A 226,939-nucleotide genomic window follows, 5' to 3' on the forward strand; every position below is an offset into this window, starting at 1 on the left:
TTGGTTCTTGACTTTCCTCAGGGAGGTGAGGGAGCCCAGAACTTAACACAGCAAATACCTGGCCCAAGGCTTTCCCTGGTAGAAGGACTGAGCAGGGTAGCAATGTAAGGATATGTAGGTTGTTCATTGTATGAGAGCATTGGCCGTGGGAGAGAATGCGGCTGGAAATTCAGCCTGTACAGGGTTTGCCAAGCTGGGCAAGTTGCCAAGAGGAAAGGGTACTCTTAAAAATTTTGCATAAAAGAGTCTTATTGGCTAACGGAGGTCCTGGTTGCAGGAAAGAAAATATTTTCATTTGAGACGAGGTTGAGTCATCACTAGTAGAAAATAACAACAACAAAAATCCAGCAAAAACACCAATTTCAGCAAATTACTCTGTTATGTGTATGGTTTTTAACTAGATTTTCATAGGTAGGGCTTAAAACAGTTGATATACAAATGCTAACCAACACCAATGGGATTTCATTGGACTGTCCAAAAATGTTTTAAATATCCATTCCTGATATATTCATTCACCATATTATTATGAAGAGCCTTTTGTGTTCAAGGATGATGGTAGAAATTGAGGATAAAACAGTGAACCAGATTAGTTTGGCTTCTGTCTTCACTGGTTTTAATCCCTTGGGACGAAGAGAGACCAGGTGAGCTGTGAGTGGACAAGTGTGCTGAAGGTCTTGGAGGAGGGACCTGTTTGTGGATGAGACCTGGGAGGATGAGAAGGGAAGAGACCTCATGCGTAGATGGTGGAATCTGCTTTAGAGTAGAGGGGAGGCTTCTCTTCCATTGCAGCAAGAGGCAGGAAGGATGAGTGGGTGTGTATATTCATTATTGCCATGTAACAAGTTACCCCACAATGCGGCTGCTTCACACAATGCGTTTGTTGTGCATTTATTCTGTGGGTCAGGAGTCCAGGCATATCTTTGCTGGGACTTCTGACTCAGATTGTGATCAGGAAATGTGCCTGGCTGTAGTTATTTCCACACTCAGCTCGGGAAGGATCTGTTTCCAAGCTCACTCACAAGGTTGTTGGCACGATGCTGTGTTTTGTCTTTTTGTTTTGCTTTGTTTTTTTTTTATTTTTTTGTGAGCTGTTGGATTGAGGACCTCAGTTCTTCACTGGCAGTTGTCCAATAGGCCACCCTCAGTTTCTTGCCACACGGGACTCTCCATAGGGCAACTCACAACATGGCAGAGCGAGCTGGAGAGGAAGCAAGAGAGGGCAAGGAAGATGGAGGTCATGGCCTTTGTGTAACATCATCTCAGAAGTGATAGCTTGTCACTTTTGCTAGACTCTTAATTAGAAGGGAGTCACTTAGTCCAGCCCACACTCAAAGGGAGGGGATTACACAGGAGTGTGAATACCAGGAAGTGGGAATCATCAGGGACCAACCTAAAAGGCTGCCTACCAGTGCAGTTAGTTAGGTTGAAATGTGGTGGCAGGAAAGCTGAAGTTCTCTTCTGATGGCTTCCATGTCTTCTCTAAGGTAGGAGGACAATTCTTTTGTTAAGGGCTCTGGAGAAGGTTTGAGCTAGTATTATATATCACAGAAGAGAGAATTAACCATGTATGGATATTTACAAGAATCGCTAAGCAGTTTGTTTGTTTACGTAGGCTCCACACCCAACGTGGGGCTCTAACTCAAGACCCCAAAGATCGAAAGTCACATGCTCTACTGAAGGAGCCAGGCAGGAGTCCTGAATCACTAAGCAGTTTAAAGCAACCGGATGAAGAACTTGAACAGAAGTGGCACAATTCGTATGTGTTGTGTGGATTCTCCCAGCGGCTCAGGGGGAGGTGTGAATTCAGGCTGCTGGATTCATAGAGTTTGGTTTTTTTGTTTAGGCAGGTACAACTGAAGGGTAGTGGGGGAAGGTGGGTGGATTGAGAGCTTACTCTAAGATGTAGACTGGATGGGGGAGGAAAAGGAGGTCTCCAGGTAACAGATACAGGGAAAGGAGGAATCATGGGCCTGGAAGTATCAAAGAGGTAACTGAAGGAGAGAATTAGGAATATAAGAAACTGTGGCCCAAAGTTGTGATGATGGAATTAAAGTGTTTTAAGGATGGTGCCACTGATGTGGTTGAAAAGGCCCATCGCAAGGGTAGCTGAAGGAACAAGAAGATAAAGGTCACTAAAGATGAGAAGATCAAATAACTGAGGGCCTAAGATGTTGGATGGGTCACTCACATAGATGTTGAAGTGGCCCAGAACAATGAGAGGCATGGATTGGAAGTCAAACTGGGTGCTAACACTTCTGGGAAGGTGACAAGAGGTCTAAAGGTTGCAAACGGGACCTCTTCCGGCAATATGGCAGACAAAATAACCTGAAAAATGCTCCCACTACAGAATACGCACAGATCAGAAGGTCAAAAATAAATACATCCCTTTAAATGTATTGGTGAAATTAAAACAAAAAACGTGAGACGTCCTTTGGGGCCAGAACCAGATGGGGTCGGACCCCAGAGTGATAAATAGGCAGCGAAGCCACTGACAACCAATTTATCAATATTCTACAGCCTTGGGTGAAGTTCTCTAGTCTCCAGGTGGACAGAGGATCAGGTCACCTGGTTCCTTCTATTGACTATGGCATAAACTCTGTAAATATGTCTAATTGACCCAGAACATAGGGGTGGGAGGTATGAAAAAGACTGTAACAAGCCATTCTCCCCTCATCTGCCTGGGCACTGGGTGCCCTTCAACGAAAGCAGTGTTCTCTGCAGTCAGACATGGACACAGCAAGGCCACCTCCTGGGCCTTGGGTTTCCTGCTGGGTGTGTCACGTAGATTCTGGATGAAGGGCTGCACTCTTGCTGAAAGGGAAAGCTAGAAAAAAAACCCAAACTGATATGAAAGAGACATCAGGAAACTTACCTTTTTCCTCCTAGGCTATGTGTGGAAAAAAACCTCCCATAGAAACTTATAACCATAGTCTCATCCTCATGCAGTTTACTTGTTTGGGTCTATAAATGCCAAGCCAAACAAAGTGGTTCTGGACCAGAGAACCCCAGGCACCTGGTACCTACAATCCAGAGTCGATCCTTTCTGGAAGTGGAACCTCGGCACACATGCTCACAAACGCTCAACTGAACACGGGCTCACAAATAAAAATTACAAAATACACCAGGAAACAAGCAACAAGGAGAGGGAATCAGAAGGAAAATAAGGTAAAGAAAATTAGATGCCAAATTATCCGTACAGACAACAGATACCGGCAAGAGAGGAGGCAGGTAATTTGATTCTGTGGCAGGTACCGGGAAAACAATTTGGCTGTTTACTCAAAAGCCTTAAAACCTTTGATTTTCTTTCATTTAGCAATTTGATTCCTGCAAGTTTTTATTAAAGAGTGATCAGATGTGGGCATATAATGATATTCATCATAGTAATATTAATAATAGTAAAAAAAAAAAAACCACTTGGAAACAATCTTCATGTCCAAGAATAGGGCAGTGGATAAGTAAATGCTAGAAATTGTGCAATATTGTTTATATTTATGAACATTTTTAATGACATGGGAGTGTGCTTACAATATAATATTAAGGGATAAGAGCAAGATCAAAAATTGCTTGTTAAATACGGCAGTGTTCAGCTCTCCAAATCATTTAGTTACACAACAATATTTCATTCTGTTCAAATAGGTATTTGATGTATTCAGCAGTGGCAGAAAGGGAAGTTGACGGTCCTGCCAAGATTTTGTTGGAGGATTCAGCTGTACTGAAAGAGAAAAGTCTAGAAAGAATTTAAGTATAAAGAAGTATAAATAATAGTTTGCACAGACAGACTTTAATTTCAAACTCTGCACTTGAAAATGCAGTCCACATTCACACACTTGAATTAGAAACACCATACTGAATCTTTCTATTTTGGATAGAAGAACTTCTCAGAGAATTTAGGAGTTAGTAAATTTCTGTTCCTGTCTTTGAATGTAATTATGTATCAACTATTTGTGCCACAGGAGCCAGGATATGGGCCACTTAGGTACCAATGGTTTCACCAAAACTTCACATTTCTCAGTAGCAATGAAGAACGTGCTTCCATAATCTTTCCATCCCTATGAATTGAGAAGATTGAATATTTTTTTATGAAACAGTGATTTAGTTAATGAAAGCACATCACACGGGGATGGATCACAGAGGTGCGTGCTTGCAGCTGTCCTAAGGTTGTCCTCTGCACAGAACCTTCTATGAAAAAACACTTTCAGGATCGGTAGACCATTGGTTTACACTCTCAAGATTTATCCTAAAGTTGCTAAGTGACACAACGATCTGTTTCACTGTGCTCAACGACAAAGGCAGAGAACATGGCAAGTGCTTATGAAAAGAGGTCTACAGAATATGAATCTCATCAAATCGAGCACTAACAGAGCCCTAAGACACTTCTGTCTTAATTGGAAGGCAGCGTATCATAATGGTGAGAGCCAAGGGCTAGCATGTTCCCAGTCTGCCTCCATTCTTTCATTCAACAAGCGTTTATTGGATCTGAAATTTACTACACTTCAAACACTGCTAAGTGCTATGGATACAGAGTTTTAAAAGGCACAGTTCCTGACCTCAGTGTCATGGATTATATGGATTAAATGGAAATCGTACTCTACGGGAAACACATGATATTTAATTAGCATTTATGGGGTGGTTTATGGGCAGGGCCAGGCTACAGCACTAGACTGGCACACCAAGGGGAAACAGTGCGAGGTCTTAATGATCTCTGAGGACTGACAGTGGGGCTCAGCTGGGTGGGAACTGCCCTTGCACCGACATGAGAGGGAATGTGGGGGAGGATGCTGGAAACCCAGCTCAATAGTCACCGTCAGGAAGCAGGTCTGTCCACTGGAGCGGGATTCCAGCTACTAGGAAGGGGTTGGAAGCTGCCTTTCAGCATCGCAGTAGGTTTGATTTAACCAAGGCAAAATCTTCATTCAGAGTGGAAACTGAGATACCAAACAGGGCAAGGACAACAGTTTGGAACTAGGGAACCATGTTCACTGTTAAGCTAGGGCTTAAGGAGTGGGAAGTCAGATTCAGAACCAGACTCACCAGAGCTCCTAGCAAGCAGGAAACCACAGGGGTGCCCTGTAGCTCAGGGAGCAATATAGGAAGCTGATGGTATCATCTTGGAAACACTGGATTCTGAAAAGACTAAGCAGACTAGAAAGCAAGCTTCTCGAAGGCAGGTATCTTCCTGGCTATTGCTGGGCTTGGCACCTATCAAGGTGCTCAAAAAATGTTCATGTGTGATTGAACTACATGAGTGACTCTGTTCCTCAAGCTCCTCTAAATGATGTAGATGATGAGCTTCTTTTCCAATTAGATTTGGCTAGTGAATTAATGTTGTACTGAAGGCTTAATAAGGGTGGGTGAACCCAGCAGCAGCGGATTTTAAGCTGGGGCTGCTAGCGATTCATGGAAGGGACAGATTCCTTTTTCTTTAAAACAAAACATAAGCCTTGGAAACACATTATCAGGTGCTTGGATGAGACCTGGGTCTTCTCTATCATATAAAATGGAAGAGAAGTTTCTATTTGGGGAATTTTAAGGGTAAATAGTACCAACTGGCCACACAACTCAAAGGATGTCTAGTTGCGGGTAAAACCTGATATGGGCCCATCACGCCGAGTTAGCTGAAATGTCTTTCCCTAAAGTTCTGAGAGTATGCCCATATTCAGTGATGTTAACACTATGTGTTACAATATTAAAGCTTGTCTAAACCAGTGATTGGGATTTTTGTTGATTTTACACCATTTTTTTCCCCTGATGGTAATTAGCTAGCAGGTTAAAGCTAATTACTGCTCTTGGTTTGTGAAACCCAGATCATCTGCATGAAGACAGATAATCATCTATTTGCCACGAAGGAAAGACATGATAATTATTTTAAATTTTAAATCAGATTGCTTAGCTGCAAGTGTAAAGAGAGGGGGGAATTGTAACTAAGACTCAGTCCTGGTTTGTAGCATTTGAGTTTTTAATTTATTTTTCTAAGAAGCCACACTTTAATTTTTGACAATGATATATGAGAAGACATTATAGAAACATTCATAGGCTATCTATGCCAAATCACATAGGTAAGTCCATAAAGTATTCCTGTCCATGAAATCAAAGGCCCATCTCAGATGAATTAATGTTATCCAGAATTTTATATTAAAAAAATATAGCCTGACATTATTCTTGACTCATTTCTCAGGAACCTGAAATGGTTTATGGCAGTGATCTATAATGGAATAGTTGTACCAAAATCCTGTTAGCAACTCATGGAAGATGAAATGGAAAGATTAAGTCTGGAGTCTGTTGACAAAAAAAAAAAAAAAAAAAAAAAAAAAAGCTGGGATACATTTTCAGGGACACATGTAACAAAATAATGAGACATTTGAAAGCAAGAAAGTTGTCTGTTTTGAAACTGAGAAACACTATTCTTTCCTCCATCTGTGGGAACTCTACCTGAAGGGTTATTTAGAGTAAAAAAATTAGTCCAATACTCAGCACAAATTCTAAATATTACTGGCAGTGAAAGATCTTGTAAAACCTCTTATACTTAAGATCATTGATCTTATATAAGTAGATAGAATTACAGAATCCCAATTTAGAAGGGTTCTGGCATTGACAAATGTGGACAAATTTCCCTAGCTATAAATTGGTACTTAGTAACTCACTACATTGTCAATAGAAATATGTGTATCTATAAGTACTAAAAGTTATGGTACAGGAGAAATAGGTCTCATTAGCCTAGTCCCTCTGAAGTCTTCAAATTTTTGAAAAAACATTTTTAGAGAATGCAACCATCTTTCCCCTAAACTTTATGGAAGTCCCACATGTAAAACTGACAGATATACAGCTACTTTGACTCAAGAAGCTAAGCTTTCTCGATGGGAGTCAGGTAATCTCTGAGACACCACCAAAGAATATCCCAGGGTCTTGCTGAGCAGAATTTGAAAACCACTCATTGATGCTAGATGTTCCAAATGAGAGTAAGGCTTTCCTGGAGTCAACCCAGAGAAAGCAGAAAGAAGGAAATGCATAAAGATAAATACCAGAATTAATGAACAGAAAATAAACATATGAGCATCAACAAAGTCAAAAGTTGGTTCTCTGAAAAGACTAATGAAAATGACGTACCTGGAAACACCCATGAAAGAGAGAAGAAAAGCACAAATAACCAATATTAGAAATGGGAGAGGAACACACCTAAAGAGATTGCAGAGATTAAAAGACAGCAAGACGATATTATAGGCAAGTTGCTATCTACAACTTTGAGAACAGTTTAAGTGTACATGTTCCTAAAAACTTTAATTTACCAAAACTGGCTCAAGAAGAAATAGAAAATTGAAAAATCCTATAATTATTAACTAATTAGAATCAACAATCAAAATGTTTCACCAGACCCTGAAGTTTTTAGAAGTGAGTTCGACCCAGCCGTCAAGAAACAAGTCATCTTAATTGTATTAGTCTGCTAGTGCTACCATAACAGAACACCACATATTGGATAGCTTGACCAAAAGAAATTTATTTTCTCACAGTTGTGGAGAAGTCCAAGATCAAGGTGCTGGCAGGTTTGGTTTCTTCCAAGGCTTCTCCTCAGCTTACAGAAGGCCGTTGTCTTGCTATGCCCTCGTGAAGTCTTTCCTCTATGCAAGAACATCTCTTTGTGTGTCCAAATTTCCTCTTCTTATAAGGACAGTAGTCAAATTGGATTAGGGCTTACCCTAAGGGCCTCATTTTAACTTACTCATCTCTAAAAGTCCTAGCTCCAAATACAGTCATATTCTGAGGAGCTAAGAGTTAGAGCTTCAACATATGAATTCGGTGGATACAATTCAGCCCACAAAACTAATCTTACACAAACTACTTTATATTACAGAAAATGATGCAACACATGTCATTCGTTCTAAGGCCAGAGGAGAAAATGACAAGCCAATCTCACTCATAAGAGCCGATGGAAAATTTCTAAGCAAAATACTTATAACCTAACCCAACAATGTATGTAAAACTATAATGATCAGGGACGCCTGGGTGGCTCAGTCGGTAAAGCGTCTGACTTTCCCCGCACCGGGCTCTGTGCTGACAGCTCAGAGCCTGGAGCCTGTCAGATTCTGTGTCTCCCCTCTCTCTGCCCCTCCCATACTCATGCTCTGTCTGTCTCTGTCTCTCAATAATAAATAAATGTTAAACAAAAATTAAAAAAAAATAATGATCATAGGGTTGAGTTTAGTACAGAATATTATAATAAGTGAAACTATGCTCAGCGATTACAATTCATGGTAATGAGTTTAAAATTGATTAGTTTACTGGTACTTAGTGATGAAAGAAAATGTACTTATTTGAAGGTAATTTTTTTTTTTTAATTTTATTCATTTTTTGACAGAGAGAGTGAGCGAGTGAGCAGGGGAGGGGCAGAGAGAAGGGGAGACAGAATCCTAAACAGGCTCTAGGCTCTGAGCTATCAGCACAGAGCCTTAAATGGGGCTTGAACTCACGAACCGTGAGATTACAACCTGAGCCAAAGTCAGATGCTTAACCGACTGAGCCACCCAGGCGCCCATGAAGGTAAATTTGATTTAAATAACACTTGGAATTTTGGGTGGTCATACATTCTTTAAAATCTACAGGTCTTCTCTAAAGCTGATTTTTACTGTGATACCTTCTCTGTTACGTTCATTAGAACTTTTCATGTGCTGCAGAGCCCTTGCAAGAACACCACCATGGAGCTGATGGACCCACATTCAAAAAAACATGGTAGTTTTCATGCAAGTCCTAATGAGCTTCCGGTTGAATTGTTCAGAGAAGAATGCCAGCCTCTGATTTCAAATGTACTTTGGAGAGAATGTCTATCAGTGTGTGGCTGTTTACATCTGTTATTTTAAGACACTAATCAAGAGGAACATAGCATTTCACCTCCCCTATGTTATTTGTGTGCCTTAATATAAAATCAGTGTTGGAAAGCTAATTACGGTATTCTGGATTTTGCAGTCAATAGGCATTTGTGATCGTAAGTGGGTGCTATTGAAGAAGAGAAATAAAGAAAATGCCATCAAACAAAGACTATTCAGGAAACCTTATAGGTTTAAATATCACTCCAGGAGTTCAAAGACTTTCTATTTATTTGCTTATTTGTGTATATCTTTAGTAACATGAACAAGCTGTCTTATATGTTGTATTTGAAGATCTAAGAAAGAAAAGGCCCCGTGTCTCATTAGCTGAGGTCACTGTGTTAAAAAAAATAAGGAAAAAAAGAAAAATGCAGGTCATGAGAACGGTCTGTTATGATGTCTTCATGTGGATGGACTAATTGGCCCTGTTGTGTGGCCTTGTCTTGTCCCCCAGTTCCAGATGGCCATGTTGCCGACGTATGTGTTTGTCACGAGGTGCATCGGCTGAAACCATGGATGAAGTAGAACAAATCCATACCTGCCACCAGAGAAACTCAACATTTCTATCATGCTGACAGTGGACCAGTATAATTGCATTTGTATATGAAAGATAGCATTTCTTGCAATAATTTTATCAAAGTTTTGGAGACAATATTTTGAAGTACTACTAGATTCTTTTCCTGTCATTCTTTATGCCTTGTGACATTTCCTCTTGACCAGGGAGCTGGACCTTCTGCACTCACTTCTTTAGGACAGGATGACTGGGCAGCATGCAGAGAACAGCGAAGCCAGCTCTTGCTTGGGAGTTTTAGAAGCTGAGGCCTGGTATAGGGCAGAAGGCTGGAAAGGTTGCTTGAAGATAATCAAGGAGGCAGACTCAGACCCATTTAGGACACTGTTGGAGTGACCTTGCATCAAGCAGGTTGACAAAGAAAAAGTAACAGCTGTGTGGCAGTCTAGGCAGGTTACCTGAGAGTGGCAGCAAGTTCCTGCCCCCGGTGTGCCACATGAGCAGAGAATGAGCCTGTGAGTCCAGGAGAGCAGTGAGGTTGTCTTTCCCGGCCCAGAGTTATGTGAGAGCAGCAGAATGTTCCCAAGCACCCACGAATGGCATGAACGTGGCACAGAGAGGCCAGAGACCTGAGGAGGCCGGACAGTTCAGGAAGGAGGCAGGACATAGCAGTGGCCTCCATGGGTCTCTGGCCAGTGAAGGCCAGACGGGCGTAAGGACTTCTCAGAGAACGCTAGTACACACAGGAGATGACCCCAGTGCTGCCCTTAGACTCGGGCACAAGGTTACCTTTGCTCTGGGCTTGGCCTCTTCCGGTTACCCTTCTCTTACAGGGTAGGGAACGTGCTGTCTGGAGCCCAGATCTCCTTTTCTGGGCCATGCCGTGGGTAACTGGGGTCCTGGAATTCCTGGTCCAAAGAGCCCTCGGGCCACTTCCAGGGCCTGCCTGAGCTGCCTCCCTAGACCCAACTTTGTGAGGGTGAGAGTGAACTATACTGCTGGTGTTTGTACGCCTAGGCCAGAAGGGTGGCCGTTGCAGGGTGTGTTGACAGAAAGTGCATACATGAGTATGAGAGGAGCACGTAGCTCTTACAGTGCAGGGCAGGCCTGGGGGCAGGCAGAGAAGGGTGGGCCTCAGGCCAGAAGCCGACTCTCAGAGCAGCCACATTCCAGGTCATTACGAAGGTGTATTTGCTAATGTTGAGGATACAACATCTTTTAATTAACAGTTTCTTAGCCTGATTTACAACCTAAATGTTTAGGCATATGGAATGTGGGCTTCCGTCTGGATCCTTGTATATGTCTCATCTCCCTGCCACACTGTGGCTTCCCAGAGCATCAGCCTATGGCTCCGCTTCACGCCTGACCTAGGATGGCTCCCAGTGAGTGTTGACTGAGTGGATTTGGAAAACAAATGTGTGTTTTTGATGGGTGTTCCCCCGAAAACCCATTAAAGGTTAACTACTTGTGCTTAGAACCCATGGAAATATTCTGGTGGAATTTGGAAACAGTACGAGGAGGTTGGCATAGATTGAACACCACTAATTCTCTTCCACATGAAGATGGGGTGTCACTGCTGCTTCTGAAGAAGTTGCGTAGGAGAAGCCCTTGACTTGATTGTGGTCCAGGAAGCAAGCCTGGGCTTCGGCCTCAGCTTTGGCCTCGGCTAGACCCAGTCGGCCGGCACGTGGGCTTCCTTTAGAGTTGGCCATCAGTTGGTGTGGAGCCAACAGCCCGCACTTCTGGGCAAGCAGGACTTGGCTCCTACCCTGTGCTCAGAGACTCTGCTAACACCACTACTGAGTTCCTGGCCCTGCTTTGCTCTAACTAACCAGGCTATCGGGGAGGTGACCCGGCTCTGTGGTGATGTCTGACCCCCTTCTTCCAATCAGCTTGTTTCAGCAGAGCTCCCTTGCAGGCACGTCAGCTGAGGGATGAAGTTCTGAAGTGAAGCCTCTTACATAATGGTTTTATGAATAACACATAGCTTTTTCTATTACAGGTCTTTTTCTATTACATTCTCAGATCAGGTTTTAGAAGCAAGCCAATTTTAGATTCTTGTAGTAAGAACAAATCTAGGGACCTTCATCAGGTGTGACGCATTTGATGCAAAATATAGATGGACAAGGAATGATGTTGGTCAGTGATAAGTGCAGTGAGATGATGGCCACTAAAATTTATATGAGCTCAGGGAAGCATGTCAAACGACACACTAAATGATAATTGGGTGAAGGAAGGAGGTAGCTCTCCTAACTTTATTCGGCATGAGACTAAATTGCAGGGTTTTATCACACGTTACTAGATGGGTATTTGTACCACATTTACTAGGTGGGGGTTTTGTGCCACGTTTACCTGGCTCTGGGGGAGTTTTTTGATCGATTGAGGCAGAGTGGACAGAGCCCGGGACATCTCCAGGGTCATGAACATTCTGTGGTGCTGACTGGGTTTGGAGCTTAATTATTTAAATGTTTCCAGACTCAAATGACTGATGAGCTAACATATTTTTAATTCAGGCTTTCACAGAGCAAGCTGTAAGATGTGCCCAAAGCCAACGGTGTGGAATGCCTTGAGAAGTGGATGCAAACTGAACATTCCATGCCGTGTATCTTACTTCATTGTTGACATTTAGATTACATACTTAAAATTTGATCCCAATTTCAAGGAAGCCTGACTTTAGTTCTTGTCCTGAGTGAAGGCTTTCATGAAGAGATCTAGAGTTTGTTTTCTTGTTGTTTTTAAAGGGAGAAAGGATGCTGTTAGAATAAAGAAGAATGTTGCCAGAATGTTCTACTTAATTTAGCCCTCTAAAGATAAACACACTGGTGAATCATTGCGTGCCGATGTTACTATTTTAACATTAATTCTGTAACCTTTTCCTACTCACTTCCTGTCTACTGAGTAGGTGGGTTACAGGTAGACTCACTTAGAGAATCTCACTTAGAGAAGAGTTTGTTCCCATCAAACTCCTTTTAGGTTTTCCCATGGCTCAAACTATTTCTGATATAAGCACTAGCTACTGGGGAGGGGGGAGGAGGGGGTCTTAAAATAGTACTTTAGAGAATAAGAGCATATTGGAGAATTACTCAGTTTGCAGAGATTCTATGAAGTTAGGACAATTTATGGATAAGCACACCTACTAATAATTTATCTCTAGTGAATTGCAGATATTGTATAGCACTATGCAAATGGTAACTGAATCTTGATAGTCCTGCAAAATTGGCCATGGAAAATACTGTCCCTGCCCCCAGCAAGTCAGATCTGCATATCACTGTATACTTTGTCTCCTCTGTCTGGATACCATGTCTTTTCAGCATTACGTTCCATTTTCCGAGTTGAGGGTGACTGACTGTGCTGGTCATCCTTTCTCAGAAGATCTGCCTCTTGGTGGTTATTCTCGTGGCAGAGGCTAGTGCTCACCCAAGCTTCTCCAGCAGACGCACTGTCTTATTTATGCTCGCATCAAACAAAGCATCAGTAATAAGTGTCAGCAAACATTTCTGAATAGATAACACAGCAGGTTTTCAGCAGATGAATGGTTTTTGCTACAGGAATACCAAATGCCTCTGTAAGGATCACAGCATTCAACTACGAGGCTGTTTCTAGAGCTTTGCAGCCTTTGAGGCAAGTCCTGTGAACTCACTCAGCTGGCCCACACTCCTTCGGGGCCGCCCTTCTTCCTTTGTTTTTGTTACCAGCATCCATATCCAGGCCACATCATACTACTCTATACTGGATCTTTCTTTCTACTTCTGACATATCTTTCCCCCTCCCACGTTCTCACTCTCCATACTGTCAAAGAGCCCGTTCATTTTTACCTTGGGAAAACGCATTGTAGTCGTGGGGAAAACCCAGTGAATTCCAGGAAGATAGTTATTCACCCAAGACTCTGAGAAACCGAAGAAATGCCGCATTTGAGCTGATAGCCGTTCCCTTCTTTAAGGAGCGCTGTGAAGGTCGAGGGTACCTCCCTCACAGAACACATCGTTTCAGCTGTGCACTTGCTGAAAGATTTTGAAATTCTTTTTTTTTTAAAGATGTTATTATATATATATATATATATTTTTTTTTTAATGTTTATTTTTGAGAGAGAGACAGAGTGTGAGTGGGGGGAAGGGTACAGAGAGAGGGAGACACAGAATCTGAAGCAGACTCCAGGCTCTGAGCTGTCAGCACGGAGCCCGATGGCCCGATGTGTGGCTTGAACTCACGAATCATGAAATCATGACCTGAGCTGAAGTTGGACGCTTAACTGACTGAGCCACTCAGGCGTCCCAAGGTTTTATTTTTTTAAGTAATCTCTACACCCAACGTGGGGCTTGAACTCGCAACCTGGAGATCAAGAGTCTCATGCTCCACTGACTGAGCCAGCCAGGTGCCCAGAGATTTTTAAATTCTTAATCCAGCATTGCCCTAAGCACTTTTGGTGTTAGCCTCGGGGGCATCCTGGACCTAGTTTGTTTGAATGCCAGACAGAGTCAGGTTCTTGCACCCCCCAAGTCCATGGTATTGCCATTCTTTTTTATAATTCCTCTGCTCTTTTCTCCGGCTAAATACCCTTTTACTCCCTGCTCAAATTGCACTACAGGTGCCTTTTCTGGTATCCACCCCCCACACACACACACCTGCCACATCTTCTACCTCTCACCCCACATTCAAGACCTCAGGTGCACCTAGGGGAGCAGCAGGGGGCTGTCTTCCAGCACATTCCCAGGAAAAGAGAACTTTTAAAATGATTTGCTTGATGACATGTAGTTTGATAAGACAATGGTGACGTAGGAGGCTGAATAATGCGTTTCCCTCCCCCCCCCCAAGAGGTCTGCATCCTAGTTTCCAGAACCTGCCAATATGTTACTTTACATGACAAGGGGACTTTACAGATGTGAGTAAGTCAAGGATCTTGAGTTGAGGAAATTATCCTGGAGTATTTAATTGAACTCCGTATAATCAAAGAGTCCTTATAAGATGAAGGCAAGGAGGTCAAAGAGAAAAAGGCAATGTGACAGCAAAAGTAGAGAGTGGAGTGATATGGCCATAAGCCGAGGCTGGCAGCTTCTAGAAGCTTGAAGGGACAAGGAATGGATTCTTCTTTGGAGCCTCCAGAAGGAATTGAGCTCTGCTGATACTTTGATTGTAACCCTGTAAGACTCATTTCAGGTGTATGACTTCCAGAACTATAAGAATAAGTCTAGGTTGTTAGAAGCCACTAAATTTTTTGTAATTTATTACAGTGGCAACAGAAAACTAATCAAGATGAAAAGACAATGCAAAAAGCAAATTGAAAGCAGAGGAGCCAATTCTTTTAGAGCAACCATACCAGCTCCCCATCTTGGCTGCTTTCCCTGCTGTTAAATTAGAACCTGGGCAAACCCTGGTCGCTATCCAGGGCCTTTCCTTGTCTTGACCCTCATATCAGAGACGAATATTTTGTTTTGTTTTGTTTTTTAATTTTTTTTAATGTTTTATTTATTTTTGAGACAGAGAGAGACAGAGCATGAGCAGGGGAGGGGCAGAGAGAGAGGGAGATGCAGAATCCAAAGCAGGCTCCAGTCTCTGAGCTGTCTGTCAGCACAGAGCCTGATGCGGGGCTCAAACTCACAAACCGTGAGATCATGACCTGAGTTGAAGTCGGATGCTCAACTGACTGAGCCACCCAGGTGCCCCTAGAGACGAATGTTTATTTCCTTTTTCTCCATGGCTCTCAGGAACTTTTCTGCAACCATCTTGGAGGCCTTATGTTCTTGAAAGACTGTAGCTAGATGTTTGCTGTGATGCTAATAAGTACTTCTAGAACCTATGGATGCTCATTGTTGTCTGTGCCAAGTTTAGTGGTGTGAATAGTAAGCACATGGGAGCAGACCCTAGTAATTAAACTTGGGGTCTCATCCCTCATTTCCTCAGAGCAGCGGTCTTAGTGGGAAAATTCTGAGACCTTAGTCTCCAGTTAAACCAGCCAGGCATTTATTGATTACCTTCTGTGTACTCAGCACTTAGCTCTAGGTGCCCTGGGTTGTGCGAGAGAAATTCAGGTGGTCTACTTCCTCCCGCAATGAGTGCCTGCGTGAAGAGCCAAAAGCCGCATGGTGAAAAAGTCATTTCCCCAGTTAATCAGAAGCCTAAGTAAGTGTTAGTAATTACCATTTTTCACTAATAGATGGCAAAATGTCCTTTTGTAAGAGGAAACTTAATTTTCACTGGACGATTTAAGGAGATCAGGCAGAAATGATGAATGGGTGAAAAAAGTGACCAGTACTTTTTATCCTATTTTAACTAATTTTTTTTAATGTTCATTTCTTTTTGAGAGAGAGCATGAGCAGGGGAGGGATAGAGAGAGTGGGACAGAGGATCTTAAGCGGGCTCCGCACTGACAGCAGCAAGCCCGACACTGGGCTCAAATTCACCAACTGTGAGATCATGACCTGAGCCGGAGTCAGACACTCAACCGACTTGGCCACCCAGGCGCCCCACCAGTACCCTTTAGGCATGACGAAATTCTCCTGTTGGTGAAGTGTGACGTGGCCGAAGTGAAGGTCTGGGCCTTGCCCAGACCAACAATGTTTGTTTATTTATTCATGCATCACTTATCATGCATTCATTCTAGAAACAGTTGCCGAGCACTTAATGTTCTCAGAGCTTTGAAGACAGACCAGATCCCTACCTTCGTGGACTGTATATTGTAGCAGAGGTAATCAATACATGTTTGATAAGGAATTATCCAAATTAAGAAACATCATGTTACTAGAGAAGTGTTTAGCTACTTAAGTCGCTCAGAGCCCAGGATACCTTGTTTGATGAATCCCAGAGAAGTACCCCATCAAGGAAATTTTCTTGGTTGCAGAGTGATACTTTCCTTGTGGGAAAAGCTCTTTAAGATCCAGCCTAAACCTTTTCCTGTTTCTGTGCTATATAGATAATTAAAACATCCCACCGTTTCTTTATAGAATTGTGAGTCTGGAAGGGATGTGAGAGGTCATCAGTCCATTCTGCTGACTTGGGCACATATGCTTTCAGGAGGCGGGCAGGTCGTATAGGTGTGTGCAGCTCAATGGAAGACAGTAGGGAGTAATGGGTACTTTGGCAAATTGAGAGCATCGCCCTTGCCTGAAGCTTTCAAGGTCTGGCCTAACCAAATGTTCATGGTGGGGCCAGATTTGATTATACTGACAAGTGGCAGCCCTTGATTCCTCATCTGAGAAAACAGTAGTCTGACCCTTTCTGAAAGCCTATTAGAGACAGGCTGCCCTCAGTCAGGCCAGCACGCACTTGTCAGCCATCTGTCATTTGGGGGGACCTTGCTATGTGGTTGGGATGAGCATCTATCATGCTTTTCACTAAGTGATGGCTTGCGGAGAGAATTTGTTCAGGCTGTATATTCCTGGGGCAGATTCCGTGAACCTGCTTTTCCCTCTGTTTGCTGGTTTGCAGCAGACTCATCCACAAACAGCTGTAACTGCCCTTTAAGCAACAAGCCACCTTTTGGCTGATGGATGGAGACAGGAGCTCTCTTTTGCCAGTTACTCAGCACCGAATCAGACAGACGCCTTCCTCGGCATTCTGGTGACCCTGTTGTATTGCTGCAGGCTCAATAATTTTTTTGGGCATTGGCCATAATAAAGTGTATGCAAAGTTCCTGAAAACTATTTTTAAAAATCCTTGAAGTGATAAATAAATTGATCTGGATAATGGTAAGCATATATCATCCTGCTTTGATTTATAGATTTATAATTTAGTCTCCCTTCAGAAATAATTTTTAAATGTAGTTATCTCCTGGAATTTAGAAAGACCTCTGTGTCTCTTTACAGGCGGAAATTCTACCGTGTTTATTTTCATAGCAACACCATTGAGATTTGAAAAGAGATTTCTTTTTTTCGAAGGCAGAGTGGCTTTAAACATTTTATTAGTCAAATCGAGACAAATCTGAAGCTTGAAAATAAATTATTCTTTGCCGTTAAAATTGGGAGTTTAACAATAACTTTTAAAAAAAAAAGTTGGGTTTCCCCAACTTCCTGATAAATACTATAGAATGTTGAGATTGCAGATAGAGGTGTTGTAACCAAAGAGACCTGAGTTTAAATCCAGATGTGTACTTTGTGCAACCTGAGGCAAGTGTCTCTTAACCTCTCCAAGTCTTAGCTTTTTCATCTACAAAATGGGAATAATAGTAATAGTACCAAACTCATGCTTATTATTAGGCTTAAATGAGATAATGCACAGGAAAAGAATTAGGCATAATGCCTGGCAAATAGTCAGTGCTCAATAATGTGAGCTGCTATTATGGTAATTAGTCTGAAACTCAGATACAGGTGTCAGTTCTGGGCTACAGATCTTCAAGAGAGGGAAGAAAGCCCATCAGTGGTGCCCCTCAGCCAGAATCATCTGGGGATTCTTGGGACCTTTCTTGGGACCTTAGAAATGGACAAAGTGCTTGATGACTTGGTTTTCACCGTAACCCCCAGAGCGTCCCTGAATGTTTTTGCAGGGCTGCCCAATGCCAAGCTTCTTTCTCACAGGTCTGCTTTCAATTTTGTGTCGGGCTACAACCCTGGTGCTAAGGCACACTAGACTTACACCCAGGAAATCCCATTTGGATATCGGGATTTACTACTCAGGGCACCCTAGGCTCATTGGTTTTATTAGAAAAATTAAATATATCTTACATATTGGGGAAGCTTCTCTCTGTGACTTTGTCATGTTTCATTTGAGTTCATTCACTGAGATGGGCTGGTGGCTCTTTTTAGCTTTCTAGCCACCATTGTATTCATTTTGAGATTCACTGTCGAGTAAGATCTGCTAGTGTGTACTCCTTGGTCCCAGATGATCCTTTATTCCCTCTCATCCATTTGTATTGTTACCATAAGAGAAATGCATTCCTGGACTTACATTTTTGTGACTAAAGAGGGATTTCTGTGTTTAGGGGCACCTTCTGGAGCTCGCAGGGGTATGCAGACCTCATCTGTGGTAATAGCAACAGTCCCTAAAAAGAGAGACAGAGAGAGACAGACAGAGATAAAGAGTAGAATCAGAATCAGGGAACACATGGAATTTTGATGGAATGAGTTTGTGCTACAGATGGCTGGCAAGCAGGGCCCTGCAGTCATCTAAATCAGAAAAACTTAGCATGTTCTCTCAATACATGTGTATTTATTAATTTAGAAATTATTATATACACGGACCACTGTAAGAATATATCATGTATAGTATGTGGCATAGAGATAAAACACTTTTAAGGTCAAGATCAAGATAAATAAACAATATTTCAAAAACAACAGACTTTATTGTTTTAACAAGATTAAAGTCCTATGGGCGAAAGTTACTAATTTCTTTAATGAGGTGACGACGGGATACGCATTATTAATTTTCCAATCTTGCTTTAATGTTTTAATTAATTAATTAATTAAATTAATTTAATGCTTTAATGTTTTAAGACACAGCGATCCCGTGGTTTGGTTCTCTATGACTTTGTCTTGATACCTGGCTTTAATGACGATCAGAGTTGAAGAGAGACCTTTTTGAAGAAGTGCACCTTCGAGCTTACAAAATTATAATTCATTGACAACAACTTTTCTTGCAAAACTCTGGGTTGCAATTCAGCTAGTAAATGGCTTTCTCACCCACTGTCACTGGTTCTTTTCAAAAACTAATCAATATGTGGTACAGTTTTGGATTTTAGCAAATGAGTTGAAAATTCACACACACACAAAAAAAGGAAGAAAAAAGGAAAAGAAAATTCCCTGAAATCCTTCCTTTGAAGCTTTTAAAACCAGATAAAGAATTCCATTGCCTAATTTGTGTCAATTCCATGCTATGGAACTATTTACTATATGTTTCAAGTCTGACATTTGGAAAAGTGAAGGTGCCATGGAACTCTGTATATTAAGTATTATTATAGTTTAATAACTTATCTTTTTTAAAGTTTATCTGAGAGAGAGAGAGAAAGGGAGTGTGCAAGCGGGGTAGAGGCAGAGAGAGAGGGAAAGAGAGAGCCAAGCAGGCTCCCCACTGTCAGCGAAACATGAGATCATGACCTGAGCTGAAATCGAGAGTTGGACACCCAACTGATTGAGCCACCCAGGCTCCCGCTCTTTTTAAGTTCATTTATGAGTAAATTATCTTTTATTTATTTATTTTTACGTTTATTTATTTTTGAGACAGAGAGAGACAGAACATGAATGGGGGAGGGGCAGAGAGAGAGGGAGACACAGAATCGGAAGCAGGCTCCAGGCTCCGAGCCATCAGCCCAGAGCCCGACGCAGGGCTCTAACTCATGGACCGTGAGATCGTGACCTGAGCTGAAGTTGGACGGTTAACCGACTGAGCCACCCAGGCGCCCCGGTAAATTATCTTTTATATATAAAAGTAAATATTAGTAGAAGTTCTAATATTTTCTTTCCTTACATCAGTGGATCACTTTACACCCTCCTTGGTGTACATTCAATCCATTTTAAAGACGATTAGTGTATGTGACCAAACTACTCCTATCCTTTGAGTGGTTATTCTTAAAAAAATAAAAATAAAAAAGGTATATATATCTCCCAATTTAAAATCTACAACTATTCATTATGTCTGAATCTAAATCTAAAGCTATTCAATGTGTCTCTTCTCCTTTCACACTTTGAATTCTCATTGAACATCCCCCTTGTATTTTGTTACAGTTATCCAGTTTGACCTCTTTCTGTAAATGTTTTTATTAATTTTGAAATTACTATTTCACCATCAATAGTTACTTAAATATGCTAATACATTTTGTCAACTTCTTACTCGTTGTGTTTCATCTTCTGCCTTCTCCTTGGGTTCCCTTTTCATCTTGCTAAAGTGCTTTCTTTAGTGGCTTTTAGTGTCTGTGCCTGTATCTGTGTAAGCATCAGGGTGCTGCTGGAGGATGGGACTATAGCCTAACATGACATTCAAGGTCTATAATTATTTTCTTTCAGCATCTTTTATAAAAAAAAATCATGGGGCACCCGAGTGGCGCAGTCGGTTAAGTGTCTGACCCTTGATTTCAGCTCAGGAAATTACACTAAGCACAAGGACCCTGGTTGGGATTCTCTCTTTCCCTCTCTCTCTTCCCCTCCCCTGCTTGTGCTCTCTCTCTCTCTCTCAAAAAATAAATAAACATAAAAAAAATCTTTATGAGACTCTTCCATAACGTTGATACCATCAAGACTGAAATTATGTTTTATTGATTATTTCACTTGCTCTTTAAATATTCACAATCTTAAACAATCTGGAACTCAGCTTGCGCAATCATTTTAGGAGGAAGGTTTTGTTTTGTTTTTTGCTTCTTTGGTTTGGTTTTGACTCTCCTCTCTCCCCCTCTCTCATAGATTTATGGTTTGAAGTTGCCCCACCTTACCCTCTCATCCTCCGATCTAGAGTCGGGTGTTCAAGTGATATCTTGGGGTTCCTTCATGATTTCGAGGGAGATATTGCTAATCTAGTATTAAAGAAGCCAGTAAGAAGCTGATTTTGTTCTTGGTTGTGAGGATGTATCCTCCTCATGCCCATCTAGGCTTTATAAAGATGTGGCTTCTGGAAATGAGTCAACAGCCATTGTTTTTTCAACTTTCTTTCTTTCTTTTTTTTTTTTTTTTTTTTTTGAGACAGAGAGAGAGAGAGACAGAGTATGAATGGAGGAGGGTCAGAGAGAGAGGGAGACACAGAATCTGAAACAGGCTCCAGGCTCTGAGCGGTCAGCACAGAGCCCAAAGCGGGGCTCGAACTCACTGGCCGCGAGATCATGACCTGAGCCGAAGTCGGACGCTCAACCAACTGAGCCACTCAGGCGCCCCAACAACTTTCTTTCTTGAGCAAGGAGGCCTCATTGAAGCAGAGCTTTGCTCTGCCCCCTCCCTTCTCATGCAGAGCTGTTTGAAACCCCTCACTACATAGAAGCCACGCACTGGCCTCCAGCCTCTCTTTTGTACCTTGAACACAGCAACCTCAGCAGACGCCTCATTACTGCTTTGGGCTTTGGGCTCCTTTCTGATTCATGGAAGTGGTTACCTAGCTTTTTTAAGCCTAGCTGTGACTTACCCTATTTGATATGTCATCTACCATTGCTGTGTGTTGGAGCAGAAAGGTAGTGTCGAAGCAGGGACTCAGCAAACCACCTTGACCAAAAGTCCAAACGTGTCAGAAGACCGTGTCTGAGAGTTAATAGTTTCATTATGGTCTAGACTCCAAGCAAAGTTCCGGGTATGCTGAAAAGTGTCATGGCTTCACATTAAGGTGTTACTTAAGTCTGTTTGACTAGAAGGCTTTTTCTATGGACTGTGTACAAGGGAAGAGAAGCAAATGTTAACAATTAATTCAGGAGACACTCCCTTCCACCTTCCACCAGAAGAGAAATCTCAAAGGAGAATGGTTAGGAATAATGGAGAACATAAGCATGTCAAGTAAGTATTGTCCTAAAATCCAGATAATAGAACATTAGATAAATGTCTAGTTTTTTTGCCCTGATCTTCCTGGAAATATGATCTGTCGCAGAACTCCCTCCTGTGAACTTTCTTTTTTTAATAGTTCAGGGATTTGGTTTAGTACTTAGGAGAGTTATAAACCCAAACACTTTGTTCATTGCCACTATCAATATACAATGGCTGTTCTTATGAAAACAGCATCTGAAATCTTTTCAGAACAGATTTCCAATAGAACCTATTCCCAAAGTAACTGGGAGCAAGCCTTAACTACTTCCTAATTGGTAGTCAATAGTCTAGCCAATAGGTGGTCAATAGCACTTCTTTATTTCTTTAGGTAAATCAGAAAGTAAGAAGATCAGATAGTCTGATCTGCTGGGCCAAGCAATGTAGTAATTTAATTACAGGGACAATTCATTCTCTTAATTTTTCCATTCTAAGGAACAAAGTCTAACTTTGTGGAGAAGTATCTCAGTTGGTCCCCTGAAAGCCGAACCATGGTATTTTTAGCCTATGATTCTGGGGTGGCTACACCTCTTGGAAAAACATGTCTGCTTCTTGTGCCCCATAGTATCCATGTGAACTGCTCTTGGTCTACCTGGGCTTGGATTACAGTCAGATTACCGCCAGAAAAGGTAGAGCACGACTGCTACCAGCTCCCTTCTGTGTCCCCAACGTGACAGCGTCTCATGGGAAAGTTAAGAAATAATATGAAATAAGCTTCCTTTTCTAGGAAGCCATGGTATTTTCTTCTCTGAAATCGAAAGAGAGTCACTAATAGGGTTTTTTGAAGAAAGATGTGATAATGGCCAGATTATCACCAGGTGCTTGGTGATGCATTTGGAAGTACTGGATGCCCACTGGTAACCTTGCAGTTGCTACCTTAGCTGGTCTGGCCTGGAGTCACGAACTCTTGAGACCAACCTCGGGTGAACAATCCTTTAAAAAACAAAACAAAAAACAAAAACAAAACCCTGGTGACCGGTGATAGCCTTCTTTCTGTAGGTGGGATCGTGCTGGGGGGTGTTTTGGATGCCGGTGCTCCAAATTACCAGTGGCCTCAAGCATATTCGTGTGCTTTGAAGAGAGCTAAGGAATATACATATTAGAAGGTTCATAAAAACAGGAACTAAAATTTATGTTTAAAACATGCTGTAATGGGACACCCAGGTGGCTCAGTCGGTTAAGCCTCCAACTCTTGGTTTTGGCGTAGGTCATGATTTCACAGTTTGTGAGACTGAGCCCCGCATCCTTCTCTGCTCTGACAGTGCAGAGCCTGCTTGGGATTCTCTCTCTGCCTCTCTCTCTCTCTTAGAATAAACAAATAAACGTTAAAACAGATTTTAAAACATGCTGTAGAACTTGAGACTTATCGATGCTACTACTGTGCTGCACAGCACCTCAGGGACACTTAGAAAGGGCGTGGTAAACATTTTACATCCAGACATTCCCCAACTAGAGCATATTAACTCTAGGTCTGAATTAAATCAAGGGAGGGAGTGCATTCTCCCTGGAGCTTGAGGAAAGTGTTCCACTCACTGAGCTTTTCCATTGTTACTTTGCCATCTTTTTTAAAATTTATTTTATTTTATCTATCTTTTTAATTTAAATTTTAGTTAGTTAACATACAGTGTACATTGCCATCTTCTGATGCCAGGTGGGAACGGAAGAGGGGCAGTGGTGGGCTGGTGGCGAATGCAGGGGGGCACAGAGCAGATTCGTCCGTGGCAATTTATGCTGTTTGTGAACAGCCTCACTCCTAATAGACACGATGTTAGTTTCGTTACATCTAGCCATCTTTCCTTGTCGCCCATCCCTTGTAGAGCTATAACGTTAAAATTCTTGTTGTAAAACATGTTATTCACTCAAAGCGAGACAAGTAAATGTTTCAAATAGCCTCCTATCACTTCAAGTCATGTGGTGCCACGTATGCATTTTGGGGCCCAACTTTAAGAAAAGAAAGAACCTTAAGATTTTCAGAACTTTCTGGATTTTAGGATTGTGTGTAGGAGATCATGGATATTATAGAAATCACATCATGAGTTAAGCAGCATTTAATGGTCTGTCCTTGGAACCTAATCAGTGTTTTATGAGAACAAGTGTTTTTCAAATGACCGACAAAACAAACGTTTGGCACACAATCCATTTACAATTTGGTGACTGTATTAATGAAAATAATCAAGAGCCACGTTTTGAACTGTGTACAGAGCTAATATAAATATATTCATATTAGTCAATGTGCACTGTCAGGTCGTGACACTTCTTATCTCCTCCTTCCCAAAATCCCAGACTTCATGAAATAGTTTCTCTCCCTTTTGTCATTCATACTTCCCTGTTAACTCCTAGTTAGCTTGCCCTAGATTTCTCCTGATGGCACTCACTCTGGGTGCTTGACAGTCTTAATCAGGGCAAGCGGATGAGGTATGGAAGCCACAGTGATTTCAGTCTTAAGGGATCCAAGCATTTAAAAAATATGTGAAGAATGCTTTTTAAAAATTAATAATCCTCACAATTGTGTGACGGAATTTAAAATAATGGGGATAAAATCTCAGTGTAAAATCCCTGAGAACTTCAACTTTTCTTTGAAGAAAATATTTTTGTACTAGTGCTGATCTCACAAATGGAGTATTTTGTTTAAACAGCAGAGGAACTCCGGGGCGCTTGGAGGGCTCAGTCAGTTAAGCGTCCAACTTCGGCTCAGGTCAGGATCTCACGGTTTGTGAGTTGGAGCCCCACCCACGTCGGGCTCTGTGCTGACAGCTCAGAGCCTGGGAACCTGCTTCATATTCTGTGTCTCCCTCTCTCTCTCTCAGCCCTTCCCCCGCTCACGGTCTGTCTCTATCTCTCAACAATGAACAAATGTTAAAAAAAATTTAAACAATGAAGGGATCTCAAATCTATAGGAAAGCCAAAAGTGACATTAAAAACAGAAATACTTAAAAGCTGTAAAAATGGAAGACAGGATTATAAATAATTTGCACGTGCTTTGTCATCAGGAATTCCAATGGCATACAGAAATGCCAAATAAATGAATTGCGTTTCCAGTTGAACAACCCTGAGGGTGTGACAACACCATGAACTGTTTTTTGAAATCCTGCCGACTAGAAAACCTGTAGGCCCTTGCTGTAGTATGGATTCCTTGTATCATAGGTCAAATGAGGCCACTATAAATTTTTTTAGTCTATCTTAGAAAATGCAGAAAACAGAGTTGTGCTGTCCCTAAAATCGAATGTCACAATAGCCACAGAGCATGGCACACAATTTCTTCAGCTCTCTGCCCCTCCTTATGCCTTGGTATCGTAGGTAGTTTCAGGTGAGTGCGTCTTTGCACAAATTAGAGACAAGACATGCACATTCTGCGTTAGTAAATGCATTTTTCTTGATCCCAGCTTTCTGTTACTTAGGTGGCTATGGACTGTAACATACAATAGAGTCCCCTGACATCTTTTTGACAATTATTTCTAGTGTTCTTGGTGATGGTTAGTGAATTTCTCTGTGAGGAGAGGTGGGCAGAAATTCTGACCAGAAATAGGGACACTTGTCATGATGAAAACATACTCAAAATGGAATGACAATACTTGGCCTCTTAGCATTTATTTAGTGCAGAAATATTAAAGGTAGCCTTTATTTTAAGGTGGTTTTTCTGCTCTTCCTTGCTCACCCCAATGACAGGGACAACAACCACCACAAACTTTAAAATTCTACATTGAAAAGTTGCCCAGTCATTCAGTGATGTCAGTGATAAAGGCTGGACCGCATTTAGATCAGCCCCGAAGAAAGGAGAATTTATTATAGTTGTAAAGATCCCTTTTTACCTTTTAATTATCTGTGCCTCTTCCGGCTCGTGTTTGCTCTGGCATCTTTTGGAAAAGCACTGTGCTCTGCATCGCATGTACACTTCTTTTCTGAAATGTGCAGTACTCTCCACATTGCAGTGATTTCCACCCCCCGCCTTTGCTTGGAACAGAGGTGAAAACCCCAGTGGATTCAAGTATCCACTTGATAGGCTCAGTCTCTCTTAATCAGCCTGTAATGGAGCTAATGGCTGTTTGTCATCCTTGGAGATATAAATTTCCTGGCGGTGTCTCCTGCAGACAGTGCATGAAGTATGCTCTGTGTGCCAGCAAGGACTGATAATCAGCAGAAGGGCAGGGTGCTTCGTTAGCCAGGAGAAGAGCTGGGGCTCCCCGGCTGCCGGGCTACAGAACTCGCCTCGCCACTCCTGAGACATGGACAATGCCGGTAGGTAAAGCGTGAATCCTTCATAGCCTCTGGGCTCCTTTGCGATCTGCAGCCTTTGCTGCAAAAGGTCTGCTTATTTTTTGGTCTTGTGCTGCACTTAAATGTTGAAGACCTGGAGATGTGTAATGTGTTAACCCTGCTGCATTGTCCACTAGGCAAGCAGTGTTTGCTTTGAAGTTCAGATTGAGCACGCAGATCCTAATTCCCCATTCACCTATTCCAAGACTGCGCTGCTATTTTATTTAGCATTTTTACGTTTAGCATATTTAGCATATCTCAGGCTGCAGAAATTGTGCTGTTTGATCCTTTTGTGCTCTGAACAGAGGGTGAAAAATGCATCTAGCTAATGAAAAAACTATTAGGAAGGGGTGACAAAAGGTGGATGGAGTTAATGAGCTAATCAAACATTTTGTTCAGCGTTACAATATGCCCAGTGTCCCAGCAGACACGTTCTTGTGTCTTATGCTTTATCTTCCCATTAGGATGAAAATGTAGAAAATGTCTCAATATCCTCTGAGATTTTAATTTTGGAGTATAGACATTAGTGGCCGATCATGTGCGTACCTTTTAAAACTGTATTTGTTTTCAATATCTTTACTTGACGGCTAGACAGATATAACTGTTGGAATATTCTAATGCCAGCTAAATGATTAACATAAAACGATTCCTTGTGTAGAACTTTTTTCTTCTTTGCCATAGTGAACTTTTAGAAGGTAGACACCCCTCGTTTCAATGTTATTGACACGAAATGCAGAATTTTCCCAAATGTGTTATGGATTCTCTGTCTCTTGAAACTCACTCTTTCAGTTTCTCAGCTGGTGTCAGTTTTCTAGTGATGCCTTACAGTGCCTCGAGACACGGTCGGCTCTGCTGACAGGATGCACCCTTTAAAACACATCCTACACAGGAAGACCACCCATTTGTAGGAAAGCGTATTTGTTTATGAAATGTGGTTATTTCAGTCCTCGGTGCAGGTAGCATAGGCAAGCAGAAATTTTGAAGGCAGGGTGGTTTGAGTTCTTTTATGAAATAGTTTACCAGGAATAAAAGTCTGTGACTAAAATAACTTTGTATTTGATGTGGAAGACGTTGAAGTAAATTGGAACAGTGCAATCTTAGGGATGAAAATTTCAGGGTTGTGAACGAAACAGAACAAGTGTGAGGGGGAGTATGCGTGTGTTGGGAGTGTGTGAGTGTGAGTGTGTATGTGTAGAGTAGCAATAGTAGTAGTAGGAAGGAGGCTGGATTGCTGTATATGCATACAATATATATGTCTATGCATTATACCCCCCATTGTGGTCATTAAAGAATATGCCGTAAGGCTTGTCAGAAGTGCGTGTAGACATGATATTCCATGACAAGTCACAATTTCAAGATCCACCCAAAACTTCTCTAATTATAGAGGTAGAGTGAGAAAAAAAAAAAAAAACAAAAAACAAACCTAGAATCTCTAATGTAGCCTCATTTAAAACTTCTGCTACCCACAATTAATTATACTGACGTCCTGGCAGAATTATCACTTCAATTCAAGTAAATGGCTTTCTTAACTGACTCATATATTTATTTAAAGGCCATTTAAGAAAAGAAGAGAAGCTACTGTAGGAGCCTTTTTATAGGTTTCAAAGATGCTGAGGGTTATGATTTACTTTTTGGTGAACTATAGCTTAGGGGGATAAATGTTTTCTCAGTTTGTACTTATATTCATTTATGCTTTTAAATGCCATTAATAAAATACCTCTGTCCCTGACACACTGAAGAATATTTGTGTACTTTGTCAAGTGGCTTTTAAAGGAGAAGTTTCCATATCATTTCGAATTTTAGGTGAAATCTCCAATCTAGGCATGTATACCTTTGAGTGGAAGAACAGGCTCTTAAATTACATTGTTCGAATATTTCAGAAATAACGTCTTCTTATAATGGCCAATTGGCTGTCAGTGATCACTTTTCATGGTAATTTTTTGATGACGTAAACAGCCTCTCTTATAGCAGGGAAATGTAAACATCCATCAGACACATACACTTCAATAAATTGTATTGACTCTAAGGAAGGCATTTAAGATAGTACTGATAAGTAGCCAAAAAAAAAAAAAAACAACACCCACAAAAACAAACAAAACCCTTGGAAATGTGTTTAGCATTATACCAAGACACCCAGTTAGCTTGGAGCACTGGAATGTCTCCAATTTAATTTAAATAAGATAATGACTGCCTAAGTTTTTCCAGTCAGCAGTGGGTTCAGGCCCTCAATATCTATCAGAGGCTAGCAGTTTAGAGCTGGGCATCGTCCTAACCATTCAACCATCAGTTTCAAGGAGCCAGGCCTTCCTCCAGCACGGCTTTCTGCGTCAGGGTTCAGATACTTGTTAGGCAAAAACACAGCTAGGAGGACACACACACAAAAGCCAAGTGTCTCTGAGTTATCCAGATCACACAGAACATTGCACTGGAGATGTTTGTGTGGTTTTTGTTGTTCACACACGAGGAAGAGTTACTGCCCGGGACTTTGGCTCCTTCAGTACGTCTGTGCACCTTTCCCCAAGCATGCCATTGTGAGTCTGTCCACCCTTTCCTTCGCAGCAAAGAAAGAGCTGTCTTTGGCATTCCTACTATCTCTGAGAAGGAGACATCCCTTCCCCATAATTGCTGGCTTATGTATTCCTTTAAAAGCTTTGCCTGGAATAACAATAAAATATTTATCAAACAGCATATGTGGAATATGTCAGGGCAGTTTTAGCAATGTCTAACCTTTTCTTCTCCTGTTTTTTATGTAACTATTTCTTCTTATAAATTTGCTAACAACTCAAATGATAGTCCTTGATAAAAACAAGTCTGTGACGACAGCTGTGACCCAAGTTATCCTGTCTCTGCCTTTGTATCCCCTCACTGCTCCCCGCCCTACCCTTCCTCAAGTGGTCTCACGAATGAGTTGAATGAATCGTGGAAAGAGATGTTACAAAGTTGATTCGTAGTGTGTGATTATGTCTGAAAAACACTGTTTGTGAAATGTCATTCCATATCCCACAGGGGCAGAGTATTATAAAAAGTTCTGCAGCATTTGTTGGACGAATGTTTCATTGCTTGTGATCAAGATACTTCCATCTGTGGGTCCTGAGGGGCACCCTAGTTGGGAAAGGGAGCTGGAAGCTATGAGAGCCACCGTGCCCTCACCTTACATTCTATCTAGCCCAGGGGCTTAAAGACTCTTGACCCTTGGTGTACAATAACTGAATATGAGAAATTCACAGTCTGCTAGCTCCTTGTGAAAAAGACTGGAGGGTCATGTGGCAACCACATTGAGGAAAGGTTTATACTGGAATGATCAAGAGCATCTGATAATCTGAGATGGCACTGCCACCTACCATCCCAGGAACCGCAAACCAGGTATATAAACCCTATGCCTTTATGTTCTCATTGGTAAGTGCCAACAATAACCGTATCCATCTCATAGGATGTTATGAAGAGAAAAATTAGATACTACATGTAAAATTTGGTACAATGGCCAGCATATGGTAGTTCCCAATGCATGTTGGCTGTTTAAAGAACCACCAAAAAATTGAAGCGACATTGCTTTGTGAATAAATATATGCTCTAGCAGTATGGGGCTAGCAGTGTGACGACGGAGTGGGAAGGCAGGCAGTTAGAATCAGACACCAGTCAGGTGGCTGTCCCAAGAACATAGCTGGAAATTGATGTGGGTGGTGAAACCAGGACTAGGATTGAAGAGTGCATTGGATATGCAGCAAAAGAACATGATGAGTGGATAAGGAGGCAGGGAGAAGTAGACCAATCAAAGCAGAACTTTGAGGTTTCTACTTTGAGAATCTAAGATAATAGTAATAATCCTATACTATGAAATACCAGAGGAGTTTTAAGAGAAAAACAATGAATTCTGTTTTGACTTGCTGAGTTTGAAATACCTCTATGTTACCCATTTGCCTTAGTAGTTGTTCACTGATGACTTTTTCATCCACTAAAAGGTACACACACACACACACACACACACACACACACACGCATGTATACAGGCACACGTGCACACACGAAATTCCTTATTAACCATGGATTTGAGATAATGCAAGGTTTTTTGTTTTTTGCCCCAATTTAAAATAATTTCTATTTTAATCTGTTTATTTTTGTTCATCTCAGGAAACCCAACAGCAACTAATGCTTCCTTGCCTCCTTCCCCCCAGCCTGTGGGGGATCCATAGGTGATGGAGAGAAAGGAGACTTTCAAATGCTACTTGACAATCTTTCAACACAGATGGAGATAAGACCAGGCCCAGAGAAACATGCCCCTAAGCACTGAAATCATTTTGGTAAAGGCCAGGCTGTTATATAAGAAAACGTAAGCACAAACACATTTTATTTCAAACTGATTCAAAAAATTTTCATAGGAAAATCTACTTCAGGCTGCCATAGCCAAGTTCCTGAACAACTGAAGACAGTCACTGAGGAGAATGATTACCTAATGGAGCAACATTTCTGTGTGAATTCATTTGTTTTGGAAATGAATGCTTTCTAGGACATTTGACTATGTTTGAAAACTATATTTGGTGCAATTTAAATTTGTTCCCTCTAATCCCCTACTTTCATGATATCTTGGTCTTAGTAGCTATAATTTTGTCAACTGCAATGTTTTAGAAATATAATAATGTTATATATACATACAAATGCATACATTTGCATGCATATATTGCATTTTATATGTGTACTTGGGTATGCATTTTTTTGGTTGGGATTAAAAGCTTCAATGTAGGGAAATGTTGCTAGCTCTTCTAACAAACTTAATAAAAATTTAGAATAGCTTTTCTTTTTAATTAAAAAAAGGAATTGATTCTTATTTTCTGAAATGCCTCTTACATCCTAAAAATAATTATTGAATATTTTATTCACTATAAAGCAGATAATTACAATATTTTTCTTTGAGTTTATTGTGAAGTCCATTGTGCTGTTGTAGCATTTTATAGTTCATCAAATAGGTGAACTATAAGTGAGTCTAAGAGCACCTTAGATTCATATGAAGATATTTTTCTCAGGGATAGCTTAAGATTTAATAAAGAATCTGCTTTTTTGGAATGTCTATTTTCAAAGTGCCATTATTATTATAGAAATCAGTGTCCTTTAAAACAAAAACGTCAAAGGAAATACAGGTTCGTGTACATAAAATGTACATTAAAGTCCCAAGAAGTGGCACTAAATTTTCTTAGATTTTTTTGTTTGAATATAGTTGACACTTAATAATACATTAGTTTCAGGTGTACAACATAGTGATTCCACAAGTTTATTCATCACTCTGCGTTCACCACAGTGCAGTTACCATCTGTCCCCATACATTGCTACTACAGTATAATTGACTATATTCCCTATGTTGTACCTTTTATTCCCGTGATTTATTCAGTTCATAACTAGAAGCCTATGTCTCCTACTCCCCTCCACCCATTTGCCCCTCCCCTACCCCCTACCTTCTAGCAACCATTGGTTTATTCTCTGTATTTATAGGTCTGATTCCGAGTTTTTACTCTAATTTTGGATTAACTTTGACCTCCTGGGAATAAACCAACAGTCTTGGCTTAAGAGCGTGGAGAAGGAAGACAAAGTCATTGTTTCTAAAACAAAGTTTTGGATTTTTGTCCCCTCACCACCCCATCATTAGAATTAGTTGTGAGTGGGTTTGTTTTTTTTTAATGTTTATTCATTTTTGAGAGAAAGAGACACAGAGTGCAACTGGGGGAGAGGCAGAGAAAGAGGGAGACACAGAATCCGTAGCAGGCTCCAGGCTCTGAGCTGTCAGCATAGAGCCCGAGGTGGGGCTCGAACTCAGGAACTGTGAGATCATGACCTGAGCCGAAGCCAGATGCTCAACTGACTGAGCCACCCAAGCACCCTAGGTCTGAGTGTCTTCTTTTTTTCTTTGCAACCACTCATCATTCCAAAGGCAAAATGCATTTTTCAATATCCATAAGATAAAATAGGAATTCTTGTCAAATGGCTTGCTTGGGTCAAGAAGAGCATTGGAAAAACTATGGAGAAACAACAAGAAAGCATTTTTGTGGCAGAGAAGAGAAATCAGTAACCCAACATTTTCTAAATTATATGCCATTGCACATTAATGTCATAGGATATTAATTAAGTCTCAGTCCCTTTTCACACACACACACACACATACACACACACACACACAGAGAGAGAGAGAGAGAGAGAGAGAGAGAGAGAGAGAGAGAGAATTAAGTATCCAGGCAATTTGGGGAATTGCTGAGTTTAACACTGTTAAACAGATTTCTTAACATGCTCATAGAATTAGCACATAATTCCTTGCCTGTGCTAATATTTGTTGTGAATTCCCAAGATGGAATATAAATTGTAGCATTTCCCAGTCATACTAACCACAGGCCCCAAGGGGATGCCTAGTAACAGGTGTATAACTCAAATTTGGGAACCACTTAAAATCTCTTTATTTTTGGGGCGCCTGGGTGGCGCAGTCGGTTGAGCGTCCGACTTCAGCCAGGTCACGATCTCGCGGTCCGTGAGTTCGAGCCCCACGTCAGGCTCTGGGCTGATGGCTCGGAGCCTGGAGCCTGTTTCCGATTCTGTGTCTCTCTCTCTCTCTGCCCCTCGCCCGTTCATGCTCTGTCTCTCTCTGTCCCAAAAATTAAAAAAAAAAAAAAAAAAAATCTCTTCATTTTCATTTTTGCTTTTCATTTTTGCCTTATTCTTCCACTCCTGAATTCTTCTTTGTTTTCTCATATATAAGCCATTTTGGGGAACTAGCACACTATTCACTTGTAAAAATATCAAAGCTTGATTATTTTGAAATTAAATGTCTGTGTCATCTCTGTCCAGGATTTCTCCTTCCTTGTTTCTAGGCTTTGGGGCATTTCATTGCAAATTAGCATCACCATCAGATGCAGAAAAGAAGGAAAGGAAGCTACACTTAGCCTCGTAATCCAATTACATCTATGAAATTAGGAATAATGTGCAAATTTTATTCATCCAAACTAACATTTTATATATTAAAAATGGATGTTAGGAGATTTTTATATGGAAAAAGTTAACTTCGAAGTTCTGTTTTATATATCAGGCATCAAGAACATATATAACAAAGGCAAATCATATTTAACTAAATATTAAATGTCTTGAGGGACACCTGGGTGGCTCATTTGGTTAGGCATCCGACTCTTGATTCTGACTCAAATCGTGATCTCATGGTCACCAGGTCAAGCCCCACATTGGACTCCACACTGGGCATGTAGCCTGCTCAAGATTAAGATTCTCTTCCTTTCCTGCTCCTCCCCTTCTTGTGAGCATGCTCTCTCTGTCTCTCTCAATAAATCAATAAATAAATATCTTGAAAGGAAGAATACTTACCTTTTTTGAATGCCTATTATGTAAATACTTAAGTATTTACATGTGTTACATCATTAATACTTATAATCATTCTTTTTTAAATTTTTTACTTAAAGATTTTCTTTAACATTTTTTTATTATTTAGTTTTGAGAGACAGATAGAGACAGAGCATGAGTGGGGGAGGGGCAGAGAGAGAGGGAGACACAGAATCTGAAGCAGGCTCCAGGCTCCGCGAAACCCATGAACTGTGAGATCATGACCTGATTCGAAGCCGGACGTTTAACCGACAGAGTCACCTAGGCGCCCCCATAAATCCAGCTATTTCTTTATCACCAACTCTGTACCAGGCACTGTGCTCATTAGCATGGATACCAGGGAACGAGACAGAGCTTGTTATAGAAGTTTGTTCTGGCAGAGAAAGCAAAAGTTAATAATGAATAGATGAGATACTTGGGTTGTGATTAGTGCTGTTAAGTTCATAAACTGGTACATGCATAGAGAATGAAGTTGGGGTGGAGGGGCTGCTCTCCACTGGCTGGTCAAGGACAGCCTCCCTGAGAAGATGACACGTAACCCAAGACCTAAGGAGTGAAAAGGAATCTGTCCCTTGAGAGCCAGGGAAGAAGTGTCCAAGCAGAGTGACCGGCAGATACAGAAGCGCCGAGGCAAGAAAGGAATCGGGACATTTGAGGAACAAAGGCAAGGCCATCTTGCTAGGGGTGGTAATGAGAAAGAGCACCAGGCCAATCATGGAGTGTCTGAGATTTGACATAGTTCCACAAGTTCTCGGGAGCCTTTGAAGGGTTTTAAGCAGAGGCATGGCATGGTAGGACTGAGGATTTCAAGGCATAAAAATGAAAAGAATGGAGAGAAGAGAGGCAAGATGGAGGCTCCCAAGAATGAAATCCTCTTAGAAGGCGCTTGGTTGGGGTGGTGGCAGTGGGGATGGGAAGAGGGAACTTAATGAAATCTCAGCCCCGTTTCAAGGCCCAGTGCACACGCCATCCCCGCCATCCTCGTGATGTCTTCCAGACTGGTCTTAGAGCCCTGTCTTTTCTCAGGGCACTAGCAGAACTCACCACACAGTTTTGTACTTAATGGTAGTCTATGTGAGATTACTCTCCACTTGAGGGTTGTTTTTTTCCCCCCCAACCAAATTGTAGGCATCTTGAGGCCATTTGGCACATCAGACCCATCTGTTGTGTCCTCCAAAGAGTTAGAGTGCTTGTTCTCAAATTTGGCCACCTGTTAGAATCACCTGGAGAGCTTTTAAAATATACCGATCTCTGGGCCTGCCCCTGGACGAATTAGATCAGAGTCCCCAGAGTGGGGTCAGGACACTGGTGTTTGCTGGCAAGTTCCCCAGAATATTCGAATGGAAAATGGGGGTGAGAACCACTATTACAGATCCACAACAATACCTACCTAGTAGGAGTAAGAAGCCAGCTCTTCTCCCCTCCTTTTCCCTCCTCTTTCCCCCTCCCTCTCCCCCTCCCCCCCTTCCCTTCCGCCTCTCCCTGACCCCTCCCCTCTCCCTCTCCCTGAGTAGGTCAGTCTAGCTGAGGATTTGTGCTGGGGACTTCTCTGCTCTGAGAGTGAATGAAACCTCCAAGGATGCAGCTGAAAGAAAAAAGCAGAGGCAAAAGCATGCTTCTGGATGACATATCAGGATACTAATAAGGCAGACGGAATCCAGGCTTGCTGTGATACAACCTTTTGGAGAATGATCTGGCCGTTCTGGAGAGACTTAATCACCTACTTCCTAATCAGGAAGGTTGTTGTCTCCTCCAGTGTCTCCCAAGTAAATTAAATATTGAGTGAAGATTCACTACAGTGGCAGAAACTATTTCTAGCGAGCGTTTACGTGTGAGTTTTCACTAATAAGAGATGTTAAACATCCCTTGTCAAGTTTTATATAACAAAAGAGGTACATTATTAGACCCCAAATAGCACTGCTGTGATTTAATCATCACTAACTGCGTATCTGTGCCGACTGGCTGGGTCAGAGCCACTATTAGACACCGATGCTATATTTGCGATATCATGTGACTCACCACGGGCGTCCTGCTTTTTAGTGATAGAGAAATAGGTCCTGTTCCACCTTATACTTCTCCCCTCCAAACACGCGCGCACACACACACACACACACACACACACACACCCCTCAGAATGAGTTTAAGATCATTTTGAGCTGATCTTAAATATTAAAGCAAAGGGAGGGTTTGATAAGCTGGTTTTCTGAATATTTTGGTTAATAGATGGTGCTTTTTACCCTAGGCTTAATGCGTACCTTTTAATGGAAACAATAACACTCAATAAAGCCATCTTTTGCAATATTTCACTTAACTGTGTCATGTGGCTGTGTGAGGATCACTTGGAAAAGTGACAGGGTTTTTAACTCTAAATGTTTTCACAAACAAAACATCAAGTACTGGGTGGAGCCTCCCCCCTCCCTCAGAATGACAAAGGGGACTTCCAAGGGTCCAGCCCCCTTCTTGGTTTGCCAGTACCATCTCCCCTGCACACACCCTCCTCATGTCCCCACCCTAACTGCCCTTCTCATCCCCCTACTCACACATCCGGTGCACTGGCCCTTCTGAACTTCTCCAGACACTCTAGAAACACCCACCATTCAAACGCTCTGATCCTTCTCTGTGGAAGGCTCTGGCTTCTCTTCTTCCCCTGTCACCACCTTGAAAAGCCTCCTCTTTGAGTAAGACCCCGCCCAAGTGTCCCCTCATCTGTGGAATCTTCTGTCATTCTGCATAGAATTAGTGTTCTCTTCCCTCGACTCCCACAGAACACTCTCCTACACAATGACAGCACGTATCAGGTAAACCGTAGTGTTATTTTATCTGTCTGCCTGTTTGACTAAGGCCACATGCTCCTCAAGACAGGGCCACATCTTCTTTGTGAACTCATGACCTCACGCAGCACCTGACAGAGGATACATTTTCAGTAAGAGGGCAAACGAATAAACTGGCTGAAATAAAGCCCGAGGTGTATCTTTTATTGTGTTCTAATTATGTAGAAAGTATGAATTAGGCCCTCTGCTGTCAGTGTGGAGCCCACTTCAGATCCTCTGGCCACCCCCCGCCCCCGTATCTCCCCTGCTCGTGCTCTATCTCAAAAGTAAATAAGAACATTAAAAAAAAAAAGTATGAATTGGGGTGCCTAGTGGCTCAGTCGGTGAAGCGTCTGACTTTAGTTCAGATCGTGGTCTAACGGTTCATGGGTTCGAGCCCTGTGTTGGGCTCTGTGCTGACAACTCAGAGCCTGGAGCCTGCTTTGGATTCCGGTGTCCCTCTCTCTCTGTCTCCAACCCCCTGCCCCAACTAGTGCTCTGTCTCTCTCTGTCTTTCAAAAATAAATAACTGTTACAAAAATTTTTTTAAGTATGAATTAATTTTTATTGGCAGTTGAATGATGTGGCCATATGTCACTTAAGAGAGCAGTAGAACCCATCAAAATCACTTTAGAATTAAAATCTACCATTTACTATCTATCTATCTATCTATCATCTGTCTTTCTCCCTATACATTTATGTATGTATGTATCTATCAATCACCATCCCAGCCCCACATTACACCTCCTAATTCAGAATCTCCCATGGGGAAAGAGGGATAGCAGAACTAAAAAAAAAAAAAAAAAGTTTCCCAGATGATTCCCTGCACACCCCTGTTAAGACCCAGTCGGTCTGAGGGAGATACAATGAAGTTGCTCAGACAAAGCAGGTTTCCTTTGCTTTGTGTGTTACTATGTGTTACTAAGAGAACTGATTGTTTTTTTTTTTAATTTTTTTTTCAACATTTATTTATTTTTGGGACAGAGAGAGACAGAGCATGAACGGGCGAGGGGCAGAGAGAGAGGGAGACACAGAATTGGAAACGGGCTCCAGGCTCTGAGCCATCAGCCCAGAGCCCGACGCGGGGCTCGAACTCACGGACCGTGAGATCGTGACCTGGCTGAAGTCGGACGCTTAACCGACTGCGCCACCCAGGCGCCCCGAGAACTGATTGTTGTGAAAGTACATTATTGTTAGAACCACAAAGATCTTGTGTCATATACAAAAATGTTCTGTCTATCCTACTGGAGGCCCTCCTTGACCTGTAAACGAAGCGTCTCTTGGTGGGACTGTTGTGTGGTGTGGTGGCGAGTTCTGTATTCCCTTCAACCACTTCCTGTGGAGAGGCAGCCACGTGGGTTCCAGAGCATTGACCAGGACCGGCTTAAAACTTCATCCACCCAACTTGCCTTTAATTTATCGGCTGCTGGAGGCCTCTGTTTGCATTTCATGTACTTGGGTGTTACTTGCTCCGTCAGGGAAATTTGGCAGCCATCCCTTTTTTACATAAGGGGATCAAAGGAAAGATGGCCATTCTTGACCTCAGAGAATAGTCAGCATGGGGTAAGAGTGAAAATATCTTGGGTTTCTTGTGTGAGACGTTAGTCTTCCTGCCTTTCTGTGGCACTTAGAGAGCAGACATCAGTAGGTGGAACCAACTCATTTGCTCAAACCATAAGCATTTTACAGCATTCATTAACCTAAGGGTCACTTCTTTAAGTTAAGGAAGTTCAAAGACATTTGTTTAAATAGCTGTATGACTATGACTCTTGTTGAAAAAAGCCAGAGAGTTGGAAATTAAAGCCAACTTTGTCCTTAAAATCCAGACTTTGTGGAAAACCAGCAGCCCCGTAGCATACCTTTCGCACAAAGTACCACCGTTAACTTTTACATTTCCTGGCTTGTGTCAGTTTTTGTCACAACCCTAAGGTTCTATAAACAAAGGTGTCTCTTATACTAACAGACATGGGCTTTGTCCCCAGCAATCCCGGAGAAGGTTTTCATGAAGCCTCAAAACTATAAAAACTTCTAATGTACTTTTGGGTGCCTGGGTTATTTTAAAACAAAATCAAGGTCCACAAAACTATGTTTTAAATATAGGACTAGAGATAAGTGATTTATTTTTTTAGAATTCCATACATACTTCAATAATATCCCTTTCACCTTCAAAAATGCTTACAAATATAGTTCATTTCTCACAGTTTGCCAGTGAATTATGTAAACATTTGAAATGATCAGTTCTGCTATTACAGATAGGAAACTAAGGCAAAAAAAAAAAAAGTGGACTTATTTATTTATTTTCAGAGAGTAGCTCCATGCACAGCTTAACTGCACATGGAGAACGTTGCATTGACATATAAAAGCAATAAAAGTTGGCCATTTGCCAACTCTTGAAGCGTGGGCCATGCCAAATCTGATTCCCATTGACTTTTACACAGAAGGAAAGCCAAACACAATTTACCCTTTGGGTTGCATGCAAGATTGTTTTTCAGGGGAATGCGTTATATTTGTTCTGGCCACAAAGGCTATCTCTGGGGAGGACCGCCAAATGGCTTTGGTCACAGTGTCCACGAAACACAACTGTCCCAATCCATTATCTTGAAGCTGTCTGTACTAGGATATGCAATCAGCTGATCAGGGACTGGAAATCAACTGGAAATTCCAGTTGAGGCTCATTAATTGGGGGACCAAGTGTACGAAGGACATATGTTTATATGGCAGGGGGGAGCAGATGGAGGGACAGTACAATCCCCAGGGAAGGGACAAGAGTAGGAGGATTAGGGACGCCCTGGCATTTTGCGCAGAGACTGAGTGTGAAGGTCCAGTCCCAACGTAGGGACTGGAGTATCGGACAGGGCATTTGGGCAAATTAGACAGACAGACCAAGGTAGATGCTAGCTTATGAATCAGGTTGACAGAAGATGTTGGGAGGACTGTGCAAATTTTATTCTGGTTTATTCGATCTGGAGTGAGTTGGCAACAAAGAAAACTCAGGAGACCAGGGAGGGACACCACGAGCCCTCTCAGGCCCCTTCGGCACAGAAGGGCAGGTTGTCACACAGCCCAGCGCCTTACCCTGGACCGGCCCCGGCGGCCAGCAGCTGTCAGGACACTCACCCTGCCACTCCCAACGTGTCACTTTATATTTTGCCTGAGAATCATTCTGAAATTGCAACTCTTGCTTCTATTTAGTCACAGTTCCCTGCCTTCTGAAATCGAATATACTCTACCGTTTGGAAAACTGCAGGGAAACTAGATGCAGAGGCAGAAAAAGGAAGATACGTTCCCGGGCTGAGTCCCTTCCACTTGTTGGCATGGGGCCCTGGGCTTACTCACGGGCCCCACTCGCCTCATCCAAGTCTGGGTTGATTAACACTCGGCTCCAACAGAAGTAGAGCATCACAACAAACTGGTCTCACTCTTACGTGAATTTGAAGTTGTTACAAACATTAACTAATTTAATCCTGACAGCTACCCCTCCGGTGGTCATGAGGCCCACCCCCCTCAGCCTGCCCCGACTCCCCCCCACCCCTGCCCCCGCCCCCGCCTCGAATTCTTGTCTGTGCCTTCCAACCTCAGCTGTCCCTTTAGGCTGTGGTCACTGCACTGGCTTCTGGCAGCTCCCATTTCCCTCCCCTTCCACGTGTTGCTTCTTTTCCTTCAGTTCCATTGCGATGTATCTGACGCGCAGCCCTGTGTGTACCTAAGGTCTGCCGCGTAACGACTTGACTTACGTATATTGTGAAATGATCCCCCCAAGTAGGTTTAGTTAACGCCCTGTCACACCATATGGATATGAAAAAGCTTACGTGCGCTGTTTCTGCCCTTCTCTGGTCTGGGAAACCAGAGAATCAAGATTGTCATTCTTGTGTCCACGATCATAGTGACCCCAGTGAGGGCCTGAGTCATTTTCCTGCGATTCATGTGTACAAGCCGGAGGTCAGGAGTTTTTTACATTTACTTGGGACTAAGTGGCAGCTCATTCTATCTGCTAGTTCTGGACTGAATCGTCAATAGTCCTGCCCGTGCCCTGAGGATAAAAGGAAAGGTCAAGATCTTGTGTGCAGGGCCCCCCTTCTGCCTCAGCCTGGCCCCGTCGTCCCAGATGCTTCATCTCATACCCAGCGCTGTGTGCTCCTATGTGTGTTCTACTTGCTACATGCTTTTCTCGCCCTCTAGTCCTCCCCCACTCTTCACGTGCAGAATTCCTGTTTGTCTCTCAGGACGTGGCTCAGCCATCACCGTGTGGACATCCCTCTGCACCCCAGTGCAGGGTTAGTCACTCCCTGACCTCCCCCCATCCGCCAGGGACCTGCCCAAGGGCAACGTAACCTTAAGGCCTCACACACTATGTGGCACACAGTAGGTACCACATCCATCCTGGCGAGGACGCCTGGGGGGTTCAGTGGGTTAGGCGCCCGACTCTTGGTTTCTGCTCAGGTCATGATCTCAGGGTTTGTGGGTTCGGGTTCTGCGCTGACAGTGCAGAGCCTGCTTGGGATTCTCTCCCTCTGTCCCTCTCTCACTCTCTCTGCCCCTCCCTTGCTGTTCTCTCTCTCTCTCTCTCTCTAAATAAATAAATAAACTTAAAAAAACAAAATCTCCATCCTGGCTGACTCGCTTCCGGGACCATTGTGGCCAAGCTGTAAAATGTTCATGCTGCATTTGTACATTCTCCTCATACACCTTTTGAAAAGCTTAAGGAGAAAAAGAGGGTTTGAAGGAAATGCAGTTGGATACAAAATGCAGTTGGATACAAAAATGCAAAACACAGCTGCCTGCTTGATGATGTTGATAAAGTCCTGAAACCTCCATAAATAGTTCTTGGGAATCTCACTTTTTTTTTTCTGTTTGATCGTCATTAAATCAAATTTCGAATTTTGTTGTATTTTATTTTTTTAAGTTTATTCATTTATTTTGAGAGAGACAGAGACAGTGCAAGTGGGGGAGGGGCAGAGAGAGAGAGAGAGAGAGAGAGAGAGAGAGAGAGAGGAAGAGAGAGAATCCCAAGCAAGTTCTGCTCTGCCAGCTGCGGAGCCCAACATGGGGCTCGAACCCACAAACTGGGAGATCATGGCCGGAGCTGAAACCAGGGGTCGGGCCCTTACCCGACTGAGCCACCCAGGTGCCCCAAATTTAGAATTTTTAAATGTATATTTTTGTAGGGATTCCTTGCAGGGGAAGATAGAACATGTAATAATTATAGTAACAAGTGTGTTGACCTTTATATCTCATGAAGAAGGAAGTACCATATATCTAGAAGTATTTTTTTTTTTTCTCAAGGAGGATTTGATTATACCAAAGAAATGAGGCACTTGAAATTTGGTCATAAGTGGAGAGTACATAGGAGCCAGGCTTCAATCCAGAAAAGGGATCAATCTAACAATTAAACAAAAAAATTTTTAACGTTTATTTTTGAGAGAGAGAGAGAGACAGAGACAGAGTGTGATCAAGGGAGGGGCAGAGAGAGGGAGACACAGAATCCAAAGCAGGTTCCAGGCTCCAAGCTGTCAGCACAGAGCCCAACACGAGGCTCGAACCCACAAGCTGTGAGATCATGACCTGAGCCAAAGTCAGATGCTTAACCGACTGAACCACACAGGTGCCCCAAATTATTCCTTGGTCTTAAAATGTGGAGGGGGGAAAACACTTAGTAATAATACCCAAATGAGAAGGAAATAATTCTGAACTATTGTTGAAAATAAGTTAATGTGATTATGGCATGTAAAGCTTGTTTGTATTTATCAAATCGGTTTGTGTGGCAAGAACAACGTCTGAGGGGAGTTCTATCCCAATCTGTTAGCAGATCTTAATCCCTGGAAAATGGAAGAGGGAATTTTGTATTTTATTTCATACTTTTCTATTTGTTTTTGTTTGTTTGTTTTTGTGGGTTTTTTTTTTGTTTTTGTTTTCACAATAAGTATGTACTGCTTTTAGAAATGTCCAAAAGCCAATAATTATGTTTCAATCCATTAGCTGCAAAGCAGCACATACTCTGCATTAGCACATAGGACACACTGTATCCTGGGTGCACTTCATTTTTTTTTTTAATGCTTTATTTTATTTTTGAGAGAGAGAGAGAGAGAGAGAGAGTATGAGTGGGAGAGGGAGAGGGAGAGATAGAATCTGAAGCAGGCTCCAGGCTCCCAGCTGTCGGCACAGCAGTCCCGTGCAGGGCTCGAACCCACGAACCGGGAGATCATGACCTGAGCGGAAGTCAGAAGCTTACCTGACTGAGCCACCCAGGGGCCCCCTGGGTGCACTTCAGATGCTAATGACATGGGTCCCAACCCCACAGTAACTTGGGATGAATCGTTTGCAGGCCCTGCTTCCCCGCCCATTCCCCACCCTGCCCCAACACACACTATTACTGAACTTGTGCTAGGTTGTTAATTCTTATGACCAGGACTCATAGTGATTAACTTACATACAGTATTACCACAATGAGAACACTTTAACTGGATTGTCTTCTATCTTCTCTGTTGAAAGTAGACTTGAAGTTTGTGGGTAAAATCAGCAATTTGGGAATGTATCTCCAGTCGTTTTTAATGTTGGAGGAAGCAGCTTCTTTTCATGGTATGTGGTTTGTTTAGATGGGTAAATACCGTGTGTCTGTTGGGTGGGGACCCTGGCCCTGAGGGGCTCCAGGTCAGAAGGTAGGGCCATGGGGTTATACTGAACCAGGTGAGGAGCTTCCTAAGAGAAGTGGAGCAGAGGATGTGTTCAGGTGCAGCCCAGGAGGCGAAGCTGTTTGTCCTTGAGTCTAAGACTGGAAGAAGAGTGGTGGGAATGAGCTGGGAACCACAGTCAAGAGCTGAAACAACTATAATGAACCAGGAGTCAAGAAACAGGGCGGAGCAAATCTAGGACTAATACCTCAATCTTGTGTTATGAATATATGCTGAGTGCATTATTTGTCCCATGTTAAAAAATATGGTCACATTGGGGCACATGGGTGGCTCAGTCGGTTAAGCATCTGACTGGCTCAGGTCATGGTCTCATGGTCATGGGTTCAACCCCCATGTCAGGCTCTCTGCTGTCAGTACAATGCCTGCTTCAGATCTTCTGTCTCCCTCTCTCTCTGCCCCTCCCCTGCTTATTCTCTCTTTCTCTCTTGCTCTCTCTCTCAAAAATAAACACTTAAAAATATTTTTAAAAATATGGTCACATATATACAATAAGATGGGATATTTTCTGTGCCAGAATTGTGTTTACTTTGAGAGATATCACAGTTTAGTTGGTGACTGCCACCTAGACCATTTGTTCAAATAATATTTGATACCTTGTCAGATCAGTCTGTGCTACGTGTTGGTTTCTACTTCACCTCAGGCGAGGAGATATTGTTTCGTCTTCCTGTGTGTCATACCAATGTGCCTCCAGTAGATTTAGTTCCACCAGTGAAGGTGCAAGTTTTGCAACTGTTAAAAGTCAGTGGGTGAAGCTATTCATTTTCAATTATTTCGAAATACCTCTTTCTTCTTTCCTTTAATGAGCACAATTTTTTAATATAACTTAGATGAAAGACATAGTGAATAAATACGAATGGAGTACCTACAGTGTTAAGCTCTCATCTAGCTGCAGAGAACACAGAGAACAGAGAACGTAGCAAGTCGGGCTACCATGGGGTTTCCATTCTATTGGGACCAACAGAAAATAAACAGATAAACAACTACCTGACATAAGGCCAGGTAGCGAGAAGGCACAAGAAGAAAGGTAAAGCAGAGTGACTGAGAGGGTTGATGGCATACTATTCTCGGTAATGCGAATTTCATCCCACTGATTGGCCATCTGAGATCCGTAAGCATAGCTTTTTAAAATCTTCTTTTATTGGGACTCCTGGGTGACTCAGTCAGTTAAGCGTCTCACTTCAGCTCAGGTCATGATCTCACAGTTCCTGGGTTCAAGCCCCACATCAGGATCTGTGCTGACAGCTCAGAGCCTGGAGCCTGCTTTGGATTCTGTCTGTCTGTCTGTCTGTCTCTCTCTCTCTCTCTGCCCCTCCCCTGCTTGCTCTCTCTCTCTCTCTCAAAAATAAATAAACATTAAAAAAAAACAATTAAAATCTTCTTTTATTAGTTTGGTGTAGTTTCAGGTGAACACTATTTTTCCTGACTTCAGTCTGCCGAAATCCTTTAAGTTTCATGCTGTTTCAAGTTTCAAGAAGTGGTCCCAGGTCAAAGAAAAATGCTAAGAATTTCATCTTGTTTTGTGTGGCAACAGAAGGAAGGCACATAATGACATGACTGTCCCCACCCCCAACAAACCTGCAGTGGCCCAGATTTGTTTGAAATTTAGCACAAAACTACATTGTTATCAGAGGATGTTCCCATGAGATAAGGAAAGGCTGCCAGAATTGTGGTGGCAGCTTGATTACAAAAATATTAAAACATTTCTTCCTTAATGACAAAGACCCGTTGTTCACCCTTATAGAGAGCAAGTTAGCACCTTCATTCTAAAAAGCTTTGGTCTTAACAGCATCTGTCTGACTGCTATGTACCCCAGATATCCCAGGGAGAATGTATAAGGCGTGTCAGTGAACGAAGGACAGGATGGGTTTTAGCAAAGACGTTAGAATTTAAACAGCCAAAGAGATTTTCCTTCAAGAATCGCATTCATTTCGGCATGTTGGTATTACTCAAAACAAATTTGGGATCCTAATTTTAGAATTGTCTTTGGAGCCAGTTCACAAGCCAGAACAAAACTTTATTCATCCAGTTTTTCATTAGTTCATTCATTCTGTCGTTGGACAAACATTTGTGAAGCCTTCTCTCTGCCAACATGGTGCTTCTTGTTAAGTGTATGTCAATAAATTAGAGCCATGGCTTTCCTTCGAGCCTACCCTGGTACGAGGAGACAGAGAAGTTATAGAACTGGACGTGCCTAGGTAGCTAGGAACCATTTAAGGTGGGAGGCCCAGGAGGTAAGCTGTGCTTGGCAAGGTAGGGGAAGCTCCAAGAGGAGGTGACATTTAGTCTGGAGTGTTTGAAGACCAGGTTCACTCCTGGTTTGCTAGGTGGAGGGAAATGTGAGTTTCTTCTGACAGCAGTCTTTTACTTTGTGGTTACACTCCGTTTGATAACCCATCTCATTCAGCTGACTTGGCCTAGAATGATCTTGACTAATTCCCAAAAATAAATTTACTTGCAGGACATGAATATTTTCCACCATTCAGTTTCATAAATATTTATCGAGCACCTAACCACGGGCGGTATGCTATGCCACTATGTAGATGCCGTGGAGAATTCAAGACAGTCTTTCTTCAACTTTTAAAAAAGACGTCCTTTTTTGTTGAGGTGAAATTCACAGAAAACAAGCCATTTTAAAGTGTACAATTCAGTGGGATTTAATACATTTGCAATGTTGTACAATGACCACCTCTGTCCAGTTCCAAAATGTTTTCATAACCCAAAAGAAAACTCTGCACACCCATTATGCAGTCTTTCCCTATCTCCACCCCCTTACCCCCTCCCCCCCCCACAAATACCAATCTGCTTTCTGTCTCTATGGATTTACCCATTCTGAATATTTCACATAAATGGAATCATGCAATATATGACCTTTTGTTTCTGACTTCTTTTACTTAGTATAATGTTTTTGAGATTCATCCACGTTGTAGCATGTGTTAGTACTTCATGTCTTTTTATGGCTGAATAATATTCCATTGTATGGACATACCACATTTTGTTCATCCATTCATCCGCTGGTATCTGGGTTGTTTCCACCAGTTAGCTGTTGTGAATAGTGCTACTATGAGCACATGTACATGTATTTGTTTGAGTACCTGTTTTCCCTTCTGCGGGGCATATACCTAGAAGTAGAATTGCTGGGTCATATGTTATTACTCCAACTTTTTGAAAAACTGCCAAGCTGTTTTCCACAGTGACTGCACCATTTTACATTCCCACCAGCAATATATGAGGATTCCGATTTGTGCACATCCTCACCAACACTTGTTACTTTCTGTTTTTTGAATAGTAGCCATCCCAGTGGCTATGAAGTATTATCTTATTGGGGTTCTTATTTGTATTTCCCTTATGACTAATGATGGTGAGCTTTCCTCTTGTGCTTCTTGGCCATTTATATATCTTCCTTCCCCCATCTTTGATGGCAATTCCAAACAAAAGAACTTATAAAAATGTTTTGAGCAGTGAGTGAAATACCTCACAAAGGACTGATTTTAGGCAGACAGTATTCATTTGGTTCTGTAAATTATGGCCCAATTGGTCAAAAACCAATCTTATTATTTCATGTTTATTATAGCTATTATATGCAACTGTTAAATTGGTTTGAATACGAACATGTGGGTATCTTCTCAGTCATAAGCATTAGTTTATCTTCTGCAATAGCTCAGGTCTTATAAGAAGTTACTGAATTTGAGTCAGATTTATAGTCTACCCATTTCTCATAGCATTTTGAGATGTCGTTATATAGATTTTGCCTTTGGGAAAAAGTTTCATAAATTCCATACCAGCCAAAAATTTGGCTACATAAAGTGTATATTTGACTAGTATATAATTTACTATATATATTTATTAGATGTATCTATTCATCTATCTAGAGAGAGTCTTAAGGGTAGGTGGAATACTGAACTTAGATGTCAATGATTCAGTACACCCTATTTATTTATATTACCGCCTCACCAACAATAAAACTCTCTAGAAACTGAAAGGCATCTTTCTAATATTTCCAATGGAAGTTGCCACTCCTTTTTCCTTATAACTCCATATAAACACAGAGAGTAAACACGCAGGACAAGGAAGGCTAAGGCTAATGTTCTTCATCTGGAGAGAGAAACCCCAATACCTCCCACAGTACTTTCATGTATTTAAAAATTTTGTATTGAGCACCCATAATGTTGCAGGAACTGTATAAACCCTGAGAAGGTATACAGTAGAACCTACATTCTTTGGGGGTTGGGTAATGAGCAAATAAGTAAGGTAGTTGTAAGTGTTGCGAAACAAAATGAAACATGGTATAAGGGGCGTGAGAGGGCTGCTGTTGAAGAAAGGCTGTTCAAAGAGACAGGGTGGTCAAGGAAAGCCTCTCTGAGGAAGTACGGATACATGAAGAAACAAAAAAAAACGTGTGAGGGAGAGGGTCTTACCCATTTGAGGGACAGCGTGGCTGAAGTGCCATGATTTCAAAGGGGAGTGGCAGGAAATAGTTTCAAAAAATAGTCAAGGCAAGGGAATTAAAAGCAAAGATGAACTATTGGGGCCTCATCAAGATAAAAAGCTTCTGCACGGCAAAGGAAACAATAAACAAAGCTAAAAGGCAACCGACGGAATGGGAAAAGATATTTGCAAATGACATAACGGATAAAGGGCTAGTATCTAAAATATATAAAGAACTCACCAAACTCCACACCCGAAAAACAAATAATCCAGTGAAGAAATGGACAGAAGACATGAATAGACACTTTTCCAAATAAGGCATCCAGATGTCCAACAGACATGAAAAGATGCTCAACGTCACTCTTCATCAGAGAAATACAAATCAAAACCACGCTGAGATATCACCTCACACCGGTCAGAGTGGCTAAAATGAACAAATCAGGCACGTGAGTGGCTCAGTTGGTTAAGCATCTGACTTCGGCTCAGGTCATGATCTCGTGGTTCGTGGGTTCGAGCCCTGCCTCAGGTTCTCTGCTGACAGCTTAGAGCCTGGAGTCTGCTTCAGATTCTGTGCCTCATTCTCTCTCTTCCCCTCCTCCACTTGTGCTGTGTCTCTGTCTCTCAAAAATAAATAAATGTAAAAATAAATTTAAAAAAAACATTTAAAATAGGCCAGTGCTAAAGATTTACTCAGAATTGCAAGGATCCAGTTTATCTGTCCCGTCCTGGGAACCAGTTCTGGCTTCTGGGTGGGTAGAGTGTCTCTATTCATTTCCTAATGTTTCTGTAACAAATTGCTACACACATAGTGGCTTAAGGCAACATAAATTTCTTATCTTATGGTTCTGAAGGTCAGAAGTCAAATGTGTCTGCAGGGCTGTATTCCTTCCACAATTCTAGGAGGGGGATCCATTCCTTGTCTTTAAAACTGGCATGTAGGGGCACCTGGGTGGCTCAGCTGGTTAAGCATCTGACTCTTGATTTCAGCTCAGGTCACGATCTTACGGTTGGTTGGTTCGAGCCTAGCGCCAGGCTCTGCGGTGATGGTGTGGAGCCTGCTTGGGATTCTCTCTCTCCCTTTCTCTCTGCTCCTCCCCCCATCTCAAAAATAAATAAATAAACATGAAAAAAATCCTTTTAAAAATGGTATGTAGAGGTCACTCACGTTCCTGGGCACATGGCTCCTTTCTCCATCTCCAAAGCCAGAAGCATAGCATGCTCTCATCCCAACATCTGCTCTGTCCCTGTATCTTCTTCCAACTCTAACCCTCTCGCCTCGCTCTTACAAGGGCACTGGTGACTGGATGGGGCCCACCCAGATAGTCTAGGATGATCTCACCTCAGGATCCTTAATTCAGTCATATCTGTAAAGGGTCGTCTGCCAGATAAGGTATTTACAGGTTCCAGAGATTAGGATGCATACATCTGGGAGTGGAGGGGGAAGCATATTCAGCCCACTGAGTGGCCTTTCTTGCTGGAGGCATCTGGTTTCTTTTTTTTTTTTTTCAAGTTTATTTATTTTGAGTCAGAGAGAGAGAGAGAGAGAGAGAGGATGCAGGGGGTGGCACAGAGAGAGAGGGAAAGAGAATCCCAAGTAGGCTCCGTGCAATTAGTACAGAGCCTGATACCAGATTCAATCCCACAAACCGTGAGATCATGACCTGAGCCGAAATCAAGAGTTAGATGCTTAACTGACTGAGCCACCCAGGTGCTCCTGATTTCTTCAGCCATGCTGGTGTCATCCCCCACCAGGCTGTATTTTGGTTAGTCAGCTTTTTTCTCTTCATTTCCTGGCCAATGGGAAAGAAGGCAAAAGTTTTGCATAATAGTTTTCTTGGACCACAAATCCTTGAGAGCAAAGATGGCTTCATTCATCTCTTTATCCCCAGTGCTTAAAATAGAGGTCAGGGCACATGCTCAATCAATATAAAAGGTGGTGGTGATGGTTGCATCATAAAATGAGGGAGGGTATAATTATATAGTTTTCTTTCTTTCTTTCTTTTTTGAGAGAGAGAGAATGTGTGAGAGAGAGAGAATCCCAAGAAGGCTCCTCCATGCTCAATGTGGAGCCTGACACAGGGCTTATCCCATGACCCTGGGATCACGGCCTGAGCTGAAATCAAGAGTTGGAACTCAACTACTGAGCCATCCGGGCGCCTCATGTATAGTTGTCTTAAAGATGCCCATAGAATAATAAGATTCTCTAATTCCAAGTATGAATATTGATCTATTACATGACAATTGCATTGATTATACATCCTTTCCCTAGACATCTGTTTGGGAAAAAGAAAAAGTTAGAAGGTGGCCATCCAGTTCTGCTGAGAGGGACAGAATTTTACCATCTCAGAAAGAGCAGAATATATTTCTGGTACCCAGTCTAAATATTCCTTCCAGTGGTATTTTTAAAAACAAGTGAAATTTCAGCATTTGAATTTATATCAAGCCCCACTTTTGGCAAGGAATCAGCTAAATATTAAATTAGGTAATTTGGGCTTTATTCCAAAGTACCCAGTACCTCTCTGTGATGGAGAAATACAGTTTGGCATCCTAATGGTACCTCCACAGAATGTCCTTGAGTACTGGCATGGAAAGTGATCCAAATCACTGAGACCTGTGGGTATGAGGAAACTCAAGAGTTTACTAGTCATTTTATGGGGCAGGAGTGGGCTCCCTTGTGTAGGTGGCCTTTGGCTTGAAGTGTTGTGTCACTGCACGTAAGGACTGTGGTGTTGTTTACTTGCTGAGCGTGCTGCCAGGGGGAAGAAAAAATTCCAAGGAGACGCTTATTGAAAGGGAGCCCAACACAGAGCAGTGTGCTCTTCCAGAACAAGAATTCTCAGCCCGGAGATAATGAAATTCAAATTAAAGGAGCGCTCAGGCTGCTGCTCAGATTCATCTAGAGTGTTCTCTGTAATGTGTTCTTCATTGCCGGGAACAACCGGTAAAGTGTGCCATCTGTAATACGTGGCATCACAGGCCTTGTGAGTGAGCAGACAGCATGATCTGAGCTGACCTCTGAAAAGCAGTCGACAGAATTTCTCCTGGCACATTTCCACCTTCCTGTGGTTTGCATTTTCTGTTAAGTTAACCTCTGTGGCAAGAGGAAGGTGCGAGACTTGGGTGAATGACCAAAATAACTTCACTAATGGGATCTTGAGTCTTTCTTTCTTATATTAAGATGAGTTTTTATAAATATTCTTTATTCAAGATTAAACAATTGAAGTCTTTATTTTACTATCATTTAAAATGTTTTCTTGTTTTGTATGGACATAAACACTCAGGAAATGCTATATTTTTGGGAAGCCATACTCAAGCATATTAAGTCTGTCTACTTTTAGAGGAAAGGTAATAAATAATACATTAATATACCAAATCTTTGATTTAGTGCCATATTTAAATTAAAGATCTCTGTAAATAGTGTATATGCAGTTCTAATTTTACCCAAATTTTTTTTCCCGATCTGAAACATTTATTCCCTATTATGGCTCAAAAATAAGTTAAAAATTTTGTGATAACCATTATAGACTCAGTAAATAACTGTCATTAACCCATAATGGGGTTGTTACGTAGGTTAAACGAGTTAATATTTGTGAAGCCCCATTCCCAACAAATCATTTTTAAAATAAGTGAAGATCGTAAGAATGAATGCCACTTATACAACACTCTTGGTAAGGCAAAGTAAATTCCTTTGTTGAAGCAAAACCTCATGGAGTATCTCCGTACCATACTTGATTCACGTGGGGTGGCATGGCAGTGAAGAGATCTTTTCAACTCTACGTCTCTCTCACAAGGTACTCCTAGGTCTTCTTCATAACTAATGCCCCATGCAAATCATGTTTTTAATGGTTGCTTTAAGCAACATGAGCTAACAAGCTGTAGCAATGCGTTGTACCACAGATCTTTCCTTCTCTCCCTAAGGAATTAAAGTACTTCACACATGAACACCCATGTTAGACTTTAATAAAGGGGGCAGGGGAGGGCTTATATAGTATCTAATTCTCTACGCATGGCATCACTTCAAGGAGATTTAAGCTTCTACAAGGAAAGTGGGTCCCAGACTCCTTCCTGGCTCCATCCATGTCACCTGCATTGGTGCTATGCCAATGGTACACCTATTTAGGATGTATTAAATTGAAATGAAGACTTTCTCTCTGTAATAGGGAAAAGACAAGGCCATGAATCTACTGGGGTCTTGACTTGTAATGTCCAGCTTCATTTCCAGAGCTCACAAACGGGGTCTCATCAACAAAGGCAAGTTTGCAGCCTGGTCCTTCGAACTCTGTACATTTTAGAAATGTTGAGTTTCTCATAAAGGGCACACACTCTACAAAGCATTTTTAAGAAACAGAGTGAGTGCAAAAGGACAAAAATAATAGAAGCCCTGAGAGTCTTTATTCTGCAGTGCCATTTTTTTTTAAAGATTTTATTTTTAAGTAATCTCTACACCCAATGTGGGGCTCAAACTCATAACCCTGAGATCAAGAGTTGTGTGTTCTACCGACTGAGCCAGCCAGGAGCCCCTGCAGTGCCATTTTCTTTTTATCAAATCTCTTCCATTTCTAGGATTATGAATCATCCCTGTTATGGTACAATGGCACTTATTCTGGAAAGATAAAACTAATATGTGAAAATAAGTAGCGATGGAACTAAACCAGAAACACATTGGCACAGATGGACCTTTGAAGCCTGAGAAAGGGACTGAGATAACTCACTTCCTGGGCCTACCCCAACCCCCAAAACTACCTTAGCCTGATCCTGCCTTAACCTGATGCTAAGCCAATGCTCAATGTCTCAGTGTGCATTTTTCCAGAACTGGAGAAGCAAAAGTACACTAACCACCAAAAGGACAAACTTACAGTGTTTCCTTTTCCCATCTTAAGCACTCGCTAAAAAACTCACCTAGAAAAGGCTGCTTCTTTGAAGTCTGCATAATATTATTCTTTAGATAGTTTCTTTTTTTATTTATTTTTAAAAAAAAATTTTTTTTTCCAACGTTTATTTATTTTTGGGACAGAGAGAGACAGAGCATGAACAGGGGAGGGGCAGAGAGAAAGGGAGACACAGAATCGGAAACAGGCTCCAGGCTCTGAGCCATCAGCCCAGAGCCTGACGCGGGGCTCGAACTCACGGACCGTGAGATCGTGACCTGGCTGAAGTCGGACGCTTAACCGACTGCGCCACCCAGGCGCCCCTAGATAGTTTCTATTTGGGGGACAAGAAGTATGTTTTTCATACCCTGTTCTGAGTATCTATAGTTTACCTCAATATTTATATTTAAAAAAACTATTTAGGCCTCTATCCAATTTACTAAAAGTTTAGCCAGAATTTATAAGTATTGGCAATTAAAGAGCTTTGAGCGTTTGGCTTTTTAAAATTAATGATCTATTTTTAGAATGGTTTTACGTTCACACCAAAATTGAGCAGATAGAACAGAATACTACAACTGTCCCTGCTATAGACACACCCGGTCAGAGTGCTACAGTGGTTGTAATTGCTGAACCTACATTAACACATCATTATCACTGAAAATCTATAGTTTACATTTGGATTCACTCTTGCTGTTGTATACTCAGTGGGTTTTGACACATGTGTAATGACATGTATCCACCATTGCAGTGTCATAGAGAATAGTTTCTCTGCCCTAAAAATCCTCTGTGCTCCTACTATTCATCCCTCCCTCTCCTTTAATCCTACCAACCTCCATTGTTTTGCCTTATCCAGAACGTCATATTTTCAGATTGGCTTCTTTATTTTTTTTTTAATTTTTTTTTAACGTTTATTTATTTTTGAGACAGAGAGAGACAGAGCATGAACGGGGGAGGGTCAGAGAGAGGGAGACACAGAATCTGAAACAGGCTCCAGGCTCTGAGCTGTCAGCACAGAGCCTGACGTGGGGCTCGAACTCACGGACCGTGAGATCATGACCTGAGCCGAAGTTGGCCACTCAACCGAATGAGCCACCCAGGCGCCCCCAGATTGGCTTCTTTAAATTAGTAGTGTGCGTTTAAGTGTCCTCTGTGTCTTTTCATGGCTTGATAGCCCATTTCTTTTTTTTTTTTTTTAATGTTTATTTGTTTATTTTTAAGAAAGAGAGAGAGAGATGGTGAATGGCAGGGTAGGGGCAGAGAGAGAGAGAGGGAGACTGAGAATCCCAAGCAGGCTCTATGCTGTCAGCGCAGAGGCCAGTGAAGGTCTTGAACTCACGAACTGTGAGATCATGACCTGAGGTGAAACCAAGAGCTGGACACTTAACCAACCACCCTGGCGCCCCAGTAGCCCATTTCTTTGAACACTGAATAACATTCCATTGTCTGGATGTACTACACTTCATTTATCCATTCACCTACTGAAAGACATCTTGATTGGTTCCAAGTTTTGGCAATTATGAATTAAGCTGTCATAAACATCTATGTGCAGGCTTTTGTGTGGACATAAGTGTTCAGTTATTTGGGTAAATAGCATGGAGCACGACTGCTGGCTTGTATGGTAAGAGCGTGTTTAGTTTTGTAAGGAACTGTCAAACCACCTTCCAAAGTGGCTGTGCTATTTTACATTCCCACCAGCAACAAATGAGAGTTCCTTTTGTTCCCCACCCTCGAAAGCATTGAAGGTTGTCAGTGTTTTGGATTGTGCCAGTTTAATAGGTGTGTAGGGTATCTTGTTTTAATTTGCAGTTTCCTAGTCACACATAATGCTGAACATCATCTCATATGCTTACTTGTCATCTGTTTATCTTCTTTGGAGAGTTATCTGTTCAGATCTCTTAACTATATTTTTCATCAGATTGTTCTTTTTTGTATTATTGAGTTTTAAGAGGTCTTTGTATATTTTGGATAGCAGTTCTTTATTAGATATGTCCCTTGCAAATATTTTCTCCCAGGCTGTGGCTTGTCTTCTCATTCTCTTGGCATTGTCTTTCACAGAGCACAAGTTTAATAGGTTTGTTTTGTTTTGTTTTGTTAAGTAATCTCTATGTCCAACATGGGGCTTGAATTCATGACCCCAGGATCAAGAGTTGCAGTCTCCACTGACTGAGCCAACCAGGTGACCCTCATAGAGCAAAAGTTTTTAATTTTAATGAAATCTAGCTTACCAATGATTTCTTTCATGGGTTATACCTTTGTTCTGTGTCTAAAAAAGTATTGCCGTCCCCAAGCTCACCTTGATTTTTTCCTATGTTTCTTCTAGTAGTTTTACAGTTACGTGTTTTACATTTAAGCCCATAATCCATTCTGAGTTAATTTTTGCAAAGGGTATAAGATCTGTGCCTAGATTATTTTGTGTGTGCATATGGATGAACTTTAAGATGAAATACAGGTTTGAGATTGAAATAGGAACAGTCTTGGCTTAGAAGGAAATATTTTATCTATCATGGCAGTGTCATGAAATGACTACGACAATTATATTTCATTTTACTTTTAGAAAACATTAGTGAGTGCAAAGGTGTCTACAGATCCACTGTTTACTGTACTAGAACAGGCCTTCCCCAGAAGAGTAAAATAAGCTTATGTAGAAAATGGCCTAAAAACTTTTACGTTCCAAGTCTCATGCTCCCCTTATTCTATGTGATAATTTTAGGAACAAGATTTCTTTTTTCCTTGCAGATAACCCAGCAATAACAATATAATTATTGAATTAGAACTCCTTGAAAGGAAAGGCTTCATATATGTTTTAAGTTCTCTTCCAGAAAGTTGTCACCTAAGAATCTACTATTCTATTCAGAGATTAAACAAATATATTCTCCTGCTGTCTGATCTTGCTAGAATGACAACGCGTAGTCCTGTCCATTTGATGAGAGAGCAACGTTGCTAATATTGAAACTTGCATTTTTTCATTTTGATATGTAATAGTCTATATATTTGAAGATGGTACTTATATACTCAGAAGCTATTGAAGAAGAACTGGTTGGATTTTTAAATTGAGGTCTTGGGGCCAGCTGTGATCAGTTTGCGTTCACTGTATGAGAAGTGTTCACAACAAAGGAGTCTGATGATAGCGAGGCTGAGCCAGTTCAGTGATTTATCTCGTCTATTCCATTGGAGAATGAGCCTTGGATTCATGCCAAAGATGATAAAGGCCAACAGAATCTATGTTATAAGGTGTCAAGCTGATGACTGTGCAGCTGGGCATGGGCCGATTGCTGCAGGCAAATCCTGGGTGATTTGCATGCCACAAATATTTGCTCATTGGATCTGGCCGGCAGCAGATATAAAACATGGGCTTGTCCCCATGGGATCTTATAGTCACAAATTAACAGGTCATAAATTTAATGCACCAATATTTTAAATATTTTTCTCAGTTTTTAAAGAGAAAACAAACTAATTTAGATAGTAAGTAATTTTAATGCACAGAACATTTATTGCTATAAGGAAAATGAGCCTTTTTAAGGTTCACTGTTATCATTAAAATGGTGGACAGAGTCATGATATATTCAAACACACGGCATTTATCCTCTCTACTTTCTTTTTATTTGCAAATACCAAGTGTTACTCACTTACATATAGTATATCTTTTCTTTTTTTTAGCCCAAATTGGATCATACCTATTGTTACATAACACTAATTTTTTTTTTAATTTTTTTAATGTTTATTTATTTTTGAGACAGAGAGAGACAGAGCATGAACGGGGGAGGGGCAGAGAGAGAGGGAGACACAGAATTGGAAGCAGACTCCAGGCTCTAAGACATCAGCCCAGAGCCCGACACGGGGCTCGAACTCACGGAGTGCGAGATCGTGACCTGAGCTGAAGTCAGACACTTAACCGACTGAGCCACCCAGGCGCCCCACATAACACTAATTTTTAACTTAGCAACATCTTTTGGCTATCTATCCGTATTGATATGTATGGATTTAAAAATTTTTTTTATTATTGACGTCTAGTTGACATTCAATATTATACTAGTTTCAGGTACACAACATAGTGATTTAACAATTCTGTACATTATGTAGTGCTCACCATGATAAGTGTAGTTACCATCTGTCACCGTATAAAGTCATGACAATATTATTGACTATATATCCTATGTTGTACTTTTTGTCTCCATGACTTGCTTATTTTAGAACTGTAGGTGTATGGATATTTTAAATACTGTCCCATTCCTGGGACATTCCCAAATGAATTTAACCAGTTCATTTGGGGGGTGGGGAGGAGGGCGTTTAGGTTATCTGTGTGTGGGTTTTATTACAAAAATACTACACAAAGCACACATATTCAGAAATCTTTGTTAACTTAAATATGTCTATAGGACAAATTCTTCAAAGTGGAATTGTGAGATCAAAAGGTATATTCTTTTTAAATTTTTACAGATACTGCCGAGTTGTCCTTCTAAAGAATTCTGTCAATTTCTACTTCCACAATTTATGAGAGTGCCCTTTTCCCCTCACCCTCAGCAACAACTAATATTATCAAATTTTTAATCTCTTGGCAACCCAAAAGGTGAAAAATCATTTCTAATTATTGTTTTAATTTGTTTTCGTTTAGTCCTGGTTACCTGTACTTCTTTTCTGTGACCAATCTCTTCATTATTCATGGCTTTCGCCCATTTTACTCTAGTGTTTTCTTTTTGATTTATAATGGCTCTTTATATTAAGGATGTTATGCCTTTTCATAAATGGTGCAAATGCAGAACTTCTTTGTTTTTATAATCACTTTCATAACACTTTTTAAATCTTCTGAGTTTGGTTTCTCATTTAGAAAAGCTGTCCCATTCCTAATTTATTTTTTTAAAAATTGAACCAGGGGCGCCTGGGTGGCTCGGTCAGTTAAGCGTCCGACTTCGGCGCAGGTCATGATCTCGTGGTTCCTGAGTTCAAGCCCTGCATCGGGCTCTGTGCTGACAGCTCAGAGCCTGGAGCCTGTTTCCAGTTCTTTGTCTCCCTCTCTCTCTCTCTGCCCCTCCCCCGTTCATGCTCTGTCTCTCTCTATCTCAAAAATAAATAAACATTTTAAAAAAAAACTAAAAAAAAATTGAACCATGCTTTTCTCTATTGTTTTTGTGATTTCTCATGTGTGATATATATGAAATTTTATATATTTATTGCTAAATATGAAATGTTATATGTATTTTGTTATATATATGGAATGCATTTTTAGGTAAAGAATGATGTTAGGATCCCCATTTATTTTCTTTGCCAATATATTTCTACACACCATTCATTAATTTTATGATTCATTTGAACTATATCACCTCTACTATGTATTACTTTGCCGTGTATGTTGCAACCTATTTCTGAATGGTTTTTGTCAGTGTTTCTTAAAGTGCAATCAGCATATCACTTAAGGTCATCTGTGGTCCATCAGGCAGTCTGTAAGTGGTTGGTTTTCAAGAAAAGTGTGATTATACCATCTGACTCACCAGTTTAAACTATAAGGTTAAATATAACTTTCACAGAAATCTCATTTATTTCTTAATAATTGTCATGTCTTTAAACATTGCTCACATGTTAGCTCATCTTGGCTAACATGTGTTGAACATGGTATATTGGCATACCTCAGAGATATTGTAGGTTTGGTTCCAGACCACCACAATCAAGTGAATATCACAATATAGTGAGTCAATTGAATTTTTTTGGTTCCCCTAGGCATATAAAAGTTATGTTTACATTATACTGTAGTCTACAAACTAGACTACAAAGTGTACAGTAACTTTCTATTTACAGAAAAAACAATGTACATACCTTAATTAAAAATACGTTGTTGCTTTAAAAATGCAAACCATCATCTGAGCTCTAAGAAAATTGTAATCTTTTTGGCTGGTGGAGGGTCTTGCCTCCATGTTGAGGGCTGCTGACTGGTCTGGGTGCTGGTTGCTGAAGGTTGGGGTGGCTGTGCTTCTTAAAATAAGACAACAGTGACGTTTGCCACATTGATTGACTTTTCCCTTCACGAATGACTTCTCTCTAGTATGTGGTGTTATTTGACAGAATTTTACGTACAGAACTTCTTTCAAAATTGGAATCAATCCTCTCAAATTTTGCCACTGTTTTATCAACTAAGTGTATGTAGTGTTCTAAATCCTTTGTTGTCATTTCAAAAATCTTTACAGTATCTTCACTACCAGCAGATTCCGTCTGAAGAAAGCACTTTCTTTGCACATCCGTAAGAAACAACTCCTCATCCATCCCAAATTTGATCGTGAGATTGTAACAATTAAGTCACATCTTCAGGCTCCACTTCTAAATTCTAGTTCTCTTGCTATTTCTACCACATCTGCAGTTACTTCCTCCACTGAAGTCTTGAATCCCTCAGAGTCATCCATGAGGGTTGGAATCAACTTCTTCCACACCCCTGTTAATGTTGCTATTTTGACCTCTTCCCACAAGTCACAAACATTCTTAAGGGCATCTATTGTGGTGAATCCTTTCCAGAAGGTTTTCAATTTGCTTTGCCCAGATCCATCAGTGGAATCACTATCTATGGCAGCTATAGCCTTACAAAATATATTTTTAAAATAATAATTTGAAGGTCAAAATTACTTATTGGTCCATAGGCTGCAGAATGGATTGTGTTAGCAGTTATGAAAACAAAACTAATCTCATTGTACACCTCCAATAGAGCTCTTGGGTGAGCAGGTACATTTTCCATGAGCAGTTATATTTTCAAAGGAATCTTTTTTTCTGAGTAGTAGGTCTCAACAGTAGACTTGAAATATTCAGTAAGCCATGTTGTAAACAGATGTGCTGTCATTCAGGCTTTGCTGTTTCATTTATTGAGCACAGGCTAGGTAGATGTCGCATAATTCTTAAGGGCCAATGGATTTTCAGAATGGTAAATGAGCATTGGCTTCAACTCAAAGTCACCAGCTGTGTGAGTCCCTAACAGGAAAGTTAGCTTGTGCTTGGAAGCTTTGAAGCCAGACATTGACTTCACTTCTCTAGCCATGAAAGTCCTAGATGGCATCTTCTTCCAACATAAGGCTCTTTTGTTTACATTGAAAGTCTATTGTTTAGTGTAACCACCTTCATTAATGATCTTAGCTAGATCTTGCTGCAGCTTCTATACCAACAACTGGTGTTTTACCTTGCACTTTTATATTATGAAGATGACTTCTTTCTTCCTCATGAACCAACCTCTACTAGCTTCAAACTTGTCCTCTGTAGCCTCCTCACTTCTTCCAACCTTCATAGAATTGAAAAGTGAGAGCCTTGCTCTGGATGAAGCTTTGGCTTATGGGAATGTTGCAGCGGGTTTGATCTTCTACCCAGACCACTAAAACTTTCTCTCAATCAAGAAGGCTGTTTTGCTTTCTTACTATTTGTATGTTCACTGAAATAGCACTTTTCATCTCCTTCAAGAACATTTCCTGTGCATTCACAACTTGGCTAACTGTTTAGCACTAGACGCCTGGTTGTTGGCCTGTCTCAGCTTTCCACATGCCTTCCTCACTAAGCTTAATCACTTCTAGCTTTTGGTTTAAAGTGAGAGCCACACAAGTCTTCCTTTCACTTAAACACTTGGAGACCATGAACTGGCCTAATTTCAATATGTTGTTATCTCGGTAGGGAGACCCGAGAAGGGGAAGAGAGATGGGGCGATGGCGAGTTCGTGGAGCAGCCAAAGCACACACATTTAATGATTAGGTCTGCCATCTTCTACAGGCACAGGTCCTGGCACCCTAAAACAATAACAATAGGAAAATCAGAGACCACTGATCCCTGATCACCATAACAAATATAATAATAATGAAGAAGTTTGAAACGTTGCAGGAATTACCGAAATGTGACCCAGAGCCATGAAATGAGCAAACGCTATTGGAAAAATAGTGTCAATAGACTTGCTCAGAGCAGGGTTCCCACAAACCTTGAATTTGTAAAAAACACAATTATCTGTAAAGTGCAATAAAGCAAAACACAATAAAACGAGGTATGCCTATATATTGTCACAGACAATGAATTTGCAGGTCGTCTGTGAATTATTGTTTTCATTATGATATTTGCCTCTTTTATCTTGATATAAGAAGGCTATGATATGTACTCAATTCACAAAAATAGATGAATGGGTCCAGAGTAACTCATTAAAGTATAAATTCAAGTCTTTGGTGCTGTCTCTATCTTAGTGACTTCCTTATTGGGGGGAACTAGATTCTAGCTGAATGTGGATTAGATACCCCCATCCTCTGGCTGTCAGCATTTGGATATGTGGCCTAGTTGTTACCATCAGCTGCACCTCCTCCAGGTTTTTAACCCTGAGGGTTGCCATAAAGGCAAAGGTTTGTTAGAGATTTTTCATGGTGGTTGGGACAGTTGACCATCCAGTGGTGGATAAGGAGGGTCCAAAGGCTGCAGAGTTCAGCAGCATGACAGATCAGTGCAGTGTCCTGTGGTGGCATTGCAGGGAGCAGTGTCCTAAGTAGGTGGCTCTTCTAAGGGATCCTTGCTGTGCCTTGTTCCTTCGTTCTTGCCCTAACCTCGATCCATAAGCCACCCAATATCCTTCCAATTAATTACTTTCCTGTTTAAGTTAGCCATTTTTGTTGTTTACAACCATTGAAGGAAACATAACAATAATGTTTAGATTTTCTTGGGTTGGTCACCTATCTATTTCTACTCCTCAGTATGTTCTTAGTGATAAATTTTTGCACAACAGTAGTGTATTCATTCTCTATGCTGCATAACAAATGACCACAAACTGAACAACTTCAAACAACACACACTGGGGCATCTGGCTGGCTTAGTTAGTAGAGCATGTGACTCTTGATCTTGGTGTAAGTTCAAGCCCTATGTTGGGTGTAGAGATTATTTAAAAATAAAATATTTATAAAATAAAAAATGAAATAATATAACCCATTAATTATCTCAAAGTTTTTGTGCATCCAGAGTTCAGGCACAACTTAGTCGGGTCCTCTGCAAGGCTGCTATCAAGGTCTCATCAGCCAAGGCTGGTGTGCATCTGGAAGCTCAAATGGGGAAGGATCTGTTGCAATCTCACCTGGTTGTTGACAGAACTCAGATCTTTGCAGCTATGGGACCTGTGGCACCTTACTTCTTTGAAGCCAGTAAGGAGAACAAGACTCTAAAGAAAAATCTGCTGTCAAGGCAGAAGTCCTATAGAACATACCATAATCATGGTAGAAACACCCCATCTTTGCCATAAAGATAACATAGTCATGGGAGTGGTACCCAGCATCTTTGCCATGTTCTGTTCATTAGAAGAAAGTCACTGGTTCCACTCATATTCAAGGGGAGGGGGTTACACAAAGGTTTGAATACCAGGAGGCAGCCATCATGGGGTACTCCTTCGTACCCATCCACCACAAGTGGTGCAAGGCCAGCAAAGCTTGTATGTCAATTTCAAACAAAGACAATGGTATTTCTATTAAAATAATCAAATGTTTCCAGAACAAGGTCAAAATAATACTTTTAGTATACAGTTGATGAATTATTTTAGTAAAGATGACAAAAAAAAAAAACCCAAAAATACAAAACCCACAAGTACAGAGGCTCTCCTTGTAGCAAAAGAAGACATGGTTATAATACGTTTGAGAGCTTCATAGCCAGTCACAAATTCAATAATCACTGGTATGCTTTGCAAAGGAGCAGGGAAAAAATTCTAGAAATAATGACTTGCATAAGGTTAGTGCTGTAAAAATGGCTATTATAGAAATAATGCCTATTTACATGGTAAAATATGGAAAGCAGAAAAAAACGTATTTTAAACGTTCCTTTATCAAAATTGTCAAATGACAATGCTTTGGTAGAGAAGTTGAAATCTCAAAATTCCTGGCTCTATGATTGTTCTTAATATCTGCTACCACTTGTCAGAGGGATGGAAGACTTGCTGTTATTCCCAGTGACTTATACTTGTGGCCTTGGGTTTGCAAACCAAGTAGAAACAAATTAAGGAACAGAAATGTATCAGTTGCTACATTGCTGATCAATTGCTTAAATAGATCGAACTAGTTATACTGATCAAGGTGAAAATTGGTGAAAAGATCATTGCTATCACTAATGACCATGATGATAAGTATGGTGATTTGTTAATTTGAAGAGCTTCCCAGATAGAGAGAATAGCAAGTGGAAAATCTCTAAATGAAGAATGTGTTCTTTGAGGAACAGCAAAGAGGGATTTGGGGCTGGAGCAGAGATCTGGAGATGTGAATAAAAGATGGAGGGTTGGGGGTTCACGTAAGGCTTTGCAGGTCACTGGGCAGTCTTTGACTTTTACTCTGGGTAAGATGGAAAGTCATTGCAAAGTTTTGATGAGGTGCTTCCATAAGAGTTCTGACAATAATAAGTGACAGAAATTCCAAAAGGACTCCCAGATTATAGTATACATTTATAATAGATTCTTACATAAAACTGATAGAATATGCACCAGACCATCTGAGATACACACACACACACACACACACACACACACACACACACACACACGATACTTTGGCCCCTATCTCAAATGCTACAAATAAAACTCTGATTAAGATAGTTTTATACCAATTTTGAGTTTTCCATTATATTAAGTAGCCCTCTCAAATATACATTAGCTTAAGAAAAAATATACAAAATACATACATAAAAAAAGCCCAGAAAAGTTAGAAGATGAAAGTTTACTTAGGCAGACAGAATTGCCACACTTTTCCTCCAAACACATTAAAAATACTCAATCCACAGACCATGTTTTTGCTTAGGGGAGTACAGGTATCACCGTGCATTACTCTTTCTTGGAGTTTGGATAAATCCCTATGTTCTACTCTGTCCGTTTCCTAGCTTGATTTCATAATTGTCCTTAATAATCAGTAGTTTACATAATTTATTCTGTAATTTAGACAGTTTATAGTTTCCCCAACAACTATGAATGATACTATATCTTACATTATAATTTTCTCCTTGCCTACGTGTAAGAAGTAAAATTATTCTGTGTAACATCCAAAGCCTCAGCCAAGGCCTGATGCAGTCTTGAATCTACATAATTATGAATGGCTTTTAAAATTGTGTCCACTGTTTAAGTGAATAACTTTTGAATCATTGTGTCTTTCTGCTTTTATGAGCCATCAGTTATGTGGCTCTTCAAACAACTGGTGTTGCAAAGTACTCTGAAGTACCATCTGTCTTTCAAAAACAAATTAATGGATGAGATGTGCCTATAGTAATGTAACATTGTAAAACAAACATAATGGAACTTTACGTAGTCAAAAGAGCTTTAATATTTAGCTTCATCACATTGGGAGTTTGTATTTATACCAACAGAGTTACCATTGCTCAAAACATCTAAAAAACTACTAAGTAAAAATATATTCAGTGCCCCTTTATAAGTGATACAAGGAAAAGAGAATTATCTTGAATTCACAGTTTGTTTTATGCCCATGTAGATCAACAATTTTTACTTTTGATACCTAAATGATATTTGGGTCCTTTAAAAAGAATGGATGGTTCTGGGGGAAAAATCTTTGAGTTTTGGGGTGATAAAACCTGAATCATAGTGAGAGAGATGACTAAATCTCCAGCTGATGATGGGTGCAGAGTACTCCAACATAAGTAAGGGTAGAGATGAGTTGAGTAACATGATTGATAAGTTTCATCTAATTGATGAAATATACATGCATAGGTATATATGTATATGTATATGTGTGTGTGTGTGTGTTCCTTTTAAGCACACATGGAACATATACAAATGTTGACTATTAACTAAGTCACAAAAGATATGTTCAGAACTTTAGAAGATTGATTTGAGCAGTAAACATTCTCTGACAACTACCATGTAGTTAGCTTAGAACTCAACATGGCTTCCATAATGATAGTATGTTCTGGTTCCTAGACAGGACGATAACTTGTTATTAATGTCCTCATTTTGCTCCATTGATTCTCATTTTATATTTGTCTATATGGATCTGCTATTACATATGCCATGAGTTCCAATACATCTAACACAGATTTATTGGGTCAGAACACTTCCTAAAAACATGGCTCTTGGGCTGAAACCCAAAGAATGGACAGATGAGTGAGATTAACCAGGAGACTCAGAGTCTAACAGAATGGAGTAAGATTCTCCGGCAAAAGCCCTGAAGAGAGACACAAGGAGAGCAATTTGCTGAAGTGCAGAAATGGAAGAGAGACGAGCCAGGAGATGACACTGGAAGGTGAAACTGACCTAGTAGAACTGCTCAAAGCCTATAAAAGCTTAGTGGAATTTTAAAATACAAGATATTCTTGGGCAATTTTGTAGTGATCCCCAGAAGGATATATCCATGTCCTAACCCCCAGAACCTGTAAATGTTACCTTGTTTGGAAAAAGGATCATTGCTGTTGTAATTAAGTTAAGGATCTTGAGATGAGATCTTACTGGATTACCCAGATGGGTCCTAAGTCTGATAATAAGACCTTAGAAAAGACAGAAGAAGATCCAGGCACACAGAAGGGAAGTCACGTGAAAACGGAGGCAGAGATTGGAGTTATGTGACCACAAGCCAGGAAGCGCCTGGAGCTTCCAGAGGGCTGGTAGAGCCAAGGAAGCATTTCCCCCAGGGCCTTCAGAAGGAGCATTGCTTTGCCAATACATTGATTTTGGACTTGTAGCCTCCAGAAAGAATAAATTTCTGTTGTTTAAGTCACTAAGTTTGTGACCATTTGTTATAACTGTCACAGGAAACTAGTACATGTTGCTTAGATGAAATTGCATTTTACTTTTCTTCCTGCAGCACTAAAGAAGGCCTAGATCCTTATGTGTATGACTGGGTAATAGCGTTTTCCCTACTCGTGCGTGGCCAAAGCTACACACAGGCAAGGTGAATATAGCTACATACAGTCAAGGGCAACACTCTGTCACGAGATCCTTGATTCAGAATGTCTTTTTATCTCACATATTATAACCTCAAAACCCGAGGTGAGGTCAGATACACTGGCATTGTGGTGATTCTATTCTAGAGTAAATCCTTTTTCAAAAGAAGTCCTATTATTTTTAAAGACCTAGTTTCTGTAACACATTTTGATTAGAGAGAAGTTCTTTATGGTCTGAATTGCAAATAGGCTTGCTTTTGGAAGGACTTTGAGTTGGCCAGACTAACAGTTATGTCAACATGAGTGAATAAAATTCACAAATAAAACAAACATTTCATTTGAGTCAAGGATTCGAGCCTTCTTGTCTTCACAACACTTATTAGAATGGTAATCTGAGGTTCTGGTTTGGGCATGGTGTGTTAGATTGACTGGGTTATGGACTGACTTATGTTCCTCCACAGTTCCCAAGTTGAAATCCTTACTCCCTATACTTCAGGATGTGGCCTTATTTGGAATAGGGTTGTTGCAGATGCAGTTAGGTAAGATGAGGTCATTGGGGTGAGCCCCAATCCACTATGACTGATGTCCTTATAATGAGGACAAATTTGGACACAGAAAGGCAACCAGGGAGAACAGCATGTAAAGATGAAGGCTAAGGTGAAGTGATGCTTCTGTACCTGAAGGAATGTCAAAGATTGTCAGCAAACCCGCAGAAGCTAGGGGAGAGACAGGAAACAGGTCCTCTGTCCCAGGACCTCTTGTGCTTAGATCTCCAGCCTGCAGGACTCGGAGACAAATTTATGTTGTTTAGACCACCCTGTTTGTGGCATTTTGTTACAGCAGCCCTAGAAAACTAACACAGTTTTGTCTGTTCCCTATTAATTTGCTTGAGAATTGAGGTGCTTGGGTGACTCAGTCAGTTAAGCATCTGACTTTTTTTTTTAATGTTTATTTATTTTTGAGAAAGAGAGAGAAAGAGGTGCGCACAGTGGGGGAGGGGCAGAGAGAGAGAGAGAGACACAGAATCTGAAGCAGGCTCCAGGCTCCAGGCTCCGAGCCGTTAGCACGGAGCCCAATGTGGGGCTCGAACCCACAAACCATGGTGCCACCCAGGTGCCCCAGCATCTGACTCTTGATTTCAGCCCAGGTCATGATCTCATGGTCATTGGATCAAGCCCTGCACTGTCAGCACAGAGTCCTTTTGGGATTCTCTCACCCTCTCTCTCTCTGCCCCTTCCCCGCTCATTTTTGCACACACTCTCTCTCTCTCTCTCAAAGTAATCTTAAAAAAAAAAATTGATTTTGCTTGAGGATTACTCAGGGGCACCAAGATGACTCATGACATAGAAAGGAAAATACTCAATTATTATATTTCAGGTGATTTCGTTCTAAATTATTTTAGAATTAATATTAACAATATTATATATTGAATATATAATAATGAATTGAATACATCATTATTTTACAGACACACTGGTGAGCAATTAATACAAATTTCTGCTCAAACAGGTCTTTTTTGGGGGGGCCAATATTTCACAAATAATTTACCCTCTGATCCTTGATTGATATATTGGAATAGATACACTCTCAAACCAAATTTAACATCACTTCTATTTGGAAAATATTCTAGTGGCCCAATTCAAAAGTAGTTTAAAAAATCAACAGGTTGAGGGGGCAGTAGATTAAAAAATCAACAGAGTGGCTCAGTCAGTTAAACATCTGACTTCAGCTCAGGTCATGATCTCACGGTCTGGTCCGTGAGTTCTATCCCCTCATCAAGGCTCTATGCTGACAGCTCAGAGCCTGGAGCCTGCTTCAGATTCTGTGTCCCCCTCTGTCTCTGCACCCCCTCTGTTTGCTCTCTGTCTCTCAAAAATGAATAAACATTAAAAAAAATAAAAAATCAACAGGTTGTGTCACATTGTGAACAGGTTCCTTATGAAAACTGGTTGATTGATATTCCAAAGATAATTAACATTTGGAACTCAGTTTGGAATTTAGTGACGTTTGGTAACATCCCTTTTGGGAGGCAGGTTATTGGTTATAACAACGTTCCGTCAATTGATCATAATAAAGTGTTATATCCATCTATATCTATCTGACTCATGGATGATGTACCTTCCATGAAGTTTGAAATTGAGTTTCACAAAGCAGCGATATCACTAGAGATTAAACAGACGTTAAAGTAGAGAGTTTGCTGTGCATGGGGCTCATAAATGATCAGATCTAGATAATGATATTTAATTTCCACCTTTGCTTCACATTTAAAATCAGACCACTAGGTATCTTTAATCCAGCTCTTTAGAATGTTAAATGTTTTACTTGAAATGCACATTTAGTTTACAAGTAGCAATTTAGTGTTCTGTTTCCATGATGCATCACTATTAAATAAAGCACTGGAAAGGAGTCATCTATTACACTTGTTTCTCCCTTGTGCAAGCCCCTATATGCACCTCATGTCATGTTGCTTGCTGGATATCAAAAGAGATTAGAGGCAGCATGATTTCAGATCAAAGAATAAACATCTGCCTACCCCAGGGATTTCAAATTACAATTATTTTTTTCTCAATAAAGAAGAGGGGCTCAGCAGAATTCTAAATAAAATGCAATTTTAAGGAACTAATGTTCCTTAAATTAAATAGCTGATACTTCAAGCTATTAAACGTTCGTACTGTTTCCAAGTTATTTGCTGAAGAATATTGAAAATACACTGACATTTTGCATAGTGCTATGCTTGTCAATCTGTTTTATTATAACATGTTTCAACCCAAGTGACTCTGAATGACATTTGTGTGGACCCTTGAATATTTCAGTCTTGGTTTTTCATAATAAAGGGTATGGGTTGTTTATTTTAAGTTAAACTTAATGTTGGCAAGTGCTGTTTCCAATTTTATGTTACGGGTCCACCATCTCCAAGCTGAAAGGAAGGTGTGGATATAGTGAAAGCATTTGGCAAGGTTGCATTACTGAAGGGTGAATTTCTCATTGGAAGGGAAAAACTTCTGGTGAATATATTAAGAATGATTGTGCTGGGGGCGCCTGGATGACTGTCAGTTAAGCTTCCGACTGTTTTGGCTTAGGTCATGATCTCACGATTTTGTGAGTTCCAGCCCCACATTGGGCTCTGCAATGACAGCACTGAGCCTGCTGCTTGGGATTCTCTCTCTCCCTCTGTCTCTGCCTCTCCCCTACTCATGCTGTCTCTGTCTCCCTCAAAATAAATAAATAAATAAACTTGAAATAAAAAAAAAAAAAGAATGGTTGTGCTGGTATAGCAGGATTCTTGCACAGAGAGTCGTGACCCCCAGGCTTTTCTTTCCAGGAAGCAACTTTATTCCTGCCAGCACCTCTCAGTTGGGTTCATACCCAAAGAACTGAGCCCTGAACGTCCCGTGGCATAGTTTTTTCATACGTTTGTTTTCTATTTCTTTGTCTCCCATATATGGTAATACATACAAGCATGTAGTCTGATTAAGTAGTCTCATGAGGGATGTTGTCATGAAGGCACATAGCCAGGTTACCTTGAAGTTTTATTTTGTTTTGCTTTTGGTTTTTTTCTGTTCTCTCTTTTTTTTTCTCTCCTTAGGGAAGGCATTAGTAATTCTCTATCTTTTCCATTCTTGAGAATATAGATATATGTTATATGATACAGTTTTTGTTTTATGGTTATGTCCTTTAAATCGAAGGAAGAGGACAGATAAGTTGTGTTTGGCATTATTATTGAGCAATTTGGAGGAAGCTATACATATCCTATCTCATGTAGTATATGGGGGAAAAAGATGAATTAAAGAGTTACCTGCAAAATATAAAAAGTAAAGAAAAATATCAAAAAAGTGTAATTTTATATCATCAGAGTGTGGAAGTCATTTCTTAATACAACACTTATATCCAAAACCATAAAATAAATAATTGAAATGTGTGAATACCTAAAAATGTAAAACGATTCTCTGTAAGAAAATGTAAGTTTTTTTTTTTTTAATTTGGGGGAAATTATGTAGAGGTAAACATGTCAGAAACAGAGGCATAGATACATTTTTAAACCTTTTATATTAAAATGTGTGGTCTTCAGTCCTGTAACAGATGTTTAAATGAACATAATGTCTGAAGTCGTAGGCCGGGTGCCAGAGAGATACAGATTAGACTCAAATCTAGAGTCCTTTGAAAAGCCTCAGATCTAGAGTTCTACTTCCATTTTGTTAGAGTGTCTGGGTCAGTAAGTGCTTGTTTGTTGTTGTTGTTTTTAAATGTTTATTTGTTTTGAGAAAGGGAAAGAGCACGAACAGGGGAGGGGCAGAGAGAGAGAGAGAGAGAGAGAGAGAGAGAGAGAATCCCAACCAGGCTTTACATTGTCAGCATGGAGCCTAAGGGCTCCATTAAAACCACAAACCATGAGATCATGACCTAAGCCCAAATCAAGAGTTGGATGCTTAACCGATTGAGCCATCCAGGTGCTCCAGTAAATGGTTGTTTTCAAAGTATAAAACTATATTCTACCTTAAAGCCTCTAAATAGAACAAGCATTACTTGACATTAATTTCGTAACATAGTTCCTTAAAGTTTATTGACTTTTTAAAATAACTAAATTAACTAGCTCCCACATAACCATAGTATAACGAATGACAGACCTCTAAGATCTAATTAACTTTATTTTATAGACACCTGCAAATACACATGCAAGCATTTTGACATAATACGAGCGTGTCTTAGGTAATGACCTAGTCTTTCCAATATAACTGAAAAGGTGTCCCACTTTGCATGATTTATCATTGAACTAACTATAGCTCCCTTTCCTGTGTTCATGGAGCAAATAGAAAAATAATTAGAATTCCACTTTTCTTGAAATGTCAGGAAGGGAAGAGGCACTCTGACCTCAGCTTCAAACTTAACCAAGAATATGGGAGGGTTTGAAGCTGTTCAACATGCTTCTTAAGGAATTTCCCCTAAGCACTAATATCTGAATAGCCCCCCCCCAAAAAAAAATATGCAAGAAAAGCTTTATTCTCTCTTGACATGAAGTTATGCTCAGCATGCTAACTGTAACGCCACAGCTTAGTTTCAGAGCAGCAAAGAACAATATTTGCCTATTCTTTGTAATGTTTGTGCTAAAATAACAGTCTTGTGATCATTTTTCTTACACTCTATAGTCAATGTTTCTTAAGTGCCTACGATGGGGTGAAGCTTGCTTCTAAAGGATTTTTAAATGTATTTCAGCAGGAATGTAAAGATTGAATTTCTACCATGCTTGTCAGCAGGAATATTTTTTTAAGGGGTAAAAAGCACAAACATAGAATTATTCTAGATCTCCACTAAACTGCGGAACGTTCTGTGGGGACTAGTTGCTGATAACTGCTATGGTAATTGGAAATATTAGAACTTATGAACCAGTACTAAGTGATATCTGTTGTAATATGCACATTACATCCTTCTCTAGCAACTAGGTGACACCATCTCCATTTTGCAGATGAGAAACTGAGAGTCAGAGAGGTTAAAAACCTTGCTAAGGTCACACAGCTAACGAGTAACAGCAAAGTTCAAACCCAGAACAACTCGACTCCAAATCCTACTAGCAATCAAGGACCTTTTATCCTCTCAAATTCCTACAATACATGGAAGCAATCTAACCTGTATTCATTCATTTACACCTCCCTTGGTGCTACAGGCCCTAGTCTAGACTCTTTCAGTACAGTGATGAAGACAGACTAGGACCCTGACTTTGTGGGCATGCATTCAAATAAAACAGATACATGCTTATTATCAGTTAAATCATAATGGGGAATAATAAAGGGAAACAAAGACACAGAGAGTCATGGGAGGTATGACTTTAGGGGCAGGGAAGGCCTCCGTGAAAATTTATTAGTGGAAGGGGGACCTTGGATGAAACGAGAAAGGAGGAAGCCCTGCAGATATTTGAGAAGAACATTCGACACAGAAGAAAGAGCGAGTGCAAAGGCCCTGGGCTGGGAGTGTGCTTGTGTTTGAGGAACAAAAGGAGGCCAGTGTGGCTGGAAAGGGGAGGGTGAAGGAGAGCATGAGGGAAAGTGAGTACAGACATCCAGGGACAGTTTAGGCAGGCTTTAATCCATGGGAAGGATTTACATTATTGTTATTTTTTCTTTTTTTTTTTTTTAATTTTTTAATGTTTGTTTTATTTTTGAGAGACAGAATGTGAGCAGGGGAGGGGCAGAGAGAGAGAAAGAGAGAGAGAGAGAGAGAGAGAGAGAAAGATACAATCTGAAGAGGCTCCAGGCTCTGAGCTGTCAGCACAGAGCCCGAAGTGGGGCTCAAACTCACAAGCCGTGAGATCATGACCTGAGCCGAAGTTGGACACTTAACTGACTGAGCTACCCAGGTGCCCCTATTATTATTTTTTTCATGTGTGATAGGACACCAATGAAAAGTTGGCCTTAGAGGAAAAAGCAGGGTTTACTGGCCCTGGCTGTATGGAGAATGGGCAGTGGAGGGGCCATAACTGAAATAGGGAGGATGTGGCCAGGCCCACAGAGAGAAGTGGTGGCTTAGGTGGACAGACAGCAGTGGGGGAGACTGGTGAGGGATCGCCTATGGGGGTCTATTCAACGATTCAGGGGATTTACATCTTGCAGGCGATACGCATAAACCCCAGAAGGGTGGAACAATAAAGACAACATCCCACTAGGAATGCATTGTGAGCTGCAAATTCTTCCCTGTTTCTCCTGCCTATTGTTTGGGGCACGTGGACCTGACCTGTTGATGACCACAGCAGGTACTTTGACATGGTGGGGGGGGGGGGGGGGCAGGTTGTTACAGCCTCATTTGAATTTCCCTTAGGGCTGGCTTAGTCACCAGTGTGCCTTATTCATTAGTACGAGTTTATCATAACTCTTAGGTTATCATAACTCATAGGTTTCTCAAAAGAATTCGATCCAATGGACAAAAGCATAGTAAAGGGATCTGTCTGTAAATGGAGACAAGTGGGAGGAGGGCTGCGGGGAGGTACAGAGAAGGTGGCCGGTTTGGAGGAAATGCTGTGATCAGTGGAGTGAGTGAGGAGAGGCGGGAGGGGGAGGTGCAGAGTGGTCAGGAAATCCCAAGGCGCTCACTAAGGCTGTAGTGGGGGGAGGGGGGGCGGGTAGTAGGGAAGGCAGGGCGAGGGGAGTCTTGAAGCATCGGAAGACTAATACTCTAAACGTGGCAGGTTAGCATAGTGCAAGGTGCCCTCTAGCTCCTCCTCTTCCTGAGACAGGCCGACTGGGGATGCTCTCCATTCCTAGAACTGCTTCTCTGCTCCCTACCTGCGTGTGAGCGTGTGCGCATGCGCGCGTGCATGCTGGCCTGTGTAGGCGCGTGTGGGCTGGAGACAGCCAGCTAGACCGGGCCTCCCTTCCTAGCTTCCAAACTGCCTGTGCTCCACCAACCACCGTTCAAACTCAGCAGCTTTTCCTTCCCTTGTTCCTTCCTATTTGTGTGTATGTCTGTAAACAGTGACATTCAAGCCCAACAGGTAAGGATGGAGCGGGGGAAGGAGGGTGCAAAATGGGCTTCAATCAAGGAAAGTTTAAGAGGTGTCAGAATGAAATTTTTGCCTGGGCTTTAAAATGTTGGTAAACTTTGTTGATGCACGTTCATAGTTAAAAAGGGGCATGTGTGGGGTGCCTGGGTGGCTCAGTTGGTTAAGCGTCTGACTCTTGATCTGGGCTCAGGTCATGATCTCATGGTTTGTGAGTTTGAGCCTCTCATCCGGCTCTGCACTGACAGCACGGAGCCTGCTTGGGATTCTCTCTCACTCTCTCTCTGTCCCTCCTCAGCTCGTTCTCTCTCTCTCAAAATAAATAAATAAATAAATAAGCTTTTTAAAAGTAAGGGGTGTGGGGGGGGGGAGGGTTTACTCGAGAACCTCAGGATATTTGACCAAAAAAGATTAAAAGCCACTACCTGATGTGTTCATGTCTTGAAATGTATTTTTTTAAAGAACAAACTACCTTGTTGTGGGTTGTTTTTGTTTGGGTTTTTTGTGTGTGTGTGATTAAACATAGCATCCACAATAAAAAAAATTTTTTTTTAAACTTCTTCCAAGGAAAAGAAACTCTACCTAGCTGCATCAGATAGCAGCCTTGAGCTAACCAAGGATACCGGATCACCTGTTTCTTTTCCTGTATCTGCTGAAGGACATTTGAGCCAGCATTTCTCAGACGAAAATCTCTTCCCACTGACTCAGGCCATGTTTCTCCCCGTGGGATATACGAATTACCTGTGACTGACTACATGGGTGTGCGTTGCTTTTGTTTTCCCATCAGATAGATTCCCTCTAAGCTGGGTCAGTTTTCAGTTCTTATTACAAAGCTTAGAGTTTTGGGAATCCAACTGTGCTGCTAATTCCTGCTGGGGAAGGCGAGTAGCCCCCACAACTCCTGAATAACCTGTGAGGTAAACAGAGCTGAGGTCGGTTTTACCACAAACAGTGACTATTCACACCCAGGGGCTGAATTAAAGCTGAATGCTCACCTGACCTTAAGCCTTGACTGCCTACATACTGCCATACGTGGACTATTTGGTCTGGTAGACACTGTGTGTGTGTGTGTCTGTGTGTGTGTGTGTGTGTGTGTGTGTGTGTGTGTTCTACAATAGTCTCACAGCACTGTGAAATTCCATTACCTTCCAGCAGCCAGTGTATGTAGGATGATTCAGGAACCTTGGGCAGGCATAGCACCCAGCCTGTCTCAGGAACATCCATGTTATTTCCGGCCAGATTTAGGCCGGAAGCTCCTGGCAAACAATAGAACAGCACCAGGTGTTCTCAGCAGCAATCTTCTTCTTCTCCCTTAAAAGTTGAGATTGGCAAATTTCCCAAAGGGAGAGAGACGCCCTTGGTTGCACATGGTGTTACGGTTGCTCACTACAGAAGCATTTGTCCTGGATGCCTCTGCACCCAGCTGTCTCAGAGGTGTCCTGTATAATTAAATGTTGGCCCTTTGGAGACCAGGCCAGTCACAGGACACATCAGGAAGGTGACTCTTGCTTAGAGACCGGCTGCGCTGAGGTTTCACGCTGGATTTTGGTAAAGCTGTTACAAAGGGACGTGGTCATTCCACCTTCATAGGATGAAGTCTTCTCTGACTCCTGTCTGTGGACGCCACCTTCGTGCCTGGAAGTGGGACAATGGGATGTTTCTGCACTGCTACTGCTAAACTCCTTTACCTTAATAGACTATGAAGGTAAAAGGTAAAATGATGAAGATAACATCTCTATGCTATTTGTTATGGTGCTTTGAGGACATTGTTTACCAATGACCTGGAAGAATTAAGGCAGCTTTCCATATGCCAAGTGTATTTGGGGGCAGTAGTTTATATATGGAATAAATAGAAGAATATTGAGAGCCTGGAAATGAACCCTCACGTTTACGGAAAATTGATTTTCAACAAAGATAAATTGATTGCCCCAACAATTCAATGGGGGAAAGAATCATATTTTCAACACATGGTGCTAGGGCAGATGGATATCTACATGCCAGAGAATGAGATGGGAGCCCAAACTTGCACCATATACAAAATAATTAACTCAAAATTGACCAAAGATCTAAATGTAAGAGAGAAAACTGTAAAATTCTTCCAAGAAAACCTAGGTGTATATCTTCAAGGTCTTGGATTAGGTTATGGTTTTTTAAACATAATACCCAAAGCATAAGAAACAAAAGAAAAAATAGATAACTTGGACATTATTAAGGGAAAACATTTTGTGCTTCAAAGGACACTATGAAGAAAATGAAAAAACAATCCAGAGAGGGAGAAAATTTTTGTTAATCATTTATCTGATAATGGATTTGTATATAGAATATATAAAGAACTATTACATTACAATAATAAAAAGAGTTGGGACAAAGAGTTAGGAGAGACTTCAATCCAGTCATACAGTAAGTATTAGCTCACTCTGTGACTTTGAACAACAAGTTTAAATCTTCCAGGTTTCAGTTTTCACATGTAAAATGGATTAGGCAATCTCTCTAAGACTCTTTCCAAGTCAAATTCTCATAAATACATCTTCTTACTGGGGGGTAGGACTGATCATTTCAGTTAAGAAACAGACGTCACCTGGTGCCTCTATTTCCCTCTTTTGATAATCATATTTAGGAAAGACATCTTGAGTTTCAAATGAAAAAAATCATGGTCTTGCAACAAATACCACTAACAAATATTACAAACTGGATATTAAAGACTGCATACTAATAAAAATGCATGAAAAATTAAAAACAAATAAAAAAAGACAGCCCAACTAAAAATGAACAAAGGATCTGAATAGACGTAACTCCATAGAAGATATACAAATTGCCAGTAAACACGTGAAAAGATGTTCAACATCATTAGACATCAGAAAAATGCAAATCAAAACCATAGTAAGAGACCATGTATCGAATGGCTATAATCAAAGACACATAAGAGCTAGTGTTGGCAAGAATGTGGAGAAATCAGAACCCTCATACACTGTTGGTGGAAATGTAAAATGGTGCCGCCACTTTGGAAGACAATCTGGCAGGTCCTCAAACAATTAATTAGAGAATTATGATATAACTAGCAATTCCACTCCTAGGTTTATACACAAGAGAAATAAAAACATACATTCACCAAAATCTTGTCCATGAATTTCAAAGCAGCATGATTCGTAATAGCCCCAAAGTGCAAACAACTCAAGTGTCCATCAAGCTGACAAATGGGTTAATAAAATGCAGTGTGTGTGTATATATATATATATATATATATATATATATATATGTAATATATATTATATGTGTTATTTGGCAACAAAACAAAATGAAGTGGCGATACATGCTAAAACATGGTTGGCCCGTGAAAACGTTGTACTTAGTGAAAGAAGGCCACATATTATATGATTCCATTTATACGAAATGTCCAGAATAGGAAATTCTTAGAGCCAGAAAGGACATAAGTAGTTGGCTAGGGCTGGAGGGATTTGGGGAAATGGGAAGGGATACTAATGGGTACAGAGTTTCTTGCTGAAAGAATTCTAAGAAAAAATTCTAAAACTGATTGTAGTGATGGTCACACAATTTTGTGACTATCCTGAAAACTATTCAATTGTACACTTCAAATGGGTGAATTGTAAGCTATGGGAATTAGATCTCATTTGAAGTGTTACAATAAAACAACTATAAAAAAATAGATGAGTAGAGAGGCTGGAATATGTCATTAACTATAGGCTTTCTCTGTATTTTTCTTCTCCCTTGGCCTTTATCTGCTTTCCTGGGTGTTGCTTTGAAAACATCCGAAGCAAAGATTTACAACTCATTGTTTGGAAGCCATTGAATTTGTGAGAAAAAGCTAGAGAGAAAGAGGTGATTGCAATGTAGTGTTTACATTTATGATTTACCTGCTGTTCATGTTTCAGCCTTAGTTCTAATCTGTGCACCTGTTACCACATACTAGCTGTTATCTCTCCTTGGAGATGGAAAGTCTCTGGAATTTTTAATAAAGTGTCCTCAGTTTCTTGGTCACACTAGTCTACTGAGAATCAAATGTAGTTTACTTTTCACCAAGCTTGTTCCCAGCGAGTTGCCACATAAAAGGTAGGAGAAAGCAAGGAGGCAACAGAGGCACTGTTTTCCCCTACTTTCTGGCAAAAATTACGTCTCTATCAAGATCAAGGAAGAGTCCTTTATTCCACCAACTGCACTTGTCATCCTAAGCCCATTACTGAGGCAACTGTTTTAAAACAAGAAACATAGTGGAGGAAAGAGGAAATCACAAGATAAAATCCATTTGTTTTCTTCTCCAAGCCAAGCTGTGGAAGAGAGCATGGGCACAAAGACTTTGGCAGGGTTGCCTGGTGGGATGTGCCCTGGGAAGTCAGTCTACTTCAGGTTAGACCAAGGCAACTGACCTTGGCAACTCAGTTATCTCCTGTGAGCTTAAGCTTCCTTGTCTACAGACTGACAGATCTCAAGTCTCTGGGAAAGACCAGCCCTAAAGGTACATGATTTTATGATTACATAAGCTGATCTAGACTTTTCTGAGAGATCAATGCTAAATGAACATTCAGGTAGATGAATCCGTAGTTGAATGAATATTGCACCCAATGTCTTCATTCACGAATAAATGACATCGTGGAAGAAGCAATTTCATGGCTTTCAACAGACCTGTGTAATGCTGATTAGTGTATCATTTTAAATTAATGATTCAAACAGAAAGATCCTGTCTGTTAATTTTGCAATCCACAAAAACATGAACACAACAGACATGTTAATTTCTAAACTTCAATTCAAAAACTTAACTGCCAGGGGCACTTGGGTGTCTCAGTCTGTTAAGCGTCCGACTTCAGCTCAGGCCATGATCTCACAGTTCACAGGTTAGAGCCCCGCATCGGTCTCTGTGTTGACAGTTCAGAGCCTGGAGCCTGGATTTTGTGTCCCCTTCTCTCCCTGCACCTCCCCTGCTCACACTCTGTCCTCTGTCACTCAAAAACAAACAAAAAATTAACTGCCAGATTCCAAATAAAAAGAAGCTTGATTGAGCATAGTGAAACTTTAAATATTTCGAATATTGGATGACCATAGTTGAACTTGAACCAAATTTGATGTGGTTACCTTTCTTTTTTACATTTGGGGGAGGGGGTGGGATATAATTTGCATACAGTGAAATGCACAGATTTTAAGAGAATAATTCAGTGAGTTTTGACAGATGCAGACATCATGCAACCTATATCAAGATATAGATTATTCCCATCCCCACAAAAAGATCCTTCATGCCTCCTTCCTGTCAGTCCTCTCTCAGAGGCAAACACGGTTCTGATTTCTTTCACCGTCCATTAGTTTTTTCAGTCTTAAAACTCTATCAATGCAATCATACAATATATACTCTTGTGTCTGGTTTCTTTCAGTATAATGGTTTTGAGGGTCATCCATTTTGTTGGGTTTATCAGTAGTTTCTCACAGGTTGGATTCCCTAGAAAGAGACAAAGCTTAGCATGCAGGGCATTTATTAAGGAGGCCTCTTGGGATCTACAGCTTTGGAAGGGAGGGGAAAGCAGCAGGATTGAGCAGTGGGAGAAGTGAAGCTGTGAAGCAGCCCCGACAGAAAGGTCCATTAACCCACAAGTCACTGTACACAGGTTAACAAGCTGGAAGGGACAGTTCTCAGTTACTCTGCTTTTGCAGGAAGGAAACATTTGACTGAGGTCATGCAAGAAACGTTGCTTAACACTGAGAGTATGGTGGAGAGATACTAAGGTAACCCCCCGATATTCACACCATTGTGCAAGCCCCCTTCCTTGAGAATGCATGGGATCTGGGGCTTTCTTCTAATCAATAGATGATGGCAAGGAGGTGTGCGATTATGTGTGTGTGATTATGTTACGTAAGATTACGATGTCTGCCTTGTTAGGAGACGCTCTCTTCCGGGCTTCGAAGAAGCAAATTCATGTTGTGTGCTGCCATGTGGAGAGGGCCAAAAAGTAAGGAACAGAGGGCAACCTCCAGCCCACAGCCAGCCGCACACAGAGGCCCTCAGTCTGGCATTCTACAAGGAATGGGATGCTGCCTCAGCCTCACCGGGCTTGGACGCATAGCCTTCCCCAGTTAAGCCTTAGAGGAACCACAGCTCTAGCTGACACCTTGATTGCAGCCTTGTGAGGTCCTGAGTTCTAAGCAGAGGACCCATTGAGTTGTGCCCTAACTCCTGACACACAAAAACTAAGAGATACTCTGTGTTGTGTTAAGTTGCTAAATTTGTGGTAATATTGTTATGCAGCAATAGATAACTAATACGGGTGGGAACACAGATTACTCGAAAGGAAGATCTATTCAGTAAAAATGGAGAACTACAGGAAGCAGAATATATGTGAAATTTAATTTGAATTGATGGAGAGGTGTAAGAGGAACAGGAAGAGTCCTTAGCCGCTGAGGAAAAAATCCAGATGGTTAAGCTAACTAACACTTTCCCCGTTGGTGAGTGGAGAGAGGGCCAGAGCCAGAAAAATACACTATAGCAATAACTGAGGAGAAATGTAGTTTATATATCAAAATATATGGCCTTTATGAACCTATAGCATATTTCATTCAAAAAGATTATAGTGGAGGGGTGGCTGGCTGCCTCAGTCGGTAGAGCATGAGACTTTTGACCTCAGGGTCATAAATTCACGCCCCACGCTGGGCATAGAGATTACTTTAAAAATATATTATACTGGCAAAGCTGAATTGTCCACTTCCACCCAGCATATCTGAACTGTAGAAGCAATTCTTAGGAAGTCACTGAAATCGGTGACAGACCAAAGTGTAAGTCTAGGCTCCCAAAGACTGTGACCTGTGATCCATTCTTGACCTACAAATAAATACCTGTGGACCTATCATCTGCAACTATAAGATATCTGGCTGGAGGTGCCTATTGTATTGTATGATATAGAGTAATATAGTAATATAGAATAATGTAGGTTGTATACATTGTATCATTTTTTAATGACTATCCCAAATAAAAAATATGGATGGAAAGCCCAAGAGGAGTGAAATTGCTCATATTATCTATCCACCTACCTACCTACCTACCTCTCTATATCTCCTACTATTGGAAAGTAAGCTGTATGAAGAAAAAGATTTTTTTGGTTTACTATCTTTTCCCCATGCATATCAGTGGCAATCAATACATATTTGTTGAATGAATGAAGCAGCTCCATAGTTTCCTACCATTTCCTTCCTTCCTTCCCTTTCCTATATAAAATACATCCTATATAAAATTCCTGAGCACTTACCCATGTGCTGACTCTGTGCTGCTGTTACAATGGTAAATACGACATGGCCTCCAAATGACATTCAATCCAGTGTTGGAGACTGATGAGGAGAGAACCTTGACAGATTCCATGGGAAAGTTGCTGTAGAAATATATAGATTAAGGTCCCAGAGGATTCAACATATAAGCCAACATGTCTCTTAGAGCATAACATATAGGAGAACTGGAGGTGAGGTTTTGAGAATTAAGTCAACCCATGGAGACAGAAAATGAAATCGAAGGGAAGATGAGTCCTCTGATAGTAATAAAAGAGGGAGACACACAGAGATTTGAGAACCAAAGCTTTAGGTAAACCTAGATAGAATGTGGGTTGAAAATAAGCTATGAATTTTTAGTAAGTACAGTGTTATCAAGCTATGAAAGAACCATTCTTCAGATGGTAATATCAGTTTTCAGAGTAAGGTACCAGGTATTCTATACTGCCATAAGTAATGGGAATACTACTAAATATTCATAGTGCTTTTGCATGTCTAGATGAAATAGAATAATATTTAACGTGGAAACAAAGCAAGAATTATCACCCTAAAATCACAGACTCAAATGGGAAATGTATGTTAATATTGACCGTTTTATTAATAAACGTAGCTGAATATTGTATTCAGCATTGGTTCAAAGAAATACATCACCATATGACTCCTTGATTCACAAAACCATACTGCATATACACCTATGAAGTAGAAACCAAATAATCAGAAGAACAGTGAAATCTTGGGGGCTTCGTGGGGGCTTTGGAATACTTTACAGCAAAACAAAATTCACAGCATTTTCTCCTGCTACATATTTGTCTTTTAAAGTATAACAATAGGGGCGCCTGAGGGGCTTAGTCCCGTTAAGTGCCCAGCTTGGGCTCAGGTCATGATCTCCCAGTTCTTGAGTTCAAGCCCCAAGTCCGACTCACTGCCATCAGTGCAGAGACCTCAGATCCTCTGTCCTCCCTCTCTGTCCCCCCCTGGCTTGTGTGTGTGTGCGCTCTCTCTCTCTCTCTCAAAAATAAATAAACATTAAAAAAAAAAGTATAACAATAAAACTTTCAGGTTAAATTTGCTTCTTTTTGTATACTGAGTTCTCCTTTCCTCTGTAGAAATTTTCTTTGTGCATTCTCATAACACTTCAGTGAAAGAACCTCATTGCTTGGGAGAGGGGTGTGTACATTTAAAATGGAATATTCCAAGCCCATTTTGAATGGCTACTTATTAATTGTGTGATTGCATGATTTCTCCCTGAATAAATCTTGTTTTGATGAAAGATGAAGTCTGAATACATGCAGGTGCCTCACCCACCTTCTCAGCTTCCATCTGCATCACCTGTCTGGAGAATGTGTCAACTTCCCTTAACTGAGAAGTAATTTGCAGTTACTGAAATCCATTTTATATCATAAAGCCTCTTCAACGTACAACTTTCCCTAGAGGGTTACGTTACTTGGAGGCATTTCTTAGATTTAGATTTAAGTTTCAATAAAATTAAATATATTTTAAAGAACCAACCTTATAGTTTTGTTTTGTTTTTTCCTGTTTTTAAGTACCAGAAGCATAAAAGTAAAGAACAGTTGAAGTTAAGCCTGTTACATATGGGAAACTATTTATTTTGTTTGTGATTCCCTTACGATGCCAGTTGGAGTTTTAAAGATACCATTGTACTACAAATAAAAAATATTACAAAGAGATATTTACTCTAAAGGAAACAAAAATAAGCAGTAGATAGGAGTTCTTCATCTGTTTTTAGTTATAGGATGCTGAGCTATTTAATAATGAAAGTGGTTTAAATAATACTAAAAATGCATCGGTATTTTCCCCTGAATGCAAAATAGTAAATTTTAAATTCACCTTTTTAGTAGTGATGTTTCAGCTCTTGTAACTTCCAGGTAGTTCTGTTTTTCATCTTGAATTGTCTTGACTTACATTCCAATGACTTTTTTCATTCAAAAGTATAGAGCCTTCTCTCCTTGAGTCAGCACTTGCTTTTCACATGGATGAATGAAGGTACTGAATATACCAAAGCAGTGAATCACCTCTCTTGATTTTTAGTTCTTTCATTTGGGCCCTCAGCTTTTTTTTTTTTTTAACCTTTTAAAAATTCCCTTTCTTCTCTGTTCTTTTTCTTCTTTTCTCTTTTCGTTTTCAGCCACATCAGTTTAATACTTACCTAATTTATTTGTGTGAGTATATTATTGTTCCCTAAAACAACCAAGTTTCCTTCCTCCCTTCCCTCCTTCCTTCCTTCCTTCCTTCCTTCCTTCCCTCCTTCCTTCCTGCCTTCCTTCCTCCCTTCCCTCCTTCCTTCCTTCCTTCCTTCCTTCCTTCCTTCCTTCCTTCCTTCCTTCCTTCTAAATAAATGCAGTTAGGGCTTTTAATATACCCCTAATTACCACATTAACATCATCCCACATGTTCTGTGATACTTTCACTGTTCTTTAGTCCTAAACATTTTATAAGTTACAAATGGATTTCCTTGTGTTTCTTAGGAGTGCATTTTTTTTTAATTTCCAAAAATATGTGGAAGATGTTTTTGTTTCTGTTTTTAACTTTTTCCTATTGATTTCTAAGAAATCAATACATTTAATTACACGATGGTCAGAGATTGTGGATTAATACGAAGTCTTTAAAATTTATTGAGATTTTGCATATGATCCAGTGTTAACTCACTGTATAGTTGCTATTTCTTGAGTACAAGTCTCCACATACATCTCTCATCAAGCTTGTCAACTGGATTGTTCAAATCTATAACGTTAAAAATATTTCGTCTGCTTGATCCATGCTAATCCAATCTTTCTTACTCTTCTCTATTTCATAGCACTTTTCATCTTCTAAATTGTTATAAAATTTACTGAGTTGTTGTGTTCATTGTTTATCTTCTGTCCTTTTATTGAGATGTAAGCTAGGTGGCTCAGTAGGGTAAGTGTTTAACTCCTGATTTTGGCCCAGGTCATGACTTCACAGGCATGAGATCTGTCTCCACTCTGGTGTGATTTTCTCTCCCTCTCCCTCTGTCCCCTACCCTGCTTGTGTGGGCACATTCTCTCTCAATAAAATAAAGTAAAATAAAATAAAGATAAAATATAAGCTTTATGAATGCAGCTATTTTTACTTTTTGTTTAATTCTGTACATCAGGAATGCCTGGGTGGCTCAGTTGTGAGATCAAGCCTTGCATCGGGCTCCATGTTGAGAGTGGATCCTGCCTAAGGTTCTCTCTCTCTCTCTCTCTCTCTCTCTCTCTCTCTCTCTCTCTCTCTGTCTCTCTCCCTCCCCACCCCTTCCCCCACTCACACAAGCTCTCTCTCTCTTTAAAATAAAAATAAATAAATTAAAACCAGATTATAATTCTGTACATCAAATACCTAGAGCAGGGCCTAGTACAAAGAAGCAGCATAATAAATATTTGTTAGGTGAATAATGAACCATGAATTTTTATTGATACAGAACTATCATATATATAATATAATATAGATCTTAGATCTTCCATATTTTCACAGCATAGGAATACAATGAGATAAAGTTATAACCCAAATACCAAGTAACTGGTAAATGGATAAACAAACTTTGGTATAGCCATACCATGGAACGCTACTGAACAAAAAAGGAACAAAATACTGATCCATACCACACAGATGAATAGCAAAAACATTAAGTGAAAGAAGCCAGATATAAAAACCTGCATATGGTGTTACCCATTTATGTGAAGTTTTAGAAAAGTCAAAACTCTAGAGATGGGGAGCAGGCGAGTAGCTGCCCGATGCCAGGGCGCGGGATGGGGATTAACTGCAGGACTTAACAGAACTCCTGAGGGTTCTCAAAGTTTTCTAAAACTTTATTGTGGTGGTGCTTACACAATATTTTTACCAAAACTCCTTGAACTGTTTACATAAAGTGATGAGATTTTAGAGTTTGTAAATTATTCCTCAGACAGCTGTAAGTAATAAATAAACAAATGCACTTAATACTAACCACATATTATCAGAATTTAATCTTTCTTAGATTTAGGAAGCATGTCACAATTTGGGGGCAACTTCAGAATGAATTGCTGACTGTGTGTTAGAAAGATGCGGCTTTGGCAATTAATAAGGTTCAGAGCCTCCTCTGTAGCAGCCCATTGTTCATCCTTAACTCCTGGTAGAACACATCTCTATCATAGTTCTCACTGTTATAATCATTTACCTGTAAGCCACAGTACTCACCCTCCACCATCTACATATACATGGAGACACTGTGGGTTCTGCACCTCGCTCACATCCCATGCACTGGGAGGTGCTCAGCCGAGGTAGTTGAATGACTAGGCGATTATTTAGAGAACGGAATATAAAAGCAAATTTGCAGTCATTGACAGACTTGTTATTATTTTGCTCTGGAGTCCGCATACTATTATCAAACTCATTCCTATAGTTCTAGATGGATTTTTTAATCCACACTTCAAGTTCCCATAATTACAGAGTAGTGCAAATGCTTATTCTTTTATTCATTGCCTATGTATTGAATGCCCTCTATGTACCAGATATTTTGTTAGGTCTTAGGGATGGATGTGACAGTTAACAAAACAAAGATTTGGACCTTACTTTGGGCAATTATTTTCTGTAAATTGGATAGTAGTTATTAAAGATGTCTTTAAGAATTCGTCTCTGTAGATTTCGATCAGTAAAGAATATTAATTTTATAGCAGTTGTCAGAGTTTTAGATACTGTGGATGAGTCATTTGTTTTCCTGGTGAAACAAAGTGTAGCAAATTCACACTATTTCTCCTGGGGTGGAGAAAATTTTTGGAAAAGGAAGTTCCAGGAGCACCCCATAAGGTCTTTATTTTCCGGAACAAAACTTCCAACTGTCCGACTCAATCACTAAGTAAGCACACGTGAGACACAGCACGCCCTCTGCAGAGACTCGCTCTGGGCAAGGCAGGGGCAAGGTATTTTGGTAATCCTAGCTTGAGCAAGCAGTAGAAGGAGAGCTCAGGAAATAAAACATATAAAAATATGAGAACAATAGGAAAGAAAAGCCTGTTTTACAGGTTTATTTCCTGTTCTAATACTTGTGGAATGTGTTTTTCTGTCCTACTGATGCTTAATATAACTAGAACGCCCAAAGTTGTCATTCTTTTAACCAAAATTCTCCTTTGTCTGTTTATATTATCATGTTAACACTAAAATCTCTCAGAATTGTCCACGTAAAAGACATAGGAAGCATTTGGCTGCAATGCTATAGAATAGAATTTTTTTTTAATATTTTTTTAACGTTTATGTATTTTTGAGACAGGGAGAGACAGCATGAAAGGGAGAGGGTCAGAGAGAGAGGGAGACACAGAATCTGAAACAGGCTCCAGGCTCTGAGCGGTCAGCACAGAGCCCGACGCGGGACTCAAACTCACGGACCGCGAGATCATGACCTGAGCCCAAGTCGGCCGCTTAACCGACTGAGCCACCCAGGCGCCCCTAGAATAGCATTTAAAAAAGTAAACACTAGTTACATGTACAGAATGTCAACTGAAAGTATAAGATCCAATAAAACTTTTATTTGCATTTTAGTAGTTCTGTTTTTCTAGGTGAGCTTCCTTTCACAAAATGTAGCCAAGTTTTGGAGTAATACAGAGTTTTTAAAAGCTGGCAGACATTCTACTAAAAAAGTACCTTAATACTTAAAAATGTCTGCATGTTTTTAGTTTCTGAGTTATGTATTCTTTTACCTGATTATTAGAATGCCTTGTGTTAAAATAGCCTTCTAACTTTAAAAATTGCCTTCTAGTGTGCTGGCTTTGGCAGGACATACACTTAAAAAAAAAAAATGCCCCCTAGCACCTCCATCAGAGGAACGGAGAAAAAAGTTTTCTGCCTTTTTTTTTTTTTTTTTTAATTTTTTTTTTCAACGTTTATTTATTTTTGGGACAGAGAGAGACAGAGCATGAACGGGGGAGGGGCAGAGAGAGAGGGAGACACAGAATCGGAAATAGGCTCCAGGCTCTGAGCCATCAGCCCAGAGCCCGACGCGGGGCTCGAACTCACGGACCGCGAGATCGTGACCTGGCTGAAGTCGGACGCTTAACCGACTGCGCCACCCAGGCGCCCCTTTCTGCCTTTTAATAAACCTGACAATGAATGGTAGGTAGAGAGAAAATAATTGGCTAAAATAATAGTTTTAGATGACCTGTGAATTTCTATTGTTTCTTCTAGAAAACAAAGCAATACATTGAAAAAATATCCTATTTGGGAAGCTACTAAGTTTTAATTACTAAGTTTCCTTTCCTTTTCACTAGGAAACAGTTTTTCTTTGACTATAATTCCCCTTACTCAGGGAAATGTCAGTAGTTCATCGGATTTTCATGGGCAAGTCCAGAAATAAGGGTGACAATTAAGAGAACCTTCATCTACTTCTGACATGGCCACCATCAGCCATATTGCTTCCTGGGCCACCACTGCTCTGACCAACCATCTCATCTCCTGGGAGTCTGCCTAACCCTTCTTTCCCCCCACAACTGCTGGTTCTCAAAATGGGTCCTGCAGCATCTGGGCAAAGCAGACACCCAGGATGTGTATTCATGGCATTTGTGCTCTTGAGGGAAAAAGAGTGAGATCTCTCTCCCACTCCAAGCTTAGATTAGGCCACCTAGAAAGGCTGGCAGTCACCTAAATGATAGCATTTGGTAGTGGTGATTGTTCTAATCACCATCTTCTCTAGCCACCAAATTGTACCTCTACATCTACAATTTGGACTTTGACCTGGTAGGGTAGGGACTTTTTCACAAGTAGATGGCTAAAGTTGGGGTGCCTGGGTGGCTCAGTTGGTTAAGTGTCTGACTCTTGGTTTCAGCACAGGGCATGATCTTGAAGTTCATGAGTTTGAGCCCCACATCGGGTTCTGTGCTGACAGGGTGGAGCCTGCTTAGGATTCTCTCTTCCCATCTCTCTCTGCCTCTTCCCTGCCCACTCTCTCTGTCTCTCTCTCAAAAATAAAAATAAACTTAAAATTAAAAAAAAAATAGGTGCCTAAGTTTAGGTTTATTTATGCTTTTAACTTCTGTATAGTAGATATAGTAATTTTCATCCACCAGGGGTGCAGGTGTAACTCTGGTTACCCCAGATAGGAGAACTTTGTAACTCCAAATCAGACAGACCAGTGAAATCTGGGTGAAAATGTAAAATGCTTGAAAACCTTAATATGTACCTATAACCCCTTTGTCAAAAGGCCAACCAGATTCAGGAAGGGGAAATTCTATCTAACTAATCCATTCAATTTAACTTCTTTCTGGAAGTAAATGAATAAATCACAGTTCTTTCAGGGATTGAAAGATATTTAGATTGCAGGGTGGAAAAATCAGTAGATGCCATCATTCTATACTTTTAGGGAGGCTTAACATAGACTGTCCCTCAATTTCAGTCATGGTGTGATCTGATGACAGCATATTATAAAAGATGAAAGTAGTGGTTTGCTGAAGGCAGCTCATATAGACCAGTTGTGAAATTTCCAGGAATTTTGCAAACTAGTTGACATACATTTTGCAAGCCAGTCAACTGCTTGTTGAATTGGCCATTGTAGGAGTATTTACATTAAGGAAATAAGCAAATACTACATACAAGCCACAAATCAATCTTGTCCCCATCCCCAGACAAACCCGAGTGTTGAGTATTTACCAGGATATCCCTGGATAAGAGTTTGGTTTAGAAATATAGACCAAGGAGCAGGATCAATGGGATAAATGCTGGAGAATTATAAAAATAGATGGTTTCCTCAGAATTAGATGTTGGCACTGATTTTGTTTAGCATTTTTATAAACTCTGTGGAAAGAGGTGATATACAGAGAAACGTCCATATTTTTCTGATGACATTAAATGTTCCTACAGTTAAACCATAAACTGTAGGATTAACACCCAGAGCTCTTAGTCAGACTGTTAATTGGCTGACTTATAGATCACATCTCAAGTAAGGCAAAAAAAAAAAAAAAAAAAAAAAAGGCAATTTTGGGGGAAATTATCTTAAAATACTCTTGTTAGATGATAACTTATAACCTTTACATGATGTCCTAAAAATTGAATTTTGGGATTTCTGTAGACTTTCTATGTTCATTAGTATAATTTGTTAGCTGTGACAAAAAGGCAACAAAATAGAGTAACTGTCCCACCCTTATAAAGAAACCTGGATACACACTGCAATTTTGGTTGACATGCTTCAAGGATAATGTAATGGAACTGGAAAAGTTTCAGAGAGAAGAGTGTAATCTGATCAGGGGATTATAGGAATCTCAGATGAGGCTAAGATTATATTAACTAGCAAATCCTGAAAGGTTTTAAATAAGGTAAATATAGACGGATTTAGCAAATCCTGAAAGAAGAGAATTATAGAGTACCCCTCTGATGTTTGAAATAAGAATTTGTAGAAGAAATAAAAAGAAACACATTATTGTTTCTCAAGGAAAAGGAGTAATGATAGCAAAAACAGCTTCAAAATTTAACCTTTGTCAATTCAAAAAAAAATCACTACATTTACATATTTTAATGTGCAAAATTTACTGTATATTTCTTCTAACCAATGACCTCCCTTATCAATTAGGCTCTATTAGTGGAAGGAAGAGTGTGAAGTTCCCTCTTTTCAATTTCAGTTGAGAAAACACTTAACCGTGGATTTTTGTTGTTGTTTTAAGGCAAAGGAATGGAAGAGCCATTATAATTGTTTGCTCTCAATGATGAGCCCCTCAGGTGGGATGTGTTCCCAAAATACAACAGTTTTGCACATTATAAAGAAATTTAGTTGATTGATTCCGTTGTACTAATTAGAACTCACATCTAAGTTAATCCTCAATTTCTTTAAAAAACTTCAGGTTTCTTAAGAATGCATTAGGCAAAGAGAAGTAGATAATTGATCACACTATTCTGGGGGGGTGGGGAGTCTCCACAGTAGACAGCTGTTCGGGTGTGAAAAAAAATAGGGCAATTTACATAATTGCGATTAAACAGACAAGCAAATGTCTTTCAAAAAATTAAGCAAGGCTGTGTGTGATCTTAATAAAACAAACTTCAGAAAAAAAGATTTTCGGGGGCGCCTGGGTGGCTTAGTCAGTTGAGCATCTGATTTCGGCTCAGGTCATGATCTTATGGTTCTTGAGTTCAGCCCCACATCAGGCTTTGGGCCCATAGCACGGAGCCTGCTTCAGATTCTCTCTCTCCCTCTCTCTATGTCCCTACCCCGCTAGTGCTCTCTCTCAAAAATAAATAAATATTAAAAGAAGATTTTCATGTTTAAGGTATTAAATAACTTAAATTTATTAGTTTATATTATATATGTTATATCGTTTTTTAATAGTTTAGAGTTGAATATCTAGGATAATCTAAAAAGTGAAAGCTGTGGCAAGTGACCTAAATGTATCGCAGTTATTTTCTTTTTCATGAAATACATGCATTCAGAGAAATGCACAAATTGTGCATGTGTACAGCTCAGTGAAATTTTATAAAGTGAACACATTTATGTGACCAGCACACACCCAGTCTAATGGTTATGTGTGCATGTGTGTGCATTACATATATACATATATATGCAGTGAACTACATATACATATAATCTATAGATTACACATTGATTGTTAATACCAGGAGTATTTACCTGTATTCATATTTTTAAGAAGTTGGGGGTTCAGATTTAATTATGGGAGGATTTAATTCGACTTCTAGGGAGTATTAGCTTTTAAAATAAATTACCCATTGTTTTTGTTTTCACCTTTTGTATATTTTATAACCCTTGTATATTTATACCCCTTGTATATTTTAAACCCCTTATCACAAGGTTTCAGAGAGTTCACAGTGATTCTTTTTTTAAAAAAATTTTTTTTAATGTTTATTTATTTTTGGGAGAGACAGAGACAGAGTGTGAGTGGGGGAGGGGCAGACACAGAATCTGAAACAGGCTCCAGGCTCTGAGCTGTCAGCACAGAGCCCGACGCGGGGCTCAAACTCACAGACTGTGAGATCATGACCTGAGCCCAAGTCGGCCGCCCAGCCGACTGAGCCACCCAAGTGCCCCCACAGTGATTCTTTTTAAACGTAGGAGAGGTGAGCATCCTGGCGCTTGGATGGTAGACAGCGAAGTGTATCCTTAGCTGATTTCACACTTAGATCCATCTTCCAGATTTATTGTTCTCCATAACTGAGGACACGAACTTTTTTGTATTGTGTTTGTTAAAAGGAAGATAATTTTTTAAAGGAGAAAAGCCCTACACAGAGCAGACATCAAACAGTGCTGCAAGACTGCTAACAGAATGTGAGGACCAAACCAACTTTAAAGAAACAAATTTTGTTAAATTAAGTACCGTGACTAAGTACTTTAATTCCTTTTCTTCCAGCCCTAAAGGATCATTTGACATTGAACCTTTTAAGTTAAACGGGAGTCGCCTGAACTCTCTACTACCCGGGGGGGAGGGGGGGGTGCCGGTCTCACAGCCCCCGCGGGCGCCGCGGGACCCGCCGGGGGCCTCTCACCTCCCCACTACTTCGTCCCCCTGCGCCCATTCCCCTCCTCCCCTCCCCCTCGCCCTCTCCCCTCCCTCCTCCCCCGTGACCCCTGACCCCAGCTAATCTGCATAGAGGAATGACAGGCATCCGCTGGGCAGGATCCGCCTCGCCGGCTGCGGCCGGCCGGGCTGGGAGACCCGCGCCGGGGAGAAGGTGAGGGGATCTGGCGGGCAGCTCCGCACAGCCCGGAAAATGAGCGCTTGGAAACCTGCCTGCGAGCGGACCCATGATCGAAGGACCAAAGGAGCCGCGTGATCGCCGGACCTGGCCCCGCGACCCCAGACATGGGCCAGACCTCGGTCTCCACGCTGTCCCCGCAGCCCAGCAGCGGTGAGTCCCGGGCGCACGGAGCGCCCTGGCCGCGCGGGCGCTGGGCTTGCTCAGGGCAGCTGGGACGGCCGAGGGCTCGGCGGCACGTCGGGCTGTGCCCGAACCCGCCAAGTCCGTCGGAGAAACCCGAGAGGTAGCGCTCCCCCAAACTCTTTGTCGTGGAGAAGTGGAATGCGTTTTGGGATCCAGCCGATTTTACCTTAAAGGCACAGGCTCCATTTTCCACACGAGATGCCTCGCCTGGGTGTTTATCTGAATTTCTTCGGAGCCTGAAAGTTACGAGAAACGCCATTTGCGTATTGCGGTGTTTTTAGAACGGGAAACTTAGAGAGCTAGATAAACGTGCCAACAGGTTTTTCTGTATTTACGCTTGGCTTGCGAACAGACTAGAACCGAATTCTTTCAAGCTTGTCAACTGATTTATGGTTTGTTTTCGGAGTAGACGTGCTGATTGCCTCCTCTAATCCTGGCAGAACTCTGAATACTTAGAAACTAACTTTAAAAAGGCTTAATCGTTTCAAAAGATAATCTGTTTTATGTTAGACCCCAAAGCTACAAAACTGGGGGAAACATACCTCACCAACTCAGTTACCGAGGGCTGAAAGTTCAGTTTATGGAAGGAATCGTGTGTAACGTTTCTAAGTTACAATCCTCTGTTTTAAGTTGGGTTGGTTTTGTTTTTTTTTTTTTTTTTTCCATTTTCTTAAAAAAAAAAGGGAAGGAAGGTACGTTTGGCATTTCTCCAGCAGGGTAGGGATAAACAACTTTTTGGTGGCGTTATTTGTAATTGGATAATGAAATAAATTTAAAAGTATTATTTTGATATTTTTTCCATCAACATTAAAAAAAAAACCAACCTCAAAGGGGCCATTTACGTTATCCCTTGAGATATCTGATACACTTTTAAAATTGTGTAAACATTAACAGGATCTTGCTGAAAGGAAGTGACAGGGCACAGATGAAGGTTTTTTTAATCAGCTCCAGGATGTCTCCAGCTAGATAGCATTCTATCGTTCCAACTTACCCCCACATGGGTTTGTTTATACTGCGCTGCTTCACACCCTGAAAAATCATAAGCTTTACTAGGGCTTATGTTAATGTCGCCAAAGGAGGAACCCTCTACAAAGGAGAGAAATCAAAATCCTAGAATAGATCACACCTTTCCTTCTTGTTAATGACAAGGGTTATACAATGCACCAGAACATCAGAGACTTCGTATTGACGCCTTTGGGAATGGGATGGGTGGGATGGGGAAGGGGGGGGTGTTGATTAGGATCTTAATTTTAGTAAACTATCTTGTGCAAATGACGCTTAGTTTCCTTTGTCTTACTTTAAAAAACAGTGTGGCTTCTTTCATTGTAAGAAAGAGTTTATATTTTATATTTCTGCACTGGTAAAGCATAGAATTGAATCAGTACTCATATACAACAGCTATAAAGTACGCCCAGGACTTAGTTCTTTTGCTGCAAAATATTGTTGGGATTAATATTAGAAAAGTGAATTTTGCCTTTACAAAGGGCAAGGAATATTGCATAACTGATCACTAAGAAGCAGAATAGAATCTTAAAATATGACTGTTCTAGCTCTTACCCAGTATAGCGAAAAATGCCCAGATTGCTATAATTCCCTATAAAATGACTAATCATGTTGAGAAATTGTTCAACCGATTTATATAGAAAGTGAGTTAAAATAAAAAGTTATGCTTGACCATAGAAGATGTTTGATTTGGGCTTTTGTAAAATAATCATTACAGGCCACAAGTTAGCTTGCTTTTCACTCTTGATTTTAGGCTCTTTTGAACCTTTCAGCTTAGGGCTGCATCTGTTTCTCGAAGTTTTAGGAAGACCATTAATCATTATTTCTGAAAACATGCAGTTAGAGCCATTATTTCTATTTTTTAAAAACAGCTGTATTGACATAATTACCATACCATACCAAACTCACCCACTGAAAATGTACACTTCATTATTTTTTAGTATATTCAGTGTTGTGCAACCATCAGTCTCTTTTCCCATCCCTCTCAACCCCCAGCCCTGATTAACAAATCTTCTTTGCTTATTCTGAACATTTCATATAAATGGAATCATAACATCACATGGCCTTTTGTGACTGACTTCTTTCACTCAGCATAGTGTTATCAAGGGCCATCCGTGTTGTAGCATGTATCAGTCCTTCATTTCTTTTCATTGCCGGGTAACATCCCACTATAGGAATATACCACATTTTCTCTCTCTTTCCATCAGTTGATGGACATTTAGGTTATTTCTAGGTTTTGGTTCTATGAAGAGTGCTGCTATGAACTTCATGTACAAGTTGTTGGTGAACATATGTTTTCATTTCTTTTTGGTATATTTCTAGGAGTAGAATTGCTGGGCCACATAGTAATCCTATGTTTATGTTATGTTTTAAGGAACTGCCAGTTTTTCAAAGCAGCTGTACCATTTTACATTCCCTCCAGCAGTATATGAAGTTTCCAGTTTCTCTACATCCTTGCCAATTCTTGTTATTTATCTTTTTTATTTTAGCCGTCCTGGTAAATGTGAAGTTGTATCTCATAGTGGTGTTGATTTGCATTTTCCTAATTACTAATGACATTGAGCATCTTTTTCACGTACCTGTTGGCCATCCATATGTCTTCTTTGGAAAAATGTCTATTCAGATTCTTTGCCCAATTTTAATTAGGTAATTTGACTTCCTATTTTTTTTTTAATGTTTATTTATATTTGAGAGACAGAGAGACAGACAGACAGACAGAGACAGAGCATGAGTCAGGGAGGGGCAGAGAGAGACAGAGACAGAATCCCAACCAGGCTCCAGGCTCTGAGCTGTCAGCACAGAGCCTGATGCAGGGCTCAAACTCACAAGCCCTGAGACCATGATCTGAGCCAAAGTCGGACGCTCAACTGACTGAGCCACCCAGGTGCCCCTTGACTTCCTGTTATTGGGATAAAAGAATTCTTTATATACTGGAGATAAGTCATTACCAGATATGTGATTTACAAATACTTTCTCCCATTCTGTGGGTTGTCTTTTCACTTTCTTGATATGGTTTGCAATTCAGAATTTTGAAATTTTGATTATTTCCAGTTCACCTTTTTTTCTTTTCTTTGTATTTTTGGAGTCTTATCTAAGAAGCCATTGCCTAACCAATGTCAAGAAGATTTACACCTAACTTTTCTTCTAAGAGTTTTATAATTTTAGCTCTTACATTTAGGTCCGTGATACATTTTTTTTAACTTTTATTTATTTATTTATTTATTTATTTTGAGAGAGAAAGAGTGAGAATGTACACGCTTGAACAGGGGAGGGGCAGAGAAAGGGGGGACAGAGGATCCAAAGCCGACTCTGTTGCAACAGCAGAGAACCCAGTGCGGAGCTTGAACTTACAAACTGTGAGATCATGACCCGAGCTGAAGTCTGGCACTTAGCCACCCAGGTGCCCCTAGATCTGTGATCTGTTCTAAGTTAATTTTTATGTGTGGTGTATTGTAGGGTTCTAATTTTCATTCTTTTGCATGTGGATATCTAGTTGTCAAGCACCATTTGTTGAAAAGATGACTCTTTCCCTATTGAATTGTCTTGGCACCTTGTCACAAATCAGCTACAGTAAATGTAAGGTTTATTTCTGAACTTCTATCCTGTTGATCTACATGTCTATTAATATGCCGTGCTGTCTAGATTACTATAGCTTTGCAGCAAGTTTTGAAAGAGAAAAGTGTCTTCTAACTTTGTTCTTCTTTTGCAAGATTTTTTTGCTATTCTAATCTCCTTGCATTTTTATATAAATCTCACATTCAGCTTGTCAGTTTCTGCAAAAAAGCCAGCTGGGAGTTTGATGGGGATTGTGTTGAATAATATTGTTCTCTTAACAATGTGAAGTCGTTCAGTCTGTAAACACGAACATCTTTCCATTTATTTAGATCTTATTTAGACCTTATTTAGATCTTATTTAGAAGTTTAGATCTTATTTAGAAATCTTCCTTAATTTCCTTCCACGGTGTTTTGTAGTTTTCAGCATAGAAGTCTTGCTCCTTCTTTGTTAAATTTATCCCTGCATATTTATTATTTTTGATGCCACTATAAATGAAATTATATTCTTATTTCATTTTGAGAATGTTGTCTACTAGCATATAATACACAAAAATTAATTTTTATACATTCATCTTATACCCTACAAACTTGTGGAACTCATTTTTTGGTCCCGATAGTTTTTCAGTACATTCCTTATTATTTCTATATATAAGATTTTATGTGCAAATAGAGATAATTTTACTTCTTGTTTTCCAATCTGAAGATCTTTTGTCTTCTTTTCCTTGTCTAATTGCCCTCACTCATTATACACTATCATGTTAAATGCAAGTGCCAAGAGTGGACATTCTTTTTTTTTTTTTTAATAGAACATTTAATTACATTGGTTTTCTATCACCACACTAGTCATTTAATAATGATTATATTGGCCATTTCCATTGGTTGGCAGGAGGCTCTTCCTCTAAAGGCTACCTTGATTTCCACCGTATCATTTTTCTTGCCAGACTTAGTTCATTTTCAGCCTGAAGAATCACTCCTATAGTTGGCCACCCTGAAGTTGGTCTTTGAATTTCTTAACACCTGATTCTGCTTTAACCATATTCAGCTTCTCATTTGTAATCTATTCTGTATACTTTCTATATGCTGTATTTTTAGGAATTTGCTGAAGAACATTGAGAAACTTTACAATATTCTTAGCCTCTCATGTGACTCTGACATATAGCCAGTCCCACAAGGCTGATGGTCTTTTATAGCAAACCCACCATGACAGAGCCCAAGGGTGAACATTCTTGTCTTCTTCCTGATCTAAGGGGGAAAACAATCAGTTTTTACCATTTAGTGTCATGTTAGTTGTGCGCTTTTCATAGATGCCCTTTATCAAAAGGTTCCCTTCTATTCCTAGTTTGGAAGCATCTTTATCATGCAAGAGTCAAAGACTTTGTGTGTGTGTGTGTGTGTGTGTGTGTGTGTGTGACTCTCTTAAGATGATTGTGTGTTTTTTGTCCTTCATTCTATTAATATAGCATTAATTGATTTTCAGATGTTAAACCAAGTTTGCATTCCTGGAATAAAGCTTACTTGGGTATGGTGTATAATCCTTTTATGTGTTGCAGGATTTGGTTTGCCAGTATCTCATTGAGGACTAGATCCGTTATTTCTAAGCACAGGCTAAACAGATATGTCACCAAATAGGGTGGTTTTAGTACCCTCTGGCCTCATGCCCTAGAAGCATTGAGACTTCAGTATTCCCCTCACCAAGTATAAGGCATGCTACATTGGACACAATAAATGTTTGTTGAATGTATGACTGAATCAACGATATTGTCAATGAACAGCCCAATTGCTTTAAGCCTATGATCATATGAATGAGAGTTATGTTTGTTTTTTACATCAAGAATTTTGTTGTTACTCTGGCTCTGTTGTCTGAAGGGTGGTATCTGAATCTAGTAGCTGTTTCTTCAGCACCCCCCCCTCCCCCCCACCCGAGGCTCCGCCTCAGCCCTTGAGTTAAAAGGGCAGAGAAAGCCACTCTTTGATTTTGGGGAGACAAAGGAATGAGTGAATAAAGTTTGCACATCGCATCTAGGCCATGATGGAATCTATATGTATTTGTGTTTCTAGGTTTTCATATTTTGGTCAGGGATTTATATTTTTTCTGCCCAGAATACTTATCCATTTCTGTGTAAACCTGGATCTCTGTAAGAAGAAATCATGAAAGCAAAAAGGGTAGAGTTTAATTTCCTTAATGAAAATAACATGCCACATGGTCAAACTTTACAAGGTGATTCAGGTTAAAAGTGAGTTTGACTCCCCCCTCCCCCCCCCCCCCCCAGACCTCAGTCTCTTACCAATTATAACCTGGAATGAACAACTCTTTTCCCCCCATTGCAGACAGTTTTCATTCAAGTATGTATCTTTATCAAAACACAAGCAAGACATACTACATTTATTGCTCTAGAGTTTGAGCTTTTCATGTAATATAACTTCAAAATATTTCCATATCAATCTCTTTAATCTATTATTATTATTATTATTATTATTATTATTATTTTGAGAGAAAGCACACGCGCATGGGTGCGGGGAGGGGCAGAGGGAGAGAGAGAGACAGAGAGACAGAGAACAAGGCTCACCCAAAGTGGGGCTTAAGATCACCCAGTGTGGGACTCGAACTCACAAACTGTGAGATTATGACCTGAGCCGAACTCAAATGCTTAAGGATTGATCCATTCAGGCACCGAATCTCTTTAATCTTATAAACAAGCAATTTTATAATCTGTAGGTATATCATGCTTTTTAAAAGAACTTAATGTTTTTATACTTTAGGTTTGTATTTTTAGATTGTTTTGGGGTTCTTTTATGTATGTGCTATGATGAAAAATGCTGAAATGCATCTTTATCTGAACATCTTGAACTACGTGCACCAATAAAATCCTAGAATTGTAGAGTCAAAAGATTTGTATATTTCATTTTGGTAGACGTTGCCAAATTACTCTCAAAGAGGCTGCTTAGTATGTGAGAATTCCATTTTTGAACTCTTCACCAACACCACAGGAGTATCAGGGTTTCTCTTAGACCTTTTAGTGCTTTGTGAGAAACTGAAGTCCCTCCCTCTGGTTGAGGCCGCCCTGCAGGCACATGATTTAACAAGTGGAACATTAGCAGGAATTGAGTCCCAACATACTTCCTTGCCTAGATGTCCTTGTGCAGTGAACACTACACAACTGTACCTGACCACAATGTTATGCATAATTAATTTGCAAAAACCCATGTCAGTCTATAGACAAAAAGGGATATCTCACTTTGATTATGAGTGAAGTGGGGTGTTTGTATTTCCTTTTCTCTCAATTGTTTATAGCCTTATTTTATGTTTTCTTGCAGCTTTTTGTGGAGATTTTTTTTTAAGGAGATAAGCCTTGTGCTTATATTTTTCTATGTTATTCTTACCTCTTAAATTTATTTTTTTCGGGGCGCCTGAGTGGCGCAGTCGGTTAAGCGTCCGACTTCAGCCAGGTCACGATCTCGCGGTCCGTGAGTTCGAGCCCCGCGTCAGGCTCTGGGCTGATGGCTCAGAGCCTGGAGCCTGTTTCCGATTCTGTGTCTCCCTCTCTCTCTGCCTCTCCCCCATTCATGCTCTGTCTCTCTCTCTGTCCCAAAAATAAATAAACGTTGAAAAAAAAAATTTTTTTTTAATTTATTTTTTCATATAAAAACTCCTGTTTTTACATAGTCAAATTTATCAATCCTTTTCTTTTTTACAAACTAGAGTCACGCTTTCCTTTTCTATTTTTCTTGTATTTGAATATTGGATCTCTGTAACTTATTCTGATTTAAAGTGAATGCTTTAATGATATTTTAAAACGTATGCATAGCTAAGAGCCCCATCATCAGAAAATTGGAAAAGGAAATCATAAACCTGACAAAATATTTGCATTAAATATATTGAAAACAGTAATTAATATCTTTGTGGACTAAGGCCCTTAAAAATCAGTAAGAAAAAGAAATCAATAAGAAATTGAATTCACTGTAGGAACTATTAAAAATTAACTTTTTGGGCGCCTGGGTGGCGCAGTCGGTTGGGCGTCCGACTTCAGCCAGGTCACGATCTCGCGGTCCGGAGTTCGAGCCCCGCGTCGGGCTCTGGGCTGATGGCTCAGAGCCTGGAGCCTGTTTCCGATTCTGTGTCTCCCTCTCTCTCTGCCCCTCCCCCGTTCGTGCTCTGTCTCTCTCTGTCCCAAAAATAAAATAAAAAACGTTGAAAAAAAAATTAACTTTTTAATCTCCTCACAACATCAATTTTATTAATATCCCCATTTTCCAGATGAGGAAAACTAAAGCACAAGAGTTACCTTGCCCACATTACTTAACCAAAGAAGAGACATAATTTACCAATTGGTATATGAAATAGTTTTAGCAATTCAATGAAAAAAAAAAAGAAAAGATGCTATCGATCACGTATGCACTGAGCAAGGATTAGAATGATTCTCAGATGATTGTCTTGTGATAGTTTAAATTGGTACAACCTATCAGAAGAGCAGCTTGATGATTAAAAACCTTAAAATGTGCATACACCCAGACCCAGCAGTTCCACTTTTAGGAGCGTATTGTAAAGGAAATAATTACTTGCTCACTGGGGTAATGTTTATGAAAGCCAAAAATTGGAAATAGCAGTTGAACACCAAGAAATGTTTTCAGTTATGTGGGAAACAATCATGTGATGGAATAAGCTACTTAAAAATGGTGTAAAACATAATTTTGAAAAGTGATTTATATAATAAATAACATAATATAAAAAGGCAGGTTTAAAATAATGATTCTATTTTTAAAATATGTACATGAAGAAAAATCTACACAGAGAGAGAGGAAATTCATTTACGAGGAATAGTGTGGTAGCTTCTGCTTTCATCTGCTTTGGACATGATCGTGGCCAGGGATTTCATATCCAGGGTCTGCCTGGACCACCGCTGGAATTAAAGCCATGAGTTGCCCTGTAACCGTATTGGCTTTCCTCTAGCTGGCATGAAATCAGACTCAGTTTTAAAATCATTGACTGTTTTGCAGCCACTTTATTTTTTCTTGTGAATTCCATGATGAAAACAAAAATATAGGTCCTTATAGCCATCTTCACTTGGGGGTTAATTTTCTTCTTAGTCTGTTTGATCATAATGCAAATGTCCCTCACTTGGAGAGAAAATGAGCAAAAATTTGAATTTCATTTACTTCTCTTTGGTCCACAGCTCATCAGGTCTGGTCAATGAGTAATATTCCAAATATTTTTAGCTTAAATATATTTTATCTTCCAAAGTCTGAGAGGATAACAATCAGTGAGGGAGTCAGACTTCACCTTTTGCCTACTTAATGCAGGAGGGCAGGAGATAAGGACTCTGGGTTGTTGATCCTCTAAATAAGCCTCTTTAACTTGAATAAAGGAGAAGTTCCAACACCCTTTCTGGTCTTGAGGGACTTCAGTGTAATGGGCTAACTGCCCATTCTTGGGAGTCTGTATTCTTGGGAGTAAATATTCATATTTAGTGGGGACTCAACTTACGTAAAAGTGTTCTTGAGGTAGAAATAGTCTTAAGCAAATAAACACTTCTGGTCCACTCTCTATCCCACCGCTATCTGAGCAGGGGAACCCAAACCAAAAACAACAGCTTTTGTTCCCCAGAAGGGAATGGGCAAATAACATTGCTTTTAAAAGTTTGCTCTGTTATCGTTTATATTTGCTTATGCCTCCATTTATTTTTGTTTCAAGGGGCTGGATGTTTTTATTCATATAAACCTTCTGGCAAGTATAACATTTCAGCCATTAACACTAAGGGAATTTTGGTTGACGAAGGAAGGACTTAAGTGGTGTTTTGCTTAGGAATAACCTGGAAAGCTGTGCCGGTATGTGCTTGGTGGATATATTCCTGCAAATTGGCTCATTTTGCAAGGTGTTACTGGCACACCTGGGTGACTCAGTCGTGGACTGACTCTTGATTTCAGCTGAGGTCATGATCTCGCTCTTTGTGAGTTCCAGCCCCCCGCCCCCCCCCCCCCCCCCCCCCCCCCCCCCCCCCCCCCCCCCCCGCATAGGGGCTCAGCGCTGAAAGCACAGAGCCCGCTTGGTATTCTCTCTCTCTCTCTCTCTCTCTCTCTCTCTCTCTCTCTCCCTCCCTCCCTCCCTCCCTCCCTCCCTCCCTCCTCCCCGCCTCCCTCTCCCTCTCTCAAAATGAATAAACATTTCTAAAAATTAAAAAAAAATGAAGTGATTACATGGAAGATTCTGTGCTGGGCCATGGGGCAAGATTCAAAGGGAAATCATACATAGCCCCTGCCCACAAGGGTCTGTGCTTAGTGGAGATGGGCAGAAAGGAAAGTGGGAGGAAAGGGACCCCTGGAGAATTGTGGGGACAAATGAGGGAGTCCAGAAAGTACAGAATGGGGACAAGAATTCTGGCTCTGAAAGGCAAGAAGGACACAGGAGGTGGGAAGCACTGAAGGTTTTTTATCAAATGAGAAATGATTACAGCTTTGCCCCAGGGGATGAATCTGCCTGCCGAGCACACAGTATGGATTTCCTGGGGGAGACCTCCCCACGGCCAAGAGGTCCGCTAGGATAATCCAGCAAGGTGGAGTGAACTCCCCACCTGGGGGGTGGCTGGAGAAATGGGAGCGGGGCGATGACCACATCTGTATCTGCAACTCTGCTCTCACCTTGCACTCTAGGCTCAGATATGCTAGAGCCTATGGGGCAGGTCTGCTTGGGTCCTTAATGGGCATCCTACAGGTAAGGGGGCTAAACAGAAGGCTTGGGTTTACCCGCCGAATCCCTTCTCCCCTGAACTTTCTACATGTCACCAAATGATACCTCCAGCCACCTGATGCATTCTAGCTGGAAGTTGAGGAGGCCTCCTTGAGTTTTCCCTTCCCCTCCTCACCGAACCATCCACGTGTCCTGTACGTTTTCCTTTCCAAATGTCTCTCTAGTCCACCCACTTCTATCTCTACTGCCACCATCCAGGCCCTGACCACAGTCATTGCACAACCGTAGTGAGCTGGAACTGGTCTCCGGCTTCTGTTCTCAGCCTTCTGCAATTCATGTTCCACACAGCAGCCAAAGTAATGTTTTAAAACATAAATCACATCACTTCCTTACTCACTGCCTTCCTGCGTCTTCCCATTGCCCTTAGAATGAAATCCAGATTTCTTACTCTGGCCCACGAGGCCGCAGGATCCTCTCTGATCCTTGGCCCCTGCCCCTCCCCCCACACCCCCTCGTGCCACAGTCTTACTCCCTTTTCCAGTCACCAGACAAGCCTTGCTTGTTCTTACCTGTGACCTTGGGAGTTGCTGCTCCCTCTTTGTCTGGGATGAAAGGGACACTCTCTGGCTAGCTCTTTCCAAAGCTTACTCCTTCAGTTGCCATCTTCAGGGAGACCTTCCTTGTCCAGCCCTCTTCAGAGAAGCCTGCCTAGCTCCTCAAGCCACAGTTCTTTCTCCTTCCTTGCTTTTATCTCTCAGATAATCCTGCTTTTTTCTTTAAATATATTTTTTTAAGTGTATTTGTTTATTTTGAGTATGCCCTGCGTGCAAGCCAGAGTGGTGGGTGGGGGGTGAGGGGGTGGAGAAGGGCAGAGAGAGAGTATCCCAAGCAGGCTCCAAGCTATTCAGCAGGGAGCCCAATGCGGGGCTAGATCTCAGGAACCATGAGATCATGACCTGAGCCGAAATCAAGAGTCAGATTCTTAGCCAACTGAGCCACCCAGGTGCCCCTATCCTGCTTCTTTACATGTTTCTTTTTCAATACCTCCTTCACTAGAACCTAGGCTCCAGAAGCTAAGGGACCTTATCTTGTTCCCTAATCTGCCTTATTCTGAGGTATATGCTTGACACAACTATTGAATAAATGAACAGCCCTTTTTGGCCAGTTCGGATATTAGTAGAGTGATAGGCATTGAGTGAAAAGTTAAGTAGTGTCCAAGAAACGTGCAGTTGTTTAGATTGATTCTTCAGTATTTACCTCCAGTCTCTAAATAGCACGCTTACTTGTTAATTATCGATTGTTCAGTTTGACACATTGTCACTGAACTCACAGTTTGGAAATTGAAGATACAGCTTCGTTTTTCACCCTTTCTCTGACCCCTGCCAACCCACCCCCCTCCATCACACATTTCTCTACTGTTTTCATCTCCCCAGCGTTCTTCCACTGTACTTTTGATTAGAACAGTATTCTGTGTAACTGTGTAAAAAGTTGATGATAGCTAAGCCTGTGGTAAACCATGATTACTTTTTCTTTCCTGCATGGTTTTTGCTTTCCTTACTGGTATTTTTGTTTGCTTGCTAAGGGTCCTGCATACTCATCCCCAAATCTTCCCCCAGTTATGTAAATCTTTTCTCGGCTTGTTCAAACACTTTTGTTATTCTGTCAAGTTCATCTTGAAGAACTGTAACCAAATTGGACTGTGGCTTCCTCTAAGCTTGCTGCCTATTTCCCTGGATCTCTCTTCACATCAGGCTGGGGAGTCTTTCCATTTACGTCTGGTGTTGGACGTTTAGATTCCTAGATCAACGTCTATTTTTTTCTGGGTCTATTTCCTTATTTAGACAGAGCACACAGGTAGCTTCTTGAGAAAAGCTCATGGGGCATGGTTTTTTTGAGACCTACTATATAAGAAGGCATCTTTATTTTGTCTTTCTACTTGCTCAGTAGCTTGGCTGGGTCGTAAGGCAGCGAGGCAAACTTACTGTAATATGTAAAAATATCCACTGCCACTTATAATTAATCACCATTAACATTTTCTCTTTATGTAGATTAATTTTTTTCTCTTCAGCAAATAGGTTTGAATTAATTGCAAAAGACTTTCTTGAACGGTTGTCACACGAGAACTCAACTTTGGCGTGCTCTTGTTATTATAGTCTAAAAAAATATTTTATGAAAGTTTAACATTTTATAGCTGAATGGACTAATTTAAAAATATGTTTACTGAGGTAATAATGATATTTCACAGACTTGCCTGATTGTGAGAATCACTTAGTATGCTTGGGAAAAATACTCTCTTCTGGGCAACATATTCTAGAATAGCAAAATCCATCTTGGAGTGGGGTCTCAGAATCTGCATTTTTAGCAAGTATTCCAGAAGGCTCTTAATGTGAGAAACATCCTCTGGAGGTTAGCAGTGTCTTAAAAAGTGGCTTCAGATGAAGGCTTTCTCTTCATTAACAATGTGTGACTTCTCTTGACGTGAAGTAGAGGTTACAAAATGTCCAGTTCAAACACACTGATGTTCTGTACCCAATGCCTTGATGAATTTGGTCATTAATATGTCCTATTCTGAGCAAGTAAGTATTCCCATTGTCAAGGACAATTTTGGCAAAATCGCGTTGCCAGAAGTTTTTTTGCTCTTACATACATTTTGCTAATATTACAAACTGCAAAATAATTCATTTCCCGCAAGATTGGGTTTGAGGTAAATACAGATACATTCAAAGGGAAAGAAGCTATCTGTAGAATGACAGTTGCTGTTTAAGGAAAGGACCCAGAATTTTGAGTCAGTTGCCTTTTTAGGAAGACACCTGTAAACTTCATTGGAGGTGGCTGTGTGCTAATTAAGGAGGAACCAAAGCGACAGAGCAGGGGCTGGATTAGAACAGGTGTTTAATAATGCGTGGGACGGACTGTAAGAAAGATTTTAGTCAAATATATTTTCTAAAAAGGAGGCCGAGACCTTTTCTCTTTTAGAAATGTGGGCAGCAAATCCTGAAAACTTCAAAAGGAAGCAATCATTTATTTAGAAATTCTTTTCATATGTTCCTTTTGGAAACGTTTGACTCTTTATTTTTGCTGTTTTTATTTCAGGGGTCTTTTTCCTTTCAACGATGTGCCTATTTTGCAGTACATTGCCCAGTGTGAAGTAAATTCCAGTCTTAATTGGGGTCTCTTACAGGCTTTTTCTGAAGGGTTTCTGAGCCTCCCCCGGGAAAGGCCACTGTTTGCCCAAGGTGTTCTGAGGAGGGCCTGCTGAGCATTGCCCTGGACCTTCCTTCCAGAATAAAAATGTTTCTGACCACACAGCTGGGTAGCCCACAGGACTGAGAAGGGCAACGTGACAGGATGATTCAGGATCGCAATTGCCGATTTCATCTATTTAAAGGGATTCTGTGTTTTTCAAAATTTCTTCTACATCTGTGAAGTTAACTTGTGCTGACCTGCCAGGCTGGAGGAGACAGCTGAGGATGGAAACTTGGAATAAGCCAGAACGAGTTAACTGAGCTCATGTTGAATGTTCTGTGTGCCTAACAGAGCAGTGTTTCATTTTCCTCAAGTCTACTAAAATGGAATTATATACATATGTGCACAACTAGTGTTCTGTCGCTTGGAAAGTACTTGGCTGCCAGTTTTTTAGAGAAAACATGAAAAGAATAAAATCAAACTGGAGATTTTTAAGAAGGATCTAGAACTGCACACTTAAAAAAAACCCGAGTCCCCTTTAGTCATCAGACCATGGAATGTCACAACACATGGACACTTCATTTTCAAATGATGGTGTTTTAATTAATAAGGCCATTATAAAATGATCCTAGCAGAAGCCTTTAAAGAACTTTTCTTTTCCCCTCTGTTAGGCGGGGTGGGGTAGAGATGGGGTTGAAAGCTGTGTGACATTTTCACTCTACCTTCAGTGTACGAATAGACTCCGTAACAGATAAGAGGAAAAGTCTGTATTAGTTTGCTGTGGCTACCATAACAAATTACTACAGACTGGGTTGGCTTCAACAACAGAATTTCATTTTCTCACAGTTCTGGAGTCTAAGAACTCACTTAGCACTTAGAAGTCCAAGGTCAAGGTTTGGATTCTTCTAAGGTCTCTCTCCTTGCCACTTTCTCCCAGTATCCCCATATGGTCTGTGAACCCACACATCTATCCAGTCTTACTGTCTTACAAGGACACCGGTAATTGGATTAGGGTCCACACATATGACCTCATTTTTAAAGACCTTCTATCCAAATACAGTCACATTCTGAGGTACTTGGAACGAAGACTTCAATATTTGAATTTTGGGGGACAAAATTCAGCCATTGCAATTATCCTTCAAACAAGTTTACAAACTGAGATCCATTCACAGTGGCCCATAAACACATTGGATCCATTGTCTTTTTTTCTGGTTTCTTCAATTGCACTTCATAACAGACTATAGCTTCTTTCCTGCTCGTCAACGATGCTACATATAAAGAGAATATAAAGAGAATAAAAATTAGAAAATAGTCTATGTGAACACTGTGTTTCTGCCATACTTGTATAAGAAATAATTACCTTGTGAGTGGAGCACCAAATTGATTGAGTAATGCTAAGAAAAAAAAATGCTTATGAAGATGCTAATCCAGTGTGGTCAGCAACTATATAAGTACCACCTGACTAGTTTTTTATAATCTTCTTTGAGATCCCTGAATGTGAGGCACACTATTTAGAGAAATGCTTTATTCCCAAATGTCACTACATATATATATTCCTCTTTTCTGTGTTTGATTTTTTTTTCTTACTCTGTATGCTTTTATTATCTTAGATGTGTTTGATATCCCGCAGAGTGACATGTTTCTTCACAAAAAGCTGCTAAAATAAGAAATAAAATGAATAGGGATGCTAAAGAAAGATAGTGTTAAAACACCTGTCAAAGTAAAGCCAGAGCAAGAATGTTCTTGCCAGAAAATGCAGCAGCCCCATTGAATCAGGTTGGTAATTCAAGGATGATTCACATGTGACTAAACACATTTATATTATGTCCCATACACTTTGCAAAGCACCTCGCCAGCTTTCAATAATGGCTTCCTATCTCTTGCTAAATTTCACAGGAAAGTTTTCACTGGGATGGACAGACTGGGTGGACTTATTCGTCTTGTCACAAGACATGAAGATAGTGCTTCAAAAACACACCCACTTCCTTGAGGTCCCAAATTCCTTAATTTACTTGGAACAGGTCCCTCGAGCCCTGTAAACACACCAGTAAGATGGGTGCGTCAGAATCCTACAAACCTAGATTCTCCCTTAAAAGGGTTTGAAACTCTCCAGTCACCTAAGAGATTACTGTGTTTAATTTTTTGGCCGCTTTTGGAGCAGGAGTTTCCTAAAAGTAAGTTAGACCTTGAGATGGCTGAGATACGAGGCATTCCTAAGAAGCTGCATGCCAGATCCAATAATCTTTTGGGCCCTGATCTGAATCTAAATGGTGACGGAGTAGGAGTTGGGATGTGCAGGAATTTTCAGTTAAACTCCACACCCATTGGCTGTGATCCTGTCACTTTGGTTTTTTAACATAGTTAGCAGATCAGAATAGGCCAAACGCTCATTCTAACAACGTTTGCAAGTCACAGAGTAATGGTGTTCTTCCAAGTGAGAACACTTCAATGGGATTCAAGCTTGGCATTTCAGATTCAAAGCTCAGTATCCTAAGGTCTAAAGATGAAGGCTTACTATACACAATGGAAATAACTAATAAGGATTTAAGGGATAATGACTTATGGTGTTGGTAGTGCCATTCCTACTTTGTTTTCACTGCTGGGTATCTCGTCCCAGGGGCAAAAAGAAAGAGCATAAGGTTCCTGTTAGATCGCAAAAAGGGGATGGTGCAGAATAAACAGAGGTCCCCTTGATTGTGATTTCTTAGCCAGACCAGTAGATGATGATTCTCAGTAAATATGAGTCCTTCAGGACTTAGGAACTATGTTGAATTTAAAGGTGGCCTTAACACTAAAGAATCTGAGGTTAACAGAGTCATGAAACGGAACTTTTTTTTTTCTCCTCAGATTTTGACATTAGGCATATTTGGAAACAGGAGTAAAACGCAACTTCCTGTGTTTGGCCACTATAGCAACACTTCTTAAACAGCACAGACTTAAAAAAAAAAAAAAGCTAAAGGCAACAACAACGTGTAGCTCAACTAAGTGTAGACAGTTCACTAAGTGAATTTTCAACGTGGTTCAGTAAGGATTCACCAAGTAAACAACAGGTCTTTTGAATAAAATAGGTTCTTTTGTTTTTAGTTTTTTACTTTACTTTTTTATTTTTTGCAGGTACAAGCGTAAAAATAAACTGTGCAACTTCCCAGCTGGTGGGAAATAGAGCCAAATCCAGTTCTAGTGATTCTCTCCCAGTCTTGTAGGTGATGTCAACCTTCTTGCTTTGTGACTCCCCCCAGGGCACTTCTGCTGTGGGCTGATGGCAGTTTCCCTTGGGTGCATGCTGGTTCTCTGCAGCTCTCAGCAATTGTCCTGAGACCAGTGGAGAACACAGGTGGCTCTGTGCAGGAGTCCATTTTGTACAGGGTGTTTTTGTTTTTCTGGTGCCCTCTGGAAGACCTGGAAAATAGCTTTCAAAGACATTTCACTCTCCCAATTGCTCCAAATTGTAAATAACCCACTTCTATGATTTATTCTCCTCAAAACCTTTTAAGAGTCTCCTTTCCACTTGATTGTGTAGGAGGAGGAAAAAAAGTAGTGGAAGACATTCACCTTTCTTGAATATTGGTGACTCAGTATGACCCTTTGCGGGTATTTTTTCTGTTAACCCTAGCAACAACCCAAATGGTAAATTGTATTATCCCCTTCTATGGTTGAGGAAGAGCCTATGAACAAGGTTGAATGACCTTGCCCAAGATTACCAGCTAGGAAATGGAAGAACACATTATTAAATTCAAGTCTTTCTGAGCCCAAGGCCCATGTTTTCTCTCAATGGTACTTACAGGTCTATGTTTATACTTAAAATGATTTTCTTTGTCTCTTCCTTCCTTTCTTTCTTTCTTTCTTTCTTTCTTTCTTTCTTTCTTTCTTTCTCTTCCTTCCTTCCTTCCTTCCTTCCTTCCTTCCTTCCTTCCTTCCTTCCTCTCTTTTAGCATATACTAGATGTCACCAGGGTGCCAAATAAGCTAAAGAGTAAGACAAAAGAAAACATTTTTGTGCTTCTCTCGGAGCTTTAATACAGAGCACGGTAAGAGCCACTCATTTCCCCATTTGTGTTTGCTCCTCTTAAGATACTGGTATAACAGGAGACATTTGATTCTCCTTGAAAGGTGAGGTTGAAAGGTGAGATAGGAGAGGTGGCATTTTCTGTTTAGAATGGAACAAAACCTTGCTGCTGCTGCTTGCCAGTCTTAAAAAATGATTCCTAGTCATTGAGCACATTACATTGTGTGGTCAGGTCTCTGCCACCACAACGCTGGGCTGCTGTGTGAAGGGCCTTGTAGCGCTATCAGTTTCTGTTGTAGTTAGTGAGGCAAACATCTGAAGTATCAATACAGGGCTAAACCTTCATAATGTTATATTTTGACAGAATTTGATCTCAGGTTAAAAATACGGCTTTAGAGTTTTCTGTGTGGTTTCATGTTTTCTGAGAGGTTCCAATTCTCACATGGAATGCCCAAAAAGAATGGAAAAACAAATGCAGTTTGGACTTAGGGTCAGTATAGTGGGACAAGGTGCCTTGCCAGTTTCTTTACCATGAAACTAAATTGGCTTTCTGACTCTTCCAGTTAGGAGAAAGAAAGTGAAGACTGAGGAAACATCTGAATTGCCTAACGTGTTTAGAGAGAAGGAAGAAGGAAATGTCAGTGTGGGGTATGTGGAGGGGTAGCTCATGAAAACATTAATTTTCGCCACTTGCTGCTATCTAAAAATACAAAATTCTTCAAAGATTATTTCACGTATAAATCATTCCAACTGTTTTTTTTTTCAGTTGTTTGTCTTTGATGGATTGTCATTTTAAAATTACACAGTAAGCAGCAAGTAAGGCTTTGTTCACCTGAAAAATTTGTCAACAATGTCTGTACCATTCTTATGAGTGTTAATCATCCTTCCTGCTGGCTTTGATATTTTCTCAATTTCAAACTTTAGTGTTTGTTATGTTATCTTTCAAAATATTTGGAGCTCTGCAGGAAGGCCCTGTTGGAAACAATTTCCTCTGTGTGAAAAATCTAAAGACCTGCTAAAATAAATCATAGCCTAGTTAGGCCAGGCCTTGTACATTATTAACAAACATTTGTCTATGACTTAGTTATTCATTTCGTAAATATTTAGTAAGTACCTTCTGTGGCCTTGGGTACAGGGTGGGGGTCCCACCAGGAATAAAACTCTTTTGGTGTCTGTCCTCATGGGACTCATGATCTAGTAGGGAGCACTATTCCTTTTTCTTCATATACTTGCTCCCTGAAGAGACCATCTTTTATTTTTCCCCCTACTCCCTTAAGAACAACAACAATTAAAAGTTATTTTTATGGCTTCTGGAAAAGTTGATGAATTGCAACTAGCTACTTCTGAAGTTCGGTCATGGGCTTTTTTTTTTCCCATCATTCTAGTACACATCGAACATTCCTTCAGGCCAGCATTGCAAATCTTAATAAAAATTATATCAGAGAAGAATTTTGGAATAAGCAGGTTGGCTTGATGGGGCCCTCACTGGATTCAGAGGCTTTCCTTGCAGTGTTGTACCCACGTCCCGCCAGAACAACTCGTTCTCGAGAATGCTTGCTTGCCACACATGGCGTTTTAAAGAAAGAAACCAAAATAGAACATCTTGTAAGTGGGAGATCCTTAGTGACTGTATGGGAGAAAAATTAAAATCAGCCCTAAAGGCATCATTACTATAAAATTATTTTTTAAAAAAACAGCTAATGGAATTCTCTCCCCTCCCCCCTGCCCCCAATCCCTTCCTGTCTTTCTCTGTTTCTAGAGAATTAGGTGTACAAACTAAGGAATGTTAATCCGTTGCTTTTCAGTGACTTTTCAGTGGTTTCCTGCCTAATTTGGACAGGGTATTTCTACCTTTTAAGCAACGTTATGAAACTAGACTAAATCTCCATAACCCTCAAATGGCCTTGCCTTGAATTTTAACACAGAATGTAGAGAGTATTTCATGCATGCCTGTCCCAAGAACTAATGCTCACCTGCCACAGTCTGGGCCCCTCTAGCCACTTACATCCCCTGTGCTCTCACTGTGTGCCATGTTTCTGTTTTGGAATAATGGTTACTTGAATAATGTCAGCCCATCTCATAGACTGTAGGCCTCCTGAGGGCAGAGTTGCAATCCATTTTGCTCACCATTATAGTCTCAGTGCACTACCTTGTCTGTAATAGTTGCTAAATACATTAATTGTGAATGGATGACTATATTCCACAATGCACAGAGTTTTGACACCCTCATCTTTTTGTAGACCTCTCCTTCCTCCCTTTTTTTTTTTTTTTTTTTTTTTTTTTTTTTGTCTGAAACCCACCTCTCCTTGGCAACACTTCCGTGGTAACTCTGTGATGGAGGTTCTGCTCTCCCTCACCCCTCACCATTGACATTTGATCCACTCCCGACTGCCATTCCTGCCTGCCTGGCTTCCAGTAGCGCGTGTATTCTCACTTGAAGTGCGTGCTATCCTGTGGAGTTCCTCTTCACGTCTCTGGTACTGTCACATCCTGACTCCTAGCTCACTTCCTCACATTCATCAAATGAGGGTCAGGCTCTCCTTCTCCACCTGGAGTCTCCTTATCCTGGATGAAGGAGAAGCCCATCCCCACGTGGCTAGTCAGCGCGCTCTTAGATTTCCACACTCTTTCCCTTTAGGCTCTTTCCCCTCGGTCCATAAACATGCCAGAGTATCCCCCACACTTGGTGATTTTAAAACAAGTAAACTAAACTTTTTCTCAGTATAAGAGAAGTCCAAGGTTCTTCATTACCTACAGCCTACTGCCTTCTAAATGTAATCATTCTCTAAGAGTTTACCTCTGGCCCTCAACTGCTGCTTTTGTTTGGAAGACTCCCCCAGATAACTTCAACATCGAATTCCCGCTCGTGTGCCAATAATGTATTTCTGACTGTCTGCTGGCCATCTTCCCTTGAATGTCCTGCCAACACCTGAAGTTCATGGTGCCTGAACACAAGCCATAGGTCTTTCTCCAAGTCGCCTCTTGACATTCCACCACACCTCAGAGAGGTTCAAGCTGTAGAATTCTTCGTGACTTCTCCAGATAGTTCCCCTGTCTCCTCACTTCTTTTTCCTCAATGTCCCTTGGATCCATTTATCATTTCTAATTCATTTTCACTGCTCTCCAAGTTCAGATGCCTGGTTGTTGCAGTCACCTCTTAACTGAACTACAAGGATATAAATCTGGGAGCCCTGGGGATTCTTTATGACGTAAATTCTCCTCCCAGCAAGGCTGCCTGACACCGTATAAGCCTGGTGGGTAGATAGTCCAGAATTCTGCATGTGGCCACCGTTCTTTTCACAGATACCAGCCTTGGTGACTTGGTGTGACTGTTAGGAGACTGTTGGACTATAGACAGAGTTATCACATTATATGTAGATTTTCAAGGCTCTTATTTCTTCACCAGCTTTTTAACCTAAAGATATTGGCCCAAATTTAATGGGTTATTTTATTAATACTTCTGTTACATTCATTCACAATGGGAAATTTTTCATAATTTTGCTCAGGCAGGATTTAGCTGCTTACTTAATAATTAAGAAATTTCATTTGATTTGATTTTATACCTTATACATAAGGTCTGCCAATTTCTCCCCTTAAATTTCATCCATTTTTAAGTTTTTTTTTTAACGTTTATTTATTTTTGAGACAGAGAGAGACAGAGCATGAATGGGGGAGGGGCAGAGAGAGAGGGAGACACAGAATCCGAAACAGGCTCCAGGCTCTGAGCGTTCAGCACAGAGCCCGACGCGGGGCCCAAACTCACGGACCGTGAGATCATGACCTGAGCTGAAGTCGGACGCCTAACCGACTGAGCCACCCAGGCACCCCAAGTTTCGTCCTTTTTAAAAAAAAAATTTTTTTTTTACATTTATTTGTTTTTGAGAAACAGAGTGAGACAAAGCGTGAGTGGGGGAGGGGCAGAGAGAGAAGGAGACACAGAATCTGAAGCAGGCTCCAGGCTCTGAGCAAGCGGTTAGCACAGAGCCTGATGCGGGGCTTCAACCCACAAACTGTGAGATCAGGACCTGAGCCGAAGTCGGACGCTCAACCGACTGAGCCACCCAGGCGCCCTCCCTTAAGTTTCATCCTTATGCCTATGCTCAGCAAACCGAGTGGTCATTATCTTTAACATAGAGGAAGTGAAATTCTCTTGGTTGGTGGTTTGCCCAGTGGAGCTGTGTCAACCTTTTCTTCATTTTAACAAACACAGTATAATCTCCGCACGCCATGACCTGCTCCCCACTCAGACTCGGGAGTTATAGGAGATGATTAGGGTAGGGGAAGGAAGGTAGAATGTTGATTGCTTCCTTTTTTCTTATTTTTCACTTCTGCAGCAGCATTCTTGCTGTTCCCAAGTAGAGCCATCAAATCTGTTCATAGTACTCTTTGCTTATTGTGATACCAGTGGTATTTGAAACTTGAAATGCATTTATTTTACAATAAAAGTGATTTTCTGTTTGCAAAGTGATCCTTGTTCTACTGAATCACGTTTCTTCAGGGCCCCAATACAAGTGATATTATTTAATCTGTTAAATATCCTGTAGCAAGCCTAGGGGATGTTGTGCATGTCAGAGCATGAGGATGTCATACAGCTGCACAAACATACTCATTCTGCAGGCCTATCGGCCACAAGTTTAAGCTCTGAAATTCTTTGTCAGTGCTTGCAGACAGATGGAAGTCTTTAGTAGCTTTTCCCCGTGGGGGTTTAAAAATAATGGCTGCCTCCATTAGAAAAACAAGTTAAAAAACTGATGATATCAAATTCCTAAAACTAATACTATGATAAATAAGGATTACGGGCAATCAGAAGACCATAGTTAGTATCAGTGAAGAGCACACTGTCTGCAACCAGCATGAACTTACCCGGGAAGACATTGGGATTGTTTAAGAGACAAAACAGTACCTGCCGTCATCCTTTGGAATAGTCCAGGGAAGCAGCCAGAGGTAGAACTGGGTTATTGTTCGTTAGGGTTTATGTCTTGCCTTCTCTTAAACTAGCTCTCCATTCCCACCTATGTCCCTCTGTTCCATTTTGTACAAAGGATACTCTTGGAGGCAAACTATTTCCTTTAAAGCCCAAATACCAGCTTTGTGACCTTAGACACTTTACTTGGTTCTCTCTGGGCTTTACCTTCCTTATTTATAAAGGGGGAATGCTAATAGCACCCTCTTCACAGGGTTGCGTTGACAGTTAATGAGGCAATATTCATAAAGCACTTAGAACTGGTCTTAATGTGGCCTGAAAGATCGATACGTTCAGCACAAATCAGTATGAGAATCATAGCATTTTTCAAGTTGGAAAGGAGCCTAGAGATCATGTAACTTAGTCTCCTAATTTCAGCAATGAAATACTGGGGTGCCTGCCGAAGGTCACAGGGCTTGGGACCCAACCCTCTTCTTCACTTACAGTTAGTTAACCATTGCAGTTGGATCGTTGAAACCCAGAACGTTAACTGAAATTTATTGTCTTTTCTAATTCTGCACTGTCTTTGCTTTTTGTTCTGCAAAAAGAGTCTTAATGCTCTTTTAGAGCTACCAGGAGGTGCTTCCAGCTCCCCAGTCAAATTCCAAGGAGGACAGGATCATGGAGTGGGGACAAAGGCCTGGGTCAGGAATCACATGACCTGGATTATGTCTTTGCCATTAGTTAATGATTTGGAAAGCCACATAGTCTTCCTAGGTCTCAGTTTTTTCACACATAGGTTTTTAATATACATAGGATAATGTAGAACTCCTGTGTTAAACACAGCTGTAGTTCCCAGGACGAACACTGTTGTACTCAAGTGTTTCTGTGGATTGCATAGCTCAGAACTGCTGCATACCCTAATATGCAGAGTAAAAATAAACACAAAGCTGTCATTATTTCCAGAAAATACACTGCTTCTCCACCTTTAATCTTGCATAGGGGATCTTCCAATTTAGCGGTTTCAGGTCCATCTCAAAAAGATAGATTAGCTTTCCCGCAGATCTGGTAAAGGAAAGGAGGTGCTATTTGCGTTTTCCACATAATGAAATTAGTAATGATATCCTTTATACATAGAAGAGCTTTGCATAAAGCTCGTCGTTGTCAAGGGCTCTGTCGTCTTGGGTCTTGCTAAGATAGCACATTTCCATTTTGTGGCTAGGTAGCTTTGCTTTGGATAGCTCATGTATTTAGATGAATGTCACAGACATAAAGTTCAGTGAAAAAGGACAGACACGAAAGAGTAATGCTGCATAATTCCACTAAGTTGAAGTTCAAGAATAGATAACACCAATCGGTGGTAATAGGGGTTAAAACAGGGGTTATTTGGGGGAAGGGAGAGGATGGGTATTGACTGGCAAGAAGCACAAGAAAGGTTTTCGGGTCTGGAAATGATTCTAGACTTTGATCTGGATGGTGACTGCTTATACAAATTCTTTTCCTGCCTGTATGTGTACCTAAAAATTATTTTGAAAGAGCTCCATAGTATTAATTTGAATGACTAATCTTACTCCAGGTCCCTTGACATAACATTATAGCTTCTGGAAATTGGCAAATACAGGGTCAAGTTATGAGAGCAGTCTTCCTCCAGGGGGATTAATATTCCTTCTTTTTCCTCTATTGATAGCAGCATTTTTCACATTCTATTCTTTTTCTTTAAATATGATTTCTTGTTTACATTCTATTCTTTTTGCTCTAAATGGGTTTTAAAAGATGATGGCTAAATAATTTAAAAACTATTTTTAGCCATGATTACTACCTTAATGTTGATTATTTTTTTAAGCTGTCAGCCAATGAAAAGCAATTTTTTCCCCACACCAATCAAGATCTTTTCTAACTCTAAAATTGCATTATTTTATGATTTTAAGTAATGGTATATACATTGATATATAGAAAGTTCACTAATTCTCTAGTTCCTTTGTAAAAATGTTCACATTTAACCATTTCACATGTTCAGACATGACCTTATAAGTTTGCTTTCGTTTTTTTCCCATAAAGACATATCATGGGTCTATTCTGAGCAGAGCAGAATGGCAATGAGAACGTTTTTCTTGGCTTTACTTTAAAAGGTCAGCCATCCTTGATTTGGTCAACTTTCAGGCCGTTCCCTCCTTGATTTCCACCAAAATGTCTGCTGATCTTTTTTGGTCCCCGGTCAAATCTCTTACTCCCTGTGAAACAGTCCCCCGTCACCTCAGTCAGCGTTTACTGCTCCCCTCTGGGCTCCCACATTTGGGCTCTGCTTCCTTGTTACACTGCCTCCCCACCTGCTGGCATCGCTGAGCACTGATCACACCTGCTTCCCCAACCATCCTGCAGGCTCCATAAGGGTGAAAATCTTGTCTCACTGTCTGTGATCTCCCAGGACCTTACATGGTGGGTTCTATAGCCCCGGGTTAAAGCAGGCCTTGCCATGCCGTGGTGAAGCGGGCTGTCTCTGCCTAAAATCCAAGCTCCGCCACCCACACAAGTGTGTCACGTGAGGAAGACACTTACTCATTATCATACACACACACACTGCCAAATACTGAGCTAGATATTTAGTCTCTGGGAATCTCACCTTTCTCATCTCCAAAATGGGACTAATAATAATCTCTGTCTCAGAGCTCTTGTGAGAATTAGCATGAGCAGGTGCAGGTGAAGTACTCAGCACAGTGCCTGGCACACAGTAAATGCTCAGTGAATATTACTGATTATCAGTTAGTGCTTACTAATTCTTGCTTGCAAGAGGGGATGAAACTCATGGCGGGTCAGTGGCTGGTTCTTGCGGGGCACCTGTTCATCAGCCCTTTCACACCGGCATGAGCCATGGGATTTCTGTTCCTGAGTTGTGCCGTTCGCTCTTGTCCCATCCCCAGGAGTGCAGGGGAAAAAATGGATAAGAAATACATCCTCGGTTGTCATGAAATAAGTTTCAGTTCTTTAAATCTACTTTGATTCCCAAATAAAATTCTATTATTGAAAACAGTTCAGCTTTAATGATTTAAAAATAAAGAACAAAGAACTTTTTATTCCCAGATTTGTCATTCTATGTTAGCAGTACATGATTCTAATCCCAGCATGGTGTGTGTGTGTGTGTGTGTGTGTGTGTGTGAGAGAGAGAGAGAGAGAGAGAGAGAGAGAGAGAGAGAGTATTGGGGGTATGTTTGGATCTCCTCTCTCTGTATGGCCTCGCAGTAAGTGGGAGTGGATACTTCCTGACACCATTTTTCAAGTCCCATTATCTACCCTTTTGAAAGATGTTGAGTATCAATTACCTTATTTGGGTCCATTGTGTGCTAAAAAAGTGCTGAAATAGCAATTTAATGACCTGTAAATACCTCTTAGTGATAAAATACTAGGAATTGAAAATATTGATAAAAAGAGATTTTAAAGAGAAAGATGGGCAATCCTAAAGCATAGTAACTTCCAAAATTCCTTTGTGCAGAAATTTTTACTGTTAGTAAAAGGCAGTACCGTCTAAGGTCTCCCTACAGCTGATATCCTCACCCTTAAGCAGCTCTTAAATCCTCATCCTCATGCACCTACATGCTAGCTAATGCCACATTTATAAAAATGAATGCTTTATGGCACAAAAACAGACACACAGATCAGTGGAACAGAATAAAAAACCCAGAAATGGACTCACAACTATATGGTCAACTAATCTTCAACAAAGCAGGAAAAAAGACAGTCTCTTCAACAAATGGTGTCGGGAAAACTAGATGGCTACATGTGAAAGAATGAAATTGGACCACTTTCTTAGACCATACACAAAAGTAAATTCAAAATGGATGAAAGACCTAAATGTGAGACAAGAAACCACCACAATCCTGGAGGAGAACACAAGCAGCATCCTCTTTGACCTTGGCCATAGACACTTCTTACGCAACACGTCTCCAGAGGCAAGAGAAACAAAAGCAAAAATGAACTACTGGGACTTCATCAAAATAAAAACCTTCTGCACAGTGAAGGAAACAATCAACAAAGTGAAAAGGCAACCCACGGAATGGGAGAAGATACTTGCAAATGACATATCTGATAAAGGGTCAGTATCCAAAATCTATAAAGAACTTATCAGTCTCAACACCCAAAAAGCAAATAATCCAATGAAGAAATGGGCAGAAAACACAAATAGACACTTTTCCAAAGAAGACATCCACGTGGCTAACAGACACATGAAAAGATGCTCAACATCACTTATCATCAGGGAAATACAAATCAAAACCACAATGAGATACCATCTCACACCTGTCAGAATGGCTAAAATTAACAACTCAAGAAACAACAGATGTTGGCAAGGATGCAGAGAAAGGGGAACCCTCTTATACTGCCGGTGGGAATGCAAACTGGTGCAGCCACTCTGGGAAACAGTATGGAAATTCCTCAAAAAGTTAAAAATAGGGGTGCCTGGGTAGCTCAGTGGGTTAAGCATCTAACTTCGGCTCAAGTCATGATCTCATGGCTCGTGAGTTTGAGCCCCATGTCGAGCTCTAGGCTTACAGATCAGAGCCTAGCGGCTGTTTCAATTCTGTCTCCTCTCTGTCTTTGCCCCTCTCTTACTTGCATGCATGCAAGCACACATGCACTGTCTCTCTCAAAAATAAATTAACTTTTTTTAAGTTAAAAAAAATGAATGCTTTATTTTAAAATAGTTTTAGGGGCACCTGGGTGACGCAGTCAGTTGGGCATTGACTCTTGATTTCGGCTCAGGTCATGATTTCGTGGTTCATGGGTTTGAGCCCCATGTTGGGCTTTGCATTGACAGTGGGAGCCTGCTTGGGATTCTCTGCCTCCTCTCTCTGCCCCTCCGCTGTAAGCATGCTCTCTAAATAAATGAATGAATGAATGAATGAATGAATGAATGAATACAACTTTAAAATAGTTTTAAATTTGTTGAAAAGTTGTAAAGATAGTGCAGAGAGAGAGAGAGTTCTCACATACCCCCCTACTTTCTTCTGTTGTTCATCTCATGTGTAAGTTGAATAAATTTGTTACAACCATGGAACAGAGCATTGGTACATTACTGTTAACTGCCTATTTGATAAATTTCTGTTTAAATGAAAAATAAAACCTGCCTGTATTCTCTGAATTCTCAACAATTGGTAATGTGGAGAAGTCCTATTAGGTGTGAGCTCATTCGGTAGGAAAATAGACTTAGCTGTGCCATTTAAAATGTCTATGTTAGAACAGCTAATGACTGTATTTCACAATATTAAAATATTTAACGATCTAAAATATTTTGAAATATTTTAAAATGTTGATCTCAAGTGTGAAAAAGAAACTTCTGGTGAAGAACAGGATACTCTTCTTATCATGAAAGTTGATCCAAATTAGCCTTTAAAACAGTCAGGAAATTTAGACTTTCATCTGGGATTTGCCTAGCAATGTGTTCTCATCTACATGGAAATGCAAAATTCAATGGAACCGGCAGTATTCTGGGTGTTGGGAGGAGAGGAGAGTTTATGTTATGTGCATACTACTCAAAAGCAGTGAAAATCCCCTACACATTATGATTTAAGAGAAGTACAATGGCGGTGTGGCCAACTGTGCCAACATATGGTTTCTGATTGCAAATATGGTTTGCTCTACTAACCCAACAATTACAAAATTACAGGTGAATTCATTCAGTCAGAAAAAAAGATACGCATATGTGTGCACTGCTCTGGTCATTGGCACTGGCCCAGGCCCTTTCCAGAGTAGAGGTAAAGACTGGAACTGTAAATCCATAATAAAGAAAGATAACAGCAGTTAATTTCTTATGCAGCTATGAATTTAACATTAAGGCTTTAATTCTTCACTCACTCAATCTCTCCATCTGTCACCTAGAGAACTATGTAATTTTTGTTTTGTTTATTTTTGTTTTCAGGAGAAAAAGTAGATTATTCTTCAAGGGTTTGGATCAAAAGCAGAATTTTTATGGAGTGTCAGGGAACTGGATATGTGGCTTGAAAGAAAATGGGAAGTGGATGTGTGTCTCTAGCCACAGAGACAGATTTGAGATTTAGACTCTCATTCCTATATCTGTGATAGTCAGCCCTTATATGTTTCGCAGCATTTAAATTGTTCAAAACTAAGCCCTTCAGCATAAAATCGCAAAAAAAGAAGAAACACCATACATTCAGTTCCTCCCTCGGCTTACCCCTTCTTTGAGGAAGTGAAGTAAAGAAGGATTTTACATTTTCACTCTGGCTTAGCTTCAAAATCAGTCTGTTTCATATTTCTTCCTGCCTATTGCACTTTGGCCAGTATGAGCAGGGTAAAGTGGGGTCAGGAAACATATGAAAGAATCAGTCACTGCAGGATTTGCATTTCTACCTGAAATTAGGATAGATATTGCAGGAGGGAAGAATGGAGTTTATCATTCCATTTTTGGAAGAAGCCCATAAGGATTTAGGGGTTGGTGTATGTTGATTGTCTTTTGTCATCCAGTTTAAGATTTTTCTTGCTCTGGTATGTCAAGTGATTTAAAAAAAAAAAACAAAAAAACTTTAAGTTTATTTTGAGAGACATAGAGAGTGAAAGAGTGAAGAGAGAGAGGGAGAGAGAGAATCTCAGGCAGGCTCTGTGCCTTTTTTTTTTTTATTGTCAAATTCATTTTGGCTCCTTTAGAACTTCATATAAATGGAACCACACAGTATGTATTCTGTTGTGTTTGGCATTTTTCTCAGCACAATGTTTTTGAAACAAATTCATCTTTTTGTATGAATGTATCAGTGGGTTTTTATTATTATTACTGCTGAGTGTTATTTCATTGCATGAACAGTACCATAATTTATCCATTCTGGGCTGCTTCCAGTTTTTTGTCATTAAAATTTAATGGTTGGAATAACATAAGCCATCATTGTCTTCCTTCTGTTTTCAACTTCCTGCAAGGCAAGTTAGGGTTTTGGGCCTTTTTTCTGATTAATAAAATGATTAAGTCACTAAAGATACATTCTACCACACACAATACCCACCTTTCCATACATTTCTTATTGTTAGTGAAAATTACCAGTTTATTTGAAGCTGAAAACTTTTTTTTTAATGCAATAGGAGCAAAAGATAATTTTAGCACCATAAAAATTAGAATTTAGGGGCACCTGGGTGGCTCAGTCAGTTAAGTGTCCGACTTCAGTTCAGATCATAATCTCACAGTTTGTGAGTTTGAGCCCCGTATTGGACTCTGTGCTGACAGCTGGGAGCCTGGAGCCTGCTTTGGATTCTGTGTCTCCCTCTCTCTTTCTGCCCCTCCTCTGCTCATGCTCTGTCTCTCTCTCTCTCTCTCAAAAGTGAATAAAGTTAAAAAAAAATTTTTTAAATAGAATTTAGCTTCTTGGCACTAAGTTTTATTTTGTGAAGGAGAAACCATGGTTTTTATTTGTGAAGGAGAAACTACACCATAACTATAATATTCATTACTGAGACTGCCACACTAGCCTCTGGAGGTACATCCAATTTCAGGAATAGAATAAAACCTTGGATTGCGAGTAACTTGCTCTGCGAATGTTCTGCAAGACAAGGAAACATTTCTAATAAATTTTAACTTGAAAAACGAGCGATGTCTCGTAATACGAGTAGAATGTGACACTGGATGTCACGTGATCCCAACTGAGCCAAATGGTTCTTGAAATTCGCTTTGATATACAAGTGCTTTGGATTACAAGCATGTTTCTTTCTGGAATGAATTATGCTCGCAAACTAGGCTTTTACTACTTAGAATATTCTGTTCCTTCACAAAACATCGATGTAGTTGCTACAGATGAAATCAGCTGTGTTTTGCAGGCCTTTATTTGGCCCTAGCTAGTATGTAAGTCTCTTGCGTCTCTTCTGTTTCTCCAAAATGATTATCTGAGGGGACTGTAATTTCTGATTGATTGATTTACTGACTGATATCAGGGGAGTTATGCCCCTGGGAAGTGGGGCAAAATAAACTTTATGTGAGATTCCAATTAAAGTGGCCATGCTTGCTATTAAAGTACAGGAAGAAACACATGATGTTGTTTCAACTTTTTGTTACAGCTTTTCTCTGACTTTATTTTTCTTTATACAGTTGATGGACTCGACAAAGCTTCCATAGCAAACTCAGATGGCCCAACAGCAGGCTCCCAAACACCTCCCTTCAAGAGAAAGGGGAAACTCTCCACCATCGGTAAAATCTTTAAGCCTTGGAAATGGAGGAAAAAGAAGACCAGTGACAAATTCAGAGAAACCTCAGCAGGTATGAATATCATAACTTTGTTAAAAGATGAGTTGTTAAATCTTTGAAAAGATAACCAATTGTGTCGTATAAGGCTTTTTTCTCCCAGAAAAGAAAATCCATATTTGAAATGAAATTAGTTAATTTAAAGATGAAACAACCTAAAAGTTCTGATTTGCCTCCTTTTCCACTCATTGACTTTCAAATATATTCTTATTTTTAAATATATACTTGTAAATTCATAAAGAAAACTAGTGTGGAGGAAGGGAGAGGTGAAATAGAAAATTAGAAGCAGAAATGTTATTTGTCAACATTGTAGCTGAAGTATCCATGCACACACACGCACTATTGTCTATCTACTTAGTTCCAGCAGTACAATCCTGTTTGTTAACTTAAAAAACTTTTTAATGTCTTTTTTGAATGTATTTGTTCTGTGGGCAAAATCTAAATGGCTGTTTGAAGGAAAAAGGTTGCTGTATTTATTGTTAAATTTAAAATTTCCATCATGCCTTTAGGACAAGTAAATGGTTTCTTTCCTAAGGGAGTCATAACACTGCTGGTGTGAAAATTTATTATAATTATTTTGTGGATTTGTTATACTTTAAGAATTATGTTATTTAGCACCTTTCATGTTAGACATTATTTAACCTTCGTGTTAAAGCTTCATGTGGACTCATGGAAGAAATGGGCTTTAGATCTCGGGCCAGAATTAAGCCTAACTTAAACAGGTGTCCAGTATCAGTGGGATGATCTTTAAGGTAGAAAGCCATTTATCTCATGATAGAAGTTCAACTTTCTCTGTGCTTGTTGTCTAATACAGTCCCTTCATCAGAATTCCTCATTGCCCCAAGGTTAATATTGTCATTGTATGTGCAGGGTCACAGAGCATATCTTACTGGTCTGTGCTGACATGAGAGTTGGCCTTTAGTTCTAGGGCAATGAAATAAAATAGAAAATACCTTAGGGGCCCTTGGCTGGCTCAGTCGTTAGAGTATGCAACTCTTGATGTCAGGGTTGTGCGTTTGAGTCCCATATTGGGTGTAGAGATTACTTAAAATCTTTAAAAAAAGAAAGAAAGAAAATACGTCAGATAGCACAAGGGTATGGAATTGGGACATTCCTAACAAAATTGTCTCTGATGCATTTGCAGCTATATAACTTCTTTGAGCACTTAATGTTTAAAAAGATATAATGATACTGTATCTGGGATTCATGTCAAAATAATCCTGGAGGTGGGGTGAGTATAGACGAAAGAAGACTGACCACAAGGTGGTAATTGTTTAAGCTCAGCGATGGGTAACATGGGGTTTATTATTCTCACCTCTCTACTTGGAGATATTGGAAATTTCTATAATGAAAAGATAGAAAAAAAGAGTTTGGTTTAGGGGCGATGAGATTAGCTTGGTTATTAAATTTTCTGTAGTTTCTAATTGACTTCTGGGATGAGGAGGCAGTGGGAAGTGGACAGAGTGCTGTGCTGAGTGAGGACACCTGGGTTCTGATATTGTCCTTGCCCCCTAGGGGCCATGTGACCTTGGGGAAGTCAGATCAGAGTTGAAGGAGTTGAATTCTAAAGTGCTTTCAGTTCCAGATTCTGTTGTCTCCTTCTAACCCCTGGCTGGATATCTTGTTCTCCCTTGTTCTTCGGTTTCGAATGGAACCATACTGGTCTTCTTAATTGTCCCCCTCTTGGATTTCCCTAAGCACTGAGAGAATATGGCTCTTCAGGCGACCATGGCTACCCAAGATGGGAGTGGGGCTCCAGGGAGCAGCAGTGAGAAGATACTGAGAAGGGAAGATGGAAAGAAGTGTCTTCATTTGTGTAGCTTGCCCTTTACTTGAATCTAGGCTGCTAACTTCTCTCTCCCTAATGTAGAAAGGCAGCTACCAAGAAATTCTCCTTCACTTTTCTTTGTCATCCCTTCTTAATTATTTTAACAGTAGATAGTCTGTAACCCTGAATATTCACGATTAGTCCTTTTAAACAGCATTAAGTATTATTTTATGTTCTCCCATCTTTATTGAGGATAGCCTCCCCATCTTTGTCTTCTGTTTTCTTTTCAGATTCACACAGGATTTTATAGAAGTGTATGTAGCTCCAAGGAGTTATTTGTGGATACTATATTCCTAGCTCCTAAAGCTACCAAAGTGCATTAAAAACCTGAAAAAGTTATTAGATGTCTTTCTCTCTCTCTCTCTCTCTTTTTTTTTTTGCATCAATATTGTGGCATAGCAGAATAAAAACAAGCCACGTAGATGTGCTAACAAATCTTTGTGAATTTATCTGCTACATTTATTTTTGTCCTTTCTTTTTAAACCCATATTCTTAATAATATTTTACTTGTATTTCATGTTATGAAGTGTCCCATTATAACGTATTTGATTATCACCTTATATATATGCTTATTTTAATGCTGAGCTTTATGAAGTGTATCAGTAAAGGCTAAAATACAGGGAGGCACAAAATGGTATAACATATGTTTTATTCACATTGAGGAAAGATGTCACGTCCTCAGGAAAACTGATGCATTTGGAAATAACCAAGAGAAAGGTGTTTTCTTCTTTAATAAATTGTCCCAAACAATGAGCTCTCATTGTTTGGATATGACCCAGGCCATGTGCTATCTGGCAAACTATAAAGTACACCGTAGGCACATCCCACAATATGTCGGGATCCGAAAGAAGATGCATTTCTTCCAAGAAAAGTAAATCTTCTGTTTTTCCTTCTGAACTCCTGGCATTATAGTCGCTTGGATGTGGATCTTACTGTGTTTCACTACATAGTGATTAATACTGCTTTTCCTAGTCTGGGTTTCTGTTGTAGGATTTTTAGTTGGTAACGGATAGGATGCAACAGTGATTTATCAATGCCATTGTAATAAATGCCATTGTAATCACATGGTGGTGGTAGTTAAGAAGGCTCTTATTCAGAGCATGGGGCATGAGACTCTTGATCTTGGGGTTGTGAGTTTGGGCCCCACGTTGGGTGTAGAGATTACTTAAAAATAAAAATTAAAAAAAAAAAAAGAAGAAGGGTCCTGTCCTCTGCCTGCTTTGGTGGTCCTTGAGTGTCAGCTATATTTTGGAGGGCCGTCCTGTTTGGGACTGTGCCCTGACTTCATGTTCTCTGGCCTTATTTTAAAGTGGAAAGTTACCTGTATCTTCAACTCTGTTTAGGCTGGTCCGTAGGCTGTCAACTTCTAGGATAGGAAAACAGTCCTCTTGGCATTTACTTTCCCCTGGGGCCTCTTTTCATCATCTGGGTGCGAGGGCCCTTCTCTGGTCTTTATAGTTACATCCCTTCTGTATCTTTAGAACTCCAAATGTCATTTATACTTATTTTCCTACACAATAATTTCTTCCTTTTTTTTTTTCTAACTGTTTCTCTGGGGGTGGGGTGTGGGTAGTGGCTGAGGCTCCTCCCTCTGGATCTTTAAATATGCTTCCATCTCCCCAAAGCTAAGAACACAAACAAATCCCGTCTAAACACAGTTGTTCCTCTAATTTCTGCATAGTCTGTTACCATCAAGAGAAACATCTTGGGGCACCTGGGTGGCTCAGTCAGTTGAGTGTCCATCTCTTCATTTCTGTTCAAGTCATGATCCCAGGGTCATGGGATCGAGCCCCATGCTGGGCTCCACACTGAGCATGGAGCCTGCTTAGTATTCTTCCTCTCTCTCTGTTGCCCCTCTCTCCTGCTTGCATTTTCTCTCCCTCTCTCTTCTCTCTCTCTCTCTCTCTCTCTCTCTCTCTCTCTCTCTCTCTCTCAAATTAAGAAAAAAAAAGGGAAAGACCAAACATCTTGAAAATACAGCCTGTGTCACTGCTTCCACGTTCTCTCCACGGGGTCATTCCTTTCCCTCTGCCATCTGCCCCTGTGTCCAGCGCTCCTCTGATGACATTCCAAGCCTCCCAACCAGGAAATTCAGTGTCATTCTTTCATTGCCATCCATTCCAAACTCTGCAACATTAGCCATCACTGGTTAGTCCTTCCTTGATTTACAAAAGATGTCATTATCTTGGTTGTCTTTGACTTTCCTTTCTCTCTCTTCTTTTCTCCCCCCCCCCCTTCTCATATCCCCTAAACCTTTTAAGGAATTTGCTATGTGTCTTAACCCGTCTCTTTCTTTGAATGTGCTTTTCTCATCTCTTCTCATATCTTCCAAACCAAGCCTCCACCCAAGACCTAGCCACATCTACCCAAGCACTTGATGGGTAGCAATGCCTGAGGAGTGCATGTTAACCTCAGATCCATTCATAAGTTCTACATATATCACTGAAAATGTGATGCATGCCAGGCACTGTTCTGGAGCTGGGTATTCTTCACTGAGTGAGTAAGCAAGGTTCCTGCCGCTCCTGGAGCTTTCATTCTAAAGAGGTAACGTGCTGATAGATGCTATGAATGAACACAGAGTGAGGGAAGAGGCAGTGGGAAAGTACTACGTACAGAATACATTCCCATGCAAAACAGATCCTTGCCAATCCCAGCTATCCATGCTGTTGCAGACATGGCTTTCTTTGGCATCCTGACTTTGAACCATGGAGTCCTTTGACTTTTCCTTGCCTCTTACCATCTTCTACGTTCCAAGGGTTCCAAAACCTTTCATGTGTTTTGTCCTAGTGCAAGGTCTCTACCGTTAGCCTTTCTTCTCAGTCCCCATTGTCTGATCCTTATCACTGTATTATTGCAGGTAGCCTCTTTGCTGTATTTAGGTATTAGCTGTACTAGCTGTAGAAACCTACAGAATGCTAGAGAAGGTAGGGAGAGGTAAGGTTCTGGCAGTAAACCTGCCCACAGGGGGACCTGACCCAGCTGGTGAGGCTGACAGAGAAAGTTCAGGATGCCAGGAGCTGCCAGGAATCCCAGAGTAACCACAATGATAACTTCCCAAGCCTCAGGTCAGGCAAGTAGAACAGTGGGTATTTCAGACCAAAATGTCACGTGTTCCACCAATAAAGTAGAATAACAGAGCATCCCGGAGAGTGAGAGTGGGGGATCTGGGCAGGCCTTAGTAGCCAGGGCGTTCTTTACTAAGTGGTAGTATTCATGGGAAGATGGTGCCGGCTATGCGAATAGAAAAACTCACAGAACTCCCATCCTTGTTTTTCCAGGAACCAGGAAATAGAGCTGGTAACTAGGACAGGAAGTTACCAAAGGACTGAGGACGTAAACTCACTGTATAGAGTGGAAAGCAGTGTATGGGTTTTGGGGAGGGGTCCCCTCAGACCCCAAACCTCAGGTTCAGGAGCTCCTGTTGCTGGAAAGGCATAGCTCAAGAGCGAGGTGGCCAGAAAGAGCGAGGCTTCTTGTGGATTCGGGGAAATAGGTAGGCAAACTGTCCACCTTCGCCCTCTCTCCTCTAGCTCATCTTGGATTCCACCATGAAGGAATTTTCCTCAGGTGGAACTTGGGTCCCATTGCTTCTTGCTCAAAAGTATGACTGACCCCATATTGTTTCCTAAGTGAATTCCAGACTCTTCAGCTGTCCTCAGTGTAACCCAAACTGACATTTCCCCTAATTTTTCTCAAATAGTCACTTATATTGGCTTTCAGTCGTGCAGGGTCACTTACTGAACGTGCCCCTAAGCTTTCTTGTCTCCAGGCCTTTCTTCCTCCCACAGCTACACCTGGGGGAAATACTGTGTCATGCAAGGGTCATGACACATCTCTTCTTTCTTAAAGATACTCTTTTTTGGGGGCGCCTGGGTGGAGCAGTCGGTTAAGCGTCCGACTTCAGCCAGGTCACAATCTCGCGGTCCGTGAGTTCGAGCCCCGCGTCAGGCTCTGGGCTGATGGCTCGGAGCCTGGAGCCTGTTTCCGATTCTGTGTCTCCCTCTCTCTCTGCCCCTCCCCCGTTCATGCTCTGTCTCTCTCTGTCCCAAAAAAAAATAAACGCTGAAAAAAAAAATAAAAAAAAAAAAGATACTCTTTTTTTTGTAACATTTATTTATTTTTGAGAGAGAGAGTGTGGAAGTGGGGCAGAGACAAGGGGACAGAGGATCCAAAGTGGGTTCTGTTGCTGACAGCAGGGAGCCTGATGTGGGACTCAAACCCACGAACCGGGAGATCATGACCTGAGCTGAAGTAGGACACTCACCGACTGAGCCACTGTGCCCCTCTTCAACACATTCTTCACCTTGATTTTGTATCAGCTGAATATGAACCTTCCCTCCTTTTCTTGTGATTCTTTAAAAATATGTATAGTTTGACTTCTCTAATTTATGTGCCTGCTCTTAATTTGCTATGTAAAATATTTAAGGGCAGAGACTTGCTCCCTCATTTTTGCCTCACTTCAGGTGCTTTATATAATAGTTTATACCTAGTATGTACTCTTGAATGTGCCTTGAATTGCTTATTTATTGAATATCTACTATAAAAATACAGCACTGGATGCTTAGGACTTTGTAAAAGAAATTGAAGACTGAAAAATCATAATGAAAAGAGAAAGACAGTAAATAAAATACTAACCAAAAGCATGTACTCTCAATTAGAACCATGTACAACTTTCAAGAAATCAATAAAATAATGAAGGAAAATTTCTCTTTCCTCTCTTTTGCCCTTATTTTAAAAGTAAGTTATACTCCTAAATACAGAAATTTATCTTCATCATAACCATGGCTTCCAGAGTTGTGTTGTTAGTAATGCAGAAGGAATGCCTGTCTAGATTTTTAGATAACATTGTTGCAAGTTATCAGCATTCTGCGAATGGAGAGTGGTTTGTAGAGAGGCATCTGGTCGAAGCTTTAATTTACTGGTACTCTGCATTCCCTATTAATAATAATATCACTGTGCCAGGTTCTGTTCTGCTCCAAACAGTTTCTTCATGTTAACTCATTTAATCATCTAAGTTTATGAAGTGTCACTGCTACTGTTGTCCCAGTTTTACTGATGAGGACACTGAGGCCAGAAAATTCAGATGACTTACCCGAGGAGGCACACCCGGACGGAGGCAAAGGTGGTGTCTGAACCCAGGCAATATGGTGCCATAGCCAGTACCTTTGACCGTCGCACTATGTTGTATCTCTAGAAGATAACTTCATACCCGGATCAGTGAGGACTGAGCACTGAAAGGTGATCCTACTTTGTGGGTTTGCTTCATATACTAGAGTTTTTGCTGTGAGAAGGATTTGGTCGGAAGAATAATTTAGGTTCCACTTACCTGCCTAATTTCAGCAGTGTAGGCACAGAAAAATGGTTGACAAGGGTCAAAATTTATGTTTGGTCCTATTAAAGATAATGTTCTCTGTAACCATAGCGGCATAATGTCTCTGTTTGGGATTATTTTCTCTATCTAGAAAGTAGGGCAAAAGTAGAAGGTTTTCCTAGGACGATATTTGTTAAGGACTGGTCTGATTGCATTGATAAATGACAGCATTTTGATCTTATCTGTCTTGTTCTACCATCTGTCTTGTTCTTCTTCCATCTAAAAGATGGAAGGACTTTTGTGTATCATTTACCTTAGCACCATATTGGTGGAAGGGAAGAGAATCTCCCCACAGGAAGTTACAGAAAGAAGTTATATACAGAAGGAAGCCAAAAACGACACAGCCCGACCAGGTCTGCCGAGCCCTCCTCTCATTTGTCTTCTCAACAGATGTTTGCTCAGCATCCACATCTACTCTGTGTCAGGCACTGTTAACAGAGAGTGGTACAGCAAGGAACAAAGGAGACAATGCTGCCTTCCCCTATGGAGCTTATATTCTAGTAGCGGTAAGAGGCAGAAAGTAAACCCCCAAAGTTAGTATATTAAAAAGTGCGAAGGAAAAACATAAAGCAAGGAATAGGGAATGTGGGAGGTAAGTTTCAGTTTAAGATGCCCGTGGCTGGAGAAACTTTACTAGGAAAGCGACACTTGAACAAAGACATAAGGGAGGGGAAGAAACGCACTCAGGGAAATCCTATTAAGTAAGAAATCACAGGAGTGAGAGCATGTATTTCCTTCTAACAGTGATGTCAACCTACTGAATGTAGTCCGTTATAAACTTTATCCAGTCATTTAACAATTAAAATACCTCACATTCATGAACGTCTTGGTTGTTAATCTTGATATCTGTTGCTGACACCATGGCTCCTGACAAACCATGTAATTTCACGCGATACAATTCTAGAAGAGAAGCGAGAATCCAGGAAAGGAATTTAACTTTGTAATATAAACGTTTTGTTACAGCTTCCTTTCTATGTTTTTTTAAATTCATTTTTTAATTTTAGAGAGAGGACATGCATGTGAGTAGGGGAGAGGGGCAGCAGGGGAGAGACAGAGAGAGAGAGAGAGAATCTTAAGTTGCCCCACCTTCAACACAGAGCCCCTTGTGGGGCTCAGTCCCACAACCCTGGGATCACAGCCTGAGCTGAAATCAAGAGTAGGACGCTCAACCGACTGAGCCATCCAGGCACCCCTACAGCTTTCTTTCTGAAGTTAGAATTTAAGAGCCAGATTTTGACAGAGTATCAGAAATACAGCTTCATGGAGTCCAAGTTTAGAACCTTCATATGTTGGTGTTTTGTTTTGTTTTGTTTTGTTTTGTTTTGTTTTGTTTTGTTTTGTTGGTGGGTCTGGATATCAAGTTCTTCAGAGAATGCCTTTATAAATTGAAAGAATTCATGTATGATCTCCTCGGGTAAATGGTCCTTTGCTTACATGCTAATGCTGTCTGCAATACTGTTTTGCTAAATTACTTGGGATGACAAGTATGTTTCCAAACTAATTTACAAAATTCAGTTTGATCCACAATATACCTGAAACTGGCTACAATTAGGATTTGTTCACATACAGCCAAACACTACTTCTTGAAACTATAGGAAAATATCGTCTGAATTTTACACTTAAATTAAGAATTTTAGGGCTGTAGAGTGCCTTCCCAGTCATCTGGATCTGTCTCCAAGGCAGGAATGCCCACTGTCCCCGGCAAACCTGACACGTTGAAGTGGTTCCTTCAGCTTCTGAGCTCCTAATTCCTCACTCTAATTATTGAGGAACTTTTCTTTTACGTCGACTTGAAAGAAATTCTCTCCAATGTTTCCAGCTACCCCCTAGCACTAGTATGTGTATTTATACAGATCTCCTGATCACAGTGTTACATAATGGTCCTTCCTTCTTTTCTTAAAGTTCTTTCATCCCATCAATGTATTCTCAATTCAGAGTTTCTCAGCATGGGGCCATACTAAATTGTCCAGGTTATTCAGTACATTTTTATTGAGTACCTGGCCCAAGGCAGCATGTTCTAAGGACACTTGATGAACAAGCCTGACAAGGTCCTTCCTCTCACATAGCCCACAGTGTAGCTAGACTTCATGTTCCCTTTCCTGGCTATTTATTTTTATTTTTTTATTATTATTTATTTTGAGAGAGAGAGTGCGAGAGAGTGCGAGGGCAGGGGGCGGCGGGCAGGGAGAGAGAGACACACAGAATCCAAAGCAAGGTTCCAGGCTCTGAGCTGTCAGCCCAGAGCCTGACGCAGGGCTCGAACCCGGGAGTGTGAGATTATGACCTGAGTCGATGTCGGACTCTCAACCGACTGAGCCACCCAGGCGCTGCCCTTTCTTGGCTATTTTAATGCCAAGATAACATGGGGACTTCCCCCAAATTCTTATGATTGTACTTCGCCAGCCACATTTTTTTATATTTAGAATTGCATCCAGAATAGGAATTCATCTTGTTATTAAAATGACAAGAATTTATCAGTAGGAATTAAATATCTTCTGCTCACTTAATGTTCTACATATAGAAGAACAGCCAAATCCTTCAAGGTGGGTGATCCATTTTTACCCCCTACGTACATACAATAGTGTGCTCTATGTCATTTCTGTGTACCCTTCTGCATATTCTCCAACATATGTCTCCCTCCATTCTGTGTGTTTTCTTGACAATGTGCAGCCGGGTGAGCTCCCTCCTACATTAGACCTCCCCTTTGGGTCAGATTGGTCTCTTTCCAGTTATCACAAACTCTGTCCCACCACATCTCAAAGAATTACTTTACTGTGTGGACACCTTGGTTCTCCTCGATATATTCTCTTCTGCCTCTGCACCTGTTCATATCATGCTCACACTTCTGGGATGCTGTTTTTTCTGAAAGCACTGGAAGTCTTTGCTGCTGTGTTTTCTGTCCTAGCTGCTGTCCTCCAAAGGACCTGATTTTGTACCATTATCCAAGTGCCTTCCTCCCTCTCTAATTCAACTTTAAGGTTCTCTTCACTAGGCCAAACCAGTCAGTCTCTGCCCCGCATGTTACTTCTTTTTCCACGGAAGGGACCCCGTAAGTTGTCAGGCCTAGCATTTCTGTACAAATGTATGGTCCAGAAAATCAGACCTTGATTTGAGACCATCAGTTCAAGCAGCCACTCACTTTTATTGTCCACTCTCTCCATACCATGACCTTCAGCCAGAAGAGAAGAAAACCACAGCCCAGCCTTCTGCGTCTTTCTGTTTCCTGCTCAGGACTTCTGACTAGATGGGCTGTCTGATTATTTCTGGGGAAGACAATTATTCCTATTGCTAAAAATCAGGAGAGTAGGAGTCTTGGCATGTCCTTCTGTGTGTCCTGAGGAACACACAGGGGAAGACAGCGTTCCTTCTGACCACACCCAGGTCTCCATGTGAGGCGCCACCTTGAGCACACACATCAGTAAGCGCTCCTCAGGGATCACTCTTTGACTTCCTGCTGACACTCACTTGCTGTTCATTCGTATAGCGAATATTCACCAGCCTCCTACCGTGAGCCTACATGTCTGTCGTTCTATGCTCCAGGGGTACAGTTGTTAACAAAGGGGGAAAGTTTCAAGGCTCGAGAGCATTGTCCGTCAGTGTCTCAGACGTACCGCTCCTCTCGGCCGTCTGTCTGCCTGTTTCCAGATCCACATCAAGCACAGCATCCGTTTCCTTCTCCTTGTGTTACCTGTTTTTCTCCTGGCAACCTCTTAACTGTCATTTTGATTCCTCTTTTCTTTCTCAAGACATTTCTCTTTGTAACTGCCTTAACCGTACTGTTTCCATTCCTTCTGGGTATCTTTTACCTTTTCCAGATCAGAGCAAAGAGAGATGTTTCCCAACTCCTTTCACCTTTGCTTTTAAGGGGAAAACTGGTTTATATTTATAGCTTGCCTAATGGTGGCTCCTCTCTGAGGAAGAAAAGCAGAGGTCACAGCCCAGAGATGACTGGAATGGTTTTTGCACACTCCAGACCTCATAGCCTCTAATTTAGATTTTTTTAATGTTTATTTATGTTTGAGAAAGAGAGAGAGAGTGGGGAAGGGCAGAGAGGGGGGAGACACAGAACCTGAAGCAGCCTCCAGGCTCTGAGCTGTCAGCACAGAGCCCAATGTGGGATTCGAACTCACGAAACACAAGATTATGACCCGAGCCGAGGTAGGACGCTTAACCCACTGAGCCACCCAGGAGCCCCCAGACCTCATAGCCTCAAGTTTATCTGTGGTCTTTTATTGGCACCCCTTTTGGAATCGTTTCCTGTAAACTACCCCCAGCAAACTGGGGCTCTAGGGATGAAGCTTTTCACTGAGCACTGGCTTGTGCTTGCTGTGTCAAACCTTAGGCCTTTCAGAAAACACAAATAGGGTTTTGATTTTTCCAAAACTTTTCTCTGCCTTGCGTCTCATTTTTACTGTAGCCATGGGCCAATGAGCCTATAGTCCACAGAAAAATATGGCTGTCTTTCCTGACAAGTCTGACGCTGGACTGCTGAGATTTTCTCAGAAGTAGTTGTGACTGGCTAAGGCTGGAAGCATATATACAAAGGAACTACTAACTAGTTCATTGTTACTGCCTTTGTGGTCATGACTTTCTCAAAAGAGGTCATCTTCTTGGTCATTCACTACTCTAATACTTTTTCTTTGGGGTATGTGTGTGTGTAGTTCTGTGACTTTCATTATATGTTTGTGTTGTGTAACTGCCACCATTATTAGTTCTGTCACAGTTTTATCTCTCCTCAGTCCTGCTGTGCTGTCCTTTTATAATCACACCCTACCCCCTCACTATCACCTCCCCAACTCCTAACTTCTGGCAACCACCGCTCTGTTCTTCACTATCATTTTGTTGTTTCAAGAATGTCACAAAAATTGAAATCATTCGTGTGAAATGTTTTGAGCCTAGCTTCCTTCACTCACCATTTCAGCTTTGAATTCATCTGGGTTGCTGCATGTATGAGTCATTCCTTACGATTTTTGGGGAGTCTTCTCTGCTCTGAGAAGAATCACCCTGCTTCTTTATCCATTCACCTGTCAAAGGACATAGATTGTTTCCAGGTCGGGGTGGTTATGAATGGAGCTGCTATAAGCATTCATGTAAAGGTTTTCTTGTATGTGAACAGAAGTTTTCATTTTGCTAGGGAAAATAGGTAGGAGTGAGATTTTTGAGCCATACATTAAGTGCATGTTTGACTTGATAAATGACTGCCACAGACTATTTTCCAGACTTTTGCATTCCTACCAGCAATGTAAGAAAGTTCCATTGTACCCTTTCCTTGCCAGCACTTGGTATTGTCATTATTTTTTTTTATTGTGGTAAAAAGACATATCCTAAAATGTAAACTATCTAAACCTTTTTATTTTTAAATGTTTATTTATTTTTGAGACAGAGAGGGACAGAGCATGAGCAGGGGAGGGGCAGAGAGAGGGAGACACAGAACGGGAAGCAGGCTCCAGGCTCTGAGCCGTCAGCACAGAGCCCGACGCGGGGCTCGAACTCACAGACTGTGAGATCGTGACCTGAGCTGAAGTCGGACGCTCAACCGACTGAGCCACCCAGGCGCCCCTATCTAAACCTTTTTAAACGAACCCTTCAGAAATGTAAAGTATTTTTACACTGTTATAAAATACATCTCTAGAACTTTTTCACCTTACAGAACTGAGACTCTGTACCTATTGAACAGCTCACCATATCTCCTGGTAATCCCCATTCTACTTTCTACCTGTATGAATTTGACTACTGTAGTATATTTCATATAAATGGAACCATACAGTAGGTATCCTATTATGACTGGTTTATTTCACGCAGCATAAAATGTCTGCAAGCGTCATTTGTGTTGAAACGTGCGTCAGCATTTCCTTCGTTTTTACGACCGCACCATATTTTATTGTATGTATCTACCACATGTTGTTCATCCATTCATCTGTCAGGGGACATTTGGGCTGCTTCAACCTCTTGGTTGTTATAAAAGGTGCCCCTGTGAACATGGATATGCTGTCCTTATTTTTTATATTAGACATTCTAGTAGGTATGTAGTAGCATGTTGTCATAGGTTTAACTTGTATTTCCCTAATGGCTACTAATGCTCAACTATTTTTCATGTACATATCTGCCATCTGTATATCCTCCCTGGTAAAGGTTCTGTTCAGGTCTTTTGCCCATTTTGTGATTGGGTTGTTTTCTTACTGTGCAATTTCGAGAGTTCTTTATATATTCTCTATAGAAGTTCTTTGTTGAATATGTGATTTGTAAATACTTTCTCCCACTGTAGCTTGTCTTGTTATTCTCTTCATCTCTCTTGCAGAGTAGTGATTCATAATTTTGGTCAAGTTCAGTTTATCAGTTTTTCATCACATGTCATGTTTTTTGTGTCGTGTCTCATCTCTTTGCCTCACCTCAGATTGCAAAGACTTTCTTCTGTGTTTTCTTCTAAAACTTTTATAGTTTTACATTTTACATCTAGATCTATGATCAATTTTGGGTTGATTTTTATTTAAGATACAAGGTTTAGGTCAAGGTTCGTTCCCAGTTACTTTAATACCATTTGTTGAAAAGATTATCCTTACCCCCATTCAATCACCTTTGTATCATTTTAAAAATCAATAAACATATTTTTCTTCCATATACTCCCCTTTGATAAAGATCTATTCAACTCTTCTGGCCAGTTTTGTGTGTGGGTGGTTTTTTGTTTTTGTGTTTTTGGAGTTTTTTGTTTACTTGTTTTTGAGAGAGAGAGAGAGCAAGCAGGAAGGGCAGAGAGAGAGAACAAGAAAGAGAGAATCCCAAGCAGGGGGCCACACTGTCAGCACAGAGCCCAATGCCAAGCTTGAACTCACAAACTGAGATTGTGACCTGAACCGAAATCAAGAGTCACCTGCTTAACTGTCTAAGTCACCCAGGTGCCCCTGGACAATTTTTATTGAGCTGTTTCTCTTTTTAATACTGAGTTTTGAGAGTACTTTAGGTAGTCTAGATATAATGCCTTTTTTAGATATGTTATTAAAGATATTTTCTGTCACACTGTAGCTTGTCTTTTTTTTTTTTTAAGTTTGGTTTGAGAGAGAAGAGGAGAGAGAGCACAAGCAGGGGAGAGGGGCAGAGGGCAAAGGGAGAGAGAGAATCCCAAGCAGACTCCATGCTCTCAGTGCAGAGCCCAGCGCAGGGCTCAGTCTCACCATAAGATTATGACCTGAGCCGAAATCAAGCGTCAGATGCTTAACTGACTGAGCGACCCAGGCGCTGCAATGTCTTTCATTTTTTAACAGTGACTGTTATGGAGCTAAGGTCTTAATTTGGGTGAAATACAATTTATTACTCCTTTCTCTTAGGATCATGTTTTTGGCGTCATTCGTAAGAACTTTTCAAGAGCATTTGTTGAAAAGACTATCCTTTCTCCATTGAATTTCCTTTGTGTCTTTGCCAAAAATTAATTGGCCACATGGTCTTTGTCAAAAATTAAGACTCACGTTTGTGTGGGTCTATTTCTGGACTCACTATTCTGTTCTCTTAATCTGTCTGATCCTTTATCAATATCATGTTGTCTTGATTATTGTAACTTGATAAGTCTGAAAATTAGATATCACAGTATTCTTCACTTCATTCTTCATTTTCAAAATTGTTTTGACTAGTTGCTTTGCCTTTCCATACACATTTTGGTATCAGATTGTTTATATTCTCAAAATTTTCCTTCTGGGATTTTTTTAAAATTTTATTTTTTATTCTTTAAATTTTACATCCAAATTAGTTAGCATATAGTGCAACAATGATTTCAGGAGTAGATTCCTTAGTGCCCCTTACCCATTTAGCCCATCTCCCCTCCCACAACCCCTCCAGTCACCCTCAGTTTGTTCTCCATATTTATGACTCTCTTCTGTTTTGTCCCCCTCCCTGTTTTTATATTATTTTTGTTTCCCTTCCCTTATGTTCCTCTGTTTTCTCTCTTAAAGTCCTCATATGAGTGAAGTCATATGATTTTTGTCTTTCTCTGACAGACTGATTTCACTTAGCATGATACCCTCCAGTTCCATCCGCGTAGTTGCAAATGGCAAGATTTCATTCTTTTTGATTGCCAAGTAATACTCCATTGTGTGTATATATATATATATATATATATATATATATATACACGTATATATATATATATGATGGATGAATGGATAAAGATATGATGGATGAATGGATAAAGAGGTGGTGTGTATATATATATATATATATACACGTATATATATGTATATATATATATACATATATATACGTGTATATATATATATATATATACACACCACCTCTTTATCCATTCATCCATCGATGGACATTTGGGCTCTTTCCATACTTTGGCTATTGTTGATAGTGCTGCTATGAACATGGGGGTGCATGTGTCCCTTCGAAACAGCACACCTGTATCACTTGGATAAATGCCTAGTAGTGAAAAATTGCTGGGTTGTAGGGTAGTTCTCTTTTTAGTTTTTTGAGGAACCTCCATACTGTTTTCCAGAGTGGCTGCACTAGCTTGCATTCCCATCCTTCTGGGATTTTTATTGGAATTATATTAAATCTATATTGCAATTTGTGTAGGATTGATATCTTAACTATGTTGACTGTCACAGTGTATGAACTGCTATGTCTCTCCATTTAATTAGCCCTTTTATTTCTTTCATTGGCATTTTGAAGTCTTTAGAAAACAGTATTAGGTTTATACCTATTTTTTTTAACTTTTTTTTTTAATGTTTATTTTTGGGAGAGAAAGAGAGAGCATGAGCGGGGGAGGGGCAGAGAGAGGGGGACATAGAATCCAAAGCAGGTTCCAGGCTCTGAGCTGTCAGCACAGAGCCTGACATGGGGCTCGAACTCAAAAGCCGTGGGATCATGACCTGAGCCGAAGTCAGACGCTTAACCGACTGAGCCACCCAGGTGCCCCATATACCTAAGTATTTCTTTTCTTTCTTTTAAAAAAACTATTATAAATGATATATGTTTTTAAAAATCCGTTTTCCAATTATTCATTGCTAGTTTACAGAAGTACAATTGTATCATGCTACCTTGCTAAACTTACTTATTAGTTCTAGTGAAGATTCTTTAGGATTTTCTGTATTGATGATTATGTCATCTGTGATTAGGAATGGTTTTATTTCTCCTTTCCCGATCTATATGCCTTTTATATCTTTTCTTGCCTGACTAGGACTTCCAGTATGGTACAACAAATAGGACTGGTAAATGTGACTTGCTTGTCTCTTTCTCATTCTTAGAAGGAAGCTTTCATTAAGTATGGTTTTAGTTGGGGGTGCCTGGGAAGCATCTGACTCTTGATCTTGGCTCAGGTCATGATCTCACAGTTCATGGGATTGAGCCCCATGTTGGGGTCCTTGCTGACACCACGGAGTCTGCGTGGGTTTCTCTCCCCTCCCCCACGCTGTTGCCTGTGCTCTCTCTCTCTCTCTCTAAATAAACTTTAAAAAAAAAAAGAAGTGTGGTGTTAGCTGAAGGTTTTTTGTAGATGCACTTAATCAAGTTGAGCAGGTTCCCTTTTACCTGACTTTACGAGAGTATTTATTATGAACAGATGTTGAATATCTCAGATGCTTTTTCTGCATCAATTGATAGAACCATGTGGTTTTTCTTCTTTGGATGGTTATTATGATAGATTACATTGATAGATTTTTGAATATTGAATCAGTTTTGCATCCCTGGGGTAAACACAATTGAGTTGTCATGTGGTATTCTTTTCATATGTTGCTGGGTTTTATTTGATAATATTTTGTGGAGGATTTGTGATATTGGTCTCTGGTTTTATTGTCTTGTACTATTTTTGGTTTTGGTATTAGAGTGATGCTGATCTCATAAAATGAGTTCATTATATTCTATGAAAAGATTCTCTGGGGTGCCTGGATGGCTCAATCTGTTAAACTTCCAACTTCGGCTCAGGTCATGATCTTGCAGTTTGTGAGTTCAAGCACTGCATCGGCCTCTGTGCTGACAGCTCAGAGCCTGGAGTCTGCTTTGGATTCTGTATCTCCCTCTCTCTCTCTGCCCCTCCCATGTTCATTCTCTGTCTCTCTGTCTCTGTCTCTGTCTCTGTCTCTGAAAAATAAATAAACATTTAAAAAATTTAAAAAAAAAGATTCTGTAGTATCGGTGTTATTTCCTCTTTAAATGTTTAAAAGCGTTTACCAACAAGACAACCTGGGCCTGGAGATTTCTTTTTTAAAAGGATTTTAAGGGCACCTGCGTAGCTCAGTTGGTTGAGTATCTGACTGCGGCTCAGGTCATGATCTCATGGTTCATGAGTTCGAGCCCTGCATCAGGCTCTGTGCTGACAGCTTGGAGTCTGGAGCCTGCTTTGGATTCTGTGTCTCCTTCTCTCTCTGCCCATCCCCCACTTGCACTCTGTCTCTCTCTCAAAAATAAATAAACATCACAAAACATTTTTAAATAAATAAAAGCATTTTAAACAGCAAATTCAATTTCTTTAACAGGATAGGATTATTAATGTTATCTCTTTTATCTTGGATGAGTTTTGTTAGGACCCTTGGAGCTTTGAAATGGAAAACGAAAGAAGGTTCTTCCTCCAGCTTTCCTTATGGTTAACCAACTACTTCATGTCCTTCAATGAAGTCCATGTTCAGTTGCTAACTTCTCAATGAGGTCTGCTTTCAGTCTCTGTAGTGAATCTCTCCTCTCCTCCAGCACTCTTTTTTTAACAGCCTTTTTGAGATATAGTTCCTTTCCATACAGTTGACCCATTTTATGTGTAATTCACTGGTTTTTAGTAATATTCACAAACTGTGCAGTTAGCACCACAGTCAATTTTAAACATTTTCATCACCCTGAAAAGAAACCCTGTTGAGCGGTCACTCCCCATTCCCCCCCACCTCTATTTTCTGTCTTAATAGATTTGCCGATTCTTGATGTTTCCTGTAGATGGAATCATACAAGAAATATATGGCCATTTGTGACTGGCTTCTTTTGCTTAGCATAATGTTTTCAAGGTTCATTTATATTGTAACACCTATCAATATTTAATTTCTTTGTATTGTCAAATAATATTACAGGGTATGAATATATCACGTTATTTATCCATCCATCATCAGTTGATGGACGTTTATTTGGGCTGTTTCTATTTTGGCTTTTATGAATAATGCTGCTGTGCACATTTGTATACACGTTTTTGCGTGGACACGTATTTTCACTTCTCTTGGTTGTAGATCTAGAAATGGAATTGCTGAGTCATATGGTAATTCGGTGTTTAACATTTTGACGAACTGCCAAGACTGTTTTCCAAGGCAGCTGCCCCGTGTTACATTCCCCTGAGCAGTGGATGAGGGTGCTAATTTCCCCACGTGCTGGGCAACATTTGTTATTATCTGCTTTTTTATTATTGCCATCCCAGTGGGTGTAAAGTAGGTCCCCTGGCACCCTTGGTTCCTTTTTTTCTGCCCTACCTTGTTCTTTCCACAGCACATCTTAGCCTTCTAACATTTATAAATTATTTGTATTTTTTATTAACTGGTCCCCCCTCCCACTAGATTATGAATTCCATGAGAACTGGGATTTTTGACTTCTTCTTTGGTAAAATCCAAAAGCAGCTTGAATAGCATCTGGCTTATGTTAAAGCATTTAGTAAACGTTTGTTGAATGAATTAGCGAGAGGCTCTTGATAGGCCTTATCCTATTCCATATATATGGTTTTTGCTAGTGAATGTGATTTGTAAAGTGCTGGAATGGGGTGGGGGTGGGGGGTTCCATTCTTTCTTAGTGTTCGTGTCATTGAGAGCTGCTTAAGAGCCTTAAGGAATTGAGAAGCCAAAATAGACAAAATTAATATTTCACCAAACTTAATGGACAGGTTACGGCCCCCCCATTCCCTCACGAATGAATAATGAACTTAAGCAATGGGTGCTCTCTGTTCTGTATGGCAACAGCCTTTTGATGGCATCAATGACACAGAAAGAAGGTCTGGGTTGTGTTTCAGTTCGGCCAGTTGTGTACCTGTGTATTTTATAAATTAACCAAATTAGACCAAATGAGTGTTAAAAATTCTGTGGATAAGAGACCATATAATAATTATACATATTCACATATATATACATATACACATACATATACATAAATATACATTTTCCTTTTTTAATTCTTTTATTCTTTTTTTCCTAAAGACATATAATGGCATTAAAACAAATTTGTTCTCTATATATTAAAAATGAAGGAGACTAAATATTCCTCTTCAGTTTTTTTTCTCCCAGTAGAATGAATTTTTCTTGTTTCAGTCTTCCCGCATATAGATGGATGGAAAGAATCATTAAGGCCCCACCTTTTTATTTATGGAGCATTTATTATTCATTATAGATCTATTCTAGGGATGAAACCCATTTATGGGAAAGAGTAATATGAGTGCTAACTTTTTGTGTATTTTTCATAAGTGAAATTGGTGGTTTCATAAATAGGAAAACCTTCTAGCACGGGTTTAAGTTAGCCAGCTACATAATGAATGGCCAAATCATCAGGACCCACCTTCCTTAGATAAACAGAAACCATAAAATCTTATTTCTAAACAGACTTGAGGAGACTCCCTTGCTTCCGGCCCATTCTAGAAGATGTGATATGGTTTGTTTAAACCAAGCTGGGTTTTAGATTTAAATTTGTTGACTCATAGAGCAGACTAAGATCTCAGACCTGCAGCCTTTTCCGGGGGGAGTTAGGTTCTCCAGGGCTCAGATAAGCAAGGCATTTTCACTGAGCATCCTATGAAATTGTTACCAAGTGACCCATGCATACTACTGATTTTACTGATTTTTGATTATAAATGACTTTTTTTTTAAGAGCCACACCCACTAGAATGGAATATAGAATTGTTAATTTGCATTTCTTTTTTTCTTTGCCACATTTAATTTCCTCAGGGGGAGGTGGAGGAGAAGGAACTAGGTTCCCATTGGCCTCTTAATAAAAAAAAAAAAAAACTTACACTGAGATGAGACATAGTCAGTTTGTACTGCTTTAAGAGACAGTCTGATTGTTTATAAGCCTTACTTGGGTGGATAATTTCCTAATTTCATTTTCCTTTGGAGTGGTGCCACTTTTTAAATACTTTTTAAAGGTGCTACAGAACTCTTTGTGGCCTGGGTCAGAGAATCGTGTCAGGAAAGTCCATTATTTTATTTCCTTTGCATATTATTTCCCTTGGTGGTTTTGTTTTGATTTTTTTCATCCTGTGATACGAATCCGGTCTTTATCGCTAAGGGCTAAGTCCTGAAAAGTGACTGTTTTTTGGCTTCTGTGTTTTCCTGATTTGTTTCCCACTTGGAAAATAAATTGTAGTCTTAATTCTTACTTCTTTTTATCAAGTGAAAAGAATTTGCTCATGTAGGCATATGACATTTTGTGCTAAATTTTCTTTACCTGCTTTCCCAAACCCAGAACTCTCCAGGTTTTGAAACAGATGCTCTTGAGGTTTTCTCTATTCCAAAGTATAAGTGTTTACTTAGTACCCACTGAAAGGCAGGGCATGAGAGGCTACGTGAGAAATATAAGAAAATAAAAAGCGTGGCTGGAGAGAACACTGGGTACTGGAGAATAGATGGTGAACGCCGTAACCATCAGTGTGGTTAAAATTCTTTGAAAATACCTTCTGATCTATTTTTCACCTTAGATAAATGGCTGTTCACATTAATGTAGTCCAAAAACGTCTTACAACGTAATTTATTTTAAAAATTGTGGTAGAAAACAAATGACACAAATTTTACCATCTTAATAACTGTTCTTAAGTATGTAATTCATTGGTGTCAGGTATATTTACATTGTTATGCGACAGATCTCCGGAACCTTTCCATCTTGCAAAACCTAAACTCTCTACCATTAAACAATAATCTCATTGTGTCTCACTCTTAGCCCTTGTAATTTGTTTTTGAAGTGCACCTAGGTGAATCAAGTGTAAAACATTAGGACTAAAATTTAGTTACCTATTTAAATCTGATGTTGATATATTGCTGGCATTATGTAGTCCTTTCTTTTTGCTGTTTTCACAATTCAGTGCTGAAGTGATCCATATACAGGCGCCTGGGTGGCTCAGTCGGTTAAGCGTCTGACTCTTGATTTTGGCTGAGGTCATGATTTCATGGTTCGTGAGACTGAGCCCCGTGTCGGGGTCCCTGCTGACAGCGTGAAGGTTGCTTGGGATTCTTCTCTCTCTCTCTCTCTCTCTCTCTCTCTCTCTGCTTCTCCCCTGCTTGTGTGTGTGTGTGTGTGAGCTCTCTCTCTCTTTCAAAATAAATAAATAAGCATTAAAAAAAATAAAATGTTCCATTTAGTTACTACCCATGAGATTTGAAGAAGTTCCCTTTGAATAATTTGCATAGTTTGCTACATGTGGAGCGTGTGAAGTAACGTGTTAATAAATAACAGTAGACAAAGTTTGATTTGTTACCCATTTCAAGTTTTATTTAGGATTAAACTTAAAGTAGGAACAGGATACATGGATATGAGTAATAACTAGCCCTCGTTGAGGTTTTACTGTGTGCCAGATGGTGTTTTAAGTATCTTCCCAATTACTCTGTGAGGTGGGTTGCTAACTATAACCCTTATTTCCCTAATGAATAAACTGAGGCACAGAAAAGTTAAATAACTGGCCCTAGGTTTCAGGGTTTGTGAGTGGCATAGCCCATGTTTGACCCTCAGAAGCCTGGCTTGAGTCTTCATTCTTTTTCTTTTCTTTTTCCTTTGAGAGAGAGAGACAGGGAGTGCAAGCTGTGGAAGGGCGGGGGGGGGGGGGGTGAGGGGAGAGAGAGGGAGAGAATCCCAAGCAGGCTCCATGCTGTCAGCACAGAGCCCGACATGGGGCTCAAGCACACGAACCATGAGATCATGACCTGAGCCGAAATTAAGAGTCCGATGCTTAACCGACCGAGCCACCCAGGTGTCCCAAGTCTTCATTTTTAATCCCTGTACTACACCATCTTCTAGATCAGTAACCATATCAAGGTAAAAATACCAACAGAATATTATCAAAGAGATTTACGTATATATACAAGAGAAAATAGAACACAGGGGAGAAAAAACTAATATTTATAAGCTCCCTGCTTTGTATCAAATACTTTATGAAATGTTTTAATCATCCTGTTGTCCATCCAAGTCAGGTTTTCCTATCTCTGTTTTCATATACAGAAACAAAGGCCTGGGGGAATTTGGAGCTTGACTATATGATCACCTGCTAATAAGTTGAAATGTATGGATTTAAGCTTAAGATATATTCTTAAAAAGGCTAGAACATATCCTTCCGGATTCATTTTCTATTTTCTAGCTTTTTCTTTTTAAAAAAAAAAAAGCTTGTTTATTTTGAGAGTGACAGAGAGAGCCCAAGTAGGGGAGGGGCAGAGAGAGAAAGAATCCCAAGCAGGCTCCTCGTGGTCCATATGCATAGCCCAACGTGGGACTTCAGCTCATAAAACTGTGAGATCATGAGCTGAGCCACCATCAACAGTTGGACGCTTAACTGACTGAGCCATCCAGACACCCCGATTTTGTAGCTTTTTCAGTCTTTTTTTTTTTTCAACGTTTATTTATTTTGGGGACAGAGAGAGACAGAGCATGAACGGGGGAGGGGCAGAGAGAGAGGGAGACACAGAATCGGAAACAGGCTCCAGGCTCCGAGCCATCAGCCCAGAGCCTGACGCGGGGCTCGAACTCATGGACCGCGAGATCGTGACCTGGCTGAAGTCGGACGCTTAACCGACTGCGCCACCCAGGCGCCCCTGTAGCTTTTTCAGTCTTAAAGAAGAATGATGAGACCCCTTTACCATCTTAACAATCAGAGATTTGGAAATAGAGAGCAGACGGGGAGACTCCTGAAAGGGAGATTATGTCCAAGTGGAAACAGCACTGCTGTGAAATTTTAAACATTATAGTTTGAGTTACAATGAAAAGGTACGTTTCCCTAAGCCCCCAATATTTTTTTGGTGTTTTGTTTTGGAAAATAAAAACTTTAGTAGAGTTAGCCTTGGTTGTCTCACTGCAGGGTACAACAGGAATCGGGTATCATTTGTGCATCCTGTTTTAGTGTAGGTCTGGACCAGTTTTGCCAAAGAAATACTGTTCTTTATAGATACTGTACATTGTGTAATACAGGCAAGATGGTAGGAGAGGAATGTTTAATTAACATGCTCAAGAAAACTTTTTTTTTTTGCATTAATCCAAGAAAGTTCATACCAGCTTTCCAAATGTTTTCTTTTCTAATCTTATTTGATTGAAGTACAGTTGACACCCAATGTTATGTTAGTTTCAGGGGTACAGCGTAGTGATTCGACAAGTCTGTATGTTCTGCTGTGCTCACTGCAGCTGTAGCTGCCATCTGTCACCGTATGCTGCTATTACAATACTCTTGACTATATTCCCTGTGCTGTACATTTCATCCCTGTGGCTTACGCGTTCCATAAATGGAAGGCTGTATCTTCTAATTCCTTTCACCCCTTAGCCCATCCTCCTATCCCCACCCATCTGGTAACCACTGGTTTGTTCTCTGTGCTTATGGGTCTGTTTCTGCTTTGTTTGTTCATTTGTTTATTTTGTTTTTTAGATCCCACCTATAAGTGAAATCATACTGTATTTGTCTTTCTCTGACTTATTTCTGTTAGCATAATACCCTTTAGGTCCGTCCATGTTGTTAGAAATAGCAACATCTCATCCTTTTTTATGGCTGAGCAATCCATGTGTGTGTGTGTTTGTGCGTGTGTTTGTGTGTGTGTGTGTGTGTGTGTGTATGTAAACACTTTCTTTATTCATCTATCAATGGATGCTTAGGTTGTTTAAGAAAACAGATTTTGGAGACAACTGGGTGGTTCAGCTGGGTAAGTGTCAGACTTCAGCTCAGGTCATGATCTCATGGTTCATGAGTTCGAGCCTCACATCAGGCTCTGTGCTGACAGCTCAGAGCCTGGAGCCTGCTTTGGATTCTGTGTCTCCCTCTCTCTCTACCCCTCCCCCACTCATGCTCCCTCTCTCTCTCTCTCTTAAAAATGAATAAATATTTTTAAAAATTATTTAAAATCCTAGCCGCTTTAAGAAAAAAAGACAGAAAAAAATTTAATCACCTGAAGAATCCTAGTCTGATGAGATATGTATGTGAAGGTGGTAACCATGGATTTGGGGGAACGCCTGCTCAGCCTTACTACTCCAGCTGGTTACTCACGCCTGTTGGTTTGAGTTGATGGTGTTTTATTATATATTGTTTTTAGGTTCACTAAATAAAAACAGGCTTTTAAAGGTTACATATTAACCCCTTCAAAACATTTTGGCCTAAGATATGAATAATTTCTGACACAGTTGAATTTGAATCCTACTCAGTTGAATTTGATATTTAAACAAGTGGGCATATCTTCGTTTAGGACTAAGGTCTCTTTCACACCCACTCTTGTCTGATCTTCTAGTTTGAAAAACCTCTTCACCATTTAGAGATGAGATTCGTGTTTATATCAGGTCTCTAGCTTGTTCATAGTGTGAAGTTAGAATTAATTACTCTAAGGATGAGTATCATTCTCTTTGTTCCAAACTTCTGTAACATTTGTGGTGTCACCCTGTTTTGAGTTTACCATCTTTTAATGTGAAGAAACAAGAAATGGAAAGACAGGATAAATCCAGAAGCACCTGTCGTAAACATTTGTGTTGCTCACGTATCGGTGAGAGTCCTACTGGAAGAAAGACAAGCTGTGTTTCACGTAGTTCACACATCCTGGCCTCTGATTAGTCTCCTAGGATTATTTGTACTTCCTGGCCCATCTGGGATCGGGGACTTGCTCATTGTTCTAGGCCTAAATCTTACCCCTGGGGAATAAAATCCAGGAGTCCCTGGGGTTGACTTCCCATGGCTGTTCCCAGCTCGCCCCCTCTGCACACAGCACTGATTTCAGCTGCTGTTGTTTCCACAAGACAAAGATCATCACATTTTCCTCCTCAACCTGGCCTTTGTCTGTCACCCCATCGCCTGAAATTGTAAAAGTATTACATACAGTGTTTAATGAAAAAGCATAATGCTGAACAATTTGTAAAACAGCTTACCTTTGGTGTGAAAAGAGAATAATAAAAATGAATATTTGCATTTGCCTAAGAAAGTCTGGAAGGATACATGGGAAACTAATAAGCGTGGTTATTTACTTGTGGAGTACAGCTGGGGTTCGATTTGAATAGGTGGAGGGGAAGGTGAGAGTGAGACTTTTTATTGTATCCTTTTATAATTCGAACTATGAGAATGTACTACCATCTAAAAAGTGCTCATTGAAAATTAACTTTAAAAAGTTTCGGGGCGCCTGGGTGGCGCAGTCGGTTAAGCGTCCGACTTCAGCCAGGTCACGATCTCGCGGTCCGTGAGTTCGAGCCCCGCGTCGGGCTCTGGGCTGATGGCTCAGAGCCTGGAGCCTGTTTCCGATTCTGTGTCTCCCTCTCTCTCTGCCCCTCTCCCGTTCATGCTCTGTCTCTCTCTGTCCCAAAAATAAATAAACGTTGAAAAAAAAAAAAAAAAGTTTCTCTGCCTCATATCTTGAGGGAAATTTGGAAAGCATGATACCTGTCACGGGGAAGTTGAAATGTTTATAATTATCAACTCAGTTTGGAGAATGTAAGCAGTAGGCTTTTGGTTAGACACACTTGGATTCAACTGGATTCTGCGTCTATGATTGGAAAATGTATTTAGCCTTTTTAAATCCTGATATCCTTATCTATTTGAGGGAACTAAAAAGAATTGCTTAGCCTGTCTTTCAGGAATACTGGGAAGCAGGATGAGAAAGTAAATATAAAAATGCCATTTAAGCAGCAAATAAATGGATGATTACTATAAGGTTTCTGGAGGAAGTTGTGGCACCGATTTCCAAAGAGGAGGAGGGACATAGATCTCACCATCTTCCTCTTTTTTAAGGTCTGGTCAGCTTTCAAATTCTTGAACTTGAGGGGGATAAAGAAGGTCTATGTAGTTCTTCTTTCATATTTCTGCCTTGAAAATCTAGAGAATCTTTGTCTTCTGTTGGGAGAAAATTCACTTTTAAAAAAAGCATCTATGTAATACCTTTTTTTGGCTGTTCAAAAGTAAAAGCTCTTTATTGCTGATGAATAATAATAGACTTAAGCAAATGGGAAATTTATTGGTTCATGAAAGTGAAAAGACCAGGGGCATCAACCTTCAGGTATGGTTGGGTCCAGGTGCTTAAAAACTAAGATTAAGAATCCATCTCCTTCTTTGAGCCTGTTCTTCAGTATTGGCTTTTTTGTTTTGTTCTAAGTTAGATTCTCCTTTTATGGAGGCAAAATGACTACTAGGGGCTCTAGGCTCATATGTGGCTAGTTTCAACAGATACAAAAGAAAGAGAAAGCCTTCTTTTCCTGTTCCAGAAATTCTCAGGCTGGATGTCATTGGTACAGTTGGGACACAGCCTCTCTTGTAACCAATCACCAATGCCAGGAAGATACTAGGCTCTGATTGGATAAGCCTGGCAGTCTTGGAGCCCAGGGTTGGGGTTAGCTTCACACAGATCACATGGACTGAGAGAGGAGGAAGGTGGTTCCTCAAAGCTATGTCTAAAATAAGTACAGGGGTGCCTCGGTGGCTCAGTCGGTTAAGAATCTAACTTCCACTCAGGTCATGATCTCACGGTCCGTGGGTTTGAGCCCCACGTCGGGCTCTGTGCTGACATGACAGCTCAGAGCCTGGAGCCTGCTTCGGACTCTGTGTCTCCCTCTCTCTCTGCCCCTTCCCCACTTGGGTTCTGTCTCTCTCTGTCTCTCAAAACTAAATAAACATTAAAAAAATGTTTTTTAATAAGTAGAAAAGGTTAGCAAAGGGTTCTAGACATGTCTTCCCTCCCTCCCCTCAAAACACAAATGCAGAAACTTAATGCAGTGTATTGGGGCATTATGAGGATGAAATGATAAACAAGACATCTCTCATAGGGCTTAGAGTCATGTCAATATGCATCCCTGTACACGTGTAGCAATGAAAAGTAGAGAAGTGCTAGAACACAGGTACTGGTAATAGCTAACATTTATTCAGTGCTTTCTAGATTGCAGGTACTGGTCTGAGCACGTTAGCTTTTTAACTCATTTAGCCTCCAAAAGAGCCAGAAAAGGTAGCAGCTGTTTTCCCATTTTGTAGATGAGAAAGCTGAGGCACAGAGAAGTTACTCTGACGTGTGTCAGGAACACAGTTGTTACTGAATCTCGCCAGCCAGGATGCTGAGATCCCTAGCAGGGGCCGCTGTGTGAAGAGATCTTAGAATGTTAGGAGGATTCCACCAGAGAGGGAGAGAGGGCAAAGGTCTGATTCGAGGAGAAAGAAACAACAAAGGAGTGGAGCTGAGGAGGTACAGAAAGTCTTTAAAATGGTGAGGAGCGAGGTTTGACTTTAGCATGGGGCTTGTGAAAAAGGGAGGTGAACAGAGGGAGGGGAAGAATGGTTCCCCGGGACCGGTGGTAAAGCCTGGCCGGGTTCAGATGAGTCGGGCTTGTTCTGTAGTCAGTAGGATTTTTAAGTAGAAGAAGGGTATGGATAAATAAGAAAATGGCCAGACCCCTGAGTATTTTTAGTGGGGGACGTTGGCTTTATTCCGCTGCCTTATGTTCTTGAGATGTTTTGGAAGGTTTTTGCAAATGTCCCGTTGGGTGGCATTTTGGTGGTTGTTGCTTTAAATGACTTTGCTACGCTTTCGTGAAGGGTCTTTTAAAAAGGAGGCCGTTTTCTGACATTCTGTTTTCTGTAACTGCTATTGAGGAGAGGTAAAGCAAAGCCAGGCTCTTCTAGAACGCTTTCAACACGAGACAAGCAGTTCTCTGTTTCTGTCACAGTTTTACAGTAAGGCCATTCAGCACTCAGCACCAAGAAGATAACACGGTACGCTTATTTAGTAGTCTAATTGCTCTTCTGTTTTGTTCCGTCATTAAACGGTGTTAGAATTGAGAATTAGGACTCTCTTTCCTCGCCAGAAGAAAACACAAGTGGCTTGTTGACTACAAGATTTACTCTCCCAGATACTTCCAGAGTAATATAAAATCCTGGCCGAGCGTCCACAGCAAGGAGCTGGTAGCATGTGCCCCGGCCTCCTCTCCTGAATGCAGGCTTCATGCCCAGAAGGACATCATAAATCATTTAAAATTTATGATGAGCCCGGTCGTGTGCTACATCCTGTTAGTTGGCTGCCGTCTGTCCTCCTCACACTACAGCCTTCCTTCTTCAGAGCACACAGAGACTTTTTCAGATGAGCCATAGGACAGACAGCTCAGGATTTTCCCTTTGGCGGGCCCAGCCAAGTAGCAGAGGGGGCAGAAAACAGAAGACTCCTGTTCGTAGAGTTTTGCCACAAGCCTCGTTTGCTTTCTCGTAGACTGGAGGGAGGGAAGGGGCAGAAAACGAAACTGTTAGCATTATTTGCCTATTTTCTTTTATTCATTTATGCAACAAATGCACATGTTTTCTGAGTTCCAACAACCTGCGAGGCACTGTTGGAGAAACAGCAGTAAACAAAACAAGAGCTTTGGTTCTCATCGAAACTCCATTTAAGGAGTGGGTCCCATTTCAGGAGGGGGTGACATACTGTGCCGGATAAGGTAGACAGAGGCGAGAAGACGAACAAGCTATTCCACGGCTGTGCGATGGAGGGATTTCTGATAAGGTGACATTTGAGCAAAGACTCGAAGGAAGTGGTGGAATGAGCCGTGTGGGGGTCTGGGGAAATCCCATCCTGTAAGGACAGAGGCCACCGTGCAGGAGCTTGCTGCTTGCATCAGGTGACAAGAAGCAGGGCTGGAGGGGCTGGAGCAGAGAGAGCCAGGAGGGAGAGGTGAGGAAAGGATCCCATGGGGGGGCGGGAGGCATCATGTGGGGGGCAGCCTCTGGGGGGCATGGTGGAGACCATGCCAAGGAGTAGAGAGAGAATTCAAAGTGAGATGGATGGACAGCCATTGTATGTTTTTGGAAGATCAGTCTTCTTCAAATACTTGTAGCACCAGAGTATAAGCGTGAAGGCAGGAAAATGGGGCACAGTGCATCCCTCGCTTAGCAAAGTGTGTGCTGTTGTAACCAGAATTGAACTGTCAGAACTTGAATTCACCCAATCCAGAGAGCAAAACAGAAGCCTTGGGTTTGCTTTGATCTTCATAAAAAAACCACACACGCTTTCTTAATTGGGATAAAAGTAAGTAACCACGAGCTGTTTACTCAACTGGTAACCATACTTTTCATGGAGAGACCTAGCTACTGCATCCAATGATCTGACCTCCCTGCTAAATCTCTTCCCCAGCAGTATTTGTGAGACCCCCAACATTATTGCTATCGTTGCACAGATTAGTGTGAACTTCAGAGTCAAAGAACAGCTGGTTGGATACTAGGCATCAGGTTCTAGGGGGCTTCAACAACCCACTTTGCTCTCAGTGAACACAAAGGTAACTCAGACTATTTTCCCATCACGGATGACTTACTTTACTCTAGAGCTGTGGGGAGCACGGGTTTGATGAACGTGTGAAATTACAGGGAGTGGGATTCTGACTCCCTTTGAGGAATATCTTCCTAAGAACGAGGGTGACAGATGCCTGGAGAGGGCCATCCTGCCTCTGAATGTTTTCAGCAGGTGAGCACATCTCAGGAATGTTCCTGAAATGGCTCCTGCTTTGGGCGGCATGTTGGACGGGAGTGACCTCTCAGACTCATTCCGATGCAGAACGCTTCCAAGCCTATGAAAAAGTGTCCGGTGAATGTGCTTTGCAAACATACAGACACTATATAAACATGAGGCAAATATTTTAAAAGATGAAGAGTGTGATACTTGTTCTTCTGGGAGAGCAGTGGTTGGAACTTTGTGCCCCAGCAACATACTTTCCATGCTCAGTCGCCTGCAGTGTGTTCTCATTGGCCCCGTACACAGTTATCTGCACTACGTGTTAAAAATCTGCTCAGCCAAAGACCAAACAAATTGCCAAGATGTTTTCCTATCAGGGCCCGTTTATAAGAGGTAAAGCAAAGAACAAAGCTGTTGGTTTCAGTTCCTGGCAGGAAGCCAAGCTGCTTCAAAGCTCCAGAATTTGCAAGGAAGAAAGATGAGGGATTTTTAACTGAGATTAAATTAGAACTAAAGCGACAGAAAGCTTAAAACTTAAAACTGAAGCATCCTCAGGGATCCATAATGGAAAGGCAGAAACAAAAGATAGGTTTGGGCTCTCAGACGATCTTTCAGTACAAGAGTGAAAGCTTTTAAAGGCGCCCAAAGCAGTGATTACAGAATGGCTTTGATTAATGATACTGGATCACACAACATTTGAGCTGGATGAGTTGTCCGTTAGCGATCACTGAATCGCGTCCCTCAGTTTACAGATAACAGATCAGAGGCACTGGAACCTGAAGAGACAGCTCACAGAACTCATTGTGGAAGTTCTGGGACTAGAATCCAGGACCCCTGACAACCACTTCATGTTTTAGATCACTCTGCAGAAACAGCAAACAATGAAAAGTTGTTTCCTAAGGTGAAGGGGCAGACAGCCACAAGGACTATGTTCTGAATCGACTGCATTTGGCCCCTCAGAATGTGGCTAATGGCACCTGCTCTTGCAATTGCCACCTGTGTCCTCAAGCTTGGAATCCTTGGGCCCACCTCCAGGCCTGGGGGCCGGGGCAAGCGGCAGGAGCCGTCCTGCGGTCCAAAGAGGTCGACCAGCAGCCCAGACCCCGGTGCGGCTGCCTAAACTTGGCATCTGTTCCCCATTCTATGGTCTTATCCCACCTCAAGTCCTGTTGTCACTTCCCTGGACAAATTTAGCCCCATCTGTCTTCTGCCCCAATCTGTCTCGGGCCTGGGTCTCCTCAGAGCCCCAGTCAAGCATGAATGGGTTTGTACAATCCTTGGGGAACCACAGTGGTCAGGGTCCTTCTGAACCACCTGCACTGTCTTTGCAGTGCCCCATGGTGTCATTGTGGGTGTTGTTTGGCTTCCTGTGCTGACAGGAGTTCTCATTGACAAAAGCCTGAACAAATCGAAGCTGTACTGAAATAACAGCACTCTTTTTAGATGAAAGAACTCCCATCAAAGAACAGCTCTGGCTGCCCCCCCCTTCCCCCACCCAGTTAACTTTGTCCATTGAAATGACCAACATTCGCGGGAGCTGTTGTTACTTGCTTCTGGAAGAGGGTGGAGAGTGAGGGTGGGTGGCAATCTAAAGGAAGACGGGAAGTTGTGTGTGTGTGTGTCTCCATTGGAACCAATAAGATGTTTGTGATTATTTTTTTGACCATTTGTTCATTCACTCATTCATTTATTCTTTGTCTTGTTTGTTTATATTCTGATTCTATCCAAAACTATGTTTGACAAAACCAGGAACAAAGGGCACATATGCGGTAAATAAAATAAAAATGAATTCAGGTCTCTAAGAAGGAGGAAACAGATTTCGTCGGAGTTGTCATATGAAATCTGTGTTAAATATCAAATTTTACTCTGACCTTTGTCAGGATAAAGGTCAGGATAAAAGACGAATACCAGGATTAAAGAGGAATACACAATTAATGGTTATCAGAAAAGGTAAAAAATATTTCAATTTCTTCAAGAGAGACTAAGTGTTGGTATTCTGGGACTCATGCCATTACTAAACACTTACTGAGGACGTGCAGGTGCTGGGCCCAAGCTCTTGGCCCAAGACACACCTCTCCCTTCCCTTCTCTGTCTTCAAAGTGTCCTTACTTGAGGCCACCTGGGGCACCCCCAGAAAACATGTGCTTAGTGTTAGTACGGGTTCTGTTTCTGGGTGTCAGAGTAGGGCTTGCAGTAATGGGGTTTAGTTTGGATCTTGAAATGATGTTGTTCATGTGGTTCCAGGATTTGCAAATTCTGAGGCCAGGAATAGGAATTTTAGGGGGCAACAGAATCCAGTCCTGCTGTGGCTACCCAGTCTCCACCAACGCACCTTTCCTTCTACCTAAATTGCCCTTTCTGTGGCCCCTTTTTGCTGTGTCAAGATGCTTTTTCTAACAGGGCATCTAGAGGGAAGAGACTTGTATAAGAACACACGTCAGAGAATGTCGGCTCAGAGGATTAGTAGGTGACGTGACTCCGTATTAATTTTACACACCTCTTTGGCCCCTCAAAGTGGGGAGTAGAGTCAGACCTGCAGGGTTCAGGAAACTAATATTATATACACATAAAGTGAATACTATTAAAGTCCCACCCTGAGCTTCTCCACTCTGAAGTTGTAACAGGAATTTAAATTCTTCCAGAAGGAAGAGGCAGTGTTGAGATCCCCATCCCTTTACATGCCTGTGAAAGCATGAATTCATTCCATCCTCTTAAGACTTGGGGTTTGTCAGGGGATGTACTGGAACATGCTAGACCTTTTGAGTATGGCAAGGAAATGAGTCACAGAGATCTGATGTGTTGGACTTTTGTGATAGATGGCAGGAGGAAGAGTAGTCCTTTTTCACTGGGATTCAGATGAATTACCTGAATATTGAGTTTTTGTTTGTTTGTTTGTTTGGTTTAAATGTAAGCATACATATCCTTTACATACATTGCATATTCACAAAAGCCGGTTTTAGAATGCCTAAAAAAAGGAATATTTCAAACTGTGTGCTCTTTAGTTGATAGGAAATCATGTGTCTGGATTCTTGGCCAAACATCGTCATTTGAAGGACCAGGCCCAGGGGCTGGGTTTCAGAGCATGGGCTGCAGTCCTTTGCCTTTGTCCTAATGATACTGACTCCAACCACATGTTTTCCGAGACGACTAGAAACACTGGGGTTTGAGCCTTCAAGTGAACAGAATAAATGTGTTCGATTCTACTTGCAATGTTTTTCATAATTATTTTAAGCAATGACTTGATTCTTACTTATGCTTATTCTCTTTAAAAGTATTAGAAAGGAAGATATCTACAAGACAAAGTAGAGAGGAGCTGATAAGAAGGGGCGTTCTTAAGGAGTTGCCTGATCAAGGTGAGGAAATTAATCATACATTTAAAGTAACTTGATCCCTCATTCTTTGGTCTTTCTTTCATTTTCTTTTGAAATTTAAGATGATCATGGTCTTTGGAAGATAAAGCTGTGAGTATGGCCCTCTGAGAGTCTTGCTTTAATTCAGAATGCCTTTGTGGGCTGCAGAGGATCGAAGGTATTCTAGAAAAGAAATTCAATGACCTTCTTGGTGAGTCCTTCACCGTATGTCACTAACCCTAAAGCTCTCCAAAGGTGAACTGGCTGAAGATACAGATAAGATACAAATGCTTATATGACCCCTCTTCTTTTCTTGAGCTTCAGTCTTTCTATACAATTTATCTCAATTGTTTGAGTAAATGCAAAGTTTTAGCTTGGCTGGTGCCTTTGGGTTTCTTCAATCTACCAGTAAAAGAAAAAGAGAGAGAAAAGAAATGTCAATGTACCTCTTGTCCTTTATTCTCTATAATACATTCAAATGTTCAATCAGGAAGGCATGAATAGACAAATTAATCTGCTTTATGCATTCTCTCAAGTAATTTGCCTACCGTTGTGCTCTTTTCATTTCTTTGAATCTAATTGTCTTTCACCTTTTCACTAACAATTACTATTTCCAAGTATTTTTCCCCTGCCCCTAATCTTCCCCTGCCCCCTTTTATTACCCTCCCAAGAGGGAGTCTTGCTCAAAAAGACAAGGATTAGGTACAAACCAAGATAGACCCTCAGAAGAAGACACCGAGATTGATTATTTCTCCAAATAAGTAATGCCAAATAGTTTTCATTGGTCCCACTACTATTAAAACTAAAGGGAATTTTTGTTGCAAAATTGTTGATTTACCTCGTGCCTTCCCTTGCCCCACCCCCTGGATATTTACTGGGCTAAAGTTGTATTACTGTACTTTTATGAAACAAGGTACTATTAATTTGGAATTGAAATCATACTACTTCTCTTTTTCTGATAAATGTGCCTTGCAGAGAACATCTTTTGGAATTCACTATTTATAAACCCAAATGACACACTTTTTCCAACATCTGAATAATTCCTGAACAGGGCTAGGGAATGCTTTACTATTTTACTCCTGCTTCAAAGAATGTAGGGAAAAGTCTGGAATGAATAATACCATTTTTCTTGAGCCCTCACAGTTTTAGGCATTTGATTTCAATCTCTGACCTATTATACTTTTCTCATTCTGTTTTATGAATGAATTTTATGTCTTCTCTAGTTTTCCATTACTAGGAAGCTATTTATTTCCTGTCTGGGGCTTAAAAAAAAATGCACATCCCTAACTTATTGTCAGTTGAAGGTAGACTTGAAATGTTAAACTCTGTCTCCCCTCTAATCTCTTGGGAGGCAGGAGAAAAACTACAAATCCACTGAGCAATCAGTCCCCTTTCTGGGGAGAGTAATACCCTTTCTGGGGTTGGCCAGTGTAATTGTTTGGTATCGTTTATTTGGAAATTTAAAAAAAAAGGTTTTTTTAATCTTTATTTATTTTTGAGAGAGAGACAGAGACAGAGACAGAGTACAAGCAGGGGAGGGGCAGAGAGAGAGAGAGAGAGAGACACAGATTCCGAAGCAGGCTCCAGGCTCTGAGCTGTCAGCACAGAGCCTGATGCGGGGCTCAAACCCACAAACCGTGAGATCGTGACCTGAGCTGAAGTCAGATGCTTAACCGACTAAGCCACCCAGGCACCCCAATTTGGAAATGTTTTAAAGAAAGGAAAAATGGAAAAATTTATGATGAAACCGTTACCGAGTATGAAAGACAGATATAAAGACCCCCTTTTTTTATCTGATTAAAAAATCATAGCTAGAAAAAAGTTTACTTTTTCTAAAAACAAGTGGCAATGTCCAGTTTAAAGAAATCCTTAGTGTTGATTGGTTTTTGCTCTGCCTAATCTGTTAAACTATGTACTTGATCGCTTATGATATCATATACTTATTTCCCAGAAATCGGACACTGGTTGACCTTTTGGTAACTTTTGTAAGCTGAACATTACAAGTTTTAAAACACAAAAGAAGAAAAACAATTTTTCACCTAAACATACTGTAATAGGTTTAATGTTTGGGAAGCCATAAGTTACTGAATTGTACTTTCTGCCTTTTTTGTGGCCCCTAAGTAGACCTATAGAAATGACCTAAACCGGGGCGCCTGGGTGGCGCAGTCGGTTAAGCGTCCAACTTCAGCCAGGTCACGATCTCGCACTCCGTGAGTTCATGCCCCACATCAGGCTCTGGGCTGATGGCTCAGAACCTGGAGCCTGTTTCCGATTCTGTGTCTCCCTCTCTCTCTGCCCCTCCCCTGTTCATGCTCTGTCTCTCTCTGTCCCCAAAATAAATAAAAAACGTTGAAAAAAAAATAAAAAATAAAATAAAAAAAAAAAAAAGAAATGACCTAAACCTTGAAAGTTCCTGGTGATGCCTATAGTAAACAGTCTTTTCCCCTTTTCGACCAAGGGCTGGAAAAAAATAGTTTTCTGTCATTTTTCCAAAAACAATTATCTTGAGAGTTTCGGTCTGTTTTCAGCTCTAGCCAGAGACTGGAAGCTGCTGTGCTTGGTGACAGCCTCCTGTCTTCTACCAGTGAAGATTCATTCTTTGCCTTGATCTGCTTGACCTTGCCTCAGCTCTCTTGACACTTACTGTCAATTTTGCCCTTTATTCAGTGAGCCAGATAAGCTTTTAGAATCCCTCCAGCTCCCCTAGGTTTGACCATCCCACCCCACCCCACCCCACACCCTCACTCTCAGCTATATTGTTATTATTATTATTCCTTTTAGATGATCTTTTTTACAGTAAGATCTAACTTCAGCTAAAAGTTCAACAATTGGCCTTCTCTCCTGAGAATTCCAAGGTCTAGTCCAAGTTCCTTCCTTATTTCTGGTTCTTTCCTTCCATCTCTCCCCGTAGCTTTAACACGAGGGCAAGGAGATGTTTCTGCCTGCCTTCCAGCCTCCTTTCTTTCTCTCCTGTGGTGTACTTTTTAACCTTCTGATGAGTCACTCACCTTTTGGTCTCACAGCCTTCTCCTTATCTCTGTTTCTCTGTGAACTATATCCCAGATACACTTGTTTGAGCAGAAGGAGGTAAAGCCCCCAGACGTCTGTGTATCTCTTGGTTCACTTTAAGCTTACAACCTTTTTTGAGTTGCCTTTTGCCTTTGCACACGAATGCTCTTATTGCTGTAACGTCAGCATCTTTCCCTGCTGTCCTTTGCCAGCACGTGTGTGTGTATTTTACTTACATACGTAAACTGTATCAAGGACTTAACTTATTCTAACTCTACAATGACGTACAAAACTAGAAAACTTTTTCAATACACACGCCAATTAGTTATTAATAACTTCATCTCTACTGTGTTTTATTCTTGAATTCTGTATTTATCACATATGTGTCTCCTTTTTCTACAGTTATTTTCATATGCGCTAGCTTTATTTCATACCTCGAAGTAAGTATCTTTCCACTTTGTTGACTTTATGTGATAATCCAATTTCTTATTGCACTTTGACTATTAATTTTCTCTCTAGCTTTTTTGTTCTAGATTTTAAAAAATCGGTTCTTTAACCTACTATAGAATTCTAGCTTAATAAGGGTTGAAACAGAATTAAATTTTCATTAACATAACTTCAGCATATTTTTGTTATCAACTAAAGCCAGAGAACTCAAAGGTAAATTTGTATTTGGGTTGCCTAAAAATTGAGGTTTTTTTTTTATATAAAGAAGTGGTTTTCTACTTTGTTTGGAATTTTCCATTCTTGCATTAGTTTTTGGTTTTCCTGTGTCTAATACCTGGACATTACATTATGTCTCCCCTCCCTTGTTTTTAATAGTGAATTCCTTGGGATCTAATAATAAGAATGAAGAGTCTTTTGGTTTCATTTTGGTTTGACCTATACTCTTCGAAAAGTATTACCTTAATTTTATTGAAATAGTTAAGATTTATTTGCAATGGCATTACCTTCAATTATTGTCTATTTTACTTTTAGACAGGAATCAGATTATAGGTACTTGGAAGTTATATGGCTTAAGCAACAATTTCATTTTCATTTTGAGCATGACAGAATTCCATGATATGTATTTTTCTTATTAAAATGTCATGCCTGTTTTTGTGGAGAAGGCCAATGGATTTTATTGTTGAGCCAAAGCAGTTCAGTCATATTTAATGAAAGTTTGAGAGATGATCTCTGTTTTATTTGTAACGATTGCCAAAATAAGATTAATAAAAAACTGCATAAGAATCGCTGTAATCATGCATTTCTTCAAATTTGCAAAGTCAAAACTTCAACTTTATTATTATTATTATTATTATTATTATTATTATTATTACTTTTACAATGGTAGCAAAGCCTCTTCAAATGTTCCATATATGACCTAAGGTTAATCTTTTCAAGTATCACTGAGTTAAGAGTTTATGCAAAATCTCATTCACTTTTGAAGCTTCTAAAAATTATGAAAGTTCAGGGATTAAAATTAGTTATTTCTGATTTAGATAACATATTGCAAATTTTATTTTCAGTTGTGATTTTTAAAAAGTTCCTCTGCAATTACTTTTTCTTTTAATTACATGGTTTTCCCCCTAATGTTTTCAAATTATTATTAGGTCACATTAAAGGCTTTTGGTCAGTTATATGTGACAATGATCTGAATACATTTTAATATTTCCATAAGTAAGAAAATGAAAATAAAATTAGCCTCACTACTAGCTTTTCCTGAATACAGAGTGGCAGTTATCTTTCTATGTAAAGTTAGCATATCATAGATGCAACAATCTGGAGACAGTGGCAGTTGGAAAATTTCATATTATCCCTCTTATCATTTGTATGTGTAACTACATTTCATGTTATTTGTGTACTTATATTCACCTTGTGTTTTTAGTGCTTGTTAAAATGTTTATTCCATTTTTCAGATTTCTCCTTTTACCGTTCAGTGTCTGAATGACAGAGACTCCTAAGTCCTGACTTCAACAAAACCAAACGCAAGAAGAGAAGGGCTGTGCTGCCCTGGGATATTTCATAATTAGGATAATAATTTCTACTGTCCTAAAAGGGCACGTGGATATCCCCACCATTACTGTTTTTCCCCCAAGACTAAGGATTTCCTAGCTCTTTTGTTTGAATGAAATGTTTAGTAAAACATGGTGAAACAATACAGGATATATTTGGTTCCCAGGGCCTGATACATGAACCCAAACCCTATAGTCCTAATAACTGGAAAACTGGGTTTTAAGAAAACCATCAAGTTAGACATCTAGGTGTTTCTTTCCCCATTTTAGATGGAGATGTAACAGTTAACTTTGAAAATTCAAACGGGCACATGATACCCATCGGAGAGGAATCTACCCGAGAGGAAAATGTAGTAAAATCTGAAGAAGGTAATGGCTGTGTAGCTGAAAAAACACCACCTCTGGAGGAAAAGGCAGAAGATAAGAAAGGTAAAATCAAGAGAAACCCCCTATTCTTTTGTTTCAATACAGCTCAATATTGAGAATCAGGTCTTAGGCTCCAAACAGTGATTCTTAGGTTAGGACCAGTTAGAGAGAGAGCAGGTTTGCAAATACAAAGAAGAGAGAAATTATAACTAGTGAAGAGAAATAGGATGATTTTCTTAGGTAGATGCGTCCATTTTGTAAGCACATCATTATTTATTTTTTTATTTAATTAATTAACAATCAATTAAGCATTAATTAACAGTAATAATCAGAAGGGATATTCTCTTCAATCATTAGAGAGCTGGGAATTTTTTTTTTAATGTTTATTTTTGAAAGAGAGTATGAGTGGGGGAGGGGCAGAGAGAGAGGGAGACATAAAATCTGAAGTAGGATCCAGGCTCTGAGTTTATTTATTTTGGGAGAGGGAGCACACAAGCGGAGCAGGGGCAGAGAGAGGGGGAGAGAGAGAGAGACAGAGACAGAGACAGAGACAGAGAGAGAGAGAATCCCAAGCAGGGCCTCTCCACTGTTAGCACAGAGCTGACGTGGGGCTTGATTGCATGAACCATGAGATCATGACCTGAGCTGAAATCAAGAGTCGGGTGCTTAACCAACCGAGCCATCCAGATGCCCCCTCAGAAACTTCATGTCAGTATTATGTTTATTATTATTATTTTTTTAGAAAAAATGGTATCAATCTGAATATCTTTTTTACTGGTTAGAACTGACCCCTGTGAGCATGTCAGCATGGTAGAACATCAAAACCAAGATATTTCAGCATAGCACTGTCTCCATTTGTGGGAGCTTGGCTGGTGGCATCCAGATACTTAATGTTGTAGGTCCTAGTTGAGGTTCTAGACATGTCTGAGAGAGACCCAGGAATAGTTCCCAGAGATGCTAGGGACTGTGGTTACTGTATTAACCACAGAAACCTGCTTTATGATTTGTCTGTGCAATTAGAAATTTCAAAAGATGCCAGGGGCAATTATGCTATTCTCTGAAGGCTTCTTTAAAGACCTTGGTTTCTAGAGTGAATATGCTATGGTCAGTTAAGATACCAGCAAAATATATGTCTATCAAGGACCCCTCAAGACATTCACAAGTTCCTGGTCACTGGTTCCAGATGATTCCATGCAGCATAGAAATGAATCCTTAGGAGACAGACTGTTTCCTGTTCTATAATGTCTGCCTATGAGTTGAATGGCAAAAACTTGTCAGACCTAGCTTAAGTTCTGTAGGCATTTTGAGAATTCTTAGAAACTGCTGAAAACAAACTTCTCTTCCTCTGTTCTTGACCCAAATCCTTCAAAGACAAAAGAACAAAAACAAAGAAACAAAAGGGCATTTGACAGATATTGTAACTTAAAATTACTTTCTCTGAAAGTCCATAACCTCTTGTTTGCATTTAATTAGCCTGCAGAAGTTTTAGAAGCCCTATTAACAATCTGTTAGAAATTTATTGTTTTGCTTTATTCAATATTAAGCATAGTATTCGGGGGCTTTCCTTAGTCCTGCTCCCTTGAAAGACTCTGGTTAAACTTACAAGTACTGACTATAAGAAATTAATATTTTTAATGATAATATCCCTGGAACATAAAGAGAAAACAGACCTACATAGATTTCAAGGGGATTAATTTGAAAGTATTCGTGCAAATAGTGATTTTTTTTTTCAAGTCCAACTGTCCTGTCTCACCAAACTGTTGAGTTTCAAATCCATCTGTGGTTTGTCCCTGATACAGTCTTTTCAACATTCAAGAATCACACCCTTAAAAAAAAGAAAAATCACACCCGTCATTATGGAACAGTCCATCATTAGTGCTTGTCTGGTCCGTGTGGCATGTCAGTCATTGGGCTGGCCTAACTTCAAAGGAAGTGTTTCCCTTATCAACCTAATAAAGTGTTGCTGACAGTTTTATGTTAATTAAGCCAGCAGGCCCTGATGTTCTAAAAAGATGGCAGACCTCATAGTCATAGGTCCACGGATGTTTGAGAGTGTTTTTGCTTTCTTATTCTTTACTTAGAATTAGTACATTCAGTTCTTTTTGGTCAAATAAGGTCCAAGATAGCGTCTTGCTTAGCTAGTCTGTACTGAAAGAGATAGAAATAAATGCTGGACATGCTGCCATATCACTAATAAGGCAGCAAAGCCTCCCTCTCACAGTGTGGATGGTGCACCTGCCAGAGCCACACTGAAAGTGGGGGGAAGCATTTGGTGTGGAAGCTGCTTCCTGAGAGTAAAAAAGAACGTCACTCATAACTCACGTTACATAGTATTACGTTAAATAGAAAATACCTCATACACCAAGATCACCATTTATTTCTCTGGAAAGATAGCATTTAATTCCAAACAACAACCCAAGATTCCCTTTTCCTTCTGCTCCTTTCATGGTCTCACTGTCATGCAAATCCACGATCCCATGTCCTTAATTCACCCTTCGGCTGTTCTTAATTCCTTTTTGGGGGGGTAAAATGCTCCCTTTGCTTTCACATGAAACGAATTTATCCAAGAGTGTTATTTGATCCATCGATTAGTTATATTTGCAAAACCATATCATGTGCCTTTACAGTCCCAAATGCTTGTATCCCTTTTTAAGATAATGTGTCCATACTCTAATAGTTGAAACATGAAGATCAAAGAAAACAAAATAAATGGCAAGTGCCCTTTCCATTACACCATGTGTGGGTTCTGCCCAGGACGCTTGGGTGTTCCTGGGTCTCTGATCCTCACCGGAATCTCGAGTTAGTACTTGGGCCTCTGATGCCCAATACTGCTGACTTTTCCCTTAAAACCTTCAGGGCTTTTAGTCTCCCATTATTCTTTCTCAGTAAGTGCCTTGAAATATATAAGAAAAACTGATCTGTATTATGTTAAAGATACATTGGTGTTAAATGTAAGAAATCTGAAAATTATGTGATACTATGTCCATTGAGGTATTAGAGAGCACTTTCAATGAAGTAACAAGTGATTGACATGCATCTGTTTCACAAACAAGAATGAAGGTCTACCATAGGTAAGACTTTGCTGGGACCAGAAAAAGAATGGTGAGTCAGAATTGCCCTTTGACTTCAAGCAGATTGTGGCCTCCGGGAGACCAGCATCAAAACACCTGAGTACAGGGAGCCAAAGAGTTTGCGGTGAGAACCACATTTGGTTCTTAGAAGCAGATATTTCCAAACTGAGGCCTGAAGGAGACAAGGAGGTAGTCATGTGAAGGAGAGGAATAGGAGCAAAGGTGACTTCTAGGTAAGGTGAGGGCCACATGCTGTTCTCAGGTTCGCTCTAAGTGCCGACCTGAACGTTCCATGGGGTGGAAGGAGCCACCTTGGAATTATAGTAAATAGCTCTCCTCCAGACCATATTGTTTTGAAGCATAGTATCTGTATCAACCCAGAGTGACTAGGCACCCCATCCTTACCCTCCTCTTGGAAAAGTAATACTCATATACACCATCAGTTTATATCATGCCTTCAGATCACATGGTAATAATCAAAAATACAATAGCTTCCTTCATACCTCCCAGATACAAGTAGAGAGTTTGTTCTCTACTAAGGTGTTGTTGATAACTATCGGCCAGTCACGTTCGTTGAATAGACCTCATGTTTAAAGCATTGTGTTTAATGGGATATGACATTTAAAAAGTTTTATTTTTTTAAATTTTTTTTTAACGTTTATTTATTTTTGAGACAGAGACAGACAGAGCATGAACAGGGGAGGGGCAGAGAGAGAGGGAGACACAGAATCGGAAACAGGCTCCAGGCTCTGAGCCGTCAGCCCAGAGCCCGACGTGGGGCTCGAAATCACGGACGGCGAGATCGTGACCTGAGCTGAAGTCGGACGCTTAACCGACTGAGCCACCTAGGCGCCCCTAAAAAGTTTTTTTTAATGTTTATTTATTTTTGAAAGAGAGAGACAGAGAGCGAGTGAGGGAGGGGCAGGGAGAGGGAGACACAGCATCTGAAGCAGGCTCCAGGCTCTGAGCTGTCAGCACAGAGCCCGACACAGGACTTGAACTCACGAGCCGCGAGATCGTGACCTGAGCTGAAGTCAGATGCTTAACCGATTGAGCCGTCCAGGCGTCCCAAGGGATATGACATTTTAGACAAAAGGAATTTTCAGCTCAGTCAGAAGAGCATACAGTTTGCATACAGACATACACCCCACTTAGGGTTCTCCATAGACTAGACATAAATATTGGCTCTCTGGCAAACATGTACAGAGCATTGGCAGAGTCCACAGAGGACAGAGGTGTGGATGGTGCTTGTCCACGAACACGAAGAGCTCACACTCAACGGGTTCACTTTCAGCCTAGGTGGGATTGTCACTCCCAGCTGTCACAGAGTGACCATCTCCTCCCTCCCAAACCCAGAAACCGCATTCTTTGGGGCACAGCTTTAGAATTTGAAACCTTAGGCAGAAGGAAGTTAGATCTCCGGCGATAGGCCCGTGCGGACAGGCGAAGAGCTGTGAAGGTTTATAGCGTGACAAAGAATGGAGATGCCCGGTACTGGAGATGAGTTCATGGGCTCTCACCGTGGAGAGGACTTGATCTCTTTTGCGTTATGCAGCTGTCTAATCTTACAAAGAATAATCTCAAGAAGTATGTAAAGAGTAGGCCGTTGCCCCACATCACAAGTCAACATAGATTTATATGTTTTATGTTAAAATGAAGTGATTTGCGTGTACCATCAACTTGTATTGTTCTTGCCTCTGACTTTTGTGACTAAGTGGCCTTCTGCTTCAGACCAGGTAGGTTAGGAGAGTCACTGTTGTACATACAACACAAAGACACACATACAAAGTAGCCCCTGGTAAATACTGAGTAAGTAGCTCAGATCATAAATATAAGAAAAGTTCAGTGGCAGGAGGGGACTGTGGTAGGTTTCATGGCTGGGAGAAGATAAAATAAAAGCTTTATTGATTAACTACTATAACTCGAATCATTCTTTTTTTTAAAATTTTTTTAAAAAATAACTCATTTATTTTTGAGAGAGAGAGTGCAAGCAGGGAGGGGCAGAGAGAGAGGGAGACAAATGATCCGAAGTAGGCTCCACACTGACAGCAGCGAGCCCAGTGCGGGGCTCGAACTCATGAACTGTGAGATCATGACCTGAGCTGAAGTCAGATGCTCAACCGGCTGAGCCACCCAGGTGCCCCTCTTTTTATATATATATATATAATTTTTTTTAATCATTCTTATGGCAGTTATATATGTGGATGGATGGGATGTAGTCCAAAAAATGGGAGGAATTCTCAGTTTTTACTCACGAGAATGAGAAATGAAACAAAAGAGATCATAATAAAATAGGATGCATTCTAATATCAAAGCCCTTTCTTGATCATTCAATAATGGGAGGCTATATCCAGTAAAGGCTTGGTCTTGTCTTAACACTGTCTTACTTTTTTTTTTTAATTGTGTTCCATTTTTAAAGAAATGCTGCTTAGCTCTTTGGACCAGAACTGTATTTTAAGTTATTTTAATTTCAGTCAGCCACTATTAGAAACAATGCAGATGTGAGTACATGAATGAACACCCAGCATCTCCACTTTTGATAATGAGAGACTCAGACCGTTTCTCCTCCAGTTAGGCAAAATCTTGTGAGAGGCTTCTGTTCTTAGGTATGAATTATCGTTTAACGGATTCCAACCTTTGTCTTTTCAAAATTGTTACCTGTGTTTACATGTCAAAACAAATTTGATATTTGGGGGGATTCTGTGCCCTCTGTACCTGTAGTTGTGACACTGTTTGAAAAGGTCAGAGGAAGTTACTGAGAAACGGGAATTGTGTTCCTGGGAGAGCTTGAGAGTATTTTAATAGTAGAAAGTAGTGTATTCTTCAGTGCGTTGTGCTTCCCGGAAAGGATTCTACAGTGTCTCCCTTAGCTTAGAAAATTACTGATGTTTGACCACAATGAGACAGAGCTCATAATCCTTTCTGGTTGAGGGCATGAGTTCTCCTGAGAGAAGGTCTCTCCTCAAAGGGTATGAAGGTCGTGGAGTCCAGTCATTGCCTCGCTGTCAGCCCCCTGGCGTCACATGCAGTGGGCTAACCAGCCATACCCAGGTGCCCTTCCGTTTCGTTAGGTTTAAATTGAGCCCTCCTGCCCGTATCCTCACCCGGCAGCCTCCGGTGTCACGGCAGGTGTCAGCCCCTGGCAGTGGACATTGGCGCTCCTCCTCAGCACAACTTCATCAGAGTAACTTGGGCAACCTGTTTTATCACAGGAATGGTATATGTACGCAGACAGTGCGCCCCAGTTTGGCTTTCGGCCTTGGTACCTTTGGTCCTTCTTCCCCCCAGCTGTGCCCCCCCTGGTGTAGAACCCACACTGGTTCCCAAGGGCCAAGCAGCCGCGTGTTTGTATCACTGTCGCCATATGTCTTGCTCCTTCCGTTTATATGGTGTCTGTCTGTATTAGTGTGCTTCTGTTCACTTTCTCATTTATAGAGAACACTGAAAACCACCCTGAAACACCGGCTCCTGCTCCACCTCCTCCAGCTCTTCCTAGGCCTAAACCCAAACCTAAACCCAAAAAAACACCGGGGCCTCCAAAAGGGGCTGCTGCTGGGGTAAGCCCCAAGGGTGACGAAGTGCCTCCTATTAAAAAAATTACCAAGGCTCCTGGTAAGCAGGCCCCCGTCCCTCCACCCAAGCCAGCAAGCCGAAACACGACCCGAGAGGCTGGTGAGTATGCCCCCTGGGGGCTCGAGTCTAGGGTGTTTGGCTCTGGGTGGGGCTGATTGCTTCCAGAAATGATGGACTTTTCGGTGTCTGGTGTCTTAGAATGTAACACCGGTGGATTTAGTTTTGACATAGACAGTACACAGGAGGTTCCTTTGTTGCCGTCTCTACCAAAGGAAAGTCAACCAGTTGATTAGTTGACCTCATTACTTTTTGCGTGAAGAGACCTCTTTCATCCTAACGATCCACTATCTGTGTAAGAACCAGTGCAAGGATTCAGGGCGTCATATGCCTGATGAATGGCCGTGATCTGATAGCACATTATGTACACATCGCCTGGCCTTCTGCCTATTTCAGTTTATGGGTGGCCTTTTGGCTTGAGTTTTCCTTCCGAATTATCTTAAGTTGCACAGAAGAATACGACACTTACATCTTTGACGTTTCTGCTGGCTCTTAGTATCGTAAGTCTTTCCGCACACACAGTCATTTCTCTACTGACAAATGCCGAAGGATCCTATCCGGTCAGCCCCACGCCACCACCCTCTACGGTGCAGTCACAGCCATTTCAATGGAGTTGAGAGCCACCGGCTCAGTGTCCACCCTCCACGCTATTTTCCAGACTTCAGTGTATTGTAAGCAACAGCGTCCTAGAAGTCCATTTACGAGTCACTAGAGCACACTGCCAGAGGTGGTTTGGGGGACCTACGGTAACTGCTTGTAATGTGTGTCCCACTTTCCATTCGAATCAGAGACGCTTAATGCAAAGTGGCGCTCCCAGTTTTCCCATGAAGTAGAGTAAAGAAGCTTCCAGGTCCACCAGCTTTAAAAAGGACAGTCATCAAAGTATACACGCTAAATGGGTTTTCCCATTAACACATGCAAAAAATTCTCCTGTGGTAGCAAACCTTATTTTCCTTAAAATCAGCAGCAGCTTTCTTGCCATTGGCTACCAGAATATGCCTTCGTATTGATCTTTTTCCCTCCATCGTTTATACCCATGATGCTCAAATGCGGAGAAGGGCTTAGTTGACAGTATAATGGAACTCCGAATACAAATAGGTATTTCTCTACCTGTGCTCCTCTCTTCAGCCTTCGACCTTGAGTGTCTGAGTGTTTGCTAAAAAGCTCTGAAATGATATGTCTCAGAACATTGTGCTCACAGTGCCTATGGGCCATTTCCTCAGGCACCAGCTGCCCTTCCCAGGTCAGTGTCCATTCTTGTTGGTATCTCTGTGTTTCCCAGACTGCCTTGCAAACCCTGCAAGCAGTGCTTGAAATGAGGCAGGCAGTGATCCACTTCTTAAACAAAAGCCCACATCACCCCATGCTTGGGAATTGCACAGACTTTCCCATTTCTTGTGCCCCATGTGGTAGCAGCTCACGACTGACTCGACTTAGACTCTCTCTTACTTCTCTCAGAAGAAAGCTGGTGACTAATGCCAGGGCAGGGGACAGCTTGCATGAGAGATTTTGACTTATTTCCAGATATTTTACTTGAAGGCTTATTTATAGATTCTTGATCTTCTAGGAGAATACTACAGTCATATTATTATCCATTGTTTTAAAAGAGGTTCCACTGGCCCATAGTGTGAATAACAGCGTTGCTCTTCTCTCAGGCCATCACAGAGAAACAGAAGTTGCATTGAACTACACCAACAAGCCAGTTGTGCAAGGATACTTTCATCAACTGCTGATTAAACTCCTTCAGAATCCAGCTGATACTCCATCTGTAACCCTTTAGAGTTTTTTACATAGCACCTTTGTTTTACTTGAATAATGTTGTTGGCCTTCCAGAAAAGTAACTCCAAATACTACTCTTGATTTGTAGTCAGATGAGTTAAGTTCCTGTAAAAGCTATCAACTAAGATTCTTCTTCAATTCCTAAGTTAGTATAGACCTCCAGATAACCAGATACTGGCTTAGCACATTCACCTGCTTGGTGAGTGAAATAAGGTCATATCTCTGGTATTTTTTTCTTTCTCATTGTTACACACAGTGTAAACACAGAAGTATTTAACGGAGGAGAGATAGCTTTACTTTTTTTAGTCATGGTCTTAATTCAGGGTAACTTACGTAACACGGTTGATTTCAGCAAAGTCTTGTCATTTTAGAAGATACATAAAGAAGTATCTTGAAAAGTGTGACTTGAAGTTCTACTCCAGGCATTGCAAAACCTGTCTTTTCCTTTAAGTGCAGCTAAAGTTACCTTGGCTGTTACAAAAGAAAGAAGTTTCTGTAAAAAAAATATATATATATGTATCTAGATAGATAGATAGATACACATATATACACATATATATCTCTCTCTATGTGTATATATCTATATATAGAGAGAGAGAAAGAGGTATCTATCTCTATATTTATATCTATCTATCTATCTATCTATCTAATACACATTGATATGTGAAATGGATTCTGTTCGGTTTACCTAAGAAAATTGAACATGTTTAGACATCAAATCCTTAGATCTTTGTTGGGAAAAATACATTTAGAATGGACTTAGATAGTAAAAATATGCTTAATACCTTTGTCTTATTAGGAAGTGAAGATTGTTAGCTTCAAAGAAGTAGTGTTAGCATGCCCAGACTTGGGAGTATGAATTCTAGTTGTGTGTATCTAAAATAATAATGCCCCCAAGGAATAGAGGTTTCTTTTAAGCCTGGATCTTGTCACCAAGTGAAACTCACTTTTTTAAAGTATATCGGAGTTGATGACGTCTTACATCTCATTGTTTATTCCCTTATTTGTTCTTTATCTCTTGACCCTCCCAGCCAACTTCAATAAAGTTATAAGCATAAAGGTAAGTTACAGTCACATCTGTTGTCGATGGGCTCCATAATGCTAACAAGGAGGTATTTTCTAATAGTTCTACGGACAATAGTTTAACCCCTCACGGAAAAGAACACATCACATTACAATGGAAGAAGCAATTAGGAGAAATTTATAGATAGTAAAGGTCATGAAACAGGAGACTGTGTCTCCCAAAATGATACCCAAAAAAAGCAGAGTTAAGCTTTGTTTTCCTGCAAATGGTTTGGTTGAAGGCAGTCCCATCCAAAAGTCAGACTATCCTTCTAATGGCCACAACCATCCTCTGCTGAAGACCTTCTAGGAACAGAAGTGGCAAGGAAGATTGGATTTGTGAAAGTGTCACAAGATCTGAGAACGACACTTCTTTCTCTTCACATTATTCGAATGCTCCCCATTTAGAAATTTTTTTTGCAAAAAATCATCTTTTCTGCCTTTTGATATTTTGAAGAGGGCTTGTTTTTCATATGTGGCCATATGTTTTTACTCTGCCCCATCACCACTGTAGACGGAGGTGTGGGCCAGCCTGGCCAGCTTCTCTCTCTGGAGCCATGGGGATAACTGGTTTGGAGTTGAGTACATTTGTTTCTGGTCCAGAAAGGAGCTAGAGGCACATACTGGGGCCGTTTCTGAATGTGGGCCACTCCACTCCCAAATAGACATCACAGAACATGTATAATTTGTGATGAGTACAAGCTGTCTGTACCCAGACAGCTGTTGTCTGTCTTCTGTACACTGTAATGTTCCTTCTTTGGAGCATACAAGGGCTTATTCAGGTGACCTGTAGGACAAGGAGCGTTTCCCTTTGGCTGGGCCCAGCTAAAAAAAACTAGAGGGACTCCTTGGTCTCTTTAGGAGAGGACTCTTGTCCCCTAGGGTTTTGCCTTCAGCATCACTGGCTCCCTCCTAGATTCGAGGTAGGGAGAGGGCAGAAAGTAAAACTTATCATTATTAGCCTATTTTCTTGTATTCAACAAATGTTCACATTTTGAGGAGAACATCATGATTTGACAATTGCAACTCGTTCGTTTATTTAAAAGGCTTCTTTGACTTTTAATGCAAAATCTCTCTATTTTAGCTGGTTCCTCTCATTCAAAAAAACCAACTGGGTCCAAAGCATCAGCTTCACCATCGACTTCCTCCACCTCATCTCGTCCTAGAGCTTCAAAGGAGACACTTTCTAGCAAAACAGGGACAGTGGGAATCACAAAGGGCAAGAAAAAAACCGGCAAGCAGCCAACCTCTCGACCGTCCTCAGAGGCAACCACTTCGGGCACGTCCGACCTTAGAGGAGACCCTTCTGAGACGAGGGTGGAGAGTCTCAAACCCGAGCAGACCGTCCCTGGGACCGATGAGCGGACCACAGGCAAACCCGAGTCTGCGGTGCCTCTACCCCCTGTGGCTTCACCCCCTGCTCCCCCCGCCCCTCCACGTACTCTCGAGGCGCAGTGCACTGTTGCCCCAGACACGCCTGTGGTCCTGGTCAGCGATGGAGCTGCCCTGCCCGCCCCTGCCTTAGACCCGAGTCAGCTTCTCTGGACCGAAGAGCCAACCAACAGAACCACTGTCCTCTCAGGCGCTGGCTTAAGTGTTAGAGAAAATGCAAAATGGTGAGTCGGGGCATAAACCCCCATGTTCTGTCTGTATCCCCTGTTAAGTTGAGTACTGAAGATCACTGAACCACTCTCTTGGAGATGAACGTGGAACCGACTTGGTGACTGTTAGGTAAACACACATGTTTTTCATAGCCCTGCCCCAGGAGTATCATAGGCAACTGAGAAAATGACAACTGTCCTCATGACAGGCACCACTTCAGATCTTTGGCTTTTAAGTATATTTAGAGCCTGCTTCATCCCTGCTCAGCAGCCCCTTTTCTTTTCCTTGGACAGTTCCCTTTGCTTTCCTAAAAGCGGTTACTTTAAGTCTTGACTACTTGTGTCCAGATTGCTCACCCATTCCTGCCCACGAGTCATTTAGCCTTCTCTTCCTCTAAGAAAATAAAGACCATCAGGTAAGAACACTCTCAGATTCCATCTCCTTTTCCTCTAGCCTCAGAGGGGGCTCCCTTTCTTGCTTCCTCAATTCACCACCCGACTCACATGTTAACCTCCCCTCTGACACATTTCAGTGCTCATCCAGACAGAATTGTTGTTGCAGCTACTCTCCTCTGGCAGCCCTTTTTTCCTACCCATGGGCCAGGACTAAACCGTATATCTGTTTGCCAGTATATCCCCAGCAACCAGTGCAGAATCTGGTATGCCACAGACATGACGTCATCCAGTTGCCCAAGCCAGAAACCTGGGATTCATCCTAAGGGTCCTCATTCTTCTTCGTTCCCTGCATCTAATCCCTCACAAAATCCTATACGTTTTCTACTTAAAGACAAAAAAAAACACATTAGCTCTCCTGTCCCTCGGGTATGAAGGGAGGGCTGTCTGGGTATAGTAGACGTTATAACCAATTCTGTCCAGGGAAGCGTTAGAGCTCTTAAATCCAAACTGTTCTCTCCTATTTCTGAGAATAAGACCTAAATTCACTCTTGTGATCATTTTAATTTAGTATGTTCTCTTTCAAAAAAAAAACCTGTCATGTTAGGACTTAAAAAAAGTAGTACATTAAGTTGATTTGGATCAAGAGACTATCAGCATTAATTATTCAATTGCTGATAATAATCACCTTCATTTATTGAATAGTTATTTAATGTCAGGAACTGTCAAGTTACCTTTAGTTCACATAAGTCTTCTGAATATCTCTGATTAATAGACAAGAAAACAGACTCTGAGAGAGGTAGCAGAGTTAGCCCTAGATTCCCCACTCAGTAGGTGGCAAAACCAGCAGGCACACTCAGAGTTGCATGTCAAATTCCATGCTCTAAGAAATTCCATACGTTTCCAAAGCAATTGCTTCTACTTCTGCAGTTTCATTTGTGTTTGTTTCTTGTTTTTTGTTTTTGTTTTTCTCCTTTCGAGCAGCGTGGTTGGAAGGAAAGCCAAGGCAAGATAAACAAATGTTAAATTACCAATTATTTTATTTGTTGGACATTTTAATAAACAATATGGGAGAAAACATTGAAGTGAAAGACTGTGATGTCCTCAATACTTCCAGCACATAGTAGATTTCTTCATTTATTTACAGTGAGTGTTTTCCAGCACTGCAGTGAATTCCAACCTTTAGAATTCAAGAATCTCTTTTTCGGTGTATATTTTCTGCTTGTCTTCTATGTGCTGGGCAGTGCACTCAGCACCAAAGACACAAAAGTAAGCAAGACATTATAGTCAAAATTAGCTTTTACCAAAGTAACGTCCAACACACAGGAAGTACAATTGTTTAAGACAGGTCTGAATAGATTGGGTGTATGGGTTTATTATTCAATAAACTAAAGAACAAGGTGCAACAAGGTGACTCCTTAGATAGTCTCAGGCAGTGAGAGAGTGCACACACAAATGCGACTTGACTGGCCAGTCCACTTCCTCAAACATTTAGGGAAGGCCCTATGTTGTGCTAAGCACTGTGCTGCATGCGGGGGGTGCTCAATGTCAGTCTTCAGCCCAAGTATGCGTAAGACCGTCAGACAAAAGAGGTGAGTGTCTGTTCTCCATTTCCACTGGACCTGTGATCAGAGAGCAAGCTTAGGACATCATTAGACATCTAGGTATTTATAATAGATTTTCCTGTCACTCCAAATAACTGTAATCCTTTCCTAGAAGAGGACATCAAGATTTTCTTTCTTCTCTGTCTATTCTTCAAAGTTAACTTTTTAAATTACAATTCATCCCACAGGGGTGGTTTGTTTGCTCTTGAGTTAATGAGCCTGGAATAAGTAGTCTCTCAAATTTTTTTCCAAATTCTTTCTTCCGTTTTTTTTTTTCTTTGTTTCTTCTGTGTTTAACTGATTATTTCAGTTAGAATTTCTAGCTCTTAGTCACTTGCTTTACTTAGAACTTTCCCTCGGTTATGTTTAGTCAACGAATGTGTGAAAATTCTGTCATCTCATGAAGAGGCTTCTGTTTGGAATACAAATATCAAAGCTTCAAGGAAGATAAGTGGCTATGTGTAAAAATATCTTTCTCTATTCACATATTGCTGGGTAGTAACCGTGTGGTAGATTTCTATTTATTGGCAACTTCATTAGTATCATATAGGTCTGGGATAATTTAAGGCAGACACTAATACGCCCACCTGGAGCCCATAACCAGAGGGGACTTGACTGTGTTCAGTCCATTTCCACAAACACTTTTTGAGTTCACTGTTTCGTCCAATGTGCCCAAGAAACTTAGGGGGCAATGAGTGCCACGTCATGAGTTGACTGATACAAATTTGGAGTTTAATATTTAATATTAAGTTAATTATAATCTACATAATATGATATTAATGTAACATACACCATCAAGTATACATAACATTTAATAGGTAGATTAAGAGTCGTAAGTCTGAGTTCTAGACTGGACTTGATACCTTGTTCTGGGTAACACACACCCATGGTTTTCTTGGGTTCCATGAATCATAACTTATCTGGCCCCTTATACTGTAGAACAGTTGTAAGTTGTGAACGTATGCAGAAGTCTTTGAAAATTACAAACCACTATAAAATACAAATGATGACATTAAAAAGGTGATATCACAATTAGTGAAGAATGACATGAGCAAACATCAAGCCTCAGCCCTAAAGTATCTTTTGTTCTGCTCTTCAGAATGTGTTATTAATTGACATGTCTATTGAATGTGCTGTGGTCACCCACAATGGCAGACTGTTCAAATAGGGATGGCCTCCAGTGCCAATCCAGTAGACATCCAGGCTGGGAAAAGTTTTCCCATATTTAAAATGAGATTTCACACTGTAGAAACACTATGATTCCTCAACAAATTAAACTTAGAATTACCATGTGATCCAGCAATTTTACTACTGTGCATGTAGCCAAAAAAAAAAAAAAAAAAAAAAGGTAGGTACTCGAATAGATAAATAAAATGTGGCACAGTGCAATATTATTCAGAATAGCCTTAAAAGAAAAGAAATTCTGGCATATATGAAAACATGGATGAACCTGGAAGATACGCTAAGTAGAAGTTAGACACAAAAAGACAAATGTTGCATCATTTCACTTATGTAAAGCACCTAAAGTAGCAAAATTCATAGAGACAGAGAGTCAAATGGTGGTTGCCAAGGGCCAGGGGATGAGAATGGGGAATTGTTGTTGAATGGGACAGCCTCTGTTTGGGAAGATGGCAGAGGTTCGGAGGCGGTCGGTGGGGATGTTTACATAGCAGTGTAAATATACTAGGTGCCACCGAAGTATACACTTCAAAATGGTTCAAATGGCAAATTTATGCCGTGCATATTTTACACAATAAAAAATGAAATGTCGCATTTTCCCCTTTGAAAATGAGAATTTTGGCTGTTGGAGTTTTCTAACAAGTGCAAAGTAGAGGACTTTTAGAGTGCTTAGACTTCTCACCACAGAGTACCTGTCAGTACCTTAGATTCTGACAGTGTTTACCTATTTTTATTACTTAAATGACTGCTTTTTGGTTTTGCAAGTTAATGTAAACAGTAGGCACGTGTTTTGCCCAAAGCAGTCTTTCTGAAGTGTGACATTCCAAATAGAGATTCTATCTATATCAGAAGGCAATTTGGGGATTTTCTGCTTCTTAAAATGAAGGTTACGTTGGTTTTGATATGATATGTTTTTGATGTAAAGCATTTTTTTAATTCGAGTCTGTGAAAATTGACAGTCTTCATATATTTATAGTAACTTTATTTTTTTTTAATATATGAAATTTATTGTCAAATTTGTTTCCATACAACACCCAGTGCTCATCCCAACAGGTGCCCTCCTCAATACCCATCACCCACCCTCTCCTCCCTCCCACCCCCCATCAACCCTCAGTTTGTTCTCAGTTTTTAAGTCTCTTATGCTTTGGCTCTCTCCTACTCTAACCTCTTTTTTTTTTTTTTGTTCCTTCCCCTCCTTCATGGCTTTCTGTTAAGTTTCTCAGGATCCACATAAGAGTGAAAACATATGGTATCTGTCTTTCTCTGTATGGCTTATTTCACTTAGCATCACACTCTCCAGTTCCATCCACGTTGCTACAAAGGGCCATATTTCATTCTTTCTCATTGCCATGTAGTACTCCATTGTGTATATAAACCACAATTTCTTTATTCATTCATCAGTTGATGGACATTAGGCTCTTTCCACAATTTGGCTATTGTTGAGAGTGCTGCTATAAACATTGGGGTACAAGTGCCTCTATGCATCAGTACTCCTGTATCCCTTGGGTAAATTCCTAGCAGTGCTATTGCTGGGTCATAGGGGAGGTCTATTTTTAATTTTTTGAGGAACCTGCACACTGTTTTCCAGAGCGGCTGCACCAGTTTGCATTCCCGCCAACAGTGCAAGAGGGTTCCCGTTTCTCCACATCCTCGCCAGCATCTATAGTCTCCTGATTTGTTCATTTTGGCCACTCTGACTGGCGTGAGGTGATATCTGAGTGTGGTTTTGATTTGTATTTCCCTGATGAGAAGTGACATTGAGCATTATTTATAGTAACTTTAAATCAGAGACTCTTACCAAGCTTAAATAATAGAAAATTATTACATCCATACACATCTTCTATAGAGTCTTTTCTTCTATAGAGTCAATTTAGCTTCCACCTTTTCCATCTCGTGTTACTAACATATTCCTGTGAGAGGCAGTTTTACAAATGGGGAAACTAAAGCATCTCAGAGAGGATCTATGATTTTTTTTGACTTGACACATTGGCTGTGATAAAAGTAGGAAAATTCATGTGTCAGTGCAGTGGTATATGTCATCACCCTTCTAGGTGCTGGGCTACAAATCAGTATGAATGAATCCCACTTGCGAAGGAACTCTTAGGGTCGGGATGGCAGACGAGTGAATGGTGATCGAGGTGCACTCACTGCTCCAATGGGGTTGTCCTCAGGTCACCTTAGGAGCCGGGAGGCGGGGCAAGGATCTAGACGGACGGCCAGTGAAAGATTCCTGAAGAAGCTACGGCTTTAGCTGAGACTCGAAGGATGAGTAGGAGTCACAGGTACAGGAGAAGTGCAAAGTCAGGTATCCAGGAACTTCTAGTGCATTGTTGTTTCCACTGAACCCCCATTGCTACAGCCAAATCAGTTTGCAAAATACAGTTTTACCATATTCACGTACTAAGTATGTCAGATGTCAGGTAGTCATTCCTTTTCATTTTACAGATGAAGAATCTCAAACCTCGAGAGTGAAGTGATACAGGGCTATCTGCCATTTCACTGTCCTTAGCTGCCTATGCCTGCTTTCTGCTTTCACAACTCGAAAGATGCTCAGGAAACTAGAGCTCCTTCTCATGGTATTGGTGTTGCCCTGAGGGTTGCTCCGAACTTCACACCACCCCTGTGTTGTTGTGCCTTTAGCAGTTTTACAACCAAAGATGAGCCGGGGAAGGCGGCACCTCATCTGCTGACTCCTGGGCTGATGGGAGAATCTTCCGGATCCTTCAGTGCCCCGGAGGATGAAGGCCAAAGGGAATACCAGGCCAATGACTCTGACTCCGATGGGCCTGTCTTGTACACTGATGATGACGATGATGAAGAAGATGAGGACGAGGATGGCAGTGGGGAAAGTAAGACTTGTGTTCAAGAGGTGGGGAGGAAAGTGAGCGATGGGCAGAAGCAGGTGCACTTTGTAAAGAACAAAAGCCATGGGCGATCAGGCATCTGGTGTTTTCTTTCCCCCCATATTCTTTTCTCGTATTAGAAATGTCCCTGTTCTAAGGTTTAAATTTTTTTTTTAATGTTTATTTATTTTTGAGACAGAGCATGAATGGGGGAGGGTCAGAGAGAGGGAGACACAGAATCTGAAACAGGCTCCAGGCTCTAAGCTGGCAGCACAGAGCCCGACGCGGGGCTCGAACTCACAGACCTCGAGATCATGACCTGAGCCGAAGTCGGACGCTTAACCGACTGAGCCACCCAGGCGCCCCTGGTGTTCTAAGGTTTAACTGCTGATGACAGGCCTTTCCAGATGAGGATTCCACGGGGGCCAGAGGATCAAGTCTTTGTCTATGAGGAAGATACGCACATTTGTATTTGTACAAGGAATCAAAGCTTTCTAATGACAGAGGCCGTTTCCAAATGATCAGAGATGGCCCTTCCACCCTGAGGTCTTTCTTGAATAGAGAGCATAAATTCAGGATTCACTGGATTACTTATTGGAGGTGTTTGAGACTTCCGGTCAGTTTTATACTAGGATTTAAAGAGAGGGGAGGGAGGAATGAGTCAAGAATGACAAATACCTTTGAAGAATTAAAAATAATCACTCTTCCACAGTAGATGAGATAGGATGCCTTCTAAGAAGGAATGCCAGTTACAGTAGATTAAGCCAACCATTCATATATAACTTCAGGAACTAGAAAGTGCTTTTTTGTTTTTGTTTTTTTTTAAACTTCTGAGGATCATGACTTAGGAGGAATTCACTATGGAATTGAATTTATACATGGTGGAAAGCTATTAATGATTGAACATCAATCAGTTTGTCAGGTTCCTTCTAGTTTGTACTAAACAACAATAGCAACAAAATCCTCGTCATCCATCTGGTATTAACTCTCCTCTGTTGAGACATTAGGGATTCTTCCTAATTAAGGATTAAGACACTGCTACCATCAGTAAACCGTCTCCAGTGTGATTTCTGAGTGGAGGCAAGAAGACAAGACTTTACAGTGCAAATAAAGGAGCTAAGTTTTTAAGACTTAAAAAAGAAAGCATTACGCAATCAGTAATTTCCACGATACGCCATCTCAGCAAAATAAACTTCAAATACCACTTTCCAAATGATGAGGTGACGCTTGCGAGTTTTTTCATGGTGCCCCAACATTTTTTTCAGAACATTTTTAAAAATAGTCCTTCAGTTTTCCAAAATGAACTACATCCAACTCAAAACTGGGTTTGGGTTTGTTTTTTTTTTTTTTCTTTTTCCTGAGGTTAATTAAAATTCCACTCTTGCATGTGGATAAAGAATTTCTTCTGGACTCTGTTTAAAGTCCACGCCATGTGTAACCTGAGTGCTGCTTGCTAAAAGCCTCTTTGCGTTTCTTCCTTCTCCAATCCTCAGGTGCTTTGGCAAGTAAAATACGACGAAGGGATACTCTTGCTATCAAACTTGGCAACAGACCATCTAAAAAGGAACTAGAAGACAAAAACATCTTGCAGCGCACATCTGAAGAGGAGAGGCAGGAAATCCGGCAGCAGATTGGAACCAAGCTCGTCAGGTAATGGCTGAAATCTTAGTACAGCACTGACCAATCCATACTTTTCTCCCCACTGCGGTTTCCTGCCCGACAGGGATCATTGTGAATTCCTTGGGTGAGGGCACGCATGGCCTATGTGGTTTTCTAAACTTGGTCCTGATGGTGAACCACTCAAAGAGCTTGCCCTTTGGTCCAACCAGTCGGTGGCTTTGGAGTCACCAAAGCCCGAGCCAAGTGTCAAAAAACGTTTGCAGTTAAGGACCAGTTAGTAAACAATTCCGGTTTTGCTGGCCAGAAGGTCTCTGTTGCAGCCACTCAACTGTGCTGTTATAGCATGAAAGCAGCCATAAACAATACGTAGACAAATGGATGCAGCTGTGTTCCAATAAAACTTTATTCACCAAAACAGGCAGGGAGCTGGATTTGGCCTGCAGGTCATATTTTGCCCAACTCCTGGCCCAATCCACAGACTCTCTGGTGTTCCTGTGATTGCCATGAGGTTCTGCCCTGTGGGCCTTGAGATTGTAGAAATATTAGTTAGCTTCGGTGTCCAGCTCCATCAAAGCCAGGTAACTATAGCCCCTCCTATCAAAACCTCCCCCTTTTAACTTGAAATAAATGGTTATCTGGGGCGCCTGGGTGGCTCAGTCGGTTAAGTGTCCAGCTTCGGCTCAGGTCATGATCTCACGGATTGTGGGTTCGAGCCTCACATCAGGCTCTGTGCTGACAACTCAGAGCCTGAACCTTGCTTCAGATTCTGTGCCTCCCTCTCTCTCTCTGCCCCTGCCCTGCTCATGCTCTGTCTCTGTCTCTCAAAAATAAAAACGTTAAAAAAATTTTTTTTTAAAAATGGTTATCTGATTTTTCTTTCTGCCTCCGGCCATTGTAGGGTTTCTACTTTTGCTACCAGTGACTTTGGAAGTCCATTTAACTGGCAGCTTTTTTGTTTTTGTTTTGAGAGAGAAAGAGAGAGAGAGGGCACAAGTGAGCGAGGGGCAGAGAGAGAGAGAATCCCACAAGGGACAGAGAGAGAGAGGGAGGGAGAGAGAGAGAGAGAGAAGCGGAGCTCACCCAGAGCTCATGCTCAACCAAAACAGGGCTCATGTTCACCACACGTGGGGCGCAAGCTCACCCAAAGTGGGGCTCGTGCTTACCCGATGTGGGACTAGAACTCATCAACTGTGCGATCATGACCTAAGCCGAAGTCAGATGCTTAATGACTGAGCCCCCCCCCCCCCACCGCCCCCCGGGCGCCCTTAACTGGCAGCTTTAATAGAAGCGAGTGCCAAAGCCTTGTTTTCCATGATCACTTTAAGCATATTTAAGTATGAGCTATTTTGCTGACTTCTCCCACTCTGCGTCAGTTGGGAGAAGGGAGTAGTCTGAGATCCCAGGGCAGGATTTGGAGGTGGAAGAAATCCCTCTCCTTGCTTAGAAGTAGAAGACTTCTGTGACTGTGTCATACCTACAGGGCTGGCATGTGGGGGTTCTGAGGCTATTATCTGTTTGGCAGATGGGACCAAGCAGCGGCTTGGGGTGGATAAATGAGATGATACACTGAAGGCACTAGAGTGCCTGGATCGTAGCAAGCACTTAATAAAATTAAATATTTTTATTATTGATTTAAATAATTATATATATATGTTAAACAGGTAAAACATTCTTAAAAATTAAACCCAAAAGCGGCAACTTTGTTCAGTATTTTTGAAGAACAACCTAACAGTGTGAAAGAAAAAAAAAAAGGAATTGTGTAGCAGTCTATTGTTTTACGTGGTAATTGTTTTACATGGTGAGGTCATTTGAGAGACTATACAAGAAGGAAATAATCCAGAAGAGAAAAAAAAAAAAAAAACTATATATTTTACAAAGATGTTTATTTCAAGGCTATTTATAGCAGTGACAACTAAAACAAACCAAATGCTCAAAAACAGGGCGCTGATGGAGAACCTTGTGAAGTAAGCAGAGAGCAGTGATTTTCCAACTGCCTCATCAAGGATTTCTTGGAGGCAACACTCTGGCTTCTATGGGGGGGATCCAGGGCAGTGTGGGTGTGTTTGGGGTGGGACGGGAGGGACTCCTTCATCCCAGGCTTAACCATCCAACCAGAACAGCTTCTTCTGTCTGTTTGATAAAAGGATCCTGCCCCCACCCCTAAAAGGTTGAGAGCCTCTGAAAGTATGCATGTAGACCACATCCAGAAAATATTTTTTCTGAGTAGTTTTAAATATGTAAATTTTGCAGAATTGTTTCTTTACAAATATCACACATCTGATCACTGCCGTTAAAGATAAATCACCCATAGTCCCTACCTTAGGGGACTCCGTGTGTCGTGGAAGAGACAGACTGACATACTCCTTGGTGAGGTCATGTGAAAAGCACCAACATCTAGGTCAAGAGAACTGGGTGTGAGACCTTGCTCTAACTTTCACTAGTACCTGATATTCAGCAAGTGACTTAATCTGTTATTTCCTCATTTGTAAAATGGGAACTGGCTACTCCCTTGCTGAGTTGTTTTGAGGATCCACGATAATGTAAGTTAAGCACCTAGCACAGCACCTGGGACTTTAAGAGTATGAACTAACAAGAGCTATGATTATCGTCTTACCTTTATTATTACTTGTGTGGTAAGTGCTCTAATAGAGGTGTGATCTTTGTATGACTGCTGTATAGGGGCAGAGAATTCACAGGACAGGATAGGACAGGTCAAACACCCAACCGAAGGGTACTATTTTAGTCATTTGTACGATTTCTGTAGGTAGAGAAAGAGAGAAAGGTATTCCTGAGGGAGGAAACCCCATAAACAAAAGAAGGATGATGTCTTTGGTGGATGAGACAGTGCAGATGTGTAACAGGGTACATGGCTGGTTGGCATGGTAGTTCACTGGGTTCTTTTGTAAGCTCAATTATGCAAGTTACTTCCAAGGTAGCTCTGATGAAAATTAAACTTTAACAAAATTTTTAATGAGGTCTTTAAAATAACATTGATTTCAGTTCCTCACGCCATTTCTGCCACAGCTGGAACATTTATAATTCATGGTATCTTTAAGTAAGATTACATCTCATATACATTAGTTTAATTTGTGCAAACTCAACCTACCTCCGGAAGAAATTTTTTCTGTAATTAACAACAAATTAACATTGTAAACAAGACGAAGAAAAGGTATAAAGAGTCGTTAGGACATTCAGCTTTTCTTTACAAATAGGTAGCTACTAGTCACAAATGAACCTGGCTTGGGGCACCTGGGTGGCTCAGTTGGTTAAACACCTGCTTCTTGATTTCCACTCAGATCATGATCTCAGGGTCATGAGATCGAGCCCCGAGTTGAGCTCCTTGCTGGGCATGGAGACCACTTAAGACTCTCTCTCTCCCTCTCCCTGTGCCCTTCGCCCGATTGCACGCACATGTATGCGCTCGCTCCCTCTCTCAAAAAAAAATTGTTTTTTAAATGAGCCTGCTTTTCTCAAAAGCAGGTGGGAAGGGTCCATATATCTTAAAATAACTCTACTACATGTATTATAAATCCATTTGAGGTCACAAAAGCAGTATTTCACGGGAATTACTGCACTGTCCAGTGTGGATCAACCATCTTTTGAGTTAGTATGAACTCTTCAGCAGAAGACTTCTTTATATTCTAATGATCTGTATGTTAATTAGGAGATAGGCTAAGCTATTCTGGCAGAAACCAAAAAGTGCAGTGGTCCAAATAAGACACTTCCACATGTTTATTTCCTTTCCACAGAACAGTCCAGAGGTAGGTGGACTCTCCAGGATGCGTGGGACTCCCCACCCACTCCTTAGAGTTAGCTGGACACTCAGATTCTTTCTGTCCTATTGCTTTTCCATCCCCATGGATATTCTCATCTGTGTGATCCAAGCTGGCTCACATGACCATGTTTGAGTTCTAGCCCATGGAAGAAGGAAAAAAAGAAAAGGAAATACACAGTCATTTTAAGGGTAAAAAGCAGAAGTTACAGATACCACTCTGTTCATATCCCATTGCAGGGACTCAGTCGCAAAACTGCACCTTGCGGCTGGGGAGGGAGAAGTCTGTAGTTGGGGGACCACAGCCACAGCTCAGGAGGTTCTGTATCTAAAAGAGAGGAGGAAGACTGGATCAGGGGAGTAGGTAGCAGTCTCAGACAGTCTTTAGTCTCCAGACTAACAGAATGGAGACTTTTATTTTGTAGGTGTAAAATGGATTTGTGTTTCCCCAAACAGGAAAAGACTAAAGCTTTCTTTGTTATTTTATTTCACATTTCGCATCAAGGAGGTCTTGTTTGTAACCTACAATATATCCTTTTTGTCATCATAGGAGACTTAGCCAGAGGCCCACAACTGAAGAATTAGAGCAAAGAAATATCCTAAAACGTGAGTATCTTATCTTATTTGGTGATTTCTCATGTAACCATTAACAAGCTTCCTTCAGAGATGATCCATTTATCAGTAGGAAACCTCCATGTTTATTCACGAATGATTAAAATGGCCTGCTTAGATCACATTTCCAGATAATTTAAAAAATGGGGTGCATGGATGGCTCAGTCAGTTAAGCACCCAATTCTTGATTTCCACTCAGGTCGTGATTTCACGGTTTGTGAGATCGAGCCCCATGTGGGGCTCCATGCTGATAGCCTGGAGCCTGCCTGGAATTCTCTTTCCCTCTCTTTTTGCCCCTTCCCTACTTGTGCGCTCTCTCTCTCTAGCTCTCTAAAAATAAATAAGTAGAATTAAAAAAATAATTTCTTGAAAGTTGTATTTCATTTTATGGCTTTGAGCCTGATATCCCCCAGACCAGAGTCATGGTTGTGACAGTTGTTTTTAAGAAAGATGAAATATATCCATGTATTCTTTTACCCAAATGTTACATAGAAGAAAATGCTCTAGTCTGCTTGCAAATAAATGTCAAAGAAAAAGCCAAAGAATCCCCAAGGAAATAAATCAAACATTCCTATATTATTATTAATAATACAGTTTGTTGCCAGGTTTAACAAATGACTCCATTTAAAACAGAATTATGGTAAAAGAAATTCTTGAGCCCTTTTCATTTTCCTTTGTTATGATAACTCTGTTTCCCTTTTGAGTTATTTATAATTTCTCAGGAGTTAAGGAGTTCTCCATTCATTTTCCTACTTCATTTTCCCTTTCTCTTTTCCCTTCTGTTTTCTTTGACTTTACTTCTTACTCGCTAGTCCAGTAGAACTTCATTGGAGTTCGTATGTTAAAGCTATAAAACTAATAGAAGCACAGTTTGTCATTATATACTGTGTCCATGTGGTTACCAACCACAGTGACTTAAGTAATGGATATTTTTAAGTTGAGCCTAGATGCAGTTTTATATATTATTAACCCAGTTTCAGAAGAGCTTTTTATTGTATGAAATATAAAAACATCAGGGCTGGGCAGAGCTCCGGATAGTACTACAATAGCAATGAGCTGCGGGCATGCTGGAAATCTTTTTCAATCAGGCTTTTAGAGGTAATTCTTGTCTGGATGATCCCCATTCTTCAATCTGAGTTGTTTTCTTTCCCTAAGGAATGAAAGAATTTTTTTAAGTTTATTTATTCATTCTGAGAGAGAAAGGGGCGGGGAGAGAAGTGAGGGAGACAGAATCCCAAGCAGGCCTCCACACCATCAGCACAAAGTCCAAAGCGGGGCTCAGACTCATGAACTTCAAGATCCTGACCTGAGCTGAGATCGAGTCAGATGCTTAACTGAGTGCGCCACACAGGTACCCCAGGAATGAAAGATTTTAATGATACGTTTATACTATACTTGCCATTACTAAGACAACCCAACAAAGAAGACTGAACAGTGAGAGGAACTGAGTCTATGGGATTCTTTCCTTGGAATGCTTTTTTCTGGCCGTTTGTGAGCAAAACTGGAATAGAACCCAAAGAAGGGCTTAACGTGACCATCAGTATGTAGAAGAGCCAGTACAGAGATGGAAAAAGTCATGGGTAGAAAAGCAAATAAAATTGTGTTTTAGTTTTCTGAGGAAGGATGAAAGCAACATTTAATTTTGACAACAACACAAAACCAAAAAAGCTCATGGCTTTTGATAGTAGGTCCCTGGAAAATATTTCTTGAACTAAATTTTAGGTAAGCTCAAGAGCAGACCGTAAGCTCCTAAAACACAAAGATTATGCCTTATTGGATGCCTGATGCAATACCTGGGGGGGGGATAAAAAAAGGAAGAGCGAATTCTGGGTAATTCTTTTCTGCTTCTTTGAGACAAATGGTGCCAAACCACATTGCTGTTTGGTTATTTGAGGAACTATTTCATAGATGTAGAAATTTATCACACATTGATCTTAAGTGCTGTCTTGGCGTCTATACCCCATTTTCCTGGAGGTTCAGGGAAGAGGGAAACGCCAAAGTCAACTTCAGATTTGATTCCAGTCCTTTTTTTACTTCCTTCTTAGTTTATCTAACCATGCTTATTCTGGAAACAAAAGACACATTTCCAGTCTGGAGAGGCTGATAACTGGCTTACGATCTCCTGACATAATATTGTATGGCCAAGGGAAGCAGAAAAGAGAACTGGTAGAGGTCATCCAGAGCAATCCACTGAGCGGTCCCAGGGAACTGAATGGCATAGCTTACAATACTGTGTTCAGCCCCTGTGTGCCTCTGGGTTCTTCCACATAGATGACTCTTTTTTGTGTGTTTATTTCATGTCCAGCTTTTGTTCAAAAGCAGTATGATTGACTGCTATTTAAAAAAAGTCTGTGTGTGAGATGGTGTGGTTTTGTTTTTTTTTTGTTTTTTTTTGTTTTTTTTTTTTGGAACGTTTGCTTATTTTTGAGACAGAGAGAGACAGAGCATGAACGGGAGAGGGGCAGAGAGAGGGAGACACAGAATCCGAAGCAGGCTCCAGGCTCTGAGCTGTCAGCACACAGCTCGATGCAGGCCTCGAACTCATGGACCGTGAGATCATGACCCGAGCCGAAGTTGGACGCTTAACTGACTGAGCCACCCAGGCACCGCCAGTATTTTTGTTTGTTTGTTTGTTTGTTTTTAAGGACACTTATTTTAACTGGGTCATCTTATCTTGACTAGGGAATTCATTCACAGAGTAAACTAATTCAGCAGCTGTCAAATCCAAGCTCATCATTAGTTTATTAAACATGAGTCAGGTGGCAGTCAGTGCAGATCTCACTTTCAGTGGAGACCAAGGGCACATTTTATTCCTTAATTTATCAGTCACCATAACACATCTTATTCCATCTCTTTCCTATTTTACTGCATCTAGGCTTTTTTAAACAAAAAACAAAAAACAAAACTATAAAGTTAGGTTTAATTGTACATTTTAGAACCAAGTCCTTAATATTATTAAAATAGAAAGCAAGTTCTGGTGCTTGAAAGGTCAACTTTTGCCTACCAGAAAAAGAGATACTCATGGAACACCTTTTACAGGGCAGGCATAGGAGATGCAGATCTGTTTAGCTATGACAATAGCTATATATTCTCTAGAGAAAAAATATATTAGGCCATTGAGTGCTGTATTTTTTCCCAACATTTTATTATGAAATTTTTTAAATATAGAGAAAAGTTGAAAATTTTTATAGTAAACACCCATACATGTACTATTTATAATCTACTATTAACATTTTATCACATCTTGCTTTATCACATATCTGTCCTTACATTGATCCATGTTATTTTTTTTATGCATTTCAAAGTAAGTGTATAAATATGTTTTCATTTTCATGGTTTCATATAAAACCATGTAAAACCCACAAAAAATATTTGGCTTTAAGTTTATTTGTTTATTTTGAAAGAGAGAGAGAGTGAGGTGGGGCAGAGAGAGAAGGAGAGAGAGAATCCCAAGTGGACTTCACAGTGTCAGTACAGAGCCCCATGTGGGGCTTGAACTCACAAACCGTGAGATCCTGAGCTGAGCCAAAATCAAGAGTCAGATGCTCAACCAACGGAGCCCCCCAGGTGCCGCAAATATTTGGCTTTTATTAAACTTAGTTTATCTGAATTGATGACTCAGGAATATAATATTCCAGTTGCTGATGTTTTGGTGCTTTTCTGTCTTCTCCTTTTAGCTCATCCCTAAAATGCTCTGGGCAACATTTGCTAGCTGGGTAGGTTTCCTGTAGTGCCCATGGTTATTAAACCACATGTGTTGTTTGTGTGTTTATGGCAAATGCTTCCTGTGACTGCTCTGAAATATCCACCCCCCTGCTTTGATGGAGTTACTAAAGGCAAGGTTTGTCAATGAGTCACGTCACTTCCTTCATGAATATCCCTCCAGTCTATTTAGAGTGACCAGAAAGGTGTACATCCTACTGTACAATTAGTCCTTTACTAAACAGAGAAACAAAGAAAACGTTAAAAAAGAAAAGTGAGGGGCGTCTGGGTGGCTGAGTCAGTCCCACTCTTGATTTCAGCTCAGGTCATGATCTCACCTCACAGTTGTGAGATCAAGCCCTGTGTCGTCAGCTCTGCACTGGGCCTGGAGCCTGCTTAAGATTCTCTCACTCCCTCTCCTTCTTCCCCTCCCCCTGCTCACCAGTACACTCTCTCTCTCTCTCTCTCTCTCTCTCTCTCTCTCTCTCTGTCTGTCTCTCTCTCTCAAAAAAGAAATAACTAAATTTCATTTCATTTCATTTCATTTCATTTCATTTCAACTCAGTGAGTTTTTTTAAACTAAGATTTGACCTTGATTCTTTGTAAGAGATTTTACGAGTATTTAAAAAGATTCAGAAGATCAGTCATGTTGACTTCCCTCCACCTCTTACCTTCTTTAGCTTCTTTAAAAGCACAATTTCAGGGGCACCTGGGTAGCCCAGCCGGTTAAGCATCTGACTTCAGCTCAGGTCATGATCTCACGGTTTGTGGGTTCGAGCCCCGCGTCGGGCTCTGTGCTGACGGCTCGGAGCCTGGAGCCTGCTTGGGATTCTGTGTCTCCCTCTCTCTGTCTCCCTCCCTCCCCTGCTCACACTCTGTCTCTATCTCAAAAAATAAATTAACATTGGGGCGCCTGGGTGGCGCAGTCGGTTAAGCGTCCGACTTCAGCCAGGTCACGATCTCGCTGTCCGTGAGTTCGAGCCCCGCGTCGGGCTCTGGGCTGATGGCTCAGAGCCTGGAGCCTGTTTCGGATTCTGTGTCTCCCTCTCTCTCTGCCCCTCCCCCGTTCATGCTCTGTCTCTCTCTGTCCCAAAAATAAATAAACGTTGAAAAAAAAATCAAAAAAAAAATTAAAAAAAAAAAATAATAAATTAACATTAAAAAACTTAAAAAAATTAAAAAGGTAAAAGCATGATTTCAAATATGGAAATATGTAAGGAAGTCAGCTCCTGATGTTAAAAACGAATTCCCACAAGGTAGAATTCTGTTTATTTAACTTCCTCAACTGCAGTTGGCCCTTCTTTTTTTAAATAGGTAACTTGCTATCACTCAGATGTACAGCATGCTTAATAATATGAAATTATCCAATATTCCCTCACAAAAATTAAAGCATTTGTTGGCTTTGAGTCATATTAGATATCCACTTTTCTGTCTTTGAAAAAAGTACCTTTAAAAATATAGCACAATCACTTTATAGGAAGAATTGACTAAAATGCTTTGAAGATTATATTTTTCTTTTTATTAGTAATATCATTAAAGGCTGACCTTGTAAAGCCTTCCTTTGAATCACATGAACCACAAATTTAGCTTTTGTCTGTTATGTATAATTTATAACCTACATGCCTTGCCCAACTCATATAAAGTAAATATTTGACCCTAAGGACATATTTTAAGGATATCAAAGGATATATATTTTGTGAAGCAATTAGAAAAACCCACAGTATTTTCATAGGAGGAAATATGAATTATAACAAAATTTGTTTGACATACAGGCACTTCCTGAAAGTGTACTAACTGCCTGTTTCTTATCTCACAGGGTGATTTCAGCTTATATTTACTCTTTGTCTAAATAACCAGACTCAGCATTCCTTTTCTTATGAATTAAAATTATTATTTTGGAAGAATGTGGAAACTTTTCTCTGTCCAGATATGGGAAGTTAATAGAGAATTTAGCCTGTTCAACTAACAAATACAATCGGTGCAAATATTGAATACTGATGTTTTATTCATTATAAAAACAATCTTAGTAGTAAGAAGTCTATTTGAATTTTTAAAATAAATTTATCTTTTCATAGAACAGACTTTTCTTTTTCAACGTTTTGGTTGAGCCTTTTTGTATTGTGTGATGTTCCTTCAATACAATTCGTAACAGCATCTTCTAAGAGATCATCTTTTGTAAGCATTGGTGTCCAAGAAGTAAAATCTATGCTCATGTTATCAAACAAACGATGAGCTATTAGAAGCAACAGAGAAAAGTTCATCAAATAAGTAATGATTAAGATCTGAAGGGGTATTTATTTCTTTAAAATCCCTGGTCATTTTTCTCTTAATCCCATCCGTTGCACAGCATTCATTAAATTGGCCGTTAAATTTTACTATTTGGTGAAGCACTAGAGAAAAAAAAAAGACTTTGGAAAGTCAAGTCACAAGAAAATAAATCATCTCCATCAACAGTACACCATAATAACCCCATTCAGAACATTCTGGTTTGAAGTCAGACTCCAAAGAAATGACTGCATTCTGCTACTGTGGAAACCAAAGCAGACAAAATCAAGTATTTTGGTTGGATTTGAATGGAAATCAACTCAGACATGCATCAGATGGTTCTAATTTGCTCTTTTGATATGTCTCAGATCTTTATGTGAAGGCCAGATCCAGAAGTAAGTTTTTATCTGCCTTCTGATAAATTGTGCTTATAAGCCCATGAGATGTTCAGCAATGAAAGGTTTTCACCAGAGTGTGGACACCCTTATAGTTTTTTTCAGAACACAATATGAAGTCAGGAAGCAAAAAGGTTTATAGTCAGTAAGGAAACCGATCCCATAAGGAGAAAAAGTAATATATAAATTAATGCTCGATCTTTCTGCAAAATCTTTTGACAACTTTTTATGTCAGAGTGTTTGATCATTATCTAAGTCCAATAGTTGTGGCCTGATCTACTTTTCTGATTATAAAATCGTTTATAGTAACTAAGTCTTCCTGCCTTTCCTCCCCCACCCTCATTCATAAACAGAAAAGAATGAAGAGGAAGAACAAGAAGCAAAAATGGAACTTAAGCGCAGACTCAGCAGAAAGGTGATGAAAACATGACTGTTAATGATCATGTGTGTTTTGAGATATACTTCATTATTTAAATGCAGATCAGCCCTCTGCCTTTACATTTGAGACTGAGGAATAATTACTCCGATTAGTTCACTACCTAATCAAAGACATTAAGATCAATGGAATGCATATAATATGGATTATGTTTATATTTACGATTGCATGATATGCTAATTTGAAAAGTTAACAATCAAAAGTTTTAAATTACATTTACCAATTACGAATATAGCATGTAATCTGTGTGAATACTTGTTTAAATGCGAAGAGGAACAAAAAAGAAAAGAAAATCACACAAATGTCTTTTATTCAGCGATAACCATTATTAACATTTCAATATACAGTTTTTATTTTTTTTTATTTTTATTTTTTTTCAATATACAGTTTTTTAAAATGCTCACGTCTTCTGTGTAGTCTTGGAAATATTACATAAATATTAAATTGAAGATCTGCCACTAGTCCATGTGTGAGCTGGGTCAGGAATTTATTAAGTGAACTTGAGTACCCAACCTGCCTGCTGCTGGGCTACCTAACTTGACAAATGGCTTACCTCCAAAACTCAGACTGTTGTTTCCACCCACTCATAAAAACATAAATCTGACACCAGGGTCATCGCTTTTTCTGTGTTAGAATAACAATAGTCTTCAGAAAAATTAAGCACTATCAGAGTTTATCTTTCATTATATTTCACTATAAATCTTTATACAAATATATAAAGATTTACTTGTAATTCTTCAGATTATACCTTTCACACCTGGATAAGGCAGGATAAGTAAAATATGACATCTGCAGTGAAGTGTGTGACCTGACCCACGTTTATCTGAGATGGCTGGGGAGTCCACAGCAAAAGCACTCTAAGGCATACAGAAGAAACTCCATTCCCATGGAAAAGTTGGAGACTATTTTAAGAGATTTTGGTTTTCATTTTTAGGGAAAAAGATCCTTAATTCATCTCTTTTTTTTTTTTTTTTCAAAGATCCTACATGTCAAGTAATGATCAAGCTGACAAAGTTCCTGTAAACTGAATTGCTAGAGATGGCTCTTGTGGCATTCGGTGGCTGTTATGTTACCAGCTACAAATAAGAATAGCCCCTCCTCACTGTCCATGCACACCTCTGCCATACACAGTCATCTTTTGTCAATCCATTTGGGCCCCACCAGGAGGCAACAGAGCCTGGCCTGACCCCCTGACTCCCGCTTCCCTCCACTCTACAGAGCTCTCTGCCATAGGTACAGAACATTCCATCGCGCTAATAACACAGTCCTAAAGGGCAAGACTGGATGGAGAATTTCTGACCCATGTGGCCTCTGGTCCCTTGCCTTTTGGGCACTCCCCAGAGGCAGTGGTTTCTCTACCTCCTTACCCCCACATGCCCTGGAGAGGCAGTAAGAAGCTAGCAATCTAGATTGAACAACATGTGAGTATAAGGGAACCATTTAGATCATTCCTCCCTCTGTCCATTGCCTACCAGGGCTTTATGAAGCTAGAAGGAGTCACGGTTGCCATACCCCAGCTCAAGTGAACTCAGAGTGTAGACCCAGGCCCTTATAGGAGTGCTCAAGTGACTTGAATGTTAGAGCATTGACCTGCTTCAGCCTCTGATTTTACTCAAGAGGACACTGAGGCTCAGGAAAGGTTTTTTGGGTGTTTGTTTGTTTGTTTGTTTGTTTGTTTTCCACAAACATCATTTTTGTGTGTCAGGGTGCTCAGTTTTTTTAAATTGAGGTTGTATGCATAAGGAACCTCTCCAAAGAAGACCACTTAGACAATGAATGGTCTGGCTGTATACACAGTACATCTATGGGTAAAAAAGATACTGGAAATGGACCCCATGGGTAAAAGAGGCCTGGGTCTATGGCATCTCCAGACTGAGAGAGGCCACAGAAGCATGAACCTTAGTAGCAGAGAGTAGATCATGCCTGTCAGCTAGGGCCCAGCAATCTTTAGTCTCTCAGAGCCATCTCTCTTTATTCTTGGGCTTGGGAAAGGACCAAGAGAGGAGAACAAATACACCGGGCTGGGTGGATTAAATATAACTGTAAATTTGAATTTGACTAAGACCATAGGAGGAATCCAAGTTATTAGAAGTGTCTTAAAGGTCTCAGCCTATTTTAAGCAGTTAAGGCCCACTGAATGTATTCCGTGCCCCTGTGCATTTCTGCACAGCAGCTTTTCCCACCAGGATAATGTCAAATCTGGGCCTGGGTCTCTAGTCTTTCCCAGAAGACCACCATAGACACGCCCTTCATCGGACCATTTCTTTGTCATAACTTTGTACATTTCTGAATATAGAGGTTTAATATAATAGGAACAGAGATCTCATTTCGAAAAGTTACAGTGCTTTTGTCTGGATGATTCAGTCTCCAAGCCAGCCATCCTATATCTGGATTGCTATTGTGTCTGCGTGGCTTCGTGTTCCTTGTGTCAGGGATGACAGGTGCCTTTATCGCAATGCCAGGCAAGTTGGGGAAAATAGCATAACACAGATGGCTGCCAACGCCTGTGACCTATCTAACAATGATGATTTTTATAGTTTCAGAATTAGGGCACACTGCTTTCTGGTTCTCATTAGAAACTCCCAAGATGCTGCTGCCTTTTTTTTCTCTTTTGGATATCTGAAAGTGACCTTGTTTAACCATAACTTTGAAGTTCTCTATAGACAACTTGCCACCATGAGGCTGTAAATGGTCTCCTGAACTTGTCCTTTTTTCCCTATCCCCCTGCAGCTCAGCCTGAGACCTACAGTGGCCGAGCTCCAAGCTCGAAGGATCCTGCGGTTTAATGAGTATGTGGAAGTCACCGAGTCTCCTGACTACGATCGCCGGGCAGACAAGCCCTGGGCCAGGTTAACACCTGCAGACAAGGCAAGAAATCCTCATGGTTTTAGCCATGATTTTATTTATGATTTTATTGCTTTTCTCAAAGCTTCAATATCCGTGTGGCCTCACCCCGCAAACACACACATACTCAGTCGTCCCAGGAGGCTAGATATTACCACATAACTCAAAAGTTTTCTGCCTTTAGTTATTTGAGCCACTTAAGTGATCCATTTAGGAATAGCAATGGAGTTCTTTCAGCTAAGTCTCAGAAAAAATGAGTTCTTAGTTACCGTGTAACCTGCCTGCATTCATACCTGGATTGAGGGCACGGTAGTTCCACAGCCATGATTTTTCCTTACTCTTAGAAAATATAATTTATACAAGTTATCATTTTCAAGGGATATGTTAATAGTGAAAAAGGTATTGATCTATATGAAGGCTGACACACTTTTTCTACAAACAGCCAGAGAGTAAATATTTTAGGCTTTGTGGGCCATATAGTCTTTGTTGCAATAGCTCAGCTCTGTCGTAGTCTGAAAGCAGCCATAGACAACAGGTAAGTGAATGGATGTATATGTGTTCCAATAAAACTTTTTTTACAAGAACAGGTGGTGGGCCAGATTTCCCCTGCAGGCCATGGTTTACCAACTCTTAATCTATATCATAGCTCACAGTCCAGAAAAACTTGAAATGTATAGTGAGTCCCATCATGGAGAAAGACTATTTTATGAGTAATATGGTTCCAAAGCCAAACAATTTTGCTAACCTTTTGTTTTCAAATTCTTCAGTTTAGGGTTTTCCTAATATCCCAAATAATGATTTCTAATTTTTGTCTCTAAGCAAAATTTGGTATCAAATAAACTCATGCCACATTCAGTCTTAATGCTAGGGCTCAGTATTTTGATTATATGCCGTGCTGAAGCTTTTTAATAGGTTTCATTCTGTAAAGCACCTGCTGCATTCAAGCACGTATCAGAGATATAGATCAGAAATCATCTGCTCATAAGAAGAAATGAAAATGAGGGAGGAAAATGATCACAAAGGAAGGATGTTTGGAATGAGAATAGAGAGTAGAGGGAGGCTGAGAATAGCACCCAAGGGACCCAACATTGGTGAAGAGGCAGTCGAACATGAAGAAGAAATGTCTGTGAGGTAGGGAAAGAGGAGAAGACGTAGCCCAATAGCCTAGGAAGGAGAAGATCAGGTCACAAGTGGTTAGTCATGTGGCTAGAGGGGACGTTTTAGCAGTCTGGTGGGTGGAAGTCTGACTAGTAGAGAAAAGGAAAATAAAATAAAACTTCAAGAGTCTTGGCTGTGAAGGAGAAGCCATAGAAGGAGGTAATCACTTGAGCGGTGATGATTGTGGAGGCTGCAAGCTTTTATATATACGAGAAATACCTGAGCAATCTTTTATGCCACAAAGAAGGGGCCAAAAGAAAAAGAAAGTTTGAATACATAGGAGAAAAGGCCAGTAACTGATATAGTAGGGCATAATCAATGGAGCAGCAGGAGAATGTATGTTTGTAGAAAAGGCAAGGAGGAGACCCTTGCGGCTGGGATGGAGAGCACAGGCTGAGGAACGCCCTAAAGGTAGAAGCTTCTCCAAGGCAGGTAAAATCACTCAGGTTGAGGGAAGCCAGAGGGGATGAAGAAGATTGGTACTCAGGTCCGTGTCAAGCTCACTGATAATCAGTGCCTTGTTTCTTGAAGGAAATGTCAAGGTTATGGGTTACAAAGAATTGCCTGTAAACTACTTACTGTGGTTTCTTGCCCTCACCCCTAAGGCTCCCTGTGTAAAGTCCAGCCCTGTGCTATTCCCTAGGTTACCAAGAAGAAGAATGCCTGGCCTTGAGAGCCTTGTGTTCTTGTCAGAGGGTATACTTATGGACACAAGTGCTGTGAGCGCAGAGTGCATGGAGTCCTGAGAGAGGGAAAGGGGAAAGGTGGGAAGATTTGGGGGCAAGCCCCTCCCACCCTTGAGGTGAGCCTTGAAGGTATCTCATTAAGCACGGTGTGGACAGCGGGAGCCTGCCATTTGCCTGCTGCCTACTCCTCACATCCAGGTCTCCGGCAAGTTGTCATGGGGTGTGAAAAACATGTCTCCCCCTGGGAGCCCCTGTTGGGCTGATGTGAAACACAGCTAAGACTATTGAGTGTGTTTTATCCTAATCACAGCCCTCAACCAGCAGCCCTTTGCTCTTCCCTTTACTGCCTCACACGTAATTCTGAGTGGTTTCCACTGCTTTATTTGCCTTCCTTCCTGCACTTTCCCCTCTCTGTTCAGCAGCAGTAGACTTCACTTATGACCTCATGTGTTGTCTGACACCTCACAAAGAAACACGAGGCTTGAGGTCAGGTGCAGTCTTTAGGGTGAGTGTTAACAACAGATTACATTTCTTTCTCAACCCTAACCCTATCTCAGTTCTGGTCGTATACATTCTTCTGGCATTTTGGTTTTTTATTTTTTTTAGTTGTGAATTATATCACATGGTGAAGAATGTGTGAAACAAATGTACCATTTAACTAATAAAAGGAAGAGACCTGTTTTATTAATCCCTGAATATTACTAGTACCTGAAAAGAGCTCTGTGTGCTCCTTCCCAATTGCATTTCTCTCCCTTCCATAAGGAATAACCACCAGGGCACCTGGATGGCTTAATTGGTTGAGCATCTGCCTTCAGCTCAGGTCATGATCTCACAGTTTGTGGGTTCGAGCCCCGTGTCGGGCTCTGTGCTGACAGCTCAGAGCCTGGAGCCTGCTTCAGATTCTGTGTCTCCCTCTTTCTCTGCCCTTTATACCCCACCCCCAAAATAAATAAACATTAAAAAATTTAAAAAAAAAAAAAAGGAATAGCCACCACCCTGACTTTTGTCTTAATTATTTCCTTTCTTTCCTTTTTAGGAGTTTAACCGCCTTATTTATACCTCTAAACAATAGCTGTATATTTGTTAGTTTTGCCAGTTTTGGAGGCTAAGTACGTCATATGCTGTACTTCTGGGTGTTGCATCATTCAGTCAACACCAAAGAATCTGGGTTAACGCACTAGGCCATCATTTTTCTTTTTCACTGAAATATAATACTTTGTCATATGTATCAGTCACAAAGTAATTATCCATTTAGTTGTTGATTACTTAGTTTCTAGATTTTACATTCGCAAGCTATATACTATGAAGATTCGTGTATCATCTTCAGGGAAATGGATCCAGGACTTTTTTCTAGCATATATTCCTTCCAATGGGATTGCTGGGTCCTAGAATGTAGGAATGTTCGGCTAAATTAGGCAGTGGCAATAGCTTTCCAAAATAATTGCTGTGGTTTACCCTCCCACCAGCAAAGGTTAAAACTTCCCATGGTTCTATGTTCTTGCCAACATGTGATGGTCAGGCTTTTTGTTCCTTTTTTGTTGTTTTTTTTACTTGACAACCTAGTGGTTATGAAATAATATTTCATTGCACTTATACTTTGCCTCTCATTAATTACTAATGAGGTTGAGCATATTGTCATACCTATTCTGCATACGGATTCTACTTTTGTGCCTGTCTTTTGTCTATTTTCTTTTGGGTTATCAATTTCTTGTTCATTCATAGGAGTCCTTCCTATATTTCAGTTATCTATATCGTAAATACATATTTATCTTCTCCCGACTTATAACATTGTATTCTCTTTATGGTATGTTTTGACAAAAGAGATTCTTACCTTTAATACAGTGAATTTATCCACTTTTTCTTTATGGCTTGTGATTTTGTTTCTTGAAAAAATTCTTCCCATACCAAAATCCAAAATGTATTCTGCTATACTGTTTTCCAAAACATGTATAGTTTTGCTTTTCACATTTAAGTTCTTCATTTACCTAGAGCTGATGTCTTTAGAAGATATAAGATATGCCTTTAACTCTGTAGAGTAGATCATCTATAGTATGTTTTCTATGTTGCTGTTTGCTCTTTGGTCTTCTTTCTTCTAAGTTTCTTGCCTTTATTTGGCTGTTCTTTTCTAACTTAAGATGGACTCTAAATCATTAACCTTCTTCTTTCCTTTTTTTCTGATATAAGCACCGAAAGCTATATATGGCGCTGTATGTCAGTGGTTCCCAACCTTGGTTACACATTACACTCACCCAGAGGAGCTATAAGAATGCTGATCCCTGGGACCCACCTCCAAAGATACTGATTTAATTGGTCTGAGGTGTGGCCTTAAATACTGGGATTTTAAAAGTATATGGTCAGTAATTATAAAATGTTCCATATATCCTTGAAAACTGTGTGTGTTCAGTTTGGGGGTATGGCATTTAAAATATGTCTGAAACTAAATCTTGTTGGTCTCATTCAGATTTCTGTATCCTTGGCTTTTTTATCCTTGTTTTGTTTTGTTTTGTTTTGTTTTTGTTTTTGTTTTTGTTTTTGTTTTTTTTTTTTTTTGTCTGCCTGGTCTATCCTATACCAAGAGAGGAATATGTTATCTCTCCCAATACATATATGGGTCTTCCCTTCTCTTTATAATTCTATCAATTTTACTTCCTATATTCTGAGATTGTGTTAATAGATATATATGTTTAGAATAATTACATTTTCCTGATGAAGCCTTTATTATGAGACTGTATTCAAGAAATGCTTTCTGTTGTAAAGACTATTTTATCCAATATTATTTTAACATAAAGGTGAGTTGTTTTAGACCACCTTAGTTCAATGAATTCACACTGTAAACCCATGTGAGGGCTACTTATGGATTCATATATTTAGGATAGATTTCATTCTCCCTCACCCACTAAGCATCAGCATGACACTTTCTGTGCGGTTCTCTGGGATCAGACATTCTAGCATAGCCTTCACTGAGGCTATGCCATAAGAGCCCCTCTCTATGGCAGGAGGATCATGTATTAGACTTTCCACCTTGGGCAGGTTTTGTCTCTGGTCTTCAGTATCTCACTAAGCTATGAAGATGACCGCTTGGAGTCACCACATAGCAAATGCCCTCAAGGTCAAAGGCAATTTCAGTGCTCTCCTTACCCCATTTCTCTGCGCTTCATCTTCATTTATTATTTTCCATCGAAGTATTTTTTACTTTCTTACCAGCTAATTAGTACACTTAAGATAATTTTTTAATGTTATATACAGCATTTTACTTGGTTCTTCAGTAGAAGGGCTAGTCAAGGTATGTCGTTTTGTAAGAATAGTATAGAGGTGCCTGGCTGGCTCAGTCAGAAGAGCATGCAACTCTTTTTTTTTTTTTAGTTTTTTATTTATTTTGAGAGAGAGAATGCACACAGAACGGACAGCAAGAGGGCAGAAAGAGAGAGAATCCCGAGCAGGCTTTGCCCTGTCAGCGTGGAGCCCGATTCAGGGCTTGAACTCACAAACTGTGAGATCATGACCTGAGCTGGAGTCAGACGTTTAACTAACCGAGCCACCCAGGTGCCCTGAGCTTGCTTCTCTTGATCTCAGGGTCATGAGTTCAAGCCCCATGTTGGGTATGGAGAGTACTAAAAAAAATAAATAAACTTTTTTTAAAAATCTTTTAAAAAATGAAAGAAATTGTGTACACTGTTGTGTAAGTTTTCTTACATTCTCCTCCCCTAGTTGTGGGCTTTTGGTCACTCACCTCTTATTTAGTGACTCTCAGTTGTCCCTGCTCCAGTCACCATTTCTGTGCAGTAAACGTCCCAAAACTTAGTGACTGAAAATCACAACTATGTTATTCCATCTTACAGATTTTGTGGGTTGGGGATTTAGTCAGGACTCAGCTAGGCAATTCTGCTTTTCATGAGGTTGACTCTGGTTACTCAGTGTTACTCAACTGACAGATACGTTGCTCTGGAGGGTCCCAGATGGCTTCTTTACATGTCTGTTATCTTAGAGAGGATGGCTTAGAAGCTGGGCTCAGTTGAGGCTATCCACCAAAGCACCTACACATGGCCTCTTCTGCATAGTGGCCTCAGACTTGTCACACTTATTACACGGTAGCTGGCTTTTTCCAGAGCCAGTGGCCCAAGAGAACAAGGTAAAAGCCGTATGGCTTTATCTAACCCTACTTTAGAAGACACCCAGCCTTATTCCTCCACATTCTATTACTTATAAGTAGGTCATAAGATCAGCCCAGCTTCAGAGCGAGGGGAATCCGCTCTACCTCTCAATGAGGGATTGGCAAGGTCATATTGCAGAAGAACATGTGAGCTGGAGGTGTTATTGCTGCCATCTTTTACAAATGTAATTGCCACATCCACCATTCCCAGCTGGCTTGATATTCAAATGCTGAATTTCACAAAGGCAGGTAGGGAGTGGCCTGGGAAATGAGTAAAGATCACAGCAGGTACAAAGTATGGAAGCAGCGGGAGTCTAAATGATTAAATTTTCCATACCCTAGAAATAGTCATTTCTAACTCATGTCTGTTGTTGGAAGGCTAAACTCCTTCATCTCTAGTTATAATAAGAGGATTTTTCTTTTTAATTTTGTGTTGAAACAAAAATAGATTTTTGTGCCGGATTTCTAGGCTGCAGGGGAGGTCTACTTGGTCAGTTTTTCTTCTGCAGGCCTAGTGTCTGTTCAAGAGCACTTTAAAGGCACATGACTGGCATCTCCCCCGCAGAGCAAACTCTGAGCCCCAGAGCTCAGCCAGAACCCCTCCCTCCTCACATGTGAGGCTCATTATTTTTCCTGTGACATTGTCTCTCCCATTTCTCCTGACACTTGTGAAGCTCTAAAGGACAGCATTTTTAGAACTGGATTTATATTGTAAAATATTTTTCCTTGACGAAAAATAAGAATCATTTCTTTTAGATTAAAAAAAATATTCCATGCTTTTTAAAGATAGAAGATAGAAAAACACAACAATTTAAAATGCCATTAATGTATGGTATATTGTGTATACACAAATGACTCATGTTTGTCAGCAAAAATCAGAATATTCAAAAATATAAAAAGAAGAAACAACAATTATAGTGCGTATCAGTGCATGGTACTTTTAAGAACTTCTAAAAATATTATTTTCTACCTACCTAACACTGAAAAAAATAGTTATTTATTTTCTCTACATGTTAAAAGAGGAATATAATGAAACGTTACTTATTGCCCAGAGATACTATTAATGGTCTTAGTGTGTTTGTCATCTTAGAATGAAAATAATACGTGCTAAACACCATTGTTGTAACAAGCATTTCTGGATTTGTGTTGCTTTTTACCTTAAAATAAAACTCTTCATGATATATAATGATAGGTTAAAGATCATGTATTTTATTCAACGAGTATATATTTTATTCTATAAGTAATGTATTTTATACCAGTTAGGTATAATAATCTGTAATTTAACTTTCATGGTAAAAAAGAGTTTTACTTTTTCACTTTTGAACTATAAATCCCATTTAAAGAAAAACAAATATTGGAATCAAGTATTTCCACCTCTGCTCTCAAAATAAACACTGGACTTCCTGCCTCCTAAAGGGGCCATCCTTCTGTCTCTTCTCCTCCTACTATTTCTTGGCCCCACTAAGATACGACTTTGCATTTAAAAAAATCTTTGAAGTTCAAGTATGTAAAGAGAAGGGGTCGGGAGGCAGTCAATAACCAATCAAATCTCATTCTGTGAAAACACTGTGGAGAATGCTGTAGAGAATCTCATAAATCCGGTAGCCTTATTAAATTGCTCAAATTGGGAAAGAGAAGTGGTGGGAGAAATGCCTTATTAATTGTGAATTTGAGCTTAATTCACCTTTAAAATACAACTTTCAGGGCACCTGGGTGGCTCAGTCGGTTAAGTGTCCGACTTCAGCTCAGGTCATGATCTCACAGCTTGTGAGTTCGAGCTCCTGTGTCACGTTCTGTGCTGACAGCTCAGAACCTGAAGTCTGCTTCAGATTCTATGTCTCCCTCTCTCTGTGTCCCTCCCCTACTCATTTTCTCTCTCCTTCTCTCTCTCTCTCTCTCTCTCTCTCTCTCTCAAAAATAAACATTTTAAAAAATTTAAAAAAATAAAATACAATTTTCAATTTTAAAATATATGTACTTGAGTACAGCACTAGAAACAGATACACAAACATAAAGATACAGATGATGTCTATCTGTATCTGTGCTGAAGTGGATAAATGAGCCTTAAGATGACAGAATAGGCAGAGCCAGAGAAGGCCATCAACTTGGCCTGAAGATCAAGGTTAACCTGACAGTTGCCATCTCCCTGGGGTAGGCTATGAAGCTCCATGATACAGAGGAGAGGACAGGCTTTAGAGCTGGGCTTTCAAGGGTTTGATTTCTGACTTGGCCACTTGGGAGATGTTTGACCTAGGCTAAATCATTTAACTTGAGTTTCCTTACTTGTAGAGCCAATTATATCCATCTTGAGAATTAGGTAATGTATTCATGAAATTCTAGCTCATCAATAAATGGTAGTGCTTACCAGTGTTACATTCATGGGCAGGCTTGATAATCTAAGCTTTGTTCCCCATTGGTGATGTTTTCATTATGCTTTGAAACCTCAGTTTACAGTCTAGTTGAAAATTATCCAGTGAAGGGGCACCTAGGTGGCACAGTCAGTTGAGTGTTGGACTCTTGGTCATGATCCCAGGGTTGTGGAATTGAGCCCTGTGTCAGGCCCTGTGCTGAGTGTGGAGCCTGCTTGAGAGTCTCTCTTTCTATCTCTGTCTTAAAAAATATAAATGAATGAATGAGTGAATGAATGGATGAATGAAATTATCCAGTGAAAGAGAATTGAAAATGCAGATAGTACATGGTTTGCCCTAGAAGTTACTCAGTAATTACTTATATATTAAAACCCTTGTAATAATTAACTGTCCTAGGGGGTGCATGGGTGGCTCAGTAGGTTAAATGCCTGACTTTTGATTTTGGCTCAGGTCATGATCTCATGGTTTGTGAGATTGAACCCTGCAACGGACTCTGTGCTGACAGTGAGGAGCCTGCTTGGGATTCTCTTTCCTTCTCTCTCTGCCTCACCCTGCTCACATGCTTTCTCTCTCTCAAAATAAATAAATAAACTTAAAAAGAAGAAGAAAGGGGCATCTGGGTGGCTCAGTTGGTTAAGCATCTGACTCTTGTTTTCTGCTAAGGTCATGATCCCATGGTTCGTGAGTTTGCCCCCCATATAGGGCTCTGCACTGACAGTGCTCTCTCTTTTTCTCTCTCTCTTAAAATAAATAAATAACCTTAAAATAATAAAATAAGAGAATAAAATAGAACTGTCCTAGATAATGGGGACATAAAGATGAACGTACTACCCTTCCAGGAATGCACTGTCTAAACAGGTCACAGGAAAGACTGAGATTTTGATTCTCTGCCGAGATATTCTTGGCCTGTTCCTGGTTGTCCTGGCAGCAAAGAAGAGTACACTTACCTCTGCATAGCATCGAGCTTGATGAGTAGTCAAGAAATTCCCTCCTTGTTCCACATCAGATTTTTACCAAAGAAATAAGCAGAAGACATCAAATGATGGGAGCTCTGGTTAATCCTGGCTTCACCGCTCATGCTATTTGAGAAGGCAGCAGGGCCCATATTTTCAAAAATTACATGATGCTCCTGGCCAGGATGACCCCGGAGCTGACTGGAAGAGATTAAGCAGACCTTCCATCGCTGGTCATCACTAGTCAATTTTAAACTTCATTTCAGTCATTTTTGTTTCCTCTTTCCTCTCTATTATTCTCATGGTACCAAAAAATGCTGTGTATTTCCTCTCAGTGCTATCTCCTGGGGTTTGTTTTGTTCCAGTCTTAGAAATACCTGGTTTTGGCTCAGTGACTTACCAGTGTTGGGTCCAGCTCAGCACCATTCAGGCTCCAATCTCACTACAGCAGCCTAGCCTGTGTATCTTTCTACACAATCAGTTCCATTTACATTTATGAGAGAAGCCATTAGGCCTAAACTCTGGCCTCATTTGCATAGAAAGGAGTTAAGATTATTGTACTTGTATTTTCTGAACACAAAGCATCTTTAATCACTCTTTTCCTCTCATAACCTTCTTTAAATAGTAAGAGGAAGCAATTCTTGGACTATAATTGTGTTAGTCCTGCAGTGAATTTTTGAAAGGAGTATTGCATTTCTTTAATTGACTGTAGTCATGTCTTGCTGATAACATATTTCCAAATAATCAGTCCCTAGAATTTCACATCATATTCATTGCCTATAACTGACTCATTATTCCTAATTACAAACCAGCCCACACAACATAGAGACCTGAGGCAATTATCTGGATGACTTAGGCTCTGATGCTTGTTTCATTGGAAAGACTGCGGGACTTGAAGTAAGAAGGCCTACGTATGAGCCCATCTTTGCCCTTTAACATCCGTTCGATATCTAGCAAGTCACCCTATCTCTCAAGGGCTCCATTTTATCATTTGTAAGATGAGATAGTGTTCGCGTTATCAACTGTTTAGTGACTTAACCATCTTATTTTGCTCACCACTTCCAAGATGGCTCCCTCACTGTCACATCTGTGCCTTGTTGCTTCTTAGCCTCTGTAGGCACCCACATGGCACCCCATCCTCCCTGGCCTCTTCCTGTACCTTGGCTTTCTCACAGTATGGTCTCCTGAGAGTGGTCACATTTTTTTTTTTACATGGCAGCTGACTTCCAGGAAGAAGGAGACAAAAGATGCCAAACCAGTCAAGGGCTACATCCCAGACTAGCACAACCTCACCTCCTCTGTGTTCTGTTGCTTAAAGTAGTTGCAGGACTCATCCAGATTCAAGGCTGGAGAGACAGACTCTACCTCTTGATGGGGGAATGACAAAGTCACATTGCAGATGTGCATATGGGATATGCCCAAGAGTCTCAAACTGAATTTCTCAGGAAAAATGCATATGTATATGGTTATAAGTGAATTGTAAATGTTACTAATGTAAGGGATGTGTAGCATACAATTTACAATTAAAAATAAACCATATGGTACTCTTTTTTGTAGATTCTATATCCCAATTGATTCTAAAAGAATGCTTTCACTGACTTTTGCCAGACTCTTAGATCAGTAGCCAACCTACTATTGAGAATAAGGACGTTGCCTTATTTGTCTTTGAGTCTCGTTCAGTGACATTATCTTGCACATAGTAGACTCTCCAAATAACAGTGAAAGAACTGTTAGTCACAGTCATAAACTAAAATTTAGTTCATCTTTCAGAAGTTTCACAATAATGACATTTTATTGAATACTTAGTGCACAAAGCACTTTCACATATGCTCTTTTTTTAAGTATATAATTTTAAGTATATTCTATAAGTATAAACTCCATGAAGACAGAACTTTTTGTTTTCTTTTTTTTTTTTAATTTTAGCGAGAGCATGAGCAGAGGAGAAGGACAGAGGGAGAGAGAAAGAGAGAAAGAGAGAGAGAATCTTAAGCAGCCTCCACGCTCAGTATGGAGCTTCACGTAGGACTTGATCCCACATCCCTGGGATCATGACCTGAGCTGAAATCAGAAGTCAGACACTCAACTGACTGAGCCACCTAGGTGCCCCACACGTATGCTCTTAATCGAGTCTTGTAATACTGTAAGGAATTCCCATTCCCATTCCCCAGAGGGGAAAACAAGTTTTGGAGCAAAATAATTCACTGAGGGCCACTGCTATTGAAGGCATAAGGGCAAGACTACAACCCATGACTTCTGACACCAAGTGTACCACTTTGTACTTCCTCTACTGAAATCTTAAATTTGGAGGAGAAAATGAAAATGAACATGGAGATGGGATTCTCTGCCACTCTTTATATTAAAATACTTCCTTTCAAGGAAGTCTTTCCGATAGATGCTAATTGGCAATTTGTATAGGGTATGTTCACTATTTCAGCTCCTGGTTTAGGTACCAGTATTTACAGTGAGTACAACAAAGTACCCTCAGTGTTGATTTCTCTTGTGAGACAAGATGTATGGTCTTACCACAGGGGACTCAGGCCCACAAATATCTTTCTGCTTGCTTCATCCCTTTCAGAACTCAGTAGCAAGAATTACTTCCACAGTTCCCAGCCACAGGTTCCCTGTAGAAACTAGAGCAGCTGAGGGATGCATGTAGGGAGATGAGACACTCTATGACTACGGGATTTAAATACAACACTGAAAAGCCTGTTGGAGGAAAGCTTGCATATTGCAGAGACAGTCAGTGATGGGAGAAAGCCAGAGAGAGGCCTCCAGGCTTCCTCCTGTCTCTTCCCTTTTTAAAATTCATCATTTTCCAACCACAAAGTAGATTTTCTTATCTCTCAGTCAAATCACTCTCTGTGGTTTGTAGTATCATTCTGTGTTTTGGCTGAAGAGTCCATTTATCATAGAGGTTAGGGTATGGAGATATTTTTATTAATAGTTTTTATTTACAAGAGGGACAAGTTTTTTGTAGAGAAATTAGGAAATAAAGATAAGCAAAAGTTAGGGTGCCTGGGTGGCTCAGTCAGTTAAGTGTCCAACTCTTGATTTTGGCTCAGGTCATGATCTCGCAGTTCATGAGTTTGAGCCCCATGTCGGGCTGCACGCTGACAGTGTGGAGCCTGCCTGGGCTTCTCTCTCTCTCTCTCTCTCTCTCTCTCTCTCTCTCTGTCTCTCTCTCTCTCAAAATAAATAATTAAAAAAAAAAGGATAAGCACAAAGTTGAAAGCAGAAACCATCCATGATCTAGTCACTATTGTTAATAGATAACTCACATTAACATTTTTGTGATTATTTCAGCATTTCAACCTGAGAGACATAAGCATCTCTCCAAATCCCAACATTTACGTGACATGGATTATGTGTTTGTTAAATAGTAATAGTAATGACATTCTAGTACACATTTTCCGAGTGGCTTTAGGTGCTCTGCTGAAAGTTTTCATTCTACTTGTCTGAACTTTCAAAATTTGAGAATAAATAGCACCTGCCTTCTCAGCAGTTCTATGGCAGCTAGTCAAGGCCATGTCGCTGCACATGGTGTGCAATGCAGAACTTTCATAGGGAAATGATAATTGTTTCTGAGAAAGTCTTATGACCTATGCTATCCTGTGGTCATCGAGGGTGGGGGATGTGTGTGACTCACAGACTAGATCCCAGGATGAGTTTAGCAAAGGCCTTTCTCCTCTCCTCTTTGTCAGTGACACTTGAAGGAAATCTGACCTGGGTTTTTTTTGGCTATAGTGTGATACTACATTTATCATACCTCTACCAGGTAAAGACCTAGTAGAAATTAGGAATCTCTTTTTGCAAGACATTTTTTAAAAGAATGTCTGCTTTGTTGATGCTGTTATGCTAAGAAAATATGTGACCTAAGTACAATTCTGTTGATCTTTTTTTTTTTTTTCCTATTTAGGCAGCAATAAGGAAGGAACTAAATGAATTTAAAAGCACAGAAATGGAAGTTCATGAAGAGAGTCGACAGTTTACAAGGTAGGTGGGCAAAATGCAATTCAGCATATTTTTTATGTGTATTTTACCACAATTAAAAATTTTTTTTAAGTTTTTTTAATGTTTATTTTTGACAGAGAGAAAGAGACAGAATGTGAGTGGGGGAGGGGCAGAGAATCCAAAGCAGGCTCCCGGGCTCTGAGCTGTCAGCACAGAGCCCCACGCTGGGCTCAAACCCACGAGCGGTGGGATCGTGACGTGATCTGAAGTCGAACATTTAACCAACTGAGCCACCCAGGCAGCCCTACAAGTTTTTTTAAATACAGTTGAGCCTAACACCATCTAACGAACATTTCTAAAATTAAGTCTTTTTTTTTTTTTTTTTTCCTACAGAAGTCTGAATCATTCCAAAGGGCTATGTTTGGGTTTCTTTCTTAGCTTTATTTTCTGGGACAGGAGAAACGCATTAGAATCATTTATTCTGTCCTTAAAGAGACTTAGTTGAAGTTTTATGCCCAGAACAGATGCTGGAAAGAGCCACTATGGGCATCTTGTGTCTGCTTTGGGATCACAGTAGACATAACCTGGAGAAGATAGAAACTCAATTTTTAGAAGATTTAACTTAGACTAGGAATCCAGTTTTTACTGGTGCTGTGGAAGATTGCAATAATCCTACTCTTGTAACTCCCAGTACCCCCTCGGTTTCAGTTTATTCTTCTGCTGAAACCAGAAGAGACCTGAATGTGATCATATAGTCTGACTACCTGCCCTCCCTCCCCCACATCCCCCCACCACCACTTAACAGGTGTTCTGTTTATTTCTCTGTAATGGATTTATGTGATCTGGTTGTTTTTTTTTTTTTTTTTAATTTTTTTAACGTTTATTTATTTTTGAGACAGAGACAGAGCATGAACGGGAGAGGATCAGAGAGAGAGGGAGACACAGAATCGGAAGCAGGCTCCAGGCTCTGAGCGGTCAGCACAGAGCCCGACGCGGGGCTCGAACTCACGGACCGTGAGATCATGACCTGAGCCGAAGTCGGCCGCTTAACCGACTGAGCCACCCAGGCACCCCGATAACACATATATTCGTAAAAATTTGCATGCCAATTAAAAATTGAATTATTGGGGGGCGGCTGGTAGCTCAGTCGGTTAAGCATTCGACTTCAGCTCAGGTCATGATCTCATGGTTCGTGGGTTCGAGTCCCGCGTCAGGCTCTGTGCTGACAGCTCAGGGCCTGGAGCCTGTTTCTGATTGTGTCTCCCTCCCCTCAGCTCCTCCTCTGCTCACACTCTGTCTCTCTCTCAAAATAAATAAAGATTAAAAAAATTTTTTTTTTTTAATTGAATTGTTGGGGCACCTGGGTGGCTCAGTTGGTTAAGTGTCTGACTTTGGCTCAGGTTATGATTTCATGGTTCGTGGGTTCGAGCATCCCCTGGCTGCTTCAGATTCTGTATATCCTTCTCTCTCTGCCCCTCTTCCACTCACACTCTGTCTCTCTCCCTCTCTTAAAAATAAATAAAAACATTAAAATAAAATTGAATTATTAAAAAACATACCAAGACAGATGATTACACAAAGAAGACCACAGTAGGTCTTTCTGGAAAGCTAATACTGGTTCCCTAGGCTAGAACAACTTCTGCAGGACAGCCATATATTATGGTGCTGCTCTGTCTGCAGTGGCTCCTGTCGGTGATGCTGTTCCATGCTGTGCATGTCCTACGATAAAGGAAGTCATGGCACAACTTCATAATTTAATAGCAAATCCCTTCCCTAAAGTTGATGGGGGCCTCCTTGCTCCAAAGCTATTGCTTCTGTGATAATGTCTGGTGTGCAGAAGAAATTCCCCCTTTCTCCTAGGGGAGATTTATTTGTTTTGGTTCCTCCCATATCATGTTTATTTGTAAATGCATTCGGGGCTTTTAGCCATCTGAATGTGTAGGATTTGTCTCTATCTGAGGGCTGCATCCTATCCTGATCTACTCTTGGGCCAGTCACACGCCCGTATCAAGCCAGACCTATTTGTCCCCTCCTTTTCTCCCTTCCACTCTGAGGTCAGGGAAAGTTCATGCTGATATTTGACACCTGTGGCCATACTTCTCCAGTAAAGTTGATCATAATAAGGTGGCTGAATATTTATGGTGACATCTAGTTGGCTGGGACCTCCGGGTAACTGGAAGGACAGCATGCACATGTACTTGTGCTTTTGAGTCCTGACCCCGAGATATAGTGACTACACTCAACCTATTCTTTATCATTCAGGATAGCTTTACTTCTGTGTGTTTTTCCTAGAAATCATAGAAATCCTGATTACCTCATTTTTATTTGATGACATTATATGAAGAATAAACTACAAAGGAAAATAACCAAATTTTAAAAATGCATTTCTTTGGAAGTTCTGTTTATAAAAAATAAAAATTTATACTGAAGGAGGTCCTTTCTCTTCTATTGTATGCTATGAACAAGTTTTTAAAAAGGAGGCTGCAAAGAGAGTAAAGGTCATTTATTTTTTGCATATGTATCTGTCATGGACCAATATATTCTAATTAAGCATTCAAACAATACAAAAATCCATCCATGAAAAAGGACAACTCCCTTCGCTCCATCCTTCCCCAGCTTCATTCCCATTCTCGTAGGTAATCACCAGGAAAAGTTTGGTGTAGGTAGATCCATCTGGTCACTTTTCTGTGCATTTGCAAACACGTATGGATACTTATGATTTATGTGTACATACACATATGCCTTTATGTATCCCTTCTGAGTCACACACAAAACAGGATCTAGAAAATCTTTCCATATTAGTGTGTACCTCATTCACTTGAATGACTTTATGGCCTTTTGTAGATAATATACCATAAGTTATCGAACAATTGTTCTATTGATGGATGTTATGGAATTTGTAGTGTTTCATTAGAAAAGCAATGCTGCCTTGGGGCGCCTGGGTGGCGCAGTCGGTTGAGCGCCGACTTCAGCCAGGTCACGATCTCGCGGTCCGTGAGTTCGAGCCCCGCGTCGGGCTCTGGGCTGATGGCTCGGAGCCTGGAGCCTGTTTCCGATTCTGTGTCTCCCTCTCTCTCTGCCCCTCCCCCGTTCATGCTCTGTCTCTCTCTGTCCCAAAAAAATAAATAAACGTTGAAAAAAAAAATTTAAAAAAAAAAAAAAAAAGAAAAGCAATGCTGCCTTGACTTTCTTTGTAAATATATCCTAATACATAGATGCCAGTATTTCTGTAATAGTCCCGTGAGTAGATTTGCTAGGTCACTGGCGATATATTTTTTACATTTTGGAAGATGCTATTCTGTAACCTGCAGTTTATGAGCATACCTGGTGTATCACCTTCATCGGCACATTGATTTCTATAAGGTTGGGTATCTTTACATATCTTTATTGACCATTTACATTTTTTATTTACTTTTACTAGTTTTCTTTTGGGTGTCTCTTTCATATGGATTAGTAATTAGATATTACTTAGATATTGTGGATATTGGCTCTTTCTTACATATGTTACTATACTTTCCCCCAATTTATTCTTAACTTTTTAACTTTTTTTAATGGTCTTTTATTTAAATCTTTGCATATTCAAATATGTCTGAATTGTTACTTTTACTTCATTGTTCTGTGTCTTATGGAGAAGGGCCAAGATTAGAAATCTGTTATCTTCAGTTCTTATATATGCCTTTTTTTTTTTAACTTAGATCTTTAATCCATTGGGCATTTATTTGGATATATGATTCAAGAGAGTAACTAACTTTACTTTGTTCTAAATCAGTAGTCAGTTGCCCCATTTATTTCCCCCTTGATGTGAAAGTCTTCTTTTAATATACACATGGATCAGTTCCTGGATTCTTTTTTTTTTTTTAAGTGGGTTCTGCACCCAATGTGGGACTTGAACTAACAGCCCTGAGATCAAAAGTTGCATACTCCCCTGGCTGAGCCAGCCAGGTGCCCCCAGATTCTTTACTATGCTCTAGTGAGTTATTGTCTATCTTTGCACTGTGTCACACTGTTTAATTAGAATAGATTTGTGATGTGTTTTTATATCTGATGGCATATTTTTTCACCTTCAAAATTCCATTGGCTACTTTGCTGTATATCTACAGAAATTTAGAGTGTACTTATTACATACTATAAAAGTCTATCGATATCTTTATTGTTTAAGTAAATATTAATAGATGTAAATAGGGATGAGCTGCATTTCAAGAGAAAATTATAGGCTTTTTTTTTTTTACGGTAACAAAGGTAAGCTTTAAAAGTTTTCCAAAAAATATATTGATTAACGCTCTTTAAAATGTCTATCCAGATAAAGAAAAATTAAATATTCATAGCAGTAAGATAAATATGCCTTGCTTAAGTACTCTTTAAAACCTGGCAGCAAAGCAAATGTCTACTGCTATTTTTCCATTAATTTGTATTACATCATTAGAGTTACATTCCAATAGAGAAAAATTTTGGCTCTAAGACTTATAAAAATCTTGCTTATGATTTTCACATTGTTTTCAGTATTTCTTTTAAGAGGAAAAGGGTTTGGTAAACACTGCTGAGTTTAATCAAAATAATGCCAAAATATGATAATGTTTTACATTTAGAAAATCCCTTATGTAGAAGATGGTGTTACTCTTAGCAGCAGACACCTTGGAGGGAGCATACAGGCTGCTGATCATTTCCTAGTCCTTTAAATGCAATCTAGATAGAGAGCACATCACTTATTAGCTCTCCTTATTAGTGGCAGACATTATCTCCTTATATCAAGTAAGCCTGCCATTCAAAACCTAAATCTGTTAACTCCCTGTGGATTTAGAGTGGTTAATAAAAGACAGCCCCGCACCCTCTGCCCGGGCACCTTTTTATCCAGAGATAATCTCCCCCACAGTGATGTATCAGTCAACACTGGAAGGATCCATTCCCATAGAGAGAGCTTCCTTTGCTTCTGTATCTCTGGAGAGATTCACAAAAAGCTGATAACATTGGTTGCCTCTGGGGCGGAGGATTGGTGGGTAGGGGCAGGCATGGGAAAAATTCACTCTTTGAATTTTTGAAATTCAAGAATTTATTATCAAAAACAAATACCTAAAAGAAAAATGAAAGCTCCATTCCCTAAGTTCTCTGTCTGTAAGTGAGGATACCATCATGGTAGCTTTCCTTGAATAATGTGCTAGCACTAAATTCGTTGTGACATTCCTGTTATTGGTGTACCCAGAAAACACCTCTGAAACCTCCATCATGGAATATATTCTGTGACATGTTGGATCTGTAGTGGTAAAGAATTGCAGTGATTCACTCTTTCATCTAATTCCCCAAATTTCTCCCCGTGTATTTTGGATGGCTCTCTGGTGTTGCAATGCCTTCTGGGGCCCTGTGACAAGGGGGAGGACTAGTGATCCCCGAGGCAGTTCATCCTGTGGCCTGAGAGGTACCAAGCTCTCACATTGGCTTCTTAGAACACTTGCTGCTTGTCTGGCCACATCGTCTATTTTCTGCCACCAGCAGCTGCCCGCCCAGGTCACTGTTCAAAACCCAGAAGACTGTTTGAAGGGCTGCGTATTATTTAATAGGATTATTGCATTCTGGAAGAAGACCACCATGGCGAAATAAAGCTCTTCCCTTTCCATAGTAAATGGCATTTCCGAAATTTAAAATGATTCCCTAAATTATAAAGACAAATGGTATGAAAAGTCAAATTTTCGTTGAAAACTAAATTTTAAAATAGTTACAGCTAGCTGAGGGGTAAGATTATGAGTCATTGTAATCTTCTTCTGGGTATTCTCTTTTCCAGAATTTTTTTTGTTTTTTTTAAAAAAATTTTTTTTTCAACGTTTATTTATTTTTGGGACAGAGAGAGACAGAGCATGAATGGGGGAGGGGCAGAGAGAGAGGGAGACACAGAATCGGAAACAGGCTCCAGGCTCTGAGCCGTCAGCCCAGAGCCCGACGCGGGGCTCGAACTCCCTGACCGAGAGATCGTGACCTGGCTGAAGTCGGACGCTTAACCGACTGCGCCACCCAGGCGCCCCTCCAGAATTTTTTTTGTATCCACATGGATTAGATTTATAACCAAGAGAGAATATTACTTTTAAAAAGTAAACTTTGAATTTAGTAAGTAAGAGTATTTTTTAGAGTGTGAAGTGTAAAACCCATGTATGTGATTTTTTAGCTTATAAATTATTTACTTGTTTTATTAAAGCAAAGAATCATTGAATTGGCAGTCTTAGCATCAAAGTGAGTCTCAAGATCATTGGCATATTGTTAAGTGGAAAATCGGGATACTGATAAAGCTATGAATAGCAATAGTATATTTTATTTAAAATTCAGATGCATAGAGGGGCGTCTGGGTGGCTTAGGCAGTGAAGCATCTGCCTCATGATTTCAGCTCAGGTCATGATGTCACAGTTCATGGGATTGAGCCCCACATCAGGCTCTGCGCTGATAGTGCAGAGCCTGCTTGGGGTTCTCTCTCTCTCTCTCTCTCTCTCTCTCTCTCTCTCCCCTCGCCCCTATCCTGCTTACTCTCTCCCTCAAAATAAGTAAAGAAACTTAAAAAAAATTTTTTTTAATTCAGATGCATAGAAAAAAAATAGGAAATAACATCCAAAAACTCTTAACTGTTTATTACAGAATGGGGTTATAGGCTTTTTTTTTTCTCTACTTTTCAAACACTCTTAATGTGGTTAGGTTGAGGTATGTCTGTGGGTGTGGGCATGTATATTTAAAGTGACTATCTCCTTCTATACCATTTTGAGTGATTACTATCCTATGTAGATTTACAGATAAAGTAAACTGATTTTTCAACTTTTAGATACGCTTATCAAAATGTGACACGGCAAGAATTACACGTGGGACCCCAATCAAAATTAAATAAGGGGCGGGGCACCTGGATGGCTCAGTTGGTTAAGCCTCAGGCTTCAGCTCAGGTCATGATCTCACAGTTTGTGAGTTTGTGAGGTTGAGCCCTGCATCGGACTCTGTGCAGACAGATTGGAACCTGTTGTTGCTTTGGATTCTGTGTCTCCCTCTCACTCTGCTCCTCCCCCACTCACCCGTGTGCTCATTATCTCTCTCTCTCTCTCAAAACTAAACATTGAAAATAAAAATCAAATTAAATAAGGGGTTCTCCACTGAGGAATGAGAAAGCTGCTTTGCAGTGCTGTTCTCTTCCGTGAGTGCTCCATTTACCTGGACAGAACCTAAAAAGAGCTGCAGAAATGCAGCTTTAACCACCAGACTTGGAAGCAATTGGCTCAGTATTTGGAACAATAAAAGCCCATCCAGCATGTGATCTGGCTTCTCAGGTAGAACTAAGAGCTGTGGTTTAGGAGAACCTGCTCATGTTTAAAGCATATGTGCCACGACCTTGAAACCCTTTTAAATAAAGGAGAAATGCATTATTCAGGATTTCTGTATATATCGAACACAGAAGTATAGGAAAAGTACACACAAATTACATTTGTGAGTAATTTTATTATTTTCTATTATCTGAATGAATTTACAGGAAGGTGAGTAAGTTTGTATGTATTAATTTGTGGAGGAATCACCTTTATGGAAAAGAATGATCTTTACCTGAATCCCATGACTTAAAAATAGCTCCCCCTCTCGGGGCACCTGGGTGGCTCAGTCGGTTGAGTATCCGACTTCGGCTCAGGTCATGATCTCACGGTCCGTTGGGTTCGAGCCCCAGGTTGGGCTCTGGGCTGACAGCTCAGAGCCTGGAGCCTGCTTTGGATTCTGTGCCCCTCTCTCTGTGCCCTTCCCCCACTCATGCTCTGTCTCTCTCCCTCTGTCAAAAATAAACATTAAAAAATATTTTTTTAAATAACACCCCCTCTCATTCACTTCCTCTCAACAGTATGAAAATAAGAAAAATGTATTCCAGTTTTAATAAGAAAAACACAGGGGCGCTTGGGTGGCTCAGTGGGTTAAGCCTCCGACTTCAGCTCAGGTCACGATCTCGCAGTCCGTGAGTTCGAGCCCCACGTCGGGCTCTGGGCTGATGGCTCAGAGCCTGGAGCCTGCTTCCGATTCTGTGTCTCCCTCTCTCTCTACCCCTCCCCCGTTCATGCTCTGTCTCTCTCTGTCTCAAAAATAAATAAAAACGTTAAAAAAAATTTTTTTTAAGAAAAGAAAAAAAATGTAGGTAACTTCAATTTTGAGTCCTAGGAGAGCTCAGAAAAAAAAGTAGACCAGGAGTTTCAGTGTACTTCAGGCACAATCACAATAAATCTATTTATTGCTCCATCAGTTGGAAGCCTAAAGCCAAACTGTCATCTTGTCAGAGAGGCAGACTTCTCAGGAGGTAAAGCTGAACTCAAATTTCAAAAATGAATGCAAACCATTGAGTTGTAACAAACGTAAGAGCAATTTGCATTTTTAGTACCTCTAACCAGAGAATTTTGGAGCTGAATTGGAAGAAAAGATGCCGCCTTTAAACAGAATATAGGGGGCGCCTGGGTGGCTCAGTCGGTTGAGTGACCGACTTCGGCTCAGGTCATGATCTCACGGCTTGTGAGTTCGAGCCCCGCATGGGGCTCTGTGCTGACAGCTCAGAGCCTGGAGCCTGCTTCGGATTCTGTGTCTCTCTCTTTCTCTCTGCCCCTCCCCGCTCATGTTCTGTCTCTCTCTCTGTCAAAAATAAATAAACAAAAAAAAATAAATTAAAAAAACCCGGAATATAAATTTCCTTTTCTGATTGGATAGTGCAAGAAAATATATGAGGTTTTGTTTTTAGTTTTTGTTTTATTTGTTTGTTTATTTATTTTTTACCAGATCTGGCAGTCCATATGAAGAGAGGGTACATTCTTTTTTTTTTTTTCAATTTTTTAATGTTTATTTATTTTTGAGAGAGAGACAGAGACAGAGAATGAGTGGGGGAGGGGCAGAGAGAGAGGGAGACACAGAATCCAAAGCAGGCTCCAGGCTCTGAGCTGTCGGCACAGAGCCTGATGCGGGGCTTGAATTTACAGGCTGTGAGACCATAATCTGCACCAAAGTCGGATGCTTAATGGACTGAGACCCCCAGGCGCCCCAGAGAGGGTACATTTCTGACCCCTGGCTTTGTTAGCATATTATTGCCTCTTATTGGTTGGTCACCTTCTTCTCTTAGCTGGACCTGGGAGCCATGCTGATGGCCTGTGACCTTGCATGCAGTGCAAACCTGGAGTTCATTCTCTAATGGGACCCATGGGCAAATAGTGCCTGCAGGAAAAAACAAAAAAGCTTTATGGTGTCCTGCTAATTTCTGGAAATTAAAAGCAGAATGCTTTCTAGGAAAATGCTGGGCTTTAGAAGGTTTTACATCTCTTCTGGTCCACTGACTACTCACTTTGTTGTGCATTTCAATTATTAATTCACCTACTTCATCCCACAGGCATTACTGGTGGGAAGACCTAGCCCGTCATGTCATGTTTCCCCATGCTTGTCCTTTGAATCCAGTGAAAATGAGAGCATTGTGGAATGTCTGCTGTACAAAGCCCAGCAAATTAGGAGAGGGCTAAAATAATTGCTCACTTCGATGAGTTTGTCTTTAATTCCTAGAAAAGCTGAACTTTGATGGCTCAAGGTGTGAAGGTCCTGCAGGTGTAGTCTATTTGTACTGTCACGGCCCCCAGGGCACCCGCTTCCCTGGTGTGGTAAGGACAGTGCTTGTGTGTCCTGTGAGGAGGGAGGTTGTACTGCTCATTTCAACCCCAAGGACATCACTGGACTCGCTTTTCTAGTAATTGCAAAAAGTTTGTGCTGAGCCCATTGTCCTCGAGTTCCCTTTGTAGCAAAAGGCAGATGTTTTTGAGAGAACAGTGGCAATCAAAGTGTAGCCTGGGATGGGGAACAGGACTTTTCTCTGGTCAAAATTGATCAGAACTAACGGACAGATGTAGAAATCTAACTGATTGCCTCTTCCATTACATTCCACCCAGAGGGCACCAAGAAGACCCTTTGAGTGAAAGTATGAGTGAAGGCATGTTTTGTTCTCACAGTCTGATGTAGGTTAGTTAATAATAGAGTCTGAAGCCTGGAGCCTCCACTTACCAGCTCTGTGCCTTGGGCACATGACTTAGCATCTCTGTGTCTGTTTCCACATCCGTACTGAGGGGATACAGAGGTACATACCTCATAGGATTGTTTTGAAGGTGAAACTAGGTAATAATATGTATAGCACTTGGACTTGTGCTGGGCACAAAGTAAACATTAGTACTTTCAGCTGTTATTATCTACTTGTCTTTTATATTTTATATAAAAAGGCTGGTTTAAGAGGTTTTCAATTACTCTTTTGAAATATTTTTGTAGAATTTCTGTGTTTTTCTTCAGGTTATGGTTGACTCTTCCTAGAAAGCATGATGGAATGTCCTACCATATTGGGTATTGTAGATTAATATAAATGTAATTGTAGTTAATTAAGGGGGAGCCTCATGATTGGACTCTTCATTTATAAGAATTGTTTAAAGAAAGTTTATCAAATAATTTTCTAAATGCCAATATAGATGTATTCAGGTTTTTATGCATTCCATAAGTATTGATTGAGCACATAGAGTGAGTCAGACTCTGTTCTGAACCCTGGGAATTTAGAACATGTCAAATAAAGTCCTCACTCTCACATGGTTATGTTCTACTGAGGAAGACAAACCATTACAAGTAAACAAATAAATAAAAATGATAATTTCAGTTTGTGCTAAGTACTATCAAGAAAATGTAAGGGTGCCTGGGTGGCTCAGTCGGTTAAAACATCGGACTCTTGATTTTGGCTCAAGTCATTACCTCACGGTTCGTGACTTGGAGCATTCTGTAGGATATGTTAGCATCCTAACAGAGCCTGCTTAGGATTCTCTCTCTCTCTCTCTCTCTCTCTCTCCCTCCCTCCCTCCCTCTCTTTCTGCCCCTCCCCTGCTCTCTCACTCTCTCTCTCTCTCATAAATAAATAAATAAATAAATAACATTTTTAAACAAAAGAGAATCTAACAGGATGCTATTGAAGGAACAAGAGCGGGTGTATAGATAGGATGACAATGAAAGGGGTGTCTTAGGGAATAAAACCTATTGTGTGATTTAGATGACAAGAGGAAGCTGTCAGCACTGTTGGGGGAGAGAAAAACATTCCACCCCCGAAGGGAACCAGCTGATTTCAAAGGCATAGCTAGTGCAAAGGGCCCGAGTTGGTAAGGATTTTGCATGACCAGAAGGCAAAAACAACACCCAGGTGACTAAAACAGGAACATTGTCTCCCTGTAACCAATGTAGATTCACGTACCTCCCAAAGTTATGGCCAAGGCTGGCAGTAGGAATGGAACTCAAAGTGGATACATCCCTACTTTGGTCACAACAAGTTTGCTAACTTTGGAAAGCTTGGTATATCTTATTTTTATTTTGAGTTTTGGAAAGTCGAACATGCAAAAACAATATAACAAGCCCCATGCATCCATCATGCAGCTTTTCCAGTTATCAACTTATAGCCAATCTTGCTTCAACTGTTCTTATGGCTTTAATTTTTCACTTTTTTCATGCTTTGATTTTACATGACAACATATTTTAGGTTGTCCAGTGTGCCAGATATTGTATTCCATGATTAAAAGTGATGAAAAGCAAGTCTTTCCTCCATGCCACGCAATCTTAGTGGAGGCACACCTACATAAAGATTGTATACCGTGATAAGTAACTGGGATAAACCAAGGGTTATGGGAACACAGAAGAGAAAGGTGATTAATGCTTCCTTGAGAAATGGAGGAAAGGGAGTTTGGAGAACTCACAGAGTGAGATTGCAGGAGTTGGAGATGGGAAGGAAGATAGGACAAAAGGCAGAGCACAGAAGTGGAGAGTATTTGGGGGCTTAAAGGTTTTTTGTTTGTTTGGTTGGTTGGTTTTTGTTTTGTTTTGTTTTTTGAGAGAGAGAGAGAGAGAGAGAGAGAGAGAGAGAGCAGGGGAGGGGCAGAGAAAGGAGGACAGAGGATCTGAAGTGGGCTCTGCACTGACAGCAGCAAACCCAATTCGGGGCTCAAACTCAGGAACCGTGAGATCATGACCTGAGCCGAAGTCAGATGCTCAACCGACTGAACCATCCAGGCGTCCCCGGTCTATACCATAGACTCAAGTTAGGGTGTTTGGAAGTAGTAATAGAGATCTAGCTAGAAACATGGTTTAGGCCACATCCTGAAAGGCCTCAATCACTACTGTAAGAAATTTAAATTTTATTTCATAGGGGAAGGTGAACAATACAATGATGTTAACAAAGAACTGGAAAGATCGGATTAGTGTTTATGATGATATTGCTAGTGACAATGTGGGGCACAGATTTGATCTCCACATCTCTGAGCCTGGGACAGGAAAATGAATTAGAAGACTCATTTATGAGGACCAGTGAACATTAGATTAGACAAGACAAATGAAATACTAAATAGAATTGCATAAACTTTCTGTGTGGGACCACAGAAATGGGCTGAAAAGGTAGATCGGATAAAATGTTGTAGAGAAGATGACTTTTGACTCTGATCTTGAATATGAAAACATAGATGGGAAACGAAGGGAGAGGATTGCGATATTAGAGAACATAGCATGTGCACAAAAGCACAGGGCTCCAAAAACACAAGGAGGTTCAGGAACTCACATGGAAGAATGTGAAACCAGCTAACTAGCTAGCTAGCATGCCATTAAAACAGCACTAGCAAAAGATGGGGACACTTTAATGGACTCAAAGACCGTCAGTCGAAGCAAGACTCGGTGACTGATGGGATGTGGAGGGTGAAGAAGAGAAATGAGTTGCAAATCTGAGGGTCTTAGACTAACAATCTTTTAAAAGGTAGATTGTTTAACAAGATGGAACATGCCAGGGCAGATTTATAAGAAATGACCATTTGTATAGTTGTGGATATGTTCAGTGGAACATTTAGATGGAAATGCCTGGCAGGTATTCGGATATTCAGGGTAAGAAAGTAGATTTAGTGTCTTCAGTGGGAGGTGATGAGATGCTGAAGATAATGAAACAGTGACTATTTGTTGATGGTTTCCTTCTATAACTAAGAACCAGGTGTAATCAAATCCTGTATGAAACATCCCACTCAGCTCAGTACAGCTCACAGCATGATGCTTAAGATTTGCGATGTTTTGTATACTGATTGCTCTGTATCCTTGATGATATAACCAGAAAATTTTATAGAGGGGCTGTCTCTGCTTTCCAGCCTAACATTTGTAACAGTATTCTGTTATGCCAGTAATTTATAACAGTAATTCATTGGGAGATGTCTAGAGCTCCCTTTAATATAAACATTGCTGTACCTTATTCGGTTTACCAACTGCAGAGTGTATTTCTATACCATAGACTCACAGAGTTTCTGTTTCTTCTGTCAGGTTTCACCGTCCATAAAGAAGTGTGAGACTCTGGAAACATAGACTGGTCATCTTTGGGGGAAGCCTCTCTTCCTGAAAACCTGATATTGCACTGGGATTTGAATGTGTGTGTTTCCGTTTAATTGGGGAAGGAAGTGTATGGAAAGTGCTCCCCACCTATACAGCCCAGATAGGGCCAACAAGCAAAGGGACAGGTGCAGTGACTCTGCTGTCCAGCATGTGTATGATGGTAAGCAACACCATGGTTATACCAGTTATTCTCCATCAGGAGTTTTAATCAAGGAAGATGAGCAGAAGACAATCGCTGGGTCCCTGTTACCAGAAAGCCAAATTGTAGAGTGCGGGTTAAAGAGAAATGGGGACTGGAATTGCTGGGCACTGGAAAGGGGTAGGGGTTGAAAATCAGAAAAGAAGAGAAATATTTCATTATGTTAATGAAGAAAAGAAAAAAAATCAAGGCATAAATATTTTTGAAGTAGGCTTTTGGTAGCTGAGAACTTATTAAGGGATTTTGGAATCTAATCACCCAATGTGGATTCCTTAAAGACCGGATCCTAGAAGAATCTTCCCGTTTCACCGTTATGTTGGTGCAGTATAGTACCATTATTTTATGTTGTGCCAGTGAATCCAATTGCCAGAAATAAGTCTGAGTGTTTTCATGCATCTTTTTCTTAAATGCAAGAGACGTTTATTGACTCTTAACAAGCATGCCTGCCCAAATTTTGTTGCATGTTTCAAGTAACATAGCTATATACACACTTTTTATTTTTTTATACTCCTTATCTAATGTACCAGACTTCTACAAGGATAACAGGACTGGGAATAAAGTCAGATGAATGTGACCCTATAAATCTGTAGGAAGCTCTAGAAATAAATCTTTTGGTCTTTCCCTAGCTTGATTATCTTCAAAGTCAAAGCAACCATGCTTGATCTAAGGAAGATAATATTGACAATCACAACACCTTTTTCAAAAAAAAAAAAAAATCTGAATCCAAAGTTAAAACTTAAATGCAAGTGTTCTGCCAGCAGTTAGGTCTGAGTGGGCATGGAAAGGACTACTCATTTTCAAGGCTGCATTAAGTTGGATTGCTGCTATTAAAAAAATTAAGTACATGGATCAAAAAAATACTCATCCAAAGGCTTAAAAGAACACAGGGAATTTCCGCGAAGTGGCAAGTGAGGAGGACGTCATTTTATATTTTGAGAGTCTGCAGATTACATCCGTAAATATAGCATTGACTTTCAGTGCAAAAGAATCAGTGAGCTTAAAGTTTGGAAGTCATGGAAGGTTTCTCTGGGAGTCTACACTCAGTATTGAGACACCCTCAATTGCCACCTTGCCATTTTTCATGGAGTCACAGGCACAGCATGGCTTCTGCTCCCAAACACATATGATCAGATGTAAATACCCCTTGCATTCAATTGTTCTTTCATGATTGTTTTGTGCTCCTTGTATTAAAAACACATGAGACATATAATAACAAGACAGGACATGGTAGACATTTTATTCTCAGCGCTCAGGCTAAAATTTTCTGAAATGTTTCTGGTTCATAATATGGAAGACTGTAATTTGCAATTTCAACCAAAATAGCAAACATTTAATCTGGGGGATAAGTTTGGATCCTGTCGTTCATTTGTATTTTACAGAACCACTTGAAAGTGAATGATTTTGCTTACAAATAAAAACTTTTAGCCCCAGTTGGCCTGTTACAAAAAGCTGGGACCATTTTATAACCAAGAAAAGAAGTTGCACTTCTTGCTGCACTCAGCTGTGTGCACTAAAAAACCCAGATTCTTCACTGTTGTCATTTTAGTACTAGTGCAAGGTGAACTTTTGCTTTTGAAGAAAAAAAAAATTCTGCATGCCCAAGTGTTTTTTCTTTCTGGCTGAAAGGTTTGCCCATGTCACGGTGCTTCGATCCCGCCATGGGCATTAAGTTAGTGCTGATTCTTGCCCAAGTCCTCCCTTTCCTTATAATATTATGAGATGATCACTTTTGTGTCTTGGGAAAAAGTCCAAGGAATGTAATGTTATTTTAATTTTCTAATCTTTAAATATTACCTTAATTTCTAGTCACAAGGCCTCCAAAAAATGCTAAATATAAGACATTTATCACTGTTTCGGCACTCGAGATACAGGTCATGGCAAGTCTCTATTTGGTTGATAAAAGGAACAATTTTTTCCCCATTCGTGGTGCCTGTGATGCAGTTTTAAATAATCTACAATGAGATGCACCCAGTTCAAAAATGACACTCTGGTCCTTCAGTATACTGTCTCGCTAGTACGATAGGTCAGATTTATGAACTACTCATACTTTTTCTTCATACCAATTGACACATTTAGAGAAAAGTTAACAAGTTAGAGAGAAATGAAAAAGCCAAAAATACTAGCACCGCTAGTCTAATATTTAAGAGCCACCAATTATGTCATGAGAATGATTCTTTAAATAAAAAGCTGTGGAAACAATCGAAGGGTTATGAGCTAACCTGTATTTTGCAGAATAAGGTTCTATATTAATAGCTAATTTGAGGAGACGGAAACACTGCATATTCACCTGGCAGCCCATCCAGAGGCCTCTTGTCTGGAAGACCCAAAAGAATGCAAAGTTGTGGACCACCCTATGCCCAATGCCAGCACTTCTGCTGTCCAACCAATAAGCTGCAATTCTATGAAGAAAATAAGTATGTGCACGAATCGGGCTGTTGTAACACAAACCAGGCTGTTCCCTACTTAACGTGAGACATTAGGCTGACATAGAGGAAATGAGTTTTCCTGAGTCCCCAAGATATGATTAGGGAAGCAAACAAACCCATATCCAGGAAGATCCCAGGCAGGAAAGAACAAGACAGACCATAAAACACAAAGGGGCCATCTCGGTCTTTTGAAAAATCAAGCAAAAGAGCATTAACATTAAGGTTGTGAGAAGACGCCATGGGCTTTATCAGCTTCTCCATGGTCTGACAAAATTAGTCCTCTGGTGATCAGCGTGAATTTAAAGCAGCCCTGCCTGATAATTCCCTGTGTATGTGAAATGTCTTGCATTTTTTATGTTTGATATGATTTATGTTAATTCCTTAAATTATTTAAACTAAATCTATAATATTCAGAGGACCATTTTGGGTATCTGAATAGCTGTTCTAAGTGGAAGAAAAAGCAAACTCATCCATCTTCTCTGATTTACCCAGAAAAGCAGACTTTCTGGTTTCACTTTCATCTCCTTTATTAGCATAATGATTGTAGTCACTTACCTTTCTCTAACGTTAGTAAATATATTTCTGTTAGAAACTTCTAAAATGTAAGTGGAAACCTATTTAAGACAGTAAAGGAATCGAATGCACCCTTGAAAGTCATCAAATATTGAAAATGAGAGATAATTTCTTAAAACCTGTAATTTGGGTTTCACACCCTGCAGTTAATTCAGTGCTGCATTGGTACTTTGAAAACATACAGTAGCTTACACTTAAAAGAGAAAACAGTCTGCATTAACGCTGCGTATCCTGATACGTACCACGTTTTAACACGTAACAGGCGTTGTGTTTATACTCAATAGTCAGACACAGCTTGCAAAAATGATACCATATTCGCAATAGAAGACAACTTTGCCTACCACATAGTTGTAGGTGCACATTTAAAGAGTGAAAATGCAAAAAAAAAAAAAAAAGAGTGAAAATGCTCTATTCCTCCTTTCTTGCTCAAAAATTTCTTCAGTTTATTATTCTTTAAGTGGTCCCAGCAGCACATTAAACATAGTTAGAAGCCTTCCTCAAAAATAGGTGAGATGGAAGAAATATACAATTATGTCATTTTCATCAATATGGTAGCTGAAGCATTTCTAAATTCCAGCCATATTATTACCCCTAACCTTACTAGTGAAAGTATATAATTTGTGACAGGAATTAATTTCTTCACATCATTGGAGTATGTTGTGAGCAGTAAGGAGCCACTAGGATGCAATTTATTTGCAGAGTTGTCCCTTGGCCTCTTGAAATGGGTTATGTTCCACTATTGAGTATTTGCTGTCTTCTTATTGGCAGGATGTATCACACTGTTTTGCTTGGCAAAGCAGAATGAACTTCTGGAACTGAAATATGTCCTAGAGGGGAATGCCATGGCAAAAGTCATCATCAAATTAATAGGACCATTTTTCTGAGAGAAAACTTATCTTTAGGTAGTTCAAATTCAGATTTCCAAGAGCTTGGCAGTGACCAAAGGCTGGTGGGGACAAAGGTAGAATACTCCCAAACCATTCTCACGTTCACTTTCCTTTTACTTTCGGTAATAATTAAGCATTAGCTTTATATGAAAATGGGAACCACCATCACATTTCTAGAAACCAATGGAAGCATATCTCATAAGGTCATTTCAAATTAACAAATCTCATATACATTCTGCAAGATTTCTGGCATAAAATAAAATAAATAAAATAAAATAAAATAAAATAAAATAAAATAAAATAAAAAAGAGAATCCTGTGGCAGCTATTCTCACCAAAAACCAACCCTACCAGCGAGGGTCATTTTTAGCAATGCTAGGATTTACCGCACAAAAAATGTCATCCAGCTTGTCACGTTGCTCGTGCAAGGTGCCCCTATGTGCAGAGCACTGTTGATCAGTGTTTCTCAGTGAGGGTGCCTTTGACATTTGGAGCTGGGCAATTCTTTGTTTACAGAAATGTTCCCCACGTTGCAAGACATTTAGTATCCTAAGCCCCTGCTAACTAAATGCCAGTAGCATGCCCCAGTCACTGTAAAACCAAAAGTCAGAAGCCCTCCCCAGTGTTCAAATGCCCTCCTAAGGCCGTACCACCTCCCGTGAATACCCCTGTCTAGTGTGGTTTGAGGACACACAGGGAAACTACCTATTTCCAAATATCGTCCTGACTGCCTTGTATTACTTTGGGCCCTGAACAGTTTCCTTCCCTTTTATTTTTCAAGGCTTCTGCTCCAGGGAAGCTTTAGTTTGCCAGTTCTTCAGGGAGGAGGTTGTCTGGCAGCCTTGGCAGTTCGAGCGGGCATAGTCACTTGGCAGGTCCCTCTTCTGTTCAGGAGAAATTTCAGATGAAGCAAAGTTTCTTCTCGGTTTTGGTCTCACAGTTTCACTTCAGAACTACACTGTTGATCACAATCTTTGTCAGTGTCATGAGGATTGAATTGTACGGCTTAATACACAACTAACAATCCACATAAACAAAGCCTGTGGTCCATGAAAATCACCGGTAGATTTCACCTGGTAAGGTACATCCCTTGAGTTACAAAGTAGTCACCTCTTTCCCCTCTTAAAAGAGCATTTAATCTACATGCGAATGCTTGAATTCTCCCTGTATAAATATAGTCATGCAGTTCAATTTTACTAAAATTCTGAAGTATGAAGGAAGCGTGGATTAACTGGATGGCATATGTATTGTTCCTACTTCGATGATGGTCATACACAAAACAAGATGAATTTTACCTAGGTGAAACATTAGTAAACTATGCGAACGATACATAAACATACTTATTCTCTGTCACTTTTTATCACCAAAACTGAGTAGTAAATATGTCCTGAAATAATATGCATGAATGGTGGCTTATAGAATGGAATAATTTAGCCACTAAAATTTTTTTAAATATTAAAATTTCTAAATAATCTTTTTCGAGACAGAGCAACTCAGAGTCGATAAAGGTGATTATATTGTGAAGATTTAGATGGTGCTTAAGAATTCTTAGCTTGTTAAATACCAGTATTTTTTTTTTCTTTTTAAGAATAAATTAAAGGGAGTAAATGAGGCAGAATGCCACTGCACCCTCAGGTCAACTTCATGATATATTAAAATGCCAATAATATTTGTGCCACTTGCCAATTTAGGGGACTTTCCCTTACTGGATGCTTTTATTATAGTTTGACTGTATCATTACATTGCTTCGAGAGCCTTCACAAAGAGATGTCACCATTGCAGTGCTAACTAGCATTTGAAAACAATCCGAATAAATCTAGGGTCAAACCACTTTCATTACTTAAAATATAGGCACTAATTTTTATTTTTATTTTTTTTAAATATTTCTTCTGTGGCTTAGAAATGTGCCAGTGTTCCAAACATTCTGCACCAGTTTCACCAGATGTAGTACCTAGCAAAAACCTAACCTGTCATTTTTTTCTGTGTTAATAGTGACCTTCAAATAAAGCACTATATGCATTCTTTTGTTATTTCAAGCTTTGGTTTAAGTGGTTAAGAGTGGTAAGCTGTGATCATTATCAGACTGACTGAATGATTCCTGATTTCCAGTGAGTGATCTAATTCTACATATGACACAGGTACAATATCTGTGAGTTGTAAATAACTGGAACTATACACTGATTAACATGACAGTTTCTCTTTTTGTTGTTGTTGTTCTTGATCTGTACTGTATTATAGTATGTGGGTAGAAATACCTCCAAGTATACACAGATATGTATATGTATTCCACTATTGCAACCTGAAAGACAGACTATGTATTATCTTTTTTTATTCCTTACTGGTGTTTGTGTTATTTAAAAAGCAAAATTATGCTCTACTTAGTTGTATAATATTATAGGATACTTTGCTGTGCACAATTCCAAGTGCCTTAGAACATTGTTTAGCTTTCTTAAGTATATATAAATGCATATATGTATAAAATTGGGAAAAGTTACCTCAATAAAATCATTGGGAAATCCCCAACTTTAGTTTCTTCCAATTCTATTGTATTGAGATAGTGCTCGGTATTTTTTAATTAAAAGCTCACTGAGTTCTCCCCTGTAAAGCAAGAATAAGATAGTTCTTCTAATTGTTTATTATTCCAACTGCACCTAATTCAAAGATTTCTGTATGTAAGGTCTCGTGATTTGTACTTTTTATTTAAAATATCTGTCTAAGAATTACTGCGCGAAACAGCAACTTAAGGTATATTTTTAAAACTTGCTTTTTTTTTTATATCTGAGGATATTTGATGTTGATGTTTTTATTGACATTATACTGTGTAAAAATAAAAGCTAGTCCCTTTAGAGTTTATAATACAGAAAATAAACAAACTTCCTCATTATGCTTACTATTTAATGTATTATAAGCAAAGAGAGGTTGGCAGCATATTTTGGCCAAAAAAGGAATTGGAATATATTTATCACTTTTTCAACAGTGGTTACAAATTGTAACTTAGCCTCCCTCAACTCTGGGATAAGGGCAAAGGTATGAGAGGAAAGTTGACAAGCAATTTGTGTATCATTATCCTAGATAGAAGATATATAAGAGAAGACTGGGACTAAAAAGATTCTTTAAAATTTTTTTTTAATGTTTATTTTTGAGAGAGACAGCCATGAGTGAGGAAGGGTCACAGAGAGAGGGAGACACAGAATCCAAAGCAGGCTCCAGGCTCTGAGCTGTCAGCACAGAGCCCAATACAGGGCTTGACTCGCGAACTGTAAGATCATGACCTGAGCTGAAGTCGGATGCTCAACCGACTGAGCCACCCAGGCGCCCTGGGACTAAAAATTTGTAAAGTAGGTTTGAAAAACTGTCCCTAAGTATGCTATTAAAACTTAGCTATACATCCCCAAGGTAAGTATAATAGTTCAACAAGTACTTCCCATTTTTGCTCACACTAAACTAGGGTCTACATTGAAGCATTAATTTCTAAAACCCAGTAGTGGTAAGAAATAGATAATTTTTTTTTTCATTTTACATAACACCGTGATGGCATCAGATTTATTGTGATTGTCTCTTTGCTGGACTCCAACTCAGATATCTGTATGGAGTGGCTGTCACTATGCTGCCGTCCACATGGAAGCCAAGTCCTTGCTCATTTTATGGCTTTTGAACTCTGCCCTTTAACAGGTGGTCACTAAGAGTAGAACACATGAAACT

At 40.4% G+C, this 226,939-nt stretch overlaps 1 protein-coding gene and 1 pseudogene across 8 annotated transcripts; one reads left to right on the forward strand and one right to left on the reverse strand.

Moving 5' to 3' along the window:
• The first annotated feature begins 25,768 nt into the window (after positions 1-25,768).
• PHACTR2 (phosphatase and actin regulator 2) lies at positions 25,769-222,715 on the forward strand. Of its 8 annotated transcripts, none has more exons than XM_043592506.1 (13): positions 25,769-26,018; positions 121,045-121,212; positions 154,240-154,320; positions 159,591-159,749; positions 166,193-166,429; positions 170,313-170,844; positions 176,646-176,854; positions 178,342-178,498; positions 182,791-182,846; positions 189,568-189,629; positions 192,381-192,518; positions 205,727-205,803; positions 219,085-222,715. In XM_043592506.1, the coding sequence occupies exons 1-13, from the start codon at positions 26,006-26,008 to the stop codon at positions 219,098-219,100; spliced, it is 1,905 nt and encodes a 634-aa protein (XP_043448441.1). In that variant the 5' UTR covers positions 25,769-26,005; the 3' UTR covers positions 219,101-222,715. The 8 variants fall into 8 exon arrangements, with proteins under 8 accessions (XP_043448441.1, XP_043448438.1, XP_043448440.1 ...); XM_043592503.1 differs by lacking the exon at positions 25,769-26,018 and adding an exon at positions 90,120-90,606 and having other exon boundaries at positions 176,649-176,854; XM_043592502.1 differs by lacking the exon at positions 25,769-26,018 and adding an exon at positions 90,350-90,606.
• Positions 94,961-95,547, reverse strand: LOC122490052 (annotated as a pseudogene).
• Positions 222,716-226,939: the final 4,224 nt, after the last annotated feature.

Source organism: Prionailurus bengalensis, chromosome B2 (assembly GCF_016509475.1).
Source record: "Prionailurus bengalensis isolate Pbe53 chromosome B2, Fcat_Pben_1.1_paternal_pri, whole genome shotgun sequence".
Taxonomy (NCBI): domain Eukaryota; kingdom Metazoa; phylum Chordata; class Mammalia; order Carnivora; family Felidae; genus Prionailurus; species Prionailurus bengalensis.

Excerpts from the sequence above, each read along its gene's own strand:
- PHACTR2 (XM_043592502.1), top strand. The coding sequence starts at position 90,561 with ATGGGCCAGACCTCGGTCTCCACGCTGTCCCCGCAGCCCAGCAGCG. Across the intron at positions 170,845-176,645 it reads GTTAGAGAAAATGCAAAATG|CAGTTTTACAACCAAAGATG; the intron begins GTGAGTCGGGGC and ends TTGTGCCTTTAG. Across the intron at positions 176,855-178,341 it reads CGAGGATGGCAGTGGGGAAA|GTGCTTTGGCAAGTAAAATA; the intron begins GTAAGACTTGTG and ends TCCAATCCTCAG.